Below are 288,358 nucleotides of genomic sequence, written 5' to 3' on the forward strand. Positions count from 1 at the left end.
ACCCTCTTCTCACCTTTTCTCAGGGAACTAACAGCAGAAGCATCAGTGCTCTCTCAGTTCTACACGTTTGTCTGGTGAGCGCAGGAATCTGCATTTCCAAAATGGGTGGCTTACTTCACAGAATTGAAGGGTTCCTTTAAAACTGTTGCTTTGTGACTGTGGTCTAGGTCAAACCTTAATGTCAGTGTCATGTTCTGGGTAGAAATGTTTTGCTTTGTCTGGGCTTGAATTTTCTGTAAGTAAATGGTTTTTACCAGATGGAAATAAAATTGTCACTGTCTTTAGGTATAATGTTAAATAGTATGTAGTCTAGTTATATTGGAAAGCGATTAAATCATTTCATACGTTGCTGACATTTCATACTGACTAATTCATACATTCTACAATATTTTTTTATTGAATCATGTAATGAAATGAGCAATAGTAGCCAGAAAAGAGATCTGAGGGCAAAAATCTTCTTTCATTGAATTTTATGTGTGTGTATGTATGTGTATATGTATATATACATACATACACACACATATATATACTCTTGATATGACTAAATAATAAAATACATAAGTACAAAAAAGAAAAGAAGTAATTGATAATTTTTTTTTTGGCTATGCCATGCAGCTTTGGGATATTAGTTCTCCAACCAGGAACTGAAACTAGAACTGAACCTGGGCCCTTACCCTCAGCAATGAAAGCACAGAGTCCTAACCACTGAACTGCCAGGGAATTCCTGTCATTGATACTCTTTATTTGCATTAATGTATTTTTTGAAAAAAATGTTTTAAATTTATTCCTATATATTCATCTATTGATGAATAATGATTTAAAGACTTTGAATTCCAAAGATATTATTCAAATTCAGTAAATTATTTCATGTATGAACTAAAATATACATTAACCAGATAAAATCTTACCATGTGCACTCTGTTTACTTGTTGTGAATTTTAAGCACAAATGAAACTGTAAATGATCACATAGAGTGAGAGAATAGAAATCATTCCATGTCTTAATCTATATAATCACAGGCTATCATTTATTTTGAATCTAATGTTTAAATTCAAGAATATTGTATTACAGGGGCTTGAAATGTGAACTGCTCCCAAAATGAGTAGAATAATTCTAAACTGTTATGAACTTACTCTTTTTTAAATTAATTTATTTTTAATTGGAGGATAATTTCTTACAGTGTTGTGTTGGTTTCTGCCATACATTAGCATGAATCAGCCATAGGTATACATATGTATACCTATGTCCCCTCATATACATATATGTATACATATGTCCCCCCATATACATATATGTCCCTTCGCTCTTGAACCTCCGTCCCGTAAACTTACTTTTGAAGTACCTATGTATAGCTGAGTCTGCATGTCTAACTGGGAATTCTCCCAATTAACTTTTATGTAAAATAAAATGTTTATTGAAGCAAAAGTGATACAAATATGTTAATTTGAAGCTTTCATCAGTGAAACTCAGTAATAGCAACAATTGTGTGCATGCTCAGTCACTCAGTCTTGTCCGACTCTTTGAGACCCTCTGGATCTACAAGCCTCCTCTGTATGTGGGATTTCTCAGGCAAGAATACTGGAGTGCATTGCCATTTCCTTCAGTTCCTGCATTGGAAGGCAGATTCTTTTCTAGTGAGCCATCTGGGAAGTCCAGCAACAATTGTTACAGAATTTATATCAACAAAAGAATTTGGGGGGTGGAAATCAACTATTCTCCAATAAAAATAAATTTTAAAAAATAATTTGAGAGTTTTGAGAGGGGGGAGTACTCTATCACACTGTTTAAGACTCATGGTGATAAAAAGCAAACCAACTCCTAGTTGCCTTGAATTACTGTTTTTAAACACATCCTCTTATTGCTTGAGCCATGGAGGGTACTCTTCCCACTGCCCATCCCTGGTACACAGCTGCCTACTAAGCTCAAGCCACACTGTTAGGTATTAGAATGCCACATTAGGCAGAACTAATGAACTCTGGTCCTCATGGGACTTCCACATTAGTGGGAGAGGTCAAGAGAGAATAAGTAAACAAGTAAGTTATAAATTCCAAGGGCTGTGAAGGAAACAAACCATATCCAGAGATGGAGAGTAATGGAAAGTCTGTTAGACAACACGGTGAAAGAAGGCTTATTTTTCAGTGTTTGATGATCAAGACAGGGAGGGGAGTGAGTTGAGTTTGGAAGATAAGTGGACACCTGACCAGTTTTGTTTGAAGAGTTTGGCTTTTATTCACATTGCAGAAAAAAATCCTTTCAAATGTTAAGCAGTGAAATGACATAAGTTTATGTTTCCAAATGACTACTCTGGCTGCTGTGGAGGACGGATTAAAATCTGGTAAGAACAGAAGCTAGAACAGTGAGACTGTCTCTAGTCTGGCTTGGCCTACAAAGGTTGCAACAGTATTGGGAAGAATATAAAGATTATATTTTCAGCAAGAGGGATGAAAGTGGGGAGTGAGGTAAGGGCAGTCATCAAGAATGATCCTCGGGTTACTGGTTTGTATAACTAGGAGAAAGGTGGTGTCTGAGTGTGCTCAGTCATGTCCAGCTCTGCAACCTTACAGACTGTAGCCGCCAGGCTCCTCTGTCCATGGGATTTTCCAGGCAAGAATACTGGAGTGGGTTACCATTTCCTTCTCCAGGGGATCTTCCTGACCCAGGGATTTTTTTTTTTAATTTTTAATTTATTTATTTTTTAATTCTAATTGGAGGCTAGTTACTTTATAATATTGTGGTGGTTTTTGCCATACATTCATATGAATCAGCCATGGGTGTACATGTGTTCCCCATCCTGACCTTCTCTCCCACCTCCCTCCCCATCCCATCCCTCAGGGTCATCCCAGTGTACCAGCCCAGAGCACCCTGTCTCATGCATCGAACCTGGACTGGCGATCTATTTCACATATGATAATATACATGTTTCAATGCTATTCTCTCAAATCATCCCACCTTCGCCTTCTCCCACAGTCCAACAGTCTGTTCTTTACATCTGTGTCTCTTTTGCTGTCTCGCATATAGGGTCATCGTTACCATCTTTCTAAATTCCCTGACCCAGAGATTGAACCTGCAATTCCTGCATGTCTAGCATTGCAGGCAGATTTTTTTACCACTGAGCCAAGGACGGTGGTGTCTTTTACTTAAATGGGAAGTTTGGTGACCTGTTTCCTAATAATGCATCTCTCAATGAGCTTTTAGTTATTTATTTTTTAATTGACTTTATCTTTTATAACAGTTTTAGATTCTTAGCAAAATTGAGTAGAAAATAAAGAGGATTCCTTCTGGTACCACACACAGCCTCTCCCACTGTCTACATCCTCTCCCACTGTCCACATCCCGCACCAGAGTCATACATTTGTTAAAATCAGTGAATCTACATTCACGTGCCATCACCCCAGATCCGTAGTTTCCATTAGTGTTCACTCTTTTTTTAAATTGAAGTATAGTTGACTTACAATGTTATGTTAGTTTCAGGTGTACAAGCAAAGTGATTCAGCAATATATATATATATATATATATATATATATATATATACACACACACACACACACACACACACACACACATATATTCTTTTTCAGGTTCTTTTCCATTATAGGTCATTACAAGGTATTGAATATAGTTCCCTGTGCTATATACAGGGACTTTGCTGGGTCCTTGTTGCTTATTTTATATATATATATATATATATATATATGTGTGTGTGTGTGTGTGTGTGTATACACATATATATGTATATATGTTTATATTAGTGTGTATCTGTTAATCCCAAACTTTTATCTCTCCCCTACCTTTCCTCTTTGGTAATCATAAGTCTGTGAGTTTGTTTCTGTTTTGTAAATAAATTTATTTGTATCATTTTTTCAGATTCTACATATAAGTGATATCATATAATATTTGTCCTTCTTTGTCTGGCTTATTTCAGTTAGTATGATAATCCCTAGGTCCATTCAGTTGCTGCAAATGGCAGTCTATATTCTTCTTTTAGGGCTGAGTAGTATTCCATTGTCCATGTATATACTACATTTCTTTATCCATCTGTTGATGGATACTTAAGTTGCTTCCATGTCTTGACTCTTGTAAATATGGACATTGAGGTTCACATATCTTTTTGAATTAGAGTTTTTGTCTTTTCTGGGTATATGCCCAGGAATGGGCTTGCTGGATCATATGGTAACTCTCGTTTTAGTCTTTTAGTGAACCTCCATACTATTCTCCAACATAGGCTTCACTCTTCTTGTTGTACATTCCTTAAGTTCTGACTAGTATATAATGACATGTATCCAGCCTCATAGTATTTAGCAAGATAGTTTCACTGCCCTAAAAATCTTCTAGGCTCTGCCTACTCATCTCTCCCTTTTCCTTTTCTTTGCTAAGCACTCCCTTTTTTTCACTGTCTTCCATGGTTTTGCTTTTTCCAGAATGTTATATAGATAAAAATGTATAGTATATAGCCTTTTCAGATTGGCTATATTTACTTATTCAGTTCAGTTCAGTTGCTCAGTCGTGTCCAACTCTTTGTGACCCCCTGAACCGCAGCACGCCAGGCCTCCCTGTCCATCACCAACTCGCGGAGTTTACCCAAACTCATGTCCATTGAGTCGCTGATGCCATCCAACCATCTCATCATCTGTCATGCCCTTCTCCTCCTGCCTTCAATCTTTCCCAACATCAGAGTCTTTGCAAATGAGCCAGATCTTTGCATGAGGTGGCCAAAATATTGGAGTTTCAGCTTCAACATCAGTCTTTCCAATGAACACCCAGGACTTACTACCTTTATGGTGGAGTGGTTGGATCTCCTTCAGTCCAAGGGACTCTCAAGAGTCTTCTCCAACACCACAGTTCAAAAGCATCAATTCTTCGGTGCTCAGCTTTCTTTATAGTCCAACTCTCACATCCATACATGACTACTGGAAAAACCATAGCCTTGACTAGACGGACCTTAGTCGGCAAAGTAATGTCTGCTTTTTAATATGCTGTCTAGTTTGGCCATAACTTTTCTTCCAAGGAGTAAGCGTCTTTTAATTTCATGGCTGCAGACACCATCTGCAGTGATTTTGGAGCCCCCCAAAAATAAAGTCTCTTACTGTTTCCCCATCTATTTGCCATGAAGTGGTGGGACCAGATACCATGATCTTCGTTTTCTGAATGTTGAGTTTTGAGCCAACTTTTTCACTCTTCTCTTTAACTTTCATCAAGAACCTCTTTAGTTCTTCTTCATTTTCTGCCATAAGGGTGGTGTTATCTGCATATCTGAAGTTATTGATATTTCTCCTGGTAATCTTGATTCCAGCTTGTGCTTCCTCCAGCCCAGAGTTTCTCATGATGTACTCTGCATATAAGTTAAATAAGCAGGGTGATCATATACAGCCTTGATGTACTCCTTTTCCTATTTGGAACCAGTCTGTTGTTCCATGTCCAGTTCTAACTGTTGCTTCCCGACCTGCATACAAGTGTCTCAGGAGGCAGGTCAGGTGGTCTGGTATTCCCATCTGTTTCAGAATTTTCCACAGTTTATTGTGATCCACACAATCAAAGGCTTTGGCATAGTCAATAAAGCAGAAATAGATGTTTTTCTGGAACTCTCTTCCTTTTTCGACAATCCAGCAGATGTTGGCAATTTGATCTCTGGTTTCTCTGCCTTTTCTAAAACCAGCTTGAACATCTGGAAGTTCACAGTTCATGTATTGCTAAAGCCTGGCTTGTAGAATTTTGAACATTACTTAAACTAGCATGTGAGATGAGTGCAATTGTGAGGTAGTTTGAGCATTCTTTGGCATTGCCTTCTTTGGGATTGGAATGAAAACTGACCTTTTCCAGTCCTGTGGCCACTGCTGAGTTTTCCAAATTTGCTGGCATATTGAGTGCAGCACTTTCACAGCATCATCTTTTAGGATTTGAAATAGGTCAACTGGAATTCCATCACCTCCACTGGCTTTGTTTGTAGTGATACTTCATAAGGCCCACTTGACTTCACATTCCAGGATGTCTGGCTCTAGGTGAGTGATCATACCATCCTGATTATCTGGGTCGTGAAGATCTTTTTTGTATAGTTCTGTGTATTCTTGCCACCTCTTCATTTACTTATTAATATGCATTTAACCTTCCTCTATGTCTTTTCATGACTTGGTAGATCATTTTTTTTTTAACAGGGAAAAATATTCCAGTGTGTGGATGTATCACTGTTTATTTATCCTTGGTTGATTTCTTGGTTGCTTTCAAGCCTTGTCAACTTATGAACAAAGCTTCAATAAAAGTTCAAATGCTGGTTTTTAGATAGACATAAGTTTCTAATTATTTTGGGTAAATATGAATGGGCATAATATCTGGGTCATAAGGTAAAAGTATGTTTAGTCTGTAAGAAACTGACAAATTGTCCTCCAAAATGGCAGCACCATTTTGTATTGCCATCAGCAATGAATTCTGGTCCCCATCCTTGCCAGCATTTGATGTTGTCAGTGTTTTGGATTTTCATCTATCTAATAGGTGTTATATGGTATCTTCCTGCTGTTTTAACTTACAGTTCTCTAATGACATATGATGGAGAAAGCGATGGCACCCTACTCCAGTACCCTTGCCTGGAAAATCCCATGGACGGAGGACCCTGGTAGGCTGCAGTCCACGGGGTCGCGAAGAGTGAGTGGGACACGACTGAGCAACTTCCCTTTCACTTTTCACTTTCATGCATTGGAGAAGGAAATGGCAACCCACTCCAGTGTTCTTGCCTGGAGAATCCCAGGGACCGGGGAGCCTGATGGGCTGCCATCTATGGGGTCACACAGAGTAGGACATGACTGAAGCGACTTAGCAACAGCAGCAGCAGCAATGACATATGACATTGAGCATTATTCATATGCTTATTTATCATCATCACACACACATGTATCTGCTCTGGTGAGGTGTCTGTTCAGGGCTTTTGCTCATATGTTAATCAGGTTGATCATTTTCTTATTGTTGAGTTTTATGGGTTCTTTGTATATTTTTGATAATGGTTATCAGATATGTCTTTTACAAATATTTCTTTGCAGTCTGTAGCTTCTCTTCTCATTATCTTGGCTAATCTTCAATTTGTCTCTTCAGACCACATTGTTTCATTGTAACTTATTTTAATTCAGTCAAATGTTGAAATCATTTATACTGTATAGGGCTCTGTTTTCCTTTTCTAAAAACAAATATACTTTGTTATAAAAGCAGTATGTATTCCCAATGGAAAATTTGAAAAACACATAATCAGAAGAAAAAGAGAGAAACCTATGAAAAATTATGAAACCTTGACTAATATCCTTGACGGTAACTTGAAACCTGCTCTTGTCCTGGGCCATTTGACAATTCATATCGGAAGCCTAAAAATGCTATTCACCCTTTGACCCAAGCAATTCTGTTTAGAAATGTATTCCAAGAAAATAACAGGACATGTGCCCATAGAATTAAATACAAGGAAAAAATTAGAAACAACCTATACTAGTTTGCTAGGGCTGCCCTAACAAAGCTCCACCGACTGGGTGACTTAACAGAAGTTAATTTCCCACAGTTCTGGAGGCTAGAAATCCAAAGTATCAGCAGGATTGATTTCTTCTACGGCTTCTGTTTTTGGCTTGTAGATGGCCATCCTCTTCCTGTAACTTTATAGTCTTTCCTTTGCGTATGTCTGTGTCCAAATGTCCTCCTCTTATAAGACACCCATCATAGTGGATTAACGCCTGTGCTAATATCCTCATTTTAACATAATGACCTCTTTAAAATCTAATCTCCCAAGTATACTCCCATTCTGAGACACTGGACTTCGGACTTCAACATAAGCATTTTAGGAGGACATGATTCAGCCCATATCATAACCTAATCCAAGAATTGGAAGTTAGGTAAATACTTTATGATTTATTCACATAATTATACATTCACATAAGATATACATTCTAGTTCGTGTGCAAACTTTTAATATTGTCATTAAAAATAGCCCCAGTAATCTATATTTCACATGGAAAGAATTTCATGATGTATGTTACTCAGTGAAAAGAATAGGCTACAAATTAATATGTGTATTATTATTCTCTTCTATGTGAAGTACATACACAAAAGCATAGAAATTACATTAAGGGTATGATGAGTGTTTTTCCTTTGTTTTATTTTTGTTAACTTATTTTTTGCTTAATTGGACATTTAAATTTTTTCCACAATAAATTTTTGCAATATTTAAAAAAAACTCCTCCCCCCTGCCCCCTTATCATCACACACACACACACACACACACACACACACACACACAGAAGATGAGGAAATCTACCTTTTACCTAAAGCACGTTTTAGATAGTTTTCCTTCAGCTTTCTTGCTGCTAAAGTGAGTTCCAGTGGGATATGAAAGCTAACTCAATGTTCCTGACTGGTTCTATTTGCCCCTATATAGGGTTGGCCTGCTCATTTAAAGTGCAGTGAAGTGCTCAGTGTGCCCTTTTTCACTGTGCTCAGACTGTACTCAGTGTAGTCTTCTTTGGATGCTGTTTGGAAAGGTTTTTGTGTAATCATAAGACGTTGCCAGTGACATTATAACTGAATGATTCATCTTGGTTTAGAGCTTATGATCAGACAGACTCTGAACTCTATTTTCAAACTTGGAGAAGAAAAACTTTAAGAGGGTAGGTTCCCAAAAAGAGAGCAGGGTAGATATATTCAGAGTCCTAATCTCTATGATTTCTAGTTTAGGAAGCAGAAGGTGCTTATTCATATCTCATTCAAGGGAGAATTGACTATAGGCATTTTTCTTTTAAAGTCTGCTATTTCTTATAGGCTGGGCCTACCACTCTACTTATTTTCATATAGTCCTGTCTCTTTCCTTTCCCCCACTTCTGTAGCATGGGTAATTTATGCTCCAAACAGGTACTGCTTGAATAAAAGGACAACACACCTAAGTTAAGATGTCATAAAGTAATTCAAGGTTACCTATGCACACAACTCAACAGGGTAAGCTTTCACTTTGTAATATAATATACCTACATGGCCATCAAAATGCAGCTACTACCCTGGTTGTTACATGGAGTAGCCATGGATTAGCACACTATACTTGTATAAGTAGGTAGTGTGCAACAATGGCAGGACTTGAAATTTTAATTTTACAATAAAGAGGGTCTCTTGAATTAAGCACCTTGCTTACACTTCTGAAAAATCTTGAGACTACCTCTAGAATAAAGAATCCTCTGCAGAGGCACACATGTCACAGACCCCTTCTGGCTCTCAATTTCCTAAACAGAAAGAGATGCTTATGCCAAGTTGTCCATTTTCAGAGAAAAGTCATGTGTGTGTGTGCTCCAAGTTCCTAGCATTTTGCTTTGATCCCTGATAAAATGTAACTTAATGGCTATTTACATCTATTGTGTATAGTACTCTCAGTGAACAGCTTTGATATTCCAGCGTCTGACCTACTATGCTACTGGCCAGTTAGCATGAATTAGGAATGCTCTTCAGGTGGGTTCCTGCCCTGACCAGGCAGCTCCTACTCCTTGCAATACTTGGGACTTGTTGGAGATGCAAGAAAAGAAAAGAAACAAAAAAAAAAAAAGAAAAGAAAAGAAACCAGGAAGTTGCCTACTAAGATGCCTCTGGCAAAACCTTCCTGAACAGACCGAATCTTGTTTGATCTTTGGTCAGACCCGTAGTACTTAGATTAGAGCTTATCTATGAATACAGAGTCTTAGAGGTGTTTCCTCTAGGCCATCAGCTCCTCAAGAGCGTGGGTGGTATCTTTTTTGTCCTGAGAGTGAAGGCCAGGCATAGAGCAAGCAGATAAGAGATAAAAGGGATAATAATTATAATTATCTCTTTGGTTGAATTCACAATCAGCTATCTACTTGCTCACCACCTTCTTTACAAATATATTTTTCTGTTACTAATCTGGGGTAAGATAAAACTGTGTTAGTGTTGTGAGGGTTGAGTGCTGTCCTAATATTATTTTAAAACATTAAAGATGAAGTAGACCTTAGAAATAGCTTACTGTAGAGTACAGCCTTGAAAGCAAAAGATGCTTGCTCCTTAGAAGAAAGGCTATGACAAACCTAGACAGCATATTAAAAGCAAAGACATCACTTTGCTGACAAAGGGCCGTCTCGTCAAAGCTATGGTTTACAGATGCGAGTTGGACCATAAAGAAGGTTGAATGCATATGAATTGATGCTGCAAACTATGGTGCTAGAGAAGACTCTTGAGAGTCCCTTGGACTGCAAGGAGATCAAACCAGTCAGTCCTAAAGGAAATCAACCCTGAATATTCATTGGAAGGACTGGTGCTGAAGCTGAAGCTCCAATACTTTGGCCACCTGATGGGAAGAAGAGCTGACTCAGTGGAAAAGACCCTGATTGCTGAGCAAGATTAAGGGCAGGAGGAGAAGGAGGCAACAGAGGATGAGATGGTTGGATGGCATCATCAACTCAATGGACCTGAATTTTAGCAAACTCTGGGAGACAGTGAAGGACAGGGAAGCCCGGAGTGCTGCAGTCCATGAGATCCCAAAGAATCGGACACGACTGATCGACTGAACAACAACAGCCTTCATTTTGTTAACCTCTGGGAAACAGATACCCAGAGGTTAAATGACTTTTCAAAGCTAGTTAGTGGCAGAAATAGAGGCAGGAGAATGCATATCCCGCTGGCTCCCAGTTTGCTACTAAACACTCCAAAGCCACTGAGAAGACTGCTTCCACTTTAGCTTATACTGTTTTGTTTTTATTTTTTCCTTTTTCTTCTTCTTCTCTCTCTTCACATGCTTTATCCCACTACTTGTACAAGAGATCAACAGGCAAATCAGAGAATTTAGAACTTTTTATAAAAATCAGGGCTGTTGTGTTGTGGCCCAGTGTGGTGGGGGTGGAACTTTCTCTTTCTGGAAAGGTTTTATATTTACTCATGTTCTCTGGGCCATAGTTGAATGTGGGAGCTTTGCCCAGGTGCAAGCATCTTTACTGTTCAGTAGAGGTGCCTTGCCCTGGAATGTCAGGAGACCTGAGCTCTCACCTTGACTTTGTCACACTTTTGTGGCTGTGGGAAAGTTAATGTTCCTCTCTAGGCCTCAGTTCCTCCTTTAAAAAGCATGAACTTGAACTATATGAGCTCTAAAATCCTATGAGTTTACCTGTTTCCACCTCTGAATTATGAAGAATTAAAACTGTTTTCTATTTTTAAAGTAAAAGCCACACCTAAGCTCCATGGAATTTGATCACCCTTACATTTTTGTGTGAGTGTTGACAGGCCTTCTCTGCTCTGCTTGGTATAACTGGAATGATTTAATTTTCATTTCAGAGGTTTCAATTATTGGCTTCCATTTGTCATTCTACCAAGGAAGTAATTGGCACAATTGTTAAAGGTGATCTATGACTCAGTTCTTTTGGGTCCTGTTTCAAGTGTTACTTTGAAAATCTCTAGACCTCCTCCCCTCTATCTGTTACTCATCCGGAGTTGGAAGATATCCATGGAACCTATCTTCTTTTTCTTCTTGTGCAATTGGGAGAGAGGGCATAGGGTCTCTTTAGGATCAGGGATCCAGGGAAATGCCTGGAAGGGGGAACATTTTCTCTAAGTAGATGGAGGGAAAGCTGCCAGGTTGCTGACTCTGCTATAGCAGGTGATAAGGAGTTGGTTGCAACCCGACTCCTCTCCCCACTGTGGGGTTACTGACTTTGTGTTGTCTCGGCAAAGTCCCCTAGACATGTCATGGCAGCCTATCCCTTGCCTTCTTCTGCCTACACACCCAGGAACGGAGAATCAAGAGATCAGCTTTCTGGCTGCTGTTGAAAGGATGCCCTGTTTTTCAGAGGCAAGTGGCCCGCCTTACACTGAAAATCATCCTGATGTGCAGAGCTGCAGAACACATAGATATGATTCCTGCTCTTAAAGGAACATAAGACCCAGTGTCACATTACTTTGTTTGCCTCTAACAGAACTTTCTTTTTTCATCGACTGTTTCACACCATTCATCACTCAACAGCATTTATGAAGCACTTCCTTTAAACCTGAAGGAAAGGTTGGAAAGGAAGAAAAACCATGATCTCTGGCCTTGAGGACTAAAAACTTGCTGAGGAGAGACTTGAAAATGCATAAAAACATGAAGTACTACACAAACAAGTACAAATTAACATAATGTAGAGTATTTCTGGACAGATTTAGGAGTTAATTGGCAAGATCAAACTTGGGGGGAGTTAATCAGAGAAGGCTTCTGAGAAGAAGACTTCCCTGCAAATGTAATTTTTAGACTATACTAACATACTTACCAAAGAACCCAGGGACAGTTTTCCAAAGTTTAAATGATTAAAGAAAGCCCCACAGAGTCATATTCCAGAGAACACAAAAGTTGCAAACATGGCAAGCTGTGTGGAAAGGGTTGAATAGACAGAGAATGAGGAAGCGAAACAGGGTTTTGTAGAAACATACCTGAAGGCCGAGTTGAAGAATTTGGATCTGATAAAATTTGTGATAGAGAGCCTCTGGAGATTCTTAAGCATGGTAATGGTGTATGAAATTGTCTGAGAAAGATTAATCTTCCTCCTGTGTATAAACTAACATGGAAAAGCTAGTAGCGGTGCTCAGATTAGAGTTGCAGCTATGAAAATGAAGGAGAGGTGACCTGGAGGCATAGGATGGACCAGTGAACAGAGCTTGACCATCACTTTGACAATTATCAGGACCACGCCACCCCTCACTGAGTGCTTTCTCTGTGCCTGTCACAAGGTAATAGCTTGCTATGTGAATTAATGTGTTTAAACTTCAACAGAACTGTTTGAGAAGAAATTAAATAACTTGCTCCAGATCATACAACTATAAGCAAGGAACCAGAGTTTATATCCAGGCACTCTGGCTCCAAAGCCACTTAAGAACTAGGCTGCATCTCTGAATTCAAAAAAAGTTAGGAAGAAAATTACCCTACCGCCATGGTTGAGACTATGACCCCTAGATTCAGATTCCCTGGGATCTCTTCCTATGGCACTGACTAGCCACAAATGCCTAAACAATCCACTTAAAAGTCTACCTTTCCTTTTCCTTATCTATAAAAAGAGATAATAGCACCCAAGTATAGGGTTGCTATAAAGTATAAATGTGCTATAGTGTGTGCTGTACTCAATCCAGTTCCTGACACATAGTGAGTGTTCAATAAAGGTTAGTTATCAATAAAATGGTTATTATCACCCCATGTTTTAGAACCTGGCAGGACAGTACTGTAATTGCCAGAATAAGAAAAGGGAGACATATGGTTACTTTCCACACACAAGTCCTTTGCTCTTGAGTTACAGAATATTTAGGGATCAGTAGAAATCATGCTGCGGAGAAGGCGATGGCACCCCACTCCAGTACTCTTGCCTGGAAAATCCCATGGACGGAGGAGCCTGGTAGGCTGCAGTCCATGGGGTTGCTGAAGAGTCAGACACGACTGAGCGACTTCCCTTTCACTTTTCACTTTCATGCATTGGAGAAGGAAATGGCAACCCACTCCAGTGTTCTTGTCTGGAGAATCTCAGGGACGGGGGAGCCTAGTGGGCTGCTGTCTATGGGGTCACACAGAGTCGGACACGACTGAAGTGACTTAGCAGCAGAAATCATACTGAGAGAAATGAAGAGAAATTGAAGAATGTTCCAAAGAGAAGAATTAACTGAAAATGCCAGTCATTCAGAGCATTGGAGAAAAACTATATAGAAGTGAGAGAAAGGGAGGGAGGCTAAGACTTTGGTTGGTGTGGAGCCTCTGTTTTGTGGGCAGGAAGGAGTGGGATTGTTACTTTATTAACTTACATAATGAATGTGAATTTAACTTCCCTTTTGGTTTCTGCTTTTTCATCCTCACTGTTAATAGATGATGCCCATATTAAGAAGTAATCCATGCTGCAACTCTCCTTCAAAACTCTGAGTACTTAAAGGGAGTTATGGGTGGGTTTTAAAGGACATTGCTTTAAAACATAGGAGAAGGCAATGGCACCCTACTCCAGTACTCTTGCCTGCAAAGTCCCATGGATGGAGGAGCCTGGTGGGCTGCAGTCCATGGGGTTGTGAAGAATCGGACATGTCTGAGCAACTTCCCTTTCACTTTTCACTTTCATGCATTGGAGAAGGAGATGGCTGGCCACTCCAGTGTTCTTGCCTGGAGAATCCCAGGGACGGTGGAGCCTGGTGCACTGTCGTCTATGGGGTCACACAGAGTTGGACACGACTGAAGCGACTTAGCAGCAGCAGCAGCTTTAAAATATATATATATACAATGAAGAGAACATGATAGGCAATTGTCATTGTTCATAGGTCAGAGCTGCTAGTTCTCTACCAGCTTTTCTCTCTAAAGAGATCTCTAAGGAGAAAGGTCTTTGTGCCCCATGTAATGACTACTTGGGAGCTGAGTCAAACAAGCAGTCTTATTTCAGTTCTCTAAAGACCAAGTCTGGGCAGGTCTATGCTTTCACTACATGGGAGGGGTAAGTGATTAAGTTTATTCACATGTGAACTGCCTAAGTCATTTCACAGGGTACCATGGCTCAATTAATTCTCCCAGCTGACTGGAGACACATGCATGGGGGGCTAAGCTACTCCCCACTGAATCTAACAGGAAGCAGTGATTTCGCACTCTGCTGCTTGGATTTGTTCTGTATTCTGGCATGACTAAGTGATACTGAGCAAAGATAGTGAGTGGTAATCATTGGTGAAATTAGTGACCTAAAATTACCCATCCACAAATATTTATTGACAACGATGAGTGTAGAACACAGTACTAGTACCTAGTAAAATCTCACATTTTGTTGACTCCAAACCAGTGCTTGGTCTGTACATTTGTCAATATACAGCATTGAACTGCATTTCTTTCAGCAAAGTTCAACTGTATCTATAAAGCAAAAGCTTAGGTAAGAAGGAGTGATTAGGTACAATGTAAACTGACTATTTTTCTCTCTTCTGTTTCCCTCTGTTAAGAAATCCAGCTCCAGTTCAGCAATGGTACAGTGACTATTACATAGCAATGATTGGTAGCCTGTGAGCTCACGTTGAATGCTTGTTATAGAATTTGAAAGGGCAAACCATATTTTGTGTACCAGCCCTCAACTATCTCCATCAAGTTGTCACCATAGAGACAAAAAATGTAAAGGCTTCCTTACAATCATTTGAGAAGGGAAATGTCTATTTCTGGCTGAGACTTGGCCTCTCCAGGGTAGAGTTTGTGAAGAATTTCTTACTGTCTGCCATGTAGTGAAGAATTTAAGACAAAATATGCAGCAACTTTATGGGGTAAGATGATCAGCAATTTTAAAAAAGGAAAAACCTACTTTGATTACCGTAGAGGTAGATCCTACAGGTCAGTTATGACCTGGAGGTAATTTAGCTACTTTTGCTTGCTTGCTAAGTCGCTTCAGTCATGCCGACTCTGTGCGACCCCATAGACGGCAGCGCACCAGGCTCCCCTGTCCCTGGGATTCTCCAGGCAAGAACACTGGAGTGGGTTGCCATTTCCTTCTCCAATGCATGAAAGTGAAAAGTGAAAGGGAAGTTGCTCAGTCATGTCTGACTCTTCAGCAACCCCATGGACTGCAGCCCACCAGGCTCCTCCATCCATGGGATTTTCCAGGCAAGAGTACTGGAGTGGGGTGCCATTGCCTTCTCCGTTAGCTACTTTAGAAGTAGCTAAATTGGGCTTCTCAGGTGGTGCTAGTGATAAAGAACCTGCCTGCCAATGCAGGAGACGTAAGAAATGCAAGTTCGATTCCTGGGTCGGGAAGATCCCCTGGAGAAGGGCATGGCAAGCCCACTTCAGTATTCTTGCCTGGAGAATCCCATGGACAGAGGAGCCTGGAGGGCTACAGTCCATAGGGTCGCACAGAGTCAGACACAACTGAAATGACTTAGCACGCATGCACTTTAGAAGTAACTTAACTTCATGTTCTGTGGCCTGCCTCTTTCTGGAGTGTGGTTGAATAGTTTCTTGCCCTAATTATTCTTGTAACTTACAGAGCAATCACTGCCCTGAGATAGATCTCCCACAAATAATTAAGTCATAAATTCAAATATCAGTTACCAAAGATCATCTGGTTTAAACATTTTTTTTAACTGCTGCTTCCTTAGGTCCTTATAGGTAAATAAGACCAAGTACCTCTTTATAAGTTTCCATTTTTACCTCTATTGCAAATGGCCTTTAATGGAGAATCTAATTTTGTTTTCTAGAAAGGTGAGAAATTCTTATCTTTCAAATAGCCTGTATTAGCACTAATTCTGAAACCAAGTAGGACCCATGGGGGGAAAAAAATTATTTCAGTCTATTTTACCTCTTGGAACGTTAATTCCATAAGGAAAGCATTTTATTAAATTCTGCTGACATTTAAAACTTATAAAATGCATTTACTTTGTTCTTTTAAACCACATTAAACTTTTTTCTTTGGATGCTTCTAAAATTGCATTGGAATCTATCAAATTTTAAAATGCATACCCATAGATACCACAATTTCACCTCAAGGAATTTTTTCCAGAAAAATATTTCCATTAAATAAAAGTCTATTCTGAGCTTGAAGCTACTCAGCCTAATTTCTACACTTGGCTCCAAGAATACCAGACAAGATATTGGTGGATTCTCTTTTGAAAAAATGTAACATCTCAAGAGAAATTATATTTGGGGGCTCTACAAATGAAGCAGGTGGATTCCTGCTTCATGACCCCAAAGTAAAGCCCACCAACAGACAAGCACTATTGGAGGACACAGAGCTACTGATTAGCTATTATGTGAAAGTCACTTGACCTTTGAGGATTGCCTCCATCATGAAAGGCACATTCCAAAACAAAAGGATTTAGAGGGAAAAAGAGACAATGCAGGAAGATAAATTATATCCACAAAACATGAATAAACAACAATGGAATGCTATTAAAAAAAAGGGGAATGATCAGAGAATAAAGGGAGCTTTTGGAAATGAAAAATATAGTGACTGAAGTAGGAAATTAGTAGAAGGGTTGGGAGATGAAGACAAGGAAATTTCCCAGGAGGTAGATCCAAGAGATGAGATAGAAAATAGAAGAGAACATTACGGGGTTAGTCCAGGAAATTCAATAATTCTTGGAAAATGGAAAGAGAGGGAGAGATTTGAGAGCAGATTGTAGCAGTCAGAGTCCTAACAGCAAACCCAACTGACCCTACATGGTTCTGATAAAGTCATTTCTGTAAATGGACTCCTTATGGAAATGTGAGAAGGAAGGATTAAGGGAAAACAAGGGTGGTATAGTGTCAAGACTCTTCCCAAGTTGTGCTAGTGGTAAAGAACCTGCTTGCCAATTCAGGAGATCGAAGAGATGCGGTTCAATTCCTGGGTGGGGAAGATCCCCCTGGAGGAGGGCATGGCTCCCCACTCTAATGTTCTTGCCTGGAGAATCCCAAGGACAGAGGAGCCTGTAGGGTTGCAAAGGGTCGGACATGACTGAAGCAACTTAGCATTGCACGCATGCGTAGTGTCCAGAGACTAGCAACAGTGAGAAGCTGTTACACTCCCAGGGCTAAAGGGATGAGGTTGGAAGAGGTGGTATACACAGAGCCCAGTGAGAACTGCAGCCAAGGAAGTAGGGCTTCCCAGCAGGAAGAAATGTACCCAAGAAATGTGGCTCCACTTCAGGGATTCATAAGCAGGGAAGAATCTGACTTCTCTGACTACTCTGACTTCTCTCTTTGTGATCTGATCTCACATTGGCCAAGCCTAACCAGAAACCAGTTGATATAGTCTATAGTGTACAGGGGTCATTCTCTCAGAGCAGGGCAGGACTAGCATATGAAAGGAAATAATTTACTGAAGAATAATACTGTAACAATTTCCCTTCTGAAAACCATCTGGTGACCATCCCAGAGAATATGACAAAAAAAAAAAAAAAAAAGCCCAGCAAAAGCACGGAATAATGAAATTTCACAACCCCATTAATAAAGAAAAGATCTTAAACGCTTCCACAGAGGGAAAAACAGATCTTATATAAAGGATCAGAAATCACAATGGCACTAGGTTGGATCAACACTGAATGCTGTATGACAATGAAAAATTCTTTCCAAGCCAAATCTTCATTAATTATAAGGATGGAAAAAAAACTTTGGCAAACATGCAACATCTCAAAAATTTACCCTCTAGACACCCTTTCTTAAGAAGCTATCACAAAAAACAAAGGAGCGAACAAGCAAAGAAACAAAAACAGAAGTTTCCTGGGTTGAGGGAACATGTTGCATAGCCAAGAAGTGAAGGGAAATCCTGGCTGACAGCTAGGCAGAAACCCTAGAATATTTCTAGGATTTAAACAGAGCAGGAGAGAAAAAGCTTCCCTTAAGGCATCTTTAAAGAAAAAGACAAACTACTAATCATTTTCAGAGACATTTAACAATTCTTTGGAGGATTTGGGAAGGGCAATGAAAGCAAATGACCATTTAAGAAAATCATCTTTCTAAAGCTATTTGACTCCTTAATTTGTGTATATATATATAACTAAGATCATGGCATCTGGTCCCATCACTCCATGGCAAATAGATGGGGAAACAGTGGAAACAGTGACAGATTTTATTTTGGGGGGCTCCAAAATCACTGCAGATGGTGTCTGCAGCCATGAAATTAAAAGACGCTTACTCCTTGGAAGAAAAGTTATGACCAACCTAGATAGCATATTCAAAAGCAGAGACATTACTTTGCTGACATAGGTCTGCCTAGTCAAGGCGAAGGTTTTTCCAGTGGTCATGTATGGATGTAAGAGTTGGACTATAAAGAAAGCTGAGCGCTGAAGAATTGATGTTTTTGAACTGTGGTGTTGGAGAAGACTCTTAAGAGTCCCTTGGACTGCAAGGAGATCCAACCACTCCATCCTAAAGGAAATCAGTCCTGACTGTTCATTGGAAGGACTGATGCTGAAGCTGAAACTCCAATACTTTGGCCACCTGATGCGAAAAGCCAACTCATTTGAAAAGACCCTGATTCTGGGAAAGATTGAAGGCGAGAGGAGAAGGGATGACAGAGGATGAGATGGTTGGATGGCATCACCAACTCAATGGACATGAGTTTGGGTAAAGTCTGGGAGTTGGTGATGGACAGGGAGGCCTGGCGTGCTGCAGTCCATGGGGTTGCAAAGAGTCAGAGATGACTGAATGACTGAACTGAACTGATTGCATTTATGCAACATTAAATTTAAAATACCCTCACAAGAATGCAAAGTATAAGTACAAAGATATCATTCCACCATGGTATGCTATATCAAAAAGTTGAAAATAAACGAAATGTCCATTAGTGAAAGATTGGTTAAATTATGGTGCTCCCAAATGATAGAATACTATATACCCTTGAAAAGGAATGAAAAAGAATCTAGATGTATACTGAACAAAAAGATGTCCAGGCTATATGTGTAAAAAAAAAAAAGAAAACAGATCTCAAAATTTTTATCCAAGGTGTGACTCTATTTTTTAAAGTAAAAAACTTCTTCTATATATTACTTTATACATAGAAAAACAAAAGTTTGAGGAACTGTGGATTTTTATTTCCTAATTAAAAATTTTGATGTTGAATTGTTCATACTGAGGATGGACTTCATGTACTAAGAAAAATCAACACAGATGAATTTTTAGTTTTATTTATTTTCATTTTTATTAAATACAGTTGATTTATAATGTTGTGCTTTCTCTGCTGTACAGCAAAGTGACTCTGTTATACACATATAGATGTTCTTTTTTTTGTATCCTTTTTCATTATGGTTTATCACAGGGTACTGAATATAGTTCCCTGTGCTATACAGTACAACCTTATTGCCTGTCCATCCTATATATAATAGTTTCAGATGAATTTTTAATAAGATTACTTTGGAGCTTAGAAATAAATTTTTCTATACTTTCAGATATCATGATTCATTCATCAAAATACTGTGTTTGGTACTAAAAGACAGAGATGAATAAAATACCTTCCTTCAATTTTATCACAGTCTAGTGGAAAGGTTTTTAAATTGTCTGGTGCTTTAGGGATGGAGTAAATGTTTGATCTGAATTTCATTTCAAAATATATTTAAATATTAAAACACCTATAATAAAATCAGTTAATTTAGTATAATAAATATAGCTGTGTGGCCATCAGCACTGAATTTTTCCTGTTATTTCTGAGCGTATATTTGGATTTATTGTAAACATGTCATTACTTAGAAAGGTGTAGCTTTAGGCTTCCCTGGTGGCTCAGTAGTAAAGAATTGGCCTGCCAATACAGGAGACACAGGTTCAACCCCTGATCCAGGAAGATCTCACATGCCTCAGAGCAACTAAGCCTGTGCACCACAACTACCGAGCCTGTGCTCCAGAGCTCGGGAGCCCCAGCTACTGAGCCCACATGCCACAACTACTGTGGCGCACTCACCCTAGAGCCCAAGCTCTGCGACAAGAGAAGCCACTACAATGAGCAGCCCGCACACCACAGCTTAGTTCACAGCAACTGGAGAAAAGCCTGTGCAGCAACGAAGACCCAATACAGCCAAAAATAAAATAAAATAAATTATTTTTTAAAAAGATTGTAGCTTTATATCGGTCTTTTAAAAAATCTAATCTGCGTAAATGTGCTTATATAGTAATTGCAATGAGACTATGCAACCACATATGTACTGAACCTGACTAAATACACTGCAAAGTTCAAGTTCATCTGCTTGATGGACATTCTTATGTGCCGTAACAGATAAATGTATAACAGGTAGGGTAGATAGGATTTTGCAGATCCTTAAATTTAAAGTTTTATTAAGTTTTCATTGTTTGACTTTTGTAGTAAAGCATGTGAGCAGTGGTTGGCTATTTTTGTGAACCAGTTTGTAAATCATTTTATTATGAACACTTTGAAATAGATACAAACTGAACAATACAGTAATGAACAACTTTACACTTATCGCCCAGCTTCAACAGTTATAGTCTGCCATTCTTACGTCATCCAAATCTCCATCTGTTCCCTACTTGATTATTTTTTCTAATAAACATTTTCCATTATTCCTTTTAATCTGAATCTGTCCAGTTGAAGAACAATTACAAGAACACTGTTACCATTTGTGATTCCTTATCTTTGTTAATCAGGATTTCCTCAATATTACTCAATCGAAACAAAATAGAGAAATATTTTGAATAGAGAAGCTTATATAAGACTACAGTTTAAAAAAAAAGAAAAAGAAAAAGAAGAGATTTTCCTGGTGGTCCAGTGGCTAAGATTCTGGGTTCCCAATGCAGGGGCCCTGAGTTTGATTCCTGGTCAGGGAGCTAGATCCCACATGCTGCAACTAAGACCCAGGACAGCTAAATAAATAAAATTTTTTAAAAAGATAAAGACTGCAATTATCATTTATAAATCCCAATTTCAAACCTGAGTGTTTACCAAAATAATCTGGTTTTTGAGAATTTTTTATATTTTTTTTTTGCTAAAATTAATACACACAGATGCTTTAAAAGCTTCAAATATAGTACAAAGAGTACACATAAAAAGAGCATTTTCCTCCTACCCCTACCCCTTCCCAGTTCCTCTTTTCAAAGACCAGTTTCTTGGGAGAATTTCCAGAAATATGCTATGTGTGCACATACAAGCATGTGTGTAACTATAATCTTTAAAGAGAAAAGAAAAGCCTTATTGGCAGTGTACACTGTTCTATATCATACCTTTGTTCATTAATGTTTCTTCTAATACACAGATCAAAGAGTTTCTGAAAAGATACAAAACTGCTGGTTTAATGGGAACCATATCTCTGACAGCACAAGATCAAGGAGCAAAGAGAGGAGGGAGTGAATACCTAGGTTTTGGGAAATGAAAAAGGCCATGTGATGTTTTAGCTGAATCTTGATGGAAAGGCTCGCGTGGCAGAGAAGTACGAGAAGCTTTTTTTAAAAAAATAATTGTATTTATTTATTTAGTTAGTTATTTTTGGTTGTGCTGGGTCTTTATTCCTGTGCAGGCTTTTTTCTAGCTGCTGCGAGCTGGGGCTACTCTCCAGTTGTGGTGTGCAGGCTTCTCATTGCAGTGGCTTCTCTTGTGGGGCACGGACTCTAGGGCACGCAGGCTACAGTAGCTGGGGCTCCCAGGCTCTAGAGCACATGCTTGGTATCTGTGGTGCGTGGGCTTAGTTGCTCCGAGGCATGTGGGATCTTCCCGGATCAGGGGTCAAACCTGTGTTTCCTGCATTGGCAGGTGGATTCTTTACTGCTGAGCCACCAGGGAAGCCCTAGAAGATTGTTTTAAGTAGTAATACTCACTGTTCCAAACCTGATTCCTTGTTTTTTCTTTTTTCTTTCTTCACAGCACATGTGAATTAGTAGGTACAAAAGGTCTGTCTAGTCAAGGCTGTGGTTTTTCCAGTGGTCATGTATGGATGTGAGAGTTGGACTATAAAGAAAGCTGAGCACCGAAGAATTGATGCTTTTGAACTGTGGTGTTGGAGAAGTCTCTTGAGAGTCCCTTGGACTGCAAGGAGATCCAACCAGTCCATCCTAAAAAAAATCAGTCCTGGGTATTCATTGGAAGGACTGATGTTGAAGGTGAAACTTAATATTTTGGCCACCTGATGCGAAGAGCTGACTCATTTGAAAAGGCCGTGATGTTGGGCAAGATTGAAGGCAGGAGAAGTGGATGACAGAGCATGAGATGGTTCGATAGCATCACCAATTCAATGGACATGGGTTTGGGTAAACTCCGGGAGTTGGTGATGGACAGGGAGGCCTGGCGTGCTGCGATTCACGAGGTCACAAAAAGTCAGACACGATTGAGTGACTAAACTGAACTGAACTGAAATACCCAGAGCAGCTGCTAGTCGGTTGAAAGTCATCCCTGCTATGTTGAAAGAATGCTTAAATTTGAATCAAAAGACCTGGGTTCTAGTTTTAAGCAAGCCCGTAATTTCTGTAATTTTCTATAATTTCTGTAATAGGGATACCACATTACTTACATTTGTCACCAGGCTTTGAGACTGTGTATTGAACTAGAGTAGCATCCTATGGTGAAAGCAGATTAGATTGCCTTTGGAGTCTAAGACACATAGGTATGAAAAGACTGTTTTGAAGCTGTGAATAGTATAGTTGCAAAATCATTTATTTCATTCACAGGACATTATTGAGCACCTGCTGTATGCTGGACACTGTCCTAAGTGTGAGGATATAAGAGTGAACAAGACAGACAGGAACTTAAGTAGTTTTGAGCATTTATTACGTTCCAGGCTCTGTGCTAAGGCTGAGAAGTAGTGGTTAATTCTTTAGTTGTCTCGTTTGCTCACATAGCTACAAATAACATCTACATATGAAAACTCCCAAATTCATACGTCCAGGACTACTGTTTCTGAACTTGATTTTTTTTTTTAACTTTTTTTTTTGAAATTCTTTTGTTGTTGTTGTTGTTGTTATTTTTTTTTTTATTTTACTTTACAATACTGTATTGGTTTTGCCATACATCAACATGAATCCGCCACAGGTGTACACGTGTTCCCAATCCTGAACGCCCCTCCCAACTCCCTACCCATACCACTTTTATGTATACAATGTCTTTTTGATGTTGTTGTTTAGTCACTAAGTCATGTCCGACTCCTTTGTGACACCACGGACTGTAGCCTGCCAGACTCCTCTGTCCATGAGTTTTCCCAGGCAAGAATACTGGAGTGGGTTGTTGCTTCCTTCTCCAGGGGGTCTTTCCAGCAGGGATTGAACTTGTGTCTCCTGCATTGTAGGGTAGGTTATTTATCACTGAGCCACAAGGGAAGCCCGCCCACCTTTTTGATGACTCCTTTTAATAAATTTCATAAGAAACTCAAACATAATACATCCAAACCTAGACTGATTTTGATCCCAACGCTGTTTGTCCCTCCTCTTGTCCCCATCTCTGTAAACAGACCACCATCCGCCAAGGTGTTCAAGCTGGAGACCTGGGGGACTTGCCTGACAGCTCCTCTCCCTAACCTCCCTCCTGCAAGACAAATTAGTTCTACCTAGAAGGCAGATCTTGACACCATCTGCTGTTTGCCTCCCTGCAACCCTCCTTGCTCAGACTTCTTGCAATAGGTGCTCTACTATTTTCCCTGCTTCCTCTTGCTACCTTACAAGCCCTTCTCTATACAGTGGCCAGAATGGATTCCCAGTGTGAAAGCAACAGCTACAGTACTGGTAACAAACACAACACACAACAAGTAAACAAAACTAAAAATATAAGTATTCTTCATTCCCACTCCTTTCTGGGAAGATTCTTACCCCTGGGCTTGGGGCTTCTGTTGTGTTGATGAGGATAAATTGGTAGAGACAAAGAAATGATGAGATCAGAAAGGACAGATTGATTTACATGAGCAAGAGCAGGAGGTTATTCAAGGATCAAGAATGGCCTCTTAAAAGGTTAGAGAAGGAGGTCAAGGAAAGAAGAGTCAGGTCCAGGTCTGGTCTAGTTTGGGGGTCCTATTTAAAGAGAAGTGCAATTGCAGACTGTTGTGCTGCGATAGCTAGAACTTAGAGAAATAGATAGATCAAGATTTTTTAAAAAGTACTGTTTACTGAGACTCATACACAGAAATTTCCTTTTGTGCTTATTTCATAAACTTCTATAAACATTTCTTTTCATTTTTATTTTTAGTTCTTGCTGTTTCTTTTGAATGAGACAGGCTATGATGATATAAGCAATGAGTGGGCTCAGCTTTATTCCAAATCCTTTACCAGGGACTAAAGGATGGCAGATTCTTATTTTAGGTTCTATCTTAAATGTCATCTTTTCAGAATGTCCTGTGCGTCTGTCTTAGCTGGCTTTCCATTGTTGTTCTCTTTCATGGCCCTCTGTGGTTTCGTTCATAGAACTTTGTAATTGATAATTTATTCATGCGTGTGTGCATGCATGTCTGCGTTGTTCATTGTCTCTTTCCAGCAGATGTGCGTCTAAGAGGACAAGGAGTTTGTGGCTTTATTCACTGCTGTACAGCCAATGCCCCTCTCAGTGCTCTGCACATAGGAGGCTGCAAACAAACACTTGTTAAGTGAACAGATAAGCTCTTCTAGAGCTTAAAATTTTGAGAAGACAGATACTGAACAGATGATCATGTTATGACGCCCGCAACAGGGAAGTATGATATTATCGTAAACCTGAAGAGGATAATTTATGTAGGGAGCAAGTCAATCCAGGCTTCCCTGATCTAAAAATGGGTTAGGAGTTGGCCAAATGACTAGAGTGAGGATTGTTTCAGGCAGAGGAAATAACACGTGTGAAAGCCTCAGGATACTCTATAGAGTAGGGAGTATTGGGGAGAATCAAAGAAGACCACTATGGCTAAAGCCTAGAGAGGAAGAGGTGGGCACATGCGAATACGTGCTAACCCTCAGGATTGGGAGCTTCATTCTAAGGAAATGAAAATCTTCAGGCAGCAGAGTGAGATGATTAGGTTTGTGTTGTTTTTTTCTTTTAATTTTTATTTATTTGCTTTTGGCTGCATACGGCTTTCTCTAGTTGTGGTGAGCAGGGACTACTCTTCATTGTGATGCCTGGACTTACTGCGGTGGCTTCGCTTGTTGCAGAGGATTGACTCTATGTGTGTGGGCTTCGGTAGTTGCAGCACGTGGGCTCAGTAGTTGCAGCTTACAGGCTTAGCTCTGCAGCATATGGGATCTTCCAGACCAGGAATCAAACCTGTGTCCTCTGCCCTGGCAAGCAGATTCTTAATCACTGGAGTACTAGGGGAAGTCCTGAGTCTGTGTTTTTAAAATACCACTACAGCTGTGTGGAGAATGGATTACAGGTGAGAACTAGAGCACAAGGAGAAGGGAGGAGCTTGGAGGAGGCCAGGGCCGAGATGATCTTGGCTAGAGTGGCTACGTAGGAGCACAGGCCAGAGAAGATAGAGGCTTGTCCAGAGAAGCCGGCAAGTTGGCAGAATAGTGGTAGATCCATAAGAGATTTAGAAGCTAGAGTAATTAAGATACGGTGGGTCACTGGACTTGCCGTAAGAGAGCGAGAGCGGGAGGAGCAAGATGATTTCCAAAGTTTTGATTTAGATGACTGAGTGGTACCATTGATACAGATAAGTGAAAACTGGAAGAGGAGCCAGTTGTTTGTGGGTAAGTGGTGGGAGAATGATGAATTCAGCTGTGGACACAATTTGATGCATGTGAGATACAAGGCATGAGGCTGAGTAGACAGTGGAAAAGATGGCAATATAATGGTCAGCGGGAGTCTGTGTACTCATGAATCTGTCTATCTGTCTAGGAAGTGAGTGGAGTGAAGGGCTTAGGATGAAATCCTGAGATCCTCTCACCACTTTAAGGATCAGGTTGAAAAGGAGCCAGCAAAGTGACCAAGGAATAGTCAGAGGGTAAAAGTAACACGGGACTGTGTGGTGCTATGGAAGGCCTTGAGGAAATGGCCTAAGACCAATGTTTCAGTGAATTAGCAGTCAAATTTTAAGCAGAGAACATCACTCAATAATTTAAATTCTGATAATTCTCCCCTTTTATTAGGAAATTATATATCAAAATTTCCTGGGGGAAAAAACACCTCCTTTACTCCCACCTTAAAGTAACTATTTTATTTTCATATAAGTATTTTATCTTCCAGTATTTATTTATACTGCCTAAACATTTTTGCATGGCTGTAGCTAAAATGAATACATACTTTTAATTTTTTCCATTTGAAAGTGAAAGAAACTTAATGACTTCCTAATTGTCATTTTAGTGGCTGTGTAATGTTTCATTCAATGACATTTCAGAGATCTGTAAAGAGATATGGCCTAGTCTATCAAACCTATAGGAAGAAAAAAAAATTACAGGAAGATCAGCTTTTTCTCACAACCCATCCTCCTTTACCATTAACAAGATCATTTAAAATAGTTTAAAAACCATGGAAGCAAATGAGTCTATTGATAATCCTGTCTTCTCGAGATTAAATACCAATAAGCCAATTCAATATGTTGCTTCTTCAACTTCATACAGTCAACCTTGGAGAGAAAATGGAAAATTCAAATTATATCCTAAGAACAGGGTTAAACCACAGGGAGGCATGTTTATTTCATTGAGTCTTGAAATACATGGACTGTGTTTGCAGATCAATGAGCAAACTGAGTATCAGTGATGAGCTGGCTGGATGGCATCACCAACTCAATGGACATGAGTCTGAGCAAGCTCCAGGAGTTGGCGATGGACAGGGAAGCCTACTATGCTGCAGCCCATGGGGTTGCAAAGAGTCGGACGTGACCGAACTGAACCTTGATGCATATTGTTTTGAATCTTTATCAACAGATAATGTAAGTCAAGGGCAAGAGTAAATAATGCTTTTATGCATTGCCATCAAATCTTAAAAATGGACTGAAGAGTTCTCAGATATCCAAACAAGTATTTTTTTAAATAATATAAAATTCTATTATTGTAAAAAAACAAGAAGAACAACAACATGCACATACTAATAGATAAATAGGTTTAACAGAAGTTTTTCTCCCAGGGTAGAACTATGGTTATTTTTTCTTTTTTTTCATTGGAGGATAATTGCTTTACAGTGTTGTGTTGGTTTCTGCCATACAGCAGTGTGAATCAGCCATTAAGCATACACATCTCTCCTCCCTCTTGAACATCCCTCCCACCCCGTCTCTCCCATCCCATCCCATCCCTTTAGGTTGTTACAGAGCACTGAGTTGAGTTCCCGGGCATTATATAGCAATTATGTTTCAATGCTATACTCTCAATATGTCATACCCTCTCTCCTTCCCCTACTGTGTCTAGAAGTCTTTCTCTGTGTCTGAGTCTCTATTCCTGCCTTGCAATAGGTTCATCAGTACCGTTTTTCTAGATTCCATATATATGTGTTCATGTATGATATTTTTTTTCTCTTTCTGACTTACTTCACTCTGTATTATCAGGCGATTCATCCACCTCACTAGAACTGACTTGAATTCTTAGTTCCATCTTTTAATGAGACTATTTCTTGAAATACTCCTTAAAAATGACATCTTAAGTATCCAAGGGTTTTGTCAATTTTGGAACAGATGAATGGATAAAGAAGATTTGGTGTATACAATGGAATATTGCTCAGTCATTAAAAAGAATGAAATAATGCCATTTGTAGCAACATGGATGGACCTAGAGATCATCATTCTCAGTGAAGTAAGTCAGAAAGACAAATACCACATGCTATCACTTTGTGTAGAATGCAAAATATGACACAAGTGAACACACCTACAAAACAGAAACAGACGCACAGGCGTATAGAACAGACTTGTGGTTACCAAGGGGGAAGAGAAGTAGGGGACGGATGGATCGGGAATTTGGGATTACCAGATGCAAACTATTACATATAGGATGGATAAACAACGAGATCTTACTGTATAACACAGGGAACTATATTCAATATCCTGTGATAAACCATAATGGAAAAGAATATGAAAAAGAATACACATACACACATGCACCCATACACAACCGAGTCATTTTGTTGTATAGCAGAAATTAATACAATTGTTTTTTTTTAATACAACATTGTAAATCAACAAAACTTCAGTAAAATTTTTTAAAAAGTAATTGATCAGGAAGTCTAAGACATTCAGTTCAGTTCAGTTCAGTTGCTCAGTCGTGTCCGACTCTTTGCGACCCCATGAATCGCAGCACGCCAGGCCTCCCTGTCCATCACCATCTCCTGGAGTTCACTCAGACTCACGTCCATCGAGTCCATGATGCCATCCAGCCATCTCATCCTCAGTCATCCCCTTCTCCTCCTGCCCCCAATCCCTCCCAGCATCAGAGTCTTTTCCAATGAGTCAACTCTTCACATGAGGTGGCCAAAGTACTGGAGCTTCAGCTTTAGCATCATTCCTTCCAAAGAAATCCCAGGGTTGATCTCCTTCAGAATGGACTGGTTGGATCTCCTTGCAGTCCAAGGGACTCTCAAGAGTCTACTCCAACACCACAGTTCAAAAGCATCAGTTCTTTGGCACTCAGCCTTCTTCACAGTCCAACTCTCACATCCATACATGACCACAGGAAAAACCATAGCCTTGACTAGACGGACCTTAGTTGGCAAAGTAATGTCTCTGCTTTTGAATATACTATCTAGATTGGTCATAACTTTTCTTCCAAGGAGTAAGTGTCTTTTAATTTCATGGCTGCAGTCACCATCTGCAGTGATTTTGGAGCTCAAAAAAAGAAAGTCTGACACTGTTTCCACTGTTTCCCCATCTATTTCCCATGAAGTGATGGGACCAGATGCCATGATCTTCGTTTTCTGAATGTTGAGCTTTAAGCCAACTTTTTCACTCTCCTCTTTCACTTTCATCAAGAGGCTTTTTAGCTCCTCTTCACTTTCTGCCATAAGGGTGGTGTCATCTGCATATCTGAGGTTATTGATATTTCTCCCGGCAATCTTGATTCCAGCTTGTGCTTCTTCCAGTCCAGTGTTTCTCATGATGTACATCTAAGACATTAGGGCTGTGCAACTCCCTCAGTTTAACTCAGTGAATATGTGTTGGGTTACTATTTTTCTTCCTGATAGTTCAGTTGGTAAAGTATCAGCCTGCAATGCAGGAGACCCTGGTTCAATTCCTGGGTCAGGAAGATCTGCTAGAGAAGAGATAGGCTACCCACTTCAGTATTCTTGAGCTTCCCTTGTGGCACAGCTGGTAAAGAATTTGCCTGCAATGTAGGAGACCTAGGTTCCATCCCTGGGTTAGGAAGATATCCTGGAAAAGGAAAAGGCTACCCTCTCCAGTATTCTGGCCTGGAGAATTCCATGGACTGTATAGTTGCAAAGAGCCGGACACAACTGAGCGACTTTCGCTTTACTACTCTGCATAGGACAAGGTGCCAGATAACAGTTTCTAGGGTAGCCTTGTGGCTTATCTTCTCTCTTACTTATTAAGACTAGCTTTAGCTGTCTGCATGGGTGTTTGCAACTTCCTTCTCCTTGTCTAGGGAGAAATTTCTTTTGTCTTCATTCCAGGTTATTGGGATGAGTAGTGATGTTAGGTCTATCTAGAGCACCAGCCAATTTAAGGAAGGTCCTGGGATAAGGCCCTGGGGCCGTTCTTTCTGGTAGGGAAGAGAGGAGGAATGCGTGATAAGGAGAGACATGGGCTTCTGAATCACATGGAGACTCAAAGTACTGAGTACTTTGTATGTACCATGAAGTGAAGTGAAGTCGCTCAGTCGTGTCCGATTCTTTGCGACCCCACGGACTGTAGCCCACCAGGCTCCTCCATCCATGGAATTTTCTAGGCAAGAGTACTGGAGTGGGTTGCCATTTCCTTCTCCAGGGGATCTTCCCAACCCAGGGATCGAACCTGGTTCTCCCGCATTGCGGGCCGACGCCTTACCGTCTGAGCCAGCAGGGAATCCCTAAAGCGTCCAGCAGAGGGAGCCAGAAGGTGAAAGTGAGGTCGCTCAGTCGTGTCCGACTCTTTGCGACCCCACTGACTGTAGCCCACCAGGCTCCAGGGTCCTCCATCCATGGAATTTTCTAGGCAAGAGTACTGGAGTGGGTTGCCATTTCCTTCTCCAGGGGATCTTCCCAACTCAGGGATCGAGCCCGAGTCTCCCGCATTGCGGGTAGACGGTTTACCTTCTGAGCCACCAGGGAATCCCTTGTATGCACCATACTCTCATTTAACTCTTGGTTGAAAATCACAATTGTATGAAGGAGATGGTATTGTTTAACTGAATTTTACAGATAAAGGAAAGTGGCTGGTGACTTATCCCAGCCACAGAGTATGTCGTGGATCTGGAATATCAATCTCTTTTTTTAGGTCCTCAAAGGCTCTCCACCACAGTGTATAGGACCCAGCAGAATTTCAGGTCCAGAGCAAATCACACTGGGCCCTCCACTCCCATATTTTGATAGGATGAAATCTGTCTAGAATATTTATCTAATAAAGTACTAAAGGGAAAACAGGTCATGGACAGGGAGTTTATAGCTTGGGAAATGAGTATGTGGGGTATGGGTTCACTTGTTTTTTAATTTTTTTGTCTTGATGAAGAACCTTTCAGGTTATTTGAGAACTAGTGTTACTGATTTCTTGCCCATTCTACAAAGACCTGTTTTCTCCACTAGACAAAAATATGAATGGCTGGTCCACTTCTGTCTCAAATAATGACTGTGAGGATAAAATAGGCCCTTTGAAAACTATGGCACTTAACAAACTTGTAAGGCAGCAATCGTCTTTCCAAGGTATTGGGGAACTCAGAAGTGGTTGATTGAAATAAATTCTTGATTACTTGAGATACAGGAGATGTAGCAATAGCATTTGGTTACTGCACTTCGTTGATAGAATCTAAAACGGCATTCTAACCAGCAGTTTTAATCTTTCTAAGATTTGGCTCTCTACAGAGCTTAAAAAAAAGAGAGACAAGGTGTAAAATGCCACTAACATTCGTTAAATTTCTTTTCCTTTGAACCCTGTCAAGACGTTGATGGAATTAGGATAGAACAAAAAGATCAAGGAAAAAAAAAAAGCCCGAAAGAGACTCAGGAACACAGACTGTGCCAGTAAATACTGAGTTAAGGAAATGAGTTGGGGGAAAAGACTTGAGACATCCCTGGGGACCGCTCTGGTTCGGGGGCAATCCCTTTGGCAATATTCCAGAATCTGAGTCCCCAGGGCTCCCCCCAGTGGGAAGGGAAAGATGCGCGTGGCCAGGCGCGCGCGTACGCGTGTACACTCACGTGTACACTCACACGCGCGCGCGCGCACACACTACACATACACACAGCCTGTCTCCTCCGCTCCCCCTCCCCCCGGGGGGGCGGGTCTCTTTCTCTTTAAAGAGCAGACGGTCTCCGCGCAAACCCAGGTTCTCTAAGGCCCCGGGGCCCGGGACCCGAGCTCCTCGCAGCCAATGGGCGCGGTGGAGTGGCTCGAGCGCGGCTGACGCTGCACCAATGGGCGCTAGCGAGGGGCGGGGGCAGCGAAGGAGACACTATTGTTGATGAGGAGGAGCAGCGGCGGCGACGGCTGCACCACCTCGTTGCTGCCGGCCGCGGCCCGGGCGCCCCCAGCACCCCAGACTCCGGTTTCGTCACCCCGTCGCGGAGGCCTTCCCTCCAGCCTCGAGAATCCCCCCCCTGCCTTCTAACAACAAAACCACCCCACGTCTCGCCCAGTCACCGGGGAGGGGGGACCATGTCCCAGCGGGTGAGGCGCAATGGGTCCCCCACGCCGGCCGGCTCCCTCGGGGGCAGTGCGGTCGCCACGGCCGGGGGATCCGGGAGCCGCCTGCAGCCCATGAGGGCGACGGTTCCGTTCCAGCTGAAGCAGCAGCAGCAACATGGCAGCCCCACGCGGAGCAACGGCGGCGGCGGCGGCGGCAACAACAACGGCGGCTGCTGTGGTGGCGCCTCAGGCCCCTCGGGCGGCGGCGGCAGCGGCGGGGCCCCGCGCACCGCCTCGCGCAGCACTAGCCCCACGCGGGGCGGCGGGAGTGCGGCCGCGCGCACCAGCCCCACGGTGGCCACGCAGACGGGCGCGTCCGCGACGTCCACGCGAGGCACTAGCCCCACGCGCGCCGCCGCGCCCGGGGCCCGCGGAAGCCCCCCACGGCCGCAGCCGCCGCCGCCGCTACTGGGTACCGTGTCGTCGCCCTGCTCGTCGCCCACCCACCTGTGGACTGGAGAGGTGAGCGCGGCCCCACCCCCAGCCCGCGTCCGGCACCGGAGGAGGTCCCCGGAGCACAGCCGAAGCTCCCCGGAGAGGAGGAGCCCGAGCGCCCCGGTTTGCAAAGCAGGTACGTGCTGGGGGCTGCGCGAAGAGGGAAAGGCAGCGGCGGGAAGGGGTCCGGGGCGCGCGCCGCTACCGCGCGGGGACTGCGGCGATACCGCGGTGCCGGGGTGGCCGTAGGCGGGGCTGGGGGCGGGACCTGGGCGGTGCGGCCCCGCCTTCCCCGGGCCCCCCCGCGTCCCCTCCGCCGCTCCCGGGCCGCCTCATTCATCCCTCGGTCCGCCTTGAGTTGGTGCTGCTCCGTGGAGGTGCAGCCGCTAACCTTGTGCCTAGGCAGACGTGTTAATGATAAACCTGGGGTTCTGGCCGCCCGCTGGCTATTGCTTACCCTCCCTTGGGAGTGAGGCTGAGTAGTTTGTCACTTTAGTGACATGGTTAATGTTAGTATATTACATGTTTGTTGGTAAGCATTTCTCTTTGACAAAACAGTGTCAGATTTGGGGAACTTGAGTGCACTAGCATAGCAGGTTTGGTTGGGTCCCTGAAGAGACGTGAGGCTGGGAGTGTGTTAGCATTTCCTAAGACTAAGTGGGTAGCAAGAAGTGAGAAGTAAGTTAAGCAAGATTCCTTTGGAAGGTTTATGGGCTTTGAGGGTCTGGTATATTTCTGATACACTGATTTTGTGTTTAGGATATAAAACCATTTTTTTTAAGAAAAAAACAAGACCTAAGGGTTTGTCTCCTTGTTATTTTAGGGACCTAAAAATTGTTTTTCTCTAGACCTGGGAGCTTTTTTGGGAAAGGTCCAGAATGGAGCTGTTGAATTCCTCAGGAGTCATTCATAAAGAGAAATTCAGATTGTAGAAACTGAAAGAGATAATATTTATCATCTGATTGTCTTTGTAGAACCTCCTGAAAAGAGGAATATGTGGTTTCTAGTTTGTGTTTTAATACTGCCAGTATCTACCGTTGTCTTACCCTGTTTGAGAAACTTGTTAGAATTTTTAGGCAGAATGGCTGGTTATTTCAGGAAACTTAGTACTGTACTTCCTAACCAAATAAAAATGATAATGAAATGGTTTCAAGGGTTCATTCAGAATTGGAGGGAATGGGATGAATCTTTTCTGCCATTTATTTTATCAAAGATTTTAGATGGTGGATACTTTGAGGGGAGAGTATTGTCCTGAAAAATGACTGATACTGTTTTCTGACTAAAACAAGAGTACTGTTTCAAACCTTTCAAACATGCAAAATGCTTTTTTCTAAACTTTGTTGAAGAAAAAAATCCCTCCCCCTCAAATAATAGCTCTTACTTATTGAGCTCCTCCTTACTCTGAGTGACTTGCCTTCTGGTTCTTACTTTAACTCTCACAGGAGATTTTGGAGAGCAAGCACTGGAGTGGATTTTTGAACTCTGAAGAGTGGTCCTCCAAACCCGTGTCTTTTACATTGTATCAAGGGGGAAGCTTCATGGTGTGTGAGATAGTGCTGGGGAAATATGTAGCACACCAAAAATGACACGTGCTTAGTTTCCCAAGCAACTCTTAGAGATATCTGGTGAACATAATTGATTCAGTTTGCTTTCAACCTTCTGGAGACGGCATAATGTGGCAGGTGGAAAGAAAGGAGAGCTACTTAGGTAGGCAGTTAAGATGGAGGAAGCAGGTGGTGATCTGATGGTCTGATAAAAACATCTGAATACTCTCTCAACTATTTGACCCTTAAAAAGCAGCGACCTGATGAGATCCGGGTTAAATTAAGTATTGGGAATGTGTGGAGGAAGGTGCTCTTTTCTTATCTTTCCAGAAGGGCTCTATTTTCCAGCATCTCAGACTCCTCATATGCCCACTTTCCATGTTTCCCAAAGCTTCTTTCTCTCAGATCTGTCATTTCATAGAGTATTCATGCTGTGAAATTGACTCTTTTCTTTAGCCCTCTCCTCCTCCCCCTCCAACAAAAACAGAAAAATAAAACCTTTTTCTTCCAATGGAGTGCTCTCACTTGGGTGTGAAAAAGGGATACTGCTTGTTACTGAGTTACATCATCTGAGTATCTGACAGCTTCCTTCCCAGGAATGTGTTCTTGTTTCACTCTGGTGAACTTCTATGCAGAGTGGGACAAGTATTTTCTGATTTTGTCCTCTTCAGTTCAGTCACTCAGTCGTGTCTGACTCTTTGTGACCCCATAAATCACAGCCCGCCAGGCCTCCCTGACCATCACCAACTCCTGGAGTTCACTCAAACTCATGTCCATCGAGTCGGTAATGCCATCCAGCTATTTCATCCTCTGTCGTCCCCTTCTCCTCTTGCCCCCAATCACTCCCAGCATCAGGGTCTTTTCCAGTGAGTCAACTCTTCGCATGAGGTGGCCAAAGTACTGGAGCTTCAGCTTCAGCATCAGTCCTTCCAAAGAACACCCAGGACTGATCTCCTTTAGGATGGACTGGTTGGATCTCCTTGCAGTCCATGGGACTCTCGAGAGTCTTCTTCAACACCACAGTTCAAAAGCATCAATTCTTTGGCACTCAGCTTTCTTCACAGTCCAACTCTCACATCCATACATGACCACTGGAAAAAACATAGCCTTGACTAGGCGGACCTTTGTTGGCAAAGTAATGTCTCTGCTTTTCAATATGCTATCTAGGTTGGTCATAACTTTCCTTCCAAGGAGTAAGTGTCTTTTAATTTCACGGCTACAGTCACCATCTGCAGTGATTTTGGAGCCCCCCAAAATACTGTCCTCTTAGCACAAACTAAATCCGGAAGAAAAGGAATAAATCATGCGACTTCCTTTAAAACTTTCTTATTCCTTTTTTTCCCCTCTGGCCGCCCTACATGGCATGTGGAATCTCCCCTGACCAGGGATCCAACTCATGTCCCTTGCAGGGGACGTGTGAAATCTTTACCCCTGGGCCACCAGAGAAGTCCTTTATTATTTTTAATTGAAACATAGTTGATTTACAGAGTTTCAGGTGCACATCAGAGACTCCCTTTTTGATTGAAGGATATTACTGCTAGTTTTCAGCTTCAGTGAAATGCAGACATCCTTATTGGTAGAGGCAAGGGTCTACCTTATTAAATAAACCTCATGTAGCTCAAATTCCAGGGTCCATCTAGATCAGGCAGTTAGCTTGTAGGTGAGTTGGATGCCCTAATCTTTGTTAGGAATCCAGTCTGAAAGTCCCCTGTTTAAAGGTCTCAGGATCTTTTGAGGGGTGTCCCTATTCAGTCAGCTCCCGCCCCAGTTGCTTTATTCCCCTGGGGTTACAGTTAATCATTGGCTAATTGAGGACTTCCTTCTCTTGAGGACTATAAGGTAATCCAAGCACCTGTCCCTGACAGATAGCTTCAACTTCCCACCTTCAATGCCTGCCACTTCCAGGGCCAGGTGATTTGTCATTAGAAGCTGAGATAGGCTTAGAGAAGATAAGTAGGCAGCAGTGTTAGATGTAGATAAAATGGTGAAGAAGGTGAAGTTTTTGTTCCTTGCCTCCTTTTACATGACTTTGTCTTACTCTGTATAATGTCACATGGATGCATTACAAATAGAGAGGTGGCACAAAGAGGGCAGGAGCACAGGCTTTGGGTAGACATTCTGTCTTCTACCACTTAGAAGCCATATGATATGGGGAAGTTTAACTTTCTCATGTGTATTAATATAATCGGTGATGATGTTTACTTCATATGGTGGTAAGGATTAAATGTAAGAAAAGTGAAAAATACGCAGCTCAGTACCTCAGTATAAAAGTTAGCTTTTGTGTGTCATACTAGTTTTTGCTTCTAGTTTTAGTGGATATAGCATGAATTGCCACTGTAGGCTTAGTTTTCATGGTTGTATGAAATTTCAAGTTGCCAAGAACATCCAGAACTGTTTGGAGTGTGATCTGTGGTTCATTTGTATCAGAATCATTTAGGGTCTTTGTTAAAAAATGCAAGTTCCCAGGCCCTACCTACTCCACATCTTGAAAGTACCTTGCCACCTCTTTGATTTTGCTGAATTCTGTGTTTGAAAAACAGTTACTAGAAGCAACAAAGGGAAGTAGTTTGAAAACTCCTCTTTGGAGAAAAAGGCATTCGTACAGTATGTGTAAAAGTTATTTTTGCAGTATGGCTGACTAATAGGTAGACAGCAAGTTGTGTTTCTGCTCATTTTCCCATTACTTCGGATGCATTTGTTGTGTATGAATATGGTTGTTAATTGAGCTGGGGGTGTGGCAAGAGCAGCAACAAGAGATGGACTTCTCTGGACTGATAATAAGGAAGTAGTGAAAGGGAACTTCATATCGGCGCCATCTTAAGACGTCTGCTTTCTAGTACTTTGTGAAATAGGCAGTTTTGAGACTTAGGTGTTTCTAACCATTTGGAGGATTGCTGGTAATCTCACACTTTCAGGGGAATCCTTTTGGTTTTAATATCTGTATTTTACAAACATTGAAGACAAGGCAACTGGAACCTTATTATTAGTTCAGCATCTTGGCTAGTAAAATTTATATTGAATTAAGTTCAATTCTGTAATCTTTGAACTACTCTGTGTGTTAGTAACTGTGCAGTGTGCTTAGTCGCTCAGTTGTGTGCAACTCTTTGTAACCCCTTGGGCTCTAGCCTGCCAGGCTCCTCTGTCTATGGGGATTCTCCAGGCAAGAATACTGGAGTGGGTTGCCATGCCCTCTTCAACTGTGCATCAGTTCAGTTCAGTCTCTCAGTCGTGTCCGACTCTTTGCGACCCCATGAATCGCAGCACGCCAGGCCTCCCTGTCCATACTGAACTCCCGGAGTTCACTCAAAGTCATGTCCATCGAGTCGGTGATGCCATGCAGCCATCTCATCCTCTGTCGTCCCCTTCTCCTGCCCCCAGTCCCTCTCAGCATCAAAGTCTTTTCCAATGAGTCAACTCTTCGCATGAGGTGGCCAAAGTACTGGAGTTTCAGCTTTAGCATCATTCCTTCTGAAGAAATCCCAGGGCTGATCTCCTTCAGAATGGACTGGTTGGATCTTCTTGCAGTCCAAGGGACTCTCAAGAGTCTTCTCCAACACCAACTGTGCAATACAGGAATGTAAAAGAGAACTCCAAAGACACCAGCCTTGTAAGACAGGTTCCTAAGTATGTAATATGAGTGATTTGGGTTCATAGAGAAGTGAGTAATTCTGTAGGGAGTGGGTATAGAAATTCAGAGGAGATGGATTTTGCTTTGAGTTGGAAAGAGAGGACCAGAATTTTACAGTTGGATTATAGAGGTGTGAACAGATGCGTATCATATTCAGTCCTATGTCTTAAAATGTCGAGTATAGGATGGTTGGGGAGGAAAGAGAGCAAGCAGTCGAAAAAGAGAGTAGGAAGGTAAGTTTACAGAATGGCCTGGAATAGAATATGTGAATTCAAATATATCCCATGCATAATACCACTGGAGCCAGCCTGTCAGGTTCAAATCTTGGTATTACTGCTTACTTAGTAGCTGTTTAACTTTGGGCAAATTCACTTCACCTGTGAAAATGGGGTACTAACTAATATTTAGTAATAAGTTGACCCTTGAACAAAGCAGGTTTGCATTGTCCTGCTCCATTTATACATTAATTTTAAAAGTCTAAATCATGCTACAACATACCAGATCTGAGCTTGATTGAATCTGGACATGTGGAACTGTGGAACCAGATGGCCGACTCTAAAGTTATATTTGAATTTTTTTCTATGCAGAGAGTCAGTGGTCATAACCCCTTGTTATTCAAGGTCATTGTTGTTCAGTTGCTCAGTCGTGTTTGCCTCTTTGCAGCCCCATGGACTGCAACATGCCAGGCTTCCCTGTCCTTCACTGTCTCCCAGAGTTTGCTTAGACTCATGCTTATTGAGAGAGTGATGCCATCCAACCATCTAATCCTCTGTTGCTCCCTTCTCCACCTGCCCTCAATCTTTCCAGCATCAGAGTCTTCCCTGGTGAGTCAGCTCTTTGCACCAGGTGGCCAAAGTATTGGAGCTTCAGCTTCAGCATCAGTCCTAATGAATGTTCAGGATTGATTTTCTTTAGGGTTGACTGATTTAATCTTCTGTCCAAGGGACCCTCAAGAGTCTTCTCCAGAACCATAGTTTGAAAACATCAATTCTTTGGTGTTCAGCCTTCTTTATGGTTCAACTCACACATCCATACATGACTACTGGAAAAACCCATAGCTTTGACTAGGTGGCCCTTTGTCAGCAAAGTGATATCTCTGCTTTTTAATATGGTATCTAGGTTTGTCGTAGCTTTTCTTCCAAGGGGCAAGCATCTTTTAATTTCATGGCTGTAGTCACTGTCTGCAGTGATTTTGGAGCCCAAGAAAATAAAGTCTGTCACTGTTTGCATTTTTTCCTCATCTATTTGCCATGAGGTGATGGGACCGATGCCATGATCTTAGTTTTTTGAATGTTGAGTTTCAAGCTGACTTTTTACTGTCTTCTTTCACTTTCATCAAGAGGCTCTTTGGTTTTTCTTCACTTTCTGCCATTAGGGTGTATCATCTACATATCTGACGTTATAGATTTTTCTCCTGGCAATCTTGATTTCAGCTTCAGTTTTATCCAGCCCAGCATTTGTTAGAAGGACAAAATGTTTGTAATTTCTGTGTGGGAATAATAAGGAATCTCTTGATATTAGCTATTTTCACATTATTTTTATCATCCTCATCATCCAGGGGTTTAGTCATTAAAAATGAATTGATTACATTACATTGAATACATAGAGTTGGTAAATATCTCTGATGAGTAGACTACAAACGTGAGATGGGAGAGACTGTTGGATAGTACTAACAAAGGCATCAAGCACATGAATTTAGTTGCTTTGGCAGTGGGAATGGCAAGGATAAAGGAGACTGAGGAAACTTGGGTTCAGTAAACTGTTGGATGTAGGGGTGGAGAAAGGAGGAGTTGAGGGTTGGATGGTGGTACTAACTGAGATAAACAACACTGAGTAATGCCAGTTTGGGAAGAGAAAAATGAGTTCAGTTTTGGGTATACTTAGTTTGTGCTCTCAGGAAATTCAGGTAATTTTCTAAATTGTGGCAAATACAGTTTTAGAACTTGGGGGTACAGTTTGAACTGGAGGCAGAAAATTGGGACTTGTTTATTTCAGCTCAGTAAACATTGATTTAACCCACACTTCATGCTGAGTGTTTGTGTATGGGTGGTAATTGAAATGACTAGTTACTAGGATGGATAAGATGATGGGAGAATACTGAGGATACAACGGTGGGAGAATACAAGCATTTTAGCATATTATTGACTGGGGAAATTTTTGTATAAACTAATGCCTGTGGCTCTAATAAGTCTCCGGTCAATAATTTGTTAAGTGAAAGTTGCTCAGTTGTGTCCGACTCTTTGTGACCCCCATGGATATACAGTCCATGGAATTCTCCAGGCCAGAATACTGGAGTGGGTTATCTTTCTCTTCTCCAAGGGATCTTTCCAAGTCCCCTGCGTTGCAGGTGGATTCTTTACCAGCTGAGCCACCAGGGGAGGGTAGATAGAAAAGCCAAGGAAGAAGCCTGAGAATGTGGTGGTAGAGTAGTTAGTGTTGAGAAAGCCAAGAGAAAGATTTGGATTTCAAGGAGGAGATGGTAAAGATTTTAAAATTCTGTGGTGGTAACAAGTAGGCTGAGCCTGGAGAATAGGCTTTTGAATTTGACATTTCAGTCCAGTTGTTAATGTTAGAATAGCATGTTGGGGACACAAATCAGGTTAAAGTATTGGTTGAGGAAGTAGAGGTAATGATTATAGATTGCCCTTGCGGAGTATTAACTACTGTCTCACTGTAAGGAAGGTGACAAAACGGGACCAAGAGGTGAGCTGAAGTTCACTTGTTTACTTATAGGATGGGGAAAACTGCAGCATGTGTTATAGGTTTGGGGAAAGGATTCACAAGAAAATGAAAGACTGCAAGTTCAAGAGGAGGAAGTGATAGATGGAGCAAGGTCATGGAAAATGAGAGAGGCAGTGGGCTCCAGCACAGGGTGTAGTCTGGAAATCTCAAACAATTAAGGACTTCTTTCTCCGAGCATGGAGAGGAGGTAAGGATGGGTTAAGATGATGGGTGACTCAGCAGTAGACAGGAAGGGAGTAGATAAAGTAAGCTATTTCCGTTGCCAAACTACTTGAAGAAGAAATAGTATGTTTGTCAGATACCGTATTTTAAAATTTAAATTTTACTTTTATCAAAGTACACGTATGTAATTTAAAATGTCAAGTAACACTAAAACTTATAATCAAATGCAGTGTTTCCCTGCCACATCTCTTTCCACTCCCACTTCTTGCCACTTTGAGACAGCTGCTTTCACCGCTTAGTGGTTTCTTCAGGTGTTTGTCTACATAAATCTAAATACCTAGTAACTGCTTCAGGGTTTCTTTGTTCATCTTTATGTATTATACAGTGACTTCCTACTTTGACAGCTGTAGACTTGGTCCCTTATTGTCCTTCCCAGTCCTCCCATTGTAGTTACAGCACTCTTGGTTAAATTATTATTAATGTTTATATTATTATGACTGTGTAAATACTGTTTACAGCAGAACCTTGTGGTATGCTACAATTATATTTCCTTTCTTTTATAACTTTTTAGGCTCCTTGAGATTGAAAAGGCTTTTGGTTTGCTTTATTTTCTGTGTACCTCTGACTAAGTCATCCCCAAACTTTTCATAACAAACTTTCTTTTAAGTATTTTAAAACACATCCTGTACTTTGTCAGTTTTATTATTTTCTTGAAGATTGCCTTTCTGGAGTCGCCTATCCTCCTGTTCCCAACTGTCACATTGATTTCCAGATCAATGCCATGGCCTTTGCCTTGGAACTTCTCTGGAAACTCCTTCACCTCCGTTTTTGGACACCCTGATCTCTGGAACTTGTTTTGCTAGAGCATAACCTCCAATGTTTTTTTTAAGACCTTGAATGTTGGCACTTATCTGTCTTTGCCCTTAATGGTTTAACTCGGTATAGAATTCCAGGTTGGAAATAATGTTTCTACTGATAGTTGAAAGGACTTCATTTTTTAGGCTCTAGAAAAGCCATTGGGAAGTCTGAATGCCGTTCCGATTCTTAGTCCTTTGTGTATTGTGTGTGTGTGTGTGTGTTTCTTTATGAAAGTGTTACCACTGTTCTGAAGTGATTGCCTTGGTGTACGATTGGTTTTCCCTCATTCAGTTTGCTGGTTACTCTGTGAATTTTATAATCTCAGGACTTTGTTTCTGGGACCTTTTCTTCTCTCGTTTGTTCTCTCTGTTATCTTTGTTTTATCTTTTTGGAACCACCACTATGTAGAACCTCTTGGATTCAATCTATAATTTTCTTATTTCTGTCCTAGTTTCCATATCTTTTTTTTGTTGTTATTCTAGCAGATACATTTTCTATCACTTCAACTGAATTTAATTTTTTTTTGGACATAATCATTTTTGGGAAGGATTTAACCTTACTTTTTGTGTTAGTATCTTTTAAGTTATTTTTTGTCTTGTCAGTGTCTTGTGAAAACATTGATAAAAGGTATAAATACCCTCCAAGTTTTCTTTGCCTTCTTCATTGTCCTGAGAGCCCTTTTTGTCTTGAGCTGTGTCTTTCTGGTTGGAAACTTTCCTTAGTTTTCTATTAATATTTAAATAAGATACAAAATTGCTGATTAGGTTTTCAGTCTGAGTCCAGGTCAGTCTGGTAGATGGGAGGATCTCAAAGTTGAATGATGATGCAGGGTCTCTCAAAAGTAGGGTTTTTTTGTTTTTTTCTTCTCTTAGGCCAGTTTCTCCTGGGAAGAGTCCTACAATATCATGCCTGAGGATCTGTCTTGTGTCCTTAAATACAGAGCCTGTCTAGTTAATCTCTCAAGCAGTTTCTCCCAGTCTTTTTGCTCTGGAGACACCCTTGGAATAATTTCCATTTCTCAGGGAACCCCTGCATTAGTAATCAGTAAGTTGAGATACAATAAAATAATATTGTTCTGAGTACAGACTAGTTTCTCTGTGGATCTTTTTATTTGCCCAGTTTATAAGCCTATTCATTTTTTAAGTGTTTAGGTGTAAACAGGTAGCTGTATAGCTTTTACCTCTACCCTTCTTGGATACAAACATAGTTGAGCTTAGCTTACCTTTCTTGGTATTAATCCCTTTTCATAGATTTTTTTTTTAAAGCTCAAAGGCAACCAAAGTACATTGTGATTAAATAATTGGCTTAAGCCAAGTGAGGTTTAATTTTTCTAAAGGTAGGCTCAGTAGTTTTAATGGGGCTTCCCTGGTGGCTCAGACAGGAAAGAATCTGCCTGCAACGTCGGAGACCTGGGTTTGATCCCTGGGTTGGGAAGATCCCCTGGAGGAGGGCACTGCAACCCAGTCCAGTATTCTTGCCTGGAGAGTCCCCATGGACAGAGGAGTGTGGCGGGCTACATTCCATGGGGTTGCAAAGAGCTGGACATGACTGAGTGACTAAGTACAACACAGCAAAGGTAGGCTCAGTAGATTTAAATAAAATCAGTAAATTTATCCTTTTGTAATGTGAAAATTATTGAGAAGATTGTACAGTAAAACTACTAAAACTATAAGCCAAGATAATATGACAGAAATTTAGCCTGAAATATAAGTTTGTTTGAATTTGAAAAATTTCCAGTAACATGTAGCTGCTCAGTTGCTCATTTGTGTCTGACTGCAGCTTCATGAACTGTAGCCCGCCAGGCTCCTCTGTCCGTAAGATTTCGCAGGCAAAGATACTAGAGTGGGCTGCCATTTCTTCCAGGGGATCTTCCCAACCAGGGATTGAACCTGCGTCTCCATCATTGGCAGGCCATTCTTTACCATTGAGCTACCTGGGAAGCCCCTTGAAGTAACATCCCCTGTCTCAAATGTAGGTTTAGCAGAATTACTGGCATAAATTGACTTTGTGACCTCATTTATAGATCTATACATAAAAAATGATATTTTAAAATTTATCTTTTTAAAGTGAAATGTGTTCTTGAGGTGTGTTTTTTTTTTGTATGTGTGTTTTCTGTACAAATAGTCAATTCTGAGTTGAACTAGAAATGAACACACCCACATTTCATTTTCAAATGAAATGAAACATTTGTTTCCTAGCTCTTGATACTTGTTAAACAATTAAATTTGCTTATTCATATAAGAAGTTGAAAATGCAGCATATTATTCACTGCTTTCCTGTGAATGACAAGATACTTTCCTTGCCACAGAAATCTAGAATTTACATCAGGGCAGATCAGGAAGTCTTGATTTGAGTTTATAGTCAGACTGCAGCTAAGTTACCACTTAGACATCTGCTTTGGAAACTTCATTGAAACCTCTTTTCTGCTCTTGCCTCCTTCCCTGTCTGTTGTCTTTGTGAGTAACATGTTTTTATTTCTTCAGTATTATTTTAATTCGAAATCTTTGCTACTTTTTCTGATAAAAGCTAGCATGTAGTAAAGGTGAAATTAACTATAGTTTATTCCAAAATGAAAATACATATAACATTTTTAATTGACCCACTTTTCTTTATGAACTAGTATAAATTTCTTTTGGAAGTAAATTTAAATTTGGTGGGATTTCTTGCCTCCAAGGAGCTAATTCTGGAATTGTGTATTTTACAAGTTTACCTCCTGGCCTGTATTCCTCTTTCCCTCCTTTTCTTCCTGCCTTCCCTCCTTCCCTCCCTCTCTTTCTCTTTTCTTTCTTTCTGTGCAGTTAATATATCCACATGATAAAAATTATAGATAATAAAAATAATACAGTAAGTAGTCTTCCCCTACTTGTCTTTAAGTTCACTCTTCTCAGAGAAATAGTTAGCTGCTGCTTTTGTATTATTCTACAGTTATTCTATGCATGGGCTTCCCTGTGGCTCAGATGGTAAAGCGTCTGCCTGCAATGCGGGAGACCCAGGTTTGATTCCTGGGTCAGAAAGATCCCCTGGAGAAGGAGATGGCAACCCACTCCAGTACTCTTGCCTGGAGAATTCCATGGACTGAGGAGCCTGGTGGGCTACAGTCCATGGAGTTGCAGAGTCGGACATGACTGAGCGACTTCACTTTCACTTTCATTCTATGCACGTATGCATATATGGGTGTGTGACTTTATGTTTGGGTCTGCTGCTGCTGCTGCTGCTGAGTCGCTTCAGTCTATAGACCATATGTTATTTCCTCAGACTTCTGTTTTGAACGTTTAGATCATTTTCCAGTCTTCTGTTGTTAAATGGTCCTATGTTGAACATTCTTATTTATACTTCTTTATGCACTTATATATATATAAATGAGCTTATCTGTAGATAATTTTTAGAAATGAAATTCTTGATCAAAGAGGTACATTTTTTCTTTCTATTGTAAAGTATATTTCAGGAGTCAATATCAGTTCAGACTTGAATTCTAAGACCCTGCTTCTTTTTTCCTATCTTTGTTTGGATTATTTTTATATTCATTTTATCTCTAGTATTAGTTATCAGTTACACCTTTTTTCATTACACTCGCTGTTCAAAAGAACTTGGTGCAGTGATGGAAATGTTCTGTATCTGTTACCTAATACTTCACATTAGAACCTTATAGTAATATACTTCCATTTCCTGCCTCACATCTTTTGTGCTATTGTCCAGTATTTTGTTTTTCTGTTGTAAATCCCACAGTACATTGTTACTCTTTTTACCTTAGATGGTTATTTTTTATCTTTATTCTCATTTTCATCATTCTTAATTTCTTTGTGTGAAATAGGGTGGTTGTAGTGTGAGTGAAAAAGGATTATTTGAGAAGCAAAGAAATAACAGACCTTGTTACCTGATTAGATTTGCCGGGTGAGAAGATGAGAGGTCATCATTTTGACTGAGATTTCCAACCTACCTGAGTGGTTGAGTTAATAATGTTGTCGTTATTAACTGGTTTCGTAAATTCTGTTATATTCAGTATGCATACAGAGTAGGCCATAAACTTCTGAGGCATAATGCACTAAAATTTTTTAACATTTCAAAAGAAATAATATGGAAATTTTGGAAGATAAAGCCTAATTTTTTTTCTGCATATGCTCTTTCCAATTTATTATTCTTAAAAATTTGTAATAGTTATTTTACTTACTGTCCTACTGTGTTTACTGAGATCTATCTAGTATTTTCTGAAAAACTTTCGCATTAATTATGTTTTCCCATTGTGCATGTATGCTGATATTTTTAAAGATAAGGACGAATGATTTCTTTAAAAAATTGTTTAAGGCGCCTGCTGATCTTTGCTCCTTTTCTCTGGTTGCAGTGAATGGGGTTACTCTTTGTTGCAGTGCCCAGGCTTCTTGTGGTGGCTTCCTTTATGGAGCACAGGCTCTAAGCACGTTGGCTGCAGTCGTTGCGGCTCAATTGTGGCTCGCAGGCTCTAGACCACAGGCTCAGTAGTTGTGGCGCCTAAGCCTAGTTCCCTGGCATGTGGAATCTTCCCTGACCAGGAATCGAACCTGTGTTCCCTGCATTGGCAGGTGCATTCTTATCCAGTGCACCACCAGGGAAGTCCTGGTGATGTCTTTGTATTCTTTTAGAATCCGTGCTCACTCGTGCAGAACAACATGTAAGTCATTGAGATGGCATCTCTGACCTTATGGGCTTTAGAATTAAAGAGAGAGACAGTGTGGATTTTCGTATTATTCAAGGATTAACAATAAAAGTAAGAAAATATGTAGTATTACTAAGAAGAGTATTACTTAATTGCAAAAGCCTGCTCTGGCCCTGTGGGACTCTGTTTTGATTCTGAGTGCTTTGTGTGCAGTCAGGAATTCCTAGGTGACTTGTAGGATAGACATTTGTCACTTCTCTAGAAAGCAGTTGCCATTAATACTGTGCCTGGAATTCTTGGAAAGTCTGCTCCTGGAAATTGATTTAGTGTCACAGGAATGCTGTTGTCCTACTTCAGAGATGTCTCTATTGTATTAGGAAGAATTAGGATCCACAAGTTAAACTTATATTCTCCCAGATAGCCCATCCAAAACCTCCTTTGTAATTAAATCTGTTACTTTCTCCCCTCAGTTGGGGTATTAATAAAATGGCAAGATTTAAATGAGACCCAATAAAAACTTTGAATGAACGGATGGCTTCCTATTTTAAAGCAGTGTGAGCCTGAAGACCCATGCCTGTCTTCTGTGTGTCTTTTGTCTGTTCCCTTGGTTTGGAGTTCTTGCGTAGCACTAGGTTTTAAGCACTACTGTTTTCTTGTAATTGAGCTTTGCTTATGAATATTATACTGCTAGCTCAATATTGAGTAGAATATCTGTAATAATCCTTGGAAGGATTGGACATCCTGCTGGATAGGGAAGTTGCATATTTCTAGTAATGGTTGATGAGATTATACTGATCCATCTATTAATACATACTCTTGTCTGATACATATATTTTTTTTGCGGGGGGGGGGGGAACCTGTCCTGGGTCTTTGTTACTGTGTGGGCTTTTCTCTAGTTGTGGAGAGTGGGGACCACTCTGTAGTTCTGTGCAGGCTTCTGATTGCTTCTCCTGTTGTGCAGCACAGGCTGGAGGGTCCGTGGGCTTCAGTAGTTACGGCCTGCAGTCTCCAGAGTGTGGGCTCAGTAGTTGTGGTGTATGGGCTTAGTTGCTCCAAGGCATGTGGGATCTTCCTGGACCAGGGATTGAACTGATGTTCTCTGTGTTGCAAGGCAGATTCTTAATCACTGGACAGAATCCTGATATATGTTTTTATTAATAGTATACTTTTGACTGGTACCTGGGTTTAAGGCTAAGTATAGTGAGAGGTTATAGAACAGCTTCCCCTTTGTAAAACTTTATAAACTTTGGCTTAATCACTGTCCTTTTCAGTGGATTTCTATTTTCTTTCCTATAAATTACCTTAGTAAAAATATATTTAAAACTGTGTGTGTTTGGGGACTGGTATAAATAAGTGTATGTTGATATATATCCTCTTTAAGAAAAAATATTTCCAAGATTGAGATTATTTAGTTGTTTTAAATAATTTGCTGCATTGTAGCACTACTTACAAAAAATAATTGAGTCAGTTTACCCTGTGAACAGAAAGAAGTGTGTCTACCTGTTGCTGTGAAGCCTTGTCAGAATTAGACTTCATATCTTTTCTTTAGTTTTATCAATTCAGTACGTGTAATAGAGTACCTCATTGCTTCCATTGATATTTCCTTAATATCTATTTCTTGGAGTCATAGAGAGTATTTGAGATAATATATTTAATAGCTTCATGTAGTAGCCATGTAATACCATTTAATAAGTAATAGTTGTTATTAATTGGGCATGGAACAACAGACTGTTTCCAAATAGGAAAAGGAGTAAGTCAAGGCTGTACATTGTTGCCCTCCGTATTTAACTTATATGCAGAGTACATCATGAGAAACGCTGGCACAAGCTGGAATCAAGATTGCCGGGAGAAATATCAATATCCTCAGATATGCAGATGAAACCACCCTTATGGCAGAAGGTGAAGAAGAACTAAAGAGCCTCTTGATAAAAGTGAAAGAGGAGAGTGAAAAAGTTGGCTTAAACTCAACATTCAGAAAACTAAGATCACAGCATCCAGCCCCATCACTTCATGGCAAATAGATGGGAAAACAGTGGAAACAGTGAGACTTTATTTTTTTGGGCTCCACAGTCAGTGCAGATGGTGTCTGCAGCCATGAAATTAAAAGATGCTTACTCCTTGGAAGGAAAGTTATGATCAACCTAGACAGCATATTAAAAAGCAGAGACATTAGTTTGCCAACAAAAGTCCATCTAGTTAAGGCTCTAGTTTTTCCAGTGGTCATGTATGATGTGAAAGTGGGACTATAAAGAAAGCTGAGTGCCAAAGAATTGATGCTTTTGAACTGTGGTGTTGGAGAAGACTCTTGAGAGTCCCTTGGACTGCAAGGAGATCCAACCAGTCCGTCCTAAAGGAGATCAGTCCTGAGTGTTCATTGGAAGGACTGATGTTGAAGCTGAAACTCCCAATATTTTGGCCACCTCATGTGAAGAGCTGACTCATTTGAAAAGACCCTGATGCTGGGAAAGATTGAAGGTGGGAGAAGAAGTTGACAATAGAGGATGAGATGGTTAGATGGCATCACTGACTCAATGGCCGTGAGTTTGGGTAAACTCCGGGAATTCGTGATGGACAGGGAAGCCTGGTGTGCTGCAGTCAATGCGGGCGCAAAGAGTCGGACACGACTGAGTGACTGAACTGAACTAAACTGAATATTCTTTTTATTTATTCTATTTTATTTTTTTTTCCATGCCACAAGGCTTGCAGGATCTTAGTTCCCCATACTGGGATTGAATCTGGGTCACGGCAGTGAAAGCTCTGAGTCTTTTAACTACTGGACTGCCAGAGAGTTCCCGCATATGGTATATAGTACTATAGGTATATAATACTGTACTGTGGTGGTTTAATTGTTAAGTCATGTCCGACTCTTTGTGACCCCATGGACTATAGCCTGCCAGGCTTCTTTGTCCATGGGATTCTCCAGGCAAGAATACTGGAGTGGGTTGCCATTTCCTTCTCCAGGGGATCTTCCCAACCCAGGAATCGAACCTGGGTCTCCTACATTGCAAGTGGATTCTTTACCAACCGAGCTGTGAGGGAAGCCCAATACTGTACTGTAATACTTTATAGTATTTTTCACACAAATAATACATAAAAAACAAACACAAAATTAAAGAAGACGTTTTTAGTCTTAGAGTACATTAGCTTGAAAAGTATAGTATAGTTCAGTACAAATGCTGGTTACAGGGCTGGCATTAAGTAAACAGGCAAGAAAAGTTACTGACTAACTGGAGGTGGGAGATGGTAGAGCAGCTACATCACCATGCTTTTACGCTTGCTTCCAGACATCCTGGTCTTGAAATAAAGACACTGTACTATTGTACTCTATACACTACTGTACAGTACAGTACACAAAAGCACAACCAGTTGTAGAGGATGCACGCGTGTGACAGTGTACATGTGTGAACTACATGATTGGACATGCGAATGCACATTCACATCTTTGAAAGTTTGCAACTTGGAGGTTCGTAGGGGACTTAACTGTATTCTTTTTAAGTGCTTGTTCACTCTTTATGTGAAATATATAATTCTGTTTATATCTGTTGACTGATCATTTTACTCCTTGAAAGTTTAACTTTTTTAGCCCTTACTGTTTTTAAAAGATTTTCTTCATTTGGTAGTTGTGTAGAGTATGAGGTTTATTGAGGTATAATTTACATACACTAAAATCATCCTTTTAAATATATACTGTCATATGCACTTTGACAAAGAACACAGTTGCATAATCTCAACCACAATCAAGATATAGAACATTGCTGCTGCTGCTGCTGCTGCTGCTAAGTCACTTCAGTTGTGTCCGACTCTGTGCGACCCCATAGACGGCAGCCCACCAGGCTCCCTCGTCCCTGGGATTCTCCAGGCAAGAACACTGGAGTGGGTTGCCATTTCCTTCTCCAATGCATGAAAGTGAAAAGTGAAAGTGAAGTCGCTCAGTCGTGTCTGACTCTTCGTGACCCCATGGACTGCAGCCTACCAGGCTCCTCCATCCATGGGATTTTCCAGGCAAGAGTACTGGAGTTGGGTGCCAGTGCCTTCTCCTCAGTGGTTGCTAGGCCATAGCAACTACTGATTTGTTTTTGGTTCCTGTAACTTTTACTTTTTTCAGAATATTATTTATATATTTGTACAGTACTTAGCCTCTTTATTTTGTCTTCATTTGCTTAGCATAGTGCATTTGAGATTCATTCATGTTCATGCATGTATCGGGAGTTCACTGCTTTTTATTTCTGAGTAGTATTCCGTAATATAACTGTATCCCAGTTTGTTGATTCATTTCCTAGTTGAAAGCTATTTGGTTATTTTCATCCCTGATATTGGAAATTTGTATCTTTTCTTTTTCCCTTAGACATTTTTACTACAAGTTTATGATTTTTATATACCTTGTCCTAGAATCAGCTTTTAGTTGAATTTACATTGTTATATTTGTTTCATTGCCACTCCTATCTTTATTTTTTTCTTTGTTCCACTTGCTTTGTGTTTAGTTTTTTTCTTTTTCTAGTTTTTCTCAGATGGAAACTTAAATTATTGGTTTGAGACCTTCTTTTCTAACAGAAGAATTTAATGTTGAATATTTTTCTTTAAGCGGTTGTTTAGCTGCATCCCACAAAATTTATTGTATTTTATTTTCATTTTAATTCATTCAAAGTATTTTCTAGTTTCTAGTTTCTCTGAGGCTTCTTTGATTTATGGATTATTTAGAAGGGTTTTGTTCAGTTTCTAAGTATTTGAGAATTTTCCACATAGCTTTCTTTGATTGATTTTTAGTTTGATTCCATGCCAGAAAACATACGTTCTCTTAGTTCATTTCTTTTAAATTTATTAAGAATTGTTTTATGTCCCTGAACATGATCTACCTTGACAAATCTTTCATGTGCCCTTGTGTATTCTGCTGTTGTTGGATGGAGTGTTACATAAATATCAGTTAGATAAAACTGATTGATGGTTTTTAGGTCTTCTGTGTTCTTGCTGATTCTGTTTGCTTTATCAATTACTAAGAGAGGAGTGTAGAATTCTCCAAATATATTAGTGGGTTTTTGTTTCATTCCAGTTAGCTTTTTCTTTGTGTATTTTGAAGGTTTTTTTTGTTGTTGTTCATTTTTGTTTTTTAATGTGCAGAACCATTTAAGAGTTGTTATGTCTTTTTGGAATTGAGCTTTTTATCATTATGCATTTTTGGGGGGCTCTGGTAATTTTCTTTGTTCTGAAGTGTGCTTTGATTAGTGTTGGTATCATCTACTTTTTTCTATCTTTCCTGTATTATTTCATATTTCCATCCTATCTGTATTGTATTTGAAGGGCATTTCTTACACCATATTCCATCTTTTGGATTACTTGAGTATTTTTTAGTAATCTATTTTATTTTATATATTGGCTTTTGACTCTATCGCTTTATATAGATTAAAAAAATTTTTTTTTAATATTTGTATTTATTATTTTTGACTGTGCTAGGTCTCCCTTGCTGTGTTTGGGCTTCTCATTGGAGTGGCTTTTCTTTTGGGAATCACAGGCTCTAGGGTGCGAGGGCTTCAGTAGTTGCGGTGCCAGCTCAGCAGTTGCATTTCCCAGGCTCTAGAGCACAGGCTCAATAGTTATGGTACCCTGGCTTGGTTGCTCTGTGGCATGTGGGATCTTCGTGGATCAGGGATCGGACCCATGTCTCCTGCAGCGGCAGGCAGAGATTGTTTACCACTGAGTCACCAGGGAAGCCCTAAAAAATACTTTTTTTTATTGAAGTATAGTTGATTTACAATGTTCTGTTTTATTTCTTTTTTTTTCTGTTTAATTTCTGTTCTTTGTATACTTTTTTGTTGTCATTGGTTGTTATGAGAATTATAATATACATACCTAACTTTTCATGTAATCAGATAAAATATAGAAATTATATAATCAATTATGTCTTTCTGGCCTCTTCCCTTTATATTAGAGTGTTCATGTATATTATATCTTTAGACATTGAAAATGCTGTACAGATCATACATATGACCGTATGTATATGCCCTTACAATTTTCCCTTAAGAAATTGTGCATGAGTGTAATAATTTTTACAAAGGAAAAACCTTGATGATAAAGGCCTTAATTGATAAAATTTGAGTCAAAAGCAGATTGCATCTTTGCTGTAAGCTTTACATTAAAGGGGATTGAAAAAAGAAATTATTTTAGCAAAATAAACACAAAAATTGAAAAAAATCAGAAATAGTCTACCTATCTTCTTTAGTAAAGTAATAAAAAAATTAATGGACTCATTAGAATTTTCACTGAAAGAATACTTTGTTGATAAAAGATTAATTAATGTTACACATTCAGAAACACATACACAACATACTATATACACACAGCTTTGGTCAGGATGGACAGGATGAAGGCTTGAAGAGTCAGAGAAGCTTACACTGCCACATCTGTTTTTTTAAAAAAATTGTATCTGAGTGTGTACATATGAACATTTATATTCTGAAAAATCTCAGACTCTACTGCCTGCTAGCTGGGTTTCCACTGATGGCATGGGGGAATGCAGCACAAATAACTTTTCACTTTCTACTTTATCCAGTTCCATTTCTCTTAATATTTTGATAGCATGCTTCATTTCTATAATAAAAAGCTAATCAAAATTCTGTGTTAATAGCAGTGACTTACAATGGAATTAAGTGTTGAGAAAAGAAAGGATAAAAAACAGTAAAAGCATTACCGCTGAGATTTGCTCTAAGGTTCTATTTGGGCTGTTTTGGTAGAGTTTTCTTTTTAACATGGTCCTAAACAAGCTTCTTCTGTGTGTGTCCTCTATTTCCATAAGAGAAGTGATATTCTGTATTGGATCCAGTTATTATGATGAAAATAATTGCATCTAGAGAGAGAGTTGTGTCAGGATGCCCTTGGAAGGTATTCCTTGTGTTGTGTTTTAGACTAATCTCAAAATGAACCTTAGCCTTTGGGCCCCACTGGATTATTTCAGGATGTAAGCTAAACTAAGTAAGTTGGGTTACACAGTTAAGTAGTATTCTGGGTGTGTTGATTTCTGCTAGGTTTCATTCTTTTTGAGGCCTTTGGAATAGTGGCTGGTGAGGAGATAAACAGGTATGTAGTGGAGTAAATTAAAAGACGCTTACTCCTTGGAAGGAAAGTTATGACCAAGCTAGATAGCATATTCAAAAGCAGAGACATTACTTTGCCAACAAAGGTCCATCTAGTCAAGGCTATGGTTTTTCCAGCGGTCATGTATGGATGTGAGAGTTGGACTGTGAAGAAAGCTGAGCACCGAAGAATTGATGCTTTTGAAATGTGGTGTTGGAGAAGACTCTTGAGAGTCCCTTGGACTGCAAGGAGATCCAACCAGTCCGTCCTAAAGGAGCTCAGTCCTGGGTGTTCATTGGAAGGACTGATGCTGAAGTGGAAACTCCAATACTTTGGCCACCTCATGCGAAGAGCTGACTCATTGGAAAAGACCCTGATGCTGGGAAAGATTGAGGGGAGGAGGAGAAGGGGACGACAGAGGATGAGATGGTTGGATGGCATCATCGACTCGATGGACATGGGTTTGGGTGGACTCCGGGAGCTGATGATGGACAGGGAGGCCTGGCATGCTGCGATTCATGGGGTCACAAAGAGTTGGACACGGCTGAGTGACTGAACTGAACTGAAACATCTGGCATGGGTCAACCACAGAAGAGTGGATAAGGCTATAGAATAATAGTACTGTTAGAAGTAAAATCACTGTCACAGCAACATACATATGCCTGGTCAAAACAACTAGGTCCTAAACATCAATGGGCAAAACTGCCCTAAACACACAAACATTGATTTATCTAGAATCTAAACATACCCGGAGTACAATTTTTTAAAAAGTCTGTTTTCTCTTTCTAAGGAGAGATTAGTAATAGTAGGATAGCGAATAAATAGACTGATAAATCAATGGATGGAAGGGGTCCAGGAAAATTGGTAGAAGAGGTTAGAAAACAGGGCATTTTAAGTAGAAATATTAATCTCAGCTCTTGATTTCATAAATACAAATATTATGCCATGATGTTAGAAATTTTCAAAACAAATATAGTTTAAAAAATAAAGTGATTCTAGGAGAAAAAAATTTTAGTTTCTAAAAAACACATACTCTGCTCTATCAGTCATGTAATATCAGAATAGATAGGTCTGCTTACTTGCCAACAGGTTTGTCAATCACACATAGTGTGGATCCAAGTTTTTTAATTTCTGGAAACCTGATTTTATTGCCAGAAGTACAGCAAGAAATGTCAGCTTTGCAAAATAAATTATATAGGGAGGATAAAATTTGCTTATTTTTGAGGGGCAGCAATCTAGAAGACATTTCCCCCTGAAATTCTCCAGACTATTTTTTGAAAATTACTTTGTTAACTGAGACAAGCTTAAATTATAAAACCTATCCTTAGAGATATTTTGGCCAAGCAGGAACATAACTCAGGGAAGTGTTCCTCACATTGTTTCAAGTGGAATTTCGAGACATGTCATTGTGAAAGTATTTCCTTAGATCATCTTTTAGAGGAGTATTGCCTTTTTTTTTTTTTCCTTTGAAATCCTTATTTTTGAGTTTTTTTATTGGGTCGAAAATGAAGGAGTATTAAGGCACCAATTTGATTTATGCCGTTTTTTCTTTGTTTGCTTGAGGTAGTTTTTTCTAGCCTCTTGGTTGTAAATGACAAACCAACTTAAATTAGGTAGAATGACAGATTTGGTGAAATTCTGAACAACTAAGAGCTTGGATTGATCTGTCCACAAGGATCAAATGCTTTCAGGATACTTTCTGGTAATCCTTTAATTTTTCATCTTTGTCTATCTCTTAGCTTCATTCTGTCCTGTTGACTCAAATCAGTAGTCCTTCATTGAATACGTATTATGTGCTAGACATGATTTAGGTTGGTGGAGAAGCAAGTGATAACATAAGACAAACTAAGTCTGTGTCCTCAAGAAGCACTCTTTTTAGTGCAGGGACTTGTTCTGCATAGCAGGGGACAAGGCCAGAGACATTATGGACTTGATTTTCATCTGTAAGACCCAGGAGGCAAGAGGGCGTCTCCCTCACCTGCTCTCCTAGAAAAATTCCAGGGAAGGACTGTGTTAGGTTGTGATCCCATTCTGCAATCAGTAACTGCACCCAGAAGGGTAAGATACTGTTACTAACTAAGCCTGGGTCATTTAAACTCAGTATGCAAGGACCAGAGTCTGTTACCAAAAGGAAGAAAGGCAAAGATAGTAGCTCTTCTTGGCCTTTGCATTATGAAGTTTGACTTCTTGTATTTGTGCTTCAGATAAACATATCACATATGCCAAAGCTTTACTGATTTTGAAAACTTTAAAAAAATGTTAGTCTTTCTCCTCATTTCTAAATCTAAAGTAATTGTGAACTTCAGTTTGATATGCGAAGAGCCAGATAAATAATTTAACATGTTGCTTCCCACATAATTCACCACATTGATAGGAAAGTTGTTGTCTTGTAGATTGTAAAGACATGGTTTTGAAAGCTAATGTTGCATGGTGTTTTAGTTTGGTTTCTCCAAAACACGGACTTGTTTGGTTGATTCCAGGAAGAGATGTTAAGGAAGTGGTGAAGAGATGGGGAAAGGACAAAAGCCAGTATGAATGTGTTAATAAGTAGTATACCACAGTGGACAACAGGAGCTCAGGCCTACTAAGCACCTCTGATTGGTCATGTGGAACATACCTCAGAATTGTCTCAGTGAGGAGATAAGGAAGCTGGGGTATTTATCCATCACCTTGTGTCCCTCAGTGGTTGGTGGTTTAAGGGATGTTGACTTCCAGCCACTTCCTGTTTGGCCTGCTGCCTGTTGAGTGTTTTCCTTCAGTTTAGAGAAAGCTCTGAGGAACAGAGGGACAGATGCTTGAGAATTGTTCAGAGAACTATCCATAGAAACTGCAGGTATTCTCCATAGTGGCTGTAAATGGATATGGGTAGGGCTTTGATAGTTTCTGTCCTTTATCAGCCCATCTTGGCATGAAATGTTCCTTGGTATCTCTAATTTTCTTGGTGTTGTTTTCCTCTATTACTTTGCATTGATTGCTGAGGAAGGCTTTCTTATCTCTCCTTGCTATTCTTTGGAACTCTGCATTCAGATGCTTGTATCTTTCCTTTTCTCCTTTGCTTTTCACTTCTCTTCTTTTCACACCTATTTGTAAGGCCTCCTCAGACAGCCATTTTGCTTTTTTGCATTTCTTTGCCATGGGGATGGTCTTGATCCCTGTCTCCTGTACAGTGTCATGAACCTCCGCCATAATTCATCAGGCACTCTGTCTATCAGATCTAGTCCGTTAAATCTATTTCTCACTTCCACTGTATAATCATAAGGGATTTGATTTAGGCCATATTCAAAAGCAGAGATATTACTTTGCCGACTAAGGTCCGTCTAGTCAAGGCTATGGTTTCTGTAGTAGTCATGTATGGATGTGAGAGTTGGATTGTGAAGAAGGCTGAGCGCCGAAGAATTGATGTGTTTGAACTGTGGTGTTGGAGAAGACTCTTGAGAGTCCCTTGGACTGCAAGGAGATCCAACTAGTCCATTCTGAAGGAGATCAGCCCTGGGATTTCTTTGGAAGGAATGATGCTAAAGCTGAAGCTCCAGTACTTTGGCCACCTCATGCGAAGAGTTGACTCATTGGAAAAGACTCTGATGCTAGGAGGGATTGGGGGCAGGAGGAGAAGGGGACGACAGAGGATGAGATGGCTGGATGGCATCACTGACTCCATGGACACAAGTCTGAGTGAATTCTGGGAGATGGTGATGGACAGGGAGGCCGGCCTGGAGTGCTGCGATTCATGGGGTCTCAAAGAGTCGGACACGACTGAGCGACTGAACTGAACTGAACTGATACCTGAATGGTCTAGTGGTTTCCCCCACTTTCTTCAATTTAAGTCTGAATTTGGCAATAAAGAGTTCATGATCTGAGCCACAGTCAGCTCCCGGTCTTGTTTTTGCTGACTATATAGAGCTTCTCCATCTTTGGCTGCAAAGAATATAATCAATATAATTTCAGTGTTGACCATCTGGTGATGTCCATGTGTAGAGTCTTTTCTTGTGTTGTTGGAAGAAATGGTATGGACCTAACAGAAGCAGAAGATATTAAGAAGAGGTGGCAAGAATACACAGAAGAACTGTGCATAAAAGAGCTTCACGACCAAGATAATCATGATGGTGTGATCACTCACATAGAGCCAGACATCCTGGAATGTGAAGTCAAGTGGGCCTTAGAAAGCATCACTACGAACAAAGCTAGTGGAGGTGATGGAATTCCAGTGGAGCTATTTCAAATCCTGAAAGATGATGCTGTGAAAGTGCTGCACTCAGTATGCCAGCAAATTTGAAAACTCAGCAGTGGCCACAGGACTGGAAAAGGTCAGTTTTCATTCCAGTCCCAAAGAAAGGCAATGCCAAAGAATGCTCAAACTATCGCACAGTTGCACTCATCTCACATACTAGTAAAGTAATGCTCAAAATTCTCCAAGCCAGGCTTCAGCAATATGTGAACCGTGAACTTCCTGATGTTCAAGCTGGTTTTAGAAAAGGCAGAGGAACCAGAGATCAAATTGCCAACATCTGCTGGATTGTCAAAAAAGCAAGAGAGTTCCATAAAAACATCTATTTCTGCTTTATTGACTATGCCAAAGCCTTTGACTGTGTGGATCACAATAAACTGTGGAAAATTCTGAAAGAGATGGGAATACCAGACCACCTGACCTGCCTCTTGAGAAACCTGTATGCAGGTCAGGAGGCAACAGTTAGAACTGGACATGGAACAACAGACTGGTTCCAAATCGGAGAAGAGTACGTCAAGACTGTATATTGTCACCCTGCTTATTTAACTTCTATACAGAGTACATCATGAGAAACTCTGGGCTGGAGGAAGCAGAAGCTGGAATCAAGATTGCTGGGAGAAATATCAATAACCTCAGATATGCAGATGACACCACCCTTATGGCAGAAAGTGAAGAGGAACTAGAGAGGCTCTTGATGAAAGTGAAAGAGGAGAGTGAAAAAGTTGGCTTAAAGCTCAACATTCAGAAAACGAAGATCATGGCATCTGGTCCCATCACTTCAAGGGAAATAGATGGGGAAACAGTGTCAGACTTTATATTTTGAGGCTCCACAGTCACTGCAGATGGTGATTGCAGCCATGAAATTAAAAGGCGCTGACTCCTTGGAAGGAAAGTTATGACTAACCTAGATAGAATATTGAAAAGCAGAGCTATTACTTTGCCAACAAAGGTCCGTCTAGTCAAGGCTATGGCTTTTCCTGTGTTCATGTATGGATGTGAGAATTGGACTGTGAAGAAAGCTGAGTGCTGAAGAATTGATGTTTTTGAACTGTGGTGCTGGAGAAGACTCTTGAGAGTCCCTCGGACTGCAAAGAGATCCAACCAGTCCATCCTAAAGGAAATCAGTTCTGGGTATTCATTGGAAGGACTGATGCTGAAGCGGAAACTCCAATACTTTGGCCACCTCATGCGAAGAATTGACTCATTGGAAAATACCCTGATGCGGGGAGGGATTGGGGGCAGGAGGAGAAGGGGACGACAGAGGATGAGATGGCTGGATGGCATCACTGGCTCAATGGACATGAGTTTGAGTGAACTCCAGGAGTTGGTGATGGACAGGGAGGCCTGACATGCTGTGATTCATGGGGTCGAAAAGAGTCAGACACGACTGAGCGACTGAAGTGAACTTAATAGTTTCAGCTATAAATGGTGTAAGATATGGTATATCCTCAAGTAGGTGGGTTATTCCTTTGATTTTTCACCAAAATTCTAATGTAGTGCTAGAACAACATAAGTACCTATCCTGACCACCCACCCCAGTTCAGCTCATTTTCTCTATATTATTATTGTTGACACTGTCAGGCGAAATATACCGCAGAAATTTCAGGGGCTCAACAAAGGTTTATTGTGGCCAGTGTAGGTTCGGTGGCTTTCTGGAATTGCTTTCCTCCAAACAGTGACTCAGAGCTCCAAGCTGAAATTCCACTGTCCCAAAGTACTCCCTGTCCACCAGGTGGACAGGAGAAAGCATGGAGAGGGGACATGTCACTTCAATCACATAGTGTGTGGCCAGAACCAGTTACAGGACTCCAGCCTAATTTGAAGGAAGGCACTGTCTCTGACCCATTTGGCAATGAAGAATTTTCACTCAGCTGTCAAGATTTCATGAATTTTAATGGTGGTCTGCAAGACCCTTAAGTCACATTTCTTCTTCCTTAATAGTATTCATATTTTACACATACACAATAATTACCATTTCCTTTATTGATGATTAAATCACAAATGATAAAAATAAAGAGCAGTTATTTACTATTCACAAAACTGAAGAGTCTTGCTTTGTCATTAATTTGGCACCCGGCAAGGAATTACAGCAGAATTTCTTAGTTTCCCCTTTAAAGTTTGGCACCACTTTTCAAAAGGATTGTTTCAGTGGCTAATTTATTCTACATGAACAAATGGTAGCAGAGTGTAGGATGGGATGGTGGGAGGAGAAGCCAAAGCTGATTGATGTAATTGTCAAAGCACGAAGTGATGAAACCTGAAATTAGGACAGATGGAAAGAGTCTGCCTGTAATGCCAGAGACCCAGGTTTGATCCCTGGGTTGGGAAGATCCCCTGGAGAAGGAGATGGCAATCCACTCCAGTATTCTTGCCTGGGAAATCCCTTGGACAGAGGAGCCTGGTGGGCTACAGTCCATGGGGTCACAAAGAGTTGGACACGACTGAGTGACTAACACTGATGGGTATGGAAATGATGGAAATGAAGGAATGATGAGGAAGTATTGTCTTGGTGAATCTGACAGTTTTTGTTTGGGAGAGTTTACAGGAGGGGAAAAGGTAGAGTGATTTTGGAAGCCCAATAGTGCTTCTCCTGCAGAGCTTTTTCCCAAGCTGCTCTTCTCTCCAGCTGGGCCACCCCTCATATACTCTTTCCTCTCTCCTGTGTCTGTTCAAAGGCCTTCCTAAGTTCTGTATAAAATGGCAACCTCACATAGCTCGCTCCTCTGCTGCTTTGCCCTGCTTTCTCCCTGTTATTAGCACCTACCATATTGGTTTTTTGAACAACTTCCCCTATTAGAATACAGGTTTTGCAACGGCAGGCATCTTTTCTCTTGTTCATTCCTGTATCTGTAATAGGTACGCAATAAATGTTTATTGAATGAAAGCCGTGGAAAGTAGGCCACTCAGGAGATGAATAGACGTGGTAGGTTTAAAATTGCTTTGTAGCTCACCTCTTTAGACATATATGGCAGGCAATTCTAAAATGTATTTCTTAAGGGATAGAGAATTGAAGCTAGTGGTGTAGATGTTAACAAGTACAACATGACTCATGTACTGATTGGTATTAAAATTCCAAGTACCTCTTGAAATAGGAAATTTAAATTCCTTTTTGTTTTTTGTATTTTATTTATTGTTGCTCTTTGAAGATTCGTTTATTTTAGTTTTTTAAAATAATTGTTTGCAAGAAAAGTGTAAGACTGCAGTGGAAGCCCAGAAAGGAGCTGTGGCATGCTGTGAACTAAGATAGCATGAACTTTGGTTACAGCTGGCTGATGCTGAGAATGCTCAAGGGCTAAGTCCTTGCTTCACTGTTCAGTATTTCCTCTTAACTGTTTGTTTAGACTTGAATTTAGTGTAAAAAATTTGCTAGCTCATGCTTTAGAGTGATGAGTTAAAGGCCAGTTATTCCTTCTACTCCATTTCTTTTTAAAAATTTTATTGAAATGTAGTTGCTTTACAATATTTTATCAATTTCTGCTGTATAGCAAAGTGATTCAGTTATACATTTATATATTCTTTTTTATATATTCTCCCCTTCTCCTCCATTTCTTAAAGGTTTTACTTTATACTCCTTTATAGGGAACCTTCTTTAAAGGGTCATGTCTAACTTCTCAGATCCTATTTATGCCTCAGACTCTACAGTATGACTTCTGTCTGTTGACTTTATTGACATATCTCTTGAAAGGGAGGGAGTACAGTGTTCTCTACATGCCAGGTGTTTTATGTATTTTTTTCTGTTTGATCCTCACAGCAATCCAGAGACAGCCTTTCCCACAAACTTCTCTTTGCAGGACCCTGAAATGTTCTTGTTTCCCAAGATTCCATTCAGTACCCCCCTTCTCTTAGCTTCATCCGTTGTGTATGCACCAGTGGCTTTACCCTGTATAGACAGATTACTTCTGAGTTTCTCCTTCTGACACAGAGCCTAGACAAACTCACTAAAGTGTAAAACTGACTTAGGTCTCAATTTAATATCCTACAACTATATCAAACCCAGAGTTTGAAACTGAATTATAGACAAGTTGCCTAAGCTTGCAACTTGGGGAAATCATTATCATGCTAGATGCTATTTACTAGATTTGCGCTCTGTACAGAAATATTCTCATTTAATCCTCACAACAACCCAGTTTGTTTTACCGAAGCACTAAGAGAGATTTAGAACAGTTAAGGAGTTTAACCAGTCGCCAGTACAACAGATGGAGTTGGGTTTGAACAGAATATGTGTAGTTGCAACTCCATATTCTGTCGGTTCTGTGGCACTTCTGGTCCCCGTCCCTTCAACATGAACACAGCACATGTACACGCCCCTATGAGCACCCACTACTGCTGACCTTTTGAGTTGCTCTGAAATATTTCATGTTTCTTGATTCTGGTTGCCTTGCTTACTTGGATTATTGCAATAGCCACTTAATAAATCTTCCTGACTCAGTTTCTTTTACATCCATACTGCTGTCATAAAATTTCTTCTAAAATGCAAATTTGATTGTGTCATTTCCCTTATTGCCTTTGGGATAAAATACTTGGCACAGTATTCAAGACCTTCTTTGTTTGCAGTCATGTTGTGAGCACGGTCCTTTTGTTTCAGCCATTATAAGGTACATTTATGTCCTAGAGCTATATTTCAGGATTACGTATGTTCTTCGGGCATGCCCTTTAGTTGTTTCATCACTGTCAAATTCCATTTTTAAGAGTTGCATCAAGTGGCAACTCTTCCACAAAACCTCTGCTCTTTCAGCATTTCCTCTCCCTTTGAGTATCTTCATTTGTGATCACTAGGACCGTGGTCCTTATAGGTATGACCTCTTATAGGTGGGGAAAGGAAAGATGCAAATGATGATGGAGAAATTTAAATTTGGACTATGAGGAAGTTGTAGTTGAGAGCTCAGAAGGAGATGAGAAAGATGTTGAAACTGGAGAATGGGGCATCCTTGTTATGTTGAGGCAGAAAATTTAGCAACACTCTTGACGTTAGTAGCATGGAAGGTAGGGACTATGCCTAATAAACAGGACGATCTAGCTAAGGAGATTTCTAAGCAGTGTGAAGGTGCCAAGAAGTTTCTTCTGGCTGCTTATAGCAAAATGTGTGAGGTGCCCTGTGACCTCTTAACACTGTGGACTTATCACTCTTCTCGTTTTTTTTTTTTTGTGTGTGTGTGTTTTCTTAATGGAAGTAATAGTTAATTTACAATGTTGTATTAGTTTCTGGTGTACAGCAAAGTGATTCAGTATCTCTGTATGTGTGTATATATATTCTTTTCATATTCTTTCCCATTATGGCTTATTGTGGGTTAGTGAATATACAGCAGGACTTTGTTTCAATCCCAGTTTCCCAGTTTACCTGTCCCTTAACCCTTCTCCCCTTTGATAACCGAAAGGTTTTTTTCTGTGTCTGTGGATCTGTTTCTGTTTTGTAAATGAGCTCATTTGTGTCATATTTTAGGTTTCGTATATAAGTGATACCTTATGGTATTTGTCTTTCTCTTTCTGACTTCACTTGGTATAATAATCTCTAGGTTCATCCATATTGCTGCAAATGGTATTATTTCATTCTACTTTATGGCTGAATATAGGTACACACTGTATATATGTATACAGTGTATATATGCACCACACCTTCTTTATCCATTCCTCTGTTGATGAATATTTAGGTTGTTTCCATGCCCTGGCTATTGTAAATTAGATTTTTAAATTTCTAGAATAGACTTTTTTTTTTGATACCATGTCTATAGGAAACCAGTTTGGTTAATTTGATTATTTAGTTCTTATTAGGGTTAATCATTAATTTGGTACTGCTGTGCCTGCATCAGTTCTTGATGTCATCTGTTTATGTTTCATTGAAAACTTAATCAAAAAATTAACAGAAAAAAAAAAAGAAAAAAAAATTAACTGCAACCTGGAGTAACTGAAGAAAGTATGAAGTAGAAATAAATTATGGAAGCACATGCTTTTCCCATAAATTTCCCTTAACAGATTATAATAAAGTTCTCATGTTTATCATTTTAAAACATAATTTTTAATAATTTTACTATTCCATTATATTTCCCATCAGTTTCCTTAACCTCCAATATTGGCTATATTATTTATGGTTTTTACTATTGTAAATGTTATGAATGTCTTTGAATTTAAAACCCTTTCCACATTAAAAAAATACTTAATTTATTGGCTGCATCGAGTCTTACTTGCAGTATGCAGGATCTTCGTTGTGGTGTGTGGTGTTCTCTCAAGTTGTGGTGCGAGGGCTCCAGAGCGTGTGGGCCCCAGAGTTTGTGGCCCACAGACTGCCTAGTTGAGGTGCTTGCGCTCAGTAGTTGCAGCACACAGGCTTAGTTGCACTGAGCTGGGTGGGATCTGAGCTCCCTGACCAGGAATCGAACCTACATCCCCCGTACTGGGAAGCAGAAGCTCAACCATTGGACCACCAGGAAAGTTCCCCTTTTCTACATTTGATTATTCTATTTACATGCCTAGATAGAGAGTCATTGAATCAAGTTTATGAATTTTTAAAAATACAGGTAGTAAGTTCACATGTAAATTTTAAAACGTATAATTAGAAGTACAGTGAAATAACTCCCTTGCACCTCTCTTGTCTGCCCACCATGCAGTTCCCCTTTGTGGAGGCAGCCATTGTCATCAATTTTTTATGTTTCTTTCCAGAGACATTTTAAGTATGTGTATGTCTGTGTGTGTGTAGGAGGTGGAAGCTTAGACAGTGGATGAATAGACATACACTGTTATAGGCATTTAATCATACTATGTGTACTATTTATGGAGTAGGAAATGGCAACCCATTTCAGTATTCTTGCCTGGAAAATCCCACGGACAGAGGAGCCTGACAGGATACAGTCCATGGAGTCACAAAGAGTTGGGCATGACTAAGCGAGCACATGTGTACTATTTAAGATAAAATTAACTACATGTAACTTTACTAGAATTTAATAAAAGAAGAGGAAGGTAAAATGAAATTGAAGGAATTTCTTTTGATTTAACTATTTCTTGAGGATTCTCTGATGGTCCCATGGTTGGGACTCTGCTTTCACTGCCTAGGGCCTGTGTTCAATCCCTGATCAGAAAACTAAGATTTCTCCTGCAAGCCACACAGCACAGCCAGAAAAAAACACAAAAGCATTCTTCATCAGAAGAAAATTAAAATACTTACAGTACTAGTAATATATAAGAAATAAAATTAGCAGTAAAATTACAATTTTGAGAACTCAACAATTGAAATGCAAATAAAATGATATTTTTAATCTTTGGGAAAATTGAGGAAAATTAATGAATATACTTAAGGATGTGGTAAATGAGTATTCTTATAAGGGCAAAATTCTTTCTAGTGGCAGGTGATTTATGGCAATATTTAAAATTTTAATACGTGTTTACCCTTGGAGATACAAAATTTGATGTCTAGAAATTTTTCATAAAGAGATAAGTAAGCATAAAATGATATATATCTGCTGCTGAAAATGTCCATCACTATAAGATTAAGTTATGATGTATCCAATCGATTGGATACTGTACAGCTGTTAATATTAAAAATGGTGATGAAAGAAGGAGAGGACATGTATACCTATGGCTGATTCATGTTGATGTGTGGCAGAAACCAACACAATATTGTAAATCAATTATCCGTCGATTAAAAATAAACTTTAAAAAATGGTGATATAGATTCGTATTTATTACAGTGGAAATAGGTCCTTGACATGCCCTTTTTCTTTCTCAACAATAAGTAATAGCATGCCTAATGGGACCTCATTTATATAAAATTGTACATGTGTGTAAACGTAGACAGATTTCTGGAAATAAATACTGATTAAAATGATTATCTCTGAGTGGTGGCCTTTTGGGATTTTGTGGGTTTTTTTTGTTTTGTTTTAGTACTGTTTGGTTTCTTTATATTTAATCTTTATCATTTTTATACCTGAAGAAAGAAGAGTATTTTTCCCCTTTCTGAACAAATATGTCTAATTTATCCCTTCTGCTTGTTAATTGACTTTGTGGATAACAAGAAATACAGCTTTTAAGCCAATACCTGATAAATTCTAGAAATACCTAACTCTAACAGTGTCTGTAGAAACTTTGTAATGTGAAATCTGAGGGCCATGGTTTGGGGTGCTCTACTACTGCCATTGAAATTACCCAAGAACTGGTGCCTATAGTTGCGGAGTTCTGAACTCCAGACCCCAGGGCATTTACTGAAATTTTCATTGCCACACCCTGCTGTAAGTGCTTTAAGACTTAATTTTTAAAGAACAGAGTCAAGTTTGAACCTTTGTTGCTTTGATTTACTTTTTCTCAGCTTTGTTTATAATTAACAAAGAAGATTGTTAGATATATAAAGCATAGCTCATAATGATGTAATATATGTATACATTGTGAAAAGATTCCTCCCATTTGGTTCATTAAAGCATCCATCACTTCACATATTTATCTTTTTTTCATTTATGTGAGAGAACGTTAAGTTCTACTCTTGCAATGAATTTCACTTATACAATATAGTGTTACCAATTGTATTACCACCTCAGACCTTATTTATTCATTTACAGCTGAAAATTTATACTTTCATCAGCCTTTCCCTGTTTCTCCCATACCCCTGGCCATCACTTTTCCTACTATCTGTTTCCATGAATTTGACTTTTTAAAAAAGATTGTACATGCAAGTGATACCTTGCAGTATTAGTTTTTGTTGATTTACTTTGGATTAACAAAGTATCTGAATTTATTGCACACACCTGCTCTTGTTGATAAATGATAGAAATATTAGAAATCATTCTCTTTTCTGCATATATGTCAGGTATTGTTTAAATCATTGGGTTGAGGAAAGTAAAATTCCTGCCCTCCAAAATCTCACTCTCCTAGAGCACATGGACAGTCAGGAGATCATTTCAGTGAACCATGCTAAGGCAGCACACAGGAGGGCTTTTGACCTAGATGCTGACGTATCGTTTTTTTGGGTTTGGGTGACTATTCAAGGAAGATTTATTTTCAGAGGAAACATTTGAACTGAATTTTGAATTTCAGTTCAGACATCTGAAGTTTCAAAGATTAAACGTAAATTAGCCAAATCCAGGAAAGGGATATGAGGGTAATGTAGGTAGAGACAAACTCTTAGAGGCAGACAGGGCATGGCACATGCTGGGAACTGTAAGGCCTTCAGCGTGGTTGGGATTAGAGGCAGTCCAGGCAAGAAAAAGGAGATCATGAAGGGTCTTGTCAGCTGTCAGCTGACAGTTTCTTTCTCTGGAATTCCATGTAAATACAGCCTTTGTTCACATAGATGGGAATTCTTTGAGTCATCTTTGACTCTTAAGTCTTCCTCCCTTCCCTTAAACTTCCTCATAATTAGGCACCAAATCTTGTCAATTTGGGGAACTTGGATTGAAATAGAATAATGACAAGCTAGATGTAGACTCTGTGTTCTTTATGGCAGGCTGTAACTTAGTCTTTTTAATTTCTAGGGCTTAGCACTGGCTTCCAGACCCTTAGTAAATGTTTACATGAAGGGAGTTCAAAAGAAATGTTTAGTGTTTTTATGTGTGACCATGTATAATTTTTCTATTCTCCATTGTGTTATGGAAAATCAGTCTTAGAAAGTCTAGTTGAAAAGTCAGTGCTTGGATAATATAAAATCTTGATGATGAAATCAGACCTATTTGATTAATACACTGAACAGTGATGGAAGCAATGTTGTAGTTAAGGAAGAGAAGTGCCAGACAGCTTTTAACAATTGGATTTTAATGAATATACTCCAGTTTACATAGTCTGTGTCCCTTTTTTGTGGCCAAGAACAATAGTTTTGTGACCATCCCGGTAGAGATTCATTTTTTAGTTAAAGGAAAAATCATGTACATGTATATTTATTGCTTTTCACTTGTTATAGGTGAGTACATGCTTCCTTGAACTTATGGATATGTACTGTATTTATTTTGTGTTTAACTATAAAAGGAAGACACTGCAGAGATATGGTTAGCATTTGCAACATTTAGGCATTGTTTTAGTGAAATAATTGTGCCATTTTGAAAACAAATGTATCTGAGGCATATCTTGTGAAGCAACTTTTATGATTATCAACAACACAGCTGATAAAACTATTATCATGGTGGAATTGAATCTCTTATTATTTGGGTCACATAACCAACAACTGAACTTTTATACTTGTAACTATATAAGACCCTTGTCAAGAAATAATGTGATATGATTAGAAGAGAGGCATCCTAAAATGTTTTCATATATGGCCTTAAGAAAAACAAGGTATTTGTTATATAGAGAGAACTAGAATGGTAGCATTATAATATAATCTACTCATGCCTATGTTCATGTTTCATATTTTTAAATCCTTTAATTTAAAAATTTTTGTAATATAATTAGCTAAGCGTATTACTTTCCCCTTCAAAAAAAAAAGAAATAGAGTATTTTTTCCGTATCGCTCTAACTTCCCATTACCTCTAGTTTCTTTTCTTTTTTTTATAGTTTTTATTTTTGGCGTATATCTAAATACATATCCTGTATCTTGAAATGGAAGATATATTTGCATAGATGTCTTCAAGTATAGCTCCTATAGGCTGGTTAGTTTGGTTTCTTGAAGTCTATTTATTATAACAAAACTCAGTAAGACATGTGCCTGACAGAGCTGATTAAAGTGAAATTTTACCTGTAACTTTATCTTAGCTGCCTGATTTCCTTTTGAGTGAGTATGGGTGGTGTAATAATAAGTGATATTTACCTATTACACCTACTTAATCTTAAACCCAAGGTGAGCATTTTAAAAATGGGTAGATAAGGATGGTGGGCTTTCTTATTATGCCTTTTTATCTCTTAGGACACATTAAGCTCGTAAATCCTCTCATGGATAATATGGATACATTTGTCTTATTTTCTGTTTTTTTTGTAGAGATTAATTGTAGTTGTAAAAAATACAGAGATCTTTTGTACGTTTAGCCTATTTTCCCCAGTTTTAACATTTTTGTAGGATTACATAGGATTTTGACGTTGTACAAACCACTGCTCTTACTCAGATTTCTTCCGTTTTTACTTGTACTTGTGTGTATGTGTTTTAAATTCTCTACTGCTTAATCTCCTTTGTATGTTTGTACATCCCCACTACAGTCAAGATGCTGAATAGTTTCCTGTCACCAAAGGGTCCTGCATATTGCCCTTTTGTAACACCTGCTTCTCTCCTGCCACTTCACTTTCCCTCTTCCTATCTGCTAGTGGATCCCTGGCAACCATTAATCTTTCTTCCATTTCTAACATTTTGTCATGTCAAAAATGTACAAATGAAGTCATAAGTAGCCATTTGAGAGTGACTGTTTTTACTTAATATGTCTGGAAATGAAATGAAGTTGCTTCAGTCGTGATCAACTAACTCTTTGTGACCCTGTGGACTGTAGCCTGCCAGGCTCTTCTGTCCACAGGATTTTCCAGGCAGGAGTACTGGAGTGGGTTGCCATTTCCTTCTCCAAGGGATTTTCTCGACCCAGGGATTGAACCTGGGTCTCCCGCATTGCAGGCAGACTCTTTATCTTCTCAGCCACCAGGAATCCCTTAATGTGAGAGCCATCCAAGTTTGTGTGAATCAATAGCTTATTCCTCTTTGTCACTCACATTTTATATTTAAGTTAGAGAAACTCTACCTAGTTTCTGCTTTGTTTCCTTCCTAAGCTATTTTTTAAATAAATGTATCTGTCTTAAATCTAGGGGACAAAACGAGACCACCTTCCTCCAGCCCCTCTAGCATCATCCGCCGTACCTCCTCCCTGGATACACTCGCTGCTCCGTACCTAGCAGGGCACTGGCCTCGTGATGGTCATGGGCAAGCTGCTCCTTGCATGAGGGACAAGGCCACACAGGTAGGTTTATTACAGTTCTTATCTTGAAGTGTTTCACTCTGAAACCATTTCTCATAATATTGTTTATTCTACTCTGCTCTCAAATTCTTAAAACTAGTATGTATTAGCATTATCTGGGAAGCTTATCAAAAATGCAGATCCCCAGGCTTGACCTTGAATGTTCTCCAGTAGGTTTTGGTTGAGTCTTAAGAATGTGCATTTGAAACAGTTCTCAAAGGAATTCTGATATGTGCAGTAATTTATGGACATGTTTTCTCTCACTTTTTTATAGTTTAGAACATCACAGTAAATTTAATTTATGGAATTTATGGACTTAAAAATTTGTTACAGTAAAGGTTACTTTTTCATCCCACCTTATATTTTTGTGCCAAAAATCTTCATGTTTTGGGAAATGGGGATTATTTTATATTGCTGATAGAATCTATAAATGTAGATATCCTGACAAAGGGACTCTGGAAACAAAGTTTTGTACTTTTAGATTTATAAAAAGTTTTAATTAAAGGGATCTTAAAGGATCATTTGATCTAACTCCTAGTTTTACGGGTGAGGAAACTAAAGTCCAAGATCATAAAGCCAGTTGTTGACTGTGTCTTAGTTGGGTGTAGTTTCTGTTGCAACAACTTAACTATAATTATAATTTAATTTAATCTTTGTATAATCATTTAATGTTTCTCATAGTCATTAGATGGCAAGCCCATGAAGGCAGGAACTGTGTCTGGCTTGCCCATTTTTATATTTTCATCCCCAGAAATTAGTACTATACTTGATGGAATAAGCACTCCAGGAATATTTGCAATGGATTGAATGAGCAGAACAGTTAAAGCGCTATGGCTAGTGAAGAATGAAAATCATTTTAAAGAGTTAAAAGATCCTTGATACTGATTGTTGAAAATCAGCTAAGGTACATCTTGATTTAGACTTTAAATTTATGTCACTTGATGGTTGCTTGATCTCAGCACTTTATGAGAGAGCGTCCTTTTATAGGACCAAGTAAATACACTTTGCAATGGTTTTTGAATTTACATATTGGTTTCCAGAATTCCATTAGTTTGTTTTCTGTTTTCTGTTCTGATACTCTTAAAACCGAGTCCCACTATTAGGGTAGATACTTAGGTTCGAAATTACCTCAAGGGTTATACTCCAGTTGCAACTACAGAAATGAAAGTGCAGAGTCTGTATTCTGCATTGAGTCTTGTACTCATCCAAAGTAATGAGTCTTTTAAGAAATTGTGACTCTTTAAGCCAGAGAGTTCTGCGGTGGTGGTTTGGTGGTTTAGTCGCTAAGTTGTGTCTGACTCATTGCGACCCCATGGACTATAGCCTGCCAGGCTTCTCTGTCCATGGGATTCTCCAGGCAAGAATACTGGAGTGGGCTGCCATTTCCTTCTTCAGGGGATCTTCCCAACCCCGGAATCGAACCCAGTCTCCGGAATTACAGGCAGATTCTTTACCAGTTGAGCTATGAGGGAAGCCCTCTGCATTTATTCTAAATCTGTAACTTTACTGAGATTAGGGCATGGTCGTATAGAAAATGAGTAAAAATTCTTTTCCCATTTAGGTTATTACAGAATATTGAGCAGCATTTCCTGTCCTATACAGTAGAATTTGAAAAGGAATAGAAGCCCATATATGTATAACTGAATCACTTTGCTGTATACCTGAATCTGACACCTTATTAATCAACTGTGCACCAATATAAAATTAAAAAAGGAAAATGAATACGGTCTCTACTTGATTTAGCTTCATCTGGATGTGATGTTTAAATTAGTGTGAGTGTATTTCCTTCAATATTTCTGCAACCCTCTTTATTTCCTCTGCAGTTTCAGATTCAGTGGGTTCAGATATTTTGCCTTACCAGTAAGAATATATGGTTTTATAAATCGTTGGGAGCCCCTTGTTCTGTGGAAGTTCAGTAAGTCTCTTCAGCGAGTTGCTGTGATCTAGCTCTAGCTACCACTTGACTGATGTTCCTGTCGTTTGTTTTGTTTGTAATGCTTTCCCTGGATAGTTTACACACTAATGCTCACAGCAGCTGCCCCTAATCCCCTAGAATCTTGCCTGCCTACTTTTCCTGTCTTTCCAGGTTTGGATTAGGTGCCTTTCTTAGGGGACCTCAGTCATCATGAAAGGTTGTTGAATCACAACGCCGGGATTCTTGGCCCCCGGAGAAGAATTCAATCTGGGGCCAGAGACGAGGCTTGATCGCTCAGAGCTTTTGTGTAATAAAGTTTTATTAAAGTATAAAGGAGATAGAGAAAGCTTCTAACATAGGCATCAGAAGGGGGTAGAAAGAGTACCCGCTTGTTAGTGTTAGCAATGAAGTTATATACTCTCCAGTAAATCCAAAGAAGGTCTGGATGTTGTAAAGACCTCACCAGACCTACTCCCATAATTTACATTTTAAGATAACAGAATTAGCCAGAAGGTTTAATCCAGAGACTGTCCTCAGGCAGAATACATTGTTGTTATATAATCCTTGTAAAGAGCAGGTCTACTCCCATAATTTACAGAATTAGCCATAAGGTTTAATCCAGAGACTGCCCTCAGGCAGAATACATTGTTGTTATATAATCCTTGTAAAGAGCAGGTCTACTTCCATAATTTACAGAATTAGCCATAAGGTTTAATCCAGAGACTGCCCTCAGGCAGAATACATTGTTGTTCTATAATCCTAAGGAATGTAGAGAAGGAAAAAAGTTTGTCCTTTCTTCCTCCTTGAGAATTCCAGACCCCTCTCTCCTTGGGGACCCCTAGACTTCTTATCAACCTTCCTAGGAAATGACTTTCTCAGTCACATCCTATCCAAATTGGCTGTTTATCCTTTCTCTCCTAGAAAAAACTCTTTGAGCATAAAAACTGTATTTTCTCTCTAACTCCAACACCTAGTGTAGGACCTGATATGTTAGAAGATACATATTGCTTTCCAGTATACAATGCAAAATTGAACAAAGTTGAAACATACTTAATTAAAACTCCATTTTACTTTGTATTAATTCTTGAGTGTCTTATAATAAAGGCTTGGCTGCTTAGTTGAACAAAGAAAGCAATTATCTTTTGAATTAGGAGGTTAAGTAAAATTAACAACTTTTGCTGAATATTTTTTCCTGCCTGAACATCTTATCACTGAAATTAACAACGCTGTCTTTTGCTCTTTATGCTTATTTTTATTTGTTTTGCTAATTAATACTCATTTACTTTGTTCTTAAATCTATAAGAACCTTCTATATTCCTTTGCTTTTCCTTGAAATTTTATACTTATATTGAATATCTTTAGTAATTTGTCTAATTTTTAAAAGCTTTTTGTTTGGAAAAGTCTCAAATTTATAGAAAAATCACAAGAATTAAGATTGAGCACCCGGGTACTCCTATATTTACCAATAAACATTTTTGCATATTTTGTGTTCTTTAATATATAATTGTTATTATCACTGATGTTATTATTTGCTCTTTGTAATTTACAGACATTGTGACTCTTCTCAAATACCTCAGAAAATATATACGAACACAGACTTTAAAAATTTAATTATCAAATTCAGAAGATTTAGCGTTGATGCAATTCTATTCTTTATTATGTAGATACATAGACACATTTTTTTTTTGGTTTGTTTCCCCAGTTATGTTCTCTGTAGCAGTTTCTTCCTTAAGCTAGGATCCAGTGAAGGAGCACAAGTCAACGTTTAAATGTCATATTTCTTTAGAATTCTTTAATTTGGAACAGTTCCTCAACTTTTGTCATTTGTGACATTGATATTTTCTATGGGTGCAATGTGGTATTTTGTTGAATCTTCTCAACCTGGGTTTATCCATTTTTTAAACGATTCAGTAATAACATTTTTTACAGAAATACTGTAGTTGACCTATGTTCTTTGTGCATGTGCATCAAGAAGTGCCCAATGTCAGTAATGCTGTTTCACCCGCCGGATACCCTTTGTAACTGTACCTGCATAGGCTGTGGGGAAATATTTGAGACTATATCCCATTCCCCAACAGACTTTCACCCATTGTTTTTTAGCATTTGTTGATGATTCTTGCTTAAATCAACAATTATTGTAGAAGTTCCAAATGATGACTTTTTAACTCTTGTCATTCTTCCTGCCTTTGTTTGTTGGTCTAATACTTTTTGATAGAAATGGTTCTTTATGAAATTGTCCAAAATGGATTTAAAATGTCAATTGATATGACTTAAGATTTTCTTTCCCCCTCTTTAACTTTTTACTAAGAGAATGTTCAACATACAAAAAAACGGGAAGGACATTCTAACTGTCATTAGATTCAGCAATTTTAAACATAGCCATGTTTGTTTTACCAACCTTTGTGCTTTTATGTGTGTATTTGCTGTACTTTCTCAACGTGTGTTGCAGATTTCACAACATTTTATCCCTAAATCTTTCACCATATATCTTCTTGTATAATCACAGTGCCATTAGCTCACCTAGGAAAATGAATAATTATAAAATATCATGTCACATCCAGTTCATGTTAAATTTACACAAGATTTCTTTCTTTTTTATCAGGATCCATTTGGAGATTCAAGCATTTTACTTAGTTTCTCTTAGTTCCTTTTAATTTAGAACAGTTCATTTTCATTCTCATACTTTCAGTTTTAATAACATTGTTACTTTATGTTATTTTATGAATGACATATTTGTAAAGGAAATACTTTATCCTTTTTGAATTAGGAAGTAACTGTAGAATATGTCTCTGCACCAGTGAATATCCTGTTCCTTAGTAACTTTTCACCTAATGTTTTAGTGTCCATTGATAATCCTTGCCTAAAGGTGATTTTTTTTTCCTTAAACACAAGATAGCATATTCTATACATTATTCTGCAATTTTGTTTTCACTTAAAGGCATCGTTTTATCCATATAGAAAAATTTCCCCTGGTGTTAAAAGTTTTTTTACATCATATTATGTAAAGAGGTATTATTTTGAATAGGCTATACATTTTTCATATAGTACAGAATTTGAGAGACATCTTCCCCTGAGGCAGCCACTGATACCAGTTTCTTTTGTTACCATGTATACTCTACATGTGTATATATTCTTTCTAGCAGTCCTATCTATAAAGGTAGTTGCTGTACATACTGTACTGAGCCTTGATTTTTTCATTTAACAGTAGCTCATGGAAATTATTTTGTATAAGTATATTTTATAAAGATTTCCTTATTCATTTTTATAGCTGCGTATTATTCTGTTGTAAAGATAAGCCATAATTTATTTGGCCAATCCTCTGTTTGGTTATGGTGGTGATTATAGTCGCTAAGGTGGTTAAAGTCCCTGATGCTGGGAAGGATTGATAGCATAAGGACAAGAGAGCATCAGAGGACGAGATGGCTGAATGGCATCACTGCTGCAATGGACATGAACTTGGGCAAACTCTGGGAGGTGGTGAGGGACAGGCAGGCTTGGCGTGCTGCATTCCATGGGGTTGCAAAGAGTCGGACACGACTAGGTGACTAAACAACAATAGTCACTAAGTCTTGTTCGACTTTTTCAACCCCATGGACTGCAGCCTGCCAGGCTCCTCTGTTCATGGGATTTCCCAGTCAAGAATACTGGAGTGGGTGGCCTTTCCCTTGTTCAGAGGATCTTCCCAACCCAGGGTTTGAACATCTCCTGTATTACAGCCAGAATCTTTACTGCTGAGCCACCAGGGAAGCCCAGTCTTCTATTAACATTTTTCTAATCTCTTGCTTGCACAAATGGTGCTGTAGGGAATAATATATGTCATTTTGTGCATAGAGGCATAAATTTGTAGATCTGTGATATAAAGTACCAAAAGGTCATTGTGTCAAACGGTATGTACATTTGTAACTTTGACAGCAATTGCCATATCACCTTCACTAGACTGTACCAATTTTACATTACACCAGCAATGGACGAGAGTGTATGTAATCAAATTGCCTAGTCTTAGTGACCTTAACTTGCATTTCTCTTATTATGGGGTGAGGCTGAGCAGTATTTTCATGTGCTGAGAATGAGTTTTCCCCCTGATACAGTGTTTTTAAGTTCTGGATTTTGTGTAACCACTAAGAATGTAACATTTTTGAAGCTGTACTCTGCAGTTATTTAAACCAAGAAAAGACATAATTTAGAGATTTAGATGATAAACTCTGGAATTTTAGGTTTATATCTTTGGCTTCACCACTTCCTGGCTGTGAGACCCCAGGCAACTTCCCTAACCTCTCATTGTCACAACTTCTTTATCTACAGACCTTGAAGAACTTTGTGTATGTTAAATCAGATAGCACAATGATGACCTTTCATTTACTTTCATAAAGCACAGTACCTAGCACATAATAAGATCACAGGAATGTTGGCTATTATCAGTATGCATTTGTTCAGTAAATGGGATGCTTATAATTATATAAAAATAGTAATTTTTATTAGTAATAGAAATGAAAAATAGGCTAAAGTATTGCAGTTAGGTAACTGGTGCTGAAGAATTATGGGTAAGTTGTGTTCTTTTAAATATTTTGTAATACCTGATTTTTCTGTAATAGGCATGTATTTTGTAATAGAAAAATATGGTATCCTTTTTTTAGAAAGGAAAAATGTTTTCAGGTTTATTGAGATATAACTGACATATAACACTGTAAAGTTTAAGCTGTACAGCACAATGACGTGACATGTGTAGCAAAGTGATCACCATAGAAACATCCATTACTTCATAGTTGCCAGAAAAGTCATTTTTCCTTGTGATGAGATCGTCTAGGATCCACTCTCTTAGCAACTTTCTAATACACCATACAGCAAGTGTTAACTATAGCCATTGTGTTCTATATTATATCCTCAGTACTTATTTATCTTGTAACCGGGAGTTTCTATATTTTGACCACCTTCATCCAATTCCCCCTCTGTTAACCACAAATCTGATCTCTTTTTCTATGGGCTTTTTTCTTTTTTTTTAGATTCCATGTGTGAGATCATACAGTATTTTTTTATGTTTGTCTGTCTGACTTATTTCATTTAGCATGATGCCCTCAAGGTCAATCCATGTTGTTGCAAATATGGCATTCACTATTGTTAAATGATTAACTATTTTATTAAAACCTCTTTCTTCTCTTTCCCATTATAGACAGAGAGTGCATGGGCTGAAGAATACTCTGAAAAGAAGAAAGGGTCTCACAAACGTTCAGCATCGTGGGGCAGCACAGATCAGCTTAAGGAGGTCAGAAAAATGGTTCTAAGGAAGTGGGTGTGAAAATTTGATCCCTTGGTTGACTAGTTCCCAGAGGCTGTGACCTGCAGAGATTTGTCAGTTCCATTATTTTTAATTTCTTTCTTGTTTTTTTGGTGGTGGTTTTGTTTACTTGAGAAATAACACCAGGAAAACAGAAAGATTTGAATAGGGAAATATACATGTAACTTACCTGATTGTGTTTATTTTTTTAATGAGACTCCATAGCTGTTAATATAATTAAATATCAAATGTATGAGATTGTAGTGATACAACAAATTCACTGCTATTATTTCTATATACAATGGTAAGTATTTTTGACATTTAGTAACCCAGTGTAACCAAGTTGATTATGGCCCTATGTTATGATTACTTTTTTTGTGCCTATAATTAGCACATTTGTGTTTTAAATATAATGTAGCATAGAACAGAAAAATTCAGTCAAGGAATTATATTATTAATATTAATATAATTAATAATCAGATATTAATCAAAATTACATTTGTTATTTAAAGATTGTATCTAAATGCATTTCATGGCTGGAATTGATTTTTAAATAATACTGTTTACTTTTTTGGAGCTGTTGAAGGTAAGGTATTTGATAAAGAAATCTAATTCTGAATAAAATGTGACTCACTATAAGGAAAATCAGAGAATAATTATCATTGCTTTTGAACTGTGAAAGCTATAAGGTATAATTGCTAAAAGCTTCATTTGTTTAATACTTTTGGGAAGCTTAAAGGTGCAGAACAGTGTTGGAACATAATTTTTTCTTTGAAAGAAACATATACATTTATACATATATAGATATGTGTATATATACATATAAATTTTTTAAAGTAAACTCAGATATTTGTGGTATGGTTTAAAAACTCAAAAGATATAATAGGGTTGAGTTTTATTGGTTATTATTAAGCAAGGATATGTTTTATGTGATGTGGAAGACACTCTGACGTACTTATTTTCCCCTTTTCAGATTGCAAAATTACGTCAGCAATTGCAGAGAAGTAAACACAGCAGTCGGCATCATCGAGATAAAGAAAGACAGTCTCCATTCCATGGCAACCACGCAGCTATTAACCAGAGTCAGGTAGGAGCACAAGACACCACAAGATCCAGACAAGGGATATGTTGTTTTCCTGGCATTATGTTATTGCATAGGTAAATGTTTATGATAAAGATGTTCAAAAGCATGTTTGAAACAGTGATTAAATACTGAATCACAGCCTTCATTTAAATAAAAAACACAACGCTAAGTTGACAAAAATGATATTTTCCTTTAACGATATGACTTCTAAGAGAGATAGCTGCTTACATATTCTGATTTTTGTCTTTGTCAGTTTGGTGTATTGGAGGCAGAATAATACAGATGAGCATTGGCTGTGGAACTAGAGCCTGGATAAGTAACCTGTTCAAAGTCTCAGTTTCCTCATGTGACAACAGAGGATGATAATGATACCTGGCGCATGAAGTCTTTTAGTAGAAAAGGTCTTTAACTGCTTTGATTTCTTAATTGAACCCTATTAACTGCTCTTGATTGCTCACCCAGGGAGCATTTCTCTTCATACTGAATTGAAATTGGATGATATCCCTTGGCAAAGAGAGAGCAAGAAAAACTTTGCCTGTTCCTTTTTTAGGTTGATAGCTTCTGATGATTGTTAAGTATATGTGGATTGTTTTCAAGAGAAAGTATGGGTGAAGGTATATATTTTTTTCAAGCTAACTAATTATGTCTTAAAACAGTGATAGATGGGTCAAACTTGATTTTACAGATTTATAGTTTGATTGCAGTTTGGCTTCCAGTAACTTTTTTCCATATATAAGGCATTTTAATTATAAAATATGAATATACATTGATGCGCTTAAAAGCCTAAACAAACTGCATTTATATTTGGAGAAATGGAAAATGCAAAACTGACCAAGTAAGAAGTGAAAAATTTGAATAGACTATTGGAATACTAAATATTCCACTCACTCACAAAAGGCCACAGACCCACCTGGTTTTACAGGTGAGTTTGCCAACCTTCTGCTCCCTCTAATTCATCCATAAGTAATTTAGATGTATTTCTAAGAGATAAATCCAGTTCTTATTTCCTATTCATATTTTTATTCCAAGTAGAATAGAAGTTAAGACTGAGTTTTATTGAATTTTAATTATGGATTTTAGCAGTTTATAACTTTCTGAAGTGGTTTTTTTAAAAGTTGTATTTAAATTAACAATTACAATGGTAAAATTATGCAAAATTTTTTTCCCCTGCAAGTTGAACTTGCTTAATAAAGACTATTGAAGTTCACGTGAACTTCATTTTTGTCTAAATGAAGGTGCCTCTTTGTGGAGAAGGTGAGGACTAGAAAATAACTTGAAAAATAAATTCACGTGGCTTGACTTTTGTACACTTGACACATCAATCATCTTGACTACTTGACTTGCTTTATTGAGTGTTAAAGCCAGTCAGAGATCAAGCACATGTGTATTATGATAGCTATGGCAGTAGTATTCAGAGTTAATTGAGACTTTAAGACTGTGAACATGAAAATATTACTCAGGTCATGATTGTGGCTTTGTTTAGTGGATTCTCTCTGTAAAGGAGGAAGTACCACTTTGAGACATGTGTGCTTTGAGGCCATTCCTCCATTCATGCAACATTTATCAAATATCTGCCATATGACTGGTATTGTAGTACTCATTAGGGGATGCAGTGATAAATGAAATGTTGGGGCTTTCCCCCCACCAAATCTCAGATAATAAGTAAACAGTTAATTTTTATACAGTATAATGAGTATGTCGATCAAGAAGTGTTCAGAGTATTGTAGAAGGAGCATTTATCCTTGAATTGACAGTGAGCTGTCTAGAAAGACTTCTATGGAAAGTGGTGTCTAAGTGATCCATGAAGGATAGGTAGAATTCAGCTAGTCTTTGGGCTTCCCTTGTGGCTCAGCTGGTAAAGAATCTGCCTGCAATGCAGGAGACCTGGGTTTGATCCCTGGGTTGGGAAGATTCCCCTGGAAAAGAGAAAGGCTACCCACTACAGTATTCTGGCCTAGAGAATTCCATGGACTATATAGACCATAGGATCGCAAAGAGTCAGACAGGACTAGAGATTTTCACTTTCACTTTCTGGACGCAGAAGAAATCATGGCTCTAGGGATAGGTGATAGTAAGAGGTTAGGTTAGCCAGAGCTGAAAGTCTTCATGTCTCAGTTGTTAAGAAATTTGGACTTTGTCGTTGAAGCACCTGAGAGCTATTTTCTACAATGCAGGGTGTTGACAGGTGGTCAGATATGCATTTTGACATGATCATTATGAGTTCAGAGTAGAGAATGAATTTGGTACAGGACAAGATTAGGATAGGGGCAGGAAGATCTATAAATAGATTTATAATCCATGTAAGAAATGATGGTGACCTAAAGTAAGGTAGAAGCTATGGAACTGGAGAGAATGGACAAACCTGAGTGATACTTAGAAAGCAATAATTAATACTTGAACTCTAGTAAGTATTTCGGAGAAGGCAGTAGCAACCCACTCCAGTACTCTTGCCTGGAGGGTCCCATGGGCGGAGGAGCCTGGTGGGCTGCAGTCCATGGGGTCGCACAGAGTCGGACATGACTGAAGCGACTTAGCAGCAGCAGCAGTAAGTACTTACAATATGGGAACACTGTACTCAGCTTTGGTATATTTAAGCATTTAATCCTCATCTTTGAGATGGAGATTGTTACTATTCCAATTTACAGGCAAAGAATTAGGACTCAGAGAGTTCATGTATCTTGTTCAAGGTCATATGAGACAGAGCTGGGATTCTAAATGAAGAATTTTGACTTCAGAGTCTGAGTCTTTAAACTTTTTTAGCTTATGGTTGATGATATGGGAATGATGGACATATAGGAGTAAAAGGGCCAATTCTAGCCTTTAAACATGATTTAAGAAATATATCCACCTAGCTCACACCATGTACAAAAGTAACTGAAAATGGATCAAAGACCTCAATATAAGAGCTAAAACTAAAAACTCTTAGATAACAACATAGGCATAAATGTGATGTTGGATTAGGCAATGGTTTGTTAGATATGACACCAAAAACACAAGCAACAGTAGAAGAAGTATAAAAATTGGACTTTATCATAATTAAAAGCTTCAGTGCTTCAGAGATAAACTACAAAATAGGCAAAAATTTATACAAATCATATGAAACACTTGTATTTGAAATATGTGAAGAGCTCTTGAAACTCAATAATAAAAAGACAAGCAGTCCAATTTAAAAACGGACAAAGGATCTAAATAGAGAGTTCTCCAAGGAAGATATGCAAATAGCCAATAGGTATATGAAAAAGATATTTATCATTATTTGTCTATAGGGAAATGAATACAAATTCCAGTGAGATACTACTTCATACCCACTAGAACAGCTAAAACTAAAAAGACAAATAGCAGGTTTTAGAAAGAATGTGGAGAAATCAGAACCCTTATATATTGCCAATAGGAATGTAAAATCCTGTCAGCACTGTATAAGCTGATAGGAATGTAAAACAGCCTCATAGTTCCTCAAAAGGCTAAATAAACATAGAGTTACTGTATGACCCAGCGTGTCTTCTCCAAATTATGTACTAAAAAGACAGTTGAAAACATATGTTCATGTAAAAACTTGAACACAGATGTTCATAGCAGCATGGCTCAGAGTAGCCCAGAATTGGAAACAACTTAATTGTCCTTCAACCAATGAATGGATAAATAAAATGTAGTATATATCCATACAGTGGAACATTCAGTTCAGTTCAGTTGCTCAGTCGTGTCTGACTCTCTGCGACCCCAAGAATCGCAGCACACCAGGTCTCTCTATCCATCACCAACTCCCAGAGTCTATCCAGAGCCATGTCCATTGAGTTGGTGATGCCACCAACCATCTCATCCTGTTGTCCCTTTCTCCTCCTGCCCTCAATCCTTGCCAGCATCAGGGTCTTTTCAAATGAGTCAGCTCTTCGCATGAGGTGGCCAAAGTACTGGAGGTTCAGCTTCAACATCAGTCCTTTCAATGAACACCCAGGACTGATCGCCCTTAGGATGGACTGGTTGGATCTCCTTGCAGTCCAAGGGACTCTCAAGAGTCTTCTCCAACACCACGGTTCAAAAGCGTCAATTCTTTGGCGCTCAGCTTTGTTTATAGTCCAACTCTCACATCCGTACATGACCACTGGAAAAACCATAGCCTTGACTAGACGGACCTTTGTTGGCAAAGTAATGTCTCTGCTTTTTAAAAATATGCTGTCATAACTTTGCTTCTAAAGAGTAAGTGTCTTTTAATTTCATAGCTGCAGTCACCATCTGCAGTGATTTTGGAGCCCCCCAAAATAAAGTCAGCCACTATTTCCACTGTTTCTCCATCTATTTGCCATGAAGTGATGGGACCGGATGCCGTGATCTTAGTTTTGTGAATGTTCAGCTTTAAGCCAACTTTTTGACTCTCCTCTTTCACTTTCATCAAGAGGCTCTTTAATTCTTCTTCACTTTCTGCCGTAAGGGTGGTGTCATCTGCATATCTGAGGTTATTGATATTTCTCTCAGCAATCTTGATTCCAGCTTGTGCTTCATCCAGCCCAGTATTTCTTGATGTATTCTGTATATAAGTTAAATAAGCAGGGTAACTATATACAGCCTTGACACACTCCTTTTCCTATTTGGAGCCAGTCTGTTGTTCCATGTCCAGTTCTAACTGTTGCTTCCTGACCTGCATATAGGTTTCTCAAGAGGCAGGTCAGGTGGTCTGGTATTCCCATCTCCTTCAGAATTTTCCACAGTTTGTTGTGATCCACACAGTCAAAGGCTTTGGCATAGTCAATAAAGCAGAAATAGATGTTTTTATGGAACTCTCTTGCTTTTTTGATGATCCAGTGGATGTTGGCAATTTGATCTCTGGTTCCTCTGCCTTGTCTAAAACCAGCTTAAACATCAGGAAGTTCACGGTTCACGTATTGCTGAAGCCTAGCTTGGAGAATTTTGAGCATTACTTTACTAGCATGTGAGATGAGTGCAATTGTGCAGTAGTTTGAGCATTCTTTGGCATGGCCTTTCTTTGGGATTGGAATGAAAACTGACCTTTTCCAGTCCTGTGGCCACTGCTGAGTTTTCCAAATTTGCTGGCATATTGAGTGCAGCACTTTCACAGCATCATCTTTCAGGATTTGAAATAGCTCAACTGGAATTCCATCACCTCCACTAGGTTTTTTGTAGTGATGCTTCCTAAGGCCCAGTTGACTTCATATTCCAGGATGTCTGGCTCTAGGTGAATGTGAGTTATCACACCATCGTGATTATTTGGGTTGTGAAGATCTTTTTTGTACAGTTCTTCTGTATATTCTTGCTACCTCTTCTTAATATCTTCTGCTTCTGTTAGGTCCATACCATTTCTGTCCTTTATTGAGCCCGTATTACTCGGTCACAAAAAAGGAATGGAATACTGATACATACTACCATTCAGGTGAACCTTGGAAACATTATGCTAAGTGAAGGAAGCCAGACACAAAGGAACACATGATTTCCCTCATATGAAATGTCCAGGAGAAGTAAACCCATAGAGACAGATTGTAGACTGGTGATTGCTTAAAGGTAAGAAAGTTGAGAGAAGATGGAGAATGACTGCTAATGTGTGAGGGACTTTTTTTGTTGTTTGATTCTAAGATTAATTGTGATAATAGTGGTACAATTCTGTTCAATTAATAGTGTACTGCTGCTGCTGCTAAGTCACGTCAGTCGTGTCCGACTCTGTGTGACCCCATAGACGGCGGCCCACCAGGCTCCCATCCCTGGGATTCTCCAGGCAAGCATACTGGAGTGGGTTGCCATTTCCCTCTCCAGTGCATGAAAGTGAAAAGTGAAAGTGAAGTCGCTCAGTCCTGTCCAACTCTCCGCGACCCCATGGTCTGCAGCCTACCAGGCTCCTCCGTCCATGGGCAAGAGTACTGGAGTGGGTTGCCATTGTACAGTAGTGTTCAATTAATAGTGTACAATTCTGTTCATAAGCAGAAGTTGTACACTTGAAATGAGTGAGTTGTATGATACTGTGAATTATTTTTCAATAAAGTTCTACCAAAAAATGTGTACTAACCAACATAAAAATGAATAGATAAAATGCAAATGTAATTGTCTGGAAATAATAGATTAGATGCTAACAAAGAACCCACAAGTAACCCAGGAGGTCTTATAACTGTAGAAGATGAGCACAGGTGCTCTGAGTTCAGATTGTTTAGCGTAAGATCTGAGTCATGCTGCTTGCTAGCTGTTAGAAGTTCCTTGGGTTCTCTGCATTATATTACCTGTTTGTTGTGTTGTTCTGAGGATTAAATGGTGCGTGTGTGTTAGTCACTTAGTTGTGTTCGACTCTCTATGTTCCCATGAACTGTAGCTCTCCAGGCTCCTCTGTACATGGAATTCTCCAGGCAAGAGTACTGGTACAGTTAGCCATTCCTTTCTCCAAAGAGTCTTCCCAACCCAGGGATTGAACCTGGGTCTCCTGCATTGCAGGCAGATTCTTTACCATCTGAGCCACCAGGGAAACCCACTAAATGGTATTCAGTTCAGTCCAGTCGCTCAGTTGTGTCCGACTCTTTGTAACTCCATGGGCTGCAGCATGCCAGGCCTCCCTGTCCATCACCAACTCCCAGAGTCTGCTCAAACTCATGTCCATCAAGTTGGTGATGCCATCCAACCATCTCATCCTCTGTTGGCCCCTTCTCTTCCTGCATTTGGCCTTTCTCAGCATCAGGGTCTTTTCAGTTCTGCACATCAGGTGGCCAAACTATTGGAGCTTCAGCTTCAGCATCAGTCCTTTGAATGAATATTCAGGACTAATTTCCTTTACAATTGACTGGTTTGATCTTGCAGTCCAAGGGACTCTCGAAAGAGTCTTCACCAACACCACAGTTCAAAAGCATCAATTCTTCGGTGCTGAGCTTTCTTTATAGTATGCTGCTGCAGCTAAATCGCTTCAGTCGTGTCCGACTCTGTGCGACCCCATAGACGGCAGCCCACCAGGCTCCCCCGTCCCTGGGATTCTCCAGGCAAGAACACGGGAGTGGGTTGCCATTTCCTTCTCCAATGCATGAAAGTGAAAAGTGAAAGTGACGTCGCTCAGTCGTATCTGACTCTTTGCGACCCCATGGACTGCAGCCCACCAGTCTCCTACGTCCATGGGATTTTCCAGGCAAGAGTACTGGAGTGGGGTGCCATTGCCTTCTCCTCTTTATGGTATAGAGTATTACAAAACAGTTAATGTAATTCTTGGCACAGAATAACTGCTCAATAAATCTTAGGTTGCCTCCAGTTGGATTTTTCTTTAGGCTTCTCTGCCAATTCATAGTTAACTTATTTTCTAAAACTTTAATTGTCATAAAAATATTTACATGCTTATTATAAGAAACTTTAGAAACTAAAGTCAATAGAAAAATTATATCTATACTGTACATTTTAAAATTATATGTTATGTCAATTATCTCAATAAAACTGGAAGAAAAACTAAAAAGAAGAAATATTAGACCTCAGTCAAGCTGTTACTTTTTTAAAAAAATCAAATAGGAAAAAAAAATCATCCAGAGTTTCACTCTCTAAAGATAGCTATTCCTTAAATTCTTTCTTTTTCCTTTTTCATTCCTTGCGGAGAGCATACCATGTATTAGACTATGTATTTTAAAATTTTTATTTAGTGTGGAAAAATGTTTGTTATTCAGAGGGCTTCAGAAACATTTTTAATGTTCCAGATTCTGTAGAGCAGTTCTCTGACTTTTTTGGTCATTTAGTTGGGTCCAGTTACTGTGTGCTTAAAGCTTTTTTCTACATTATACTTTTCTAGGGGTAGGAAAATAACTTTCCTTATTTGGTTAATAAGTTTAAATATCTGGAGGCTCTTTGACTTTCCTCTTCGTAGGCTCTCCAAGTTATTACAGTTTTTTTGTTTGTTTGTTTGGAGTTCATGATATGTAGATGATTATTTTTGGAGGGGAGTTCCAGGTTTTATCTTTCCCTCTTTACACAAAACAAAACAGAAGAAATGATATAGGATTAAAACCACAAAAGTAGTTAATTGATGGAACACATGCATAAAAAGCCAGATAGGAAGACAAGCTTATTTATAATGAGGGACCCAGTGCTCTGTGACTACCTAGAAGGATGGGAGGTGGGGGGCGGGGGGCAGGTTCAAGAGGGAGATGATATTTGTATGCCTATGGCTGATTCATGTTGATGGATGGCAGAAACCAGCCCAATGTTGTAGAGCAGGTATTCTCCAATTGGAGATCCCTGGTGGCTCAGAGGTTAAAGCGTCTGCCTGGAATGCAGGAGAACCGGGTTTGATCCCTGAGTCGGGAAGATCCCCTGGAGAAGGAAATGGCAACCACTCCAGTACTCTTGCCTGGAGAATTCCATGGAGGGAGGAGCCCTGTAGGCTACAGTCCATGGGGTCGCAAAGAGTCGGACACGACTGAGCAACTTCACTTCACTTATTCTCCAGAAAGAAAAAAGGAGACATATGTAAATGACAGTAGTTTGTAGTTTTTACAAAAGACATTAAAAAAGAAAAGTCAAATAAATACATGTTACTGTTTGTAGCACACTGTTTACATCAATATTAAAGGGGAGAAAACACTGATCAAGGGACAGATAAACCACATGGTCCAGGTCTTTAGGAAGTTTATTGGGAAATTCCTTTAGCATCCCTTAATGATCAAGGACAGTATTGTTCTGATAATGGATAGTATGTAACCACTGGCTAACATGAGATCTTTTTCTTGGGCTTACAATGGATTTTTTACAGATAGAAAAGAATTCTGACATACTTTTGAGTGATTCTTTCCCTGGAAATTCAGGAGGGGGAACTGTTTATTATGAAGAATAACTGCTGCCAAGTTTCTTAGGAGAGAGAAACTTTTCACGTGTCATTGGTTTCCAAAATTGACAAAACTCTTGGATACTTAAGATATCATTTTTAAGGAGTATATCAAGAAATACTCTCATTAGAAGATGTGGCCAAGAATTCCAGTCAGTTCTGGTGAGGTGGATGAACCTAGAACCTGTTATATGGAGTGAAGTAAGTCAGAAAGAATAAAATATCATATATTAACACATATGTGTGGAATATGTGAAAAATGGTACTGATGAACCTATTTGCAGTGCACGAATAGAGACGCAGACATAGGGAACAGACTTGTGGACACTGCAGGGGAAGGAGAGGGACGGACGGACTGAGACAGCAGCATTGACCCATTAACATTATCGTATGTAAAACAGATAGCTGATGGGAATTTGCTGTATGATGCAGGGAGCTCAGCCTGGTGCTCTGTGACTACTTAGAGTGGTGGGAGGTGGGAGGGAGGTTCAAGAAGGGGGGACATACGTATACTGGTGGTTAATTCATGTTTGTGTATGACAGAAACCAACACGACATTTTGTAAAACAATTATCCTCCAGTTAACAATAAAAAAAATTTTTTTCAAAAAGATGTAGCTAACACATTTCAGAGTTGTTTGATGATTAGAGTCAGATGTCAGGAACAGAAGAGCTGGAGATGTAGTATAAACTAATTTAAGAGTGGAAATTTTAAAATCATGCAGGTGTTTCTAGCTGTGATAGGCTCAAACAAGAAAGCCCTCCCATAGGATTTTCTTATTGCTTCATCTGGGCTGGGCACACGATAGTTTTGTAATAGCTTAGGAGGGTTTGAGAGCAAAGGGATCATGAGAAAGAAAAGGTTGGGGGGAAACCTATTTTCATCTGAGAAGTGAGAGAAGCATTGCACTTTAAAGAGAAAATTGCTTCTTGGCACTGGAATCTTTGTGTGCCTGTCCAGGACATGATTGCTGTGCTTGAAAGTTTCAAGATTTTGCCACTGAGAAATCAAAACAGTAGGTGCTTCAGATGTGACCTTCATTAGAGAATAGCTGTAGCTTAGAAGAGATAAAAGGGGGAAACACATGAGAGGACACTGATCTCTGGAGGACAGAAATAAAGTGATGCTGACAGGACAGGAGGAATCAAGGCCATGTGGAGCCCCCTACCAAAGCCCCTATGATGGGAAAGCTTTTTTTCCCCAGTGCTTTCTAATTTTTTAAGGAATCCATTCTAAACATCAGTTGTGACCACTGTTTTGTTTTATTAGGGTTTCTGGCTCACATTTCTCTCCTAGATTTCTGTTGAATTGCTGAACAGACCTTTTTTTATCCTACACAGTTTTCTTCCTTTGAAAATTTAGCTATCTTTATCTTTTTCCCTGCTCAGCTACTACTTCAGTAGGTATTCTTCCCATCTTTCCTGAGTCTGCTTGTCTTGCCACAATTTTATCCCCATGCTTTGAAACAGATATTTAAGTTACAGTGTAGATTGGATTCTAATGAAGTTTCAGGGTTAGCCAAACTCTCTCTTGGAGTTCTTTGTTGGTTAATTCACAGCTTTTATGCAATTTGATCTTTAAGCTGTAACATAATATATAGATAGACGGAGAATGTAAATAGCAAAAAGAAAACTTTAAAACCGTGATTCACCTAATTGAAATCTTACTTGAGTGGAAAACTCTGATTTGAACAGAAAGAATCAAGAACTGAGAAAAATAAGAGATCCTTGTTGTTTCCAAAGGTCAAATCTTAGGAGAGAGAGATTTTTCCTTAATAATGGAAGGATTTTTAACCTTTCAGAGCTGTCTAAGGATACCTCTCAGTTAATATGATAACCCACTTGTATTTGCATATGCTGACTTATATTTAGAAATACACGTTTTTATTACAGAAAGCTATGTAGATGTGGGAAAAATAAATTATATATACACACACACAAAATTCCTTAAGAACCCTTGAAATGAAGCATAAAAGTTAAAGTATAATCACTTTTAAAATTTTTAAATATTTTAGGGCATAGTTTATGTAAGGAATAAAATCAAAGGCCTATTATTTTTTATTTATGGAATAATAACAGTATGCTTAATGAAGAAAATATTTCCCAGACGGCTTGGGTAGATTATTTTTCTTCTAAGCATATAACTGTTTGCTAGTTAAGTGAATTGCTGTTGAACCTTTGCTTCATTTACCTAAAATGGTGTGTTGACCTTAGGAAAGTGGCCATTTTCTTTTTTCTCCTTCCTTTCTTTTCTTTGCTTTAAATAAATTAAACTGTTGACACTTGCCACTATTTTAGATTACATTTGAGAAGAACTTCTTACCAATTATCTAGGATATGACTTCTGTAGCTGCCTGGAAAGGCAGTAACAAGATGTCCAGTTAGTTATTACACTGGTGGGTTCCTGTTATGTGCATTTCTCAACATGACACCCAGCAGACTTAAGCTTTCTGTTCTTTGAAGACTTACTAACAGATCCTTATGGTTCCCAAATCCAGAAAGGTCAACATTTTGCAGAAACCTTGACAGCTCATCTTCCCCTTCTAGTCTTCTCCTTCCTCATTTCTGTAATGTTAGCTACAAACCAGATGCAGCCTGAAAATGGCATCCAAAGAAAGCCATTATTCATGTTGTTTTGTGACTTTTAGGAGAGAAAATTAAGTTTAGAATTGAGTACCTTTCACTAAATATAAAAAATAAAATCAAAGTTCTGTTTGTAGTATATATACTGATAACTCCTGAAATCTTAGTCTGTAGCAGTTCTCTGTTACCTCATTATTTTTTGACAGAGGAAGAGTCCAGGCACAGGAAGGATGCCTGCCTGACAGAAATGCTCTGACATGCTCTCCACTGCAGACTAGTGAGCTCTGGGTTTCTTTTAACCCATAGGTGCTTCAGTCCAAATCAGTTTCCTTTCGTCCCTTCACTAGTTTTTGTTTTCTCTTGCCACCACTTTGAGAAAGGTTTCTTTCCTTCCTTGACCTGTCATGAACCAAACCATATTCTTAGCTTCATTCTTCCACTCTTATCCCAAGAGTAAGTACATATCTAATTGGAGAGAGTTTCTTTTTTTTTTTTAAGCCTGTTTTAGATTATTCTTTGGAATATTATTCTGTTGCTAAGGAAACAAGAGGATGAGAATAGGTAAAAAGAGAAAAAAGTACCCTTCAAGGTGTTAGTGACAGGTCTCGGGGATATAAAAAACTGATGGGAAATAGCCAGTTTCAGTGACTATCTTAGGCATTGTTTCACTGAAGTAGGAAAGTGAAGACCTTGGGGTGAGAGTAGGGTGGAGGGTGGAGAATGCAAGTTCTCAGAAGAATGGAGGGGAGGGCTCTGGTGTTTACTTTCCTCTTCCTGTCCCGTCTTATCACAGTCCTGTCACAGGGTGAACCAGGGCTGGACTGCTGAGGAGGCTTTCGGGAAGTGAGGGAAGTTACTGGCTTTGTAGCACCACGACGGAAGGATTGAAGAATAGGGGATCTGAAACCTCCCTGAAAGAGAGGTTTCTCAAAGAGACCTCCCTAAATGAAGGATGAATTAATCACATTTCTTTACCAGACAGCAGGACAATACAAGATGACCTTCTGGCACACTGTTGCTATGAACTTTGGCAGATACCTTGCAATTCTTGTTTCATATTTTATTTTGAGTATCTTGTCAGGAAACCAAGTGATATCCTGTAATATAATCAGTTATTTCTTTTCAAAAGTAATACTGTGCCAGTGGGAACTTTTTTTTTAACTAGAGATAGGCTTTGAAACAAAACATTAAAATAATTACAGTGGAAGTATAAATAGATTTCACAGGGAAGTTACTCTGTCATCTTGCTACTGTATATGGACTTTGGAAGTGATTTTGTTTTTCCTACCAATTTTTTTGATAAATTACTTTTTGTTATTTATTTTCTGGAATATAGATAATTATGGCACTGGAGGACTTTAAAGTTATGTTCTGAAATCTGAACTCCTGTAATCATGAAAGAATGTCTGAGGTTAAGATTCTTTTAGTGTTTTCCCATATCCCTCTTCTCTTTACAGTCCCTCATAAATGTGAATTAATTTCTGAAATTCTACCTTGATTGTCTGGGATTTTTGCTTTAAATTATATTTTCGTGTATACCAAGGAGCAGGTTTCGTTATTCACACCTTTTGTGAGGTCTGTAAATTTTATTTTAGAGTTACCCAGATCAAATGGAAGTATGCTTCCATCTAGCGAATGTAAAGGTAGTAATAAATGTTTTTTCTCCCCCGCCCCCCACCACTTTTTCTTAAGGCTCCTGTTCCAAAGAGTGCACTTATTCCAGTAATTCCCATCACCAAATCAACAGGCTCCCGGTTCCGGAATAGTGTGGAAGGACTGAATCAGGAGATTGAAATAATAATTAAAGAGACTGGGGAAAAGGAAGAGCAACTTATAGTAAGTAATCTTCTATCTTAAAATCAGCCTTATACATTAATTCTTCTAATTTTTTTTTTTTAAATCACAATTTTGGTTTCCATATTTACATGTTTCTTGCTTCTTGTTGAGAATAAAAATTTATCTCTTTTGAAAAACTCTGACCTTGCAAGTGAATGACAGTTTTTGTTTCTTTGCATCTCATAGAGACAACTGATATGACTTAAATTTGGGTCCTTGAACAGAAACTATTTTTTGTTTTTCTGTATTTAAAAAATCACAGATATGCTTCTCATTGTCTATAACTCCATTTAACAAAAGTTCAGCTTAACTGGTTTGTTGGTGGTGGCATGGAATATCTTCTGAGTATGAATATATATCTTACTGTTTGTCAGTTACTGTTTGGTTGACTTTCTCATCATGAAGCACAGGTTTTCTTACCTATAACATGCATAGAATGTGTATTCTATTAACTGTGACATACAAAAGTACAGTTTATATGTAAGACAGAAAATTTCCTGTTTATATTTAAAAGCATGTCACAGTATCCTGAAGCTTTCCTTCTTCAGTGAAGGAGGAACTGGGGAGTTTAAAGTAGTATTTTATTGACGCCTGAGATTTCTCTCCCTTAAAATGAAAGGCTGGTTTAGCTTAGAGAAAACACTACTGCCCACACCCTACCCTCCTCCACTGCACAATGGTGAAACTTCTCCCGGTGTATGATAAAGGTAAACGCAGCAAAGGTGTGCGGGGAGCCAGTTTCCCTGCTAAGTGAGTCACACAAGCCTTCCTCTGAACCTTCTCCTTGATTTCCCTCTATAATTAGCGATGCTGTGATTAACCGGTCTCTTGTTTAGGAAGGTTTCTTGGAGAGCACTGTTTGAGGAGGGAGTGAGCAGGGCGGGAGGGCGGCAGGGGCTATCATCAGGTATTACTGGTTCACACAGCGCACAACCTTTTCTTCTCACGTGGAACCTAGAGTTACACCTAGGCTTCTCCTCTGTTATAATGGGGTATCTTGATCATTTTGAAAATAACAGCACGTGATAAGTAACTCAGTGTTGTTTCATCCTTCAGCGAGCACCGACCACTCATGTGCCAGACCCCTGGGAGTTCAGAGGTTCTGCTCTGCCGCTCCGTGTCCAGCGGCAGGGGAGGGCGGGCGATGAGACAGGAATGGCTGTCCCCACAGCCAACACACAGGCGTCTCCCTCTACCGTGAGGCCCGATAAGGAGAGGGTTTCTGACTCTTGAGTCTTCTGCAACAACAGGGGAAGGTTGAACCTTGGGTGCCTTTCTAGGGGAATTTCAAAATCAGTGACCAGAACACATACATTTGAAACATTTCTGTAACAGCCCCAAGACATTCCCGACGGCCACCGCGCGCCTCCGCCCCTTGCGCAGAGGAGCAGCAGCACACGCAGCACCGACACGCAGACGCCCGGCGGGGCCGAGCGGGGGAGCGACGACAGCAGCCGCTCCCAGTCCGTGTCCCCCACAGCCTTCCTCACCATCTCCAACGAGGGCGGCGAGGAGAGCCCGTGCTCGGCTGATGACCTGCTTGTCGACCCCAGGGATAAAGGTGCAACACGGGAGGAGTTTGCTGCCACGGGAAAAGTGACACCGCCGCTGTATCCTGGTTTCTGTTCATTTTCTAGCGGAACACTACACTTAGGGCCACTAAGATCTTGACTTTGAGATGTGTTCAAAATACAGATTTTAAAGAACTGTAGTACAGAACCATAGGTTTTACTGCGGTACTCAGGTGATGGTCAGGTTGGCTGGGTTTATGGGCTTTTGTAGGTATACTTTTTTTTCTTCTTGCACTTACTAATACAAACTCCTTAATAGTGAGTAACATCCTTTTTGGTATAAATGAGATAAACATTTGTCCTGAAAAGCATTTGTTTTCTGTTACCTTAGTTGTCATGTTTTTACTATCTTACTACTTTTTAATTGAATGTGAAGCCTTCAAGTTAGTGTGTTTCAGGATCTATATTTGTGATATTTCTAATAAGAATTAAGCTGACTTATATCAGTGCAAGATGAGTATTCCAGGCAAGCCTGGAGTAAAAGGGGAGGTGGGATACTTACAGTATTAAACCACTTGCATGATTCAGAAAGTAACTGGAGACATAGCACTTTGAATATTAGTTACTAATAATGTTTTACAAATATGATCATCTATCTTTACCAAGGCAGTCTTTTCTTTTAGCCTAAATTCTAGTTATTAGTGCATGAGCTTGAGAAAAATGATAAGATAAATCCTATGGCTCAGTTCAGTAGTCATTTATTTAGAACCTCCTACTTGCAGTGTGTTGATTGTCCTAAAATGTTGCACGTCTGATGACAGCTGGTCATTAGTGCCAGTCATCTGAAGTACGGAGACTATAGCACGTGCAAAAGACCTAAGATTTACAGAGGAAGTCACTTCAGACTATGGGCAATTGTAAAATCATACTATTTGGGCCCTCTTTTTGTCATCTACAAGGTTAAATAAAACATGGCTATACCCTAGACCAGTTATTAATAAATCACACCCCCTGGGGGCAGGACATAGGCACCAGCAGTTTTCGGTGCTCCCAGGCAATTCACATGCACAGAATTTTGACACCACTGAATTAAATCTTTTGATTGGGCCTTGTGTTTCTTGTCAGGAGTTGACATAATTAATTACTTCTGATACTTGCTATAAGGATTAAAAGAGAGAGTGATGCAGCTCCGAGTACTTAAGCTCAATCAGATGTACCTGCCCCACCCAACCCACCCCGAGACTAACCATAGCTATTAAAATCTGCCCCTTGATTTTCCGTACTTTCTACTTTTACTTCAACAGCATATAGGAACTCTGTAAGTTTTGTGTCCTGCTGTATTTGACTTTAGGAGTGACTGGTTAACTTCTCTGGGTTTCTTTTCTAAGAAAGGGCTACTGTCAGCAAGGAGTTGTAGTTTAGTTGACAGAGACTGTACATTTAGAACACATAGGTTACATATCAAGAATTCTAAGTTAATGTGGTAGAAACTGAGGACATCAGCACTGAACAGAATCACCAGAGTAAAGAAGTGTTCCCTTGGGTAGGGTTAATTTAGAAAGATAACAAAAACTTTGAGCCAGACTTTGAAGGAGGTTTTGGAAAATGAGCAGAGAAGGACCTCTTAGGTATAGAGAAGTTTGTAGGCAGAAGAAAGTCTCTGCCATACAGTGTGCATAGACTGACTACCTGGAGCAGAGATTGCAGTCAGAGAGTAGAGGAATCACCTGAGAGATTCTGAGGGGCAGCCAAGAATCAATGATAAGCCACCAGTGAGGAACCATTTTAGTTATTTGTCTTGGGAAGAATGGAGGTGGCATTTGAGCCCACGTGCTGTGTAGAGAGTAGAAATAAGAGCAGCATACCGCAGTATTCAGTGCTGAGGAGTAAGTTATACAGGCCTAGGCTGTGGTAATTGTAGTAGAAAGGAAAATCTCTGGTTTATGCATTTTTTAACAATTAGTCTTTTTTACCAGGAATTGTGTTAGATATTGGGGTAATGTGGATGAGTAAAGCCTTGCTACCCTCAAGTAGTAGCTCATGGTATAGGGGAGGCCAGGAGCAATCAAATACAGTAGGACTATGCACATATGTGCTAGTATTTCTTAGTAATCCAGCATGTCGTTTCTTGCAGAGAATGGGAACAACTCTCCTTTGCCCAAATATGCAACCTCACCAAAACCTAACAACAGTTACATGTTCAAAAGGGAACCTCCTGAGGGCTGTGAGAGGGTCAAAGTCTTTGAGGAATGCTCGTAAGTATCCCCCCCATCCCTCCCCCACCCCAAACTTTTATTATGAGAAGTAATAAAAGAATTTCAAATAGGCTGAAGAACAGTACAGTGACCACTCGTATATCCAACACTAGATCCTATGGTTAACATTTTGCTTTGTCTCTTTTGTGTTTTGGTGTTAGTTTTTACAGAACTGTTTGAAAGTAAGTTGTAGTCATGACATTTAACCTTGAATCCGGTTTAATACTTATTTCCTAAAAGTAACCACTCCTACATAACCACAGTACCATTGTCACACCAAAGAAAATCACAGTTATGCTTAACATCAACTAGCATCCAGTTATTATTCACATTTCCTCAGTCGTCCCCAGCATATCACCCGTGGTTATTTTTGAACCTGTAAACAGTCAGCACCACACATTGAATTTAGCAGTGTATTTATTCAAGAGACCACAGATCTCAATGCAGGGTGGGTTTCCTCCTTTCAAGGATCAAATTCCCTTCAGTTTTTTAGTCTCCAGTTCTTTAAACAATTAAAATATTTTCCTGCCAACATGGGGAAGAGAACTCTATTACTTAGCAGAAACATGTTGCTGTGATCAAGATCACAGAAGAAGCAGAACTTTAAACAGCGTCTGGTACCCTTGGTATGCGATCTGCTGTACTCATGTATTTCTGTTGGCTTTTACTCTAGTCAGGGACTCTGAATTTTAGACTCAGAACCTGCTTAGAAAGTATTGCAGCCATGGCCTACTTTCAGCAGCCTTGGCCCCTTGCCTTATAAGTGATGGCTACAGGGTTGTAGGTATGTATGATGCTGAGCAAATTAGGTGACAAACATTATTTGAAGAGAGAAAGATGGTACATATTTAAATCTCACTTTTCAATCTTGTTGCAAGACTAAGAGACACCTTCTGGCTTTTTCTCACTATGAAACTAAAAATACAGTGTGGAGCTCGTCCAGCCTTGTTTGGTTCACATAACTTCTTTGTTCCATCATGAGTATCAGAATCGTTCTGAAACATGGCATCCTTTTGTTCTGTGTGCCCCTCCTGTCAGTGCTTCCTTTAATGTCAGTTCTAAACAGTTTTCCACACAAAGAGCATTGTCTTTGAATCCCTTCACCTTCTCTACTAGGAGATCCCAGCTGTCAGTCTTTTTGCTTTTGTGACAATAATTGAAAACCCTGTTTTAGCAGCTGCTTATTTACTCTTTGCACCACGTAAGTCTGAAGGCATGCTTGGTGCCAGAGTTTAAGCAGTATTTCTCCACACATGTGTTTCATGGACTCCTTGCACCATAATCATCCAGGAAATTAGTTCAGACTACAGAGTCCCAGGTCCCACCCTAGCCCTAGCCTTAAGGAGTGAAAAAATACGGAGGTAGATAGGACCGGGAGTATGCATCTTTAACATATCTCAGAGGACTTTTATGCTTCAATTGAACATGCTGGCTTAGACCTTTTCATGAGAGTTCTTCAGAAATAGTCATTTTAATAGGTAAAAGTTAAATGGTCCACGTGGAGCCTTTTGGAGTATTTGACTCATGGCTGATGGACTTAAAAAGCAATTTGAATTTCTGTATAAATGACTTTGAGTGAATATTGGTTGTGTAGGTTGGTGTCCTGTGGCATCTGCCTAGACTGTTATGTTTGGAATAGTTCTCAGTATCTGAACTGTATACATACAGCTGTGTTGCTTGTTTCTAAAGAGGGGAGAAAGGATGGGGAATATGTATGTATTGTGTGTGTATGTATGGATGGATAAATAAAAGGTGAACCATGACATATAAAATGTTTTATGGCATATCTATCTGTTATTAGAAGGTAAATCTCTTCTTTTTTAAATGCACATAGTTTATTATAAATTTTACTGACATAAAGGATGTGTAGCACACAAAAACCTATTTATTTTTAAATATCATTTTGTATTCCAAAAGGAAATTAATAACAGTAACCCAAGAATGGATTTTTTAGAGCTAATTTTAACCTTCTATCAATAAAACAAGTTACTCAAAGTCTGAAATATTGGTTTCTTTTTGCCCCAGATCTGCATGTCATAATTAGAGCAAAATCCTCTGGACACACTAGCATTAAAGCAAGGGTAATTATTGGTCCTAATCTTAAAATTTTAGCTTATTTAATCATTCTTTAAAGTATATTTTTCTAAGTCTTCATTTTTGTTTAAAGGTAGACTTAAAGATCTGAACCAGCTGTTGTAGTCAGGTGAGGGATTAATCTCTCATTTGCATGTTTATTTGCCTGAAAGAAAATAGGTAGTTGGATTGGGGCCCAGAAAGGACAAGATCAGATTTTGCTTTTTTTTTTTGATACAGCAAAGACCTTAGCCATTCCTTCTGCACTTAGTCCTTTTTAATGCAGTCACATAGGCTGTTTCCTGATCCCAGTTAATGAACTCCTTGACCTTAGTTATCTTAGGTTCCTAGATATTATGGCCTCTTTGCAGTATAGAGATTTTTTTTTAAAGTATGACAGAACCGCTCTTTCTTCCTTTCTTTCCTTCTCTCCCATTCTAAGTGAATTGGAACCACCATTTCTTAGCTGATAATTTATTCCTGACTTTGAAAAGAAAATTGCATAAGGCTTTTAAAAAAAAAAGCAAAGAATTCCTTACATCAGTATGAAAATACCTATAATAATTATCCAGTCTGACCATCTATTTTTCAGAAATCAGCTAGCAAGCAGTTATATCTGTTTTGAGAAACAGTCACTTTTGGTATAACTTATGGAAAAATAAAATATTTAAATTAGTTCTGAGGTCTGTACGTGTTTTGTTTTTTGTTTTTTTGGTTCCTTTTGTTTCTTTTCTTTTTGTGTGTGTTTTTTTTTTGTTTTATTTCTTAAATTGAAGAAAGCTTTGTAGTAGTATTAGAACTTTCAGCTTCTATTAGTAGTGGCATAAGTATTACACTGGTCATGCACCTCAGGGGTGGGTAATGAATTTCTTGGAGAATCTTCTCCTAAAAGTTAAATGGAGTAAAAATTGATTGCTTTTGGTGGATTGGGGTCATGATTCGAAGAGGGGATACTGGAAGAGGGGTTGGGGGCGTGATGCTTTTTTTTTTTTACTGTTAGTGTTTTGTTTCTTGATCTGTGTGCCTGTTAGACAAGTTATGATTTTTTATGTTATTTTGTGTGAGATCTGTTGCCTATTCTGTTTTCGTGAAAGCAGAAAGGGAGTTAAACTGATTTTAGGTTCTGTCATTTAAAAAGTCACAGTTATCAGATCATTAGTTGAAGAAAAACTGAACAGTTTTTTTGACTCTTAAGTATAAATATATGTAATTTTTAAAAGTGTATTTTTGGTGCTGATGGGATATAGGTGAGAGGGAATTTTAGATTCTCTTTTAGCAGTGTAGAGGCTGAGAAACTTATTGATAATAATGATGCTATATAATTAATGTTGTATTGAGAATTCATTTGAAATGTGATCCCATTTAGGCCAGAGGTGAAACTTGGAGTAGGTACCTACTTAATAGCATTAACAAAACAAATAAATTAGCCTTAAAAAAAAAAAGTCAGTAAGAAGTTTGTCTGTATTTCAGAAACACGAGTTTTCATCCTCAAGATCCATTGGCAGCATTGTGTCTTACGTGATTTTTAGCAAGATAACATCGAACAGTAAATAATTAAAAACCTAAGCCTCATTTGGAGGGTGTGAAACTTGATTAGCCCTTTTTTCCCCTAATATAAGAATGAAAGTTATCTACTAATTCTTCGAAAAAAAAAAAAAAGCATTATTTAATTATACAAACATAATATCAACTTCCTATCTGCTTTAAGGAATTGAAAACCATGTTGTCAGTAAAAAGAGAGGTGTATGCCCTTCTTACGGTATATCCAAATACACATGTGACCCTAAAAGTACTCACCATCTAAAGTTCCCACTGTGTCCAAGAATAGCAACACACAAGTAAAACAAATTTAAATGATGTAATTTCTTTCTTCTTAAATTATTCTTGCCAAAGCTATCCATGGGTAGTATTCACTATTAATAAAATATGCCTACCCAAAGCACTGCCTATGTGGAACATTTTTTTTTTTGCACCTGCTCCCCAGGTTTGTTGTTTATTCATTCTTTAAAACCCAGCTCAGATGTTTCTTCCTCTGGAAGTTATCTTCCTACCAAACTCCCCCTCTTTCTTTGTGCCAGAGGTTTTTTACTCGCTTGTTCTACCTCTAAACACTTTACAGACCATTTTTATCACATCTCTCAGACATGCTTGTGCGAGTTTTTAACCTTTTTTTGCTGTGGACATCTCTGGCAGTTTGGTAAAGCCTTTGATTCATAGCTTCTCTGAATTATGTTTTAAAAACACATTAAAAATTATAAGGGAGACTGATAATACTGGAGTAGAGTCTGTCCCTTATACCTCTCTCGTCCCAAGAACTACATATTTAGTATGTCTCCATGTATGTCACTTTATCTTTAGGTTTCCAGAATCTAGTGCAGACTTGGCACACTTGGATTTTTATTTATTTTTTATTAGGAGAGATGAGAACCATACTTTTATCGTATGATCATACTACCTTTTCCCACCTGAATCTTGATTTATTTAGGTTCTTCCATTTGAATTTCTTCTTAGTTTTGTGTCACTTCCATGTTACTTTAACAGTTTAAATTTTGTATTTTTACTTTCAGGGAATACCACTAACACTTGTATCCTTTTCCAGCCATTTGGGTTAATTGTCAAGAGCTCCTGAGGAGAGGGAAGGATTTGGTTTCAATAAAACCTTTAGAACAGAGGACTGTCATTAGTTTTACCTTGATTTTACATTTACATTATGCTATTCAGGAAATCATTATGGCTGTTAACTCAGAACTGTTTCAAAGAGATTTTTAAGCATGCTTGGAGAAGCCAAGCCCAGCAAAGTTTAGTCACACAGTGGCAAAGCTCAGCAAAAGATAGACATCTTGGGTCATTCATTTCCTTGCCTTTGCCCTTCAAAATAGTACAGACTTTGGAACAATCATAGTGGGACATATTTTTGTCTTTAAACAGCTGGAATATCTTTTGCTTTAGGAAATTCTTTATTCACATTGGCTGTCTTAGAGCTTCACTGAGATGCCTGAGCATCCTGTTTGGAGCCTGGGCTCTCCAGGGAGCTGAAATCAACAGTAAACTCATGTCCTTCCAGCATTCTGAGATGCATAATTCAAATCATGTGTCCTTTGGTTGATGGCATTTGGAGCCTTGGACATAGCTTGAGTTTTGTTTTCCTTTTTTGTGTCTGTAAGTTGTTGTTGTTTTTAAAGAAAAAAACTTACTTCTGGTGTTTCGTGACTTAAAAGTCTTGGGTTATTTATTCTGTGTCTAGGCCAAAACAACTTCACGAAATCCCGGCCTTTTACTGTCCTGACAAAAACAAGGTGAATTTCATTCCTAAGAGCGGCTCTGCTTTCTGCCTCGTCAGCATCCTGAAGCCACTCCTCCCCACACCAGATCTTACTCTCAAGGGCTCTGGCCATAGCCTGACCGTCACCACTGGCATGACCACCACTCTGCTGCAGCCCATCGCTGTGGCCTCCCTGTCTACAAACACAGAGCAAGATCGAGTCTCTCGAGGAACGAGTACAGTCCTGCCCCCGGCCTCTCTCCTCCCCACGCCAGAACCCATTGAGGAAGCAGAAGGATAGGTCCCAGTGCTGCGAGGCTGTAGTTCTGGGCAACTGAGAACCTCCTCGACCCCTTGGCAGCGATGGCATCGTGGCTCCTGGTTGGCTGTGACGTGCCCCAGCTCTTCCACACTGATGCGGCGTGGCGTGGCTGCTGGAAGGGAGCGGCCCCTCTGGAGGCCGGCCCTCAGCGCCGAGCCTGCTTTTGCTTAAAGCACCGGTTGAAACAAGAAAAAGATATCATTCTTTCCTTTTGAAGGGCCAATATCACGTTTTTTGTTCTCAAATTAGACTTTTTTGAAAAAAAACAAAAAACTGATCCCTGCAAACATGATTCCTGAAGGGAGACGTGAATGATGCTGCAAGAACCATCTTTTCTATGAAAATGACTATTTTATACCAATGTTACATTTTCTGGAAACGTAGCAAACAGGATGTTCTTTGGTGGCCTCTGTTTCTTGTTTCCCTTTCTAGATGTGTGCTTTTCTCAGCTGTTTTCAGCTTTGGGACCAAAGGGATTGTTGACATTTTCCTAGCAATCTTAATCTCATGACTGTGTTCTTCTCCCAAACAAGAATTGATAGGTTAATAATACCTTGAACCAAGTATATATATGAAAAAGATAAAAAGCAATATGAGTACATTATGTGACTTATGTTTTCTGATGTCAGAAGTTTGTGCTTTGGGTGAAATATTTGTAAAACTGCTGTTTTCTTCACTACTCCTGTACACATTTCACCACGTTGTCAGAAAAATTATAATCTGGAGACAAGTGCTTTAATATGTTCTCACCCATCACTGGAACTTGGTTTAAAAGTCAGTGAGCCAAAAGGAAACTTCACTGCCCAGTGTCGACTGCTAGCTAGGAGTAAGGAGCCCCTTGGATTTTCTGCGCAGTATTTATCACAGGAATGCCCTTCTGTCCCGCGGGTGTCATTCTGCCTTTAACCGTCACTGTATCATAGCCCCAAGAGATCCTGAAAATGGCTGTGCATGGATTTCCTCCTCTGCTTTTGTGATGTTGTCGTCTTGTGGATTTGGTCTGGGTTAGTAGTTTGCCAGGAGTGTGATCCATTGAATAGCAACCCTTAGTCACAGAATCTTGAGACTGACGTTTCCTTTGTGGTGGCTGGCACTGAGATATGTTGCCTACAGATTTTGCTAGTTTTTGCTCCAACATTCCACACAGAGGGGGAAAAACAGGCCAGAAGGGCTCTGGAGCATAAACAGCAGGCGCCTTTGAAGAATTTGGGATTTAGGCCGATCTTAACACAAGCACTGCCGGAATCGCATGAGAGCAGACTTCGTGTCTGGACATGTGGTATCAGGAGCAGCGCTGCTTAAAAAGTCACAGCATTGCTGATAGAAAGCATCCTTCTAAGATCTTCATGAACTACCTTACGATGCAATAATTTAATGTTCCTATACACATTATAGGAGGAGAACATTTAAATACTGTAAAAGGGATTCAGTTTAGAAGGTTAATATGTCAGTTTGTCCAGATATATCCCATCAAAGAAAACCTAGTGGTAGCAATAAATCTTCTGAAAGGACTTCTTATATTTAAGTACCTTTAAAACATCTAAATAATTAAAAATATGCCCTGTTAAAAATGGAGATGGATTTAGGCAAATTAGGTAAACTCAACATTTGAATAGTCCCAGGTTTCAGTTGGTAGGCCTGATGAATTTTGGTACTTTTTCCACCCAAAACTGATTTAGCTGGAATTAGTACATTGTGGCTTCTAAATTGGAAAAGCTCAGTTATTCAAGGTCTAAATGTTCTCTGGTGGGGTGGTTTTTGAGAACCTTGATCATTTGACTTTACTATTTCACCACTGAGAACTGCTCTGTCAGAAGTACGGAAGAAGGGCAAAACAAATCAGGTGAGCTGGTGTTGAAGGTTGGAAGTTAAAAGTAAGGTTTCAGAAAAATCCCCAATCAGTTTTTGGATTACCTGAATTCTGTTAAATCTCTGTTCTTTTCCTTGCCTCAGACTTACTTCTTTTGCCATCTGGACGTGGTCACAGGGGTGTTTTACTAAAATGCCACTTTGTAAAGTTTTTCTTCTTACTCTGTTGTGCACATTTGTCTAACATCTTTCTGTAGAGTATTCATATATCCTTAATCTAAAGTAATTTAAAATCAGAATGGGAGACAGTTTTAAGATACTGTCATTTTCATAATCTTATAGGTGGAACTTTTAATGTTTGGCTGTAAGGAGAATGTGAATTTGCAGGTAAATGAATTATATGGCAACCAGACATAGCCCTCATGTTTGGGAGAAATAGAGCCTGAGGTATGAAGGAAGGAAAAAAGGTACAAGATATAAAAAAAACTCTTAACTGCCAGTGCCAAAGGGCTAAATTTTAAGTTTATGAGCTTTACGCCGTCTTGAAAAAATATTGATTGTAGTCCATTTAGCTTTTATTTAACCTTGGTGCACAGGTGATTGACTTTTTTTTTAAATGGGTCTACTCTTAATAGAATGCATAATATTGTTTTCTAAAATTACATTCCATAATTATCTTGTTATTCTGTAGAAAACTGTACAGAAGGTAAGTAAATCAGAATAGCTTCAATGGAAATACAATTTAAATTTTTTTAAAATTTTGAATAAATTTACTTCCATTGCGGTAAAAGAAACAGGTGGCTTGTATATTTCAGCAAAAGGAAGCTATTCTCTGGTTATTAACTTTGTCAGTGTTGTTATTTTTACTCTTAAACAGTTTCTTTCTTGCTGTGATAAAAATATACATTTACTGTTTCTGATCATGACCAAGTCTGTATTACTTGTCAAATTTAGATCTTAAGTTGTCATGGCTTTTGTGAACAGTTATTCTTTGATTAATATGGTGAGCATGGATGCCAAAATTATTTTTTAATTAGGTTCATTTTATTTAAACTATTTCTGATATTTGTGACAAGCCAAATCAGCCTTTTAGAAGGTGCTACTGCTAACTGTGGAATAACTGGCAACAAGGAAGCCCCCAACCCCCCCTTTTTTTTTTTCTAATGGTTGGCTTTTACTGGGAAAAGGTATTTAAAAAAGTAACAATTTATAGCCTCCTCTGTGTCCATGATTAGGGCTGGATTGTCAGAATTTTCTTTTGTTAAAGGAAGTAAAAGAAAAATCGCCACTACTGAATTTATTAAATACTACTCTGAAGATTCATTCCTTAATGCTTAGAATTTTGATGTTTCAAGACTAGATCGGTGGAAGTGCTGAATCTGCATTTAAAAAAGCTAAAATACTTAATTTCGCACTTTAAGGTTTAAGTTTTACTCTTCCTGAATTAGGGATAACCAGATAAGCCCTGAACAATATTTTGTTTATACAATCCTGTTGATGGATATAATTTATGTTTTTTAAAAGTCTTTATTTTTCATCCCTGCTAAAGCTGTGTAAATCTTTTTCAAATGCAATTTTAAAAGTTTTGTTTTTCTAACAAAATTCTCCCAAAAAACTGCATTTCTGATGGTGATAAATATTGTTACTGTGTACTTACGTATTCCCTATATCTGAACACTTGTTGCTGCCTCACAAGAAAATAGAACTTTTATGTTAAAAATAAAGTCTGTTCTTCTTGAGAGTTTTTTTCTGTGTACTTTTATGAATATTGCCTCAAATGCAAATTTCTTTTCAGATATTTCTAGCTTGAAAAAACTTTAGTATATTCTTTTTCACAGGTAGAATAATGAATTTGTGTTAAGTAGCAGGATATATAATATTCTCAGTTGTTCTTCCTTATTTCCTTGCTACCTCCTCCTCACCTTCCTCTGGAACTGAGAGCGCCTGGTGTTTGTGGTACGTGCTAAGCAGACATTAAAATATCAGCAAGCGCACTGAACGATGTACCTGTTTAAATTCAGTACTTTACAGGTTGTTAAGAGATTTAGCTGGGGGCAGTCACTTAATTTCATTCTAAATTACACATAAAGGAGTTTTTTGCCTTTTGGTAATTCGTTCTTGCTAAGCCAGGTATATTCTTCCTTTGTGACAACGGTTTATAGATGCAAGGCAGTTGTTTAGGCTGAGGGGTTTAGTCTGTATGAAGATTGTATGCAGTATAATCTCTTAGAAAGCAGGGTCACCTTTTAAGTGTAGTAAGTGTCACCATGGCTGCCTGTCATAAAAAGTGGTCACCAAATTACTTTGTAAGGAATTCTAAAAATTATTTCTGGGGGGAAAAAGTTAACCATAATTTGGATATATAGGTGTATGTGTATATATACATACACACACACACATATAAATACATAATGTATTTATGATGTAACATAGCATCAAATATGAAGAGAATCTCTCAAACTAGTGTAACATTTTCTTCCATTTTTCTTTTTTTCTGTCTTTTCCCTCCACCTTTAGAGAAGTTGAGAGGAGAAAATTAGATCTTAAGTTGGGTGTGCCTAACTTTCTGTTTGATTTTTTTGCTTTGATTCATTAATATTAAATATACCCCCTTCCCCAAAAAGTTTTTAGGTCTATAATGATTCTTTCCCTTTAATTTCTTTTAAGTGGCTGGTTGTGAAATACTTAGCATCCCTTCCTAGGAGTTCCCTGCTAATGTATATCATTTTTTCCCTTGCTAAGATTGTTTGCTTTTTAAATATCTTTATTTTAGACCTCTATTAGAATGGTCTTCCCTGATGGCTCAGACAGTAAAAGAATCTGCCTGCAATGCAGGAAACCCAGGTTTGATCCCTGGGTCAGAAAGTTCCCTTGGAGGAAGAAATGGCAACCCACTGCAGTACTCTTGGCTTGGGGAATTCCATGGACAGAGGAGCTTGGTGGGCCACAGTCCATGGGGTTGCAAAGAGTCAGACATGACTGAGCAACCAACGCTTTCACTTCTATTAGAACATGGCAGGATAATATAGGTGACTTCACAGGTGGTGCAGTGGTAAAAGAATCCACCCGCCAATGTATGAGACTCGAGACGTGGGTTTGTTCCCTGGTTCAGGAAGATCCCTTTGAGTAGGAAATGGCAACCCACTCCAGTATTTTTGCCTGGAAAATTCCATGGACAGAGGAGCCTGCCAGGCTCCAGTCCATGGGGTTGTGTCTCTTTAGTTCAGTGTTTTCAAACTGTTTGGGTCTTGAAATGAATTATATAGGTCTAGCTAACATTTTTTTTAAATGAAGTATAACAAAAAACGTAAGTATATTCAGACATGAGGGGAATAGTATTTGTATGTAAGGCTTTTGCTAGCCTTGAAAGTGAAAGTCACTCAGTCCTGTCAAACTCTTTGCGACCCCTTGAATATATAGTCCATGGAATTCTCCAGGCCAGAATACTGGAGTGGGTAGTCATTCCTTTCTCCAAGGGATCTTCCCAATCCAAGAATTGGGAAGGGATTGGACCAAGGGATCAAACTCAGGTCTCCCGCATTGCGAGCAGATTCTTAACCAGCTGAGCCACCAGGGAAGCCTTTAGTAGCCACAGGGATACATATGTACTAGGTTGTAAAGTAAAATATATTTCTTATCGTGAGTTGTCATCAAAAATGATTTGAAAAATACTGTTGTAGATACAACTTTTGTATATATGTGTTTTGGGGTTGGTCTGCTATCTTAACAGGGAGACTGCAGTCTTTAAGGATACTGTTTCTACTTCCTTTTAGTAACTATCTCCAAATTGCTGGTTTTATTTAAAAATTTCTCTTCAGTGGTTTGCATCTTCTTCACGTGGAGAGTTTAACTCCATATACTCTTTGTTTGATTTTACACAGGAGTATGGATGCATCATACTACATCATTATGTTTTGGAGAAGACTATCATGGAGCTCAGGGCTTCCCTGGTAGCTCAGTTGGTAAAGAATCCGCCACATCACAGGAGACCCCAGTTTGATTCCTGGGTCAGGAAGATCCACTGGAGAAGGGATAGGCTACCCACTCCAGTATTCTTGGACTTCCCTTATGGCTCAGCTGGTAAAGAATCCACCTGCAATGTGGGAGACCTGGGTTCGAACTCTGGGTTGGGAAGATCCCTTGGAGAAGGGAAAGGCTACCCACTCCAGTATTCTAGCCTGGAGAATTCCATGGACGTATAGGCCATGGTGTCGCAAAGAGCCAGACATGACTGAGCGACTTTCACTTTCTATCATGGAGCTTTGATGGCCAAAAAACCAGGAGTATGACCATTCATCTCAGTTCCATGCCTTCAGCAGTTAGTTTTGAGATCATGGGGATCATTCAGAGGAGATCCAGGAAAAGCCCAAGATTTAGGGCCACAATTTGGGAACTAGTTCTGGCTCTGCAGCTTAATGGTCATGGGATCTTAAGCAAAAAAGTCACCTCTTTGAACTTCAGTTTTCTTGTGTTATTTCAGGAAATGCTGATGACAGTGCTAGTCAGTTAGATGGCCAGTGAGTATGAAAAATAACAAAACTGGGAGCAAACACATGTTATCTTCTCCTTTCTGTTAGGTAAGTTTATTCATTCCTTAGAAAAGCCACAAGTTGTTGATCAGGGAAAATGATCCCATGAAATTCATTTTACCTTGTAAAGTATAATACAGTCCATGGTGTCTAGCTGAAATCATAATAAAGGTGGGTAACACTTTCTGATAGCTTTCCACATGCCAGGCTTAGTGCTTACAGAACCCTCGGAAGCCAGATACTGCTAGTTACTATCTTATAAATCACAAGATCAGAATTAGATTAAGTAACTTATTCATGGTCATATACCTGAGAAATGTCAAAATCTGGCTTTGAACCAAGTCTGACTCCACAACTTAGACTTAACCACAAAGCCTCACTGCTATTTCTCCTGTAACAGTGACATTAATAAAATATAAGTGTCCGGTATCACTGCAGATTATGTGCCCTTAGGTCATTGCCTCGTTTGTTCTTTGTGGTATTCATTGGTTCAGCTGCTGGCAGTTTGGTTCAGAGGGCAAAGAGAAAGTAAGCTGGTTAAACACCAGTTCCTGCCTGACCAAGCAAGTTAGTGACACAAATCCTCAAGCTCTGGTTTTTAATGTTGCTACAGCTGCAGAAATTAAAAAGAAATATTTTCTTTAATTTGAGAAGCATATCTTTTAGGGGCTTCCCCGGTGGCTCAGTTGGTAAAGAATCCGCCTACAACGCAGGATACCCAGGTTTGATCCCTGGGTTGGGAAGATTCGCTGGAGAAGGGAATGGCTACCCACTCCAGTATTCTTGCTGGAGAATCCCATGGACACAGAAGCCTGTTAGGCTATAGTCCATGAGGTCTCAAAGAGAAACGACTGAGTGACTTTCACTATCTTTTTTGGAGAGGCAAAAAGTGGGGCTTTCAATTACATTTTTGGTGAATTTTTTTTTAATGTGACTTTTTGAGGTAAAGACTTAGAAAAGTAATTTTTAGTCTGTTACTTTGCATGCCCATTTCAGACAGACAGTAAAATCACCCAGATGACAGTTTAGTTCCTATGCAACATTAACAGGCGTTACCCCTAGATGGTCAGGCTGTGGAGGATTTCTTGGTCGTCTACTTTTCCAGACTTTTTAAATGACAGAACATTATTTTGAAATGGGATGAAGAAACTTTTTTTAAAGGTAGTAACACGCCCTTCAAAATCTTACCTGTTAACACTCACCTCACCTTTATCTCCAGTTTGTATTTAGTTTTTGGATGTTGATTGGTTTTATTTACACCACTGAGGAGAGACCCACGTCTTGAATTTAGATGCCAAGGACAGTTCTTAATGAACTCTGTGTGTGTGTGTGCATGCTTAGTCACTCAGTTATGTCCGACTCTGCGATGCAATGGACTGGAGCCCACCAGGCTCCTCTGTCCATGGGGATTCTCCAGACAAGAATACTGGAGTGGGATGCCATGCCCTCCTCCAGGGGATCCTCCCGACCTAGGTGTCAAACTCATGTTTCCTGTGTCTCCTGCATTTCAGGCGGACCCTTTACCCACTGAGCCATCAGGGAGCTCTTTAGTCTTCTTTTAAGTTGCACATAAAACATGGGAGAAGATAGACTGTGACCCATCCTAACAATAAGCATTTCTCTTCCCATCCTGCTCTGAAGGTCTTCTTTGGTGTATTTAAACGAACCCTTATTGTTGTGTGTTTTAAATGCATTACTTTCAGTACTGCTGAATTGGTTAATATGTTAAAGTTTAATGTAAAGTTAAAGTTTCCCAGTTTAATATCTACATCCCAAGATTCTGGCTCTGTTTCACTGCTCAAGGTAAGGAAATGCAGGGCCCTGCCAGTGTTGTGGAAGATAGAAGTAACTGGATCAATTAACCCTGGCTTTCTGTTCTTCCTGTCAGCAAATCAAGTTAAGTAATATGGCTTATATTTCACTGGTTATTGCATCCAGGCTCAGAATTTTGCTGTTTAGTATTCTGTATTTTGTTACTAACAGTATTTACACAAAAAACACACATTCTGTTATTTCCCATATCTTACAAAGTCCCTCCTGCATGAAACAGAAAGAATCAGTCTCACAAGGATATTAATTGCCCTGGTTTTATTTTCATTCTGTGGTATCTATATCATTCAAACTACCTTCTTATGGTCCTGAGGTAAAAACCAAAGTTTTTGAATAGGGAAACAATAACTAGATTTGTATTGAACACTTTAGAAAATAAACTTTTTTATGCCATCTTATAATTTTATTATTAATAAAAGAGGCTCAGAAAAATAGCACATTCAAACTTCCTTTGTTGATACACAGTTAAGACCTTTACATTTCCAGATGGTCTGAAATACAAACTTTTTCATTGTGTAAATACTGAAACCTGTTTTGCTAAAACAGGTTGTTTCTAATCATATCAGAGTTATGTTTTACAATTACTGAAAAATTTCAAAGAGTACAAAGTCACACCAATTTGATCTTAATCTGCCCTAAAGTTGGTTGAAGAAAGATTAGGCAAATTTTAGTTCTTCTGGGGGCTTTTCTAAGTTTATATGTATTTTTGTCTGGTACTAAAAAGTATAAGATAGCTATCTCCCCCACTTAATATATAAAAGCACTCATTTATTTTGATAAGAGTTGTTCTCAGCTCACCCTTGGTTAAGGTTAATTCATTTAGTTATTGAATGGTGGTTCTAGATTTAACCAAATAGCAACTGATCACCTTTCTGTTCTGTGTTTATCCTGTCCTTCCTTTCACTCCCTACTGAATATGTGCTTGGTTTGCTATTACACCTATTTTAGGTGTAATATAGACAAATTTCTATTTCTGGCTCTTAAATTAATGACTGAGCTTCAAATAACTAACCTTGAGAAAAAGTTTTAAATATGCACTTCAAAAATGGAGTCATTAGACTTGCTGAAGTTATAACTGGACTTTCTAAGGCAGTGTTGCTTTCGGGTTAAATGAGGAAATGGATACTCTGTTGAAAGCAAAAATTAGAGAAACTAAGAACTGAATAATAAAAATTCTGATATGTTTCTATTTTTTTTATAACATTTGCTCTTGGAAAACTGGGGAGCAGTATCCCCCCTACATCCACTCTTCAGGGATTTAGGTCTAGTGAGAGTAGTGGTTTTCCTCTGCACTGAGTGTCTTTGTTTATACCATAACAAGGACTGCTCTGCATGGATGTGAGGGAGCTATACCAGTAGTTTTTAACTAATGCATTAGTGAAAATTAATGAGAAAAATGGCAAAACTCAAGGCAATTAACATTTTCTGAGGTACTCCCAAAGTTGAGAGCTCAGAGTGACCATAGATACAGACTTTAGATTGTGATTCATAATCATGACCCCTGGTGATGGGAGTTTTGGTGGAACAATGTACTACACTGTGGTGAATTTCACTGAATAAAAAGGGAGAGTTACAAAATGATTCTTAAGGGTTAAACCAAATAAAGAAATAGGAATAAGCACGTGAAAATATCTTAAGGAAAGTTTTACAGAATCTTTTAAGTCCATATTTCTGACCCTCAGTTAAGGTCTCTCTAGCCTATCCACTACTTGACCACAGTTGTGGTTTTCCAAAGAGCCTGTGGGCAGTTCAGATCGTAGTTAGGCCAGACTGCTATGGATGGGAAGTGGACTGCGATTTACCTGCCCTAGTCCATTCCTAAGAAAATGTTTTTTCTATATACAGTGACTCAGAGATTACAAGCAATTCTCCTGTAAGTAATAGTTAAGCTTGCTTGGAACTAGGAGTATAGTGAAATCTGCTGTGAACATGTTTGCGAAAATGGTCGTTTATACAGATACAATGGACTGGACCACGATGAAACAGGATACCGGGTGAACTGCCTCGGAACTAAGGCTGGGCAGGAAGAAAGAATAGGACATAGAGTGACTGTGTCTACAATGGCTGTGCTTTTATCAGCATATACTTCAAATTTCATTAAAGCACCTGCCTTCTGATACTTAAGACTCTAAACCTTCCAAGGGTAAGTTTGTCCTTAGTAATCAAACAGAACCTCAGCTGATGCCACCCACAGAAAAGTGAGAAAATGAAAGACTGCTCTACTGATGGTATAGAGCTTTCTGTAACTTTGCCAGAAAGTATTCTGGGTTAAATCATGTTAAGAAATACTGGGTAAGTATTGCACATCTGTTCGAGGGTTAATTAGATTTTTCCCTCATTCAAGCAGACGCTTCCAGGTAATTGCAGGAATACGACTGCCAGTTGCCCAAGGAGTATCCTCCCCTTGGCTTTTTTCAGGCAGCATGTGAATACAGTGCATTGTGATAGGAATGTGTGAAGACTTAGGCCTGAAGACAAAATGAAGTATAATGTCTGAAATACTGTTGGACAGTCCCGTGGTTTATAAGATGGGAAGAGAATTTTCTGTTTCTACAGAGGGTGGACTTAGCCAATATCTCGTCCTGCTACTTTCCCCAAAAAATTCAATAATGAAATTGGAGGGTGTCCATGATTTTGTATGAAGAAAAAGAACTGAGAACTACATTTTAGCCTCCAAGTGGAGAGAACAAGTACCAAGTTTCTCTGTGATTTCATCAAAGAAAACTGAGTTCTCAAATCTTATTCTACCTTTCTAAAGACAAAACTAGTCTTGTTTCTAGTGCTATATTCCACAACAGAAAATCCCCCCTGCCAGTGTTCTATTTAAAAACCAACCCCAAATCACAACCCAGTTTACATGCTATCCTTTATCTACATATAGAAATCGCACAGCCAGCAAGGCAACTCATACATAAAACGCTTTCCAAACAAATAAACCCAATCCCTACTGACAATTATCCCTAACTGTTATTCTAAGTTTTGGTATCAATTTCAGACTCAATAGTTTCTAAAGTTTTCCATATATTACCAACTGCTGCAAATCCAAGATATTAATAGACACTTAATGTATAAAAATGTGGTTGCTCCTTACCATCTGTCTAAAGTTGGCTGTCAAGGGTTAACTTTGCAAACACAATGTCTTTGTATGTGAGTGACAACATAAACTCCTTTCCACTAAGGCAGTAAGTTGCAAAACTGGTGTCTCAAGGCCACTGAAGTGGCATCGTAACTTCAGTCAAGCATTAAGAAGTTCATCATCTGAGTGTCCAATAGCATCTGGGTTTGAAAGTGGATCCAAGTCTGCAAATAGACTGAACCAGGCTGACATGTCTTGGTTACCAGTGTTGGGAGCTAGTAAAAAAGAAAAAAAAAAAAAAAAAACACATTGAAGAGTCCCAGGTTTTTTAAAAATCACATCATTGTACCACATTTATGATTTTAAAGTAGATGCTGCTGCTTTTGAATCAAATTTAAGACAATTGACAAGAATAAACATCGATTATGTCTCCTTGAGGATAATTTTGAAAAGCTAATTGCATGTTGCTCTGAGAAGGACTTGATTAAAAGTGAAAAGGCAGGAAGTAATAGAAGACTCAGATAAGGCTCAAGGTTAAAAGTAACCTTTGTTCCTACACTTGAAAACTTAGTGCTTGGAATACATATTTATTATCAAAGTAATCTTAAAATACTAGATGTAGGGGGGAAAACAATCCCCTAATCCTGTCACTCAACAGTTGTCATTTTCATTTACAGTTGTTTTGTCTTTTCCATGTGTACTTTACAAATTTTTGATAAATATATTATGGGGTGAGTTATGTCTCAGATACAACTTCCCTGTTAACCAACTCTCCTTGTGGAGAATGGAAAATTGCATATATGGATAATCTACAAGTAATGGGCAGATAGTCAAGAATAATACATTTATGCTGAAGGCTGGGACTAGTGAAAGATTGTTCAGTGGCATAGACAGTGGGTCATCTCAGAAGGCCAGGGGGTCCAGAAAGCAGGGCTGAGACCCAGGGGACAATCTGAAGATTACATATGAGACCAGAGACGCAGTGGACAGAGGACGGAAGGCAATCCAACTCATGAGGCTAAAGCAACCCTCTCTTAAAAATCATGGCGATCACTTCACACAGATGAGGGGGCTGGAGCCTGGGCTGTGGGGATCCCAAGCCTTAGGGATCCGGACAGAGCGAAAGGCAGCCTTGTGTATCCAGTTCTGTTTCTGGGAACCCCAAGGTAGTGTCAGTGATGCCCACACAAAATTCTGGCTCTGAGTCCTGGGTGTACTACCTACTAATAAGTAATAATGAGCAAATCATTTAACCTTGGGTCCCCTTGCTTCATTTTTTTTTTTTTTTATCACTAATATTGTTTTTTTTTTTTCAAAGTACACAATTTGATAAGTTGTTTTTATTATATAAGTTTCAGGTGTACAGCATTATTATTCCACATCTATATAAATACAAAATGATCACCATCACAGGTCCAGTTACCATCGATCACTACACAGTTGATCCCCTTCATCTATTTCCCTCACCTCCAACCCCCTTCCCTCTGGCAACCACTAATCTGACCTCTGTATCTACAAGTTAGTTTTATTTTGTTTGTTCATTTGTTTTATTTTTGTAGGTTCCACATATGAGTGAAATCATAGAGTATTTTTCTTTCTCCAGCTGACTTATTTCATTTACTATAATATATTCAAGGTCCATTCATGTTGTAAATAGAAAGATTTCTTCCTTTTCTAAGGCTGGATAATATTCCCTCCTGTTGTGATGGGGCCATGGCTAAAGTTGCAGCATGCTAGTGGATGGAGCTTGCCCTCAGACTAGCTTCCATGTCTACCCTCCACTGCGGCCACATTGGTGTGCGGGGTCATTGCTTAGATGGCTGTGGGGGCCAGCCAAAGTCAGGGGTGAGCAAGCTCTCAGCAGGGTACACCCACTTGCATTAACAGGTTAGAAAGAGTATTTTAAAATGCTGCCTGCCAGCACCTGAATTAGCAAGGCAGCCTAAAACTGCAAAAGCGGCTCTTGCCAGTGTCTCTGTACCTGGCTAGCACCCCAGATGGGTTTTGCCTCTCTAGCTGATGCTTCAAAGTTGATAAATGGGTCCGCTTCACCTGTGGTCCAAGTACTTTTCAATCTAGTGTTTTTGCACTGGTTTTGGGGTTGAGTGAGTTTGACTACAGATGCATTGAGAGAGTTTTCCACTCCCTCTAGTTCTATAGTTTTCCTGGACGTAGTTCCCATTGGTTTTCTTTCCTTTTTTTTTTTTCTTTAGTTTTTTATTTTTTTAATTTTAAAATCTTTCATTCTTACATGTGTTCCCAAACATGAACCCCCCTTCCACCTCCCTCCCCATAACATCTCTGTGGGTCATCCCCATGCACCAGCCCCAAGCATGCTGTATCCTGCGTCAGACATAGACTGGCGCCCTTGCTTCATTTGTAAAGATCATATAATTTATTATTAAACCAGGATACTTGAGAGGAAGTGGGGTGGGGTGGGGGGAGGCTATTAACAATTAAACTTGAAGAACAGTGTCAAGCAGGATATGTGATCGTTTCATTAACACCTAAACTCCCTCAAACAGCTGTTGAGAGGTTCTGATGAGCATACGAAAATCGTACAGCATTCTACAAATGTGGCATGGTTTTACATTTATCTCTCACAATGGGAAATGAAGGTCTTAATTACGTTATTTTCATGGGGGCTTTCCTTGGGCACTTTTCTTGCCTACAGAGATTCTTAAGAGGACAACAACTAGAGGGTGAATGAGTGAGTCAGGCGGCACTAGCGGTAAAGAATCCACCTGCCAGGGCAGGAGGCATAAGAGACGTGGGTTCGATTCCCTAGGTTGGGAAGATCCCCTGGAGGAGGGCACGGCAACCCACTCCAGTATTCTTGCCTGGAGAATCCCTTGGACAGAGGAGCCTGCTGGGCTGTGGGTGGCACAGAGTCAGACATGACCACAGCGACTTAGCATGCACACATGTATAGAGGAAAAGAGCCTAAATAACGAATTTTCATACAGTAAAAGCAACCATAAAAATACCAACATCAAGAAACAGAGCATGACCACTCCTTAGAAGCTGGCACCCTTCCAGGCACTACTCACACCACCCTTACCCAACCCCTCACCCAGCATCCCAGATAAAATAAATACCATTTGGGGCTATTAGCAACAGTGCTGTCAAAACATCCTTTTGCATCCATTTCAGTCAACAGGTGAATGCACTTCTGTTGGAAATGTACTTGGAGTGGAAAGGTACATGCATCTTGTGGTGCGTGTATTTCAGTTTTAGCAGAAACTGCCAGTTTTCCAAATGGTAATAATAATTTACACTCCCACAAGCAGTGTCCAAGCTCTTCCATATCCTTGTTAGCATGAGCGGTTTTCAGTTTTTATTTAAGCTGTTCTGATAGGTGGGTGATGGTATTATTGCATTTTTGGTTTTAGTTTGCATTTCCTTAAGGTGGATCAGCTAGTAAAGAACTCACCTGCAATGTGGGAGACCTGGGTTCAATCCCTGGGTTGAGAAGATCCCCTGGAGAAGGGAATGGCTACCCACTCCAGTATTCTGGCCTGGAGAATTCCATTGGGTTGCAAAGAGTCAGACATGACTGAGCGACTCACTTCACTTCACTAATGACTAATGAAGTGGGGGGTACTTAATGAGTGAATTTTAAAATTGTTAAGAATTTTATTAAAATTCTAAGGCTTAATTTTGTTGTCGCTTTTTGCTGAAAGCTTTTCCTCTCTATTTTCCCCCCACTAAGCCTCAAGGATTACAGCCAAATAGCAGTGCTCCCAGTATCTCAGCTTTTCTGTGTTCAGCGGTGAAATTTACTCACTTTTTAAATGATTAAACACAATTAAATTTTAGTGAGTTGAAAAAGAGAAGACTAAATTCAGAAGACTGAATCCCTAAGGGTGTCTGTGTTCAGAATTGGCTGCTGTGAATCTGTGATTTGCTTGGAATTGACAGATTCCCCAACTGATTTATCCCAAAGTATTAGGAAGAATAAAATAGGATTGCATGAGTCCACAATGATACATATCAACAAGTAAGTAAAAGTGAGGACAAGACAAAGCTTTTCTGTACAGTAGAACGCCAGCTAGTAAACGCAGAAGGAATGACGAAACAGAACTATCATCTGGCAACAACCATAGTAACAGACGTTTCAACCACAGTAACAGGTTTCATGCAGCAATTATCAAGGAATGCTGCGTTAGTGGGTGAAACTTTGATCATCAGGAACAACCCATTCTCACAGTTTCAAAATATTATTCCACATGATAATTATTCATCACAAAGGAAAAAATAGAATAGTAATTGGATAGTGAATAAACCTGGCAGACACCACCTTAACCAAGTGACTGAAGTTAATAACATCGTAAGCAACGGGGCAAAAGAGGCACTGTGTGCCCCCTGGTGTGGTTTGCTAAGAACACACAACGTCGTTCCTGTGCTGCTAGTCCTGACAAAATGCATAACCCGAGTCTATGAGACAGCGTCAGATAGACTCAACTCGAGGAATATTCTACAAAATAAACCACACACACACACACACACAGCCACAACAATGGAAGGCAAAGATTGAGGAACTGTCCCAGATTAAGAGGCTAAAGAGACGTGACAACAAACACAGTGTGATCCTGGATTGGATCCTGGATTGGTCTAGGAAAATAATCATTTTCTCTTGTTATAAAATACATTATATAATTTATAACACTACTCTTTTTATAACAACTGAAAGAATCTGAATAAGATCTACAGATTGGATAAGAGTAGTAAGGTAATGTTTAATTTCCAATTTTTATCACTAAATTGTGATTATGTAAAAAGATGTCCTTTTTAGGAAACAGATGCTAACGTTTTTAGGGGTGAAGGGCATTATGTCTGCTTCTTAAGTCTCAGAATAATTTCAGTTCACAAGAAATTACATATACCACACACACAGAATAAGGCAAACATGGTAACATTTTTTGAAATCTAGGTGGGAAAATATGAGAATATTTGGTAGTATTTTTGCAAGCTTTTTTTGTAGGTCTAAATGGTTTCAAAATTTTAAAATATTGATACTACAAAGATTTAGATGTCAGCCTGAAAGTGCTCCCACTGGTCAACATGGGGACAGTTTGAGAACCAAAATGATTAAGTACAGTAGTGATTATAAACCACAGAAAAAGTATGAATCCATTCTGACAGTGAATACATATGTAAATAGGGAATAAAAGATAGTTTTCTGCTTACAGCAGAAGGGATAGGCCACTCACTCTAGTGTTCTTGGGTTTCCCTGGTGGCTCAGATGGTAAAGAATCTGCCTGCAATTCAGGAGACCTGGGTTCAATCCCTGGGTTGGGAAGATCCCCCTGGAGGACATGGCAACCCACTCGAGTATTCTTGCCTAGAGAATCCCCATGGACAGAGGAGCCTGGAAGGCTACAGTCCATGGGGTCACAAAGAGCCAGACACAACTGAGTGACTAAGCACACACAGCATTGGGCAGGTCAGTCAGGCAGTTTAGTCGCTCAGTCATGTCTGACTCTTTGCGACCCCATGAATCGCAGCACGCCAGGCCTCCCTGTCCATCATCAACTCCCAGAGTTCACTCAAGCTCATGTCCATTGAGCCGGTGATGTCATCCAGCCATCTCATCCTCGGTCGTCCCCTTCTCCTCCTGCCCTCAATCCCTCCCAGCATCAGGGTCTTTTCAAATGAGTCAGCTCTTCGCATCAGGTGGCCAAAGTACTGGAGGTTCAGCTTCAACATCAGTCCTTTCAATGAACACCCAGGACTGATCTCCCTTAGAATGGACTGGTTGGATCTCCTTGCAGTCCAAGGGACTCTCAGGAGTCTTCTCCAATACCACGGTTCAAAAGCATCAATTCTTTGGCGCTCAGCTTTCTTCACAGTCCAACTCTCACATCCATACATGACCACTGGAAAAACCATAGCCTTGACTAGACGGACCTTTGTTGGCAAATTAATGTCTCTGCTTTTTAATATGCTGTCTAGGTTGGTCATAACTTTCCTTTCAAGGAGTTAAGTGTCTTAATTTCATGGCTGCAGTCACCATATGCAGTGATTTTGGAGCCCAGAAAAATAGTCAGCCACTGTTTCCCCATCTATTTGCCATGAAGTGATGGGACCAGATGCCATGATCTTAGGTGGAAGAAGCCAGTTGTATGGCATGTGAATTTTATGTCAACGCTGCTGCTAAGTCACTTCAGTCGTGTCTGACTCTGCAACCCCATAGACGGCAGGCTACCAGGCTCTCCCGTCCCTGGGATTCTCCAGGCAAGAACACTGGAGTGGGTTGCCATTTCCTTCTCCGATATATGTCAATAAAGCTGTTTAAAAAAATGTGATTAACGGATGAGTAGATAAACAAAATGTGGTATATCCATACAATGAAATATTATTCAGCTTTAAAAAGGAAGGAAATCCTGTCACATACTCAACATGGATGAACTCTGAGGACATTATGCTAAGTGAAATTAGCCAGGTACAAGAAGACAAGTACTGGCAGGACTCTGTTTATATGAGGTGTGCAAGGTAGTCAGATTCATAGAAACAAAGTAAAATGGTGGTTACCAGGGGCTGGGAAGAGAGAATAGGAAGTTACTGTTTAATGGGTACAAAGTTTCACATTTTTCACAGCAATGTGCATATACTCTACTGAACCATACACTTAAAAATGGCTAGGATGCTAGATTTTGTTCTGTGTTTTTACTACAATTTAAAAAAAAGTGTGGAGAGAGTTCTAGGGTTGGAAAATCATCACTTTTCACCTGTAACAGGACAGGCTGAATCAGACAAAAAGCAAAAATGGATGCTAAACCCAAGTGGAAATTCTGACAAAGAGAAAAGAGCAGGACGTGTACAAGGTTTCACAGTGTCTTCCCACAGACTTCTCAGTAATTGTCAGGGAGGACAGAACAAAACAGTGATCATATAGCAGAGAACCTGGGCAACACCCTGGGTGAGTGGCCAACGTAACACCCCTAAGGCAGAGAGGGGCAGCTCCGAGCTGTGAAACGCCGAAAAAGGAACAGCACCTATGTGTACTCCAGTCAGGACAACCTGACTAGATATTCAGGAAAACTAACAACCTAAATTTAATTACAAGGAGACCTCAAATCAAACTGCATAAGGAGCCTTCTATTAAAAACAACAGTGGAGCAGAGGGACGATACTCTTCTCAGATGCCCATGTCCCAAAAGTCAGAAGTTGTGGAAACATTTCAGATTAAGAGTCTAATGAAATATGGCAATTGAATACAGCACACGACCACAGACTCCCCCCGCCCCCTGGCCTGCCAGGCAGACTCAGGACAGTGCTATAAAGGACATTACTGGGTCAACTCAAACACAAGATACAAATACTTAGTAGATTATAGAAAAGTGTGTTAACATTTCCTGACATTACAACCATGTTGTGGTTGTGCAAGAGAATATACCTGTTCTCAGGAAACACAAGCTGCAGCGTTTAGGAGGAAAGGGTCATGGTGCATGTAACTTACCCACAAGTGGTTCAGATAAAACAACACATGCATTACACACACGCCTGTATAAAGCAAATGGGATAAAATGCTAACAATAGGGAAATCTGCATGATGTTCTTTGTGCCATTTTCATTTATGAAATATTTCTGTGTGTCTGAAATTCTGTCCAGTTAAAAAGCTAAGTCAACGTCAGTGGCTAGGATTAGTACGTATAAGATCCTGTAAGACAGGGAATGGGTCTATTTTTTACGTATATCCTACATGGTAATTACAACATGAACCAGCTCTGCAGACAAAATACAGTAAGTACTCAATATATGTTAGCAATTACTATGTACCCAGGTCCTATGCTACAAGCCTGAGTGCATTCTCTGTCAACAGGCATCTTGTGCACAAAGAACATGTTCTATTCTAATGGTATTATCCATTATCAATAAACTTTAACACAAAACACAGAGGACTGAAGTAGAGGATACAGTTTACCATGGCAAACCCACAAAGTCTAGTCATTACTTTCCACAGTGAGGGACAGCCAAAGACAGCTTTCATTTTAATTCATTATTAACAAAATAATTTTCTGGACAATATGAGGCAAAGGCTATAAAATGATTCTTTTTTAAATTTACTTGAATTTGACTTATTATGATGGCAGATAATGTAAATAAGTAACTTACATTTTGTTAATTTCTTTGGACTCTGTGAAGGCACTGGCTGGTTATCAATGTGTGAAAGAGGAAATTCTAATCCACCATGGGAGGCCCAGCCTGGGGAGAGAAATAATGAATAACACATTGTTAATCAAATGGGAAGTAGCAACAGAAAAACAGGGGGAAAATATCTAATAAAACTCCTCCAATCTTTGTATCAGGGTAATATTCCATAATATAATTAGGGTTTGGGAGACCTGTTAGGTGGAGTCACAGTAACGCAGGAAACCTAATGAGGTTCTAAATGGAAGAGCAGTGGGATATTTGAGACACATCTTAGAAAGGTAATTGATAGGACTTAGGAACCATTATGGAAGTGGGGAACAATATGATTCCTAAGGCGTCGAGCTGGACACAGAATGGTGGAACAGCAGGTGAGTGGAGAGACTCCCTGACATGTAAACAAAGCAGGTGGCCCTTTCCTGCTCCCAGCTTTCCACACAGCCCTGCACTCCCGTCACCTTGCCCGGAAGGCTGTCATGGAACCAGCTCTGGAGTTGTTCCCTTTTCTTGTGTCATCTCTGAGCTCACAGGAAGAGAACGCATCAAGTTTTGCTAGGTGGAAGAAACAGTGTCACCTGCCCTAGGCAGGGATAACTTAGCAGATCAAGAATTTTAAACAAGACACAGTTTTCTACATAGAGAAGATACCTGGGAGAGTCAATGAAGAAAATATGGGGCTTACGGGAGGTGGCAGGAAAACAGCCTTTGTTTCACTCTCCTTGACAGACTCCAGTGATATCTGTTGTTTTTCTTGTTGACTGGTATGACTGAAGATTTTATCTAGCAGTAATGATGGAGAAGGCAGTGGCAACCCACTCCAGTACTCTTGCCTGGAAAATCCCATGGACGGAGGAGCCTGGTAGGCTGCAGTCCATGGGGTCGCTGAAGAGTCGGACACGACTGAGCGACTTCACTTTCACTTTTCACTTTCATGCATTGGAGAAGGAAATGGCAACCCACTTCAGTGTTTTTGCCTGGAGAATCCCAGGGACAGTGGAGCCTGGTGGGCTGCTATCTATGGGGCTGCACAGACTCAGACACGACTGAAGGGGCTTAGCAGCAGCAGCAGCAGTACTGAAGCTAACTTAGTGTCCTTGTTGATTTCAGCATCCACATGTACCTAGCTTTGCTTCACAAATACACAGCAATTCAGGGGTGTCCAAATGATGCACAGACACTTACTGTTGAAAGCTCCAGCAGCATGAAGGCCAAGGTCAAAGAGCTGTGAAGGGAGGAATCCTGCGGAGTGAGCAAGAGGCTCAGAGCCCCCAGAAGGCTCCTGGCATGTGAGACCAGCTTTGGGGCTTCCAAAGACAGCCTGGCATTCCTGGGAAGATTCACCAGCACTCCAACAACCAGGACTTAGGAGGCTATTCAGAAACGAGAATTCCTTCTCAAAATCATCTTCCAATGAATCTACTGGCAAATCTTTTGCAACTGTTGAGTGAACATAAAAACAAAATGGCTTTTATCTTTTCAAGGAAATAAGAGTAGGATATATGGCAAATCAAGTCTGTTTCATTCTCATATTTTATTAACATAATTTTAACAAAGTGATTAGAAGTTTATGTGAAGATAATTTCTAATTAGGTAGGCTACGTATCAAAATTCTTAAATTCTTTAAGAATTCTTCAAGAAATTTGTGGAAAATTCTTAAAGAAATGGGAATATCAGACCACATTACCTGCCTCCTGAGAAATCTGTATGCAGGTCAAGAAGCAATAGTTAGAACCAGATGTGGAACAACAGACTGGTTCCAAATTGGTGAGGGAGTATGTCAAGGCTGTATATTGTCACCCTGCTTATTTAACTTATATGCAGAGTACATCATGAAAAATGAGCACAAGCTGGAATCAAGACTGCCAGGAGAAATATCAATATCCTCAGATATGTAGATGACACCACCCTTATGGCAGAAAGTGAAGAGGAACTAAACAGCCTCTTGATGAAAGTGAAAGAGGAGAGTGAAAAAGCTCGCTTAAAATTCAACATTCAAAAAACAAAGATCATGGCATCTGGTCCTATCACTTCCTGATAAATAGATGGGGAAACAATGGAAACAGTGACAGACTTTATTTCCCTGGACTCCAAAATCACTGCAGATGGTGACTACAGCCAGGCAATTAAAAGATGCTTACTCCTTGGAAGAAAAGCTATGACCAACCTAGATAGCATATTAAAAAGCAGAGATATTACTTTGCTGACAAAGGTCCATTTGTCAAAGCTATTGTTTTTCCAGTAGTCATATGGATATGAGAGTTGGACTATAAAGAAAGCGGAGCGGTGAAGAACTGATGCTTTTGAACTGTGGTGCTGGAGAAGACTCTTGAGAGTACCTCGGATTACAAGGAGATCAAACCAGTCAATTGTAAAGGATATCAGTCCTGAATATTCACTGGAAGGACTGATGCTGAAGCTCCAATAGTTTGGCCACCTGATGTGAAGAACTGACTGACTGAAAAGATCCTGATGCTGGATAAAATTGAAGGCAGAAGGAGAAGGGGACAAAAGAGGATGAGATGGTTGGGTGGCATCACCGACTCGATGGATATGAGTTTGAGCAAGCTCTGGGAGTTGGTGATGGATAGGGAAGCCTGGTGTGCTGCAGTCCATGGGGTCTCAAAGAGTTGGACATAACTGAGCGACTGAACTGAAAGATCAAAATGACATTTCACAATGAAATTAATAGCTATAAATATTTATGTATAAAATAACTAAGCAACCACCTGTGTAAGACAGAAACTACAGGAAACGTGAGGAAAAACAGAAGCTAATAATAGGAGACTATAATATACCAAGTTAAAAAACAGGCCAAGAGGACAGAAGTAAAGACATAAAATATCTAAACAACATAATCAACAAGTAGTTCTTTTTTTCCCCCAGGCATGTGAGATCTTAGTTCTCCAACCAGGGATCAGACCTGCACCCCTTGCACTGGGCATACAAAGTTTTAACCACTAGACTGCCGGGGAGGTTCTACTGTGGTTGTTTTTGAATATATACAAACCCTAATTAAAATATACCTTCTTTTGAAGCACAAACTGAAAATTCATGGAAATTAGTAACTAAGGCACACACACAAATAAGTTTCTTAAAATAGAAATATTACAAACAACATGCTCTGATTATAATGAAATAAAATGAGACAATTCTTGGAGAAGGGAATGGAAACCTACTCCAGTATTCTTGCTTGGGAAATCTCATGGACAGTGGAGCCTGGCGGGCCACAGTCCATGGGGTCACAAAAGAGTCAGACATGACTTAGCAACTCAGCAACAACCACAATTGATTATAGGCAGGTCTTTCAACTGTCGGAGGATGGGGGCCCAGAACCCCCACTGAGTTCAAGTATCAACTGTATTTGGTCTTGTGACTCCTATATTTATGTATGAAACAAAGACTTACTAAATTAGTACCTTGAATAAAGTTTGACTAAGGGAAAAAAATGAGACCATTTTTTAATGAAACCAGAAACTAAAGGGCTCTTCTGCCTGCACGTTCTTAATACCTTCTTTTAAACAACTCCTGGTTGAAAGGTGAATGTAATTTCTGAAGAACAGTGATAAAGAAGACATTTCATATCATAATCACGGGGTATTTAAATAATAATTAATAGAAAAATGACTATATTTATCAATAAAAATCAAAGAGGCTTCTGGCATGACAGAATGATGAGGTCTAGGGACCGGCATATCAGTTTTTAAGTAACTGGTGAAAATTATTTTAAAATCTCTGGAAATTTTCCAAGGACATACTTCAAATGAAGAAACATTTACACAAGAAAATCTATTACAGTTCAGAAAGAATGAAAGACTATGGTATTTGAACTAAGAACCATTCCTTCCCCCCCCCCCCTTTCTCAGTTCACCAAGATGAAAACTTGCTCTAGTCTGGTGAGAGTCAGGGAGGGGGCCAGGGAATAATTGCGAACAAGCAAGAGAGAATTTGGAGGGCAATGGAAATATTCTAATTCTCAACTGCGATGGCTGCCCAGCTCTATAAATACACTAAAAGCCACTGAATTTTACACTTACAATGGGTGAATCTTATGGTATTTAAATTATATCCCAATAAAACTGTTAAAAAAAATCAAAAGAGACTTTGTACAACCCTATGCAAATAAATCTGAAAACCCAGGCAAAATGAATAATCTCTGAGAACAATATAACTTACTAAAATTGGTCCCAGGACAGGTAAAAAGGTTAAACTGATCAATTTCCACAAAGAAGAAAACTAAAGAAAATCACAGGCTGAGATATTTTCACAGGGAAATTAATATCAACATAAACATAGTAAATAAAATATCAACAGACAATGCATGATGACAAAGCTGGATTTATAACTGGAATCCTATTAATATAGCTCACCATCTTAATGTATTTAAGAGCAAACATCAAATAATCACTGGTATAGATGCTGAAAATGCTGTTGGCAAAATTCAACAAGGAGTGGGTATGCAACCATTCCTAATAAAATCTCTTGAGAAAACAGTAATGTGTGGATACTTAACATTATAAAATATATACCTCAGTCTAAAAGCTAGCATCTTAATTCAGAAACAGGCACTGACACCAAGATCAGGAAATGCTTGCTGTTATTTCACATTGTTGTGGAGGTAGAAACCAATTCAATTTTAAAAAAGAAATTAATTACAGTCACAGGAGTTGTTAAAGAAAAAACTAGACTATCTGTGTTTGTAGAAGACATGATGGTTTAACTGGAAAGTTCCAGAAAATCACTCATAAAACTAACTCAAAGTATAAACAAATTTAGCAAGGTAGCAGGATACAAAACTAATATGCAAAAATCAATAGCACTTACATACACAAAATAGTAACCAATTAAAGATGAAATGGAAAGAAAATGTCATTTATAATCACAATAAAAGAGAATATTCACAGATGATCTTCACTAGAAATGTTCAAAACCTACATAAAAAGACTATATATGAAAGCTATACAAGTAAACTTAAACAGAAAGATTTCCCTTGTTTGACATCATCAACCTGTCAGTTTTCAGATTTAATGTGATCACAAAGTATCAATGAAACTTTCTTACAGAGCTAGACAATAAGTCTTTAAATAAAAAATGTGGCAATGGTGCATTGACACATCTATAAGCTATAAAGGAAGTTTAGAAATAGACTCAATTACATATAGAAATCTAGCATATGAGTGGAAGTTAATCTCAAATTACTGGGGCAAAGATGGCATTTAAAAAAATAAAGGATAGCCATTTGGAAAAATATAACATTCAATCCATTGTTCCAATACCATTTACGTGAATAAACTCCAAATGAATTGGAGATCTAAACGTTAAAAAAAAACCAACTATATAAATACTAGTAGAAAAGCAGTAGCAGTAGCAGCAGAAAGCATAAATGAACTCCTCACAATGGCACCCCACTCCAGTGTTCTTCCCTGGAGAATCCCAGGGACGGGGGAGCCTGATGGGCTGCCGTCTGTGGGGTCGCACAGAGTCTGACATGACTGAAGCGACTTAGCAGCAGCAGCAGCAACCTGGGCTTTGCATAGGACATAAATCCAGATCCAATAAAACAAAAGATTAACAAATTTGACCTATATAAAATGTTTAAAATTTTTTCATGGCAAAAAACTATAAGAATAGTCAAAAGACAAATAAGAAACTGGGAGTAAACGTATGCAACATAATTGCTTGGAAGAAATGTTCAGCGTAGTATTCACTGAGTGCCTACACTGATAGGTGGTAGAGATACATGAGACAGTAAGATAAACAATAGTCTGCATGTCCTCACAGATACAGATGCATCCCACAGGGCCGAAACATACAGAATAAACAATTTTCCACTATGACATGCTATGAAGTAAAAGTGCAGGACTGCAATCCTGTGTAAAGACCTATCAGATTTTCATGTTATGAAAATGAATATATAAATAAAAACTAAAGAATTTTAAATAATAAATTATCTATGTATATAGTGAAATTATAATATACCATTTTCAGAGTCAGAAAACTGAGGTGCTACAAATTCTTTTATTCGAGAATGTTTTTCCTTATGATCTTCAGTTGCTGAAACAAAAGCACATGAAAGATTAAGTAGAAGAAGAAAAAATTTAGCACGCTTATTTACTATAGTAGTTTATAATAATTTAAACCCAACTGTTCAGCTGACCAAATCAGATTATAATCCATATATGTAAAATTTAAAGATCTATAGATAAAAATTACATATGTATAAATATAACAAATAATTTTATAATATCCACAAATATTCAGGTCCTCTGTTATATCCATGCCCTCTTAAAACTTTTCACATTCCATGTAATTGGCACAGTGGCTATGGAAAACATATGGAGGTTCCTCAAAAAAACTAAAAATAGAACTACCATATGATCCAACAATGCCACTTCTGAGTACTTATCCAAAAAATAAAAACAAAAACACTATTTCAAAAGGATATATGACCCCCCATTCACTGCAGCATTATTTACAATAGCCAAGACACTGAAAGAAACTAAGTGTCCATCAATGGGTGAAAAAAGAAAATGTGGTTCATGTACGCAATGGAACATTATTCAGCCATAAAAAGAATAAAATCTTAACATTTATGACAACATGGATGGATAGTGAAGGCATTATGCTAAGTGAAATGGGTCAGAAAAAGACACATACTGTACCATCTCACTTATACGTGGTGTATAAAGAACAAACGATACCTGAGCTCATAGATTTAGAGAACAGTGGTGGTTGCCAAAGGCTGAGGTGGGGGCACAATGAGTGAAGGAAGTTAAAAAGCACAAACTATCAATTATAAAATAAACAAGTCATGGCGATGTAATGTACAGAATGTTGACTATAGTTACTACTTTGTTACTACTGTTCAGTGGCCAAGTGTCTGAAGGAAGTTAAAAGTACAAACTATCAATTATAAAATAAGTAAGTCATGGGGATGTAATGTACAGAATGTTGATTATAGTTAGTACTTTGTTACTACTGTTCAATAGCCAAGTGTCAGACTCTTTGCAACTCCAAGGACTGCTGCAGATCAGGTTTCCCTGTCCTTCACTATCTCCCTAAGTTTGCTCAGATTCATGTCTATTGAGTCAGTGATGCTATTTATAACCATCTCATCCTCTGCCACCCTCTTCTTTTGCATAAAATCATACCCAGCACAAGGGTCTTTTCTGATGAGTTGGCTCTTCACATCAGGTGGCCAAAGTATTGGAGCTTCAGTTTCAGCACCAGTCCTTCCAAAGAATATTCAGGATTTATTTCCTTTAGGATTGACTGGTTTGATCTCCTTACAATACAAGGGACTCTCAATCAAGAGTCTCCTCCAGCACCACAGTTAGAAAGCATCAATTCTTTGGTGGTCACCTTCTTTATGGTCCAACTCTCACATCTGTATGTGACTACTGGAAAAATGATAGCTTTAACAATATGGATCTTTGTCAGCAAAGGGATGTCTTTGCTTTTTAATATGCTGTCTAGGTCTGTCACAGCTGTCCTCCCAAGTAGCAAGCATCTTTTAATTTCAAGGCTGCAGTCACTGTGTGCAGTGATTTTGGAGCCCAAGAAAAGAAAATCTGTCACGGCTTCCATTTTCTCCCCTTCTATTTGCCATGAAATGATGGGACTGGATGCCATGATCTTAGTTTTCTGATGCTGAATTTTAAGCCACCTTTTTCACTCTTCTCTTTCACCCGCATCCAGAGGCTTTTTAGTTCCTCTTCACTTTATGCCATTAGAGTGGTATCATCTGAGGTTGTTGATCTTTCTCCTGGCAATCTTCATTCCAGCTTGTGCTGCATCCAGCCCAGCATTTTGCATGATGTACTCTGCATATAAGTTAAATAAGCAGGGTGATGTACTCCTTTCCCAATTCTGAACCAGTCCTTTATTCCACGTCCGGTTCCAATTCTTGCTTCTTGACCTGCATACAGGTTTCTCAGAGACAGGGAAGGTAGTCTGGTATTCCCATCTCTCTAAGCATTTTCCACACTTTGTTAATATAGACAGTCAAAGGCTTCTGCATAGTCAATGGAGCAGATGTAGGTGTTTTGCTGGAATCCCCTTGCTTTCTCTATGATCCAGTGAATGCTGGAAATTTGGTCTCTTGTTCCTCTTCCTTTTCTAAACCCAGCTTATACAGTTAGTAATACTTTCAAATACTGCATATTTGAAAGCTGCTAAGAGAATAAATCTTAAAAGTTTCCATCACAAGAAAAAAATGGTAACTGTGTATGAGGATGGATATTAACTAGACTTATTGTGGTGATCATTTTGTAATATATACATATAGCAAACCATGTTGTACACCTGAAACTAATATAGTTATATGTCAATTATACCTCAGTATAAGTAACAAGTGTACAACATAGTGATATGCAATTTTTTGCTTATGCTCCACTTATAATCATTATAAAATACTGACTATATTCCCTGTAGTTTATTTTATACGTAATTGTTTGTATCTCTTAATCCCTTAGCCCTATTTTGTCCCTCCTCCCCTCCTTGTCCCTGATGGTAACTACTAGTTTTCTCTATATCAGTAATTCTGGGTTTTTTGTTGTTGTTATGTTCAATAGTTTGTTTTAGTTTTTAGAGTCCTCATATAAGCGACATTATATAGTATTCGTCTTTCTCTGACCTATTTCACTTAGTTCATCCATGTTGCTGGAAATAGCAAATTTTCTTTCTTATGACTGAATAGTACTCCTATATGCACACCACATATTCTTTCTCTATTTTCATCTGTTGATGGACACTTATTGCTATGAACAATGGGATTCATGTATCTTTTCCAATTATTGTTTTGGGGATTTTTTTCGGATATATATACCCATGAGTGGAACTGCTTGCTCATATGGTAATTTTATTTTTAGTTTTTGAGAAACCTCTATACTGGTTTTCATTGTGCCTGCACCAATTTACATTCCCACTGGCAGTGTAAGAAGGTTCCCTTTGCTACACATTTTCACAGGTATTTATTATTTGTAGTCTTTGTGGTGACAGCCATTCTGACAGGTGTGAGATGATATCTCATAGTAGTTGCATTTATTTTTAAACAGTTATTTGGCTGTTTCAAGGCCTTAGCTGGTGCACACATGACTGTCAATCTTCACTGCAGCACGTGGAATCTTTAGTTGTTGCATGTGGGGTATAGTTCCCTGACCCAATAGTGAAACCAAGCCCCCTGCATTGGGAGCAGAAAGTCTTAGACGCTGGATCACCAGGGAAGTCCCTCATAGTTTTAATTTGCATTTCTCTGATGATTAATGGTGTTGAGCGTATTTTCATGTTCCGGTTGGCCATCTGTATGTCTTTGGAAAGATGTATGTTCAGGTCGTCTGCCCATTTTTTAATCAGGTTGTCTTTTTGATCTTGAGTTGTATGAGCTGTTTATATATTTTGGATAATAATTTCTCATAGGTCATATCATTTGCCAATTTTTGTCCCATTCCACAGGCTGTCTTTTGATTTTGTCAATGGTTTCCTTTGCTGTGTGTGCAAAAACTTTTAAGTTTACTTAGGTCCCATTTGTTTATTTTTGCTTTTATCTCCTTTGATTCAGGAGAAAGATCCAAAAGAAAATCTTACTATTTATGTCAACAAGTGTTCTACACAGGTTGTCTAGGAGTTTCGTGGTTTCTAGCCTTACATTTAGGTCTTTAGTCATTTTGAGTTTATTTCTGCCATGGACAGCAACATGGGCAGACTTGGATGGTATTATACCAACTGAAATAAGTCAGACAGAGGAAAGCAAGTGCTGCATATCATTTATATGTGGGATCTACAAAACAGAATAGACTAGTGAATGTAACAAAAAGGAAACAGACTCGCAGATACAGAAAACAAACTAGTGGTTACCAGTGGGGAGGAGGAGGAGGGAAGGGCAACTTCGGGATAGGAGGTTAAAAGATACAAGCTGTTATGTACAAAATAAGCTGGAAGCATATTATATAACAGTTTATATAACAGTATAACACAGGGAATGTAGCCAACAATCTACAAATGGAGCATAATCTTTAAAAAGTGTGATCTCTCTGTTGTGTATCTATAACATATAATATTACATCAACTGTACTTCAGCAAAAAGGGGATATAACTACTGATACAGCAGGTTTTAAAAGATAAAATAATACTATAAGTGGATGTTGAAACTACAACAATGCCCATTATATTTCATTTATGTTGGTTAAAAAAATATTCTCTAATTGGATACAGGATTATGTATGCACAATTAGATAACATTTGGGACATATGTTTGATGGTATGTTAGATATATGAGCTCATGACTATTATAGTTTTTTGTTTCTTTCATCAGTATGGTCTGTATTTATGTGTATGCTTAAAAAATATTGGACACCTACTATGTGCTACATAGTTTATAAATATACCTAGTATCCTGCCAGGTAGGAGTGTATGAGTCATTTCTCTAAAGAGAAATATGAAAAGGCATAAATGACTCATTTTTTAAAAAATGTTAGCGTTCAAATCCAGATTTTTCTGGCTCCAAAGGTACAGTAATTCATATATATGTTGATTGTACATATAACGTATATTTATTTTAAAATAACATACATTTAAATACGAGAATAATTTTTGAAACAATCACACTGCCCTGTGAAATGAACATCTACACTAAAAGCAACTCTCTTTAAGAAGGCCAGAATTCCCTAAAGAAGATACTGGACACTCTAATTATGATTGCCTGAAAGCTAACTCGTTGCCAAGCACAGCCTCCAGTTCCACCCAAGCAGGAAGCCTGGACTGAGACCCTGGGCGGCTGCAGAGCAAATCCTACCACCTGCCCAGGCAGGGAAGCAGGTGAGCAGTCCCACCCAACAGAGGAGCGTGGTCCTTGGCCCACCTGACCAGGCTGCCCTAAAAGTGACCCTGGGGAGCCTCCAAGCCCAGCTGACAGTACGGCCAGCACCACATCCCAAATTAAATATAGTAACTATGTGAGGTGATGGATGTGTTAACTAGTCTAATGGTGAAAATCATTTTGCAATACATACAAGTACCAAATCACCAAATTGTACACCTTAAACTTACAGTGTTACATGTCAATTACCACTCAATAAAGCTGGGGGGAAATGCGAACTCAGAAGTGTTTGTACAGAGACATAAAGCGACTTAACATTTTTTAATTAAATGGATATTAATACAATCTCTCTGAAAAGGCTGCAACAAGCTGTTTTCAGGTTTGTATGTGAGCATTTCACATTTTAATGAATCTACCATCTTACCTGGTTCACTTCCCAAGTTTACTTCCTCATCTGACAAAACTAACCTAAAGTAAAACAGAAAAAAGAAAAGATCTTGGTTAAAATACACTGAGGACTCATACTCTACAAACAGTTCTGTGTGGCTTAAAAAGTTTTTTTTGTTTTAACTGAGGAGGCAGTTGTCTGGTAAATCTCCTAAAATCTGAGACAAATCTTTTCTCGAGCTACAGAGACTGTAAAAATAACCTTTCACCTCTTATTCTTTAAATGCATATATACTGAGTATTGATTGAAGCACCAGGTACCATGTTCAGCATGGTGAGCACTGTGTGAAATACTACACACAGAGAACATCTGTCACCACAGCCATCCAGTATGAAGTTCAGTTTTCAAGCATTAAAAGGCTTTTGCTCAAGAATTCTTGGCAAGAATTCTTGACACGTACACACTGCTGTATTTAAAACAGATAACAAACAAAGATTTACTATTTAAAAAATTAAAAATTTTAAGAAAGAGATTTTTACAAAAAAGAGTACTTGGGAACTACAGGGAATGAAGAACTGTAAAAAAAAAAATGGAGTACTCTATTTTGAACAAGAAATTGATGGTTACAAAATAAGGCACATTTGGCTAAAACATTCTTGACCAAAACTAATTATGGAAAGTGTTATCATCCATCTGGTATAATAATTTTAAAAAATGAGATAAAGAAAGTTTTATCTTTTTTTTTCCTCGCTGTACCGAGCGGCATGTGGGATCTTAGTTCCCACACCAGGGATGGAACTCATGCACCCTGCAATGGAAGCACCGAGTCTTAGCCACTGCATCGCCAGAAAAGTCCTGAGATACAGAACCATTTTTCATAATTCTTGCAGAATAAACTCACAACTCTAGTGTTGGGTTTTTTCTTTAATAAGCCTTTAAAGACACTTAAAAGCAATACAGTATTTATTTGCAAATACCACAGAAATAAACCTACAGAACAAATAGATAGTTTGATATGGAATGAAATTTTCAACGACAGTATACATAGATTGTGTTTTAAACATTTTGGACAGAAGAGAGGGTGAGGTGATTTGGAACCTGTTAGTTAACGTGAAAGGCAGCTTTCGTAATGCTGAAGATGTGTAAGGAGATTTTGAATAAAACTTCCATAAAATGTGATAACAAATATAGTTACTAAATTAATAAACAATGTACAATTTAAAGTCTCAATATAAAAAATAAATAAATAAATAAAGTCTCAATATATGTAACTAAGTTAATACATTTAATTTATATCTATATATTTGATTACTTAATCTATATTCTAAAACATTTGTATATCCAAGGTAGTAAAAAAAAAAAAAAATTGTTTGGATATCCCCCTAGGGAAAAGGGTGAAATGCCTATATTTCAGATCACCTTTCCACTCAACAATATAGTGTTGTCATTGTTTGGGCCTATTTGGGGGATCATCATTATACTCAGTGCAATCTAGTTAAAATGACAATTAAGTGGTGGGTCTGCAAGGAAAACAAAGGTAACATGTAACTAAAGGGAAACAGGCGACATGAAGGATGAGCACAGCAAGGGCCTCCCTTTCTAGGGAACCAGTCCCAGTCCCCTCTGTGTTGTCTTGGAGGACAAACTGTCACCAGCTTCCATCACATAGCTACCAACACCTTTCTTTTTCAAGCTGTCCCTTCTGGGATTCACTAGAGACAGACTCTTACACTAAATACTTACACTAAACACTCCTACACTAAATAACTTGGGGTTATCACCCAACTGTTCTATATTCCTATCACCAACTTTGCCTGCCATGCCAAAACTGGGGCAAGGGGCTAAGTTTCAGAGCAAATGTCTAACGTTAACTGGAAAAATGACATAGAAGTATTCAGTATTTGGTAAACCAGAGAAGAAACAAATACAATGGTATCCAGAACTTCACAGCACGATCTGTAACTTTTGTCTGCTTACCTACTGAGGTTTTCAGAGAGAGAACCGTCTTCTATTCGTTCTTCCTTGTGGTCTTCAGTAAGCTTCATTGGAATGTCTTGTAGTTGCTAAGGATAAGAAATTTAGTGTTAAGTAAGTGGGAGGAATCTTTTTCTCTCTTTGTGCAAACAAAAGTGAGAATAAAAATTCTAAAGAACAATATAAAACAGGAAGAGTTCTGAAGTCAAGAGCGGGAGGTGTATGCTGATATAATGTGACCTGAGCCCTGCGTCCTCTGTATCCTGGCTGCCCGTGGCCATGACGCACGCTGTGGACTAGTCAGGCGTCCACCACTCTAAGATACACCACAGAAGACCTCACTGTGTTGCTAGCCAGCCCTGTGATGCTCTAAACACAACTAAAGATTTTCAACTTCAAGTCTGAGCTGAAATTGGATATGAAAGTTGCCTAAAGACACAGTATGTTATCCAGTAAAACATTCACATAGAAAAGTAAAAGACCGAAACACACATACAACAACAACAACAACAACAACAACAACAACAACAAAACTCCGAACCTATTAGATTGGAAGATGCTATGTCAGGACCTGACTTAAAAATCTACACCAAGCTCCAGTAACACACGGTTATAGCATATGAACCCATCACAAACATCACATCCAGCTTAGGCAAAGTTAACATTTTCAAGTTCTACTGAAAATAAAGCAGAAGGATTAGTTCAAAGGAACTGAAACGTAGCCTACTAGAACGGACGAAATGATTAACACAGTGCATCTCTGCTGGATAAGCCACACACACAGAACGCTGACAGGAAGAGTACGTTTTACATGTAGGTGTTACGGAAAGAGCTGACCTAATTTGGTACTCCTCAGCAGCAGTCACACATACATAATGACCAAAACTGGCATAATGGTACCATGGATTATGACATAAGTGTAAAAGGAAAGCAAAGAGACTTTAACTCCTAAAATTTTCAGGTAGGTAATGTGGTCATTTTTGAAAACACATGACCACTTTCCATCACCTGTTCCCCTTTCCATTACCTTTCCTTTTTGCATTTAATTTTCTTTTCACTTTTTCTTTTATTCCCCTCTCCCCCACTCTACTAATACCTGACCCACCAGCAGTGCGCCCATGTATTTGTTTAGAGCTGCTGGCAGCATTTGGTATCTGGGAACTTCATAAAAACGACTAGCTGAAAGAGTATAGAGAAACGATTCCCTGTGTTTTGTAAATTTGAAATTAGGCTTAGCAAAAAGCAGTCCCAAAGTTATCGTCCAGATGAAGTGTCATATATCTAAGAAAAGAGCACTGAAAGGAATGTACCTTGAGAGCTACAAAGTCGTATGGATGAAGGCCCATACCGGTCCCATGAATCTGGGACATCGTTCGAGCTGTTTTCTCCCAGAATCCAAGCAGTGTTCTCTGTAGAGAAAGAGAAGGTGACACGACAGTCCTGCTTCCTCTCCTCCTTTCAGTGCTGCTTTCCCTCACTATCGCAGACAAATAGTTGTTGTCAAATAACAAGAAGTAGGACCTAAAATCAATGTCCAGGTCTGGGGAACCCGAAAGCTCTGTAAAGGGTGACTCTGCACAAGGACTGGCACCGTGTCTGCGTGTATGTGCGCCCGTGTGTATACAGCACTGACACCTGACCAGAGCAGCTAGCGAGGAACTGCAGCCAGAAGGACGCTGGCGGTGAGCACACCTCCGAGGAGCCCAGGAGAAAATGCTCAAAGCACCAAAAATCATATTTGCATCAAGGTGTATGTGTAAACTTTTATGTTGGTAAGGATGTATAAACCTTTATTAATTGGAGTAAAATAATTTGTACCATTAAATTTGGACTTTCATTTAGGGTTCAAGAAAGACTTGTCAAAAAAAAAAATGTGTTATCAAGCTAACTCAAGTAATTGAACATTTTCCTCGCTGCTTCAAGGTTCCCGTTCAAAGTGAGGGGGTGAGGGAGGAGAATAAAGGAGAGCTGGGCCAACAGCCGCTGTGTTCCTGGCATCATGCTACACAGATGACCACGCACTTTTATTTTCAAGCGTCACTTGTCTTGGTTCTTAAATTCCACAGAATTGAACTGAACTAGGTAGATATTCTCCTATGCAAGAGTTTATTGTATTTTGCCACTGACTGATAAAATCAGTAACTGTTACCTGTTAATATCTAACTTACTCATTGTATGCTATTTATGTGTGACTTGGAATGAAGTAAGCACAAATGAGACTTCTGAGGTTACAGCGGTATGGAATGGCGATTTGGCAGAACTGAGCATAAGACTTAGAAAACCTAAGTTTTTAAGCCCAACACTACCATTTCCTTTAAGTTTCATTTAATTTTCACTTTCCTCATCCACCAATGGTAGAAAAGTGTTAAACTTGTGGGTCATAGCATCTTTGCTTCAAATGAAACTGTGTGTAGAACTAGTTCAAAGTGGAGCATCTCTGAGTGAACCAGGCTGAGAGGCCTTGAATCCTGACCCCTCTCAAGCTCCTAAATGTCTGTCTGTCTCTCCTTCCTAGGATATCAAAGGGCATAACATGAAGCTATGGGAGTAGGTAATTGCTAAGATCTTTTCCAGTCTAGTATTCTATGATTCTGAATGTCATAACCTTAGTAAGTCAAGTTTAACAAAATCAAAGGAATCTGATCAATTATACAATTTTTTTGCACCCTTTAGACAACTTTTAAAAAGGAATCTCACCACTCATCTTTTTACTGCAAGGACATGCTGACCATGCAGGTGGGTACCTGGTAGGTAGCGAGTGAATGAGACAGCATATTGCAGCGACTAGCTCCAAGTAAATCCACTTTCTGACAAACATCCATCTTTAGCTTGTCAAAAGAAGTTTTGCTATTTCTCACTTGGATCTGTACCTGCAACCACAAAAATGTAACTTATTAATACTTCTAATATAGAAATAAATGTACCACACAAGTTCATGATACATGTTTGAAGACACATGAAATTGTAACAAAGAAGATTCTCCTTCCCTGAAATAGTATTTCATGATTCATTGAAAAGATTTTGGCTATTTTTGGTAAGTGTGGGAGATTCTTTCCACCAGGTATCTTTATGCTGAGAAACTATGTGATGAAAGACAGGAAAAAAAAGTATATAGCTAAGAAGAAAAAACAGATTCCAAGTAAAAAGAAACATCCAAAACTACTGATAGATAATATTTAGCTAAGAAACAGTAGTAGAATAAATGGAAAGGGGACATAGTTAAAGTGTTGTAAAGCATTAATAATAGTTCTGAATCATACAGATGTATTTATGAACTTAAATACAGGCTTATATTTCTTACACACAAGGTGAGTCATTTGCCAGTAAGTCATGTGAATATTCAACTTTAAATGTACTCATTCATTCATTCAACGAATACTTAAAAGGTATCTACTATGTGCCAGGCACTGCTCAAGGAATGGGGATACTGTGGTGAACAATGTCTTCGCCACCATCCCTGAGTGAGGGGGCACAGGAAAAAAAGGAAGTAAATAAATATATAAGATGATCTCAAGTCACAAAGATAGCATATACATGAAACAGAACTGAGAAATGACTTTTGGTAAGATGTCAGCAAAGCCATTGGTGAGCTCAATGCATGATGTCTGAACTGGGACAGAAGGACAATGAGCGGATGAGAGGACCATGCTAGGACACTGAGGAGAGCCTGCTAGACCCAGGGAAAAGGAAAGACAAGTTCTAGGTATGGGGGAGGTGTCTGCAGAAAGGGGAGGAATGGGGTAAAGCATATTCCTTCCTTAAGCACAGAAAGTAAGTATGAGAGGTGGCTGCAGAGGGCCCAGGGAACGGAGTGTGCAGGGCTATTTGGGTCTAGATAGGAGGTGTGGATCTTATTCTTTTTGTTTGTTTAATTGAAGTGAAATTCACATAATATGCACTTAACCATTTAAACACTGTACAATTTAGTGACATCAGTGCACTCACAGTGTTGTGCAAGCACTCCCTTGGATTGTATCTGTCAAGGATTATAAAGGGGATAGAATGACAGGTTGACTGAGGCCATGTGTCCACCTACTGCCCATGTCTCTTGGAGAAATCAATGAGGCAAAGCACTTGTAACAGCTAGTAGAAAGATTCCATCTATATTAAATATAAGTATGAATTATTACAGCTACTTTAAATATTTATAAAATGGAGTACATTAAAAAAATATTTATTTGGCTGCAGCGGGTCTTAGTCATGGCATGAGTGATCCTTTAGTTCAGACATGTGTGATCTTTTAGTTCAGGCATGCAGCATGCAAACTCTTAGTTGGGACATGTGGGATCTACTTCCCTGACTGGGGATGGAACCCAGGCCCCCTGCATTGAGGGCATGGACACTTAGCCCCTGGACTACCAGGGAAATCCCAGAGTGAGTGAATTTTACTATTTACATATGGTAAATTCAGGGGATACAATTTATAATAAGTAGATTATTTAGCTTATTTAACTAATATGCAGAGTACATCATGTGAAATGCCAGGCTGGATGAAGCACAAGCTGGAATCAAGATTGCTGGGAGAAATAATCAAGAGCCTCAGATACGCAGATGACACCACCCTTATGGCAGAAAGCGAAGAACAAACTAAAGAGCCTCTTGATTCAAAGAGAAGAGTAAAAAAGTTGGCTGAAAACTCAACATTCAGAAAACTAAGATCATGGCATCCAGTCCCATCACTTCATGGCAAATCGATGGGGAAACAATGCAAATAGTGAGAGACTTTATTTTCTTGGGCTCCAAAATCACTGCAGATGGTGACTGCAGCCATGAAATTAAAAGACACTTGCTCCTTGGAAGAAAAAAACTTATGACCAACCTAGACAGCATATTAAAAAGCAGAGACATTACTTTACCAATGAAAGCCTGTCTAGTCAAAGCTATGGTTTTTCCAGTAGTCACATATGGATGTGAGAGTTGGACTATAAAGAAAGCTGAGCACTGAAGAATTGATGCTTTTGAATTGTGGTGTTGGAGAAGACTCTTGAGAGTCCCTTGGACTGCAAGGAGATCCAACCAATCCATCCTAAAGGAAGTCAGTCCTGAATACTCATTGGAAGGACTGATGCTGAAGCTGAAACTCCAATACTTTGGCCACCTGATGTGAAGAACTGACTCACTGAAAAGACCCTGATGCTGGGAAAGATTGAAGGCAGAAGGAGAAGGGGATGACAGAGGATGAGATGGTTAGTTAGCATCACTGACGTGATGGACATGAGTTTGAGTAGGCTCCAGGAGTTGGTGACGGGCAGGGAAGCCTGGCGTGCTGCAGTCCATGGGGTCGCAGAGTCAGAAATGACTGAGCGACTGAACTGACTGAACTGATATGTTCACAGTTGCTTAAAAGTTTGTGGTCAAACTTACGTATTGTGGCAGAATGAAAAATTTGATAACCTTCACTTATAATTAATAATCACTTTACATGTGTTTTTATGTAAGTACTTTCCCTACTTAATGAATGATTTTGCTCCTGCAAACCACTCCTAAAAGCCCGGGTAAGCAACATTTGAAAGGCAGTTATATCTACTATGCCAAATAGTGGGGGGAAGAAAAAGTGCATGACAACCTTTTATATTTACTTCAACTGGAGATTTCTAAGCAACTTTAGAATTTGTAATATAACACATTTTCCAAAACTAGTCGTTTGCTCTTGATTAAGTTATTCTGTAGAGGTTCAAGAAAATAAATTAAAAGGATGCATTTTCCTACTTTTCGGAACTTTTCCACTTGTTTCAAGGTGTCTGGGTCCAGTTCTTGAGATACGTCTTTCATCCACAGCAGGGCTCCTCTGTATTCTGTGCGAGCCCGCTCCATCCGATTAATTGTCGTCCAGGTATCAGATACCGCCCTTTGACTGAATGTTGCTACTTCTTGCTGAAGTCGAGACAGGGGAGTATACAGGGCCAATCTAATGACAGAGAGGTAAAAATCAGAGGGATGTACATCCCACAAGCAAAATAAAGACAACCATAAAGCAGAATTTGCTATCAAGATGAGTCTAAAAACAGGAAATTATTAAGATGCCTAAGAAAATTAGAAAGCAATAAGGCTCATACAGCTAACTTTGAATTGTTAATAAAAGGTATGTTCATATTTCTTTTTCTTCTTTTAGGGAATACATCATTTTTGCAACATTTTGGGATGTTTACCATGTATAAATAATCTGCCAAGTAAATCTGCCATTTAGAAAAGAATTTCATGAGTAAATGAGATCCTATATTTATAAAGCATGTTCCCATAAGCAGAAAGTTGGGGTTTTTTGAAAAATTGAAGGAAAATCTGGGTGTTAGAAAAGTAGATAAAATGCTAGATGAGCTAATGAGGACAAAATCCATAGCATCTGAGGATGAGAACAAGATAAAACAAAAGGTTTAAGAAACATAAGTCAAACCCAGTTTCTCTATCTGCTTCTGACTCTGACTTAGTGAATGGAGGGACTTGTATTTCATGTCCCTCAGTTATCTCCTTAAAGATGGACTTTTGCACTAATGTGGTGTTTCAGCATAAAGCCACTTAAGTTATGCAATACCATTTACAGGTCTGATAAAGCCTGTTTTTATTTTTCTCTAGAAAAAGGAAATATGTTGGCTGAATTCAGTAATTGCAGGGGAGTCTTTGTAACAAGTATCTTTATGCTATAAAGTTATAAAATAATAAATGTAAAGTATATAATTAAGAAGAAAATATTTCCTCTGCTTAAAAAGACATGTTCCAATGTAGTCATAGATGGTACAGTATCCAAAAAGTGAAAAAAAATATATATACACATACTTAAATTTTAGCCATTGTGTACCTCTATTTCACTAAACCACTTAAGAAACTTAAATACAGGCCTAAAGGCTATTTCCAGAAATTAAGCAACCCATGAATATAAAATTTTAAGTAATGATTTAAGTACAAAATAAGAGTTAGGCATCAAAACAGTTATATACTGCAATATACAATTCTTCTCGTTTAACCTTCCACTGGAATCAAGAGAAACCTTAAAATATTCAAATTTAGCAACATACATCAAAACTGTCATACTGACTATAAAGTTAAAGATGATGCAAAACCATGATAAACCTTTGCTTGGCTGAAGAACAGAGTGCCTTGCCAGTGGCATCCATCATTTTGCCAGCCTGCGTTGTATCCCGTTCTGCTTGGAACTTTAAAAAGAGCCCTAGTTCGTTTTCTTCCTCCGATATAACTAGGGGAAAAATTACAGTATAGTTCATTGTTTCATTTCATCATTTGTTTAAAACACACACATATACAACTAACATTCTCACAGCAGTAATTCTCTATACTTAACAATTAGGGGCAGGAGGAGAGAGACTTGTTTTTAAAATGTAAATTCCTGGGCTCTGTTTCCAGAGACTTTGATTTTACAGGTCTGAGGATCTGCCTTTTTTTTTTTTTCTAACAAGAATTCCAGATGGTTCTGATCAGTGACTCCCTAGACCTCACTTTGAGAGAGACTGATCTTTAATGAAAAAAAAATATTCCAGAAAGATAAAACCACAGATGACACTTTTTCAAATGTGCAGAGATGCATATTAGGATCATAAGCACTTACAAAGTATTTGGTTTCCTATTTAAACTTATTCTTGTCTCCCATCCTGGCTTCATCATCTATGCTCAGTATTACAGATTCACAGTTGTCCACAATTTTGTTGCTAAAACCCTAAAAGTTGTCACATAGTGCAATACTACTCAAAATGTGGTCCGTGGACCAGTGCCAGGCTAGTCCAGTGGTCTGGTCTGTGAACCATTTGCTACCAGCTTGTGACAAATACTCACACTAAGATCCCATTAAGAAACTTTTACCTGTTTGACTATCTTATATCTATTGACTCTAATCACCAAAAAGTATGCTTATATTTGTGCATGTCTTCTTTAATTTTGTTTTTCTAAAAATTTTTTGTTGTATTTTCAAAAGTATCAGCTGACAACAGATTGAAAGTAAAACGATGACCCTTCACCACAAAGTTTGAGAAGTACTGACCCAGCGGAAGATGACTTTTCATCACAATAAGACCAACAGGTGAGGGGAGCCCATAAAGTGCTCAGACTGTGAGCTTAGAGTGAAAAACATGACAAGTGTCCTGCCTCATTCCACTCTGGTTTACCGATGGGAAAATTGAAGTTAAAAACTGAAAGGGAAGTCCCTTGCGTCCCTCTGAGGCAGCAGGGGAACTCGGGCTTCCCACTTGCTAGCTGGCCCCTCACTAGTCCTTCCACCAGTGGTGCCTACAAGGAAGTCCCTGGGAGGGCACGGCGGTATTTGGGAGAGGGCGTCTACACATCTGTAGTCTCGTCTGAAAGAAACATGTGCTGTTTTATGAACAGCTTGCCTGATCAAGAGGGGACTGGATCTGAGGATTCTTGTTAATATTCTGATTACTTCAGAGATGTACCGGTTACACATTTCCTCTGAATCAGAACTTTACAAAATTCATAAAATATACCTCAATGAAAACTACTAGAAAAAAATATTAATTTGTACATGATCCAGAAAAGCCTCACAAAACATGGACCACCTCCTTATCAAATATCAACTGAACATTAACCGTAACTGAGCCTCATCCTTCTCAGTGCAGAAAGGGAAGGAGATGAAGCTGAGTCTGTACTGATTTGGTGTTGAGACCTGATGCCAAAACCCACCAAGACCCTACTCCTATGTGTCCTTCCCCAGTCAAGAGATTCTCATAAAGGTTTATAGTGCTGGAAGAATCTATGCAATTGTCCGATGTTAGTCTCAACAGAAGATCTATTAACCAAATAGTCTTCAAGAAATGACACAGTTATATACAATCTTAAAGAGAAAACTATGACAAACCTAGACAGCATATTAAAAAGCAGAGACAGTACTTTACCAACAAAGATCTGTCTAGTCATAGCTATGGTTTTTCCAGTGGTCATGTATGGAGGTGAGAGTTGGACCATAAAGAAGGCTGAGCGCCAAAGGATTGATGCTTTTGACTGTGGTGTTAGAGAAGATTCTTGAGAGTGCCTTGGACTGCAAGGAGATCAAACCAGCCAATTGTAAAGGAAATCAGTTCTGAATATTCATTGGAAAGACTGATGCTGAAGCTCCAGTACTCTGGCCACCTGATGCGAACAGCTGACTCATTAGAAAAGACCCTGATGCTGGGAAAGATTGAAGGCAGGAGGAGAAAGGGATGACAGAGGATGAAATGGTTGGATGGCATCACCAACTCAATGCACATGAGTTTGAGCAAGTTCTGGGAGATGTTGAAGGACAGGGAAGCCTGGCGTGGTATAGTTCACGAGGTTGCAAAGAGTTGGACACAACTGAGCGACTGAACTGAACTGGGACATTTCAGGATAAAGACATGTGCAGATATAGATTTTATCATATACTTTCTTTTTATTGTTGTTCAGTCACTCAGTGTGTCTGACTCTTTGTGACCCCATGGACTTTAGCACACCAGGCTTCCCTGTCTTCAGGCTTCCCTGAAATGCTCCACCGGCATGCTAAATGATCTGGTGATTCCAGGACGAAATGCAGGATGCACAAACCGGCCAGTGTTTCCTCACATTTCCATCACAGAACTCCCTTGGTCCAGTGACTGCTTGATTCAGTGACTCTCTTGGTCCATTTTACTGCTTGGTAAAATATTCAAGGTCCTTAGCAATCCGACTGGGACCTTCCTTTGCTCGTATATCACCCTGTTATTCTCCTTTACAAACTCTTCTGTCATGCAGACTGTTCTCACCCTTCAACTTTAGTCCCCAAACCCTTTGAGTTTTACTTCCATTCCCATCTAAGTAGCTACCTTTACCAATCTCTCTAATACAGTTATTTTTTACTCCAAGAGAATTCAGAGGCAAGTCTGCATCACGATCCTGAATTCAATTACATACTATTCTTTGTCTCTTATTTTATTACAGAAAGTTGTTTCTCCAACTGTTTCCTGGGGAAAAGTACATAGTTTTACACATGGCAGGCACTAAAAAAATTACCATGCTATAATGGATTTCTTGCCTTAATGGGATAATATATGAACTTTGATTATCAACTTTTGAGACTAACTTAGATTGCCGCACAAAGAAACCATTCTTCGAGCAAAGATGCACAGCATATGGACTACATGCTGGACAATGTTTCCAGGCTAGGAGGGACAGAAACACACACATCAATTTCTATCCTGAAGGAGAGAATACTCTAGTGGTGGTGAGAAAAACAACAGATAAAATATACAGAATGTTGAATACTGTTAAGTGCTATTGTTAAGTAGACAGAGATTGATGAGAAAGAGGGGTATATTTCAGATATGGGAGTCAGAGAAGGACTCACTAATAAGAGGACACTTGACCAAATACCTAAAGAGGATTAGGTATGCAGATAGACTATTGTAGAGGAGATTAATGGCTCAGAAGGACAGAGTTTTAGGAGATGAGACCAAGGAAGAAACCAGGATCAGCGAGGTGGCCATGCCCAGTAGGGAACTATAAATAAGGCAGGAAACTGAAGTCGCTCAGTCGTGTCCGACTCTTTGTGATCCCATGGACTGTAGCCTACCAGGCTCCTCAGCCCACGGAATTTTCCAGACAAGAGTACTGGAGTGGGTTGCCATTTCCTTCTCCAGGGGATCTTCCCAACCCAGGGATCAAACCCGGGTCTCCTGCACTGAAGGCAGACACTTTACCGTCTGAGCCACCAGGGAAGCCCATACAAGGCAGGAGGGGAGACTCAAAGATTGCGTTCTAACCAGGAGAGGCGAAGAAGAAAGGAGATTCCAGCAGTCACAGGATACTGAGAAGGAACGGCCGTTAAGAAGAAATCCAGGAATGTGGGTACCTGGAAGCCAAGTGAAGAGAGTAGAGTGTCTCAAGGAGGAGGGAATAATCAACTGTGTTAAACAATGTGACAACGACTGAGAATTGGCCCCAGAATTAAGTTCTTCACGACTATGACAAGAGGGATTTGGTGGAGTGATGGGGATGAAAACTTGACTGGGGTGAGCAGAGGAGAAGAAAAAGGAATAGAGGCTGTGTGCACAGAAAATTACATCAAAATTTCCTGTGAAAGGAGCAGAGGAATGAAGGGGAACTGCTAGAGCAAGTAGGGGTTGAGAAAGAGCTTTTAAATGATGGAAAAAAAAATCCACTTAAGACTCTGGGAAGGAAAACTAAACTCAGCAAAATCAATCTGTGTCAGAGGATTTGATGAACTGAGCATGCTGGGGGATTTCAGGGTAGATCACTGTAAATATTCATTTTTGTCATAAGAAACGATCCCCAAATAGTTCAGTAAATTACTATTTTTACATTAAATCTTTCATCTTCAAAAAATGCAAATGAATATTTATTTTAAGCAGGAATTGTTGGTGGATAGATATCTATAATTTCATACCATTGAGTCTTAGCTGATATTTCTCAACTATCTTCAGAAGTTCAGTACATGTCTCTTGAATGGAGTGAAAAACCTTTGAAATATAAATTTTATTAGGACAATTTAAAGAACCATAAACAAATACAAAATATAAAAAAACACTTCAAAAGCAAAACATTTTCTTATAGGTATTGTCTATTTTCCTTGACTGTGATATACTTCAGTTTTGGTTTTATTTCAGATGTAGAAAGCACATTTAGCTTTCTCCCATTAGAGTTGGAAAAAATCATGATAAATACATGGAAGCTAATAAAAATTTATGACTGTGGAGTTTGTCCTCCCCTCAGCTCCAAACTATCTAAATAGCAATTTTAAAATGTACATTAAATACTGTCTACCACAGATGAAAAGAGTATAGATAGTTTTAGAAAATACTAAGTAACTTAGAGTCTGGCTTTTCTCCAATATTGGTCTAAGAAAAATAGGTCAATGGATTTACCATAAAAATTAAATAATGTTGTTATAACAACAAACTTTCAGATTATTTTTGTTTAGAATTTTCCATGAATATTAATCCCTTCATTACAACTGCTGCCAATAGCTAACAAAAAAATAAAATATCTAATAGACTCCCATTTCAAACTTAGTTGCTCAGTCGTGTCCAACTCTTTATGACCCCATGGACTACAGCGTGCCAGGCTCCTCTGTGCATGGATTCTCCAGGCAAGAATACTGGAGTGGGTTGCCATGCCCTCCTCCAGGGGATCTTCCCAACACAGGGATCACACCCAGGTCTCTCCCGCATTGCAGGCGGATTCTTTACTGACTGGGCCACCAGAGAAAGTGAAAGTGAAAGTTGCTCAGTCGTGTCTGACTCTTTGTGACCCCATGGACTATACAGAATTTATTCCATGGAATTTTCCAGGCCAGAATACTGGAGTATGTAGCCTTTCCCTTCTTCAGGGGATCTTCCCAACCCAGGGTTTGAACCCAGGTCTCCCCCAGTGCAGGTGGATTCGTTACCAGCTGAGCCACCAGGGGAGCCCAAGAATACTGGAGTGGGTAGCCTATGCCTTCTCCAGGGCATCTTCCCGACCCAGGAATCAAACAGTGCAGGGGTCTCCTGCATTGCGGTGGGTTCCTTGCCAACTGAGCCGCCAGGGAAACCCATCTCTATAGTAGTTTTGCTTTTCTTTTGACGTTTGATCATGCCAAAGGAAGACTGATAACAGACACTAAATTCTAAATGCAGGAGCGACCATCAATTTTCCACATAAATCTAAGTATGTTTGAATTGCACTTGGTATATGTGTTTGTGTGTGTGTTAACTTGCTCAGTTGTGTCCGACTCTTTGCAACCCAACAGACTGTAGCCACCAGGCTCCTCTGTCCATGGAATTCTCCAGGCAAGAATACTGAAGCAGGGTTGCCATTTCCTTCCTTATGGGATCTTCCCAACCCAGGGATCAAACTTGGGTTTCCTGCATCACAGGAAGATTCTTTACCATCTGAGCTACCAGGGAAGCCAAAGCTGCTGTAAGTCCATGTGGAAGGAGATTAGAAAATAATACAAAAATAATAGTTCTATTAACACTATGATGAAGCAATTATGGTTGATTTCCCGCCCATGGGTCCTTGAAAGATATATATACTATTGCTTTTCATTTTTACAACAAAAATATTTTTGTGTTTTAGTGAGGTATAAAATTGTAATATATTTAAAGTGTACAACATGATAATCTAAGTACATACTTGCTGCGTATGTATACTTGAAAATATTTCTCATTCTTAAAAAAGATAATACAATTGTGGGAGAAAGTTCTTGGCTGATTCCAAATAACTCTCTAATGGACAAAAATAACACTGAATATAAAATGTCACCCACAGATTACCTATCAATGTGAAACAACACACAAAAAACTACTTCCATGGGAATATATGAATGGGCAGTGAAGAGTTCCCTTAGTGCTAAAACATATTACTTATAATAAAGTCCCTTACTTTTTTTCCCACAATTTGTCACTCAATCCTAAGAAGAATACTTTTTAACAGAAACAGTAAAATCTGGTTAAATAGAAATAATTTTTATTTTCATATTTGTTATGGCAGTGGTAAAAGTTTATTTTTATAGAAAAAATTACTTAGTAAATTAAGACCTATTTTATTAGACCTATATTTATTTATTAGACCTATAATTATTAGACCTATATTTTTAAGAATCCCAACAAATCATTATATTTCAGGCATAACAGAGCCTCTGGCTAGAAATGTTTGTAAAAGGTTACCTAAATTAGGATATACACATGGAATTAGCAAATGTGCATTAAAAAATTCAGACTTCATTAATATACATGAGACCTTTCTTCTAATTAGCTTGATTACTTAAAACTATAAGATTACATATAGGTTTAAAGGTGTTTCATGTTAATTATTCCTTTTATTTAAAATAAAAAACATCCAAAAATACATTATGGCATACTTCAATTAACTCCATCCTTAATAAGAGAAACAAAAACTCCAACTTGTAAAATCCTCACTCACTATTTGATTTCAGTTAATCTATAATTATCACTATGTCAGTGAGGTATAGACTTCAGATAAAAGTAGTACAAAATACCAATGACACGATACACAATGAGCATATGGTCCCAGTTAGGAATATACTTAATTCACCTACATGGCACAGAAAGTATTACACCAGCACCAGAGAAATTATCTAGTTCATGATTTACCTAATATGAACTCCAGCTCCGCCAGTGCACAATTTGTGACAATTATGGCTTGCTTATCCAGAAGATCTGATGAACAAATGGATACAACTATTCTATTATCAAATTGTACATGTATCCAGGTCAGCTCTTCAGTGTGAAAGCTTGTCATAGTCCCCCTAGTAGTCCCAAATAATAACAAGTTGTATGCAATACGTGGAATCCTTATAAGAACTTACCTCCAGTTTAGCATCCAGTTCAGCATCAGATGCCACCACATGCTCATCCTCCTTCTTTCCGGTTGCTTTGATGAAGACCTGTTTGGTTTTCCAGTATTTCTTCTGCATTCTACTGACAACTGACTGGTTATCTTCTGGTCTGTGCTGCCCAAAAAAATCCATGGAGTGACTAGAAAAAACAGACTAAAATTAAATTTCTTTAAACATATTTTCAATAATAAGTATCTATTTAGCCAGTATTTAGTTGAAAAACTGAAACAGATACTAAATAGAGTATTAATGTTAACAGATAAACATGCTAATGTTTACTTTGTATAGTCTCAATTTATATTTTAATTATAACTTGCATAAATAACAGGCAGAGAGATTAATGACATAATAATTAGGTAACAAAATGATCAACTGTTATGATTTTCCAATAATGACTGGAAATAATTTTTTGTTCAACCAAGTGTCTACTTGCAGACACTTTTTAGTTTCTAATTTTTGCTTTTGTAAAAATACTGACAAATGAACTTATATACACATCTCTGCATGCTGCTATTATTTCCTCAGGAAAACTTCCTATGGATTAACTGCTATTTCAGAAGAAAACACATTTATTGTATATCCTCAGCTATGCAAAGATTCAGATACATAGACTTCTTTAAAAGTCACGAAAAGGAATATTTTACATCCAATAAATTAAAAAATAAATATTTTAAGTGTAAGGGACACACGTTGTAAAAGAAAGAGGTGAAAACTGAATCCATTTGTAAACTTAAAAATTAATGTCTAAGTAATTGTTCTTAACAAGGCTAACATGGCTACATTTAGGAAATGCAAATGTGAAGTGTTCCTTAATGAAATGTAAAAAAAAAATAACAATAATAATAAGCGTTTTAAAAGCCCAAATTATTCCAATCAATGGTGGGAGGTAGGAACAAAGGGAGGTACTAAAGTGTGTGACTCATTTCGGGAGGAATCAGCAGATGACTAATGTATTCTTAATGTTGGGGAAGAAACAGAAGTTTCCTTTCTGTTTACTTTGAAGTAATTACTAATCAAATAAAAATAGGGTGTCTAATTCCTAAATTACTAGGAGCAAAACAAGGCAACAAGAAAAACTAGCAAAAGCAAAAGAAGACTGAAACAACAGGAGCAAGGCAGCATAAATAGTGCAAATGAAGATCACAGAATAAGAACAATTATACTATTTAGTATAATAAATGCAAGTTTCTGCTTAAATAATAGATTCTTTAATCTCAAATCATTAAAAAAACCAAAATACTATATCCAACTACATGCTATTCAGGATCCACCTAAAATAAGATGATAGAGAGAAGTATTAGTTAAGACAGTCCAGGTAAATATAGTGCAAAGACAATGAAAGCGGGGATGGCTGCATTAATATCAGACAAAGTAGCTTTACATAAAAAGCATTATATGGAACAAAGACAAAAATATAAAGTCCACAGGTGGCCACTCTTCCAGATACTTGCTGGATACTCTCCTTTGTGTATCCTACTGGATTTCTGGACATAGAGATCAGTCATCATTTAACTGTACAACCTCTCGTGTGCTATGTTGGTACCTTGACTGGACATGATTTGGGATAGAAAGCAGCACAGAGGGGTAATGGACTTGATGTAAGCATTACACTGTCTGACACACAGTCTTGAGGGAAAACTTGCAGCTCATTTCCCCTCTTCAATTTCTGCCTGTCTTTAGTTGCTCTTGATGGTTTTTCAATTAGTTTTCCCATCCCATCAGCATGAGGGTCATTATATGACAAACTGCTGGCCTCTTCAACTACAATAATGCTCTGTTCTTGCTGTTTAGTTGCAAAGCTGTATCTGACCCTTTGCAACCCACCCCATGGACTGTAGCCTGCCAGGCTCCTCTATCCATGAGATTTCCGAGGCAAGAATACTGGAGTGGGTTGCCATTTTCTTTCCCGGGGATCTTCCCAACCCAGGGATTGAACCTGAGTCTCCTGCATTGGCAGGCAAATTCTTTACCACTGAGCTAAGAAAGGCAATGTCAAAGAATGCTCAAACTACTGCACAATTGCACTCATTTCACACGTTAGTAAAGTAATGCTCAAAACCTTCCAAGCCAGGCTTCAGCAATATGTGAACTGTGAAATTCCAGATGTTCAAGCTGGTTTTAGAAAAGGCAGAGGAACCAGAGATCAAATTGCCAACATCTGCTGGATCATCAAAAAAGCAAGAGAGTTCCAGAAAAACATCTATTTCTGCTTTACTGACTATGCCAAAGCTTTTGACTGTGTGGATCACAACAAACTGGAAAATTCTTCAAGAGATGGGAATACCAGACCACCTGACCTGCCTCTTGAGAAACCTGTATGCAAGTCAGGAAGCAACAGTTAGAACTGGACATGGAACAACAGACTGGTTCCAAATAGGAAAAGGAGTACGTCAAGGCTGTATATTGTCACCCTGCTTATTTAACTTCTACGCAGAGTACATCATGAGAAACGCTGGGCTGGAAGAAGCACAAGCTGGAATCAAGATTGCTGGGAGAAATATCAATAACCTCAGATATGCAGATGACACCACCCTCATGGCAGAAAGTGAAGAAGAACTAAAAAGCCTCTTGATGAAAGTGAAAGAGGAGAGTGAAAAAGTTGGCTTAAAGCTCAACATTCAGAAAACAAAGATGATGACATCCGGTCCCATCACTTCATGGCAAACAGATGGGGAAACAGTGGCTGACTTTATTTTTCTGGGCTCCAAAATCACTGCAGATGATGATTGCAGCCATGAATTTAAAAGACGCTTACTCCTTGAAGGACAGTTATGACCAACCTAGAAAGCATATTAAAAAGCAGAGACATTACTTTGCTAACAAAGCTCCGTCTAGTCAAGGCTATGGTTTTTCCAGTGGTCATGTATGAATGTGAGAGTTGGACTATAAAGAAAGCTGAGTGCTGAAGAACTGATGCTTTTGAACTGTGGTGTTGGAGAAGACTCTTGAGAGTCTCTTGGGACTGCAAGGAGATCCAACCAGTCCATCCTAAAGGAGATCAGTCCTGGGTTCATTGGTAGGACTAATTTCAAAGCTGAAACTCCAATACTTCGGCCACCTGATGCGAAGAGCTGACTTATTTGAAAAGACCCTGACGCTGGGAAAGATTAAGGGCAGGAGGAGAAGGGGACAACAGAGGATGAGATGGTTGGATGGCATCACCGACTTAATGGATATGGGTTTGGATAGACTCTGGGAGTTGGTGATGGACAGGGAGGCCTGGCGTGCTGTGGTTCATGGGGTCACGAAGAGTCAGACACGACTGAGTGACTGAACTGAACTGAACTGAGCCACTAGGGATGCAGGCTTCGGCAAAATCAGTGAAAAGTACAAGTCTTCACAGTATCAGAAGAGAAGATCTCTTCCCTACCCCAACTCACATGCTAACGTAGCTCAAAAGTATACACCTGAAAAAAAAAAAAAAGTATATCTCAGGCCTGTCTCCACTCCCTTACTAGTTTTCTTCATAGGAGACAAAGAGTAACTTATCTGATTGGTGGTGGTTTAGACACCAAGTCATGTCCAACTCTTGCAACACGATGGACTGCAGCCTGCCAGGCTCCTTTGTCCATGGGATTCTTCAAGCAAGAATACTGGAGTGGGTTGCCATTTCTTTCTCCAGAAGATCTTCCTGACCCAAGGATCAAACCCAGGTCTCCTGCATTGCAGGCAGATTCTTTACCCGCTTAGGAAGCCCTATCTGACTGGATTTCAGAGTGATAAACTTAGTCCTCCCTTTCCTGTTTGAAATCTATCCTGCCTGCAGAGAGCACACATTCCTTGGCAAAGGGAACGCAGTGGCTGGGTAGGTAAATCTGAGAAAGGTGAGATCTGCACATCTGTGATTTTTTGATCGAAATGAAATGTTAGTTGCTCAGCCAAGTCTGACTCTGCAACCCTGACTGTAAACCCGTCAGGTTCCTCTGTACATGGAATTTTCCAGGTAAGACTGAAGTGGGTAGCCATTTCCTTCTCCTGGGGATCTTCTGACCCAGGGATCAATCCCGAGTCTCCTGCACTACAGACAGATTCTTTACTATCTGAGCCACCAGGGAAGCTGTTTTTGACAGAGGGTACTGCTAAATCTGCTTGCCACTGGGGGGTGGGCTGAGTTAGATTAACACAATGAAAACCACAAACAGGCACAGCCTAGATAAACTGCTTAAATCCAAAGAGAAAAACCTATCTTGAAGCAGAGAAAAATGGTGTATTACATCAAGGGGGAACAAATGCATAAATGAGATACAAGTTCTCAAGGAAAACAACAAAGCCCAGACTGTAATGGAAGGATAAATCTAAGGTGTTGAAAGAAAGAAAAACTATCAACTCATAATTCTCTATTGAAACTGTCCTTTAAAAATGAAATCAAAATAAAGACATTATCAGATAAAGAACTGAGACAATTCATGGCTGGGGACTTTTAGAAATGCTGCTGCTAACAAATTCTAAAGGGAAATTACAACAGTAATTTGCATCTTCCAGTAAAGAGATGACTGGAATTGTCTGAGTAAACATAAGACTTGTCTTTTTTCTTAATTTCTTCAAAAGTTTTATATAGTTTAACATACACGGACAACAGTGAAATGGTGGCTCAGTCATCATTCTGTCATTTCTGGTCATTTATATGTCTTCCCTACCACCTTACTCCATAATCGTTTTCATCACCATTATATGATTCCTTTTGGTTATATTTCCATACATTGAATTGTATAATTTTTAGCTATATACTTTTGACAAATAGGTATTATGCTATAGAACATTTCCAGCACCCCAGAAATTTCCCTTGTATCCTTTCCCAGCGAATGCCTAACCTACCATACGTAACGTTTTGCTTTTTTTTCACCTTAGTTTCCCTTTCCTACTTCCTTCTTTCTTATCACTGAATAGTAATCCATTGTATGAATATTAACACCATATTTTAACTTTCAACTTGGAATTAATTGTAAATAAATCTGCTATGAACATGCCTAAACAAGTCTTTTCATGGGCAAATGTTTCACTTCCCTTCGATAAAACCTATAAATGGATTTTTCTGTCAAAGGATTGGTGTACACTTTATAAAAAATTGTCATTTTACATTCCCATTAGCAATGTGTGAGAGTTACAATTGTTCCACAATCTCAGTAACACTTAATGTTGGCAGACTTCTTAGTTTTATCCATTCCAGTTGTGTATTGGTATTTCCTTATGGCTTTAATGTGTCTTTTTCTGATGACTGATGATAGTGAATACTTTTTCATGTGCCAACTGGCCTTCTGTAAATGCTCCACTGTTTTAAGTCTTTTGCCCATGTTTAAATTGGGTAGTCTTTGTTTTTTTGTTTTTACTATTGAGATGTAGAATTCTAAGATTTAGATTGGGATGGCACTGAATCTGCAGATCAATTTGTGAAGGACTGGCATCTTAATAATTTTTGAGTCTTTCAACTCATGAATATAGTATGCATCTCCATTTATTTAGGTCTTCTTTGATTTCTCTCAGCAGTGTTTTGAAGTTTTTTTAAAGTATAAGTTTATTGCTTTTAATTTATTCCTAAGTATTTTTTGTCTATAGATGGTTTTATAAGTAGCACATCTCCTAGTCTCACAAAGCTCTTTCTATCTGTATATTTTACTTTACTCAATTCCACATTTTTATTTCCTGATGTTCGCATCATTACATGAAATTGTGGGATCTTTGAGGGGACCCAAAAAATGGTATACCTTTTCCCTGAATTAGTCTAAAGTGAAAGGTGAAAGTGAAGTCACTCAGTCGTGTCTAACTCTTTGCAACCCCATAGACTGTAGCCTACCAGGCTCCTCTGTCCATGGGATTTTCCAGGCAATAGTACTGGAGTGGATTGCCATTTCCTTCTCCAGGGGATCTTCCCAACCCAGGGCTTGAACCCTGGTCTCCCACATTGTAGACAGACGCTTTACCGTCTGAGCCACCAGGGAAGTCAAATTAGTCTAAACTAGTAAGAAACAAATAATGTAGTATAGTATCTGGAGGTCAAAATATATATATACATATATTTACAGATAATAGCAAAGTTTGTGAATATAGTTTAGTGTGAGGTAACTGGTCCTCCTAACTGAGCATCAGTACTAAACAAATTCACCAACCAGTCAGGTAATTCGGTTTATGGTAGGCTTCCCCATATGGGAAGTGGAAGAAGATTATTTCTTTTATCCTATACTTTCCTTCTTTCCTCTTATATAGGACAATACTTTAAAAGTTCTTTTAGTGAGTTCTGTAGGGAGAAATTCTCTGTTTTGGTACCTATGAATCTCTATTTTGCCTTCATTCATAAATGACAGTTTAATTGTTTACAAAAATATAAGACTGGCAACAACTTTCCTTTTTTTTTAAAGCTATCATTATTGATCCATACAAGACTCATTATTTTGTTTCTTCACTTGCTTGTACTTTCCTTTTTTAACCCCTTCCTCATATCCATCTCCCCTCACAATCATTCTAATGTGTTTGATGTGTGCCTTTTTATCTGAATGCACTTTTTTTTGGAATGCATTCTTACTGTCCCTCCTTTTTCTCTTTGAATCTTTGAAAAAGTGTTTTAATCTGTGATGTCCTGAGGTTGTCTAAGATGCATTTATGTAGAGTTTTTTTCCATTATGGAGGTTCATATCTTAACCTTTCGCACTAGAAAGTTCTAAGCTATACTCCCTTCAAATATTCCTTTTCAGCCATAGTTTCTTCTTTTATCTGAATCTTCTATTGGGTGTTATTCTTGATATGTCCTATGTTTTGGATAAAAATGGTTCATTTTTATATCTGTTTTTCTGTCCTATATTTTGGACAAGTTCTTTAGTACAACCTTCCAATTTATAAATTCTCTTTTCAATTCTGTCCAGGCTAGAGTTCATTCCACTTACTGAGGGTTTTTTTTTTTTTTTAATCCAGTGACTTTTTCTTTTTTAATGTCCAAGATTTCTAATTGACTTTTTAATATTGTAATTTTGTATCCTTTTTAATAACATCATTACATAATTTTTCTCTTTAGCACTCTAAATATATAGAATTCTTAGACTTTTTACCTGGAGTAAATTCATGTTCCAAATATTGATTTTACTGGCTGAATTCTACAAGCTTATTATATAATCTTTACTTTTTTCTTTCTTCCTCTCTCTGGTTAATCGTTGTTATCTAGTGATTATAGATCACTAGACCTATAATCCTTAGTTGTCTCCACTTAACTTTCAGGGTTTCTACTGATATTTTAGGGCCCCTGATACTGTGGTGTTGGAGAAGACTCTTGAGAGTCCCTTGGACTGCAAGGAGATCCAACCAGTCCATTCTGAAGGAGATCAGCAATCCTGGGTGTTCTTTGGAAGGAATGATGCTAAAGCTGAAACTCCAGTACTTTGGGCATCTCATGCGAAGAGTTGATTCATTGGAAAAGACTCTGATGCTGGGAGGGATAGGGGGCAGGAGGAGAAGGGGACGACAGAGGATGAGATGGCTGGATGGCATCATCGACTCGATGGACGTGAGTCTGAGTGAACTCCGGGAGATGGTGATGGACAGGGAGGCCTGGCGTGCTGCGATTCATTGGGTCCCAAAGAGTCGGACATGACTGAGCGACTGAACTGAACTGACTGAACTGATGCAGTGCTATCCGAAATACCTTTCGTTTATTCAGGTTATTGAAGGGCCATTGCAGGTGAAACACTTTTAATTTTTACCAAGCTACAGAAACTGAATTCCCAGAAACAAGGACCTAATGTTATATTGGGAGCTCACACCATTTGTTCCAGTCCACTCACCTCTCTGTCCTTCTATTTTGTTTCTAGTCCATGTTTATCTTATTACCTAGCCAAGATAAACTTTCTGGGCTTTGTTTTATTTTTTATAATTACTATGAGTTTGATGCAAAACTTACTATGCCATCTAAACTAGAAATTTCCTTTATTTTTCTTTTTCTGGCTTCACCACAGGGCATGCAGGATCTTACTTGCCTGATTAGGGATCAAACCTGTGCCTCATGCAGTGGACACACAGAGTCCTAACCACGGGACTGCCGGGGAAGTCTATAATCTCCTTTATTTCCAGAAAGTGTACAATATTTTTCACTTCACTTGAACACAGTCATCATGTAGAACACTTTATTCATTTTTGCACTATATAATATTTAAATCTGTATTTGCAGCTATCTCCTGGATATGGAATACAAATATTAGAATAAAACAAATCAGTCTTCTCTTTAGAGATAGTTCTGTACTCACCTTACTTATTCCATTACTGTGTAATCACTAAGAAACAAGCAAAACAGACCGATGGCAATATGCAAGCTGAAGCACTGAAATCCCCTGGAGAAAAATGATCTGTGAAGGCTTAAATAAATACAACATGACTGTTTGATGCAATTAAGGAAATAAATTAGACAAGTTTGCTGTTTAATATTAATGTAGTATTCTTGATTACTCTGGCTCTGAAGCCATGAATTTTCTTACAAATACAATCAGCATTTCCCGAAAGACTCAGAGTTTGCTAGTAAATTCAACTTGAGGGAAGGCAAAACTGGGAAGAAAACACTCCAAAATGTCAACAAAGGTTTTCTCTGCAGTGGGATAACAGATGAGAGAGTTTTCTGCAGTTTCCAAGTCTGCGACAATTAACATGTACAACTAGCTATTGTATCACTCTTATGAAAAACGTTTACTTGATTATCAAGGTTTTTGCTTTTGTTTTTTTTAAATTTACTGCTGTATATTGTCACCCTGCTTATTTAACTTATATGCAGAGTATATCATGTAAAATGCTGGGCTGGATGAACAACAAGCTGGAATTAAGATTGCTGGGAGAAATATCAATAACCTCAGGTATGCAGATGACACCACCCTTATGGCAGAAAGTGAAGAGGAACTAAAAAGCCTCTTGATGAAAGTGAAAGAGGAGAGTGAAAAAGTTGGCTTAAAACTCAATATTCAGAAAACTAAGATCACGACATCCGATCCCATCACTTCATGGCAAATAGATGGGGAAACAACGGAAACAGTGACAAACTTTATTTTCCTGGGCTCCAAAATCAGTGCAGATGGTGACTGCAGCCATGAAATTAACAGATGCTTGCTCCTTGGAAGTAAAGCTATGACCAACCTAGACAGCATATTCAAAAGCACAGATATTACTTTGCCAACAAAGGTCTATCTAGTCAAAGCTATGGTCTTTCCAGTAGTCATGTATGAATATAAGAGTTGGACTATAAAGAAAGCTGAGCACTGAAGAACTGATGCTTTTGCACTGTGGGGTTGGAGAAGACTCTTGAGAGTCTCTTGGACTGCAAGGAAATCCAACCAGTCCATCCTAAAGGAAATAAGTCCTGAATATTCATTGGAAGGACTGATGTTAAAACTGAAACTCCAATACTTTGGCCACCTGATTCCAAGAGCTGACTCATTGGAAAAAACCCTGATGCTGGGAAAGATTGAAGGTGGGAGGAGAAGGGGGCAACAGGAGATGAGATGATTGGATGGTATCACTGACTCTATGGACATGAGTTTGAGTAAGCTCTGGGAGTTGGTGATGGACAGAGGGAGGCCTGGAATACCGCAGTCCATGGGGTCGCAAAGAGTCTGACACGACTGAGAGACTGAACCGAGGAACTGATTATTATTTAACACCAGCAGCCTTTATCCAAAATAAGAACCATTCATTTATTATTATATATTAAGTACTTATATATATAGCTTCCCTGGTAGCTCAGAGGTTAAAGCATCTGCCTCCAATGCGGGAGACCTGGGTTCGATCCCTGGGTCGGGAAGATCCCTTGGAGAAGGAAATGGCAACCTACTCCAATATTCTTGCCTGGAGAATCCCATGGACGAAGGAGCCTGGTAGGCTACAGTCCATGGGGTCGCAAAGAGTTGGACACGACTGAGTGACTTCACCTCACCATCTATATTTTTATGTCGCAATTTTACTTATCTGAAACGCATCAGAACTAGTTTAACTGCATAAAAAAATCTGAGAAGTCAGAGGAATGCCCTGGTGGCTCAGTGGTTAGGGCTCGGAGCTTTCACTACTTTTGCCTGGGTTCAGTCCCTGGATGGAGAACTAAGATCCTGTAAGCTGTGTGGCATGGCCACAGAAATGGTCTGAGGAGTTAAACTAGTTATTACAAAGACTATCACATACACATTATTTTTAAGGGAGCTCCTATTCCCCTCTCCTGCCAACAACCTCACACTGTCACTGTTTGCAGGTAACATGATATTATTCATAGAAAATCCTAAATATACCATGAGAAAACTATTAATGAATTTGGTAAAGTTGAAGGTTACAAAATTAATATGCAGAAATCTGTTGTATTTTCATATGTTAATAATGAACTGTCTGAAAGAGAAATTAAGAACAATCCCACTTACAATCACATCAAAAAGAAATAAATCTAAGGAGGTAAAAATCCTATACTAAGAAAACTGTAGAATGATGATGAAAGTAACTGAAGACTACTCAAATAGATGCAAAGATAAGCTGTGCTCATGGATCAGAAGAATTAATACTATTAAAAAGATCATACTACTCAAGGAAATCTAGAGTCAATGCAATTCTAAGAAAATACCAATGGCATTTTTCACAGAACTAGAACAAATAATTCTAAATCTGTATGGAAACACAAAAGACTCTGAATAGCCAAAACAGTCTTGAGAATGAACAAAGTTGGAGGGATCATGCTGCTTGATTTCAAACTATACGACAAAGCTAAAGTCATCAAAGCAGTATGGTATTGCCACTAAAACAGATACACAGATCAATGAAACAAAACAAAGAGCTCAGAAATGAACCCACACCTACATGGGTAATTAATCTATGACAAAGGAGGCAAAAATATCCAGTGGGGAAAAAAAGAGAGCCTCTTCAATAAACAGCTTTGGGAAAACTGGACAGCTATGTGCAAAAAAAAAATCAAACTGGAGTACTTTCTCAATGATAAAAATAAATTTAAAATGGATTAAAGACTTAAATATAAGACCCCAAACCATAAAACTTCTAGAAGAAAGCATAGGCAGTATGTGCTTTGAAATTGATCTCAGTAATATTTTTTGACTAAGTTTTAAAGATACCTATTAGTTCACAGTAACATAAACACTTACTTGGTTTAATAAAATTATAACACAGCTATACTAGGGAAGAACAAAAGGAGATTGTGGTGGTGAAGGAGAGCTAGTCCTCATCTGCCATACAGAAAGTTAGATAATGGTTTTTTTTTTAGATAATGTTTTAAATTAATAAATCAAAATGTAGCAGATAAACATGTGATTTAGAAAATACCAGCGAAAACACAGAGGTGAAGGTATGTGACACTGGAGACTGGAGCAGGAGCAGGACTGGGAGAACTGCTTTTAAACATTATAATCCTTTTAACTCTTGACTTTTACACATCATGGACATGTACAACTTTAACAAAATAATAATTATGAAAAAATAAGCCTGAATGTGAATCTTACTGATTAAAACAGAATGGCACTGATACCAGAACCATAAAACAGTGGAAACAAATGAAAAGAAATACACAAAGAGATTAAAAAAAAATGAAAGGAATGTAGTATATGGTCTATATGTTAATCTCCTAGGGCTGCTGTAACAAATTACCACAAAGTTGGTGGCTTAAAACAATAGAAATTTGCCATCTCAGCTCTAAAGGCCGGAAATCTGGAATTAAGGTCTTAGCAAGGCTGTACTTGCTGTGCGACCCTAGGGAAGAAAACTGTCTTCCCTCTTCCACCTTCTGGTGGCTGCTGGTAGTCCACGGCCAACAGCAGCAGAGCTCCAATCTGCCTCTGTCTTCACATCACCTCCTCCTCTCTGTATGTGTTTCATCTCTCTCTGTCTCTCTAAAAATTGAGGACACTTATGATGGTTCTTAGGACCCTCCCAGGCAATCCAGAATAATCTCAAGATCCTTCACACAATCTAATCCTAGTCACATCCATAAAATTTTTACCATATGAGGTCATATATACACAGTCCAGGAATTAGGACCTATTATCTTTGGGGGGTCACATTTAGCCCACTACAATGAATGTAGCATTTCAAATCACTAGAAAAGGGATATATTATTCAATAAATATTGTTGGGATAATTAACTGTCTATTTGGAGAAAAAAAGTGTTTTATCCTTAGTCAGTATAAGGATGGTTCAAAATTTAAATGTTAAAATCTTGTAACAGTGACATGTGAAAATACAGATGAATGTTTGGGGCCAGAAACCTTAGGTGGAACCAGGCACAGAAATCACATAAGATATTGTAAAAAATCCCAATTCATATAACAAAATGGGCCATAAGTAAATCTGGAAAAGAAATAACTGGATAAAGTGAGATATAAAGAAGAAAAAGTATTTTTAAATTAGAGAATTCATAACTCAATAGTGAAAAGATAAACTAATTTAAAAATAAGGGTGAAACAAGAACAGGCAATTCACAAAAGGACTTCAAAAGCCCAATGTTTTGTGTAACATTACACAAAAATGTTATTTAATCACTTTTGTAACTAAAGCACAAACGAAAGAAAAATACGTTTATCCTATTAGATAAGCAATGATTTAAAAGATGAGGGAATGAGTGCATGTCTGTATCATTCCTTTCCCTGGAGAGAATACTTTCTTCCATCCAGTAGGTTGTCTTCTCATTTCATTTATGTTTCCTTTGCCTACAAAGCTTTTAAATCTAATTAGGTCCCACTTGTTTATTCCTGCTTTTATTTTCTTTGCCTTAAAATTAGGCGGAAGGGGATTTCCCTGGTGGTCCGGGGGCTAAGACTCTGCACTCCCCATGCAGGTCTCCCAGGTTCCATCCCTGGTCAGGGAACTAGATCCTACACGCTGCAACTAAGAGTTCTCATGTCACCACACCAGCTCTCTCATGCCATAACAAAGATCGAAGATCCCATGTGTCACAACTAAGACCCAGCACAGCCAAGAAAAGAAATAATATTTGTTTTAAAAAGGCAGAAGATCTGAATAGACATTTTTTCAAAGAAGACATACAGATGACCAGCAGGCTAATGAAAAGATGCTCAACATGGTTAGACAACAGGGAAATGCAAATTAAAATTTCACAACGAGATATCTATCACCTCACACCTATCAGAAAAGTTTCCATAAAAAAAGAATACATACAAAAAATACTGGGGAAGATGTGGAGAACAAGAACCCTTGTACGTTGTTGGTAAGAAGATAAATGGGTACAGTCATTGTCAAAAACTGTATGGCAGTTTCTCAAAAAACTAAAAATAGAACTACCATATGATCCAGCAATTTCACTCCTGGGTGTACATATCAGAAAAAAATAAAAACACTAATTTGAAAAGAGACATGTATCCCAATGTTCATAGCACCATTGTTTACAGTTGCCAAGATATGGAAGCAACTTAAGTGTCCAGGGCTTCCCTGAAGGCCCAGAAGGTAAATAATCTGCCTGCAATGTCAGAGACCCGGGTTCAATCCCTGGACAAGGGAATGGCAACCCACTCCAGTATTCTTGCCTGGAGAATGCCATGGACAGAGGAACCTGGCAGGCTACAGTTCTTGGGGTCAGAAAGAGTCAGACATGACTGAGCAACTAACACTTCTACTTCTACTTACTAAATGTCCATCAATAGACAAATGGATAAATAATATACGGTATATATACATACAATGGAATACTACTCAGCCATAATAAAAGAATGAACTTTGTCATTGGCAACAATATAGTTGGACTTGGAGGTTATTTTGCTAAGCAAAATAAGTCAGAGAAATACAAATACTGTATGGTATCACCTATAACCGGAATTTAAAATAAAGCAAACTAGGGAATATAACAAAAAGGAAACAGACTCAGATATAGAGAAAAAACTAGCGGTTACTAGTGGAGAGAGGAAAGAGGGGAGGGGGAGATAGGGGTAGGAGATTAAGAAGCACAAACTCCTATGCATAAAATAAACTGCAAGGATATACTGCACATCACAGGGAATACAGCCAATGTTTTAAAATAACTCTAAGTGGTGTATAACCTTTAAAAATTATTGTACATGTGCAACTTATATAATATTCTACATGAACTATATCTCAATGATAAATACATTTTAAAAATCCCTCTATTTGTTAAATTAGGTTCCCAATGAGAAAAAAATTACCACATCTCATAGCACTGACCATTCAGATATGACCCAAATTAAATCCCTTACAATTATATAGTAGAAGTGACAAATAAATTCAAGGGATTAGATCTGATAGACAGATTGCCTGAAGAACTATGGATGGAAGTTCATGACATTATACAGGAGGTGGTGATCAAGACCACCTCCAAGAAAAAGAAATGCAGAAAGGCAAAATGGTTGTCTGAGGAGGCCTTACAAATAGCTGAAAAGAAGAGAAGTGAAAGGTAAAGGAGAAAAGGAAAGATAATAGCCATCTGAATGTATAGTTCTAAAGAATAGCAAGGAGAGATAAGAAAGCCTTCCTCAGTGATCAGTGCAAAGAAACAGAGAAAATCAATAGAATGTTAAGGACTAGAGATTGCTTCAAGAAAATCAGAAATACCAAGGGAACATATCATACAAAGATGGGCACAATAAAGGACAGAAATGATATGGACCTAACAGAAGCAGAAGATATTAAGAAGAAGTGGCAAGAATACACAGAAGAACTATACAGAAAAGATCTTAATGACCCAGATAACCATGATCGTGTGATCATTCACCTATAGCCAGACATCCTGGAGTGTGACGTTAAGTTGGCCTTACAAAGCATAAAGAGGTGATGGAATTCCAGCTGAGCTATTTCAAATCCTAAAAGATGATGCTGTGAAAATGTTGCACTCAATATGTCAGCAAATTGGGAAAACTCAGCAGTGGCCACAGGAATGGAAAAGGTCAGTTTTCCTTCCAATCCCAAAGAAAGGCAATGCCAAAGAGTGCTCAAACTACTGCACAATTGCACCCATCTCACACGGAAGCAAAGTAATGCTCAAAATTCTCCACGCTAGGCTTCAGCAGTACGTGAACCAATAAGTTCCAGATGTTCAAGCTGGATTTAGAAAAGGCAGAGGAACCAGAGATCAAATTGCCAACATCCATTGGATAATAGAAAACCAAGACAACTCCAGAAAAACATCTACTTCTGCTTTATTGACTATGCCAAAACCTCTGACTGTGTGGATCACAACAAACTGTGGAAAATTCTTTAAGAGATGGTTATACCAGACCACCTGACCTGCCTCCTGAGAAACCTGTTTGCAGGTCAAGAAGCCAACAGTTGGTACAGGACTTGGGACAATGGACTAGTTCCAAATTGGGAAAGGAGTATGTCAAGTCTGTATATTGTCACCCTGCTTATTTAACTTCTATGCAGAGTACATCATGTGAAATGCTGCGCTGGATGAACCACAAGCTGGAATCAAGACTGCTGGGAGAGAGATCAATAACCTCAGATATGCAGATGACACCACCTTTATGGAAGAAAGTGAAGAGGAACTAAACAGCCTCTTGATGAAAGTGAAAGAGGAGAGTGAAAAAGCTGACTTAAAACTCAACATTCAACAAACAAAGATCACGGCATCTGGTCCCATCATTTCATGGCAAATAGATGAGGATACAATGGAAACAGTGACAGACTTTATTAATTTTCTTAGACTCCAAAATCACTGCAGATGGCGACTGCAGCCATGAAATTAAAAGACGCTTGCTCCTTGGAAGAAAAGCTATGACCAACCTAGACAACATATTAAAAAGCGGAGACATTATTTTGCCAACAAAGGTCCGTATAGTCAAAGCTATGACTTTTCCAGTAGTCATGTATGGATGTGAGAATTGGACTATAAAGAAAGCTGAGTGCCTAAGAATTGATCCTTTTGCACTGTGGTGTTGGAGAAGACTCTTGAGAGTCCCTAGGACTGCAAGGATATCAAACCAGTCAATCCTAAAGGAAATAAGTCCTGAATATTCATTGAAAGGACTGGTGCTAAAACTGAAGCTTCAATAGTTTGGCCACCTGATGTGAAAAACTGACTCACTAAAAAGACCCTGATGCTAGGTAAGACTGAAGGGAGGAGGAGAAGGGATCAGAGGATGAGATGGTTGGGTGGCATCACCAACTTGATGAGTTTGAGCAAGCTCCAGGAGTTGGAGATGGATAGGGAAGCCTGGTGCGCTGCAGTCCATAGGGTTGCAAAGAGGCGGACACGACTGAGCGACTGAACTGAACTGATAGCACTGAAGCCAATGAATAATGTGAGATACAATGAAGTCTGCATTAGATTTAAAGAGGATGTCCAAATCTGACCAGCATCTCCTCTAATCTGAAGCAGGTTCAGTTTTGGCAAATTGAGTAGGTTCTGAAGAACAATTCCAATAATTAATCACTAACTTGAAGATGTGAATTCTTGTGCAAGCACAGCTAGACTTAAGGAGACAGTTTACCTGGCCTGTCTTCCTACACTATCATATGCTTGCAAAGAAGACTGCTGAAGAAGACATCATTGTGTTTATGGTGGGAAATGTTTGTTTTAAGCTCTTCTGGTCTCTATGAAGGGAAATTTTCTATAAATATTTCCAGCCTCTTGCCCTTTCTCTCCTACAGTGAGAAACCTGACTGGTGAATTAACCACTGGTCCACATTTCTTGACTGAGTAGAGCTAATCTATCAAGCCAGAGAATTAGTGAATTAGGTCTTTTTTTAACCTCTAATCCACCACTTGCAACCTAATCAGAATGAGGTAAAAGTCTTAGGCAAGTGTGTCTATTATGAAGACCCAAACTTTCCCTTGAATGGGCTATTTCAGGTATGGACTAGGAGACAGAAATCTTAAAAGACCATTGATATGATACACATCCTCTAACAGTTCTCTCAATATTAAAGTATATCTCCATCTGCCTAGGTCTTGACCACAATCAATCTTCAGTTCAGTTCAGTTGCTCAGTCGTGTCTGACTCTTTGAGACCCCATGAATCTCAGCACGCCAGGCCTCCCTGTCCATCACCAACTCCCAGAGTTCACTCAAACTCACGTCCATTGAGTCGGTGATGACATCCAGCCATCTCATCCTCTGTCGTCCCCTTCTCCTCCTGCCCCCAATCCCTCCCAGCATGAGTCTTTTCCAATGAGTCAACTCTTCGCATGAGGTGGCCAAAGTACTGGAGTTTCAGCTTTAGCATCATTCCTTCCAAAGAAATCCCAGGGTTGATCTCCTTCAGAATGGACTGGTTGGATCTCCTTGCAGTCCAAGGGACTCTCAAGAGTCTTCTCCAACACCACAGTTCAAAAGCATCAATTCGTCGGCGCTCATCTTTCTTCACAGTCCAATTCTCACATCCATACATGACCACTGGAAAAACCATAGCCTTGACTAGACGGAGACTTAAGGGATAACAAAAAGGTGAGAGGTATTATGTACTGGGCTCCCTAAACCCTACAACAGCCAGGGTGTTTTTAGTTCTCCCTGCCAAGAGGCAAGGCATGGCTGCAGAGAAACTGAACAACGAGCTGGTAGTGAACTTTGCACAGCACACAAAAGCACCCTAGGATAATCACAGATTAATCAGTATTCACCTGCCTCTGGAACCAGTGACTACACATGCTAAGGGAAACCGCTTAAAGAGAGCATATAAAAAGTGTCCCCAAGAAGCCAATTAAAGAAGAGATCACAATAAGGTACCCATTCTCCTATGTAGACTCTGAAACTGTTATTCCAAGATACAGGGATATATAATAACTACTTCACTACTCTTCGGCAAAAAGCAGGCCAGAACAGAACTGCTCTTTCCAACAATAACATGCAAAATAAATAACATGAAAAAGTAGCACTACAGGAAAAGAAAGTGAAACTGAAGTCGCTCAGTTGTGTCCAGCTCTTTGCGACCCCATGGACTGCAGCCGATTTTCCAGGCAAGGATACTGGAGTGGGGTGCCATTTCCTTCTCCAGGGGATCTTCCCAACCCAGGGATCGAAATCGGGTTTCCCGCGCTGCAGGCAGACGCTTTACCATCTGAGCCACCAGGGAAGCCACAAGAAAGAAGGAGGGATCATAAAGCGAGGAAGGGGAAGAAGATAGACATCTGAAAAATTGCTTCATAGAACAGGTTTAAAGAAAAACTGGTCTGCCTGAAGATAAATGGAACAAACTCCATAAAAGAGATTTTTTTAGTAAGAGCTAAAGGAAGCTAAATATATAAAGAAAAATAAGAGAAAAACACCAGAGGACTCAAAACTACATTAGAAACAATTCCAAGTAGAATAGATACTTTAGAAAACTAAGTTAATAATACTGATGACAAACCTGGGAAGATCATTCAGAATGAAGATTATAAGATAAAGGTGGTTAGATTTAAACAAAGTGGTTAGACAGAACAAAATGATGTATACGTTTGGAATATAAACAATTGAGATCTAATCTATGTAACACTCTTGGACAGAGAAAGACAGATACAAGGAAAAGCCAAAATATTCAAGAATACAAAGCTGAAAACTGAAGGGGTTCATCATGTTCCAGGTAAAATCAATACAGAATGATCAAGAATAAGATATATTGTGGAATGTTGCTGAATTTTAAAAGGTAAAAAAAGAATGCTACTAGGATCTAGACAAAAAAAAAGGACCACCTACAAGTTAAATTATTTATCCTGACCTCAGGCATCTCCTCAGCCACATTACATTATGGATAAAAGTGAGACTGTACAGTGTTGAGGGTAAAAGAATATGACATGGAATTTTCTACATAACTGTAATACAATTTTAATGGATATATAACATTTCATTTGTATGGATGTACTATAATCTACTTGACTGGTCTATTACTGATGGATATTTAGACTGCTTCTAGATTTTATTATTTCAAACCACATTGAAATTAATAAACATACATGCATTATTTAAAATACATGTTAAGATACTATAAAATTAATTCCTGGACAGATAAGGGCTGAATCAAGAGTTCATGCATTAAAAAAACTTTAAACCTAAAGTGATATTTGCAAATGACTCAACAAGGGCGAAATCATCATCATAATAATACAATAAAGAATTACATAGAAAGCAAATATTGGATGCGAGCAGAAGTTTGAAAAGTCTGACTTCAGAAAAAAGGAAACACATAACAGATGAAAGAAAAACACAATGGAAAAGGGTATGAGGATATTATATAACAAAAGCCAGTTCACATGAGGAAATCTTTCCAGTCACAGATATACCGAAAAGTCTTTCACACACCCCATCTGTTGTTGTTAAAAATTTAAAGGAGGCACAATGAGTATTGAAAAAGGTAAACAACAAAGGAAAAGGGAAAAATTTTAATAAAAAGCATGTACTACTACACAATGAAATACAGTTTGATAGTACAGAACAAAACAATACTGCTTTATATCTGATATTTAATATTTTCTCCTAGTTCAGTTATTGGTATAAATTTTATTGCTTTATAATAAATATTTCTAAAAAAATATGGCTTCCTAGTTTTTCCACCAGTCTTATGTTTGCAGTTTTTACACTTTGGACTGGCTGATCTGTGAGCAACCACCTAACCCTAACATTAATTACTGTTAATTAGAACAACTTCTTGCACATAACTGTTTCAACGTCAAGATGTACAGTAATTTTGCACTAATAAATACAAAAAATTTCAAAGAATACTGGATATGTCAGGCAAATAAGAATACAAAAGCGACTAGAAAGTTTGGTCATATAAAAAATATATACATACCATTGGATGATGTTTATTTGGCCAGTAAATTATTAGTATAATTAACTCCTACTAAAGGATGAGGCACCTGTGGCTACTGCATAAATATTGATGTGAAGATCATTAAAGGAATATCACGTTACAGTACGTTAACTGAGTCAGAACCAAATAAATCAATACATACTTAGAAAAAAACCCCAAACCATGGTTAAACGTTATCTTCCCAATAAGCTATTCCACAGTGATCCACAGCTTATGATCGTTTTTATGCTTCGTGCATTAAGATAATCTATTACTTGAAAAATAACCCCACCCCCTCTACTGGCAAATCCACAGCATCGCGGGTTAATTGCCAGGATGGATTTTTTTTTCCTCCCCTCTCCATCTTTCTCGGAGCATCAGGTATATAACCGCTGACAGCACTTGGGCACTGACCAGGTGATCCGAGTTTCCATGACCGCCTAGGATCGGTCCGTGGCGCTGGGATAAAGGCCTTGGGCTGCAGGATTTGTGCGCCGGGACTCTGCAGCTCCTGCCGGCCGCACTTCGTCTTAAACCGCGCCTTCACTTAGGTTGTGTTTTTACCCATTGCTAGCCATTTCGTTTCTAAAGAAGACATTCCCATTACAAAATAACGACAGGAAAATAACAAGATAAAAAGGAGGTCAGCAGGAAAGCACCTAAAGGCCGGGAGCATCTGCTTCTAATGGAAGCGACCTCCACCTTCGAGAGAAATCATTCAATCAAGCCTCAGGCCCCGGCGCTCCTTCGCTCCCCGGGGGGAGCGTGGGCGGGACTCCCTCAGTCCCGAGGGGACGCAGGCAAGCCTAAAACCACTGCCAGCCCGATCTGCCCAGAGTAAGCCCGGAGGAGCTCGGCCAGGACTTCGTCCGGGAGGGAGGCCGCAGGGGCCGGGGTCCCCAAGGGAACCGGGAAGGCCGGCGAGGCCCCGAGAGACCGCGTGCGCGCGTGGCGGGCGCCTCCCGCCGGCGCAGCCACCCAGGGGCGTCGCCATGGGAACCGAGGGTTTGGCCTCCAGGCCCCGGTCGGCCGGGGAGGGCGCGGCCCTTCGGCCGCCCCGCAGGATGGGAGCCCGGGGAGGCCGCCGCCGACGCTCACCTCGACGTCGGAGTCGCGACGCGCCCGTCCTCTGCCGCCTCGGGTCCCGCTCGGCCGCGCGGGGGTCTGTCCCGGTGCCGGTTCCTGCCGCCGCCGCCTTCGCCGGGGCGCTCCCGCAGCCGGTGCCCCTCCGCACCAGAGCGTGGAGGTGTCGGGCTCCCGCCGCGGGAGGCGGGAGATTTAAACGCTGCGGCCTGGCGCACGCGGGAGCCGCGCTGCCCTCGGCGCCTCGGCCCGGCGTCCTCCGCGTTCACGCCTCTCGCTCCCGCCTAACCCCGACCCACGGAGGCCCCGGCTCTTAGCCGGTTCTTGAAGAAACTCCGGGACCCTCTCTGCTCCTCCTTTCCGGAATCCCTCTAATAAAGTGAAATGACAGACACCAAATCGTTAAGGTACCGAGTGGGCGACCTCCGAGGCGTAGGGAAGTAGAGGGGATTCTGCGCTCGTTTTTCGAGCCCGGGACCCCGCCGCCTCCCAGCCCCACTGCACCTGCGGGCGCTGCGCTGCCACCCCTGCGGGAACAGAAGCTTCTGAGCCCTGGCCATCCCTCAGTCCTCGGGCGCTTCTCATCACGCGTGGCGGCACGCGGGAAACGTCCACCTACTGTATAGCTTATTTAAAAGTGTAAAGAGGATTAAAGCAGCGATTTAATAACTGACCTGAGATGCACATTTGTGCCTGAGTGCTCAGTAATGTCTGACTCTCTGCGACCCCATGGACGGTAGCTCTGCCAGGTTCCTCAGTCCATGGGGTTTTCTAGGCAAGAATACTGCTGTGGATAGCCATGCTCTTCTGGGGATCTTCCCCACCCCCCCCCCCCCCCCCCCCGCACCGAGGGATCGAACCCTTCTAAGCCATTGGGGAAGCCTCAACTTAACCACAGTTTGTCATAAATTAATCTTCAAGAATCAAAGGTAAAATTTGCACCTAAAAACCTCAAGAAAAAATATTCGAAATAAGGCAAAAGTAAAATTCTGTTACTGGTAAAAGACAATTTAAACTCAAAGTGCTTTCTTTTTATTTATTTGGTTGCCCTGGGTCTTAGTTGCAGCATGTGGTATTTTTAGGTTGTGGCCCGTGGGATCTAGTTCCCTGACCAGGGAACAAACCTGGGTCCTCTGCTTTGAGAGCATGGTCTTAGCCACTGGACTACCAGGGAAGTCCCAAAGTGCTTTGTTTTTAAACGTTAACAAAAGTTATCAACTTTAAAACTTTACAAATATGAATTAGTCACAGCTGTGACATATGGGCGAGCAAGGAAAAATAACGAGGTGGTAAATAAAGCCTATAACATTATGAAAAACATAAACATGGGGTGAGATTCTAGAATATTACAAAGTACTTAGCTTTAAAATTCGGGGGGAAAAGGTTTTATAATAAGAAAAAGGGTAAGCTATTTATACTACAGAGCTAATTTGGACTGAAAATTAAGTCTTTAGACCAGGAATTCTAACCTTGAGATATATGAGGTTTAAAGGTGAATACATGAAATAATATGCAGAAATTTGGCTTTTTTTTTTAAGAAAAAAATCTTCAGCTTTCCTTAGAATCTCACAGTCCAGATCCTTAAACGGGTAAGAGTTATAACTTGTCAAATATGATGTTTGCTGTAATTCCACAGATCTTTCCTGACTCAGGAGTCCCTCCTAAAGGCATACCTCTACTCTCAAATTCAGCTCCTCTGCTGTTTCTACCTGCCTGTCTCTCCACTGGGTGCTTCTCCACGTGCATGTCAGTAGCCTTATCTATTAGCACAGTGCCTAATGCACACTTCCTTATGGATGAATGTTTATTCAATTAATAAATGAACAGAAAGGATAGCTAACTAACAAGTATACAATGTTAATTACCTAAAAAGAACTGAACACCTTTCTCCTCAAAGAATAAATGCTTCTAACATGGTAAGCAAGATGACTTCAAGACTGTTACTATCAGCACAGTAAGTTTCTTGGGGTATTTTAGAAAGGGCTTATTCCAACTGGATGAAGTTTAACTCAAGAGGATATTCAACTAATAGCTTCTACAGGTCAACCTGAAGCAGAGAAAGGGCCTCCAAGGAACACAGTAGAAGTCAGGGTAGTGACTCTAGGGCCCAAACTGTCGGTTTTGCTCAATTAGGGAAAATTACCGAGAGATATACAATGTCTCTGAGCCAAATAATGTAGCATTTACACATCACTTCGCTTTACAGGTCACTAAGGAAAGCGTGCAAGTGGGAGCACAGTATAGGAATGGTGTCGGCAAGCAAGGTAGAGCTACTGACACTTCCCGGTCAGGAATCAGGTCTTCTCACTCATGGTGTTGGATTGATAAGAACTATTTAAATGTCCTTGTACAAATCCCTTAAAAATGAGGCAGCAGCAGTAGTTAAAATTCAGTGTTTCATTAAAAGAAAAACCTTTTTTATAAAATGAAAGGATTTAACACAGTGAAAATACTTTATATGGGAGGGTTTAATTTCATTAAGAAGTGACAAACATTCAGTGAACTGCTATTTCATTTCCTTCAACATACTAATAGATTTATCTCAGGATAAGCAGTGTTTTCGTCCATTTCAGGCTTCCACAAGCTAACTAGAAAAGCGGACCATTAGATGGCTTGGAATGTGGAGATCCACAATCTAGGATCCCAACCTGGAGTCCAGATTTCCTTAGTGAGCAATGATCTTTACTTTTATTTTTGCACCATCAAGCAAGCCTCTGGTTGTTGTTCAGTCACTCAGTTGTGTCCAACTCTTTGTGACCCCATGGACTGCAGCATGCCAGCCTTCCCTGTCCATCATTTCCTGGAGTTTGCTCAGACTCATGTCCATTGAGTAGTTGATGCTATCCAACCATCTCATCTTCTCCCCTTCTCCTCCCGTCTTCAGTCTTTCCCAGCATCAGGGTCTTTTCCATTGAGTCGGCTCTTCGCATCAGCTGCCCAAAGTATTGGAAGTTTAGCTTCAGAATCAGTCCTTCCAATGAATGTTCAGGGTTGATAAACCTTTAGGATTGACTAAAGCATGGATTATGATCGATAAGCCTCCAGTTAACATCCCAAATAAAACATCAATTGATATGAGAAAACACATTAAGAATTCTACCCTCCTGTTTTATTCTTAAGGATTAGGGACCTGTTGAACCTGATGTCCTGAAGCCTGATGCCATGGAAATAGCTCCAGTTCTTCCAGGTGCTCCACTTTCTTTGTAATCTGATTTTATCAAGGAAGTCAGAAGCAGCAGGTCAGTGGCAGTCAGTCAGAGTGTGGAGAAACTATCTCCCCCATGCTCATGCTAGTAATTACTTACACATGGCAAGGTGAGTATGCTTACTTTGCCATACTGCATTTTTGTTGATTCTGTAAGGCTAGAATTAGTATTAGTGAAATGAATTGTTTAAAATGTGAATTGTTAAGAGACATAAAAAGGTATTTCCTCCTCCTGAAACAATCATTGAACTTTTTTTGATAATTTTCAAAGTTCCTATTTTGCTTATATTTCACAATTCCTATGTGAAAATATAGCAATGGATCTTGAAAGTATACATTTACATATTATTATGGTAATACATTAAGTGGTCTACTAAAATCGAGATCAATTCTAAAGGCAATAACATGCAAAGCTGAACATGGTAATTTGGTACCAAATAAATGCCCCTTATATTTGTATACAATCTTTCTTTCATCTAGGTGAAGACATTTTTCCCACTTACTCATCACATGTATAAAGAATAATTGTTCTTATGCATGACTTAAGAATAGGCAGAATTTGTATGATTAAGAGCTTGAACTCTGAGATAAATCCAAATTCGGATTCTTATTCTGCTATTTACTGGCTGCATGAAATCTGGTCAAATAACTTGACCTCTCTAGCAAATATTCTTTAAAATAAAGATCTTTTATTTTAAAGGACTCAGTGCCTTCACTGCCATGGCAGGGGTTCAGTCCCTGGTGGGGGAACTGAGATCTTGCAAGCCCCGCAGTGCAACCAAATAAAATAAATCTTTTAGTAGCCATGTCAGAAGATTGTTAGAGGGATAGTTTTTTGCTCTTTTTATAGACACCACTGGAAGATAATACACTTCCTCAAACTTGGGAACCAATGGAACTAATATTGGAATAACGATAGTTAATCTAATTATATTAAACCAAAAAACCCCTTTTCTACTAAGCTACATTAGAGATATATTTGGCTTCTGTAACATAATAAAACATGAATGTGGTTACTAATAGAAGTCTACAATAGTTAAAAAATGTCAGTATTAAAGTGACTTAACATGGGAGAATGGCATTGAAACACATATACTATCATGTAAGAAACGAATCGCCAGTCTATGTCTGATGCAGGATACAGGATGCTTGGGACTGGTGCACGGGGATGACCCAGAGAGATATTATGGGGAGGGAGGTGGGAGGGGGGTTCATGTTTGGGAATGCATGTACACCTGTGGTGGATTCATGTCAATGTATGGCAAAACCAATACAGTATTGTAAAGTAAAATAAAGTAAAAATAAAAATTTAAATTAAAAAAAAAATAAAGTTACTTAACAAAATTCCTGCTGATTTTATACCTGGCAATTTCTGATTTGCAAAGTTTAGATATCACTTGTCAAATGAAACCTGATTCTAATTAGTGGCTTTTAAAATAAAACATATTAATTGAATACCCTTGCTCATGCATACTGTTAAAGTGTCATTTTTTTCCCTTTTAAGAATGGTTTAGTGTGTTTGTGTAGTTGTTCAGTCGTGTCCGACTCTTTGTGACCCTATGGACAGTAGCTCACCAGGTTCCTCTATCCATGGGGATTCTCCTGGCAGGAACATTGGAGTGGGTTGCCATGCCCTCCTCCAGGGGATCTTCCCAACCCAGGAATCGAAGTGGGGTCTCCTGCATGGCAGGTGGAATCTTTACCAGCTGAGGTACCAGGGAAGCCCAGAAGGATTCCAAAGATTAATATTTTTCCTTATAAGCAAATGATTTTTCAAAACTATAACATTGGCCAACCCAGTACACCAAAATAATTTTTATAAACAGATTTCAATGTTATTATCAGAAGTTCCCAGATAGTTTCACTTTGTAGGGCTGTTTGTTCAAATGTGTATTTTATGTCAATTTAAAATTTGATTTGTACTTTCCTCCTGATAATGCTGAGAAGCATTCCAAAATATTATGCATTGTTGACAACAGTTCCAATATGGTCATTCTAAATTCAAAGAATATGAAAAATATTGGTCATCTATTCATAGAAAAGCTATTATATCATTTTATATAGAATAAAAATCTTAAGTAACTAAAATTTCTACTTTAATAATCTCTAGGTAATCATCACAGCCAGGTTTTATTTTCAGTTTCCAAATAGGAAGATCATCATCTTACATAAGACCTGGAAGGCAGCTTTATTTAAGAGGAAAATAAAACTTCTTAGCAAATGAAAATATTCTGCTCACTTTCTGCCACAAGGTATTTCTGAGCTCTCATTTCTGATCTTTCTGTGCTTCCTCCCCTGCCAGAAATAAATTCCATCTTCACTTCCCCAACCAAATATCTGTCCAAATCTCAATCAGATGTCACTCTTCTACATGCCTTTCTTGGTGGCCGCTTCGATCCCCACAAAGCTAACTGCTCCTTTGTCTATGCTTCCTTTCTACCTTAGGTTCACATCTTTCTTTGCACTTTAGGATACTGTTGTAACCAATTTTTAATTGAGCATCTCCCATGTGAAAATGTGATCTTTTTGAAGGTAGTCTCCATACATTTTCCCCCCTCCCTTCCACCCCAGCAGAGACCCTGGCACATGGTAGAAGTGAAGTTGCTCTGTGAACCCATGGACTGTAGCTTACAAGGCTCCTCTGTCCATGGAGTTTTCCAGGCAAGAGTACTGGAGTGGGTTGCCATTTCCTTCTCCATGGGATCTTCCTGACCCAGGGATCCAACCTGGGTCTCCAGCATTGCAGGCAGACACTTTACCATCTGAGCTACCAGGGAGGCCATGGTAGGTCAGCCTTATTCCTTGGACTGACTTTTTCAGCAATTAGAGTATATTTTGAGCCTAACTTTAAAATTAGGAAGTTTGTTGCCAAACAGAAAAGAAATTTCTTAACACTTTGATGGGGTTAAAATAAGGATTAACATGTTTATGAACGGCATTACTATGGCAAGACAGCATAGATAACTCTGTCCTGGTCTGCAGGTCCTGAACACTGCACTGTCTGGTTCCCAAATTCCAGCTGTGAAAAAGCAGCTCCAGTCATTTCTCCAAGCAAATCTTAGGAGCAAACAAGTCCACATAAGGCCTCTGTCTCTGGTGTAACTAAAATGGAGGAAAATGGACTATTGAAAGGGACCCTCTACTTTTTTAGACAAGACAAATGATGGGAGGAAGGAAAGCACTATGTTTTAAAAGGACTTAAGTCTTCTAGGTTTCTGTTGGCCTCTCATGCTCTTCCTGTTTGGAGAGTAAGCTCTAACCACTTGAGTTACATAAGAGGTTTGGTAAAGATCAGTCTTTTTCTAAGAGACTTGGCCACTGATACTACATCCACCGCAAAGGAGAATACCTAAACCATGAATGTATCCTGCATTGGCACCATCATTAAGCACAAGCTTGGAAACAGGTTTTGTTGCCACTTCCTTCTTTGTCCTTCATTTAGTAAATAGGCCTCTTTGTGTCTGTGTTAGTCGCTCAGTCAGTGTCCCACTCTTGGCAACCCCATGGAGTCCGTCAGGTTTCTTTGTCCATGGGAAACATACTGGAGTGGGTTGCCATTCCCTCCTCCAGGGGATCTTCCCAACCCAGGCATCGAAGCCAGGCTTCCTGCATTGCAGATAGACCTTTACTGTCTGAGCCACCAGGGAGGCCCTTTACCTTCACTTTAACATGTAGTATGCTCACAGGCATGCTACATGGGAGCAGAAGAGATTGGGTGAATTAAGAAAAATATTTTCTGCAACTCTGTTCTTACGGTTCATTCAGAAAGAACCATCCAGAACAGGAATATAAACTCATTGTTGTCCTTTGAAGCAGGGTCAAGAGGGAGTGCTGGTCCTTAAGGAGTGTGGAACAAAACTACTTTAACAGTACTAGACTGCCTCTGAACTTCCATATACTAGAGGACTGATCATTCACATGGTTTAATCCACTCAGTCTGGCTCTCAGTTGCAGCCAGGTTATTCCGGTTGTTTTCTAGACCTCTGTAATAGGAAACTTCATATGAGATACATAGCATTAGAGTCTAATGATGAGACCAAACTAATTTCCTGTTTATTATTTAGAGGCAGAGGTGCTCTGCTTGAGAAATACCAATCCATTAAAGTCACATTTTAAGACATTCACTTTAAATATCTGGCATATAATAAATGGATTTAGATAAGTGCTAATGATACAAAAATTTTAGAATGTTTTTACCTAAAACTTACTGAAAGGTTTTGTCTGAAGAATTCTCATCTATACACAAGTATAAGTGTGGGAGAGAGATTCCTGGTTACCATGAAATCTGTATGCTATTTCTAAAGGATTCTCACTTGTCTTTATGTATTTTTAAAATCTTTTATTTATTATATTTTTGGCCACATTATGCAACTTGTGGGATCTTAGTTCTCTAATCAGGGACAGAGCCCTGGCCCCCAGCATTTCGAACATGGTGTCCTAACCACTGGGTCGCTAGGGAACTGCCCTGACTTATCTTTAAAACAAAGTACTTCACTTAAAATATTTCAACAAATTCTTAATAACTGGCAACATCTACATGTTTTAATGTTCTGAATACTTACAAAGAACATTATTACAGTTACAGAATCACATTTTTACCAAACACAGATTGTATTTCTGATTTTTTCTGTTAAAATTTATTACTTTTTAGATGCTTTTCTTAAACGCTAACTTTAAAGAGTGAAGTTTCTCCCTCAGAAATAAAAATGTGAACAATTACTGAACTTTTAATACATACTTTTATAGGACTTCAAAAGCAAATCGTAATTCAAACCAATACCTTTAGAAGAAAAATTAAAAACTCAGTTTAATTTCAAAGGTTTTCATAAGGTAGAGAATGCAGGCCATGTTTTATATTTAATAAACACAACTGTTGTATAATAAATACAAAATAAAAAGACAGTGATAACACTATCATCAAGGGGGAAACAGTATATTAACTTTAATCTAAAAGGCTGCTTCCTGTATCTGTCTTGGTGTTAGCTGAGTATTCTCTATTGATTTTGTTTACAGAAGGAACCTCTGTAGTCAGATTTATCTTTCACTTTCATGCCCCCACATGGGAAGTCGTAGGTGAATATCTGTAGGAATACAATTTATTGTCTGCTCCTCCACTGAGAAGTAACTGCATAAAGCGAGAGGGGAAGAAACAAACACAGAAGTAAATACAATTATATCATATGATAGCTAAACCTAATTAAACTATCAGTAGATATTCTGATTACAGAAAGAATTACAGATAAGCAATTAACTTGCACTGACAGTTAATACTCAGATGGGCCAATTGCATCAAATTTCACTACTATAGCACACACACACACACATATATACACAGTATATTAACACTTTAAAAGTGATGATTTTAATTTGGCTAAGGCATAATATGCTATCATACTTTCTATGAAAAGTTTGAAGGGTAATATAGTTTTACCTGTTCAAGAAAATTAAGTTTGTAAAGAACAGCACATTAATTGTTTATAGATAAGTGGGTATTACAGATTTTTCAAATAGCCCTAGGACCTACCTGTATTTAGAAAGAGTTCTTAGGCAATAAAATAACTAAAGTGTAATTAAGTACATTTTATAATATAGCCATATTATATAACATTTTTCTAAGTAGGAAATACTTTGACACAATCTGAAGCAGCAAGTTTATGGATGTAAAAATTTTATTAAAAATACTCTTGAGAAAAAAAACTTGCTTCAAAATATTCAAATTTTTCTACTCCTAATAGTAAAGGATACTTTTTTCTTCTTTAAATGATGAGGTTTTATGAGTATTAACTTAGAATACAGAATTATAAATATCAGATACATTGAAACTAATAACTGTGAATACAAACAATAAACTTATTCTAATAATATAGTTTCCTCTCTATCAAATAACTGATAAATTCTTACCCCTGAGTCTGTCCAGTCTACACTCAGAACTTTGTCTTCATGAGCAGCCAGATCATAGAGAGGAGCCTTACAACTAAAGATGAAAATATTAACGTGTTATATGCATTTCATAGTATTAAACAAATATATGTGCATAATCACTTACACGCTTCTGAAAATTTTAGTTTGCCATCCTTGTCCCAGTAACCACTTAATCTTAAAATTCTGAGTGTTTCTTGACTGTCTCTCCCTGTATCATTAACAGATTATGGGTTTGGTTATTGCCTCTCCATTCTACTTGTAGAAATATGTAAATAAATTATATATACATTCTCTTGGAGGCCTTTGCATATATTATTATTGTAGCCCTAAGTAAAGAAAGGAATCTGTAAATTTTTATCTTTAAAATATATTTTTTTATTTAATTTCCTATTAACCTAATTTCTAATTTGATCAGTTTCATTCATTTAGGCCACTTGCCTTCCAATTCTTTGTCATATTAAGGCTCAGGATTCTTTTTTGCTATTTTATGTAACGAGGTGAGAAAGATGGATTTCATAAACTTGTGTGTTTTTTTTTTGGCAAAAGATAAAACTATCATAAATTCATCCAGAATGCAAAAGATAACATATTGAGAAAATTCCTTTGATCCTGGCCTTCCTTTTTGATACCAATTAAGTATCATTTCAGGACATATGACCAAGAACATGTTTTTCACCGTTCTGCTTTTGGATAGTTATTTCAGTGTTCATTTTCTTTGTATTCAACAGGCAATTGATATACTTCTTTTATTAATCATAAACAGGAATTACCTTCTGGTATCCCACAGCTTAACCATGTTATCTAAAGAACCAGAAATGAGCTGCTGTTCATGGGTAGGAGACCACTTTACTGATGTTACCCAACCTGTGTGTGAGGTTAGGGACAGTGACACCAAAGAACCATCTGAACAAAACAAAACAGATAATGATTATAAAATTTTAGAAAAGAGAAGTAGGCAGAACACCTCCCTCGCACCCCACGTCAAATTTCTAGAAAATCATCTTTCAAAGGTCCGTCTAGTCAAGGCTATGGTTTTTCCTGTGGTCATGTATGGATGTGAGAGTTGGACTGTGGAGAAAGCTGAGCGTCGAAGAATTGATGCTTTTGAACTGTGGTGTTGGAGAAGACTCTTGAGAGTCCCTTGGACTGCAAGGAGATCCAACCAGTCCATCCTAAAGGAGATCAGTCCTGGGTGTTCTTTGGAAGGACTGATGCTAAAGCTGAAACTCCAATACTTTGGCCACCTCATGCAAAGAGTTGACTCATTGGAAAAGACTCTGATGCTGGGAGGGATTGGGGGCAGGAGGAGAAGGGGACGACAGAGGATGAGATGGCTGGATGGCATCACGGACTCGATGGACATGAGTTTGAGTGAACTCCGGGAGGTGGTGATGGACAGGGAGGCCTGGTGTGCTGCGATTCATGGGGTTGCAAAGAGTTGGACATGACTGAGCGACTGAACTGAACTGGTCTTTCATATACAGCTCTAGTGAGAAGAGACATTGATGTTATTCACCCATGTTTTCTCCTGGAGATTTACATAACTCACCTTTAGTTCGGGGATCCCACAGTCTGATATGCCTATCTGTACTTCCAGATGCTAAACGTTTACAAAGTGGAGAATAGGAGATACAATTAAACACTTTATTTCCTGTCTGGGAAGCGGAAAAAAAAAGGAAAGAACATGTAACCAGAGTAGGCTAAAAGTGATCATCTCCTAGAAGTTTACCACTTAAAAGCTCAAAGTTAAAATAAGTAAATTTTTTTTTTAAAAAGCTCTATCAGAGAAGCACTGAATTTATAAGTCTTACCAAAGTTGACTTTAGACTGCCAGACTCAACATCCCATACTTTAATCGTGTGGTCCCAAGACGCACTGCAGATTTCTTCAGCATCTGACCACAGAACTGAGGAAATGGCTTCCTTGTGGCCAGAGAGGGTCACAATGGGAGTCTAGAAATGAAAAGACACCCAAAAGGGAAAGCATTTTCAGTTCAGAGTGATCAAAAAATAATAGTAGCTATTACTTCTGAAACCCATATGCCAGATATTTTGTCAGGTACGTTAGCCCACCTGTCCTGCCCTATTTCATCTTTACAGCAACCCTCTAAGAGACACTTCAGTTGAGAAAGATAACTTGCCCAAGGTCATGCTGCTTAAAGATGGCAGATTTGAGTTTGAACCCAAATATTACTCCAAAATTTGTAGTCTTTCCACAAGATTCTGTTGCTACTCCATCTGCTCTACTTTTCATTTTCAGGGATATTAATATCGACACTAAAGTTTCCCAGTTGACAAACATGTCACATGTAGAAGCTAGAAGAAAAAGCCCTGGGGGCAGAAAGATGTAGGTTTGAGCTAACGTGCTGCCATTTTCTACATGACTCTTCCAGGTTTATTAATTTCAATAAGTTATTCTCACCGCCTCATTTCTTCAGCATCCAATCTTTAAATAATGTCCCTGGTTCATTTATTAAAACTCCAAAATCTCTAATGTCCCTCTCAAATTAAAATCCTCAAACTAGGTAAGGTGTCTGTATTAAACACAAGGAAAATGTAAAAGAAAGAGGGAAAGAGTTCTGAGGGAAAGAGTTCTTAAATGAGGGATACTTTTTTAACTCTGTTACATTTCACTTCCTTACATGTTAAGGGAATTACACCAGATCAGACATCAGCAAAGTTTTTTGATAAAGGTCCAGAAAGAAAAAAAATTTTAGCCTTTCCAGGCCACATACAGTCTCTTCTGCATATTCCTCTTTGTTTTTAAAGCCTGTTAAAAATGTAAAAATCCCTCAGCTCTCTATAGCACAAAAATAGGCCAGAGTGAGAGCTCCTGTTGGGCTGTTATTTGCCACCTCCTGGACCAAATGATCCCTACAATCTCTTTTCCAGCTCTAAAATTTTCCTGAAAGAGGTAAAGCAACCTGATAGAGAAGTGAGGAACAGGGCAGCCTCTGTTGTGATCCAAAATTAAAGTAAGGTAACATAGAGATAATCAGAGACTCCAGGATAGGAAATGACATGTAAAATGATGGGCAGACTTAAATGAATAAGCAATTCCATTCCTAGGTATGGAATTGGAATTGAAAAATGAGGACTTTTCAAGAAAAATGGAAACTTAGGTTCATACAAAAAACTGCCCACAAGTGTTTCTAGCAGTTTTATTCATAACTGTCAAACCAGAAACAACCCAAATATCCTTCAACTGGTGAATGATTAAACCAACTGTTGTACAATATATCCATACAATAGAATGCTACTCAGAATTTGAAAGGAATATAAATAAACCATGACATGGTGCTTCCCTGGTGGCTCAGACGGTGAAGAATCTGCCTGCAATGTGGGAGACTTGGGTTTGATCCCTCGGCTGGGAAGATCTCCTGGAGGAGGGCATGGCAACCTGCTCCAGTAGTCTTGCCTAGAGAATCCCTATGGACAGAGTAGCCTGGTGGGCTACAGACCATGGGGTTGCAAAGAGTTGGACACTACTGAGCGACAAGGCACAGCACAAACCATGATATACCCAATAACTTGGATGAATCTTTGTTGTTCCCCTCAAATATATTATGTGGGGGAAAAAAAACCTTGATGCGAAAGGCTACATACTGTGTGATCCTACTTATATGATATTCTAAAAAAATTCTAGGAATGAAGATTAGATAGTAGTTGTTAAGAGTATATAAATAGAAAAGGTTGACTACAAATGCGCAACGTGAGTTTTAGGGGATGGCAAACTGTTCCATATCTTGAATATGTATTAGTTACATATTATATGTATTTACCAAAACTCAAAAGCTGTACACCAAAAAGAGTGAATTTTCTTGTTTTTGTTGTTCAGTTGCTAAGTTGTATCTGACTCTGTGAACCCATGGACTGTAGCCTGCCAGACTCCTCCATCTATGGGATTTCTCAAGTAAGAATACTGAAATGGATTGCCATTTTCTTCAACAGGGGATCTTCCTGACCCAGGGACTGAACTAGTGTCTCCTGTATTGGCAGGCAGATTCTTCACTGCTGAGCCACCAAGGATGTAAATTTTTTAAAAAAAAGAGGTAGAAAAGTCAACTTTGGCACTGTTAACTGCAAACAAACTTCAGTAGAATGAAAGTGAAAGTGACACAGTTGTGTCCGACTCTTTGCAACCCCGTGCCCTATACAGTCCATGGAATTCTCCAGGCCAGAATACTGGAGTGGGTATGCCGGGAGCCAGCGTGAGGAATCCCACCTGTGACAAGGTCATGCGGCAGAGATCTGATGGGCAAGGTCAAGTCAGATCTCAGGTTTCCCCCTGGTATTTCCTGAGTGTGTACCCCTCAAAATAAGAATATGCCTGCCTGGAAAAAGTCATCTCAAGGCTTTAGTCTTCTGCATTTGAAAGGGTGTTTCAATCCAAAAACCCCTCTGACGGCTTTCTAGCCTGCCTGCAGGACTCGTACAGCTGCGCGTGTGATTGTTTGAGGCCTCCTGACCGCAGGAGGCACAGGAGGCTTAAAACATCCTAGGAATGCAAGGGCTTCCGAGGAGTCAAAATCATTAGAATAGGACTGAGTCTTGCTGCCAAATTTTCATATCTTTTACTTGTTGATATAGTTGGTATATAGAAAAAACAAGTAGCAACATTAGATCTTTGAGTTAAGTACCTTCTTTGTTATAACCCACTGCGCCTCGGTTCTATAGAGGTGTAACTTTAGTGCTTTAAGGAGATGCAGATTAAAGAAAAACACTTCAGGGGAAACGAGATTAACATTCATTAAGGAAGAGAGCCAAAAAGTGTTAACAAGCCTCTTGGCCAGAAGATAATGTAAATCACCTGAGACCTTCTGTATACAAAAAGATATACAGAAAGAGTCTGGGCTGCTAACGCTGCATAATTTTGTATTACCCATTGATCTCTATGTAAAATCAAATGTATAAAAGGCCTTGAAGGACAATAGAGGGGGGGCCAGTCATTGGCAGGAGTGGTTTCCCCCGTGTCTCCTCTTTACTCTAATTTCAGGCTGAATTCCTTTGGAACGTGGAGGCTCTCCATGTCTACTTACTTGTCCTGGCTTTTCAGATCCGTGAGAGAGAGAGCCCAAGGTGCCGGCGGCCTAACGTAGATGGTGCAAGTTCCTTGTCTGGAACTTTATTGGTTTTCCATGTAAACCAAGTTAATCAGCCTCTTTTCTCCACTTAATTTCCCTACTATACTATTTCTTCCTAATCTAATCTTATGTTAATAAATAAATAAGTTTTTCCCTCGCCAACGCCGTCCCCACTTCGAATTCCCTGGATCCACCGGGGCTGGACCCCAGCATGGGTAGCCTTTCCCTTCTATATTCAGTAGAATGATACTGGAGAAAAGCCATTTTGAGAAAAAAATGTAGAAAAAACCCTATCGTATGTTAATGTATTAATATGAAACAAATGACCATTAAATGAACTGATTGAGAATGTTATTCGTGTTAAGAGAAGTCAAATACTAGAAAGAAATCTAGAGAGAAGACAACTATTTTTGAAATTTGTCTTATTTTAGTCTTCACAACCCAACTTTTCCTATTATTTCTGATTTTCACTTCAAATAGCTCTTCTACTTTTTCTCTGCATTCACAATTTGGCTAACTGGTACAAGAGTCCTAGCTTTTTGGCTTCTCAGCTTTTGACATGCCTTCTTCACTAAGCTTAATCATTTCCAGCTTTTGGTTTAAAATGTGAGACATGAGACACTGCCTTTCCCTTCAACACCTAGAGTCCACTGTGGGGGTTTTTAACTGGCCTGATTTCAATATTGTCGACTCTCAGGAATAGGGAGGCCCAAGGAGGGAGACAGAAATGGGGGAGGAGCTTGTCAGTGGAGCAGTCAGGACATACACATTTACTGATTAAGTTCACTGTCTTACAGAGGCATGGTTCATGGCACGCCAAAGCAATTACAATGGTAACGTCAAAGACCACTGATCAGGACTTCCCTGGTGATGCAGTGCATGGCAATTTGCCTGCCAATGCAGGAGACGTGGGTTTGATCCCTAGTCCGGGAAGATGCCACATGCTGCAGAGCAGCTAAGCCCGTGCGCCACAACTACTGAGCCTGCGTGCTGCAACTACTGAAGCCTGTTCACCTACAGCCTGTGCTCCACAACAGGAGAAGCCCCTGCAGGCACAATCAAGAGTAGCCCTCTGCTCTTCGCAACTAGAGAAAGCCTGCTCAGCAACAAAGACCCAGGGTAACCATAAATAAATAAATAAAATTCTATAATAAAAAAAGATCACAGATCACAATAATAATAATTTAAAAGTCTGAGGATTTCTCATGGTGGTCCAGTGGTTAAGGACAGTGAAGGACAGGAAAGCCTGGCATGCTGCAGTCCATGAGGTTGCAAAGAGTCAGGCATGACTGATCGACTGAACAACCAGGGGTTAAGACGCTGCGCTTCCAATGCAGGGGTTGCAGATTGGATCCCTGGTCGGGGAACTAGGATCTCAGATGCTGTTTGGTGCAGCCAAAAAATAAATACATTAATTTTTAAAAATGTCTGAGATATTATGAGATTTATTGATATCAAAGTGTGACACAGACATGAAGTGATGAATGCTGTTGGAAATATACCAACAAACCTGCTTGATACATAATTGCCACAAAGCTTCAATTTATAAAAACATATTATCTGCAAAGTGTGATTAAAAATGAGCTATCGGAGAAGGCAATGGCAACCCACTTCAGTACTCTTGCCTGGAGAGTCCCAGGGACGGGGGAGCCTGGTGGGCTGCTGTCTATGGGGTCACACAGAGTCGGACACGACTGAGGCGACTTAGCAGCAGCAGCAGCAGCAGCATGCCCCTATATATGAAGTATAAAGCTAGATGAAACTAATCTAAGTGATATAAGTCAGAAGAATGATCACTTTTAGGAGGCTACTGATTTCAAGGGAGCCTAGAGAGAGTCTTCTAGGAGGTGTTGGTAATTCTTGATGTTTTGCTTTGGATAGTGATTACTTGCATATACACAACTAAAAATTCATTGAGCTGCATACTTCACTATATGTATGCCAAACTTTAATTAATATAAAGGTTTTTAAAAAAGCTGCCTTAGGAGTAAAGAATTTTGATCATTCAAGAACTCTTTTTCTACTCAAGACATATTCTTTAAAGGTTGATCAGATATATGCATCAATAAATTGCCACTGGCACATTATCCAATTGATAAGGCATTTATAATTTTAATTTGTCCTATGAGAAAAATGATAAGGAAGCTGAGTTGCGAATCATTCCACTTGCAATTCAGCAGTCTGTGTTTAAATGTATAAATTGTAAATCACTATTTCCTATTGAAAACAGTAAGTGCTACTATTTATTGCTGTGTACCTGAGTTTGATGAATTATTTGTGATCATACTTTATTCCTCATTTTCAACAACTTTATAAGCTATCTTTTTATTGGGGACTATAAGAATTAAGGTGCAAATGTGTACCTAATTCACTGCATATCCATTAAAGCTGTGAGATAATGAAAGAAAAAAATATGATTTCCTACATCTGACTCAGTATTGTTCCTCTCATTTAGTATATTAATTCATGCAGATCATAATAAATATCCTTCTAAAGGAACAGAGCAAATATGAATGAACTTTCTGAGTGTAATTTAATTGGCTATACTAGTGAAATGACGGAATCAAAACTTCAGAACTCTTGATTTCTAGTGATTTAGGAGATGTACTAGAATTACATCTTTGATGTATGAAACATTAATATTATTACTACTTTTAAAATTGAAGTATAGTTGATTTACAATGTTTGTTAGTTTCTGGTATATAACAAAGTGATTCAGTTACATATTCTTTTTCAGATTCTTTTCCATTATAGTTTATTACAAGATATTGAATATAGTTTCCTGTCCTATACAGTTAAGACCTTGTTGTTATATATAGTAGTCGGCTAATCCTAAACTCCTAACGTGTCCCACCCCAACCACCACCTTTTCCCTTTTGGTAAACATAATTTTGTTTTTTACGTCTGTGAAACATTATCATTCAACAGTTAGGTAATGAGATATTTAACTTTGTGTAAGCTCTAACAATTAAAAGATCTTACTTTAAAATTCACCATGAGATCAAATAAAATAGCTAAATAACCTACCAACCTGTAAGCCTAGCTTTTTGTTGTTGTTTAGTTGCCAAGTTATGTCCAACTCTTACAACCCCATGGACTACAGCACGGCAGGTCTCCCTGTCCCTTACCATCTCCCCGGAGCTTGCCCAAGTTCACGTCCATTGAATCGGTAATGCCATCCAGCTATCTCATTCTCTGTTGCTGTCTTCTCCTTCTGCCTTCAATCTTTCCTAGCATCAGGGTTTTTTCCAATGAGTTGGCTGTTTGCATCAGGTGGCGAAAGTATTGGAACTTCAGCTTCAGCATCAGTCCTTCCAATGAGTATTCAGGGGTGACTTAAGATTGACTGGTTTGATCTCCTTGCTGTCCACAGGACTTTCAAGAGTCTTCTCCAGCACCACAGTTCGAAAGCATCAATTCTTCAACCCTCCTTATGGTCCAGCTCTCATGTTCGTATATGACTACTGGAAAGACCATAGTCTTGACTATACAGACCCTTATCAGCAAAGTGATATCTTTGCTTTTCAACACACTGTCCACGTTTGTCATAGCTTTCCTGCCAAGAAGCAACCATCTTCTAATTTCATGGCTATAGGCACCATCTGCAGTGATTTTAGAGCTCAAGAAGAGGAAATCTGTCACTGCTTCCATATTTTCCCCTTCTGTTTGCCATGAACTGATGGGACTGGATGCCACAATCTCAGTTTTTTAATACTGAGTTTTAAACCGGCTTTTTCAGTCTCTTTCTTCACCCTCATCAAGAGGCTCTTTAGTTCCTCTTTGCTTTCTGCCATTAGAGTGGTATTATTCGCATATCTGAGGTTGTTGATATTTCTCCCAGCAATCTTGATTCCAGCTTGTAACTCATCCAGCCTGGCATTTTGCACGAGGTGCTCTGCATGTAAGTTAAATAAAGAGGGTGACAATAAACAGTTTTGTTGTACTCCTTTCTCAATCCCGAACCAGTCATTTGTTCCATACAAGAATCTGTTACTTCTTGACCCGCATACAAGTTTCTCAGGAGACAGGTAAGATGGTCTGTTCCTATCTCTTTAAGAATTTCCCACAGTTTATTGTGATCCACACTGTCAGAGGCTTTAGTGTAGTCTATGAAACAGAGGTAGATATTTTTCTGGAATTCCCTTGCTTTCTCAATGATCCAGCAAATGTTGGTAATTTGATCTCTGAGGTCCCTCTGCCTTTTCTAAACACAGCTTGAACACCTGAAGCTCTCAGTTCACGTACTGCTGAAGCCTAGCTTGAAGGATTTTGAGTATAATCTTACTAGCATGGGAGATGAGTGCAATTTTACAATAGTTTGAACATTCTTTAGTATTGCCTTTCTTGGGAATTGGGATGAGGATTGACCTATTCCAGTCCTGTGGCCATTGCTGGGTTTTCCAAATTTCCTGACATACTGAGTGTAGCACTTTTATAGCATCATCTTTTAGGATTTTAAATAGCTCTGCTGGAATTCCATCACTTGCACTAGCTTTATTGGCAGTAGTGCTTCCTAAGGCCCACTTGATTTCACACTCTAGAATATCTGGCTCTAGGTGAGTGATCACACCCTCGTAGTTATCAGGGTTATTAAGATCTTTTCTGTACAGTTCTTCTGTGTGTTCTTGTCATCTCTTCTTGATGCCTTATGCTTCTATTAGGTCTTTACCATTTTTGTCCTTCATTGTACCCATGCCCATCTTCGGATGAAATGTTACTTTGATATTTCCAGTTTTCCTGAAGAGATCTCTAATTGTTCCCCTTCTATTGTTTTCCTCTATTTCTTTGCACTGTTCATTGAAAAAGGCCTTCTTGCCTCTGCTGTTCTCGGAACTCTGCATTTAGTTGGGTGTAACTTTCCCTTTCTCCCTTGCTTTTTTGCTTCTCTTCTTTCCCCTGCTATACACAACCACTTTGCCTTCTTACATTTTTCTTTGGGATGGTTTTGTTTGCTGCCTCCTGTACGATATTACGAACTTCTGGCCACAGTTCTTCAGGCGCTCTGTTTACAAGATCTGCTCCCCTGAATAAAGTGATGAGGCATGCCGTGCAGGGCCATCCAAGACAGACAGGTCATACTGGAGAGTTGTGACAAAATGTGATCCACTGAAGGAGGGAATGGCAAACCACTCCTGTATACTTCCCGTGAGAACCTCATGAACAGTGTAAAAAGCTTAATGCCATTATATTCAGTGACTCAAAATGCAGCAGTTTCATAATAAAAATTTAGTAATCTACTAAAAGAAAGTCTAATTATGGTTGAAGTACCAAGACAAAAGGAAACTAAGTACAGTAAAGTACCGTCAGTTCTCACGAATACTTACCCTTGTTAGTCCCAACTGCTCTGTTTTCTGTTTCTTTCTTGGTCGATTTGTGGATTCTTCCATTTCATCTTCTTCATCTGTAGGAACTACATCATAGAGAAGTAGATATGATAAATTTAAAATTTAAAGTAAATATTAATTACAGACAATCTCAAAGGATTCTTATATTTCTGGGCATATACTTCATGTTATCTCAACTGGTTAGGAATGAATATATTTTTTTTTATATTGGTTAATGGAAAATCCTATCTAAAAACAATACATTGGTTACCAATCTTCCAAAAGGAAAAAGCAAAAAATAAAGTACATTAAAATCCTAAAATCTAACCAGTTTGGTATCTTATAAGGATTATCATTATCAACCTTCATCAGTTACCAGATCTATGAAAAGTTGCTTACTACTTTAGTTGTAGGAGAGTTTTGACAAGAGTGTATTTAAAGGGAATGATATGGTAAATAAACATGTTAAAAGGACATACATTCCAGCCATCTTTATTTTTCTTGACTATTTCACTTTTATTTTTACTGCATTAAAAAAAATTAATTTTATGTATTTATTTTTGGCTGTGCTGGGTCCTCACTGCTGCATGGCCTTTTCTCTAGCTGCAGTGAGCAGAGGCTACTCTCTGGTTGCAGTGCCAGGCTCTCGGGTGTGCAGGCTCATGAGTTCAGCCCCTGGGCTCTAGAGCACGGGCTCAATAGTTGTGATCCATGGGCTTAGCTGCTCTGCAGCATGCGGACTCTTCCCAGATCAGGGATCAAACCCACGTATCTCCTGCACTGGCAGGTGGATTCTTTACCACTGAGCCACATGGGAAGACCTATTTTACTTTCCTATCAATAAAAGTGTTTCATAGTTTTGTTTTAAAGAACAAAAACAAAAAACTTTGTTATCCAGCATTTGGCTAGGTAGGAAACCCAGATAAACAAACCATAGAGTTTAATGTTTTGTAACTGTTTATAAATGTCATGTGCTTTTCCCAGAATGACTATAAGCATCTTAACGGTAACTATTCATTTATATGTCATCTACCCAGCACTATCAAAAAGTATTTCACAAAAGGAAAAATTCCTCCATAAATGTTTTGCCTCAAAACTGCTTGCTTTAATGAATTTTTGGGAAAAAAATAAACTAAAATGGGTTTGTATTTCCTGCCATCTTACACATAATTATTTAAAACTGTTTAGGCTTTTCTTGATTATCTTCCCCTCTCCACTTCTACTCTGTGAACTGAATTTAGGGTGGGGATGGCAGTTTAGTCTCCGAGTCGTGTCTGACTCTTGCGACCCCATGGACTGTAGCCCACCAGGCTCCTCTGTCCATGGGATTCTCCGGGCAAGGATACTAGAATGGGTTGCCATTTCCTTCTCCAGGGAATCTTCCTGACCCAGGAATCGAACCCTGGTCTCCTTCACTGCAGGAAGATTCTTTACCAACTGAGCTATGAGGGAAATTGTACAGTAGCAATAGAGCAATTTCCTCAAAAGTTAGCAGAGATATTCTGTTAACCTTTGCAAGAAATAGTTCTGTACTACTATTCTTTAAAACATATGTGGGTTTTTCCCCTTCTTTTCTTCCAGAAGTGTTTTCTTACTATTATCAAGGAACCTTCCTTGAGCCCCCCTTTCCCTCTGATTGTTCCTTCTATTTTTTCAAAGTAAGAAAGTTCAGTAAAATTGTATTAAAAAAATTATTTAAACTAAGCCACCTTAACTAAGAAATTTCTCTAATACTAAAGTATCAATATGACTCAGAAGATTAGTTATTTCCAGGTTTCTGAATAAGGGAACTCTGAGAACTAAGGCAGTTAAGTCCCACTGCACCAGACGTGTCACTGATACTTGCAGGGATTCAGTGACACTACCCAATAAATAAGGGAGTGGTGGGGCAGAAAGACAGAAATTAGTAATTTTTCTCTCTACTATAGTACTTTGTTTTGGGCTTCCCAGGTGGCAATAGTGGTAAAGAACCCACCTGCCAGTGCAGGAGATGTAAGAGACTTGGGTTTGATCCCTGGGTCAGGAAGATACCCTGCAGGAGGGCATGACAACACCCTCCAGTATTCTTGCCGGGAGAATCCCATTTGCATTCTGACGGCCTACAGTCCATGGGTACAAAGAGTCAGACACGATTGAAGCGACTAAGCATGCATATAGTACTTTGTGACCCAAATGCCATGGTCCAATTTTTATGGCAAATTATGGGCTAAAAAAGTCTTTTTTTACATTGTAATTCTTAAAATACCACTAATAAGAGAAAGTAGAAGAAATATTTCATTTACCTGTAGACCAAATCTTTAGCATCTTATCCCAGGAGCCACTGCAAAACTAAAGAAAATGAAGGGAAAAACAGGATGAAATATAATCCATCATATTATTTGCCTTTTTTCCCCCTGCTATTTAACTTGAAACCTTTACTTTGCCATGAAATCCTTACGACTATGGCATCGTCTTTTTGCTTGTCTTCCTAGTCTCTGGGAAGTTGTATCCTCAATCTCATGGCAGTTTAAAGAACTACCATTCTTACGGGACCTATACCCTGGTCACGGTTGCTTAGATCAGGGTGGGCCACTGACCGACGCTGTGCCAATAAGTCTCTTCCTCCTTCAGAGCCTGTTTTGGGAAAACTTGTGTTCTAGAGAGTTGAAGTTATTCATCTCCCAGAGACAGTACAGGGTGTAAAACCTGGGAATACCGAAGGCTAGGTTTTATTGCCATGTACGGAAACCAGTTTGAGGTGAGAAAATGAAGTCAATATGGGGAGACAAGAGAAGGAGGAGGTATGCCACATTCGAGCTTCTACTCCACTAGTTTGAAAACGATCATCACCCTGCGCATGATGTGATTCATCACTCCTTCCTTAGATCTTTTAAGCTAAAAAATTTCAGGATGAGTTTCTGTCTCTTATAGCCAAGAGACAGGGAACAGTTAATTCACTTAGCGTTCGACTCAACAACATGTAAACCTTCATTATGGCTCAGAATGAATACACATCAATCTTTGAATGCAGAAATGTCCTCTACTATGCTAACTGGCAAAGAACTATTGAAGAAACAGTCTTAAATCTAGAATACGTAATTGTGGTTTGAAGAATTTTCAGATGAAGAGTTTATAACCCCTCTTAGTAAAAACTGTGTTGCCCTCACGGTTTGTTTTAACTTTTACCATCCTGTCATGATACAGAGTAGATCAGCAATAATTGTAAAACAACCTCGATTAACGCCAGCTTTAGTGTACGCCAAGCCTTAGGTGATCAGCTAGACATTTTTAACTGATGACAGCACTATGAGTAGTTGAAGGACTGAAAACGGAAGGTTACACAAAGAAATTACTTGTTTACCTGAGTTCTTAAAATTTCTGCAGTTTATATAAAATTCCAAACCAAAGATACCTAGAGGGAGGGAATGAGTCTTGATATGTCTAATCATATGAGTATTTACTTCTGGTTTGAAATCATATTCTTCAGCTGTTATAAAAGTAGGCCAATCACAGTGACTTTATGAAGAAAAGAACTTACTCGCACAAGAATCTCAAATTCTAACTGAACACAGTACTACTAACACAATAGCTACTTACTTTGGTTCCTGTGCTGTCCACAGCTATGGAATCCACACTGCCAGCATGACCCCTGCAGCAGTGCAGAGCCTTCACCTTGTTCCTTTCCACATTCCACTCCCATAAGAGAATAGTCTGATCCATAGAGGCACTCAGTAGTAGACAAGACAAATTGTCTTAAGAAAGGAGAACACAAGAAACAAATTAGTACAAAAATTTTACAGTGTTCTGAAACTGAAGAAATAAGTTTTTTTGTGGTTGTTGAGAAAGATGTTTAAAAGGTAAAAGACCTTTGGGAAAAAAACTAGCTTATGGTAAAAAGGGAAGATTCTTCAAAAATACTATAGGGACTTCCTTGCTGGTCCAGTGTGTTAAAATCCTGCAGTTGCACTGCAAGGGGTGCAGGTTTGATCCCTGGTCAGAGAACTAAGATCCTGCATGCCATGTGGAGCAGGTTAAAAAAAAAAAAAACTATGAAAAAGATATGCATTTAACACACTCACTATTAACTTGAAAATGTATATTACAAGACATAATTTTAGGATTCACTTCTACTGATTCACGGATTTTTAGAAAATATGTCTTTTCTTAAACACTGGGTATTTTAAAGTCCCCATAATAACTAAGGCATGAGACATTTCCTATCCTGTTCCAATTCTGCCCCAGCATTGAAAATGGCTTATTTCCAATTCCCTATCTAGGATTCCTCTCAGTGTAGGCAAAGAGTCCTAACCTTTTTTCACCCAGGCCACATCTTTTACAACATCTGTATGTCCCACAATTGTCATTATTGATTTTCCTTCCAAGGACCAGATCCGAGAAGTCTTATCATAAGAACCAGTCAAGATCCTATGAGGAGAAAAAAAAAAAGAGTCCTATGAGATACAAAAAGCACCTTTTTCAAACCCTGAAATCAATTTTATTTCTAAAGCAATGATAAAGTAAACCTTGCAAATTATATTTTCTAACCTTTAATATAAAGATTAAGACTTCAAAACACACTAGAATAAATCAGAAGACGTTACATTTGGATTTTCCCCCTCCTAAAAATAAAAATATAATTGACAAACCGTAAATATCATTTTTACTATTGTTGTAAAATACTACCACTCCCAGGGAGGCTAAGCAAATTGTTTGAAAAGCCTAATAGTCCTTTGTATTTAACCAGTGAAAACCATTAAATAGAAAACCAGTAGAACCATTTAAAGTAAAAAGTAAAACCAATAAAAACATAACTATGTAATAACTCTGGGGAGACATTCATTGAATGCAGACTCCTACTACGATCCATTATTGATGTGTTTTTCTACAAGTAAGGCCAGTAGGGTTTTGTTCTAAACCCAGTCACACCTTCTGATTCCAATCTGTTCTTTTCAGCCCTAAAATAGCATGACTTGCATCTTCAGGGTAGTAGGTTAGCAGATCTGTGGCTAGAAAAGGTTTTTTTCCCCCTCTATGAAACAAGTTATATTCTTAGTCTTAAAACCAACATAATCAAATAAATGCCCTAAGAGACACAACATATTCGGAAGATAAGTGTCACTATCACATCTTGAGACAGAAAAGAAAACCTATTAATAGGTATATTTCTTCTTGACTATACTAAATTTAAAGGTCTTTGGCATGGTGACGAGATATATATGTATGTGTGTGTGTATATATATATATATAAATTACTTTCACAAAGAACAGGCAATCAAAGAAAAATATTCACATATTACATTTAAAACAAGAACATTCATCTGGCAATACCATTCCTCTGTCCCTTCGATTGCACTGATCCAGTCATCATGGAACATGCATTGTTCCGGCTGAGGGGCAGTGTACTTCTCCACGTACTCTAGTTCCACAACTTCTTCCTAGTCACAGAGAAAAAGCAGAAATCCATCAGGTGGTGCAGTTTTTAAATAGTATATTATGAAAATAAAGGAGCCCCAGTTTACCTCCTTCATATAATTCCTCTTCCAAATCCAAAAATTTTGGAGCCATATAGAAAGTGAAAAACTTTATTTGACCTAACAGTATGCTAAGAGTAATATTAAGAAATATTAATGATCTTGGAAAACTTATGCTTAAAGTGGAAAAAAAGAATATAAGAAACTATAAAATCATAAAGCATATAATTTAATGGATACAGAACTTCTCTTTAAGATGATGAAAAAATTCTGGGAATGGACAATGGTGATGGTTGCATAGCATTGGGAATGTACTTAATGAATTGTACACTTAAAAATGGTTAAAAGATAAATTTTATGTATATGTTAATTACAGTTTCAAAAATTGCCACCTTAATTATAAAAGCAATTATAATTTATATTTTAAATTATAAAAGCAATAATAAGGTAAGTTTGACAATTAGAGGAAGAGGGCAATCACTAAAAATCACATAAACCCAACCCACAAGCTTATATATATGTACAATCACTTTATACACCTTTACTAGTAGTAAACATATTTGCTTAATATGTTTCTTGATAACTTCACAAACATGAAATTATCTTTCCATATTCATTTATCTGCATTCTTTGAATAATTTTCTTCTCTTAGAAGAAAAGAGAGGATTTAAAAATTGAATGTACAGAAACTGAGGTTCAAATTTTTAGGAAAAAATAATAATCAAAAGGCTCTTGGTTGCTGTAGATTCAGGTTGATTCTAAATGGAGTTTTCCTACATTATCTGGTAATACCTTCAGTAAAATAGAGCAGGTAAACATTTGAACTTACTGATGAGATGTTTTCCAGTTCCATGTGTTTGAACAAGGGCATTCGTAGAAACTGGCCCTTGATGAGGAAATCAAACTCCACATGTTTGTGGAACTCTACAGAAAATACGTAATAAAATTATCAGTATTAGGACCTGAAGTGGTATTGGCAGACATAAATGAGAGACCCAAAACAAACAGGTACCTATTATCCCAGTGTGGCCTCGAAGTTTCCCTAGACTTTCCCCATGGTACAACAGGACCACGTATTCCATATTATGTGATTTTAAAGAACAGAAATACTTTGCTCTGTTGGTATTAATATTTTTACTGTGGATAGTATAACCATTCTGAGTAAAAAAAACCTTTGTATTCTATGAAAAATCCCAAAATACCCAAAAGTAGCAATAACATAATGAATCCTCATTTGAATCTTTTGTCAACTCATGGACAATCACCTGTACTCCTCCCCCTCCTCTTCTGCAGGTTTATTTAAAACCAAAACTCAGAAATGATATAATTTCATCTGTAAATGCTTCAGTATGTATCTCTAAAATATAAAGACTTTTAAAAAGTCACAGTGGGGACTTCTCTGGTGGTCCAGTGGCTAAGAACTGGCCTTCCAGTGCAGGGGTCGTGGGTTTGATCCCTGGCTGGGGAACTAAAATCCCACATGCTGTTGAGCAACCAAACCCGCGTGCTACAACCAAGACCAGTGCAGTCTAAATAAATAAATAAAGTTGTTTTAAAAAAAAATAAATAAATAAAAAGTCACAGTGTTAAAAATTATTTCTCTTAATATCATAAAGCCAGACAATGTTCGCATTTCCTTGTTTTGTAAGTGTCTTTTTACAGTGAGTTTTTTTAGAATTGGCATCCAAAGTCCTCACATTATATCTGATTAATATTTTTAACAGTTCTCCATCCTTCTTTTCCTCTGCCTTTTATTTACTGAAGAAATTGGGTCTAATACTCACATTCTGGCTTTGGTTGTTTAAATCTCCAAGGTATCCCTTAACATGTTTCTCTACCACCTACACACAACCTGTACATTAGGCAGACCTAAATGCCTGATTAGACTTTGGGTTTACTTTTGGCAAAATATTTACACACAGTATTTTTTCCTATTGTATCACATTAGGAAGCATGCGGGGGCTTCCCAGGTGGTGCAGGTAGTAAAGAACCTGCCTGCCAACGCAGGAGACATAAGAGACATGGGTTTGATCCCAGGGTTGGGAAGATCCCTTGGAGAAGGGCATGGCAACCCACTCCAGTATTCTTGTCTGGAGAATCCCATGGACAAAGGAGTCTGGCAGTCCAAGTCCATAGGGTCACAGTCAGACACGACTGAAGCGTCTTTGCACACACGCATGAAGCACGCTACTTCACTGTGACTCTTTTTACGATATTAAATTATCTCTGAGTTCAGAGGATGTCAGTCGGTTCCCATCCATCACAATGTTCTTTGTTAGCCTTTTACCTAATAAATGGCTTTAGTCGTTACTGATGATCAGTTCTTAAATCCATCACTTCATCTGGAGTTACGAAATGCTAAAAATTCTTCATTCTATCTGATTTATTAGCTATACTCTTTTTTAAAGAATTCCCCGTCTCTCTGTCTTGTTGCTTTTTAAAAATCTGCATCACAGAATTAACAGAACGAACTTATGCTTACTGGTGGGAAGGGATAGTTAGAGACTTTGGGATGGACGTGTACATACTGCTATGTTTAAAATGGATAACCAACAAGGAGATATTGTACAGCACATGGAACTCTGCTCAATGTTATCTGGCAGTCTGGATGAAAGGGGAGTTTGTGGGAGAATGGATACATGTATATGTGCAGCTGAGTCTCTGTGGTTCCCCTAAAGCTATCATCACATTGTTAATTGGCTACACCCCACTACAAAATAAAGTTTTTTAAAAAAAATCTGAATCATTTGCATCTTCAACTCAAAAGCAGTAACACAGTTATTCGATTTATACAAAAAGATAAATGAATGTTCATCTACAATTTAGAAAACTATGCAAATATTTGCTTGAGTGCTCAGTTGTGTCCAACTTTTACTTGGGTAACAACAAAACCATGTACTCGTACTACAAAGCCTCTATTCCAAGAAAATAATTCTTATTCTAGTTTGAAAGAGTTTTTCAGCGAGCAGGATATATGACATCTTTGAAATGATGTCTGATGATTCTATTCATCAGAATCTCTATATTATATCGATAGGAAATGCTATACGAATATCTCTGTATCAAGAACTTTTACCCTAAAAATCTTTATTCCTAAATCTCAACCATCTTCTCTCCATATTGCCTTAAAAGCAGATTAAACTGATTTTTTCCGCTAAAAACTTATTTAAAACATTTTTCAAAGTTATCATGTAGGAGGGAAATTATATGTTATAATTTATAAATTTTACCACTATAAAATGCATGCAGTATTATAGAATAATGTCCCCAAAGGGCTATAAATAACAATGTGATGTACTTTATTTAGTTAGTCATTTTGCCCTCTCCTAACATTTCATGGTATATACCTACCATTTTTGGCCTCCAACAATTTATTGATGATGTTACTAAGGTCAGCAATTTCAGACGCTGCAGGTATGGAGAAGGGAACATCATCTACCGCATATCTACAAAAAGGAAATGATACATCAAATCAAGTTTACAAATATTTTAACAAACGCGCATTTATTCATTCAACAAACATTTACTGGGTATCTAATACATGCCAGACATTTTGCTACATGGGGTTAGCAAAAAATGAATTAACCTGTGGTCTCTGTACTTGAAAAGGGTTTATAAATAAACAAATACAAGGAAACTGTGTAAGAACAATGTAATAAGTAATACATAAAATGAGAGAACAAGGAAGTAGTAGGGTATTTCAACCAGAGAAAAGGAGGATGAGAGAGCAGAGTCTGAAAGGATGTATAAAAAAAGAAAAACACTCTTACACTACACATAGAAAAGTAAGTTTTCCCTGGCTGACGCGGGGGAAGACAGAAAGAAAGGGTGCAAAAAAGCAGCATACACAAATAAAAAGCTAAGTCATTAAACTGCCCAACCAACCTATTCCAAAGTGTTATTTTACTCTAGACAGTGACCAAGGACAAGGCTAACAAGATGTGCATGGATTGGCTTGGATGCTGTATGCAGTACTTTTGACTTCTTTCCTTAGGCAATGAGGAACCACTGTCTAAGTCAAATAACAAACATCATCAAAATTTTGTTTCGTTAGATCTCTCTGGGGCAGCACTGCAGTGACTAGATTAGAGGCACCCACAACAGCAGGCAGATCAGAAACTCTTTTGAGAGAATGGGAGAAAATTCTTGCAAATCACATATCTGACAAGGAACATGCATCTGGAACATATAAAGAACATTTATAACTCAATAATAAAGACAACCCTATTTTTAAAATGGGCAAAGGATCAAAATAGATATTTCTCCAGAGAAAACATACAAATGACCAACAGGCACATGAAAAGTTGTTGAGCACTGTTAGTCACCAAGGAAATGCAAATCAAACCACAAGGAGTTATCACTTCATACCCACCAGGATGTTTACAACAAGAAAGACAGATATTAAGTGTTGGTGAGTAAATGGAGAAACACTTATTCATTGCTGGCAGGAATGTAAAATGGTACGATTGCTTTGGAAAAATCTGGCAGTTCTTCAAAAAGTTAAACATGGAATTATCACTTGACTCAGCAACTCCAGTCCTAAGTACATACCCAAGAAAAATAAACACATATGTTCACACAAAAACTTGTGCACAAATAGTTCACATTACCACTATTCTTAATAGCCCCAATAGGTGATAACAACCTAGAAGTCCATCAACTGAACAATGAAAACAAAATGTGGTATAGCCACACAATGGAGTATTATTCATCTGTAAAAAGGAATGAAGTACAACATGGACAAGGCTTGAAAAGCACCATACTAAGTGAAAGGAGCCAGTCACAAAGGACCACATATTATATCATTCCATTTATAGGAAATGTTAGAGACAAAAATTGAATAAGTGACTGCCCTGGGCTGGGGGTATTTGGAAATTTTTGGAAGGGTGGGGGGAAAACGGTAACAACAGCAAAAGAGTGATGAAAAATGTTCTAAAATTTTCTGTGGTGATGGTTGCACAATTCTACAAATATACTCAAAATTAGTGAATTGAACACTTCAAATGTGTAACATCTACTATATGTGAATTACAGCTTAATAGTTGTTACAAAAACCAAAACCAAAAACGTCTCCATAATGTCTAAATTACGGTTTTATTTGTGCAGAATGTAAAAGAGGTTTAGGTAGAACTTACAGGGCTCATCAAATCTATAAGAAATCTCTTTCTGCAGCAAAGGGAGTTAGGGGAAGAGGCTTCAAATCTTGTTAAAATGTAGATTCTAAATCAGTAGATCTGAGGTAAAGTCTGAGATTGTGCTTTTGCTAACCAGCTCCCAAGTGACGCTGGCCTTCAAACTATACTTTTTTGAGTAGTAAGGCTGTGGATATATATTTATCATGTTGAAAAAAGTAAGGACTTATTTAGGTTCTCCAAAAGGTATCAAAACCTAGAAACTGGAAGTGTTGGTTTACTGTTTTGGTCAGTAAGATGGGGGTGGCGGAGGGGGAGAGAAGCATAATTCACACACTTATACATGAACATACATGCATATGTAAATTATATGCATCAGTTCAGTTCAGTCGCTGAGTTGTGTCCGACTCTTTGTGACCCCGTGGACTGCAACACACCAGGCCTCCCTGTCAATCACTAATTCTCAGAGTTTACTCAAATTCATGTCCATTCCGTTGATGATGTCATCCAACCATCTCATCCTCTGTCGTCCCCTTCTCCTACTGCCTTCAATCTTTCTCAGCATCAGTCTTCAAATGAGTCAGCTCTTCGAATCAGGTGACCAAACGATTGGAGTTTCAGCTTCAGCATCAGTCCTTCCAATGAATATTTAGGACTGATTTCCTTTAGGATGGACTGGTTGGATCTCCTTGCAGTCCAAGGGACTCTCAAGAGTCTTCTCCAACACCACAGTTCAAAAGCATCAATTCTTTGGCGCTCAGCTTTCTTTATAGTCCAACTCTCACATCCATACATGACTACCATATGGAAAAACCAGAGGCTTGACTAGACGAACCTTTATTGGCAAAGTAATGTCTCTTTTTTAATATGCTGTCTAGGTTGGTCATAACTTTTCTTCTGAGGAGTATGTGTCTTTAAATTTCATGGCTGCAGTCACTATCTTCAGTGATCTTGGAGCCCCCAAAAATAGTCTGCCATTGTTTCCACTGTTTCCCCTTCTATTTGCCATGAAGTGATGGCAAATCTCAAAAAACTAAGAGCATGGCATCTGGTCCTATCACTTCACGGCAAATTATATGCATATACATGAATAAATCTACTTTCCCCCTTCATTTTACTGATCAGAACATATTATATAAAAGGGAGAGGAAAGTTTAATTTCTAGATTTTGTTAACTTTTGTGGAAATCTAAATATATAAACAAACACATATACACACATTTGGCATTTAGCCATTTATCACAGCAATTTAAATAGAGTTGCAGTTGCTCTAGTATTTCTTAAAATTTTGTGTGAATCAACAATAATCTCCATAAACCTGTTAATTAGAAAAAATACAGCAGTCATGCTACTGCATCACCTATTCCTTTAGAACTATTTAGACTAAGTATATATACTCATCTGTATTGATAATACAATTCATATATGCTGTATGCAACAGTACAAGAGGTGTGAGTATGATTTACCAGCTCAATTCATAAAACTACAAACAAGGAATAAAAAATGTAATCTTAATTGATGGGGGAGTTTTTTAGTTTTTCAGTTCAGTTCAGTTTAGTTCAGTCGCTCAGTCGTGTCCGACTCTTTGCGACCCCATGAATGGCAGCACACCAAGCCTCCCTGTCCATCACCAGCTCCCGGAGTTCACTCAGACTCGCGTCCATCGACTCAGTGATGCCATCCAGCCATCTCATCCTCTGTCATCCCCTTCTCCTCTTGCCCCCAATCCCTCCCAGCATCAGCGTCTTTTCCAACGAGTCAACTCTTAGCATGAGGTGGGCAAAGTACTGGAGTTTCAGCTTTAGCATCATTCCTTCCAAAGAAATCCCAGGGCTGATCTCCTTCAGAATGGACTGGCTGGATCTCCTTGCAGTTTTAGTTTTTAGCTGACATTAACTTGTTAATACAGCTTATATTTATTATTTATCATCAGTACCAGAAAAACTAGACAAACATTTGTTGACTCAATCAATCCAATTAGCATAACGTAGTCTCTACCATCAGGAGACTTAAAATATAGCTGAAGAGACTAGGCAAACAAAAAGAAAAATTAATAGTGTAATATATGCCACGAAGCAGAATACAATTACGCTTCAAACGATTGCTATGTATCTGGGGACCATTTGTAAAACTGGTAAAATGTTCATATACATATAAGTATACACATACGGGTGTGTATATATGTATACACACACATATATAACATGCATACGTATATGTGTAGATATATGTATATAAATACCCCAAATTATAACTGAATTGACCTCACAGTCTTATCAAAAATCAGTTCTACCAACTCCCTATTGGGAGCTCCACCTTCTAGCGTGGTTTGGAAAAACATCATCTATCACCTACTTAAGAAAACGAAGTTCATGTTTTCAGACACCACCACTAGCCGCCAGACTAACGATATGGTCCGTTGTTCACTGCTCAGTTGCATAATGCACTTCATTCAGGAAGCAAACCTGAAACCCTTCAGGTCTCTCTACCCTTACAATTCAAAGTATATACAGCCTGAGAAGCTAGGCAGGAACGATGGGAGAGAAGTCCTCGCAAGGTACCGCAGAAAACGCGCTGAAGCGACGAATCCAGTCAAAAAGGGAACAGGTAAATTGACGGCAAAGACAACCAGGCATGCACAAGGAAGAGGTCCTACGAACGAATTCGGGGGCCCGGGGCGGGGGAGGGGAGGGAGTGAGGAAGGGAGAGAGAGGGAGTACGCTCACTTACTTCTTGTTGTCAGTGAAGAAGCGTGTCTGGAGCTGAGCCATGGCGTACCTAGAGAAACGTATGAGTAACAATCAGACAATCGGCACTCTGGTCTTTCAGTACTACAAAAACGGGGATCTCAAAATGAAGCTGCACGTGTCAGAGAAAAGATGCAGTCGATCCCAGGGCTTCCGCTTTCTTTCCCCGGGCCTCAGCCAGAAGGGACCACGAGGCTGCCCTTCCTCAAGATCCAGCCCATAAACATCAACTACCTATTCCTAGAGTAGGAATCGTCGATTAGCGAGGCATAGTTTTAAAGGCGTCGCGTCTCTTCAATTTTTTTTGTATTTAAAAATATATATATATTTAAGCTTGCGATCGATTATGGAGATAGAGGCCCGTTTCAAACCGACTTCTCTCTGTTTGAAATGTTAACAGGCTATCCTTAGTCGCGATAATTCAGACACAGCTCTTAGATACTACGACTCCCAGAAAGCAGCGCTTCTCAGATGATGTAGCCACTGGGAATTGTAGTCTTTTTTACCACGCTGCCCTCAGGCTATCTTCTTTGCATTAAACCTTTCCGACTCCAGGCAACGACCTATTATATTTCCTCGGCCTTCAGCTTTAATTTGCTAAAGTCTTTCCGGGTTTAATTTCTCAAGCACACTCCCAATCAAGACTCTCAGTCTACCGAGATTTCTCTAGGGCTCCAGCTACTAGCCTCAGGCTTTAGATCCAGGTGAGAGGCGGGGATACGGGAAAAAAAAAAAATGAACCAATCAGGAAGGAAACACGCGACGGTGGCTGATCAGGATCTTTTTCTAAAGCGGCTGCGCTGCGCGCTCCCGGTGGCCGCGGCTGCGCACTGTACTGGTCTCCATGGCGCGGCCTCGGAACCAAGACGAGGTTGAGTAGACTCGTTTTGAATTTTCTCCCCTCTGCTCCAACACTTTGTGGACTTCCCTTCTCGCCCTCTAGGGCGCTCTGCGGCGGCGGGACTGGGGAAGTCGGAGGTTTGGTAGAGCTGTCTACGCCGGCGGGCGAGACGCTACCTCCCAACCCGCTCCCCACCCCCCCCGCCCTTTCTTTCTGCTGCCTCCTCCTGTCACCTCCTGACCCGCCGGGTCCCTGAGCAAGCGCCAGCCCCCGCCCCCGGGAGCCGCGGGCCTCAGTGGCGTCTTCCGGGCCCCGCCTCGGGCCGTGTTCGGGGCCCCACCTGAAGAGGCCTATTGCTCCCCTCCCGGTCCCTGCCCGGACGGGGGCCCCGGACCCGGGACAGGCAGGCTGGAGGATATCCGAGTTAGGTGTGAGGAGGGCTGCCGAGCCTGAGTACGCACTGGCACGGAAGAGGAGGACAGGACCCCTGGGCGGGAGCGCCCACTATGTGGTCCTTTGCGCGGCCCCGCTTTTCAGGGTTCTTTTTTCTCTTTATGACATCCTTTATACCTTCCTTAGGCTTCCCTGGTCGCTCAGAGGGTAAAGCGTCTGCCTACAATGCGGGAGACCCAGGTTCAATCCCTGGGTGGGGAAGATCCCCTGGAGAAGGAAATGGGAACCCACTCCAGTACGCTTGCCTGGAAAATTCCATGGATGCAGGAGCCTGGTAGGCTACAGTCCATGGGATCGCATAGAGTCGGACACGACTGAGCGACTTTCACTTTTATACCTTGCTTATGGAAGGCGAAAGGCGTCCTCCCACACCTTCTCCCTGCGCTTGTTTTTTTTTTCTTTTTTTTTTCAACTTTTTTTGGTCTTGACATTATCCAGACGCCTATATCTTACTCTCAAACGGTCCAGAGAACTATTCTAATGGAATGTAGTTGTTTTTCTGAGGGAGGATGGATGGAGAGATACTATCCAGCTCTCTCAGTCGCTTTTTAAGGCGTTCGCCAGAAAAGCTTCAAGAGGGAGGCTTAAAAAGACAGCATTTTAGAGTAAGGCACAACTGGATTGCAAGATTGTGGGCAAAGCGGACCGTGTGCAGGTGTAGACAACTGAAGCGTTCCTCTATTACGTTGCTTAAAGATGTACTACAAAAGACATACGGTGTTTAAGTCAACCATAGACTATGAGAAGGAATTTGAGCAATTATAAGCGAAAAATAATCAGTTAACAGAGCGCAGTGATAATGAAACTAGGAGTATTTTCAGTTTACTCACCTTCCTAGAGTGCAGGCTGTGGAACCTGAAGGCCTGGGTTTAATCCTGCCTCAGCTTATTTATGAACCTCTCTGTGCCACATCTTGGTCAGCAGTGAGATTAAGTGCCTCATAGTAGATGTCAACTATTCCATGGTTGTCCTTTATGTATTAGTTTAACTAGGAGCTCTGCGGATGTGAACAACTTAAGAAAGACTAGCCTCATGGTTAGAGGAATAAGAAGGGAAAACCTCTGTGCTAATGGGTCTAGGAAAGGACTGGGCTTGCAGATAGAAGCGGTGGCCATGTAACCACGTGATTCAGTGTAATTGTGAGGGTTTGTATGCATTATCTAGACCACCTGAAACTTGAAACTCTCAATTGAAGTCTTGCAACGTAATACATAGTTTTGAATTTGGTGGAAGTAAAAAGAAATTTGACAACTTCAAACATCATTTGCCTTTAATCATAAGTGATTCTTTAGTTACAGTAGTAAAATTGTCTGAATTTAAAATCAGAACCTGAAATAAATCGTATAGGTTCTTCAGATAATTTTTAGTTGATAATATATTATTTGTTAAAATGCAGCGTTAAATGTGTAATCAGGTTAATTCATTTTTAGCTATCGATTTGAAATTTATCAAAATAAGAAAATACTATTGTGATACTCAATACAGGTTCATCCTAATTCGAATGAAAAATTTTTCTATGATCAGTAAGATACAGAACCTAAATATGTGCTTAATAAGATAAAACTTCAACTTGCAAAGTAGAATGTTGAATTCACTAAAATACGTTTTTCATTTGACTGAGACTTTTAGTTAAGGGATACAGTATTATATCCCTTATATGGATATGTAAGGAGATATATATATATATTACTTTTAGTTATTATAACACTTCTAGTTAAGGTGTTTCAAGATACCTGAACACCTAGTATGAGGGCTTTGGTTTTATTTCATCAGTGGCTTATGTGTCATATTCAGTGTTTCCTTTATATAATACCTAGAGTAGTTAGTATTTTTACTTTTGAATGTTTCTCTTAACTATTGGAACATTAACATCAAGCTTTTGGTTCTAATGATTTCCTACATGATTTGTTTACTAAGGTCCTTATGGAGACTCTGTTGTCTGGATAACTACAGTTGGAAAATGTTTCCCTTTATTAAACTTTTGTTTTGTCTGTATGTAATGGCATGGTGTGGTATGATATTGATACAAAGACAGCGTGGGTGTTGGAGTCCTATTGATTTTGGTGATTTTTTTCCTTCTTAGTTTAGAATCTGAGCTGTTAATGTTATGTGATCTTAAGCAAGTTACTTGACATCTTTGGTTTTCTTATCTATAAATAGAGATAATAAGGTCTATCTCAGAATCATTGTGGAGATTAAATGAAATAATTTGTAACTCCCTCAAAGAGCAAAGAGATAAAAAGAGGTATGTACAGGGTAAGTAATAAGTAGAAACCAAGGTTACAGGGAAGTTTCTAGAGAGGGCTGCTGCTGCTGCTAAGTCACTTCAGTTGTGTCCGACTCTTTGCAACCCCATATACGGTAGCCCACCAGGCTCCCCCATCCCTGGAACTCTCCAGGCAAGAACACTGGAGTGGGTTGCCATTTCCTTCTCCAATGCGTGAAGGTGAAGTCACTCAGTCGTGCCCGACTCTTTCTGACCACAAGGACTGCAGCCCACCAGGCTCCTCTGTCCATGAGATTTTCCAGGCAAGAGTACTGGAGTGGATTGCCATTTCCTTATCCAGTAGAGAGGGCAAACCTTAAATAAAAGAAATACTGTGAATAGTGACCTTAAGTTTTTTTCACTGAAAAACGAAAAGTTGAAATGTATTGCTTATTGTTTATATATATTTGAGTACATTTACCATTTTGATGTTGCTCTAACACACTGTAACTTTCAAAGTCCATCTGTTAAAAAATACTTTGTAAAATATTTGTGAACTAGGAGTCTTGATGTAATTTTTGACACCACTGATTCATAGCAATTTTGTATACATCATAGAAGGAACATTTGTATTGTTTTACCTACCCTAAAAGATGAGGGAAATTGTATTTTCTAAAGTACTTTTGAGCAGTATTTTTTTAATGTAGTTTAATAAAGATCAGACACTAATTTTAAATATAAGATTTTAATATCTTTTAAATCTTGGGACATTAATCAAGGTACCTAGAATTAAGAGAAACTCTAAACTCAAGTGGCTTCATCTTTCAATTAATCTGTTTTGGGATTTACTCTTAGATTATTGGCTTTTAACAGATAAATTTTACCACACAAATGCTTCTAGAGAAAACAACAAAACAATCAAATATTAAGACAATTTTTTAGAACTTAACAGTGAGAATTACCTTTAATGTTTTGAACAAATAAATTTGCTGTTAAACAAAATCAAAACAGAGGTAGCCCTATTACAATCCACGGAAATTTGAGTAACTACAGAGTGAATGGTGTCTTCCCCTCTACCATATATTCAATACATGTGTATAAATAATAAAAAGCCCCTTTTTCCTATGAATTTAAAACATTCTGATTTAACAATTTCTTCCTATTTGCTTTCGGTATAAGATAAAATCCACTTTTTAAAATGTGACATGAAATATTCTATAAAGCAGTTTGCCAGCAAAATTTAATGGCCTTAGTGTGGGTTCTGAACGCCAATTATTTATAACCTTCTAGATTATAGATTTAATGCTTTCTTTTTTCTTTCTGTTTATCCCATTCCATACTACTTAGGAAATAAGCTTATCAATTTAATCCCAAGATTTTATGGGAGGTGCTGTATGAGGAGGGGGGCCTTTATTCTCAAGCTTCTGTGGCTCCGAATTAGTAAATATGTCCAATCACTAAGTATTTCCCTTGTGGAGAAAAATGCAATTTACTGTGAACATCTTTGTTTCTGTAGTAGTTACAGAATGTGAGAGTTTGAAACAAGGCCTTTGTCTGAATGCCCAGCACAGAGAGGTAATGGCAGTCTTCCATAAAGGTAGTTCCAGGCTTTGTTTCACTTTGAGTTAATTGTTGGGTTAACTATACCAGACTGGTAATGGCTACAGTAAAATCTGCATAACAAAAGCTAGTAGATTTCTCTATGTGTAGGAAAATAAATATACATTGAATACCTTCTCTTTACAGAGAAAATGCTGCTGTGAAGACATAATTATAACTTTCAATAAATGAAGTCACAACCATCATGATTTAGTGCTCCCCAAAGAAGAAATTCAGTGGAAAAGAGGGTATTTCTGGGGATAGTAGAATGCGTGAGACCTGAATTTAAACTTGAGCTACTGCCTGAAGGTAATAATTTTATTTTTTGACTAATTGAAAGTAACAGCTCTATAAAAGTTAACTATTCTCTATTACATATTAATGAAAAAGTCAAATTACGCGTTTTGTATAGGTACTTTGTTTTGTTTATGGTTACCAGTTGGAATAGAACATTTTATTCCTAGCAATTTAGTCTTAATATCTTCATTCTTTGAAACCTTACTTTGAGGTGGTTAATTGAAAGTTAGGGATAATAATCTATAGTATGTGCTGACATCGAGGTTAGATGGGAAATTTGGGTATTTTAAGTCACTGCAGTTGTCAGGATTGAGGAGTATAATGCAAATTGATGGAAGAATTAGGGAAGGCAGGAGTAATAGTTTTCACTTTATTCAAATTATTTTTTGAAAAGGATGTCTGTAATTTTAAAAGTATTTTTCTCCATTTCAACAATAAATCAGGTCAACAGATATTGACACCCACTTTTTCTTACAATAACCACAAAAGCCTTTTTTATCATGTAGTACTACTCCATACTAAATGTACTGCATAAAGGAAAATTTTGAGTTTTGAATTCCCAGAAGACAGTAGGAAAGAAGTTACCTTTCTTCCATTTGCAAAATTCCAGTCTGGTCAAGGAGAAGGCAGTGGCAACCCACTCCAGTACTCTTGCCTGGAAAATCCCATGGACGGAAGAGCCTGGTAGGCTGCAGTCCATAGGGTTGCTGAAGAGTCGGACACGACTGAGTGACTTCACTTTCCCTTTTCACTTTCATGCATTGGAGAAGGAAATGGCAACCCACTCCAGTGTTCTTGCCTGGAGAATCCCAGGGACGGGGGAGCCTGGTGGGCTGTCGTCTATGGGGTTGCACAGAGTTGGACACGACTGAAGCGACTTAGCAGCAGCGGCAGCAGCAGTCTGGTCAAAGTTCTGAAGTAAGTAGTTTATATGTGGCAAGCGTCCTGTGTTATTATCCCATCCCTTTACTAGTGCGGGCTTCCCCTGTGGCTCAGCCGGTAAAGAATCCGCCTGCAATGCTGGAGACCTGGATTCAATCCCTGGGTTGGGAAGATCCCCTGGAGAAGGGAAAGGCTACCCACCCCAGTATTCTGACCTGGAGAATTCAGAGAATACAGTCCATGGGGTCACAGAGTGGGGCACAGCTGAGCGACCTTCACTTTCACTAGTACCCTTCTCCAGGGCACTCATCCTGCCTCCCTCTTCACTACAGCATCTCACTCAGGCCTGCAAAATCCCTTTTAAAGTGCTCTGAGCCTCAAACGTACTTGCTTTCTAACCTCCAAGTTCCAATTTTTCAGGGTAGTTGTTTTTAACGTATGTTAAAGGAAAAAAGTTATTATATAAATATATACAAATTTGTCAATGACTGATAATCTCTCCAGAGTTTTTCTTTTTAAGAAAAAAGACCTTGTTAACTCCAATGAAAATTTCATTGATCAAATTTCAAATAGGGTAAGGGAAAGCAAGTGAAGAAAAGTGTACATAAACCAGTAAGGGGTGATTTGCAGTGGACTCAGGGTACATATTAGGAACCTGAGAGTAAGTTTTCAGAATTTTTCCCCTAAGCTGTTTTCACTTTTTACCTCTCTGTCCTAAGGTCTGCTTTTGGATCTGTTTACAGAATATTTTCTCAGTGACTGCAATTCCTGCATAGTTAGAATTCTAGCTTTTTCATGAGGTCAGAGATGTTTAGATTTCTTGTAGGAGGGCTTTTGTGTATTAGAGACTGCCTGTAATTAAATTTCAACCAGGAATAGTTGAGAACAGAAATTAAGAATTTCTTTAGCACGTTTAGTTTGCCAACCTGTCAAAAAACAAAACAAAACATTAAAGCCATGACTAATGAAGAAAGGGATTCCTTGATGGGTCAGCAGTAAAGAATCAGCCTTCAGTGCAGAAGACACAGGAGATGCAGGTTCCATCTCTCTGAGTCGGGAAGATCCCCTGGGGAAGAAAATGGCAACCCACTCTAGTAATTTTGCTTGGAAAATCCCACGGAAAGAGGAGTCTGGTAGGCTATAGTCCATGGGTCACAAAGAGTCAGACATGACTTAATGACTAACAACAACAAATAAGTCTTAATGCCTTACATGTGAAACTGGACTAAGTAACTGAATCACAGTGTTGTTGAAAGGATTAAATAGAATGACATGTATACAACACTGAGCCTAGTGCTTTACTGTGGTGAGTGCTCAATAAATGATAACTGTATAATGCTGAACCTCAATTTACTTTTCTATAAATTGTTGATACTAGGTCCTACATCACAGAACAAGAGTAATTATTAATAATACTAGCTAGTAATTATTAAGTGAGCTTCTGTGGTGACTCAGATGGTAAAGAATCTGACTGCAACCCAGGGTTTGATCCCTGGGTCTGGAAGATTCCCCTGGAGAAGGGAATGGCTACTCAATCCAGTATTCTTGCCTAGAGAATTCCATGGACAGAGGAGCCTGGCAGGCTACAGTCGATGGGGTTCAAAAAAAATATGATAAGCATTCAGTAAGCATTAAATGATTTTATAGCTATGATAATTAAATTAATAATCCTTATTCTGTGTTAATAGTGCTGATATTTAAAAATTAGAATAAAGTCTTAAAATATTTCTTTTTTTTTCTTTTCATCAAAGGTTTTTATTTCAGCTGCCTAAGGACTTTGGCTTTCTGCTTTCTGGTTCTGAACACAGCCTAGATTTTCTGACCACTGGAAAAGGGCAATCCAGATTCGTTGCGACCCCATGGACTGTAGCCTGCCAGGCTCCTCTGTCCATGGGATTTCCCAGGCAAGAATCAAAAATATTTCTTAATGTCACCATGTCTAGACAGTAAATATCTCAATGTATTTAATTTACTTAAAAAAATTGTATTCTTGACAGCAGTAGTTTCAATTTTAAGTCCCTCAGTAGGACGTGAATTAATTGGATCTAAACTCTGTGAACGTTTTTTGTTTGAATAGTTATTTTTATACTCAGTGCACATTAGAAGTCAGTCAATAAATGACAGTTAAATTAATTTTAGAAGTCATCAGGATAATCAACTATTAGGAACATAAAATCTTAGAACTGAGTGGGATCTTTAATGAACTAGTAATTGGAATTCATAAAAGTTGACATTGGTTTTCATCAAATCTGGACTGACCCTTTGTTTTTTACTACATGCAAAATGTTGAATTTAAAACAGTAATATTGAAATAGAACTAGTAGGTCATCTGAAAATGTAAGACTTTTTGTAATTTTTTAAAGATAGTATAGAAAAGTACATATAGAAGCTTTATACTAAGCCCAGGTAAATTTTGATTACATCAATGAGATGACTGATATTTAACAGATTTTTGTCTTCAAGAATCAAATTATTTATAGATAGGTGTATTTTTAATCTTAGTTTACATAATTATAGGTAGTAGGAATAATTTATTAGGTACTGACAGTGTCCTGGGAATTGCATCAAGCCCTTTGCATACATTATTTTGTTTAATCTTTTTAACAGCCTTGTGAGGGAGATGCAGTATAAATGCCAATTTGCAGGAGAGAAAAACTAAATCTCAGAGTAGTTAACTAAGTATAAAGCTGAAATTTAAACCCAGACCATTTGACTACAGAGCACTGTCTTCAACTGTTTTATACAGTTTTATAGACAAAGCTTTCTCAATTTTTATTTTATAAGTTAATGAAGAAGTAATGCATTTTCTTGTTCATCCTAACTGCAGCATTGTCTAGAGTACAGTAACTTAACCAAAAATTTCAAGATAATTTTTAAATTCATATACTATGGTTTGTTACTGGCTTTAGTTTACAGACACTCTGATTGCTTTTTAAATATAAGATTTTTTTTTTTAGAAAGGTTTGTTTTGATTTTTTTGGCTGCACCACGTGGCATACGGGATCTCAGTTCCCCAACCAGGGATCAAAACCCAGGCCTGGTGGTGAAAGCACTGAGTCCTAACCACTGGACTGCCAGGGAATTTTCTTCCTTTTTTTTTTTTAAACCCTCTTCATCTATATCTCCCACTGCCAACCCCCTTGCTTGTGGCAACCACCAGTCTGTTCTCTGTATCTGTGAGCTTACATTTGTTTAAGATTCCACATATGAGAGAGGTCATACAGCATTTGTCTTGCTTTAGCTATATAGTTTTATGGCTTCTTTAGTGAAGTGTCCTTCAAATATGTTGCCTACTGTTGATTGGGTTGTTGTCTTATAATTGAGCCAAACCAGTTCTTTACAGAGTTTGAATACAGAAAAAGTTTTTTCTAAGTGTATGTTCTGCAAATATATTCTCCTGATCTGTAATGAGCAAATTTCATCACTTTAAAAAAGTCCAATTTGTAGACTTTTATATTTCATGCTTTTTGTGTCCTGTTTAAGGTATCTCTGCTAAACACAAAGTCAAAAGATTTTCTCTACTGCTTTTGTCTAGAAGTTTTATAGTTTTATAGTCTATGATACATTTCAGGTTAATCTTTGATATGAGGTAAGGGTCAAAGTTTATTGTTTGACATACAGTGATTTAGCAATATCCCCAGGGAATAAGGCAATTTTGGAGGTATATGTGGGGGCAAAATCGCCACCTGTTGAAAACCACTGTACTACACCTAATCTTTTTGGAATACAGATTTCTTCCTTTTCAAAGCTTGTCATTGCAATGTTAAGTGGTATAATTTTATGTTATGGTAAGAGTTGTATGTATATAATCTCCATCTGCACCAAAATATCATTTAAAATTATGTAATGCTATCATATGGCATATCTCATAAAATTAAACATTTTCATTTAGAGTAAATCTTTGTAAAATGAGAATTTTAGAAGTGTCTGAAAGCATGTAAGAAGTGTCTGTCACATAGCAGCAATCTTAATAAACTAGTACATGTGTATAATTAAGGATAGGGTGAGTAAACTACATAACACTAATCTTTGCTCTGCCTTGAATTTACTCTGGTGCCTTTGCAAATCATTTAACAAATTTATTTTCTTAATCTTACAGGGTATAAATGACTTAACCTAAGTTGTATGGGGTAATACAGAGAGATGAGGAATTTATTTAAGACAAACATTCTATAAAAATATTATGTATTTTATTTGATCAGGCATTTAAACTCTTTCAGCTATTAAACAACAGAATAAAATGGAACTGAATATGATATCAGCATGGAACAGTCTGTTGATTCATTAAAAGTCAACCATAATGATTCTGAAGAGTCAAAAACAGATTCTCAGGTATTTAAAGTAGGAATTCAACTGGGAACTTTTTTTCCATTCAAAGGGAAAACAAATAGTGTTATATTTAATATATTCAAGAATTTTAACATTTAATTTTCCATAATCCTGTCATTTATTTAATTTTATATTATAGAACTTAATAAAGTGATATATTCATGAAGATTTATGTATAAAGAAAAATATGCATGTTGAATTACATTTCATCATTTCACGTTGCATTCCAATGAACAATTTTCAGTAAAATAATAATAAAATTCAACAGTTTCACTTAAGAACTCCTGTCTGTATCATTCTGAATTGATAACCCTTATAAAAAGTAAAGTGAATAATGAACTGAAAAATGAATGTTTCCATTTTTTTATCATAAACATTCTATGTTTTAAAAAATTGTGACATATTCTACAAACACTCAAGTGACTTTTTTGTTTACAAAAGCATCTAACCTATATGGACTCCAGTGAGCCTTCTTTTGGACAAGATGGTTCGCCTAGAGTTTTACCTGTTACTACTCCTGAAGAGGACAGTTCACTCACATCTCAGAATATACCAGGGCCCCTGACTCAGACACAGACCCTTTCTGCAGAGCAGTTCCATCTAGTGGACCAAAATGGGCAACCTATTCAATATGAGCTTCAGTCATTGGGGGATTCTAACGCACAAATGGTGAGTAGGTTTTTAAAATAACCAATTTTCTTCTGTTTGGCAAATGTATTAGTCTAACTTGATGACCTTAATTTTTTGACACTATTGATTTATATTCCTTTGAAAACACTGTCTCTATGATACTCATTTTTAAGTTATGTAAGGATTTTAAAAGATTTCCTAGGAATTCTCTGCTGGTCCAGTGGCTAACACTCCATGCTTTCTTTGCCATGGACTCAGGTTTGATCCCTGGTTGGGGAACTAACGCATGCTGTGTCGTGCAATCAGAAATAAAATGAAATAGATTATTTCCTTTCACAACTACAAATAGTACTTCAAACCAATATAGCCCAGCTACCACCTTGTCTAGGCAAACTTGTGCTTTGAGACCAGTTGGAAATGTAACATAATTGGTCACTAGTGCTAACGTGCCAGAGCTTACATATAACTTACATTTATTTTTTGTTTATACATTTAACTGAACTCAAGGTTATTTGCTCTATCAGTATCTCATTTACTGATTTGCATGCCACATGCTGGTGTGCTTTCTTGAAGAAAAAGAAAGCAATGAAAGTACCAATGAAATGATGGAATTTAGACATACTCTTATTGATTTTATAGGTCAATATGTAGATGTCATGTGAATAACAATGTATAAAATTGAAAATGGTGCTTTAAACTGTTAGGCAGTATTTATGACCAAGTTCATAAGTTGAGTAATAAAGGTGAAAGATGGTTTTGATTGAAATAAAATTGAGAAAAACTTCTAAATTGCTCTCTGATTAATAATATATTATCAATAATATGAACAATAATATATCTGTTTTGGTTGTTTTTTCAAATTTTCCTGCAGTAAATTTTAATTTAGTAATAAAAATTACTTTTAAAATCTTAACTTCAAATATCAATTATGCTTAAGTAGGCAGCCATTTATAATAACCCAAAATTAACCTTTGTTTTTGTTTCTAGTCTAGAGCATTCTAGAGTTAATAATCTATGTCCTTTGGCTCCCTTTTAATCCACCTAAATTTTGGGGTTGAGAGTTATTGACTGAGAGGGGGCTAATTGTAGACAACTTTTTTGTGTTATGTTCAAGCTCAACATTTTCTGGGCTTCAGGACTGAAATGCAAAGTAAGGGTAAGCTTCTGTAACCATACTGTTATCACCATCAGATTAATAACAAATAATTTAGATGTGAACAGATCCATTTTCATATTTCATGTTCAGAATGAAATACTTCTGTAATTTCCCCTGATATTTGACATTTATTCTAGTTTCTATCAGAACATTTAGAAAGTCTGTATACTCTAATGGAAGGATATAAGAGTCTGAATGTATAAAGGGTGCTCATTTTACACATGGTAACTTTCCTAAAAAGCATGTTGAAATTATTTATTTATCTGGGTCTGAAAAAAGTTGGAGGTTTCATTCTCTCTGTAATTGTATTAAATTTTCTATCTGCAGTAATTATAAAGGTGATTTTTACACTATTTGGGGTAGGAGGTGATATAGAGAGTTATTTGAAGTTGTGAAATAAGGAAACATGTTATGAACTTGGAAATAAATGTAAGCAACAAAATGTAACTAGTTACTTTCTCCAAAGATCAGAAGCTGGTAATACTCTGGGAAACTTAGTGGAGATTTTAAATTTTTATTGTTTACTTTAAAATAGACTTTTAATTTTAAGATCAGTTTTAGGTTCACAGTAAAGTTGAGCAGAAAATACAGATTTCCCTCCCATATGCCCCTTGCCTTCATATATGCATAGATAGCTTTCCCCATTATCAGTATCTCCTAACAAGTAGAGCTTTTTGTAAGAAATGACTTTTTTTTTAAGCTATCAGTGAACTAGCAAAGTTTCTGTAGTGGGTGAATCTCCTATGGATGGGAAGAGGTTTTAGAGTGAATCAGGGATGATATTTTTTATTTACTAGAAATATTGTGCACAAAGAGCCAAGTAAATATAAAACTACTCATTAGCCAAGATTTTCTGATAATTTTCATGGTTGGCCTCAAATAGAATGTATTGCAGCAGATTTATTTTTCACATCTATCTAATCTCATTTATATGGAAAGAATTTAAAACTATTATTATTATTGTCTTTTTAAAGTCCAGCAGGGTTTTCGTATTGTTTTATTTTTGTCTTTTTTTTTAGGTTAAGTAACATCATCAGGTATTGGGAGGCAACATAGTACACTTGCGATTATGGGTAGAAGACTAAGGCAGTACAGAGTAGTGGTTAAAAGGAGTAGGACTGCTTGGGTTTGAATTTCAGCTCAGAACTGTATATATAGCTCTGTTACTTTACATGGGTTTTGTAACCTCTGTGTGATAATTTCCTCATGTATAAAATGTACATAGTTTATGAAGATTAAGGTACTATGTGGAAAGTCCTGCCACTAGCATGAACTCAACCAATGAAAGGCAGTTGTCATCATCAAGGGTTTACAGTGGTTTTTTTCATGCTGAGATGATAAGAGGTATGGCAAGATATGTTTAGCTCAACAAACACGATAAACATTGGTGGAAGGAAACAATTCCTAGTCTGAATTTCTGGGAAATGTTTATGATTGTACTTAAGGCATTCTATTTTGTTGTGGTTTAGGTTTGTTGTCGATGCCCCCCCCCCCCCCCCCCCCAAATTTAAAGTTTTTCAAATGACCCTCTTGAGTAAGAATACTGTCTCTATCAGGCCATTGGTAATGTTTCCATGTTTTACATACCAAAAGGGAGACTTGAGGTTGGAGTGCTTAAGGAGAGTTTCCTGCCTTAGGGAAAACTGAGGACAGGGGGTTTTGGGTAAAGCAGTAAAACTGTTAGTAGTTTTTTAGGTAATAAAGTTTATAAGGTGTCTAGAAAGTCTGGAAACAAAGGATAAACTTATTTTAAAATAATATTTTGGTTATATTTTAAATCATAGGCTCAAAATGTTTTTCTTCAGCTTACATGCTTTCTCAGTTTACATTCCTCTAAATTTGAGGCAATGAGTTCATTTGCTAAACTGAGAAAAAAAAAGGAAATAATAAATATACAATTTCCATATGTTTTCAAACTTTGGGGGCAGTCTGTATTATTCCTTATGGATCAAGACAGCATATAAAAAATGCGGAGCTATAAAAATCCTGTTTAAACATTTTACAAGTTACTGTTTTTAAATGAAAATTAAACTATGAGACTAGTGATTATCACACAAATAGGTCAAATGTGTGGATAATACATTATCTTTAATCCAGTCAGAGACTTGTTCAGCTTACTAAGTAATTAGACTTCATACCCATGCAATGATTAAGATCATAGAACATAGGGTCAGACTGCCTGTTTTGAATCCTAGCTTTACCGTTTATCAACTGAGAGACTTGGGGGGGAAGTAAAATGTTATGTACCTTGTGTTTTCATCTATAAAGTGAGGGAAATGATAGTATCCGTTGTTGAGATAGGCATGTCTAACAGTTTTCTAAGTAGTGATTCTGTTGAATCATTATAGACTTATGCACTTGATTTTTTTAAAATGCTTCCAAGATGATTGTTGCCAGCCCATCAGAAAATGGACAGGTGCTGCGTGTAATTCCATCTCCCCAGACAGGAATGACACAAATGATTATACCTCAGGGACCACTTGTGGATGAGAATAGTCCTCAAGGTGAGTAATTATGGGATATAGGGGATTTAAGAATGTTTCAAAGAACAAATGTATATTTCAGAAAATCACCCCATGAAAGTCAGTGCTAAAGTGGATTTCTTTGGGTAAGATTGTGAACTGAATGATTAGAAAAAGTTTCTTAGCCCAAATAAATTTCAAGTTCATTTTTCAACTCCTGTCTAGGTTAGCTGTCTATTTCATTTTGGAATTCTATGAAGCTGGTTGACTCTTGCTTCCTCCCAAATGACCAGTGAGCATAAAATAAATTCTTCTTAACTTTAATAACAGTAATAATAACAGCAATAATAACAAGAACATAGTGCTAATTGCTACTGGAGACATTTTATATTTGTATTTTTATCCATATTGTTGTTAGGCATGTGACATTCATTTGTAAAATGTTCTTCTCATCTCCTCTTTGCTCTTTTCTTCTTTACTTTGCTCCTTCAGATTGCGAAAGAATCATTCTCCTTATTTATTTTATTCTTTCTTTACCTATTTGATAATATCCCTATTATCCCTATTCTCTTCCTTTTGCTTTCTTTCCTTTTCCATCTATTTGAATCTCTTTTCTAACATCATAGCTACACTGTTGTGGTTTTTTCTTAGATAATGATTTAGGGTAGATATTCTTAATTTAGTGTTATGATTCTGTGTCTTTGATAGCAGTTGTTAAAACTTAAGAGAAAAAAACATAGTTTGCAGAAAACATAAACATGATATAGAAACAAAAAGGAGTTTTACATTTTCCTCTTATATTGTGGTTCTTTTAATATAAGTTGCTTCTGCCATTTTTATATCCTAGCTGTTCAATATAAGTTCCAAAACTTAATTATAAAACTTCAATAATCAGTTTTACAGTTTAAAAGCAAGTTTATGAGAGAAATTATCTGTAAAGTATCAGTTTTATTATCTTTAGCTTCAGAGCATATCTTCCCTTTCCTGTTTCACATATATTAGTTTCAGTTAGTTACATTCTCATCGTCTTTTAAAGTATTAATGTTGCTTTGCTCTTATTCTTGTTAAGATGTCTCCGAAGAGAAACCCAGTGACAGAAACTTAGCAGCTGTAAGAGTGGATGCTCTAGCAGACGGTGACAGTAGTTACATTCTTCATCCACAGGCATCCCTCACATTGCCCAAAAAGACAGTGACCAGGTGAGTCAGTGAGAAAGAGGAGCTCGTCTTTGTATATCACCATGGAAATCACTTTTTATGATATCACATTTAAGGCTGGCTTCCTATAGAGAAGATCAGAAATGCAAGGAATGGAACAAGGCATCATCAAGTACATCCTCAAATCATTTTAATAGCATCTTGGCAACAAGGAAACTACTTAAGAAGCTGTAAAAGATCAAAGCGCTACTTTACCTCAGTGACGCTTGCCTGTTATCTTTGAAGAACTCTGAAAACAGCTAGCATTAATAGAGTTTTTAAAATAAATATCTATTCTAGGTCCTGTAATTTTTAATGGTTCATCACATTTTATCACCTCTGTGGTAAATTGTTTAAAATGTTTTTGTTGATATCTATTTCAGCTTTTATTTTTGCCATAAAATAACACTCTTTATAATAATTTAGGGAAATACAGACATGGGTTTTGTATTGATATTTTAATTGTTCTATGAAAATATGTTAAAGTAAACACAAGTTAAGTGACATTTAATCTTAAACATAATATCGTGTTACTATTAATAAGTCACCTGAAGGTGGTTTATTAGCTCATTTTTTGTTAAATGAAAAATGTATAAGAATACAAAATACGCTCTGAGAAAGACACATAAAGCAGTTGAATTTGTTGAAACTACAGGTATTTGGAAAAACAAACTTAGACTTTAGCAATTGATAAAATAGTAGTGATTGAAAAAAAGCATAGTTACAACCATCAGAATAATCTTTCATCATTACAGTTTCTCCTTGATGACTTCAGTATTGTCTTTGACTGGCAAGAGGAAAAAGCAACTAAATGGCTCTATGTGTCTGTGTACCTGGTAATATATATTAATATATATTCTCACCTCTCCCAGGATACTCGAAGAACCTCTTTTGGCTCCACTCCAGCCACTTTCTTCTAACACACCTATATGGGCCTGCCGTCTTAGGAGCTGTGAGGTGAGTTAAAAAGTAATCCTTACGTAGATTGACTTAGTTGGTTATAAATATAATTCATTATCTACTTGAGTATAACTAATAGAGGCTGTGTCTGTAATATTTTATGTTTGTGCTCCTCATCTATAATTTTATTCCTTAGGGATTATAAGATCTGTTAAAGCAGAGATCATACAAATCCCTTCATTCTTCACTTACATTTCTTATCTTACAATCTTTTCCTTGTCTTCCATGAAACTTCATGTTTCTTTATGTTTAATCTTTTAATCATTCCTTCACTTTCTTTGCTTGCACTTTTTTGTTTTCATATTCTCAGTGGAAATTCTTTAAGGTTCACTGTTTGACCTTATCTTGTTTCTCTGTTTCTTATCCCTCGAAGAGCTTCCCAACTTTGTTGACTTTCAATTCTCACTTTTATAAAAATGATCCCAATTCTCTATGACCAGTTCTTTAATTCTTCCCTTGCTTTTGGCCCAGATCTCCAGCTACTTACTTGAAGCTTTACTTGAACTTTACCTCAAATTCACCATATCCTAAACAGAAATTATCTAACATACCACAACTAGCTCTACTTCCTAAATTTTTTGTCTGTATAATGACAAATACCATTTTCTTAGATATAAAGTTTTCGATTAATTTTTTTCCCATATTTAGATAATCACCTGATATTTTTAGTTTTTCCTTTAAAGTGGTTTAAAAAGAGCCTCTTCCACATAGCCTTTTATAATCTTGAACTCAGTTATAGTAACAGCCTCCCCATTGATCTCTTTGACTCTTCCATTTCTAGTCCTTACTGTGTGGTTTTCTAAAACTACCAATCTTTTTTTTTTTTTTTTGATGTGGGCCATTTTTAAAGTCTTCATTGAATTTGTTACAATATGGCTTCTGTTCTGTATGTTTTGGTTTTTTGGCCATGAGTCATGTGGGGTCTTCGTTCCCTGACCAGGGGATTGAATCCATACTCTCTGCATTAGAAGGTGAAATCTTAACCACTGTACCACTAGAGAAGTCCCTAAAACTACTTATCTTGACATACTGCTTTCATTATCTTTTCTCACTGCCCAGTAAGCTCCGTGTTATTTTTTCCACATCATTTAGCCACTTGTTACTAGCTTTCAAAATCATTCATAATCAGTTATCACTTAATCTTGTCCTATTTTATTTCTTACTTTTCTCCAGTTTATCTTTGATTTGTATTAGCCCAGTCTTCTTACTTTATACTAGCACTTTAGAATCTTCCTTTATGTCCCTCTTCAATTGTTTTTATATCCATTTCCTAATGTTATTTTTTTCCTTGTACTTACCTTTCTAACTACTATTCTTCAAATCCCAGTGCAAGTCCTATATATCTTTTGTGAAATATTCGAATAATTATTTTTTGCCTATTTCTCTCTCAAAATTCTTTGAAAATTATTACCATAACCATTCTTCATTATTTGCTAGCTTGGGTTATTCATTATTACATAACATTTAGACTATATACTTTTTGAGGAAAGGGATCATGGTTTTCTACATATAAACCATACATGATAATTAGTATTTAATTATTAAAATGCTTCATTGTTTTAAACATTCTTAAAATACAAGAAGGAAAAGCATTATGTTGGTTTTAGCATTTTGAGGAAATTTCTTATCATGAAGTCAATTGATGTATTATGTATGTTAGGACATTATCACTGTTTTTGCTTTTCTAAGTTACATACTTGTATGTATGTATAGATAGTAAGATTTTTTTTCCCCTCACCTTTTTGTTAGTCATGGTTTTTCAATGGTTTCTTCCTAAAGTTACTATTCTTGTTGTTTGATGAAGGGTTTTGTTGTTGTTTTTTTTAAAAACCAGAACGATTTGTCAACCGTGAAATTTATATATTTTTGGCTCTGCTGGGTCTTCATTGATTCTTGTGCAGGTTTTTCTAGTTGCAGCAAGTAGGGGCTCCTCCTCATTGCTGCGTGTGGGCTGCTCGTGGCAGTGGCTTTCCTTGTTGTGGAGCATAGGCTCTAGGCGCACGGGGCTTCAGTAGTTGCGGCTCCTGGGCTCTAGAGCGAGGGCTCAGTAGTTGTGCACAGGCTTAACTGTTCCATGGCATGTGGAGTCTTCTCAGACTAGGAATCGAACCCGTGTCCCCTGCATTGGCAGGCGGATTCTTATCCACTGTGCCACCAAAGAAGTCCTGATGAAACTTTTTAAAATCATTATCATAAACTTTATTAAATGCTGTAGACATTAAAGCATTGGCAATTATGTGGCCAAATTACTTCATTTTATACCATGGTACATTGTGTAGCTTATCTAACATCGTATATCTTGCAAGAAATTAGTTGAAACTGTTTAACAGCCTGAATTAGCTCCAGTGAAGGATTCTTTTTTTTTCTTCAAGCTATATCAATAGTGAAAAACATTTTTGGTTAATGACTGAAGAAGTATTTTATGCATTTTGCTTTAAAATATTGTTTCCTAGTCCTTTTTACTTTTTGAGTTTCTATTAATGATGTTTTTCTTATAGGCATTTTTTAGATTTGACCAAAATTTATTAGTTGGAAAAATTTCAATACTGAATTAAACTTTTATCTCCTGATATGGGTTTGACTATATTGTAGTTCTGAACTTTTCCTTTCACTGACAACATTATATGCTCTATTTTATTTGTAAAAACATGTCATGGCTAGACTTTATGTCCCTGCTTTTATTTGTAGGTGATATTTTGATGAAGAACTATCTAGGCGAGAAGAAAATTCATAAGCACAGGCATTTTCATTATTTTTAAGGGAAATTATAGATAATGTATTGTTTGGCATTAGATTGTCTCTTTTTTATTACGGCTCAGAGTATACCTACAACAGTGTGTTCATACCTTACTTTTGTTAACTTTATTCTTGCCAGGTGAAATATTTAGTCTAATTAGGATCAACAAAATCCCTGTTCCACATTTCTGCTCTTATTCCCTATAAGGGAGAAACGTGAAAGTGAAGTCGCTCAGTCCTGTCTGACTCTTTGCGACCCCATGGACTGTAGCTTGCCAGGCTCCTTCGTCCATGGGATTTTCCAGGCAAGAGTACTGGAATGGGTTGCCATTACATGGAGTCAGTTCTAGATCTAAATGCATTTCAGTTTAAGTGATCACAGTTAAAAAAAAATTCTCTATTGGTATAAAGAAAGAAAGAAAGTGAAATTGCTCAGTCATATCCGACTCTTTGCAGCCCCATGGATTACCAGGTTCCTCTGTCACTGGGATTTTCTAGGCAAGAATACTGGAGTGGGTTGCCTTTCCTTCTCCAGGAGATCTTTGCGACCCAGGGATTGAACCCAGGTCTCCTGCATTGTAGGCAGATGCTTTACCATCTGAGCCACCAGGGAAGTCCAGTTGGTATAGAGAAGTCTATTGGTATAGAGACAGCTTTTTTCTTAGTTGAGAGATAGATACTATCAATTTATTTACATGATAAATTTATACATTGCCTTGTTTCAGGGAGAATTTAAGACAGCTTACAAAAATACTTAAAAATAAATTAGCAAGGTAGAAGTTAAAATGGAAGCTGAAGAATAAAGAAAAACAAGAATGGAATTATGAAGTGAAAGTGAGAATGTTTATCTTAATGAATTACATGTGTGTGTTTACATGCACACACATCTGTAATCTTAAGTATCTGTATTTAAAAAGGGGAAACCTAGTTAGTTACTAAGGTCTGTATGTGTTAGGTAAAAGTAATTATGTTAATTTCCATAAGATAAAACCTAACTATTTTTGATACTAGGCCAGAATTTCTCTCAGAGGAAGATCTTCATTAAAAGAATATTGATATAATAAGCAAATTCTTTGACATCATTTTTTATAAGAGATAGCCATCACAATTTTCATAGGTTTTCAAATAGATTCATTCATCATATCAAAATCTTATTTCAGGAACTTCCCTGATGGTCCAGTGGTTAAGACTCAGTGCTTCCACTGCAGAGAGCATGGGTTGGATTCCTGGTCAGGAAACTAAGATCCTACATGCCTTGCAGCCAGTAAATAAATGAACAAATACATTAAAAAAAAAATCTATTTCAGTAGAAGAAGCCCCACAGGGAACCAGTACTTTGTGGCTAATTTTATGTTGATCTGGTTGGATCCGGGGGTAGAATTTTATTTGGGAGAATGAATATATAATATGTTCTTCAAGCTATCTTCACTAAGTATTAATTCTCTCAAACAAGATTTTAATAAAGATACTTTGGCAGTGAGTTTGGCATTATACTCTAACAAACTACTACAAAATATCTATTTGATGATGATGTTTGCATTCAGCTCAGACCTACTGGTTGTAATAGACACCATTGACCTGAGGGCAGAAATGATGTTCTCTTTTGCAAGATTATGAGTCTTTCATCTTAGGCAACCACCTTATTAAATTTCTTGTACAATGAAGCACATTTGTTGATAATTTTGTTACTGAATTTCTACATGCAGAAAATTGGAGATTCATACCGTGGCTACTGTGTAAGTGAGACTGAATTGGAAAGCGTCCTAACATTTCACAAGCAGCAGACACAGAGTGTTTGGGGGACCCGCCAGTCTCCGAGCCCAGCCAAGCCAGCTACGCGCTTGATGTGGAAATCCCAGTATGTCCCCTATGATGGAATCCCATTTGTCAATGCAGGTACTTTAGTAAAGATTTATTTTTAAAAAGTTCAGCAGCAGCCATGATCCATTGTGAAAATGTGATTTTCCTAAGGTGATACATTTTTATTTTGGTAGATGACAACTGACTGTTAATTGGTGAAAATGTGTATTAAACTGAAAAGAAAACTTACAGTAAATACAACCAATTATTTTATGTTGTAAAATTATATTTTAGTATGTTAGGGTAAATAAATAATACTTTATACTGAAAAATGAGAAGTAAAAAATAACTAAATTCAAGGTAGACCTATTTAATAAAAATTAAACCATAGAGCAGTTTTATTATTTTAAGTATGTGTAGCTATTGTAGTTGGGTGTTTTCCCCCCATCCAATCCAGATATTCTTTCCTTCTGTCTTGATTTGTCTTGTGGGGAAAAAAAATCAGTTTGTTTTGTATAGCTTATAACTCTGGGGATACTGTATAGGATTGGTATACAATTTGGAATTATGATATAGAATTCTGATATTCTGACATCAGGTGTGTTACAGCATTCTCAAACACCGTGCTAGTGCTTACTAAAGCAATAGAGTTTCAAGCAAGTCCCAAAGTGTCATCTTAGGACTAGTCAGACCACAAAGAACCTAAGAATAAGTTGTTCGTTTCCGAACTACGTTGGGTGAGCAATTCTACCAGAAGAGTTGTAGACTCATCCTGGACCTCTGAGGGTAAAGAGAACTCCTTAGAGAAAGATGAGATAAATGTAACCCCTTCTGCACAGGTTTTATTCTGCTGCCTAGTTCTAATCCCTTTTTTTTTGTTTTAATTAATTTATTTTTTAATTGAAGGATAATTGCTTTATAGAATTTTGTTGTACTCTGTGAAACATCAATATGAATCAGCCATAGGTATACATATATTCCCTCCCTCTTGTCTAATCCCTTCTTAACTCTCCTCAGGCAGCTACTCTGTGAATATGGTATGTATTTTTGTACTTCATCATACATGTTTGTATTTATAATATTTTTTATTATTCTAAATATTTTAAAGTATACGTAAGTAATAAAATATAGATATTATTAAGTAAATTTTTCACTTACTCATTTTGAAACTCTCTCCATGATACTTACAGATTCTGGTTAATTCTATTTCATTATTATATAATTTAATATCATATAATATGGACTATTACATAATAATAAACTGTTGCTTAAATTTGGTCTTTTCAGCATGTGACCAAACTGCAGTTATTTTTCTACTAATGATCATTTATGTTGTCTCCAACTTTTCAATATTACAAAGAATTCTGTAGACTAACCTTCAAAATACGTATTTTCTGTTCAGAAGTGTAAGTAGTTTTCTAAAATATTAGTTTGAAACACAGTTTCTGTGGGTCAGAAATCCAAACTAGTTTTTCAGTTTTGTGTGCATTAAAGTAGAATTGCTGGGTTGTGAAGTATTCTCACTTTGTCTTCACAAGATTATCACGAGTTTCTCTCTAAGATGATAGTTCAGGTCCAAATCCCTTCTCTAAATTTTTTTTTCCAGATGTATTTCAGAATTCTAAATTTTTTGGATTATAATATGATAATATTACAGAATGCTCCCAGCAAGTATTCTATAGGCAATATTACTTGCTCAAACCCAGTAAGACTTTATAGTTACAGTAAAAAGAATAAATAAAGACTATAAATAGCCCCATGAAGTTCACACCAGGTTTTACAGCCAAATGTATTCCAAACAATTTTGTTTTCTCTGCTTTTTAAATTTCAAAATCATACATGAGGGATTGACAGCTTGTATTAATTTTTGGTCCTTTCAGCAAGTATGAAAACTTCCCTTTCCCACATTTGTTCTATGATTTAGCATTGTCAGATTTAAAAACATCTTTATATTATGGGAATTTTCATATGGACATCAAAGTAGAGGTGATAATATATGAAAGTTCATAACTCCATGTATCCTTTTCCAGCTTCTACAAGTATCAGCATGTGCTCAGTCTTGTGTCATTTATATCCCTATCTACTTCATTCTCGAAGGTGATTTCACAGGAAACTCCAGATATTATTTTATCTATAATTACTAAGGTATATAATATATACTAAAGTATATGTCTGAAATATAAGAACTCTTTATATATATAAATGTAACAATGGTTCCATTATTGCACTTTAAAAGAATTAATACCAATTTCTATTGTCATCAATTGTCCAATGTTCACGTTTCCATTTAGCTCATAATTTTTTTTTCAGAGGTTTGTTCAAATTCACACGCAGACCAAGTTCACAGATTAAATTTGGTTAAGTTTCTTCTCACCTAAAAATTTCTCTCTTTTCCTCTGGGTAGTTTGTTCTTAGAGTTTGCCGTATTCAAGATTTTGCTGCTTCCGTCTCAGGTGTTTTTTTTAACATGTTCTTTTATCTCCTTTATTTCCTATAAACTGTTAGATAGGAGTTTGATTAAATGAAGATTTAGTCTTCATTAAAGTATTTTGGAAGAATACTTCATAGGTGTGCTGTATACTTGTTATTGCTACCTATACAGCATTTTTAACTTTTAAGACTGATCAGTAGATTCAGTTGTTTTAGAGTATTGTCAGATTTTTATTTTTGTCAATTTGAGGAGTGTGAGAGTATTTTAGTGTTGTTTAATTTGCATTTCCCTGCTTACTAGTGCATTTGAGCATCTTTTTATTTGTTTATTTAATATCCTTTTTTTTCCTTTCTGACTTGCCTGTTCATAGTCTTTGCCCATTTTTCTGTTTGGTAGTTAGTTTTTATTTTTTAAAAATTATTTATGGTTCTTTTATTCTGCATATTAATTCTTTGTTTTATGTATTATAAAATAGTTTCTCAAGCTGATTTTCCTTTACCATTACTTAGAAGAAGTTAGTATCATTTTTATCAACATTTTTATTCATGATTGGTGTGTTTGGCTTTATATTTGCAAGGTTTGCTATACCCTACATAGATTAGGATATTCAGCTTAGCATCTTAAATTGTATAGTTTTCACATCTACTTACTTGTATTATATATTGCAGTGTAACAAATTACCCCAAATGTGGTGGGTGAAAACTACAAATATTTACTGTCTCACAGTTTCTATGGGTCAGAAATGCAGGAGCAGCTTAGCAAGGAGGTTCTGCTGCAAGTTCTCTCACAAGAATGCAATTAGTTGGCTGGAGCACAGTCATCTTAGGGCTTGCCTGGGGGTGGATCTGCTTCCAAGCTGACTCCTGTGGCTGTTGGCAGGCTTCTTTCTTGTTGGGTGGGCCTCCTCACAGAGCTGCCTCACCATAAGACATCTGATTTCACGAGAGAGAACAACTGACCAAGAAAGTATCTTAAGATGGGAGTCATAGTCTTCTTATAACTTAATATCAAAAATAAATCCTGTCACTTTTGACATCTGAGCCACCAGGGAATCTACAAATGGACACACCAGATGGTCAATACCAAAATAAGACTGATTATATTCTTTGCAGCCAAAGATGGAGAACCTCCATACAGTCAGCAAAAACAACACCAGGAGCTGACTGTGGCTCAGGTCATGAACTCCTTATTGCCAAATTCAGACTTAAATTGAAGAAAGTAGGGAAAACCACTAGCCCATTCAGGTATGACCTAAATCAAATCCCTTATGATTATACAGTGGAAGTGATAAAGAGATTCAAGGGTTTAGATCTGATAGACAGAGTCCCTGAAGAACTATGGATGGAGGTTCATGACATTGTACAGGAGGCAGTGATCAAGACCATGCCCAAGAAAAAGAAATGCAAAAAGGCAAAAGGGTTGTCTGACGAGGCCTTACAGATAATGGAGAAAAAAAGAGAAACAAAAAGCAAGGACAAAAGGAAAGATATACCCACTTGAATGCAGAGTTCCAAAGAATAGCAGGGAGAGATAAGAAAGCCTTCCTCACTGATCAATGTAAAGAAATAGAGGAAAACAATAGAATGGGGAAGACTAGAGATCTCTTCAAGAAGATTAGAGATTCAGAGGGAACATTTCATGCAGACATGGGCACAATAAAGGACAGAAATGGTATGGACCTAACAGAATCAGAAGATATTAAGAGGTGGCAAGAATACACAGAAGAACTGTACGAAACAGATCTTTACGACCCAGATAATCACAATGGTGTGATCACCCACCTAGAGCCAGACATCCTGGAATGAGAAGTCTAGTGGACCTTAGAAAGCATCACTACAAACAAAGCTAGTAGAGGTGGTGGAATTTCAGTTGAGCTATTTCAAATCCTAAAAGATGATGCTGTGAAAATGCTGCACTAAACATGCCAGCAAATTTGGGAAACTCAGCAGTGGCTACAGGACTGGAAAAGGTCAGTTTTCATTCCAATCCCAAAGAAAGGCAATGCCAAAGAATACTCAAACTACCGCACAGTTGTACCCATCTCACAGGCGAGCAAAGTAATGCTCAAAATTCTCCAAGCCAGGCTTCAACAGTACATTTACCATGAACTTCCAGATGTTCAAGCTTGATATACAAAAGTCAGAGGAACCAGAGATCAAATTGCCAGCATCCATTGTATTATTGAAAAAGGGAGAGTTCCAGAAAAAATCTACTTCTGCTTTATTGACTATGCCAAAGCCTTTGACTGTGTGGATCACAACAAACTGTGGAAAATTCTTGAAGAGATGGGATACCAGACCACCTGACCTGTCTGCTGAGAAATCTGTAGGCAGGTTAAGAAGCAACAGTTAGAATTGAACATTCAACAACAGACTGGTTCCAAATCGGGAAAGGAGTATGTCGAGGCTGTTATATTTTCACCCTACTTATTAAACTTAAATGCAGAGTACGTAATGAGAAATGTTGGACTGGATGAAGCACAAGCTGGAGTCAAAATTGCTGGGAGAAATATCAATAACCTCAGATATGCAGATGACACCACCCTTATGGCAGAAAGGGAAGAAAAGCTAAAGAGCCTCTTAATGAAAGTGAAAGAGGAGAGTGCAAAGGCTTAAAACTCAATATTCAGAAAACTAAGATCATGGCATCTGGTTCCAGCACTTCATGGCAAATAGATGGGGAAACAGTGGAAACAGTGAGAGACTTTATTTTGAGGGGCTCAAAATTATTGCAGATGGTGACTGCAGCCATGAAATTAGAAGACCCTTGCTCCTTAGAAGAAAAGTTGTGACCAACCTAGATAGCATATTAAAAAGCAGAGACACTACTTTGCCAATAAAGGTCTGTCTAGTCAAAGCTATGATTTTTCCAGTAGTCACATATGGATGTGAGAGTTGGACTATAAAGAAAGCTGAGCGCCAAAGAATTGAGCTTTTGACTGTGGTGTCAGAGAAGACTTGAGAGTCGTTTGGACTGCAAGGAGATCCAACCAGTCCATCCTAAAGGAAGTCAGTCCTGCATATTCATTGGAAGGACTGATGCTGAAGCTGAAACTCCAATACTTTGGCCGCCTGATGCAAAGAACTGACTCATTTGAAAAGACCCTGAGGCTGGGAAAGATTGAAAGTGAGAGGAGAAGCGGATGACAGAGGATGAGATGGTTGGACGGCATCACCAACTCAATGGACATGAGTTTAAGTAAACTCCAGGAGTTGGCGATGAACCGGGAGCCCCGGCATGCTGCAGTCATGGGGTCGCAAAGAGTCAGACATGACTGAGCGACTAAACTGAACTGAACTGTACTGAGCACTGAAGAACTGATGCTTTTGAACTGTGATGTTGGAGAAAACTCTTGAGAGTCCCTTGGAGTGCAAGTAGATAAAACCTGTCCATCCTAAAGGAAATCAGTCCTGAATATTGATTGAAAGGACTGATGCTGAAACTGAAACTCCAATACTTTGGCCACCTGATGCAAAGAACTGTTTCATTGGAAAAGACCCTGATGCTGGGAAAGATTGAAGGCAGGAGGAGAAGGGGATGACGGGATGAGATGGTTGGATGGCATCATCGACTTGATGGACTTGAGTTTGAGTAAGTTCTGGGAGTTGATGAAGGACAGGGAAGCCTGGTGTGCTGCAGTCCATGGGGTCACAAAGAGTTGAGCACGACTGATCGACTGAACTGACTGATGACTCCTGCCATAGTCATTAGAAGTAAGTTAATAAGTCTAGCTCATGCCCAAGGGGATGGAATTACCAAGGATATGAGTACCAGGAGCCAGGATCATTGGGGGCCATCTTAGAGGTTGGTAATCATGTGATTCAAACAGCTCAACTAGAAATAAGGAAATCAATTAAAAAGGAAATAAAAATATAAAAGACTTTCATATTTGTTAACAAATGTAGCATTTGCTAATTTCTACTTATAAGGTAATAAACTTTATTAATAAAATTATGTGTATGTAAATATCAGTTGACATTCAGTAGATGTGGTGTTTGCTGATTTCCTCACATCATTTGATACAATTGGTAAATATTATAATAAACTTTTATATTTATGTGTTTGTATATCTCAGTCAGACTGATATTTTCTTTCCTTAAGATTGTGTAATTGGAAGTATAGATTTTGTCACTGCTACTACTGAGTTGTTTTGAATCTAGCACCCAGTGCAGATGGATACTTGAATTAATATCAATAGTTGGTTTTGGCCCACAGGGAGTAGAGCTGTGGTAATGGAGTGTCAGTATGGGCCAAGGAGAAAAGGTTTCCAGTTAAAAAAAATTGGTGAGCTGGAAAATAGGTCTTGTCAGCTCTACAAAGCCACTTGTCCAGCCCGGTAAGCTTCATTTTCTTTTATTTTTTATTAAGTACTTATGTTTGTATAGTTAATATGCACATGTGCATGTTTTTATTACGTTTAAGCTGCACTGGAAACTATACAGTGAAATCTGTTTCCTCTTACCCTGCATGTCCCACTTGAAGGCAACAACTCTTACAGTTTCTTGAGTAACTTTTCAAAGATATTCTGTATATATGCCTATATATATATATATATATATATATATATGCCTATATATATATATATATATATACCACTTTGCCCTCATAAATGTTGACGATTTCAATAAAGATTACTAATATTTTCTTTCCTTAAATTTGGGTAGTAGCCTACCTTCTTTTCTTCTATGAATTCACATGGATATATTTCCATTCTGAATGCCTAATGTGGTTATTTGCTCAAAACTATTATGTTTCATACTAGTGTGATTGTAGAGACATATACTACTATATACACTTTAAAAAATTGTTATAAATTTAGGTATAATTGATTTATAATGTGTTAGTTTCTGCTGTACAACAAAGTGATTCAATTATACATGTAATTACTCATTTTCATTTTCTTTTCCACAGTAGTTTATCACAGGATATTAATCATAGTTCCCTCACTATATCATAGCACCTTGGTGTTTTACTCTATGGTTTTTTTATTCATTCCCAATATGTCTCAAAGCTGCCTCCATGTCTGTATATAAATGAGCTGATTCCTTCTTTTTATTGATTGATCAATTGATTTTAAAAATTGAAATAGAATTGACATATAACATTATATTAGTTTCATGGTTCCTTTTTAACAGCCATATAATATTCCACTTGTAGATGAATTATCATTTACTTAATTAACCCTCCGCCAATGAACTGTAGGCACTGAGAAGTATTCTTCATTATTATTTATGAAGCTACAGCTAATAACATTGTAGCTATTTCTATATCAATGGAATAAATTCCTTGAAATTAGATTGTTAGGGCAAGTATTGTGTTCTTTTTAAATGTTGGCAATTTTTGGAGAGTTGGAGAGTTGCTTGGTGGTGATTTTACCAGTTATATTCACAGCAGCAATATATAAGACCAACATAGTCAGTTTTAGGTAGAATAGGACTACTGAGTTAGTCATTGCTTTGACTGAGGATGAAAAATGTACACGAATGAAAGATTTTTATAATGTCTTTCAGTAATAATATTCTGTTTCACACATTTATAGTGTTTCAAATCATAAGATAAAATTTAAAAGTAACATGTAAATGTTAAATTTAGTTGAGCTTTGAAATGCTTATTTCAGCAATACATCTCGTATCACAGTCTCAGCGTTCTCAAATAATTTTTAAAGCCAGTTAAGCTTTAATCTGATAATGTTAACTTTAGACAGTGTTAAAACCTGACCGTTAAACATGACCCATTAAACAATTGCTTTGAAGTATAACCAATTTAGAACTTCAGACCGAATTTGGGAGAAAGTCACTATATGTGAAGAAGTTATTTTATTCTCAATCATTCTAAAAGTACTTTTTGATTATCTGCTATGTACCAGAAAGAATGAAGAGACAGAGGCAAAGCAAAAACAACACTGGATGTGGATGTGACTGGTGATGGAAGTAAAGTCTGATGCTGTAAAGAGCAATATTGCATGGGAACCTGGAATGTTAGGTCCATCAGTTCAGTTCAGTCGCTCAGTGGTATCCGATTCTTTGCCATCCCGTGGACTGCAGGACACCAGGCCTTCCTGTCCATCACCAACTCCCGGAGTTTACTCAAACTCATGTCCATTGAGTCAGTGATGACATCCAACCATCTCATCCTCGGTTGTACCCTTCTCCTCCCACTTTCAATCTTTCTCAGCATCAGGGTTTTTCAAATGAGTCAGCTCTTCGCATCAGGTGGCCAAAGTATTGGAGTTTCAGCTTCAGTATCAGTCATTCCAATGAACACGCAGGACTGACTTCCTTTAGGATGAACTGGTTGGATCTCCTTGCTGTCCAGGGGACTCTGAACAGTATTCTCGAATACCACAGTTCAAAAGCATCAATTCTTCAGCACTCAGCTTTCTTTATAGTCCAACTCTCACATTCATATATGACTACTGAAAAAACCATAGCTTTGACTAGATGGACCTTTGTTGGCAAAGTAATGTCTCTGCTTTTTAATATACTGTCTAGGTTGGTCACAACTTTTCTTTCAAGGGACAAACGTCTTTTAATTTCATGGCTGCAGTTACCATCTGCAGTGATTTTGGGGTCCAAAAAAATAAAGTCTCTGACTGTTTCCACTGTTTCCCCATCTATCTGTCATGAAGTACTGGGACCAGATGCCATGATCTTACTTTTCTGAATGTTGAGTTTTAAGCCAACTTTTTCACTCTCCTCTTTCACTTTCATCAAGAGTCTCTTCAATTCTTCTTCGGTTTTTGTCATAATGGTGGTGTTATCTGCATATCTGAGGTTATTGATATTTCTCCTGGGCAGTCTTCATTCCAGGTTGTGCTTTATCCAGTCCAGTGTTTCTCATGATGTACTCTGCATATAAGGTAAATAAGCAGGGTGACAATATACAGCCTTGCCATACTCCTTTTGCGATTTGGAGCCAGTCTGTTGTTCCATGTCCAGTTCTCTGTGTTGCTTCTTGACCTGCATACAGATTTCTCAGGAGGCAGGTCAGGTGGTCTGGTATTCCTATCTCTTCAAGAAGTTTCCACAGTTTGTTGTGATCCACACAATCATAGGCTTTGGCATAGTCAATAAAGCAGAAGTAGATGTTTTTCTGGAATTTTCACTTCTTCAATGATCCAACGGATGTTGACAATTTGATCTCTGGTTCCTCTGTCTTTTCTAAATCCAGCTTAGACATCTGGAAGTTCACTGTTATGTACCGTTGAAGCCTGGGTTGGAGAATTTTGAGCATTACTTTGCTGGCCTGTGATATGGGTATAACTGTGTGGTAGTTTGAGTATTCTTTGGCATTGCCTTTCTTTGGGATTGGAATGAAAACTGACCATGAATTAAGGCAGATTGGAAGTGGTCAGACAGGAGATGGCAAGAGTGAACATCGACACTTTAGAAATCAGTGAACTAAAATGGACTGGAATGGGTGAATTTAACTCAGATGACCAATATATTTACTACGGTGGGCAAGAATCCCTTAGAAGAAATAGAGTAGCCATCATAGTCAGCAAAAGAGTCCAAAATGCAGTTCTTGGATGCAATCTCAATGATCTCTGTTCATTTCCAAGGCAAGCCATTCAATATCACAGTAATCCAAGTTTATGCCCCGACCAATAATGCTACAGAAGCTCAAGTGAATCGTTCTATGAAGACTTACAACACCTTCTAGAACTAACACCCCAAAATAATGTCCTTTTCATTATAGGGGACTGGAATGCAAAAGTAGGAAGTCAAGAAACACCTGGAATAACAGGCAAATTTTACCTTGGAGTACAGAATGAAGCAGGGCAAAGGCTAATAGAGTTCTGCCAAGAGAACGCATTGGTCATAGTCAACACCCTGTTCCAACAACACAAGAGAAGACTCTACACATGATCGTCACCAGATGGTCAACACCAAAATCAGGTTGATTATATTCTTTGCAGCCAAAGATGGAGAAGTTCTATACAGTTAGCAAAAACAAGACTGGGAGCTGACTGTGGATCATTTATTGCCAAATTCAGACTTAAATTGAAGAAAGTAGGAAAAGCACTGGACCATTCAGGTATGACCTAAATCAAATCCCTTATGATTATACAGTGGAAGTGAGAAATAGATTCCAGGGATTAGATCTGACAGACAGAGTTCCTAAAGAACTATGGACAGAGTTTCATGACATTGTACAAGAGGCAGTGATCAAGACCATCCCCAAGAAAAAGAAATGCAAAAAGGTCAAATGGTTGTCTGACGAGGCCTTATAAATTGCTGAGAAAAGAAGAGAAGGGAAAGGCAAAGGAGGAAAGGAGAGATATACCCGTTTGAATGCAGAGTTCCACAGAATAGCAAGGAGAGATAAGAATGTCTTCCTCAGTGATCAATGCAAAGAAATAGAGGAAAACAATAGAATGGGAGAGATTAGACATCTCTTAAAAAAATAATAGAGATACCAAGGGAATTTTTCATGCAAAGACGGGCACAATAAAGGACAGAAACAGTATGGACCTAAGAGAAGCAGAAGATACTAAGAAGAGGTGGCAAGAATACACAGAACAGCTATACAAAAAAGATCTTCACGATGGTGTGATCACCCACCTAGAGCTGGACATCCTGGAATGAGAAGTCAAGTGGGCCTTAGGAAGCATCACTATGAACAAAGCTAGTAGAGGTGATGGAATTTCAGTTAAGCTATTTCAAATCCTAAAAGATGATGCTGTGAAAATGCTGCACTAAACATGCCAGCAAATTTGGAAAACTCACCAGGACTGGAAAAGGTCAGTTTTCATTCCAATCCCAAAGAAAGGCAATGCCAAAGAATACTCAAACTACCGCACAATTGCACCCATCTCAGGCTAGCAAAGTAATGTTCAAAATTCTCCAAGCCAGGCCTCAACAGTACATGAACTGTAAACTTCCAGATGTTCAAGCTGGATTTAGAAAAGGCAGAGGAGCCAGAGATCAAATTGGCAACATCCATTGGATCATAGGAAAAGTGAGAATTCCAGAAAAAGATCTACTTCTGCTTTATTGACTATGCCAAAGCCTTTGACTGTGTGGCTCACAACAAACTGGAAACTTCTTGAAGAGATGGGAATACCAGACCACCTGACCTGCCTCCTGAGAAATCTGTGTGCAGGTCAAGAAGCAACAGAGAGAACTGGACATGGAACAACAGACTCGTTCCCAATCAGGAAAGGAGTACGTCAAGGCTGTATATTGTCACTCTATTTTACTTACATGCAGAGTACTTCATGAGAAATGCCAGGCTGGATGAAGCACAAGCTGGAATCAAGATTGTCGGGAGAAATATCAATAACCTCAGATATGCAGATAACACCACTATTATGGCAGAAAGGGAAGAAGAACTAAAGAGCCTCTTGATGAAAGTGAAAGAAGAGAGTGAAAATGTTGGCTTAAAAGTCAACATTCAGAAAACTAATATCATGGCATCTGGTCCCATCATCAAGGCAAATAGATGAGGAAACAATGAAAACAGTGAGAGACTATTTTTGGGGGGCTCCAAAATCACTGCAGATGGTTACTGCAGCCATGAAATTAAAAGACACTTGCTCCTTGGAAGAAAAGTTAGGACCAACCTAGATAGCATATTAAAAATCAGAGATATTACTTTGCTAACAAAGGTTCATGTAGTCAAAGCTATGGTTTTTCCAGTAGTTATGTATGGTTGTGAGAGTTGGACTATAAAGAAAGCTGAGTGCTGAAGAATTGATGCTTTTGAACTCTGGTGTTGGAGAGGACTTGAGTGTCACTTGGACTCCAAGGGGATCCAACCAATCCATCTTAAAGGAAGTCAGTCCTGCATATTCATTGGAAGGACTGATGCTGAAGCTGAAACTCCAATACTTTGGCCACCTGAAGCAAGGAATTGATTCACTTGAAAAACCCTGATGCTGGGAAAGATTGAAAGTGGGAAGAGAAGGGGACAACAGAGCATGAGATGGTTGGATGGCATCACAGATTCAATGGACATGATTTTGAGTAAACTCCGGGAGCTGGTGATGGACAGGGAGGCCTGGCGTGCTGCAGTCCATGGGGTTGCAAAGAGTCGGACATGACTGAACTGAACTGAACTGACTGTGTGCCCAGCAACAACATTGTGTATCATGAGAAGGAGGGAGTTGGAACATTGAGATGATACCCTTCACATGAAAAGCAATATAATATTTGAAGAAGTTAAAAGATGGATAAGTAAACTGGAATCATATAGAATGCTCTGAATGCTGCTAAATGATTTTTACTTGATTAAGGAGCAAATAGATTTCAACAGTGGTATAAATGTGAAGAATTATTATGGCATTGATGTATCAAGTGGATGTAAAAATTCATATAATGGCAGCTAGAAGCCCCAGAAGGAGGGCATTACAGTAATCCAGGCATGAGCAGGAGAATGGAGAAGAGACAGATCCAGGAAAAAAAGTTAGTTGCATAGTATTTAGACATTTTTACTAAAGTAATGACTACTGTTAATTTGCTAAAGTATTATATACTGAGAATATGGCATATCTTTCACATAATGATCTGAACGCTTTCTAGATAATCAAATTTTCTCTAAACTTTAGTAATGCTTAAGTTAAACTTCTGTTTGACAAGTTAGATAATCTTGAGATTATAATTTAATGGAGCAAATTCTTCTTTTTCTTATGAAAAGGATTTACATTAAAAAAGTACAGAAATTTCCTGACTATAGAGTTCCTACAGACCCCAAAATTGACAGGAAGATAATCCGAATGGAGCAGGAGAAAGCCTTTAACTTGCTAAAAAAGAACTTGGTAGATGCTGGTGGTGTTCTTAGGTATGACGTTTACATTGTTCTTGTATTTACAAGTTACTTTGCTTCTTTTACAAGAATTCTGTCTATAAGAGAAATTATATTATGTTTTCCAATTATTCCATTAAGAAATGGTTTCTATAAGGTAGATGTTTTATTAGTAGTTTCCTAGGTATTAAACTAATTTGCCATATATAAGCCATTGAGTTTATCAACCATATGTGGATAATTTTGACCAAAGAATTCTGTATACCATGTGGAAGTTTTTTCCCAACATGATAAATTCATATTTGGAAACACGTTTTATTATATATTTAGTACTTTCCTACAACCTAATTTGCTATAGCCCACCAGGCTTCTCTGTCCATGGCATTTCCCTGGCAATAATAGTGGAGTGGGTTGCCATTTCCTTGTCTAGTGGCTCTTCTTGACCCAGGGATCAAACCTACATCTCCTGCATTGGCAGGCAGATTCTTTACCACTGAAGTACTTGGGAAGCACTTAATATGATATTATTATATATGTATATAATTTTCCAAAAAATTATTCCTTCTGATGAGTATTAACATAAATATATGATTCTTGCCTTTTTCTAGTAATATGATTTTAAATATTTTCTCTCATTAGGTGGTATGTACAGTTACCTACGCAGCAAGCTCATCAGTATCATGAATTAGAGACTCCCTGCCTCCCTTTATCGTCTTCCTCCTTTCCCATATCTTCTCTTGAAGAAGAGGAAGCTGCAATTAGAGATGAGAACTGTACATTGCCCTCACGTCTACATCCTCAAGTAGCACATAAAATTCAAGAATTAGTATCACAGGGAATAGAACAAGTGTATGCAGTTAGAAAACAGCTAAGGTACAGTAGAAACAAATTGTCCTTTTATGTTTTTCACTTTTGTTTGTTGGTTTAAATAATACACTTAACATTGTAGACATATTCCAGGATATATGCTGTCAGAATATATAGGGAATATAGTTTATTAATTTATTAAAATAATATTATTTATGAATTGATCACTTTTAGCAGGTGCTTTGCAAGCCATGAGTAATGATTTGAATTACTCATTTTAGATATTCCATGTTCAGATTTGGGAAATTAGACTATTTTTAAATGATATATATATTGAATTATATACTAAATACCTTTATAGAAAGAAAATTTTTAGAAAAGATTTTAAAACATTGGCCAAGATATTTGTTTTAACCCATTTGAAATGTGCAGTTAAATTTTATTGAAACAAAAGAATATGAGCAGTTTTTTGTCTAATGAAATTTTATGTGTAGTACTCTGTGTGTGCATGCTAAGTCACTTCAGTTGTGTTCGACTCTTTGTGACCCTGTGGACTGCAGCCTGCCAGGGTCCTCTGTCCATGGCATTCTCCAGGCAAGAATACTGGAGTGGGTTGCCATGCACTCCTCCAGGGGATCTTCCCCACACAGGGATCAAACCCATGTCTCCTGTGACTCCTGGATTGCAGGTGGATTCTTTACTGCTTAGCCACTGGGGAAGCCCCATGTAGTACTCTGGTCTAATTTTATTGGTACTCAGGATATAATAATAATTATTATTATAAATATGAGGCATTTACTATGTGTGTGCCAAATAGTATGCTAAGTACTTTATAGGCACAATCTCACTTATTCCTATGACTTTATAAATTTAGTGTATTTATCCTCATTCTTCAGATCTGGAAATGGAGACTTGGGATGGTTAAAGAGATATAGCTAGAAGTAAAGTCTAGGTGTACAACCTTGCTCTTCATCATGATTTCTGTTTCTTAACTGACTTTATTCCTGCTGGTAATTGTATAGTTGGATCTCAACAGCAGAATGAGTATTTCCCAGGATTATTTCCTAATGAATACATGACTTCGGTTTAACAGATTTCTTAGACATTTTATGTTTATTTACATTGGGGCACTGTTAAAACAGAGCCAAAGTTTGGTAAGCCATCCACTATTTTACTAAACCTAAATCTTAAGAACAAAAGTATGATACAGCTCTGCAGTATGGCCTACTGAATATAATGCACAAAGCATGTGTATATTGAATTTTATCATTTCTTTTTATATATTTACTTTTTATATCATCTTGTGACAATATTACCTTTTATTTCTATCTTCTCTTTGGTCTACTTGTAAAATTTGAGCAGATCGTATTTCATATATTATCTGAAGACTTTTGAAAGCAATGAAACATGATGTTTATATATGTAACTTTGGTATAGGCCCAGTCTGTCTTAGTTATTAGCCTCGTGTATGACTTTGGGCAAATTACTTAATTTCTGTAGCCCTTAATTCCCTTTTCTGTAAAGTCGGAATGTTTATTATACTTACCTCACAAGATTATAGGATGGGTTAAAGGAGATACTAAAAGTGTTCAGTGACTGACAGAGTAAGCATTCAAAAACATACTATGTTTGAACTGAAAATAGTGATTTCATTAAATTCATAAAAATATCAAAGCTCATTCTAAGATATACAGGTGTTTAACCAGTGAAAATATTACCTTTCATTTAATCTGCATGAATTCTAGGACTTAACGTGTAGGAAAAAAGTAAAAAAATATAAATTACATATAAAGCTATAAATCATACTTTACAGAATTATATGCTAAAAGAGAACCTGTCTCACTTGAACTAAATTACTAGATTGCTAGATTGTTTATGTTTTTATTCTATTTTATATTTCCACAGAAAATTTGTGGAAAGGGAACTCTTCAAACCTGATGAAGTACCTGAAAGACATAATTTATCCTTTTTTCCAACTGTAAATGATATAAGAAATCACATCCATGAGGTACAGAAATCCTTGAAAAATGGAGATAATATATATAACTCAGAGATTATTCCAGCAACGGTATGATTACAACTGTAATTTCTTGTTTTATTACAATAGTCTTTCTCAGCTAATGCCTGGTTGCTACTAGGCCATATAAATAACTGTGATGTAAGGAAAAATAGTGTTTTTCCCCAAAATGTAAACACTGAACTCTTAGGTGATGATTTAACTAAAATGTTTTTTATTACTCCCATAAAAAAGAAATTTAAGTGAATTTCTAGCTGTGACTATAATAACAATAGTAATCTTCACTTAAAAATCAATATATTTTATCTCCATAAAAGTATATCTTACTTATGTGACAGATATTTATTGAGTGCATACTATGTATATCTCCACCTCTTTTTAAATATGTTCAGCAAGTTTGAATAGAATAGCATAGACTTGAATGTGATGATGTTGGTTCTATATGCCCTCTGTGGATGTAAAGCTTACCTCATACTCTGACACTGTAGTTTCCCCCAGAAAAGTGGCCATTTCTACCTACTCTGAAGAGAGTAGAAACTACCCAGAAACTGCTGATAGTAATATACACAATGGTTACCCAGAAATTACCCAGAAACTACTAATTGTAATACACACAATGATTTTGGCATTAAAATCTCAAGTAACAATATCCTTTGCTGTCTGCAGTTTTACTCTCTAGATTCAGTAACTGAATAGTTTGAGTTTTTTTATTAAGCTTGAGCTACTCTTTTCTATCCAAAATGCTTAGTTATTCACTATCCAAAATTCAGAAACTAAAACAGATTTGAGTACCGGTAGTCTTTGTCAAATTCTTGCTATCTGAACTAGGGAAGATAATTTATTTGATTAGTTAAGTATACTTATCCTTTGAGAATGTGAACAAGTGAAGAAAGTAATTATAGAATAAAGCACATTTATACTATGATTGGGTAAGATATGACAGTTGCATTGTTATTTAAAAATAGTTTTAGAGATAAATGCTTTGTTCTTTTTACTGAAGTAAGTGTTCCCATTTCAGCTTCAGTGGACCACAGATAGTGGGAATATTCTCAGAGAGACTGTGACAGTTACGCTTGCAGAAGGTAGGTTATCTTGAATAATTCAATTTCAAGATATAAAATCAAGCAGTGTTAAACCTGGAAGATATTTAAGATATTATCTCATCTAATTTGTCTCATCTAAGTTATGGATAAGGAAACCATGGCCCAGAGGCAAGAGCAACTATGTTAGGATTTATCAAAAATATTTCTAGCTATTTAAATTTCCTATGTATATATCAGATTTTATTCTTTATGATTGAAATTTTGAGGCTAATGATAATTAGCATGGTTTACTCTAAAGCTAGGCTAATTTCAGTAGTAATAACTCTAAGACACCTTGATCAGGAAACTGTTGTCCATTTTGTATGGTTTGCTTTTTCTCGTATGTTTCTTACTCCTGTGTTCTCTCAATATTCCGGGCTTATTTCAGCCCTTTTGTTCTCTCTTCAAGAAATGTCTCTTCTCCTCTTTTGCGTGGCAAACTCCTCTTACCACTCAAATTGCAGTTTCTTTGGCTTTAGGTGATTTCTTAACTTCCTCCTGCTATGTAAATTTGGATATTCACTCTTTTTTATTTACCTCTGCATTTAACATGCTATTCTTTGTTTATGGATATATATCTTTTATTATGATTTGGGAATTGTGTATTTTTTTTGTTGTTGTTAAATGCAGGTACAAAGTTTATTACCAGAGACATAGCACAGAAAGTGGGACAGTACACAGAGAAATGGTTAGTTTAGTTAAGATGGAGAGGCAAGGCAGAGATAAACACCCAGAGAAAAAGGGTGTTGGCATTTAGTTCTTAGCATAATGGCTTCTAAAAACTTAACACGTAAATAAATACTTTAAAATAAATTAATAATATGTAGAATACAGGTTTTTTCAATTCTTTGGCTATTGACCTTGGAATTGCTTTGCTTATAGAATAGCTTGCAAATTCTTTAGACTTATTCTTTTGTTCTGTGTGTATTTAATTCAGTGTGATAAATGTTGAGCATAGAAAAGTAAGTTTCTGCTTCATTGAATTTAACTTTTAGGAAGAGAAAAAGACTATAGCATATTCTAATTAATTACTATAATGAATAGTAATAGTATTACTATGAGAGAGAGTTGACAGTATTACCATGATAGAATTGTGCCAAACTGTGTGGGAACAGTGATAGAAATATGTAACTTAGTCCAGAAAGTAGGGAAGGGACATTTGAGAAAGTGACTTTTATTTTTATTTTTTTTAATTAGAGGACAGTTGCTTTAAAACGGCAGTTAGTTTGTGCTGTAGAGCAAACTGTATCAACTCTATGTATACACTTATCCTCTGTTTTTTGGATTTCCTTCCCATTTAGGTCACCACAGAGCACTGAGTAAAGTTCCCTGCGCTATACACTAGGTTATGATTAGTTATCCATTTTATATACAGTAGTAGAGAAAGTGACTTTTAAACTGAGAACTGAAGAATGAATAGGAATATACTAATCAAAGGAATAGCATGTTCAAACGCTAAGCAAGGAAGAGGATACCATGTCCAAGGAACTTAAGTAGAGACAGTGGTTGGAGATAAAACTGAATAAGCATAATAGATTAGGAGGCCCTTTCACCTTCCAAATGAAAGGTGATAGTGGTGTTGTTTGCAGTTGGTGACATTTATACAAGTATTGGGCACATTTAAGAGTTGTCTTCAGTTCAGTTCAGTCTCTCAGTCTTGTCCGACTCTTTGCAACCCCATGGACTGCCGCACACCAGGCCTTCCTGTCCATCACCAACTCCCGGAGTTTACTCATTCTCATGTCCATTGAGTCAGTGATGCCATCCAACCATTTCATCCTCTGTTGTCCCCTTCTCCTCCCGCTTCAATCTTTGCCAGCATCAGGGTCTTTTCCAATAAGTCAGCTCTTTGCATCAGGTGTGTCGTCTGCATATCTGAGGTTATTGATATTTCTCCTGGCAGTCTTGATTCCAGCTTGTGCTTTATCCAGTCCAGCATTTCTCATGAAGTACTCTGCATGTAAGTTGAATAAGCAGGGTGACAATGTACAGCCTTGACATACTCCTTTCCCGATTTGGAACCAGTCTGTTGTTCCATGTCCAGTTCTAACTGTTGCATCTTGACCTGCATACAGATTTCTCAGGAGGTAGGTCAGGTGGTCTGGTATTCCCGTCTCTTCAAGAATTCCACAGTTTGTTGTGATCCACACAGTTAAAGGCTTTGGCATAGTCAATAAAGCAGAAATAGATGTTTTTCTGAACTCTCTCGCTTTTTTGATGATCCAACGGATGTTGACAATTTGATCTCTGGTTCCTCTGCCTTTTCTAAATTCAGCTCAAACATCTGGAAGTTCATGGTTCATGTACCGTTGAAGCCTGGCTTGGAGAATTTTGAGCATTAGTTTACTAGGGTGTAAGATGAATGCAACTGTGTGGTAGTTTAAGCATTCTTTGCCATTGCCTTTGTTTGGGATTGGAATGGAAACTGACCTTTTCTAGTCCTGGTGAGTTTTCCAAATTTGCTGGCATGTTGAGTGCAGCATCTTCACAGCATCATCTTTTAGGATTTGAAATAGCTCAACTGGAATTCTGTCACCTCCACTAGCTTTGTTCCTAGTAATGCTTCCTAAGGCCCACTTGACTTCACATACCAGGATGTCTGGTTCTAGGTGAGTGATCACACCATCGTGACTATCTGGGTCGTGAAAATCTTATTTTTATAGTTCTTCTGTGTATTCTTGCCACCTCTTCTTAATATCTTCTGCTTTTGTTAGGTCCATACCATTTCTGTCCTTTATTGAGCCCATCTTTGCATGAAATGTTCCCTTGGTATCTCTAATTTTCTTGAAGAGATCTCTAGTCTTTCCCATTCTGTTGTTTTCCTCTGTTTCTTTGCACTGATTGCTGAGGAAGGCTTTCTTATCTCTTCTTGCTGTTCTGTGGAACTCTGCATTCAAATGGGTACATATCTCCTTTTGTCTGTTACCTTTTGCTTCTCTTTTCTCAGCAATTTGTAAGGCCTCGTCAGACAACCATTTCACCTTTTTGCATTTCTTTTTCTTGGGAATGGTCTTGATCACTGCCTCCTGTACAATGTCATGAACCTCTGTCCATAGTTCTTCAGGGACTCTGTCTATCAGATCTAATCCCCGGAATCTATTTGTCACTTCCACTGTATAATTTTAAGGGATTTGATTTAGGTCATACTTGAATGGGCTAGTGGTTTTCCCTACTTTCTTCAACTTAAGTCTGAATTTGGCAATAAGGAGTTCATGATCTGAGCCACAGTCAGCTCCCAGTCTTATTTTGATGACTGTTCGAGCTTCTCCATCTTTGGGTGCAAAGAATATAATCAGTCTGATTTCGGTGTTGACCATCTGGTGACGTTCTCTTGTGTTGTTGGAAGAGGCTGTTTGCTATGACCAGTGCATTCTCTTGGAAGAACTCCATTAGTCTTTGCCTTGCTTCATTCTGTACTCCAAGGCCAAATTTGCCTGTTACTCCAGGTGTTTCTCGACTTCCTACCTTTGCATTCAGTGCAGTTAGCTCATGATCTTATTTTTGCTGACTATATAGAGCTTCTCCATCTTTGGGGCACTGAGTGCATGGGACCTTTTGAAGGAGGTCGCCATTATCTTCATTACCTCTACCATAGTTTGGCCTCAGGTCAAATAACAAGGAGGGAACACAGCCCTGCCCTTCAACAGAAAATTGTATTAAAGATTTACTAAGCATGACCCTGCCCATCAGAACAAGACCCAGTTTCCTCCTCAGTCAGTCTCTCCAATCAGGAGGCTTCCATAAACCTCTTATCCTTCTCCATCAGAGGGCAGACAGACTGAAAACCATAATCACAGAAAACTAACCAATCTGATCACATGAACCACAGCCTTATCTAACTCAGTGAAACTATGAACCATGCCATCTGGGGCCACCCGAGACCTTCAGGGTCATGGTGGAGAGTTCTGACAAAACGTGGTCCACTGGAGGAGGGAATGGCAAACCACTTTAGTATTCTTGCCTTGAGAACCCCATGAACAGAATGCAAAGGCAAAAAGATAGGACACTGAAAGATCAACTCCCCAGGTCAGTAGGTGCCCAATATGCTGCTGGAGAAGAGTGGAGAAATGACTCCAGAAAGACAGAAGAGACGGAGCCAAAGCAAAAACAACACCCAGTTGTAGAAGTGACTGGTGATGGAAGTAAAGTTTGATGCTGTGAAGAACAGTATTGCATAGGAACCTAGAATGTTAGGTCCGTGAATCAAGGCAAATTAGAAATGGTCAAACAGGAGATGGCAAGAGTGAACATCGGTATTTTAGGAATCAGCGAACTAAAATGGACTGGAATGGGTGAATTTAACTCAGATGACCATTATATCTACTACTGTGAGCAAGAATCCTTTAGAAGAAATGGAATAGCCATCATAATCAACAAGAGAGTCCAAAATGCAGTTCTTGGATGCAATCTCAAAAACAACAGAATGATCTCTGTTCATTTCCAAGGCAAGCCATTCAATATCACAGTAATCCAATGCTATGCCCCTACCAATAATGCTGAAGAAGCTGAACAGTTCTATGAAGACCTCCAAGACCTTCTAGAACTAATACCCAAAAAAGATGTCCTATTCATTATATGGGACTGAAATGCAAAAGTAGGTAGTCAAGAAATACCTAGAGTAACAGGCAGATTTGACCCTGGAGTACAGAATGAAGCAGGGCAAAGGCTACCAGAGTTTTGCCAGGGAATGTACTGATTATAGCAAACACCCTGTTCCAACAACACAAGAGAAGACTCTACACATGGACATCACCAGAGTAATCTTAGAAACTGGTTATTGATTGAATAGGTGTGAGACATAAAGGAGTGGGAATGATCTGGGATGACTCTTGAGTTTATTCCATGAACAGCTCATTGATCGTGGCATTTACCAAGCTCAGCAACACTGGCATAAGAGTAGAGTATGGTAGCAGAGGAGAGAAGATTCTGAGATCAAATTTGCAGAAGCATGAGTCCAGAGTCATTTCAGTGAGGCGGACTGGGAGGAACCCGTATTGGAATGACTTAAGAGTGAATGGGAAGTGATTGAAGAAGTGTAGATAGTGTGGACAACTTTTTCAAAAAGTTTGCTATGGTATGGGGTTGACGGAAAGTACGTTAGGAAGGGAGAGACCTGAAGAGGTAGGTAAAGAGGAAGGTATTTGCTAGCTTTGGTGATGGATAGCTCATAGCTTCTCTTTTCTCTTCAAGTGAGAGTGCATCGAGTCCCATCACTTCATGGCAAATAGATGGGGAAACAGTGAGAGACTTTATTTTTGGGGTTCCAAAATCACTGCAGATGGTGACTACAGCCATGAAATTAACAGACACTGGCTCCTTGGAAGAAAAGCTATGACAAACCTAGACAGTGCAGTAAAAAGCAGAGACTTTACTTTGCCAACAAAGGTCCATATAGTCAAAGCTATGGTTTTCCAGTAGTCATGTATGGATATGAGTTCAACCATAAAGAAGGCTAAGCACCAAAGAATTGATGCTTTTGAACTGTGGTTCAAAAAAGTTGGAGAAAACTCTTGAGAGTCCCTTGGACAACAAGGAGATCAGTCAGTCCTAAAGAAAATCAGTCCTGAATATTCATTGGAAGGACTGATGCTAAAGCTGAAGCTCCAATACTTTGGCTATCTGATGTGAAGAGCTGACTCATTAGAGAAGACCCTGATGCTGGGAAAGATTTAAGGCAAGAGGAGAAGGGGACAACAGAGGATGAGATGGTTGGATGGCATCAGAGAAGGGAAAGGCTACCCACTCCAGTATTCTGGCCTGGAGAATTCCATGGACTGTATAGTCCATGGGTTCGCAAAGAGTCGGAAACAACTGAGCATCTTTCACTTCATCTGAGAAAGGTCCCTGGAAGAATAGATGTTGTGGTCAGAGAATGGGATGTTTGAAATAGAGATTTTACATGTGGAATAATCTAGGGCATGCTCATAGTTGTGGGAGACTGCAGCAAATTGAGGTGGGACAGTTAGAAATGAAAAACCCTAGAAATGTGAGAGTACTGTTCATTCTCAATAGTCCTTTGAGAAAAATTCTCTTATACTGAATTTACAGATGAGGAAAATGAAGATTAGAAACTGTGTCAACTGGCATGTTGGCACTTAACATGTTGCCAGAGAAAAACCAGTACTTAAATCCATCCTTGTCTGATAGTAGGGCCATTTTTTAAAAATTACTCAGTTACATGGGTGCAATATGCAATATAGAAGCAATAAACAGTTGTTTTTTGTTTGGTAGGTTTTTTCTTGGCTGCACCATGTAGCATGTGGGTTTTTAGTTCCCTGACTAGGGATCGAACCCGTGCCCCCTATATTGGAAGCATAGAGCCTTAACCACTGGACCACCAGGGAAGTCCCATTAAATAGTTAATTGATAATTTATTTTTGATTGATTTAAAGAGATGAATATATTTGTGTTAACATATAAGAATTACATGAGGAGGACTCAAATTCCCTAAGGACAGTTACCTTAAAAATTGAGATATTTAGAAAAGAAAGAAATTTTTACTCCTATTCATTTATTCCAAAATGAGTTGTTGAAAGAAATTTAATACTATTATTATTGAAGAACTGCTTTATGCTCGGCATTGTCCTAGGCACTAGGGCTACCAAAGATGAATTGGGTTTTGTCTTTGTAACTGAGAAGCTCAGTAAGTGTTCCATATCTGGAGAAGTGTAAGCCCAGTATTACAGCATAAAAAATGGACTAGGTTAGAACTACAAGTATAGAATCTTTCAAGGAAAAAAAAATAGTTTGTTACAACCCATCCTAGCTATGCTGAATTAAAATTACTGGAGGTTAAATCTAGGAATTAATATTTTTTAAATTTTTCTTAGTGATTCTGATGAACTATGTGGTTTTAGAAATAGTAGACTAGATAACTAGATATAACTTCTTAAAGTCCTTTGACCTTATTTCCTATTCCATTTCTGATAGTAAAGGTTGTAATAAAGTGTAGCCATAATTAATAATTTATTTTTTATATAATTTAGGTAATTCACAGGGAGAATCAGTTTCCAGCAAATTGGAAACAAATCAGACAAGGAATTCTTTATCTCCAGAACCAGCCCACTTGCTCTCCTCACTTTCTTCATTTCAGCCAAAAATATTCACACACCTGCAGGTAAGTATCCAGTATAATACCAAATTTGAGGCCCTTATCTTTCTTCTTCAATTTCTCTTCTTTTCTTTGGGATTTTGTAGAATTATTGTGGAATTATGAACATGATCTGTGATGTTTTTATCATGTATTTTCTGACTTTTTTGTGTCTTATTTTAAGATGATAATTTAAACAATATGTTTTAGAAAAGTTTGAATTGATTATGCATGCAAGAAAATTTAGTAGTGCAGTTTTCCTTTGGTTTTTGTTTCTGTCCTCACTTAATATTTGTTAGTAACTATACTCTTAGCTTTTATTCTAAGTTTGGGTCAAAGAACAATACATTCAAAGCAAACAACATACACAGTAAATTCAAACATTTGATATAACTCTTTTTGGTTCAAAAGGGTTTGCACTTACAACCAAGATTCACTTCTGATGGATCACCAGCTCTAATATCAGTGAATAACCACCCCTCCTCCAGTCCTTCAAGACTTCTGGATTCAGTAGAAAGTGTTATAATGAATAATAATTCTCTACTGCTTGGTCAGACTCATTGCCTTCAAACAGATTCACCTCTAACCCCAAACAGTAGTATTTCTTCTACCATGAGTAACCTTCCAGGACCAGATCAAAATCTGGTTGCAGTGGATCAGCTGGTAGAAGTTGAAGATGTTGAAGATACAGAGACTCTGGAAGGAAATGTTCATCGGATTCTATTGGGAAACGTGCAGACCATACCAATACAGATTATAGACAGCCCGCCAGTTCTTAGTAAGTTAAAATCATCTTTTTTTTTTTTTTAACCTTTTTGGACTATCATCAGTGTTACACTATGGAAAAAAACTATTGTTCTTTATTCAGTGAGTATATAATATATATATAAATAAAATAAAACCAGAAGAAAGAGGAAAGAAGTTTTGTCAGCATGAGTTTAATAGCTTGTAAACTTAATTTTTTTTCTTTATCGAGATTATTCATTCCCTAACTACTTAATTTTACATGGAAAATCTGTGGTGATGTGAAATCAGGAAGGTCATTTTTGTATACATAATCAAAAATTAGAAAAACTGAAAGCTACTCAGTATAAAGGTTATCATAGAAAAATTGTAGCACAAAAAAATGGGGTGAAGTTTGCAGATGTAAAGGTTAAAAAGGATTTTGAGTTGTAAACTTACATGTTGAGTTCTATGGAAATTGAAAGGGAATTAGGAAGACTTGAGGACTTGGGTTTAATCAAGACTTTGTTACCTTCACTTTGGAATGAAACCAGTCGACATAGTAATAAACTCTGAATTCCTACCTGATGTATGGCACAAACTGTTCTGGATTGGGCATTTTTGTGAAGAGAGATTTGCAGTTTGCCTTGAAGAAAAAAAGTCTTCTTAGAAATTATCCTTAGAACATATATTTTCCCTCCATGTATGAGATAGTTCCTTCCAGAAAAGAATCATTGTCTTTTAAATTTATTACTTTTAAGAAAATTTATCCAGAGGGCTATGGCAGTTGGCTCTAGGAAATTTAGTGGAAGAGAGGAACAAGGAATATACATGAAGTGATCCTTACAACTACTCCATGAAATAGCCAGCGATGTTCCCATTCTGCACATGGGGAGGCCAAGCTCTGGGAGGTTTACATAATTGCCTTAAAATCACATGTAGTAAGTGACAGAGAGGACATTTGAAGCCAGATCTGTCTGCCTCCAAAGCATCTTCCCGTTCCAAGATGCTTCCTCCCTCTGTTGTGCCAGGGTATTTCTGGGAGCTCTAATTTAAATTGCGTTAAAAGAGACCCTTTTTGGATCTGAACTTGCATGATGTATCAAGTTAGATCATGATCTGAGAGACTATGTCACCTAAGTATGAATTTGCAGGATTACTCAAATCTATCCTATATTGGTTTTCTTGATATGGCATAAGCTAAACTCTAATCCATATGTGACAATCATTAAGTGTGTTCAGTGCACTTCTGACCAAGTAGAATCCCCGTAAGTTTGGTTGCCTGTAGCAACTGAAAAACTGATATTTTCCTGAGAATTGGTAGAGAAAAAAAACTGATAGATTTCTGAGAAAGAGAAAGATTTTATAGTGGGTATCCTGGGTGCCAGATGTCAGTAGTGTTGCTGGTTTGCTGCGTTTACATTAATTTGCTCATAAGTACTTTGAAATCAGAATGGTTGTACATTCTGAAATATTTCAGATAAGCAACACCTAGCTGTGCAGCTAAGTCAGAGCCATCATTTAAGATGTGGCATATTTTCTTCTGAAGTACAGTTTCTTTATGGAGAGAACATTTTTTAAAAATATATGAACATGCATGAAAACCATATGAATGGTAACACATCAGTGATTTGTAGTACATGCTTGATGTTTGTAAAAAAGAAAAAAAATTTTTTCAAATAATGCAAGTATTTAAAGACAGTTAAGTTTAACTATGAGATATTCCTCATAATTTCATCAAATTATGGACTGCTTTTTGGTCAGAGTATCTTTTGAAGAGAATAACTTTGCAGTTTTATTGGTTTCTTCTTTTTTTTCATCCTGAAGGAATTTACTGTGAATGACCATTAAGATGTCAGAAGCACTGAGTTCTTAAATACACCAGTTTATTTTCTAAATTACTTGGTTCTAGCAAAATACTGTTTTTGTGCTTTGTTTCTAAATTCATATAATTTTTAAGATTCCAGTATTATAACTTATATTAACCATTAGGGTTTTTCTTTTATGTTTGGTTTTGAAGTTGAAGAAAATTCAGAAGGTACCATTTCTGTGAACCAAGTTAAGCAAGAACCCAAAGAACCAGCATTGTCTCTGGAAGCAAAACCAAATTTGGACTGTAAGAAATTGTCTGCTACATAAATTATTGAAGCTTTTCAGAATTTACAACTCTGGTGACTTCTGATGTCATAGGAAAAGAAGGTGAATGTAATCAAAGCACAGCGTTGGGATAAGTGGACTGAAGACTGGGCCAACGAGCAGCTTTAATTCAGAACTGGCATTTGTTGCTATTTTTACCTTGAGAGATATTTTACTCTTATTTTATATAGTTCTTATACTTTTTGATTATCTGATAAGGCCAGTATTTCAGAAGATCATCTGAACTTATCCACAGTGATGTAGTCTCAACACAAATAGTTATCTAATTCATCCTTTGAAAATACCTAATTTTGGTTCTTAAAAAAGAACATCAAAAACAGTATGTGAGTATCTATGTGTGTGTGTGATGATTTTTTTAAGTTTTAAAAGAACTTACTTCCTCTTTAAAGTTATGAAGGAAAATTTTAAATTAATAGACAAGAGAATATCTGAAGTCTGTCTCATTTGGAAAGAAAAACAACAGATTTTGCATCATAATATTAAGCCCAACATTCACATCTGTGAAAACTATGTAGTTGCATTTTAACTTCTTCCATAACTAGAAATAAGTAGTATACCAATGGTCATCTCATATAAATTTACTGTGTCATGATTAAGTACTGAGAATTTTAACTTGAGTCAAATAAGGAAGAGAAATAAATGCCTTTTGCATGGATTTATATGGTATTATAGTTAAAAATACTACTTATGGGTTGAAAAATGTAGAAACGGAGAGAATTCAGAAAGAATAAAAGAATTCCCGGGTGTTTATAAATAGTCAGGGGAACTTTTTGATATCAGCAGAAGATATTTGTTCCTATTTTGTATTAAAGCAGCAGCTCTGGTTGTAAAAGAATTTGAGTTGTACTTATTTTTCTGTGCCAGAGTTCTTAATAAATTGATGGTATTTGAAAGATGATAATCTTTCAAGGTAAAGATTTATAGTTTAAAATTTAGCTCATATTTAAAACTTTAAAACAACTAGTGTATTATATTTGCTTGTTGAATAAGCATATTTACTTCAAATACTGAATACATACTAATCAGTATATTCATTATAAGCTTCTCTTTTCTGGAAGGTTGGTAAATTAGAAATGTCAATTACAGCTATCAAGAAATCAACCTAAAGCCTTCCCCCCCCAACCCAGAGACCTTTTGTGTGTATATTTAAATTTTCATTTCAAAAATAATAATGATTTCCAATGGATATTAGTGTTTAATATTCAAAGCATACAGCGTATGAAATTTAACTTTAGTACTTTATATGAATATGAGTCCTTTTGGCTTTTCTAAGTCCAGTCTCACATTCTTAATTCACTTTGTTTCAGGTACGCAACGTATCTAAGTATAAAGCACTGTTACTTTAGAAGTAGATAGAGTTCTAAAATTCCTTGCTCTTTATATTTAAACCCTATTTAACAAAATTTATAATTTATACCTCTATTTAATGCAAAGTTAATATTCAGTTACATACATGATTTTTTTCATAATTTTTTAAAATAAGAATTGCTTTTCCTTTTCCTAAGAATCGAAAATACTTGATGTCAGCATTTGTAGATGCAGGCTGCCAAATCTGTGTTGTGTGTGCATGTGTGTGAAGTCAGTGCAAAGCTGAACACAACTCTTAGTTACCTCAAACCCAGATTTTTCTTAGTTTGTGTGTACTTAACGGATATAAGTCCAAATTAATTTATAGTTTAATATTGCATTGTGGGTAATATTCTTTTCATTTGTTATTTCTAGTTTTTATGGAAACTTTTTTCAGTATTTCAAGTAATAGATCTTTACTTTTCATTAATGACAATAGATAATTATAGTTTCTTGAGCTATATTCCTTTGGAGACATTCCTTGCTTTTTGATGTTGAGTTGTTAAGGAGAAATGCTTGTTAAGATACAGACTCTAGTTAGTTACCTAGGAGGATGAGAGATGGTAGAGGATCCAGACTTTGGCACCTAAAAAAGAACAAAACATAGTTGAGAAACATTTCTCACTCCATTCTATGTGACTGTTTCTTCTGACATTTTTTTCATGAGAACAGAAAGTTGCAGTACATCCTCCCCAAAAGCAAAAAGAGAAAGAAAAAAAGAGCATGAAGGTTTAAATCCCTAATTGTATACTCTTTTGGTTTTTAGGTAGGAACTGGAACTATCAATATTTTCATGTAAGTATTTTAATGAGTAGCTCTTTAAAAATGCTTTCTAAATTAGTTTATAAAAATTCGTTTGTCCTCTAAATGCATGTTCAGTTACAGTATATCAGTATTGTATTTTAAAGGTGCTTAACATTGCTTTTTAAAAAGATGTTTACATATTTTCAATATTCAGTTAATTTTTAAATGCCCAGGGTATTAAATAGAGCACATAGAGTTTTCAGTATCTGTATTTGGCATTCTCCTAACAGCTCTACAGCAAAGTTTGACATATGCTCTTTTGTGTCATGTATCACAAGGTGTAATATCTGTAGTAGAAAGTGGGTGTTCAAAATAAGCACTCAGAATTCATTATTACAGCTGAGCTTGTTTCTTCATTGTGGTTATCATGTTCCAAGCCTCCGAGTGAACATTATATATACTACAGTGAATTATAGATAAACACAGCCATGGTGAGTCTTTCCCTCAATTTTCTATGTAAGTGGTTAACATACTTAAAAAGCTTCTATGTCTTATACAAGGTAAATGTTTCCTAAAAGTCACAAAAGTAATTGAAAATAGACTTGATGATATGGTCCTGCATTAGAGTTTCTAATCTTGAGGCCTAGCCGTGTGTGTTCCATCTTTATATCCTGTCAAAATACATACTTAATCATGTGAATATGAGAAAGATGCAGTTTAATTTTGTACCAGGTTTTCTAAAAAGTTTAAAATGTGTGTATATATATATGTGTGTGTGATATATATATAGTAACTTAATGTTTAGTGTCCTTGTTATAATTTTTTTCATTAAAAAATCTTGTGTTATTTTTTTCTTACACTTGTTAGTTTTCTTTTTATACATTTCCTGGGCATAGTGATAATTTTGTTCATCTTGAAGATGCTAAATAAACACATTAATACCTGAAAATATTGGCTAGAGATTTATGTTCAATTTGGAACCTGGACATTCTAAAGGATAACTACCAGTAATTCATGTTATCATTATGTTAGGGAATATGTATTTAGTGCTCTCAACTTAGCCAACTATCAGCATTTTAAAACAATGCATGTAATAAGGTATAAATAGTTCTTCCTCCCTCCCCCCCCATATTTTTTGCATTATAACATCTTCAAGTACAGTTTTACATTTTTGGAGTAATAATAAGAATATATGATTTAAAAGGGAGGGATCATTAATTTTTTCCCTCTTGGCTTTTTTTCTTTCTTTCTTTTTTCCCCTTTATTCCACTCTGCCTGTTTTTCAGGATCATAGAGTATCTTACTCTCTCCAGAAAGGGACTGTATTGACTCTTTCCCATCAACTGATTAGGCTTTAGACATTTTAAATAATGTACTATTTTTATCTAAATATCTGTTCAGTTCAGTTCAGTTGCTCAGCTGGGTCCGACTCTTTGCGACCCCATGAATCGCAGCACACCAGGCCTTCCTGTCCATCACCAACTCCCGGAGTTCACTCAAACTCATGTCCATTGAGTCAGTGATGCCATCCAGCCATCTCATCCTCTGTCATCCCCTTCTCCTGCCCCCAATCCCTCCCGGCATCAGGGTCTTTTCCAATGAGTCAACTCTTCATGTGAGGTGGCCAAAGTATTGGAGTTTTCAGCTTCACCATCAGTCCTTCCAGTGAACACCCAGGACTGATCTCCTTTAGGATGGACTGGTTGGATGTCCTTGCAGTCCAAGGGACTCTCAAGAGTCTTCTCCCAACACCACAGTTCAAAAGCATCAATTCTTCGGCACTCAGCTTTCTTCACAGTCCAACTCTCACATCCATGCATGACCACTGGAAAAACCATAGCCTTGACTAGACAGACCTTTGTTGGCAAAGTAATATCTCTGCTTTTCAATATGCTATCTAGGCTGCTCATTACTTTCCTTCCAAGGAGTAAGCGTCTTTTAATTTCATGGCTGCAGTCACCATCTGCAGTGATTCTGGAGCCCAGAAAAATAAAGTCAGCCACTGTTTCCACTGTTTCCCCATCTATTTGCCATGAAGTGATGGGACCGGATACCATGATCTTAATTTTCTGAATGTTGAGCTTTAAGCCAACTTTTTCACTCTACTCTTTGACTTTCATCAAGAAGCTTTTTAGTTCCTCTTCACTTTCTGCCATAAGGGTGGTATCATCTGCATATCTGAGGTTATTGATATCTATAATTCTACTCAATTAACTTAGTGATGATGACAAAGGCTAGTATACTTCGGCCACAGACAGGTTAGCTATATTCCGTAATATAAATATATTATAAATGTTCATTGCTGACTGAATTTTTAAAACTTAAGGAATAAAATTAGAATTTTTTTAAAAAATCACATTTGTTAATGGAAAATTGATTTCTGAGAAAAATGAACTATGATTAGTATGGAAAATGTTTGAGAATGCAATATGGGTATAAGTGCAGGGGAGATGTTGCTTAATAGTGCAAACTTAGAACTAGTAGTTATGCAAGTCCTGGAGATCTGATGCACTTACTGCATGGTGACTATAGTCAACAATACTGTATTATATTTATCAGAGTTGCTCAGAGTTGATCTTAATTATTCTCACTACAAAAAAGAAATAATTAGTAGACATAGTAGAGGTATTAGCTAAAGATATAGTGGTAATCATATTGTAATATATAAATTATCAGATTAACACATTATATATCTTAAATGTTATATGTCAGTTATATCTCAATTTAAAAAAGAATTTTAAAACTAAAGGACAGAGTGGGAGTCAGGTACCAGCAAGAGTTTTTATTTTTTAACTATCTCTGTTGAAGTGGGTAATTGACATATAATAAACTGCACATATTTAAAGTGTACAGTTAGGTAAGTTTTGATGTATATATATACATCTATGAAACCATCACCACAGTCAAGATAAGGAACATGTCTATCACCCCAAAAAGATTTTTAGTGTCCCTTAGTAATCCATTTCTATTTCTTCCTGCCTCTACTCCTACCTGCCCTACCCTGTCCCCAACAATTACTATACTGCTTTCTGTCACTAGAGATCAATTTATTACATCTAGTAGTTTATAAAAATAAAATCATGTAGTATGAACCTTTTAAAAATCTGACTTTTGTCACTCAGACTGGTTATTCTAAGGATCATCTGTGTCACAAGATATATGAATAGTTCATTCCTTTTTAATGCTGAGTAGTATCCCATTGTGTAAATATGCCATAAATTGTTTATTCATCCAGCTGTTGATGGACATTAAGATTGTTTACAGTTCTTGACTATTACAGATAATGCTGCAGTGTTCATTTGTGTGAGTCTTTGTATGGACTATGCTTTCATTTCTTTGGGTTAAATATAGGAGTGGAATTGCTGGGTCATACGGTAGGTATAAATTTAACTTTTTAAGAAACTCTCAAGTGATTTTCCTAAGTGATTGTACCATTTTTACATTCCAATTTGCAGTGTATGAGAGTTCCAGGTGCTGTATATTGTAGGTAACACTTGGTAGGAACAGGCTTTTACATTTTAGGCAGTGTTAATAGGTGTGTAGTAGTAGCTCATTATCGTTTTAATTTTCATTTCTCTAGTGACTAATACTGTTCAGCATCTTTTCATGTTTCATTTTCCATCTGTATTTCTTCTTTCAGTGTCTGAATCGTTCACCTGTTGTTAAATTGAATTGTTGTTTTCTTACAGAGGTTTAAAAAGTATACCCCAGATATAAGTCCATTACTTGTACGATACATGATTTAACATGTATTTGCACCTGATGTTTTTACTCTCAGAATCTTTTGAAGGGCAGAAGTTCTTAATTTTGATATCTAATTTATCGTTTTTTTTCTTTAAGGATTATATTTTTGTGTTGTATCTAAGAGATCTTTGCCTAACCCAAGTTTAGATTTTCTTCTATGTTTTCTTCTGAAAATTTTGTAACTTTGGGTTTAAATTTAGATCCGTGATTCATTTTGAGTTAATTTCTGTATACAAGTACAGGGCATAGAGTGACTCCTTTGAGCATTTGAGTATTGATTTGTTCCAGCATCATTTTTTGAAAGAATTATACTTGCCCCATTGAATTGAATTTATCCCTTTGATAAAAATCCATTTTTTTTCCTCTCTCTCTATGTATGTATGTGTGTATATATATATACACACACACACACACATACATGTCAGTTTCTAGACTCTGTTCCCTTCCATTGATCTGTTGTCTATCTCCTATCTCAGTGGTCTCAACTGAGGCAATTTTGTCTCTAGGGAACATTTGGCAAAGTTTGGAGACCACTTTAGTTGTCAAAACAAGGGCAATATCACTGGTTTCTGGTAGATAGATGTAAGTCAGAGATGCCGCTCAGTTTCATACAAGTACATAGGACAGATTCTACAACAAAAATTGTCAGGCCTAAAATGTGAATAGTACTGAGACTGAAAATCTCTGGTCTATTTTGACACCCAGTACCACACTGTCTTGATTACTGTACCTTTATAATAAGTCTTGAAGTCAGATAGTGTAAATCCTTGAACCTTATTCTTTATTTTTTTAAATATAAATTTATTTATTTTAATAGGAGGTTAATTACTTTACAATATTGTATTGGTTTTGCCATACATCAACATGAATCCACCACAGGTATACACGTGTTCCCCATCCTGAACCCCCCTCCCTCCTCCCTCCCCGTACCATCCCTCTGGGTCGACTCAGTGCACCAGCCTCAAGCATCCAGTATCATGCATCGAACCTGGACTGGCGATTCGTTTCGCATATGATATTATACATGTTTCAATACCATTCTCCTAAATCATCCCCCCCTCGCCCTCTCCGCAGAGTCCAAAAGACTGTTCTATACATCTATGTCTCTTCTGCTGTCTCGCATACAGGGTTATCGTTACCATTTTTCTATATTCCATATATATGCATTATTATACTGCATTGGTGTGTTTCTTTCTGGTTTACTTCACTCTGTATAATAGGCTCCAGTTTCATCCACCTCATTAGAACGGATTCAAATGTATTCTTTTTAATGGCTGAGTAACACTGCATTGTGTATATGTGCCACAGCTTTCTTATCCATTCATCTGCTGATGGACATCTAGGTTGCTTCCATGTCCTGGCTATTATAAACAGTGCTGCGATGAACATTGGGGTACATGTGTCTCTTTCAGTTCTGGTTTCCTCGGTGTGTATGCCCAGCAGTGGGATTGCTGGGTCATAAGGCAGTTCTATTTCCAGCTTTTTAAGGAATTTCCACACTGTTCTCCAGAGTGGCTGTACTAGTTTGCATTCCGACCAACAGTGTAAGAAGGTTCCCTTTTCTCCACACCCTCTCCAGCATTTATTGCTTATAGACTCTTGGATCGCAGCCATTCTGACTGGTGTGAAATGGTACCTCATTGTGGTTTTGATTTACATTTCTCTGATAATGAGTGATGTTGAGCATCTTTTCATGTGTTTGTTAGCCACCTGTATGTCTTCTTTGGAGAAATGTCTATTTAATTCTTTGGCCCATTTTTTGATTGGGTCACTTATTTTTCTGGAATTGAGCTGCAGGAGTTGCTTGTATATTTTTGAGATTAGTTGTTTGTCAGTTGCTTCATTTGCTATTATTTTCTCCCATTCCGAAGGCTGTCTTTTCACCTTGCTTATAGTTTCCTTTGTTGTGCAGAAGCTTTTAAGTTTAATCAGGTCCCATTTGTTTATTAAACCTTATTCTTCTTTTTCAATTTTGTTTTGGCTGTTTGTTTTTTCATGTGAGTTTTAGAGTCACCTTGTCAATTTCTTAAAAAACAAGCAAACAAACAAAAAACCTGATAGAATTTTGATTGGAATTATGTAGAATATACAGCTGAATTTGGGAGTAATTGAAATCTTAATATTGACTTATTTTTTCTCTGCAATGTATTAGATATTTCAGTGTAGAAATTTGACATATCTTTTGTCAGATTTATCACTAAGACTTTCTAAATGGTATTGTTCTTAATTTCAGTGTCTGATTTTTGCATTAGTATGCAGATAAACAGTTGATTTTATTTTTATGAACTTTATATCTTGCAACTTTATTAAACTCATGTGTTCTAATAATTTTTTGGTAGCATCTATCAGATTTTCTACATAGACAGTCATGTTTTATATCTTCCTTGCCAATCTGGATGACTTTTATTTCTTTTTCTCAGCTATTACACTGGCTAGAACCTGAAGTACAATTGTGATTGTAAGTGACTGGAGTGGACGTACATACGTTGTTTCTTATCCTTCACCATTAACTCTAATACCATAATTTTTGCATAAGTCTTTTATCAAATTGAGTTAGATTCTTTCTGTTCTGGGCTTCCTGAAAGTTTTTATTAAGAATGGATATTTGATTATATCAAGTGCTTTTTCTGGAATTATTGAGATGATTATTTGGTTTTCTTACCTTTGTTGTCGGAGAAGGCAAGGGCACCCCACTCCAGTACTCTTGCCTGGAAAATCCCATGGATGGAGGAGCCTGGTAGGCTGCAGTCCATGAGGTCTCAAAGAGTCGGACATGACTGAGCAACTTCACTTTCACTTTTCACTTTCATGCATTGGAGAAGGAAATGGCAACCCATTCCAGTGTTCTTGCCTGGAGAATCCCAGGGATAGAGGAGCCTGGTAGGAGGCAGTCTATGGGGTCGCACAGAGTCGGACACGACTGAAGCGACTTAGCAGCAGCAGCAGCAACCTTTGTTGTCTGTTTGCTTTTATTGGAGAGCTTTCTCATTCATAGTTTTCTTATTTCTAGTTGTGGCCTTTTCTACCTAGAGAAGTTTCTTTAGCATTTGTTATAAAGCTGGTTTTGTGGTGCTGAATTCTCTTAGCTTGTCTGTAACGCATTTGATTTTTCTGTCAAATCTGAGTGAGAGTCTTGCTGGGCAGAGTATTCTTGATTGTGGGTTTTAATGTTTCATGACTTTAAATATAGTGTGCCACTTCCTTCTGGCCAACAGAGTTTCTGCTGAAAAATCAGCTGATAACCTTGTAGCAATTCCCTTGTATTGTATTTGTTACTTTCCCCTTGTTGCATTTATTCTCTCTTTTGTCTTTGAAAGTGAAAGTGAAGTCGCTTAGTTGTGTCCGACTCTTTGCGACCCCATGGACTGTAGCCTACCAGGCTCCTCCGTCCATAGAATTTTCCAGGCAAGAGGCCTGGAGTGGGTTGCCATTTCCTTCTCCAGGGAATCTTCCCAACCCAGGGTTTGAACCCGGGTCTCCCGCACTGGAGGTAGACGCTTTACCGTCTGAGCCACCAGGGAAACCTTAATTAATTTTTCATCAATTTGATGTGTTCCTCCTTAGCTTTATCCTGTATGGGAATCTCTGTGCTTCCTGGACTTGCGCTACTCTTTCCTTTCCCATGTTAGGGAACTTTTCAGCTATTACATCTTCAAATATTTTCTAAGGCCCTTTCTGTTTTCTCCTGTCGGGACCTCTATAATGTGAATGTTGATGTGCTAAACACTATCCTCAGTTCAGTTCAGTTCAGTCGCTCAGTCGTGTCTGACTCTGCGACCCCATGAATTGCAGCACGCCAGGCCTCCCTGTCCATCACCAACTCCTGGAGTTCACTCAGACTCACGTCCATCGAGTCGGTAATGCCATCCAGCCATCTCATCCTCTGTCGTCCCCTTCTCCTCCTGCCCCCAATCCCTCCCAGCATCAGAGTCTTTTCCAATGAGTCAACTCTTTGCATCAGGTGGCCAAAGTATTGGAGTTTCAGCTTCAGCATCAGTCCTTCCAAAGAACACCCAGGACCGATCTCCTTTAGAATGGACTGGTTAGATCTCCTTGCAGTCCAAGGGACTCTCAAGAGTCTTCTCCAGCACTACAGTTCAAAAGCATCAGTTCTTCGGGACTCAGCTTTCTTCACAGTCCAACTCTCACATCCATACATGACCACTGGAAAACCCATAGCCTTGACTAGATGGACCTTTGTTGGCAAAGGAATGTCTCTGCTTTTGAATATACTATCTAGGTTAGTCATAACTTTCCTTCTAAGGAGTAAGCGTCTTTTAATTTCATGGCTGCAGTCACCATCTCCAGTGATTTTGGAGCCCCCCAAAATAAAGTCTGACACTTTTTCCACTGTTTCCCCATCTATTTGCCATGAAGTGGTGGGACCAGATGCCATGATCTTCGTTTTCTGAATGTTGAGCTTTAAGCCAACTTTTTTACTTTCATCAAGAGGGTTTTTAGTTCCTCTTCACTTTCTGCCATAAGGGTGGTGTCATCTGCATATCTGAGGTTACTGATATTTCTCCCGGTAATGTTGATTCCAGCTTGTGCTTCTTCCAGCCCAGCATTTCTCTTGATGTACTCTGCATAGAAGTTAAATAAGCAGGGTGACAATACACAGCCTTGACGTCCTCCTTTTCCTATTTGGAAGCAGTCCTTTGTTCCATGTCCAGTTCTAACTGTTGCTTCCTGACCTGCATATAGGTTTCTCAAGAGGCAGGTCAGGTGGTCTGGTATTCTCATCTCTTTCAGAATTTTCCACACTTTATTGTGACCCATACAGTCAAAGGCTTTGGCGTAGTCAATAAAGCAGAAATAGATGTTTTTCTGGAACTCTCTTGCTTTTTCGATGATCCAGCAGATGTTGGCAATTTGATCTCTGGTTCCTCTGCCTTTTCTAAAATGAGCTTGAACATCAGGAAGTTCATGGTTCACGTATTGCTGAAGCCTGGCTTGGAGAATTTTGAGCATTACTTTACTAGCATTTGAGATGAGTGCAATTGTGCAGTCGTTTGAGCATTCTTTGGCATTGCCTTTCTGTGGGATTGGAATGAAAACTGACCTTTTCCAGTCCTGTGGCAACTGTCCTCATTTCTTTTAATTCTTTGTTCTGTTTGCTGTTGGTGATTTCCACCATTCTGTCTTCCAGCTCACTTATCTGTCCTTCTGTCTCATTTGTTCTGCTATTGAGTTCTAGTGTGCTTTTCATTTCAGTTATTGTACTTGTTCAGCAGTTTGTTTATTTTTAAAAATCTTTTATCTTGTATTGTATTTCTTGTATCTTCTTGGTGTGCCTCTATTTTTCTGATATCTTTAATCTCTTTACTCTCATTACTCTGAATTCTTTTTCAAGTGTATTTTCTATTTCCACTTCACTTAGTTATTCTTGTGGTGTTTTATATTGTTCCTTCTTCTGAAACATAGTCCTCTGCCTCATTTTGTCTGACTTCCTATGTTTGTGGTCCACAGGCTGCAGGACTGTAGTTCTTCTGATGTCTGCCCCTGGTGGATGAGGCTGGTCCAAGAGACTTGAGCAGGCTTTCTGGTGGGAGGGACTGATCCCTGCCCTCTAATGGGTGGAGCTGGGCCTTGTCTCTCTGGTGGACAAGGCCATGTCAAGGGATATGTTTAGAAGAAGCTGTGGATCTAAAGTAATTTTGATTGATCTAAAGTAATTTCCAACAACTGCATGTTCTTGGAACTTTGAGGGTATAGTTTCCAATCCTCACTGTTGTCACTGTTTCAATCCTAATGATTCAACTTTGTGTGTACCATCATGACAGAGGTAGGTGCCATGTAGGATACCAAAAGGAATGATTCAAAAGTTTCCCTCCAGGAAAATAAGTGTCTATTACATGAGATCTTTAACTTTATACAATATAGAAAATGGTGAATTTGATAATAGGAATTGTTGTTGTTCAGGAGCTAAATTTGGTCCAATACTTTGCAACCCCATGGACTGAAGCACGCTAGGCTTCCCTATCCATCACCATCTCCCAGAACTTGCTAAAACTCATGTCCATTGATTCGGTGATGCCATCCAGCCATCTCATCCTCTTTGTCCCCTTCTCCTGCCTTCAGTCTTTCCCAACATCAGGGTCTTTTCCCAGTGAGTTAGCTCTTTGCATCAGGTGGCCAAAGTATTGGAGCTTTAGCTTCAGCATCAGTCCTTCCAGTGAATATTCAGGGTTGATTTTCTTTAGGATTTACTGATTTGATCTCCTTGCTGTCCAAAGGACTTTCCAGAGTCTTCTTCAACACCACAGTTCAAAAGTATCAATTCTTCAACACTCAGCCTTCTTTGTGGTCCAACTCTCACATCTGTACATGACTACTGGAAAAACCATAGCTTTGACTATATGGACCATGTTGGGAAAGTGATTCTCTGCTTTTTAAGACTTGATCTAGATTTGTCATAGCTTTTCTTCCAAGAAGCAAGTGCCTTTTAATTTCATGATTGCAGTCACCCCCTGCAGTGAAGAAAATCTGTCACTGCTTCCATATTTTTCCCCATCTTTGCTGTGAAGTGATGGGACTGAATGCCGTGATCTTAGTTTTTTGAATGTTGAGTTTTAAACCAGATTTTTCATTCTCTTCTTTCACCTTCATCAAGACGCTCTTTAGTTCCTCCTTGCTTTCTGCCAATAGGGTGGTATCATCTGCATATCTGAGATTGTTGATTGTCCTCCTGGCAATCTTAATTCCAGCTTGTGATTCATCTAGCCTGGAATTTTGCATGTTGTACTCCACATACAAGTTAAATAAGCAGGGTGATAAAATACAGCCTTGACGTACTCCTTTCCCAAATTGGAGCCAGTCCGTTGTTACGTGTCCAGTTGTGTCGCTTCTTGACCTGCATACGTTTCTCAGGAGGCAGGTAAGATGGTATGGTATTTATTCCCATCTCTTTAAGAATTTTCCACAGTTTATTGTGGTTCACACAGTCAAAGGCTTTAGTGTAGTCAGTGAAGCAGATGTAGATGTTTTTCTGAATAATAGGAAGACAGATAAAATTATATATAGTAATTCAGAGGAGGAAGACATTACTTACAAGGAACAGAACTGAGATTTTAAAGAGTACTAGACATTGTGAAAGTGAAAGTCCCTCAGTTGTGTCTGACTCTGCGACCCCATAGAGTATACAGTCCATGGAATTCTCCAGGCCAGAATACTGGAGTGGGTAGAGTTTCCCCTTCTCCAGGGGATCTTCCCAACCCAGGGATTGAACCCAGGTCTCCCACCTTGCATGCGGATTCTTTAGTAGCTGAGCCACAAGGGAAGCCCAAGAATCCTGGAGTGGGTAGCCTATCTCTTCTCCAGGGGATCTTCCCAACCCAGGAATTGAACCAGGCTCTCCTACATTGCAGGGGGATTCTTTACCAACTGAGCTATATACTTATGCTTTATTTATTTATTTATTTATTTATTTTTGGTTAAAGCACTTGGCATTTTGCTTGGGATAAAGTAAGTGGCTTCTTATTACTAGAGCTTCGACTTGTGGTTAATAGCATATGCTAGGATTTGAATCCTACTTGCTCTTTACTAGCTGGACAAATTACTGTGACTTTCAGTTTTTCATTTTTTTAATCTGAGGGAGTAGTAGTCATAGCTACCTAACTGAATTGTTACGAGGATTTAGTGAGTTAACCCATGTTAAGATCTTAAACAGAATCTGATACATGCTGCTCAATATATGTTAATTTTTATAATTAATCTTATTAATAATGAGCTTTAAAATCTGGAAATGTAAGCATTATCCTTACTTTCAAGATAGTGTATCTGTTAGGGAACACCTTTGGCTACTCACAACAGAGACATCATTATGGGAGTTTAATCAAAGAGTTTGGTTTTATTTTTCCTATGAAACCAAGTCCAAAGACAGTCTAACCAGACTGACTAGAGGTGGTTGCTCTACCTCCAGCAATGATCAACATTAAGACAGGAAGAACTGTCTTAAGACCTGATGTGAAGGAAAAGACCCATTGGAAAAGACCCTGATGCTGGGAAAGATTGAAGGTAGGAGGAGAAGGGTCCCGACAGAGGGAGAAATGATTGGATGGCATCACTGACTCTATGTACATGAGTTGAGCAAGCTTCAGGAGTTGATGGTGGACAGGGAAGCCTGGTGTGCTGCACTCCATGGGGTCACAAAGAGTCAGACATGACTGAGTGACTGAACTGAACTAAAGACAGGAAGACTGGAATAGGAAAAGGTCTGAGTGAGTGAGCCAAAGATAATTATCAGAAGGAAAAGCAACTTCCACTTTCAACTTGTTGGTTACAACCATTGTATGATTACCCTCGTTAGAAAGGATTCTAGAAAATAGAGCTCTTTTTAAAGGACACTTTACCACCCCAAGAAAAATTGTGGTTTTGTAAGAGAGAAAGAATTCATTGAATATCGTTTAAGCCACTAACAGTGTCTCCCAAAAATTGGATAACTGAAATTCAGAATTAAATAATTTGCTAGAGGTTGTTACATAACTATTAAGGGATAAAGCTCTTTTTGGTACCATTCCACATTAGTTTTGCTACACAGTCCAGAAAAGCAAGTGATATTTTCAGAGTAGGATTTTTATGCTGGATCTTTCATGACAGGCTATGACATGAGATTAAATTGCAGATGTATCAAATTCAAGGAGCAAGTAGAAGGAATTATATAGCTCATTTTGGGGGTGGTTGTAGGTTCATTGTGGTGAGAACTTTACTCAGGGAATTTAGGGAATTTAAGAAGCAGGGGAAATAATAGGTTTGAAAAATAAAAGACAGGTTAAATAATAGCAAGTCTACAGGGCTAGGCTAAGATTTTACATTTTGCTTAGTATGTGTTTAGAAGTCTCATTTAAATGATCTATTAAAATAGCCTGTTGAATCAAAATGCTTTCCTAAAATCTGAGTGAAAAATTAAGCATCACAGACTTTTGAAAATAGATATGGCGATCCAATGGAAGTGATAGGGTAATTTATTGGGTACTGTAATATTAATAAAATTGTATAACATTTTTCTGGCCATGACTATTACATCTGTAATTGCTTTTAGAATCTCTCGTGTTTTTTATACTTGTGTTCTATAAAAACATTCTAAAATCTCATAGATGGACATTCATTCATTTAAGAAAACAGATTGCCTGCCTTTGGGGAGTTTATATTCCAGTAGAGGGTGATACACAATAAATAATAAACAATATATGTCTATTATATGTACTTATATGTAATATATATGTGTATAAAGTACTTCTATGTTGCATTGATAAATAATACGGAATGAAAATGGAGCAGAGAAAGGGTTCAGTGTGGAGAGAATTTCCATTTTAAATAGGGTGAGCAGAGTGGGCTTCATTAAGGAAAATGTAAGCAGATTTTTAAAGAGTAAGATTGTTAGGCAGATAGCATGAGGAATAATGCAGTTAAGAGGGAACTGCAAGATTGAGAGTACTTGCTCTGCTTAAAGAAGCATGGGTACCTCATCTGTGGATGGATGATGACCAGACAGACTACATGGGTAAAGATGCTAGCGGGTGGGTACAAGCGAAAATCTGTGGAAATACTATTCTTATTACTTCAGTTTTCTCAGTTAAATAAGAAGCAAGACCCTTAGGGGAGTGTGGAGATTGGTGCAGGGGTGAAGGGGGGTCGTGTGTTAGAGAGTTGAGGAGAAAAGCTAATAAAAGAGTAAACTAGGAAAGAATATTAATAGTCCTACTTGATTAAAGATTCATTTGAGGTCATGTCCGTAAATTGAGAATCGAATTAGTCAGCAGGTTTGTGTGTTTTTCTCCACTCATGGGCAATAGTGACTTGAGTATTTATTGAGAACCAGACAATGTGTTGCCTGCTGACTGTAAGAAAAATGAACTGAATCTAATCCTAGCCCTACAGGGATTCAGTATAGTGGCAAGCAAACATTTAATCAACCAATTGTAAAATTATGTGGTTCAGTTCAGTTCAGTTCAGTCGCTTAGTCGTGTCTAACTTCTTTGCGACCCCATGAATCGCAGCACACCAGGCCTCCCTGTCCATCACCAACTCCTGGAGTTCACTCAGACTCATGTCCATCGAGTCCGTGATGTCATCCAGCCATCTCATCCTCTGTCGTCCCCTTCTCCTCCTGCCCCCAATCCCTCCCAGCATCAGAGTCTTTTCCAATGAGTCAACTCTTTGCATGAGGTGGCCAAAGTACTGGAGTTTCAGCTTTAGCATCATTCCTTCCAAAGAACACCCAGGGCTGATCTCCTTTAGAATGGACTGGTTGGATCTGCTTGCAGTCCAAGGGACTCTCAGGAGTCTTCTCCAACACCACAGTTCAAAAGCATCAGTTCTTCGGCACTCAGCTTTCTTCACAGTCCAACTCTCACATCCATACATGACCACTGGAAAACCCATAGCCTTGACTAGATGGACCTTTGTTGGCAAAGTAATGTCTCTGCTTTTGAATATGCTATCTAGGTTGGTCATAACTTTTCTTCCAAGGAGTAAGCGTCTTTTAATTTCATGGCTGCAATCACCATCTGCAGTGATTTTGGAGCCCAAGAAAATAAAGTCTGTTACTGTTTCCCCTGTTTCCTTATCTCTTTGCCATGAAGTGATGGGACCAGATGCCATGATCTTTGTTTTCTGAATATTGAGCTTTAAGGCAACTTTTTCACTTTGCACTTTCACTTTCATCAAGAGGGTTTTTATTTCCTCTTCACTTTCTTCCATAAGGGTGGTGTCATCTGCATATCTGAGGTTATTGATATTTCGTGGTAAGTGCTATCAATTCTAACAAAGGAAAAACCATTTTAAATCAAGTTCCAGGCTGTTGAACAATTCAGGTTGTATAGGGAATAGCAGACCATTAGACCAAAAATGCAGAAGATTGTGAAAGACTCACTTCTAAACTCTCACCTCCCTTTGTGCAATCAAAAAATATGTAATAAAAATTTTCCCTATTTCCATTCAGATCCCCTGTGTTGAAACTCATCTTAAACCAGATCCCTGAAGCTCATAAAGATTGTACCTCTGACTTCCCTGTGAAGACTGCTAAGACTATCAAAATAGTATTCTCCCTACTGCAGTAAGCAAAAAACTCAGTTTTGCTTTATCAACAGGTAATTTTGGAAGTATTTTAAAGGAGCCAATATATGACTGTTTTGGAGGTCCCATCAAAATCTGACCAACTTGGAAACAGCATGTTTTCTGAGGCCCTTTGAGCCTGTGCAGGGTCTTTCAATGACAATGGTGAGATGGTGAGGTAAGTTCATATCGGGTTTGAACTATGATTTCTTTTTTTTCTTAATCAAACACTACAAATGCAAATGCTAAGTTTTGTTTGTTAAATCTGAGAGTAATATCTAACAAGAAACTCTTTAAAAATCCATTGATTAATCAGACTGAAAAACTTATTGTGGGTAGAAATCTGTATTATTACTGACAACACTACTGTGTGTCCTTGTCATTTCTTCATTGTGCATCTATAAGTGGAAATTCATAAGGATGAAGATGAGAAGTTTTGTGTATTCAGAAGGTTTCTCTTCAGACTAGCATCCCTTGGAAAAACTGTCTCAGGTCACTTATGAAAATCTTATCAGAACTTTACTTACTGTTGTTTTATTTTGTCCATTGGAAGTCTAGTTCTTGTTGTAGGGAGGGGCCCCAAGATACAAAGTAAATAAAATTTGACTTGCTGGTGCCAGTTTATCTTTAGTCTACTTCTGCACTCACTCTCTGCTGAGCTCCTGCATCTTATCTGTATTTGTGCTAAAATAAAAATGTGTAATCTTCATTTTCTAAATGATAGAAGGATTATTTAGAATTTTATTGGTTGCTTTGGGGGAACTTTTGATATGAACAAAATTTTTCCTTTTGGGAGGCACTTTGAAGCGAAAAAGCAGCAACATACGAAACATACCACCATCTATATTTTAAGGCAAGAGGAAACTTCCAGAATATATTCCAGGGATTATGAAATTGCCTCCTTAAAAGATTCCTTGGCAAAGGCAAGGGGAAAATGAAAAAAAAAAAAGGAAAACCATATTTTTTTGATCCTTTCAAATCATAATTTGTGTATAATGTCCTTTCTTCTTTCCTCATCCTATGTTCCTCCATTTCCCTCTGTTCTGTCTCACCTTCTTTTTCTTCTTCCCTTCAAAATACCTCAGAAGGAGGTCTTATTTATCTAAAAGAGAAAGATTACTTTGTTTAGTATGAGGTTCCCTCCCTATCATTACTACACAAGTATTAACAAGTACTGGCTTTTTAATCATGTAAATCAGATTGTCAAGTGACCTGAATTAATGTTTAAACCAATTATAATGATTCTCTTGCTCTGTCCCTCCCTTCCTCCCTCTCCCCCGTGCATGTATGTCAAAATAACTTTTGCTGAATCTTTTTCCCATCTCTTTAATTAAATAAAGATTATTAGTCTTTTAATGTTAATTTTGTATTTGACTAAAGCGCCCTCTCATTTTTCCATTTTGTTCCTCTTCTCCTTTTCCCTCCCTAGGGAAACATTAAAGATTAATTGGTGAAAACAATTATTCTGTCATTGTGTGCTCAGTCTGGCAATATCTAATGAATTTCAAAAATGGAAAGAAAAATAATGAAACACTTTTTGTTTCTTTAAAATTGCTTTTAAGAGACACTTCTGGTTAAAACTATAAGAGAAAGAAGTCTTGTTTCCAAGATGAAGGGCTCTGAAACAGGATTTGTGAAGTTTTTGTACTTTTATTTATGATTATGACCATTATATAAAAGTGAAAGTGTTAGTCGCTCAATTGTATCTGACTCTTTGCGACCCCAATGACTATAAACCACCAGGGCTATAGCCCTACTCTGCCCATGGAATTCTCCAGGCAAGAATACTGGAGTGAGCAGCCATTCCCTTCTCTACCTGATTTTCCCAACTGAGGGATGAACCCCAGTTTCCTCTATTGTAGGTGGATTCTTTACCATTTGAGCCACCAGGGAAGGCCTGAAATTTATATACTTACATAAAAATTTTTCATACAATATTTCTGATAAATAGATGAATCATTAGATAAATTAGAGTGAATTAATCATACTGGTTTAAAGGACTGAAAAACAATTATCTTTTCCTGACTTTAATATGTGAAATTACTGCCAATACAATATTCTAGATTAGACAAGAAGATTGAACATCTCATGATTTAAACTATCTATATTTTTGCATTGGTTTTATGGGCCAAGTGAGGTAGCATTATAGTTTATATTTCTATGGATTGTTTAACATTACAAAAATTTAGAACCATTATTATTCAGTTCAGTCTCTCAGTTATGTCCGACTCTTTGCGACTCTATGAATTGCAGCATGCCAGGCCTCCCTGTCCATCACCAACTCCCGGAGTTCACTCAGACACATGTCCATCGAGTCGGTGATGCCATCCAGCCATCTCATTCTCTGTCGTGCCCTTCTCTTGCCCCCAATCCCTCCCAGCATCAGAGTCTTTTCCAATGAGTCAACTCTTTGCATCAGGTGGCCAAAGTACTGGAGTTTCAGCTTTAGCATCATTCCTTCCAAAGAACACCCAGGACTGATCTCCTTCAGAATGGACTGGTTAGATCTCTTTGCAGTTCAAGGGACTCTCAAGAGTCTTCTCCAACACCACAGTTCAAAACCATCAGTCTTCGGCACTCAGCTTTCTTCACAGTCCAACTCTCACATCCATACATGACCACTGGAAAAACCATAGCCTTGACTAGATCGACCTTTGTTGGCAAAGTAATGTCTCTGCTTTTGAATATACTATCTAGGTTGGTCATAATTTTCCTTCCAAGGAGTCAGCGTCTTTTAATTTCATGGCTGCAGTCACCATCTGCAGTGATTTTGGAGCCCCCCAAAATAGTCTGACACCGTTTCCACTGTTTCCCCATCTATTTGCCATAACGTGATGGTACCAGATGCCATGATCTTCGTTTTCTGAATGTTGAGCTTTAAGCCAACTTTTTCACTCTTCACTTTCACTTTCATCAAGAGCCTCTCTAGTTCCTCTTCACTTTCTGCCATAAGGGTGGTGTCATCTGCATATCTGAGTTATTGATATTTCTCCCAGCAATCTTGATTCCAGCTTGTGCTTCTTCCATCCCAGCGTTTCTCATGATGTACTCTGCATAGAAGTTAAATAAGCAGGGTGACAATATACAGCCTTGACGTCCTCCTTTTCCTATTTGGAACCAATCTGTTGTTCCATGTCCAATTCTAACTGTTGCTTCCTGACCTGCATATAGGTTTCTCAAGAGGCAGGTCAGGTGGTCTGGTATTCTCATCTCTTTCAGAATTTTCCACACTTTATTGTGATCCACACAGTCAAAGGCTTTGGCATAGTCAGTAAAGCAGAAATAGATGTTTTTCTGGAACTCTCTTGCTTTTTCGATGATCCAGCAGATGTTGGCAATTTGATCTCTTGTTCCTCTGCTTCTTCTAAAACCAGGTTGAACATCAGGAAGTTCATGGTTCACATATTGCTGAAGCCTGGCTTGGAGAATTTTGAGCATTACTTTACTAGCATGTGAGATGAGTACGATTGTGCAGTAGTTTGAGAATTCTTTGGCATTGCCTTTCTGTGGGATTGGAATGAAAACTGACCTTTTCCAGTCCTGTGGCCATGGGTGAGTTTTCCAAATTTGCTGGAGTATTGAGTGCAGCACTTTCACAGCATCATTTTTCAGGATTTGAAATAGCTCAACTAGAATTCCATTACCTCCACTAGCTTTGTTCGTAGTGATGCTTTCTAAGGCCCACTTGACTTCACATTCCAGGATGTCTGGCTCTAGGTCAGTGATCACACCATCATGATTATCTTGGTCGTGAAGCTCTTTTATCCACAGTTCTGTGTATTCTTGCTACCTCTTCTTAATATCTTCTGCTTCTGTTAGGTCCATACCATTTCTGTCCTTTATTGAGCCCATATTTGCATGAAATGTTCCCTTGGTGTCTCTAATTTTCTTGAAGAGATCTCTAGTCTTTCCCATTCTGTTGTTTTCCTGTTTCTTTGCACTGATCGCTGAGGAAGGCTTTTTTCTCTCTCCTTGCTATTCTTTGGAACTCTGCATTCAGATGCTTATATCTTTCCTTTTCTCCTTTGCTTTTTGCTTCGCTTCTTTTCACAGCTATTTGTAAGGCCTCCAGACAGGCATTTTGCTTTTTTGCATTTCTTTTCCATGGGGATGGTCTTGATCCCTGTCTCCTGTACAAGGTCACAAACCTCATTCCATAGTTCATTAGGCACTCACTCTATCAGATCTAGTCCCTTAAATCTATTTCTCACTTCCACTGTATAATCATAAGGGATTTGATTTAGGTCATACCTGAATGGTCTAGCAGTTTTCCCTACTTCCTTCAACTTAAGTCTGAATTTGGCAATAAGAAATTCATGATCTGAGCCACAGTCAGCTCCCGGTCTTGTTTTTGCTGACTGTATAGAGCTTCTCCATCTTTGGCTGCAAAGAATATGATCAGTCTGATTTCGGTGTTGACCGTCTGGTGATGTCCATGTGTAGAGTCGTCTCTTGTGTTGTTGAAAGAGGGTGTTTGCTATGACCAGTGTGTTCTTTTGGCAAAACTCTATTAGTCTTTGCCCTGCTTCATTCTGTATTCCAAGGCCAAATTTGCCTGTTACTCCAGGTGTTTCTTGACTTCCTACTTTTGCATTCCAGTCCCCTTTAATGAAAAGCACATCTTTTTTGGGTGTTCTAAAAGGTGTTGTAGGTCTTCATAGAACCGTTCAACTTCAGCTTCTTCGGCATTACTGGTTGGGGCATAGACTTGGATTACCGTGATATTGAATGGTTTGCCTTGGAAAAGAACAGAGATCATTCTGTCACTTTTGAGATTCCATCCAAGTACTGCATTTCGGACTCTCTTGTTGACCATGATGGCTACTCCATTTCTTCTAAGGGATTCCTGCCCATTGTAGTAGATATAATGGTCATCTGAGTTAAATTCACTGATTCCATTCACCCATTCCATTATTAGTAGAACCATTATTTTAACTAGGTAAAATTATAATGGTTCAGTTCAGTTCAGTTGCTGTCATGTCCGACTCTTTGTGACCCAATGAATCGCAGCACGCCAGGCCTCCCTGTCCATCACCAGCTCCTGGAGTTCACTCAGACTCACGTCTATCGAGTCAATGATGCCATCCAGCCATCTCATCCTCGGTCGTCCCCTTCTCCTCCTGCCCCCAATCCCTCCCAGCATCAGAGTCTTTTCCAGTGAGTTAACTCTTCGCATGAGGTGGCCAAAATACTGAAGTTTCAGCTTCAGCATCATTCCCTCCAAAGAAATCCCAGGGCTGATCTTGGTATCTTTAAAAGGTTTATTATGATATTTTGATAATATGAAAATTCTTAAGAACTTTATATTTAACTAAAGTTGTAATTTCTAGGTCCTTGAAGTGAAAATTGGTCAGTCATGTCTGACTTTGCAATCCCATGGACTGTAGCCTGCTAGGCTCCTCTGTCCATGGAATTCTCCAGGCCAAAATACTGGAGTGGGTAGCCATTCCCTTTTCCAGGGTATCTTGCCAACCCAAGGACTGAACCCAGATCTCCCTTATTGCAGGTGGATTCTTTACCATCTGAGCCACCAGAGAAGCCCCAGGAATACTGGTGTGGGTAGCCTATTCCTTCTCCAGAGGATCTTCCTGGCCTAGCAATCAAACCAAGATCTCCTGCATTGCAGGTGGATCCTTTTACCAGCTGAGGTACTGGGAAGATCGTTAGGTAACTTAAAATAGGTTAGACAGATATTAAACTGAGTTATTTGATACATAATCTTTGAATACTTAGACAAAATCTAAAAAACAGAACATTGGCCACTAAATAGTTTTCTCTTACTGTTGCTATTGTGCATTTAAAAATAGATACAGATCAATAGGATGTGAAAATGCCTTTGGATTTTATTATATACATAGCATCCTTAAAATTTATCAATATAAAATTGTAAGCATGCTCATTAGAAAAATACAGTTCCTGGTGTTCTGTCTTTTAGTTGTCTGAGGAGGGGAAAAAGTTGAACGTCTAGGTTAATGCAGCAATTAAGACTGTATTCATATTAATACAAAGGGTTATGAATATGTATGCAAAATAATTTATGTAGAGGCAGTCCAAGCACAGGTGGGAAAACAATTTCCAGACTCAGAGTATTGCAGAAAGGAGTGAGTTTATTAAGAACAAAGAGCAGAGATAAAATCAGCAATGTGAGCACAGAGGGCTGACAACTCCTGACAGGCCAGGGAGAGTCGACAGTTTTCATGAGTTAATAGTCAATTTTTATAACCTCAAGACAGAATTCCTGCTGGAAGGTTGGTGTTAGGTGATTGGTTGGGGCAGTATAGGGTGTTTACTGGAGTGGGCATCTTTGTCTAATTGCCAGTCGGGTAGCTTGTTAGTAATGCTCATGAGCTTTTGGCAACAGTAACAAAGGGGCTCAGTCAACTTCCAAGGTTTCCTTGAATCTGGGCTCTGCTTCTGTGGCTTTGGTGCAGGGCCTTGCACCTGTGACCTTGGGGGCAGGATTCAACAATTTATATAATTTGTTTCTTCAAGAAATTGCTGCAGTTAAGTTGGTAAGTTCATAGAATGCTGAAATGGCCTTTTGAAAGCAGAGCTATGCATTAACTGAGAGGCAACATTCTGAAAGTTTGAGTGCCGTCCTTGGTGATACAGTGTATGCATTACATCAAAGACCTCTGGATGGTGCTGTGTTCCAAACAGGAAGAATGCATGAGCCTAATAACAAAGGGGCAGAGGCAAGAGTGGCCGCATTTACCATCATTCCCAATGACACACTGGGAGATTTTGTGTTTCCCACCTCTTCAACTGGGGGCCCTGCAGGATTGTAGGCCCTGGTCCCCAAAGGGAGCATACTTTTGCCAGGGGGAACACAAAGTTTTAATGGAATTTACAAGATATAGCTGAAGTCAGGACATTTGGTGTCCTTGTATCCAGGAACCAGCCGGTGAGAAGAGGCATCCACATTCTGTCTTGGATGGTGGATTCTGATCAGCAGGAGTTAGGGCAGGGAGACTATATGTGAAACCGAGATGATCCATTTGGGCACCTTTTGGTGCCCCATGCCCTACTGAGAAGGCACTGGCAACCCACTCCAGTACTCTTGCCTGGAAACTCCTATAGATGGAGGAGCCTGGTAGGCTGCAGTCTGTGGGGTCGCTAAGAGTCGGACACAACTGAGTGACTTCACTTTCACTTTTCCACTTTCATGCATTGGAGAAGGAAATGGCAACCCATTCCAGTACTCTTGCCTGGAGAATCCCAGGGATGGAGGAGCCTGATGGGCCACTGTCTATGGGGTCGCACAGAGTTGGACACTTAGCAGCAGCAGCACTACTGTAAGGGTGAACAGACTTATGCAGCAGTGTCAGCATGAGGACAGTATGACTGCTAAGACCTTTCAGGAGTTAAGATTTTGAGTCATACCACTTGCAGGCCACCAAGATGTGATGAGGTGATAGCTGAGGGTGAGGGAAAGTTTATCAGTTGTGACCCCAAAGATCTACTGTGGTGTCAGAGGTCCTGTCTGAGTTTACCCTCAGGAAGACAGGCCTGCAAGAACCAGAGAAGACCTGCACCCTGAACCTGTTTGCTGAACCTGTTTAGCACAAGAGGTGAGCCTTGACAGCTATGAAAAGGAGCCACTCGGAGCTCTTGCTTTGGGGTGGAGTAATTGGCCAGCTGCCCCAACTGCTATGCTCTGAATCTAGCATGGTGGTGTGTAGAAACTGTGCTGCTCACAGGCTACTCCCAGCCGATGACTGAGCATGGCAAAGGTAATGAGGCAGGCCCATTTCTGTGAGAAGTGCTCTTTGATGGGTAACTTTGGCTTAGGTCTGCAGACTTCACCCAATACCTCTCAAGTTCTTGCATTGAAAAACAGCTTAAACTAGACTCCCCTGCCAAACTAAATATCTCACCGTTGTCTTTCCCCCAAGAGACACTATTCAGATTGTCAAGGTAGTATTTCTTACATCAGTAAGCAGGAAACTTAGTTTTCCTTTATCAGCTTATTATTTTGGTGATATTTTCAGAGAGAGAGCATTCAACAGATGGAAAGAACCTATCACTCAAAAAGCAGAGGGAAGACCTTCACAGGTAGAAGAAACAGTAAAATGCAAAGGCCTTGAGGTAGGAAAAAAAAATGTGTTAAAGAGTTGAAACAAATGCCAGCAGGCATAAGCTTAGAGAACAATACAGAAAATGGTTTGAGATGAGATCAGTCAGGTACAGAAAGCCTTGGAATCTATGCTAATCAGAGGGTCAGTTTCATCCTGAGTATCTTTTGGGGCCAGTGTGAGGAAAGCAGGAGAGACTCCATCTTGAAGCCTGTTCATCTTAAAGACAGGATGTGAACTGGGCCTGAACCCTGCCCAAGAGTGAGGAAACTGTTACTAGTGAAAACCAGGTCTCCTGGAAACTTCCCTCCCTACAGATTACAAACCGAGATTGTAGTTGAGTTTGGCTGCTGCTGTTAGATTAACCATGGAGACATCCCCCCTTGATGTATAATCATTGTTACCCCGCTTTAACCTTAATTGTTTTCTTAGCACCTACTTGTAAAACTCAATTATATACAACAAAGAGGTTGCTAACATGTAACCAATCACCTAGTCAGGGGCTATAAAACTGGCCTCTGAAACATTAGGGTCTTTGTTGGGAACTGATTCCCTTTAGAAGATTTTTAGTGGAGAGTGATACACCTTGCTTTGTATGTTGTAGGAGAGTGTATTATATAGGGACACAAATGGAAGTGGGGAGAGCAATTATAAGTTATGGGAATTGCACACGTGAGATCTTAGGTGAACTAGAGCGATAGTGATACAGCAAGCAAAGAGAAATGGACAGATTCAGGATATATTTTGGAGAGAAGAGCAACAAGACTTGCTGACTGAAGGGCTGTTGGGAAATGGGTGCGGGGATGGTAAGTGATGGAAGGGGGGAAATGAAGAATGACTCCAGGGTTTTAGCCTTGAGCAACTACAGGGATGGTAGTGAATTTTACTGAGTTGAGGGAGACCAATTTGGGTTCAATAGATTTGGAAGAGAAAAGCAAGAGCTGTCTTTGGACTGGTTAGTTTGATTTCCAAATGGAAATGTTTAGTAGGCACTTAAGAATATAAATCTAGAGGTCAGAATTGGAGATAAACATTTTTGTGATTTATCAACATACAGATGGTTATTTAAAAACAGAAAACAGAGAAGAAACGTAGATAAAGAAAAGAATGCTCAGGATCTAGCCCTAGAGCCCTCCAACACTTAGATCAGGTAGAACAGGAAAAACAGCTAAGAAATGCAAAGGAACGCCAATAATGCTTCACACTGGTCAGCTGAGTCCACTCTGGAACCTGTGAGCGAACTTAGGGGCAGAAAGTACTTCAGATCAGTTGCTAATTGAAGCAATCTCTTCAGTCTCTTAATCAACAAATACTTGTCCGGTGAAACAGTGGTCTCCAAGAGATACTGCAACAGGAAGGAACTCCAATCTAAATGCCTTTTGTGTGTGTGCGCTCAGTCATGCAGTCATGTCTGACTGTTTGCGACCCCATGGTCTGTGGGCCACCAGACTCTTCTGTTTATGGAATTCTCCAGGCAAATTACTGGAGTGGGTTGCCATTTCCTACTCCAGGGGGGGTCTTCCCCAACCAGGGATCAAGCCCACGTTTCCTGCTCCTCCTGCTTTGGCAATTGTTGTTTAGTCACCCAGTTGTGACAGCTCTTTTGTGAGTCCATAGATTGAGGTTTGCCAGGCAAGAATACTGGAGTGGACTGCTGTTTCTTTTCTCCAGGGGATCTTCCCAACCCAGGGATCAAACCCGAGTCTCCTGCACTGCAGGTGGATTCTTTACCACTGAGCCACTGGGAAAGAAGACAATGAGCCTTGTGGCTTATTTTTAACTACTCTATAATACACTATATTTACATATACCACTCCCCTGTATCTGAGGGGATTCAGATTTCTAGGCTTGATTATAAAAATATTTCAGAAATTTTTTTTCTTTCTAGTCTTTCTGCTTTCTATTCTTTTTAAAAAACTGCTTTAAACTATCATTTTTTAATTCTCTTTTTATACTTTATTCAATTGTACATATAATAAATTACTAAACTTGCTTTTATCTAAATTTCAATTAAGTGGCAGTATAAATTCTGGCTTTAAATAGATAGCTAAAATTATGTAAATATATTAACTGTCCTAAGAAGATGTTTCCTCTCTTTTCAGGATTAACATTTCAAAATACATTGAAATGCTTTGGTATGAAAATTGTCTTAATAAAAAAATATGGGTATATTTAGACCTTCAAGAAGAATTTAACCAGAGTATGCTGCTGCTGCTGCTAAGTTACTTCAGTCGTCTCCGACTCTGCGACCCTATAGATGGAAGCCCACCAGGCTCCCCCGTCCCTGGGATTCTCCAGGCACGAACACTGGAGTGGGTAACCAAAGAGTATAGGCAAGAACAAAACAACTAAAAAACATCTAGCTTGTAGTAGCTAAGACACAAGGTGTGACTTTCAGAGTAACAGACTTCTCTATCAGTTGCGTAATAGTTTTTTATTCGTGAGGTCTTTTTATTTCCACGGAAACACTGAAGTCATTTTAATTTTTAATTAACACTTAAGTTTATAGTTCCAGCGATTTTAACTCAGTAGTAACTACAGAAGCTAAAGCTTTACCTATTTCTATTTTTAAAAATGTAAAGGAGGAAAAGATGGTTTAAAATGGTCATGCATTTCATTTAGTTACATCTTGTAGCTATATATTGATTCTTTATTAGTGGCCTGTGGGATTTTAAATTCCCCAATCTGGACCCTCCAAAGTGAGAGGCAGTCCTAACCACTGGGACCATCAAGAAATTCCCCTTGTTTCTAATTTCACCCAAACCTACCCCGCAGTTATATCCAATTAATTGTTTTTGTCTATGTGTGCCTGCTCAGTTGTGTCTGACTCTTGTGACCCATGGACTGCAGCCAGCCAGGCTTCTCTGTCCATGGAATTTTCCAGGCAGGAATACTGGAGTGGGTTGCCATTTCCATCTCCAGGTGATCTTCCCGACCCAAGGATTGAACCCACATCTCCGGCGTCTCCTGCATTGGCAGGAGGATTATTTACCACTGAGCCACTTGGGAATCCACATGGAATAGTAGTTGGAGTAGTCAATTTTCATAATGGCAGTAATACTACTAAACGTGCTGATGCAGGAGACGTGGGTTCATACCTGGGTGGGGAAGATCCCCTGGAGAAAGGAAATGGAAACCCACTCCAGTATTCTTGCCTGGAAAATTCCATGGACAGAGGAGTCTGGCAGGCTAAAGTCCACAGGGTGGCAGAGAGTCAGACAGGACTGAGCACACACGCACTACTAGTACACGCAGTATAAAAACTTGCTCTAGACTCTGATTTTCTAAATTAATCTTACCTTTATACTGTTATATTTGATTAATACCTTATAGTACTAGTAGTAATAGTAGCAGTTAAAGTGTTAGTCACTCAGAGTTGGACAGGGCTGAAGCAACTTAGCATGCAGGAATGTATGCATAAGATATGTAGGATTTATTATTTACCTTATTTCTAAATATTTTCACAAGTTGTTTAACTTCACAAAATTTCTGTGGTAGAATTAAGTCTGAGTATATTTTTCTATTCCCTGGTGGCTCAGAGGTTAAAGCGTCTGCCTCTAATACAGGAGACCTGGGTTTGATCCCTGGGTTGGGAAGATCCCCTGGAGAAGGAAATGGCAACCCACTCCAGTATTCTTGCCTGGAGAATCCCATGGATGGAGGAGCCTGGTGGGCTACAGTCCATGGGGTCACAAAGAGTTGGATACGACTGAGCGACTTAACTTAAAAACTTAAAAAAAAAAAAAAAAAAGGTAAGGACACAAAATTGTAGGGAATAATTTTTTTTTTTTGGTAATACTTGTGAAATCATTTGGAATTGAAATTATATATGATCATTTGAAAGTAGTTTTCTGAAACATAGCTGAGTAATTTTAAAATTTGAGATTAAATAAGCCACAACCATTATATCTTGGAATTCTTAAATTTCCTTATGTTTCCTAGCTTTGCAATAATTCTGTTCACAATTCAGGACTTAAAGCATTGATTTTTAAAGAGAAAATGAACAGAAATGAACTGAATCACTTTTTATGAAAAAGGAATTATGTTTACTTATAAAGAATTGTCTGAACTTTGTACATAGATAAAATCAAATGCATAGTGAATGACAATATAGTTAATCATTTGCTTTTCAGTAATGTACATGGAACTTGTAGTACAGGCCTTAGGGTTTTGAAAAGTCATTTAAAAGGAAGAATTGCATAATGCCTCGCTACCTAGCAGCATGTATTTCCTATTTAACTTGTCTGCCCTACCATTCCCCAGGCTATGCAGCATTTGGACTGTCAACAATGGTAGAAAATAAAAGTGTTGTTAATTTAACATGTATTTACTTAACTTAGTTTCAAGATACTATAATTAAGATTTATTGAATGCCAGATGCTTTTTATTTATCAGTTAATCCTCTCAACTTGCCTGGGTATTATCCCAATTTTTATGGAAGAAAAATAAACTCAGAGAGATTAAATGCCTTATAGCTAGCAAGTAAAGAACTGAAGCTCTAAAACTAAAAAAAATAATAAATTTTTTTCTTCCTTTAATTTCTTTAATTTTCTCTTCTCCCTCTTAATTTATACTGAAACAAACTTGTGTTTCATTCACACTTGTTTCTTTAAGGCCCTATTTTCCATATGCTTATTCACAGCTGGAAACCATAATCTTCTTGACCTACTAATATATTTCACTATGATGAATCATGTCATAAGCAAATGCTAATGATCCTTTTGGCAGGAAATATATGTGAGAATGGAATGTTCAGTAAACAAAGATCTTTTTCCTTATATTAAATCCATTATAATAAAATGGGGAAAATGAAGTAGGTAATTTTTTTAGAAATGTCCTCAAAAAACTGAAGCATTTCCTGTTTTAACCATTGTTGACTGCCTTTAATATGTGTCAGACTATTAAAGAACTACTTGATCTCAGATCTTTTTTAATTGTTATTTGATTACCATTAAAATTTTAGTATAAGAAAGTTAAGCCTAATGAGTCACAGTTACAGTCATTTACCCTTGAAACTCTAGATCTCATAACCTTAATTCCAAATAAGCTGATAATTATTAAACCACCTTACTACTCAAACAGAAAAAGTAAAAGAAGCCAATCATTCAAATGAATATGCAAGTCAAAAGAACTATCCAAAACAAACACTTGAAAACAGTGCTAGATATAGTTCCTAGGAACACTAATTAATTGTTAGAAATATCATACATTCTTTAATTTTTTTTTTTTTTTGATGTGGACCTTTTTTTTTTTTTTTAAGTCTTTATTGGTTTTGTTACAGTATTGCTTCTGTTTTGTTTTGGATTTTTGGCCATGAGGCCTGTGGGATCTTAGCTCCCCGACCCAGGATTGAACCTGAGTTCCCTGCTTTGGAAGGTGAAGTCTTAACCGCTGGACCTCCAGGGAAGTTCTTTTCATTTTTTTCCGCGAAAAATGTAGGGAAAGAAACTAACTGAGATATGTGGTGGTACAACAGATACAGGAACAGAGATTACACAAAGTTTTTTTTGTAATTCTTAAAGTGAGCTTCCCCAGTGGCTCTGACGACGGTAAAGAACCCCTCCTATGATGCAGGAGACCTGGGTTCGATCGCTCGCTTGTGAAAATCCCCTTACCTAGAGAAATCCATGGACAGAGGAGCCTGGCTAAAGTACTGCATTGCTCTGAGAAAGAGATACTCCTTGATACATGGTAAGTAAAGAGACTTCTTTGGAGAAGACCCCGATGTTGGGAGAGATTGAAGGCAAAAGGAGAAGGGGACAGCAGAGGATGAGATGGTTAGATAACATCACCAACTCAGTGGACATGCATCTGAGCAAACACAGAGATAGTGGAGGACAGAGGAGCCTGGCATGCTGTAGTCTTTGGAGTTGCAAAGAGCTGGACATGACCTTAGTGACTGAACTGACAACAAAAGAGACTTCAGATGGTGATTCACTTGAATTTGAATTACAGCAATTGAATTTCAAGAAAGCTGCTTTCTTAGAACAAGAAATCTCTTCCAGTCTCAAAATTTTCTTTCCTTCACATTTAAGAAGGAAATAAGAATTTTAAAGAGAAAATATTGCCTTTTAAATTAAAATTTCCTATAATTTCCTTTTTCTTCTTGATTAAAGAATTGTTCCTTATTGTAAACTAGGTAAGTATTAACTTTCAATTAACTTGCCAGCCACCATAGAAAGTTCATTATACATGAAAGTGAAGTGGTTTTCTTTCATGTTTCAACTGAATTTAAATTATTGTATTTAATTACTGTGTGTGTGTGTGTGTTGTGTGTCAGGAGTGTACGATTACATCTTGCCTTCAGAAAGATATCACAAGGTCTGAACAACAAATATAGTTTTAATCTTGTCATCTTCCTACTTAAAAAACTCTAATTCACACAGAATGGAGTCAAAAATCAGTGATCCAGCATTCAGGACACTCTGGTGAGCTAGTTACAACCTATATCTTCCCAACCTCATCTCCTTCATTTTTCCACCTGAGTTTGGCTGCTCATGGTTTTCTAAAAATTTGGGAAAGAATTTCCCCAGGAATCAAGCCTTTACCTAAGGCCTTCTTTTTTCAGAATTGTCTTTCTCTTCTTTCTTGACACCCAAATTCTAACATTCCATCACAGCCTTGCTCAGGTACCACTCTCTGCTAAAAGCCTGCCTTAATCATACTAGTTATTTGGTGGTATCTCCCTACAACTCTCCCCATTAAATATACCTTTACCTCAGTAAGAGTCCCCTTTACTCTTGTTTCCCCCCTTTCTTTATCTTATGCTTCAGATCTGCAGTCTTGAGTACAAAAAAACTGTTAGAGAGATGGTTATCCAAGTAGAAAGTACATGTGTGTTAAATTCAGAGATTGCTAATCGGTATGAATTTTGCCTCTCTTTTGCTAGCTAGCTGTGACTTTGTGAAAGTGCAAGTGTTAGCCACTCAGTCGTGTCTGACTTTTTGTGACCCCATGGACTGTAGCCCACTAGGCTCCTCTTATCCTCTGTCCATGGAAGTTTCCAGGCAAGAATACTGGAGTGGGTTGCCATACCCTTCTCCAGGGGTTTCTTGACCAGGATTGAACCCAGGTCTCCTGCATTGTAGGCAGATTCTTTACCATCTGAGCCACAGTTCCTTAAACTTTCTGAACTGCAGTTATCTAATCTGTAAAATGAGAATTCCATTTGCCTTACAATGTTATTTTGAGAATTAGAGAGAAAAGACATAAAGCACATGGTACTGTGTATGTAAAATACATAGTGCTGTGCACATAGTAGGTGCTCAACAAACAACTATTAAGCATACTTGATTTTTAGTCTTAGTTCTGGTGATAGCCACCAATAGCAGCCCAGTCTTGAGTTAATTTACTTTTTTTTTTGGCGGGGGGCATGGGGTGGTGGTGGTGGTGGTGCCAAGCCAAACAACTTGTGAGACCTTAGTTCCCTGACCAGGGATTGAACCTGTGCCCTGACAGTGAAAGTCTGAGTCCTAACCACTGGGCCACCAGGGGATCCTCTTAATTTGCAGTTTTAAAACTAGATCACATTCTTGACGAAGTTTTCAGTACACTATTAAGTAAGCTGGATCTACCTTGCCTCTCTTGGGGGTCCTAAAGGACATCTTATGTACCTAGGAAATCCTGGGATTCAGAGGTTCTCAACTGAGCATAGTTTTGCCCCCCAGTTTTTGTCCCCAGGATATTTGGCCTTGTCTGGAGACATTTTTGGTTGTTGTAACTGGAAGACATATTGGCATTTACTGGCTGGATGTCAGATGCTGCTAAGCATTCTTCAATGCACAGGAAAGCTCCCTAGGACAAAAAAGTACCCAGTACAAAATGTCAGTAGTGCTGAGGCTGAGAAAATTTGCTCCAAACACATCAACCTATGGACTCTGAAAAGGCGGCACACTATAGTCAAAAACAGCCTAGAATTAAGGAGTTCTGGGTTCTAGTTTTGTCAGCCATATGCAGTGTGCTGCAGGGCTAGTCAACTCCTCCAGACCTCAATTTATTTTTAATATCATTTAACTTATTTCTTGATCCTCTGTGTTTTCTACAATGCAAATTCACTCTAGAGCTGCACTGTCCAACAGTAGCCAATAGCTACTTGTGACTAAGTTAAAAATAAACAAAAAAATTCATTTCTCAGTTGCACAAGTCCCATTTCAATTAGTCAATGGCTACATATGGCTAGCGGCAACTGTACTAAATAGCACAGATTTAGAACACTTCCATCATGGTGGAAATTTCTGTTGGACAATGCTTGTCTACCGGCTTGATTTGATCAGATTCAGGCCTTAATTTTTTAATATTTAAAATGAAGATATTGAATTACATGATCTCTAATGGTAACTTCCAGTTTTCTAGTTCTGTGATTCTAAAGGACAATACAATAATTCTCTTATTTTGAGTGAATAAAGTAATCAACTTTAATAAAAGAATCTGTAAATGGGTGGAAAATTCTAGAAAAACCCATGTTTCATGTATTTATGTACACCCATGTTACAGTCAATGTAATCAGAATTAGAGTGTTTACATTAGCATGTCTGATCATCGTTTAGACAACTGTGTGGTACCTACTGAAAAGGTATGGGACAGGACTTCTAGTTTTTGGTTCAGCATATAAGGATCTTGAAAATTGTCACCCCATCCTAACAAGTAAACAATTGAACAAACTAAAAAACCAACAATTCTTCCTAGCTCCATGAGAGATGAGAGGTCACAGGGCAAACCATTACCTGCAGGTGACAGGTGAATACAGAGAATCTCAACTTACCAGAACAGAAACCCTCAGCAGAATCCTCCATAGCAGTCCATACTGGGTTGGAGAAACTTGCCTGTAATTAACAAACCTCTGGAGGCTGAGTGGACAAGTCTGAGCATTAAAGGAGGTTCCAGCCTCCACTTTTATGAATTTTATTGCTAGGAGCTCAATGAGGTTGTCACAGTAAATACTGGAGAAAACCTTCATGTTGCTGGCAGAGGGAGGGGGAGAATAACCATTCTCAAATAACCAGAGGTCTGCCATTAAGAGAAACGGTTTTATCAGAGTTGAAACTGTTGGGGTTTTATCAGAGTCTAACTGATCTAGGGGATGTTAAATACCCAACTTTAGTACACTCTAGCCATCCTGTCCCTCTTAAGGGGCAGGGGAGTGACAAAGCACTTGTGAGGTACACCATTCAGAGATCTAAAAGACTGACCTAATCACAGGACTGTAGAAAGCTTGCCCTCCTCTAACACACCACCATCTTATTACTAAAGGGTTATTTATTGCAGTTCCTTTGCTCAGATTATCATGTCTGGCTATCATAAAATTACAGAGCATGTTGTTCAGTTGCTCAGTCATGTCTTACTCTGCAACCCCATGGACTGCAGCATGCCAGGCTTCCCTGTCCTTTACCATCTCCTGGAGTCTGCTCACACTCATGTCCACTGAGTCGGTGATCCCATCCAACCATCTCATTACAGAGCATACTAAAAGGGGAAAATAATCACAATTTGAAGAGACCAAGCAAGCAACAGAACCAGACTTATATATGGCAAGAATGTTGAGAATTATCATAGAGAAAAATTTAAATGGTTATGATGAATATGCTAACAGCTGTAGGAAATAGCATGCAAGAAGAGAAGGTCAATGTAAACAGATGGAAATTCTAAGAACAAAGAAATGCTCCAAATCAAAAATATTGTAATAGAAAAGAAGCAGCCTTTGATGAACTCATTATTCGACTGGACACAGCTGAAAAAAGCGTCTTTGAGCTTGAGATATGTCAGAAGAAACTTCCAAGATGGAAAAACAAAAAGGAAAAAAGACTGAAATACTTAAGAACTGTGGGACAACTACAAAAGATATGTGTATAATGGGAATACTAGAAATAAGTGAAAGAAAGGAACAGAAGTAATACTTGAAGCAATAAATATTGAGAAATTTCCCAAAGTAGTGACAGACAAGATTTGGGAATCTCCAAGGACACCAAGCAAGATAAATGCCAATGGCTACACCTAGGCATATCATATTCACAATTAGAAAATCAAAGAAAAATCTTGAAAAGTCAGAGGGGAAAAAAATCACTTTTCCTATAGAGGAACAGAGATAGAAACTTAAATCTGACTTATCTTCAGAAGTCATTCAAGCAAGTAGAGAGTGGAGTGAAATATTTAAAGTGCTGAGAGAGCAAACATGCACCTAGAATTCTGTACCCCATGAAATTACTCTTCAAAAGTGAAGGCGAAATAATTGGGGGTGGGGCACACAGCATGGCATGCAGGATTCTTAGTTCTCTGACCAGGGATAGAACAAGTGCCCCCAGCATTGGAAGCATGGAGTCCTAACCACCAGACTGCTAGGGAATTTCCTGTAAAGACTTCCTTTGACAAAAAAATGTTGAGGGAAATGGTTGCTAGTAGATCTGTCTTGCAAGAAATAGTAAAGTTCTTCAGAGAGAAGGGAAACAATGCATCAACAATCATATACTTGGAAAAGAAAGGAAGAGCATCAGAGAAAAAATAAGTGAAAGTGCTTATTTTTTATTTTTTTAGGCCACACTGTGTGGCTTGTGGGATCTTAGTTCCCCGACTAAGGATGTAACCTGTGCCCCCTGCATTGGAAGCACAGAGTCTTAACCACTAGACCCAGGGGAGTCCCAAATAAGTGAAAGTAAAATTAAAATTTGTATTTTTCTTGATAGGTAGTTGTTCAAAATAATATGTTCAACTGTGTATGCTTATGTATACTAAAGAGCCTCTTGATTAGGGTGAAAGAGGAGAGTGAAAAACTGACTTAAAACTCAACATTGAAAAAACTAAGATCATGGCATCTGGTCCTGTCCCTAGTGTTATTTGCTCAGTCGTGTCTGACTCTTTGTGACTCCAAAGACTGTGACCCTCCAGTTCCTCTGTCCATGGAATTCTCCAGGCAAGAATACTGGAGTGGGTTGCCATTTTCTTCTCCAGGGGATCTTCCCAACCCAGGGGTTGAACATGGATCTCCCGCATTGCAGGCAGATTTTTTACCATCTGAGCCACCAGGGAGGCTTCCACTTGGGTGAAAAAGTAGAAGCAGTGACAGATTCTATTTTATTTACTGCAGATAGTGACTGCAGCCGTCGGTTGTTTTTTGGAAGGAAAGCTATGACAAACCTAGACAGCATATTAAAAAGCAAAGTCATCACTTTGCCAACAAAGATCCGTATAGTCAAATATATGGGTTTTCCAACAGTCATGTACAGACGTGAGAGCTGGACCATATAGAAGGCTGAGCATCAGGAGAATTGATGCTTTCAAATTGTGGTGTTGGAGAAGATTCTTGAGAGCCTCTTGGATAGCAAGGTCAACCCAGTCAATCCTAAAGGAAACCGGCCCTAAATACTCCTTGGAAGGGCTGATGCTGAAGCTGAAGGAAGCTCCAATACTTTCGTCAGCTGATGCGAAGAGCGGACCCATTGGATAAGACCCTGATGCTGGGAAAGATCAAGGGCAGGAGGAGAAGGGGGCGACAGAGGGTGAAATGGATGAATGGTGTCACTGACTCAATGGACATGAGTTTGAGCAAACTCCAGGAGATGGTAAAGGACAGAAAACCCGGCAAAGCTGCAGTGCCTGGGGTCGCAAAGTCAGACACGACTCAGCGACTACCAATCTCATGCGTCTTCCCCTCTCAAACCCCTCCAACCCCATCCCGCGCAAAGTTATCTACGTCTCTATCTCTAGTGAATGCTGCCGTTTTCCTTTTTCTTGTAAGGGCAAAACCCTTTTGAAGCCTTTAGAAGTTTTGCACTTGACACTCAGCGACAGCGAAAGTTTGACACGGGGTGGCACGGGGCTTTGGCACAAACACGATTAATGGAAAGGATTTTGGAGGGGGGGTGGGGTGTGGGAGCAGGTGTATGTTCTCACGACACACTGCCCCGACCAATCCCCTTTTTACAAATATAAGTCAAAATGAAATCCCCTTCAGTTATCACCGTAGGGTTCCCTGCCCTCAGATGACTCCCGGAAATGACGCCGACAGCCCTACGCTCCGTCTGCCAGTCGGCAGCAGCGGCGGGCGGTAGACGTAAGCACGTCTGTCCTCCAGCTCGTCCAGCTCGGGAAGTCTAGAGAAGTCCGCCGGGGACCGCCGCTGGGTCTTCAGGAGCCGGGTCGACTGAGACTGCGCAGGTATGCCGGGGCGAGGCATCAGATAATCCCGCCCCCTCCAGCCTTTGCGGCCAATGAACAGCTAGTGACCAGGGACGGTAAAGCCTTAAGGGCCGGAATGATTAGCCGAAAAGGCACTCCCGCCCCTGGCTCCTCCCAGCCCTCGCGCCCCGCCTCGACCCGTCACCGCCCCGCCCCCCTCTCCCGGCCGCCTCCTAGCTGCGGGGTGACACGGTGCTTTGGCTTGGGAACCGGGCGAGGGAAGCGAGTTAGACGTCCGCTTGGCGGCGGCGGCGGCGGCACAACCCCCCAATGTGAGCGCGGTGATGGGTAGCGGGTCATAGGGGAGCGAGGGCCGCGTGGCAGAAATGGGAGGGCCCCCGGTGCTTGGTGGCGAACGCGGGCTAGAGTGAGGGGCGGCCGTGAGGGGGCGAGGTTGACCGGGGCGTGTCCCGGTGCGGTCGGGAGGGCGTGGATAGCGGATCGGGGGACGCCCTGCTTTTCTTGTCTCCTTTCCAAAGCTTCTCTTGGCAGCTTGGCACAAATTAAGTTTGCCTCCCTTTCGGTTGTCTGGGTTGCGAGGTGGAAATTGAAAGATCCCCCAAACACTTGGAGGCTTTCCCAGGGTGTTTTCCTTGCTGGTGCGTTTGTGCTCCTTTTCTTCTTTCTGGATGGAGAGGTAGAGAGGCTAGGTGGGCTGGTCGACCTTTACTGTTTGAGGATTGTTCAAACAAACAAACCAGGAATTCTTCACCCTCCTCCCCACGCCCTGCCCTGCAAAACAACAGCAAACATTCCCAACAAGTTTTAAGAAGCCGACTGTAAAATTCTGAGGTTTTCTATGTCTGCAATGTGTCAGTAGTAAGTTGTGCTCTTTCTTAAGTTTATAGAAAGTCTATGAGTGGCATTTTGGCTGTTTATTATCATTGGACAAATTTTTTTGTTATGAGTACTCATCTTTGAGTTCTGTCCAAGGGGATTCTGACTTTATGTTGATACGAAATACTGCATTAGTTGTGATGTTTTCCTGAAACAAGTTTCTGTGAAATTCAGTCAGTTGTAAAAGCTTAGCCGGTTGTTCGTGGACGTGAGGTAGATAAATTTCTAGTTCTGATAAACCTGCAGTTACTATTATAGCCTCTTTTTAAAGCAAATCCTTGCATGTTTTTCTCTTTCACAGATTTTTATAATTATCCAACGACCACTGATGAAGATAGGTTGGAGTAACTGCTGAAACTGAATTTTATTGACCAGAAGGCAGTCCATTTGTTCCACTTCTTTTTGTTTTCCTTACTGCTTTGAGCTTTACTGTAACGGCTGAAAAACTTGGAAAATAAAATGAACACTCTATGGTCTTGAACTTTTTTTTTTTTTGAGGAAAAATTAAAGTGCCAGAGTGAAAGCCAGAATGGCATCTAGAGAGAGACTCTTTGAACTTTGGATGCTTTATTGTGCAAAGGTAATTGCTTTCCTTTTTTATTTCTAATTTTAAAATACTTTGTTATAAAATTTTGTGACTTGCCTTATCAGAAATTTATTTAATGGATAATGGCATATTTATTCCCAGTATTGACTTTAAGAACACTGAATTTTCTTTTTTTCCACTTTATCAGATTTGAACACAAACACAGTATTGGCATGCTATTAAAAACTGTAGGGTGTGGTTTTAATTTGTCTTCAGTGATCCTAAAATTATATAAGTAAAATTATGACCTTTGAGAAAAGTAAAATATTTGTACTTTTGTTTGCACTAGTTTTTCCTCCTACACTTCGGAGTAAAAATAGAGATATTTTTATGAGAAGAGAATTAAGCATTTTTCTCATAATTAACCTCTTAAAAGATTATTATATAAAAAGGCTATTGATTTGAAGTGGTTACTGTAAGCTTGCCCTGATGTTAGCACCATGTCTCCCTGATCCTCACAACAATCTTGGGAAATGTGTATTGTAATTACCCACTGCCCCTCCCCCCCACGTTTTTTTTTAATTAATGAGAAGAACTGATGCAGAATTTAAAGGGGTTAGTGAGAAGCAGCCCCTT

General features: G+C 38.5%; 4 protein-coding genes across 4 annotated transcripts; 2 read left to right on the top strand and 2 right to left on the bottom strand.

Annotated features, from left to right (window-relative positions):
- The first annotated feature begins 32,059 nt into the window (after positions 1 to 32,059).
- On the top strand, positions 32,060 to 100,091 carry FAM117B (family with sequence similarity 117 member B). The gene is made up of 8 exons (XM_052636040.1): positions 32,060 to 32,660; positions 69,070 to 69,221; positions 76,301 to 76,393; positions 77,379 to 77,492; positions 90,546 to 90,689; positions 92,025 to 92,250; positions 94,335 to 94,455; positions 99,773 to 100,091. The coding sequence occupies exons 1-8, from the start codon at positions 32,060 to 32,062 to the stop codon at positions 100,089 to 100,091; spliced, it is 1,770 nt and encodes a 589-aa protein (XP_052492000.1).
- An 11,424-nt stretch (positions 100,092 to 111,515) lies between these two features.
- On the bottom strand, positions 111,516 to 147,134 carry ICA1L (islet cell autoantigen 1 like). The gene is made up of 12 exons (XM_052635570.1): positions 146,973 to 147,134; positions 144,048 to 144,120; positions 139,751 to 139,874; positions 138,395 to 138,593; positions 135,430 to 135,555; positions 133,996 to 134,094; positions 132,689 to 132,774; positions 130,748 to 130,791; positions 125,487 to 125,561; positions 120,693 to 120,947; positions 119,475 to 119,564; positions 111,516 to 111,631 (listed from the first exon to the last, which is right to left on the bottom strand). Exons 1-12 carry the CDS (start codon positions 147,132 to 147,134, stop codon positions 111,516 to 111,518), a joined length of 1,449 nt encoding a protein of 482 aa, XP_052491530.1.
- Positions 147,135 to 175,807: 28,673 nt separating this feature from the next.
- WDR12 (WD repeat domain 12) lies at positions 175,808 to 200,816 on the bottom strand. Its single transcript, XM_052662838.1, has 13 exons — positions 200,610 to 200,816; positions 196,100 to 196,194; positions 193,578 to 193,672; positions 192,606 to 192,712; positions 191,587 to 191,702; positions 190,875 to 191,029; positions 189,581 to 189,626; positions 187,299 to 187,384; positions 178,703 to 178,843; positions 178,441 to 178,546; positions 177,662 to 177,794; positions 176,871 to 176,943; positions 175,808 to 176,094 (listed from the first exon to the last, which is right to left on the bottom strand). The coding sequence occupies exons 1-13, from the start codon at positions 200,648 to 200,650 to the stop codon at positions 176,017 to 176,019; spliced, it is 1,272 nt and encodes a 423-aa protein (XP_052518798.1). The 5' UTR covers positions 200,651 to 200,816; the 3' UTR covers positions 175,808 to 176,016.
- A 10,351-nt stretch (positions 200,817 to 211,167) lies between these two features.
- CARF (calcium responsive transcription factor) lies at positions 211,168 to 249,208 on the top strand. Its single transcript, XM_052635760.1, has 14 exons — positions 211,168 to 211,236; positions 211,675 to 211,902; positions 215,403 to 215,523; positions 216,551 to 216,680; positions 217,550 to 217,634; positions 222,080 to 222,269; positions 228,820 to 228,940; positions 235,243 to 235,386; positions 235,990 to 236,223; positions 238,063 to 238,225; positions 239,193 to 239,256; positions 246,243 to 246,373; positions 246,758 to 247,124; positions 249,090 to 249,208. The coding sequence occupies exons 1-14, from the start codon at positions 211,168 to 211,170 to the stop codon at positions 249,206 to 249,208; spliced, it is 2,166 nt and encodes a 721-aa protein (XP_052491720.1).
- The last annotated feature ends 39,150 nt before the right edge of the window (positions 249,209 to 288,358 follow it).

This window comes from Budorcas taxicolor, chromosome 2 (assembly GCF_023091745.1).
Source record: "Budorcas taxicolor isolate Tak-1 chromosome 2, Takin1.1, whole genome shotgun sequence".
Classification (NCBI taxonomy): Eukaryota; Metazoa; Chordata; class Mammalia; order Artiodactyla; family Bovidae; genus Budorcas; species Budorcas taxicolor.

Bases quoted from the DNA above. Each gene is read 5' to 3' on its own strand.
- FAM117B (XM_052636040.1), top strand. From the start codon at position 32,060: ATGTCCCAGCGGGTGAGGCGCAATGGGTCCCCCACGCCGGCCGGCTCC. The intron at 76,394-77,378 runs GTCAGAAAAATG...TCCCCTTTTCAG, and splicing joins GCACAGATCAGCTTAAGGAG to ATTGCAAAATTACGTCAGCA. The intron at 77,493-90,545 runs GTAGGAGCACAA...CTTTTTCTTAAG, and splicing joins CAGCTATTAACCAGAGTCAG to GCTCCTGTTCCAAAGAGTGC.
- ICA1L (XM_052635570.1), bottom strand. From the start codon at position 147,134: ATGGATTTTTTTGGGCAGCACAGACCAGAAGATAACCAGTCAGTTGTC. The intron at 139,875-144,047 runs GTATGAAATTAT...TTTTTCCCCTAG, and splicing joins ATATCAGCTAAGACTCAATG to TTATATCGGAGGAAGAAAAC. The intron at 134,095-135,429 runs GTACCCACCTGC...CTTTCTCTACAG, and splicing joins ATTCACTCGCTACCTACCAG to AGAACACTGCTTGGATTCTG.
- WDR12 (XM_052662838.1), bottom strand. From the start codon at position 200,650: ATGGCTCAGCTCCAGACACGCTTCTTCACTGACAACAAGAA. The intron at 192,713-193,577 runs GTAAGTTCAAAT...CTCTGTGACTAG, and splicing joins AACTGGAAAACATCTCATCA to GAAGAAGTTGTGGAACTAGA. The intron at 191,030-191,586 runs GTTAGGACTCTT...TCCTTTCTTAAG, and splicing joins TGTGGCCTGGGTGAAAAAAG to ACAATTTGTCTTGTCTACTA.
- CARF (XM_052635760.1), top strand. From the start codon at position 211,168: ATGGAACAGTCTGTTGATTCATTAAAAGTCAACCATAATGATTCTGAA. The intron at 222,270-228,819 runs GTACTTTAGTAA...TTTGGCCCACAG, and splicing joins AATCCCATTTGTCAATGCAG to GGAGTAGAGCTGTGGTAATG. The intron at 238,226-239,192 runs GTATGATTACAA...TTCCCATTTCAG, and splicing joins CAGAGATTATTCCAGCAACG to CTTCAGTGGACCACAGATAG.